General features: G+C 45.1%; 2 protein-coding genes and 1 pseudogene across 2 annotated transcripts; 2 read left to right on the plus strand and 1 right to left on the minus strand.

Moving 5' to 3' along the window:
- Window positions 1-13,140, plus strand: part of LOC141078394 (uncharacterized) — a 60,659-nt pseudogene extending 47,519 nt beyond the window's left edge.
- Window positions 13,141-64,921: 51,781 nt separating this feature from the next.
- Window positions 64,922-115,868, minus strand: LOC141078395 (oocyte zinc finger protein XlCOF29-like). The gene is made up of 4 exons (XM_073565134.1): window positions 115,857-115,868; window positions 80,385-80,534; window positions 80,076-80,255; window positions 64,922-64,966 (listed from the first exon to the last, which is right to left on the minus strand). The coding sequence occupies exons 1-4, from the start codon at window positions 115,866-115,868 to the stop codon at window positions 64,922-64,924; spliced, it is 387 nt and encodes a 128-aa protein (XP_073421235.1).
- Window positions 115,869-115,895: 27 nt separating this feature from the next.
- Window positions 115,896-178,459, plus strand: LOC141078396 (uncharacterized). Its single transcript, XM_073565135.1, is given in 6 exon segments — window positions 115,896-116,085; window positions 152,894-153,883; window positions 153,886-154,004; window positions 175,689-176,673; window positions 176,676-177,743; window positions 177,746-178,459. Coding segments are annotated over 6 exon segments (3,528 nt in total). The 3' UTR covers window positions 177,922-178,459.
- The last annotated feature ends 109,899 nt before the right edge of the window (window positions 178,460-288,358 follow it).

Genomic DNA, 288,358 nt, shown 5'->3' on the forward strand with positions numbered 1-288,358 from the left:
ATCTAACGGGAGAGAAGATTCCAGTGCGGGGAAGACGGGAAACCTTCATATAGACGGCCGGTGGGGATGGAGGCAGTGACCGACTCTGGCCACATCTGTCTCTAGAGCCGCAGTAGAAGATGAAGATGTCGTCCTCATCATGAAGTAGTTATTTCTCATGTCGCGTGTAATGAATCTCTCCTGCAGTATTGCTAATGCCGATTCCAGTGTCGGTAATGAGACGAGAATTAGCGTTATGGAAGATGAGTCTATGAGGAACGTGTTCAGCTGCCGACTCCGAGGAGGAAACTGCTTGTTGTCTGTGGCCTAAATATATAGGTTTTATTAGTAGATGTCAGGGGAGAAAACTAAACCCTGTAAGATAATAAATCTCCTCATATGTTTCCCTTATTATATCCAGTAATTGTATTATTACACAGGATTCTTATGATGTTACATCGGATCATCTTCTCATTCAGGTCTCTACAATATCGGATCCTCTCAGTGAAGATCTGCAAAAGAGAATTTTCCTGATTTACCCACCAAGGATGGATATGGACAGAGACAAGATGGCGGAGAGGATGTTACACCTCACCCTAGAGATCCTCTTCCGTCTCACTGGAGAGGTGAGAGATTCTGATGACGTCACATTACATCATTCTTATCTAATAACAGATGGACAGAACTGGAGAGGTGAGGACTCTGGGAATGTCTGTAGTGAGATTTATTAATGTGTCTCTCCATAACCAGGATTACACAGTGGTGAAGAAGACCTCTAGTGATCGCTGTCAGGACCCTGTGTCTGAGGGATGGGGACGACCCCTGAGCCCAATCACGGGGCCTCCACCTCACCCCCTGATCCATGAGGACATCAATGACCAGAAGATCCTAGAACTCACCTACAAGATGATTGAGCTGCTGACTGGAGAGGTGACACTGCTGGGAATGCTGGGACATTATACAGTAACGCTATGAAGGGATCGGGGGATGACGGTATCATTGTATGTGTCAGGTTCCTATAAGGTGTCAGGATGTTGCCGTCTATTTCTCCATGGAGGAGTGGGAGTATTTAGAAGGACACAGAGATCTGTACAAGAACGTCATAATGGAGGTTCCCCAGCCCCTCACATCACCAGGTAATAGACAGGACTAAATACACACGGCCTATAATTATCTGTATGTAGAGAATGAATTCAGTCCCTGTATGTGTTTCCTCCAGATCTATCCAGTAAGAGGACAACGCCAGAGAGATGTCCACGTCCTCTTCTTCCACAGGACTGTAAACAAGAAGATCCCAGTGCTCCTCAGGATCATCAGGTAGATGGAGAGAAGGTGTCAGGAGATCTCCCCTATGATGTGTAGACGGCTGTGAAGGTCTTGTGCTCAGTCTTGTTTTATCCACCAGTATTATACGTTTTATACTTGTGTAATGAGAGCGGTGGAGATGGCAGGATTAGAGCTGATCATAGATGGGACTTCTCCATCTGTCTGTGACTTTTACAATATTTGTTTCAGGGTGAAGATCTCACCTATATTAATACTACAGAGACATATGTGAGGGGTGATGAGTGGTGTAAAGAGGAGATTCCCACATATGACTACCCAGGTGAGTAGTAACCACTGAATGCAGAGAAGTCACAGATTCCTCTTAGTCACCGGCTGTGGCTGCTTTATCGGTGATGTAGTCCGGCCGTATTACCATGACCACCATTTTGCCTCTAGACCATAACATTCTCCTCCACCCAAAACTGTTCAAATTTCTTTGGGCATTGATAGCCCTTTTCTATAGAACTTAGAACCTGGAGGATCCATCCACCTCAAAAAACTGACCGTTACCTGCCCAGATCTGTAACTATAAAGCCAAATGACAGCGTACGTAGAATGTGCTGACAAGATAGAAAATCACTTGAAGAAAAATCTTATGCTGGGCCTGTAAGAGAAAGCGGAGGGTAATGATGCTGTTGGCTTCCTAGATCCCTGAGATCTTATCGGATGAATCTCCCTTCTGTGCTGCTGAATGTCTCATGGTTCCTAGGGATGAGCGAGTATACTCGTTAGGATTTGGTACTCGGCGAGTAATGCGGTACTGAAATCCTGGCGAGTCTTTCACAACTCACCTCTCTAAGCTGTGTGTGGCCGATGGCTGTAATATACATTTATTCCCGCCTGCAGGAGATGTGTTGGCTCCAGCCCTGGTGTCATGGATTCACTCCACGTCATAAATTACATTGTTTTTCATCCTAAGGAATTCAGATTCCTGCACAATCTCTCCTGAAATGGGGAGCAATAATATTTTCTCTAATCTTCTGCTCAGGATTCATAGTAGCTCCAATGGTCCACCATAAATGAGGGCAACTCTGGTTTACTGTTGTGTAATCTGTATTTGTAGTTTTCAGTTAATGAGATTCTCGTGCTCTGGGGCGGGGCTGTGGGCGGGGCTGTGGGTGGGGCTTTATGTGGTGCTCTGATTACATATTCATCTGTATTGGCTTATGACAGGTCGCTGATCCCTCACTGACCTGCCCCCATTATTACATAATGCATATAATAGCTTTGATGTTATTGCTGATAATGCCTATAATATTGGGGCTATTGTGAGGCTTAGAAAAAAAATTACATCCAGCAAAATGACACCAGCGGCTCCTGTCCAGTAACCTCTATCTCTTACTTATAGATGCTACTGCGCAGGCGCCGCCATCGCCGGTGACATTTTGCTGGTTGGCCCTATCTTCTCTGCTTTCCATATCCCAAGGATTGCCTTGCTCATCGCTCTATAACACCCTTACATGGAATCTGGACTTACACTGGGACCCCTAGGCTTGGACCATGGTGTTACCTGCTATTCTGTGGAGTTAGATGGCAAGAAGAATAGTCAGGTAGCTGGGTCAGAACCAGAAGGACAGAATCAGAAGACACAAGAGTAGTCAGTAAACGGGCCACAGTCACAACAGGAAACAAATACTCAAGCCAGGAGCTGAGCACAGAGGACTGAACCAGAGGAGAACAGCGCTGTATCTGGCAGATTCCGGCCATGTGCTTTGCGCTTTAGTAGGGTGCGGTACTTTCCAATTGGCTGAAGTAGGGAGCAGATTACTCCAGCTGGACAGTAGGAACAGATCCCAGATGAGATTGGACACACCATATGCAGAAGCCCTAATATAACTAAATGACAGAAAACCAGAATAATCGAAATCCCCATAAAGTGATTCCATTTTATAAATTCACTGAGAGTTATAATCTATACACACAGGGTCAATGTTGTTGTTACCCCTCGTTTAATGACAGAAAAACCCACAATGGTGACAGAAATAACTTGAATCTGACAAAAGTAATAATAAATAAAGCATTTCTGAAAATGAACAAATGAAAGTCAGACATTGCTTTTCAGCCATGCTTCCAGAGAATTTAAAAAAAAATGAAACTCGCGAAATAGGCCTGGGTAGAAATGATGGTACCCCTGAAAATAATGTGACAAAAGGGACATGATAAATCGCGGTGTGTCCACTAATTATCATCACAGGTGTCTACAATCCTGGAATCAGTGAGTGGCCTGTATAGAGGCTACAGATACTCACTGTGCTGTGTGGTGACATGGTGTGTATCACACTCAACATGGACCAGAGGAAGCGAAGGAAAGAGTTGTCTCAGGAGATTAGAAAGAAAATTATAGACAAACATGTTACAGGTAAAAGTTATAAGACCATCTCCAAGCAGCTCGATGTTCTTGTGACTACAGCTGCACATAATATTCAGAAATGTAAGCTCCATGGGACTGTAGCCGACCTCCCTGGACGTGGCCGCAGGAGGAAAATTCATGGCAAATCAAAGAGATGGATAATACGAATGGTAACAAAAGAGCCCAGAAAAACTTCTAAACAAAAGGTGAACTTCAAGCTCAAGGAACATCAGTGTCAGATCCCACCATCACAAAAATTTTCCTTTAGACCTAATTTTTTTTTACTTTCGTAAGGGTAATAGAAGAAAATGGACTATACATTTTGTTTTGCAATTTCTCCTGAGCATGCCGAAACCCCATATGTGGGGGAAATCTACTGTTTGGGCGCACGGCAGGGCTCGGAAGGGAAGGCGCGCCATTTGACTTTTTGAATGTAAAATATGCTGTAATAATTAGCGGTTGCCATGTCGCGTTTGGAGAGCCCCTGATCTGCCTAAACAGTGGAAACCCCCAATAAGTGACACCATTTTGGAGACTAGACCCCTTTAGGGAACTTATCCAGATGTGTGTTGAGCACCTTGAATCCACAGGTGCTTCATAGAAGTTTATAACTTAGAGTCGTCGAAATAAAAAAAACATTTTTCACAAATAATTCATTTTTTGCCCCATATTTTGCATTTTCATAAGGGTAAGAGGAGAAATTGCTCCATACAATTTGTTGTGCAATTTCTCCTGAGCTCGCCGATACCCCACATGTGGGAGAATACTACTGTTTGGGCGCATGGCAATGCTTGGAAGGGAAGAAGCGCCATATTGGAGAGCAGATTTTGCTGGAATTGTTTGTAGGTGACATGTCAAATTGTCAGAGCCTCTGACGTGTCTAAACAGTGAAAACCCCCAACACGTGACCCCATTTTTTGGCTAGACCCCCAAGGAGCTTATCTAGATGTGTGGTGGGCTCTTTGAACCCCCAAGTGCATCACAGAAGTTAATTACGTAGAAACGTGAAAATAAAAAATATTTAAAAAAAAAAAAAAAGATCTTTTCGCCCTCCATTTTTTATCCAAAGGGTAACAGGAGAAATTGGACCGCAAAAGTTGTTCAATTTGTCCTGAGTATTCTGACACCCCATATGTGGGGGTAAACCACTGTTTGGGCGCATGGCAGAGCTCGGAAGGGAAGGAGCGTCATACTGGAGAGCAGATTTTGCTGGAATTGTTTATGGGTGACATGTCACATTGTCAGAGCCCCTGAGGTGCCGGATAAGCATAAGCCCCAAAAGTGACTGCATTTTACCAAATACTTCCCTGAATGAATTATTCTAGTGGCGCAGTGAGCATACTGACACCACAGCTGTTCCATAGAAAATTATACCATTGGCCAGTGAAGAAAAAATAATTATATTTTTACCACTAAAATGTTGTTCTAACCACAGATTTTACATTGGAAAATAGGTAGATGGTCATCATAGGTAAATCTATGGGTGTACATAGATGAATTTGCAAGAGGTGACATTTCCTATTCCCAGAGGGGTGTCATTTCCAAAATGGGGTCACTTCATGGAGGATTCCATTGGGCAGTGAAGAAAAATAATTACATTTTTACCACTAAAATGTTGTTTTAACCCCAGATTTTACATTGGAAAATATATAGATAGGTAAATGGTCACTACACCCATAGATGAATTCGCAGAGGGGGGTCATTTTCTATTCCCAGAGGGGTGTCATTTCCAAAATGGGGTCACTTCAGGGGGATTCTGCTGTTATGACACTTTGGAGAGCCGCTAAGTGCCAGAACAACAGAATCCCCCTGAAGTGACCCCATGTTGGAAATGACATCCCTCTGGGAATTCATCTAGGGATATAGTGACCATTTTCACTACATGGATGATTTCCAGAAACTCGTAGAAGTTTTAGAGCAAAAATTGCAAAAATGTCATTGTAGTGCCCAATATATTGAGCCCAGCTTGTGTCTCTGGAGACCTCCCCCCACCTACCCCGGGAAATTGTTAAGGCTACTTTCACACATCAGGTTTTCGGCGTCAGGCGCGATCCGGCGTCGTGCCGGAATGCCGGATCCAGCAAATGTTTTGTAAAACCTGATGTGCCGGATCCGGTTTTCTGCCGGATCCGTCTTGTTCTTGACAGACAAAACCGGATCCGTCTCATCCGGTTCATCCGTTTTTCTATCCGTTTTTCGACGGATTACGCCGGATCCGGTTTTTAAAATTGACCCTTGTGGCCTTCCGAACGGGATTGGCTACTGGAAAACTATATATAGCATGTTCCTACAGCCCTTCTTTGACAGGTTGTAGAGGAGAAAGTGCAGGTTGGAGAGAAGAGCAAGTTACTGGCGAAGATGGATGTTGTCATTGGAAATATTACCACTAGAAGTTCTGTGACGGTTTCAGTAATGAGGGACAATTTTGCCCTATACTTTATGTCACCTCAAGGCAGAGTACACTGGCAGGATGACAGAGTGTGAAAGATTTGTGCCCTAACCAAACTTGTGTACCTTCTGGACCAACAGTATATACCTTTGCCAACCAAAGTTGGCTATCTTGTCATGGTCTCTATTTTTAGCTTTAGGCCACAGGTGTGTACCTGGTTGTGTTTTATGCAAAGTATTTCACCTTTTAACAAAAGTTGTGTACATTGTTAGGAAATCACCAACAATAAACACAACTTTTTAGGTGAAATACTTTGCTTCAAACACAACCAGGAACACAACTGTGGCAAAAAGCTAAAATTTACCCACAGTTATATACCTGGTTTTGAATACCTTTTTACCTTTGAAATACCCTGTATTTAACCTTTTTTTTAAACATAGTTCGCCGCAGAAAGAAATGACAGACAACCATTGTGAAACGATAATTTAACTTTTATTTAAATTTTTTTTTTTTTGTAAAATGTTTTTAAAGTGCAAAAAACTTTTTTAATACAGGTTTTAAACCCAATGGGCATTTTTATTAAAAAACACACATTACAAATCTGTGTAGTGTGGGGTGGAAATACTGCTGGAGGGGCTGCGGGACACTTCGACACTGGGTGTGTGGAGAGAGGACTGGGATCGTGGTGGGGAAGGAACAGTTAGAGGTGAAGGTGTGGAAAAAGCTACAGAATGGGTGGACATGTGGGAGGCAGAAGAGGTGGTGGGCGGTGGAGTGGAGGGTTGGGCAGGGACTGTAGGAGCAGATGATGTTGATGGAAAGCTGTATGGGGAAGGAGTTTGGTACGGGGAAGGAGTTTGGTACGGGGAAGGAGTTTGGTACGGGGCAGGTTGCTGGAAGTGGGGAGATGTCTGGTACTGGGGAGGTTGCTGGTACTGGTGAGGTTGCTGGTATGTAATAGGAGGGGGAGGATGGAAAGTGGCTGGAGGGGGTGCAGATGTAATAGGAGGGGGAGGATGGAAAGTGGCTGGAGGGGGTGCAGATGTAATAGGAGGGGGAGGATGGAAAGTGGCTGGAGGGGGTGCAGGTGGAGGAACTACAGTGGTGGGAGGTGGAGGTTGGGAGGTAACCTGCTGTAGAGCACCGTGGCACGAATGCATTACATGCATCTGCTGGGTAGGAGATAGTGTTGCCATGCGCTCCACAACAGACCTGAAAAAGGTGTGGTTTGGCGAAGATCTTGCTTCTGAATGCATGGTTTGCAGAAGTGTCTTCACCTCCAGAATGCTGGAGTTGATCTGCTGAAAGCCTGCGGAGATTTGCTCTGACAAGACTTTTAGACAGTTCTGGAAAGATGCATTCAGATGCAAGAACTCTTGCGCATAACTCTTTTCCTGACCCCTCTGCCGCTGCCGCCCAGTACCCGCAGGTGTACTAGAGGTGGCAGGGGCAGAAGGGTGGGGTAAAGGGAAAGCGATCTCCTCACCAGCAGCTTCATGTAATGTAGGCGGCCACGATGCTCCTGTGCTGGTGGATGGGACAGATGGGTCGAATGTGTGGGAAGGCTGGGAAGGTGCAGATGTACCGGGGCGGTCGAAGTGTCCCTCGGTGCCGGTCTCCTCAGGGATCGCCTCAGAAGGGTCCAATCGTGCAGGCTCCCGAGTGTTGCTCACCGTGCTGTGGAATAAAGAGAAAAAAAAACAATTAAAATACTGACATGGTATGGCCCTGGCTGAAAAAAAAAAGTTACATCTAACATTTTTTTGTCACATGTGGTGTGTAATATTTACCTTCTGGTGAGCATTGTCTCCCGGAGGAACGAAAGGGCTCGTGCGTACTTGTACTTGCTCCTGCGTCCTCCAGATCCACTCGGGGCCCGCATCTCTTTATTGAACTCCTTCTTGAAACGATGCCTCACAGACCGCCACCGATTCACAATTCTGTTCCCTGAAACGAGAAAGGAGTGGTTAGTATACAACATCAGTGTTTCCCAAACTACAGTCCTCATGGTCCCCAGGGGTCATGTTTTCAGGATTTCCATAGTAAATAGAAATCCTGAACACATGATCCGTGGGGACCACGAGGACTGGAGTTCGGGAAACACTGGTTTACATCAAGCAACCGGTACTGTATATACTTACGCTCTTTAATCTGGGCCCGAACATCGAGGTCCTCCCAGCGGCCCACAAGGAGCGAACAGATTTCCTCCCAGAGTCGTCGGGTAACGATAAGGTCAGCGTGGCGGCAGTCAGCCATATTCCAGAGCGGCTCCCTTTCTCTGACGAGATCGATGAGGTGGTCCACATCGAGTCCTCCATCCTCACCGTCAGAGTCGGGAGCACGCTGTGAAGGCTGTTAAAGAAAAAGACAAAAATAACATAATTAGCCTCCACAAAAGAAATGAAATAAAAAGTGCAAAAAAACAAAGCAAAAATATTTATACTTACACGCTGGTGACCGCCGCGTTGCTGTCGCCGACGACCCTGGGAGGCACTGCGAGGACCTCTTGGCCGAGCACCAGATTGGGAAGACTAGAGAAGAAAACAAAAAATGTTATGTCTTTGGATGTAGGCATTTGTTTGCTGTGTGTGGTCTGCAGAACATTGTTTTCTATGTGTTGTGTGTAGTGTGATGTTGTGTTTCTGCGTTTGATGCAAAAAACTTACCAATTGTGAGCCCACTCCAGGTGTCTGTCCACCCCTTCCTTCTTCTTCTGGGAGCTCCTCTTCATCTTGTGATTCCTGTTTTGAAATAAAAGGCAATGAATAGACATATATTACAGAGATGATGGATTTTGGAAATAAAAACTTACCGTCAAACGCTGACGATGCGAGGGAGGGCTCCCAGAAGAAGATGTGCTGTCCTGTTGATGGCCAGACTCCATGGCTGTGGGTATTGCTGCTGCTGTTGCTGCTGCCAGTGATGCCATTTCTGCTGCTGCTGCTGCTGCATCTCTTGGGCGGCTGTTGAATAAAGAGAAACAAAGGGCCAATGAATATCTTGATATTCCATGGCCCTAGTTTGGAGGAATGGGGGATTTGATAATTACCGTCTCTCATCTGCTGCTGGCCTCCCCTCCTCAGCATGTTCCATTTGCTGCTCCATTTGGGGTGGTGGTGGTGCTGATGGTGCTGCAGTGGTCTCCTGCCTTCTCCTGCTGCGCTTGGTTGCTTTCTTGGGTGGCATGTTGGGTGTGGCTGTGGGTCCCACTGTCTTGCTTTTATATATGTCTTGTGGGCAGAGCTACTGAGCATGCTCAGACCAAAAAAAACGGATCCGGCCACCGGATCCGGCTTTCGCCGGATCAGGCGCATTGCGGCGCTCATAGGCTTTCATTGTGTGAAAAAGCCGGACGCGCCGGATCCGGTGGGTCCGGCTTTTTCGCCGGAGACAAAAAACGTTACAGTAGCCGTTTTTTCCAGACGATCCGGCGCAAATGCAAGTCAATGGGGGGGAAACCGGATCCGGCATTGCATTTCGCCGGATCCGGTTTCTGTCAAAAGCGCCGGATCACGCCTGACGGCGAAAACCTGATGTGTGAAAGAGGCCTAAGTCAGCTCTACTCAAATGTGTCTGTCACTAAAGAAACCAAATGCTTGAATGTCAAAACAGTTCAAAAACGTGGTTCTGTGTGGAAGATTGTAAAGCCGTCATGGAGGCATAAGGCGCAGTGATGGGCATTGTGGGTAATAATAGCGGGGATCATGCCTCATTCCTCTCTAGGAACATACACGACATCTTCTCTGGGGGTTCTTTCTTGTTTCAGTTACTGGGATGAGTGCAATAAAATGTCGCTCAGTGAGTCTTCTGACATCTTCACATTCTAAAGGATTGGCGGGGACAAAATTTTCAAAAACAAGATTTTCAGTGACCTTTTCCTGATGATCAAGGAAAGTATCTGCATTTCCGGCTTTTTTGTATAATACAAAAGAATTCTATGTGGCCACCTGAAACAAATACATGACTAACTTTTTATACCAGATATATGATTTTCTTGATACCTGGTATGGCTGTAGAACCTGATCTGCAAGGTCCACACCCCCATAGATTTGTTGTAGTCCATGACAGACACAGGTTTTGGAGTAGTGGATCCCTGTTGGTCTGCAGTGGCCCTTGTGGCATCTGTGTGGATCGAGCTCAGGATATATCTTTTTTATCCTTAAACTTGAGGACAAGCAGCTTTCCATTGCGTAAAGCCCCTGACTGCCCCTTTCGGAACTATTTGCTGACCAATGATTGTGGAGACCCCTGATGGTTTTTGCGAATGCTCTCACAAGCCCCTATGTTATGTTCAAACAGACTTTTAAATAGAGGTATGCTGGTGTAGTAGTTGTCAACATACAGATTGTAGCCTTTTTGTAAAAATGGAGTTATCAGCTCCCAAACGATTTTTCCAGATGTCCCCAGATAAGTAGGGCCTCCTGGTGGGTTTAGTTGGCTATCTTTCCTCTCATATATGTAAAAGCTTTCATAACGGGTCCTAGGAAGAAAGGCAGAAAGCATAAGGGTGGCTTGAACAGGGCGGTTGGACTAATAAGACTGAATGCTCGTTTTTTAACAAGCCCCATAGCGAATGTAAGTCCTGAAAATGTTTTCGTTTCTAGGACATTAGTTGGTTCCATAAATTTGACCTAGCATAATAGGATCATGGATTCTGGCTGATGAATTAGGACGCATATAAATTTGTAGGACAATATGCTCTAGCAAGCTATCTGTCAGAAACAAATTAAAAAAAATAATTGGTCCAAAATTTTCCACCTCCACATTTATACCAGGAATGGCATTAAAATTAGGGATGAATGGAGTAGCCGAAGCCTCCCATCTGGGAAATGCTACATGAAGAGGCAAAGCCCCTTGGACATTGGTGTGCGCCAATTCTCGAGCACTAGGGACAGCGCTAGTACTGGGCATTGTTCCCTGAGCTGGAGACATTTCTCCAGAAGCGCTATTTGTCCTTCTTGTTGTACTGGTCCTTGTGTGTGAGGATGGACCAGAATCACTGCTCATTTCTGAGCTATCACTGTCGCTGCTACTAAAGCCCTCGAAATCCACATCACCATCTGACACTGCACTTGCTTCACTGTCAGAACAGGAAAGTGCATAAGCCTCCTCTGTACTATAATACTGATGGGCCATTTTATTTTTTTAAATTTTTTTTCTGGAAATAGAAAACTCTGACGTGACCAAATTATTTGGGAGACAATTGAGAAAAGCCTAATTCTTTAGCCTAACCCTAACTTTAGCCTAACAGTAACCCTAACCTGCCTTACCTGTTTTTCCATTGACAAATGATGGACCTGAGTGGGGACTTGTTTTTTGTGAGATGAGAATTGGTATTATTTTCGCCTACATAACATTGATTGGTTTCTTTTTATTTGATATTTGGGAGGCAGAATGAACAAACAGTTGAACACCACACACTACTGGCTCATCCAACAAGGTTTTCTATTAGACTGTGAACTGTCATTGTCTTGGTAAATAATTAAAGTTTTTTACATAGCTTGCCATTTTTATGGACAGTTTAAGTAGAAATGTTCAAAAATATAAAACTAAAGGATATTTTATTAAAAAAAATTGTTTTTTTTTAATCTTAGCAGATAACTGTACCAGGAGATCAGAAGGACAGCTGAACTCTTCAATTTTTAAATCTGATAATCTTGAGATCCTACAAGATACAACTGAAGTGATTGCTATTACTCCAGATATACCATCATCCATTCACAGCAAAGATCTGTCATCTGATCCTATGAAACAGGTCCCATCTTCTGATTCATTACCGACTACTAAGGAAAATCAAAGTCACAAAAGAGGTAATAAGAAACAAACTGCTCCTAAAGCAAAGAAGTCATTTTCATGTTCAGAATGTGGGAAATGTTTTAGCAAGAAAGCGATTCTTGTTAGACATCAGAGCATTCACACGGGGGAGAAGCCTTTTTCCTGTTCAGAATGTGGGAAATGTTTTAACCAGAAATCAGATTTGGTTAATCACCATAGAACTCACACGGGGGAGAAGCCTTTTTCCTGTTCAGAATGTGGGAAATGTTTTAACAATAAATCATATTGTGTTAAGCACCAGAGACTCCACACAGGAGATAAGCCTTTTTCCTGTTCAGAATGTGGGAAATGTTTTAACCGGAATTCACAATTGGTTAATCACCATAGAACTCATACAGGGGAGAAACCTTTTCCGTGTTCAGAATGTGGGAAAACTTTTAACCAGAAATGTCATCTTGTTAGTCACCAGAGAACTCACACAGGGGAGAAGTCTTTTTCCTGTTCAGAATGTGGGAAATGTTTTAACCGGAAATCATATTTGGTTGATCACCATAGAACTCACACGGGGGAGAAGCCTTTTTCCTGTTCAGATTGTGGGAAATGTTTTATCCAGAAATCACATTTGATTGATCACCAGAGAACTCACACAGAGGAGAAGCCTTTTTCATGTTCAGAATGTGGGAAATGTTTTGCACATAAATCACTGCTTGTTACTCATCAGAGAACTCACACAGGGGAGAAGCCTTTTTCCTGTTCAGAATGTGGAAAATATTTTAGACTGAAAGTCAATCTTGTTATGCACCAAAGAACTCACACAGGAGAGAAGCCTTTTTCATGTTCAGAATGTGGAAAATATTTTAGACTGAAAGTCAATCTTGTTAAGCACCAAAGAACTCACACAGGAGAGAAGCCTTTTTCGTGTTCAGATTGTGGGAAATGTTTTAACCAGAAAGGGAATCTTGTTAGGCACCAAAGAACTCACACAGGAGAGAAGCCTGTTTGATGTTTAGAATGTGGGAAATGTTTTACTCAGAATTCAAGTCTTGTTACACATGAGAGAATTCACACAGCAGAGAAGCCATATTCATGTTCAGAATGTGGGAAATGTTTTAAATGGAAAATAGATCTTGATCGCCATCAAAGAATCCACACACGGGAGAAGCCTTTTTCCTGTTCAGAATGTGAGAAATGTTTTAACCGGAAAGCGCTTCTTGTTAGACATCAGAGCAGTCACACAGAGGAGAAGCCTTTTTCATTTTCTTAATGTGGGAAATATTTTACTTGGAAATCAATTGTTAATAAACATCAGAGATGTCACATAGGGGAGAAGCCTTTTTTATATTCATAATGTTGGAATAGTTTTAACCAAAATTGAATCTTCTTAAATGGGTTGTCTCTTGTCATTCCTCATGTTTGCTGACAAAAGGATAAAACTAAACTTTATTAATTCCAAATGTAAAACTATACCCATAATTCACCCCCTGAAGATTAGTTAATAGGTGACTAATAGAAAAAACATGTACACCACAGTTCAGTATATAGTGTGAGGTGACATTTACACACTCACTCTCCAATTCTCTCATTTCTATGGGTTTCATCATCCTCACCAAAGGCGTCATCAGGAGACTATTTAATATTAACCTATATTCAAGTGAGACTAGACAAAAAAACTAAAATCATGAATCATGTTATCCAAAAGAGAAAACTAGCCACATATTGGCAGATCGCAGACCTCAGACTATATACTGTGTAAGTTTATAAGCCCCTCCAGTGTCAGGAATAGATAGTATGTGACAATACAGTATAATTCTTGTGTTTTCTCCTATAGGGACTGCCCTAGTTTGGTAATGTAACAGCTGATAATTAGTAGTGCAGACAAATTGTCCTAGACTAAACTCAGTTTTCAGACGGCCCAATATGGACCACTCAGGGAAAACTTACCTGCTCCAAAGATCATTAGCAGCTTCTAACTAATGGCCATGCTGCGGTCTGGCAGGGAATGAGTGCAATATCGGTATAAAGACTAGGGATATGTGCAATCATAATGTCTGGGAGATCTGTGCCATTATTTAGTATGAATATGGAAATTATCTCTGAAAGGTAAGTGTTCCCTGAGCGGTATATGCGGTATTTTCACATACTATCTATTCCTCACACTGGAGTGGCTTATAAACTTACAAAGTATATAGTCTGAGGTCTGGGATCTGCCAATATGTGGCTAGTTTTCTGACTGTTTCGGATAACATGATACATGATTTTAGGGTTTTCTTCGTCTAGTCCCGCTTGAATGTAGTTCAGTATGAAATAGTCTCCTGATGAATGAATGATGAATCCATTGAATATTCATTTCTCTTAAGTAGCGGCACACGTGACCGCCGGCAGCAGCAGGAAGCCGGGGGCTGACACTGTGCGCTACTGAAGAGCAATGAATAATCACCCCGATCTCCAATGAACAGTCCCGGTAAGTACTCCGGCAGCTGTGCTCTGCTTGTGAGCAGCGCATGACGCCCCTGCCATGTGCTGCTTACAAGCATAAAGCAGTTGCTGATACCGGAGCAGGACGCAGCGAGGGAGCGCCAGGTAGGTAAGTGTAATTTTTTTTTTTTAAGTTTTCTGATGGTGCCATGCATACCAGGATGGGGGTGGGGGCAAATGGGATGGGGCCATGCATACCAGGACGAGATGGGGGCCAATCATACCAGGACGAGATGGGGGCCCCTTTATATTAATATAGGGATGAGGGCGATCATTCCTGCCAGGATAAGGATGAGGGATCCATGCATACCAGGATAGGGATGAGGGGGCCTTGTGTATCAGGATGGGGGTGAGGCGACCATATATACCTGGATAGGGGATATTAAGTACAGAATTGACCACATTTTTTGCTTTAACCCCTTTACTCCCAAGGGTGGTTTGCATGTTAATGCCCGGACCAATTTTTACAATTCTGACCACTGTCCCTTTATGAGGTGATAACTGGGGAACGCTTCCATTGATCCCGGTGATTCTGACATTGTTTTCTCGTGACATATTGTACTTCATGTTAGTGGTAAAATTTAATTCATATAACTTGCATTTATTTGTGAAAAAAACAAATTTGGCGAAAATTTCGCAATTTTCCAACTTTGAATTTTTATGCCCTTAAATCACAGAGATACGGCACTCAAAAAACTTAAGTAACATTTCCCACATGTTTACTTTACATCAACACAATTTGGGAACCAAATTTTTTCTTGTTAGGAAGTTATAAGGGTTAAAAGTTGACCAGCGATTTCTCATTTTCACAACACCATTTTATTTTTACGGACCACATCACATTTGAAGCCACTTTGAGGGGTCTATATGATAGAAAATACCTAAAAGTGACACCATTCTAAAAACTGCACCCCTCAAGGTGCTCAAAACCAGATTCAAGAAATTTATTAACCCTTCAGGTGCTTCACAGGAATTTTTTAAATGTTTAAAAAAAAATGAACATTTAACTTTTTTCACAAAAAAATTACTTAAGGTTCAATTTTTTTATTTTACCAAGGGTAACAGGAGAAATAGGGCTGCAACAGTTATTGTGCAATTTGTCCTGAGTACGCTGATTCCTGATATGTGGGGGGAACCACTCTTTTGTCTCATGGCAGAGCTTGGAAGGGAAGGAGCGCCGTTTGACTTGAATATTTTTTCCACAAAAATGATCTTTTCACCCCCAATTGTTATTTTCCCAAAAGTAACAGGACCCCAAAAGTTATTGTGCAATTTGTCGTGAGTACGCTGATACCCCATATGTGGGGGTAAACCACTATTTGGGCGCAAGGAAGAGCTCGCAAGGGAAGCAGCGCCATTTGACTTTTTTGGCTGGTATTGAGATCAGACACCATGTTGTGTTTGGAGAGCACCTGATGTGCCTAAACAGTTGAAACCCCCAATTCTAACTCCAACCCTAACCCCAACACACCCCTATCCCTAATCTCAGCCTTAGCCCTAACGGGAAAATGGAAATTGTCACGATCCCACTGCTGCCAACATGTGACAATCCCACCGCTGACACCAATATGTCAGCAGACGGAGGGATGCGACGCACTGCCAGCACATGGCTATCACAGGCAAAGTGGGGGCTTATCTTAGTTATCCCGCCACTAGCACCATGTGACAAAAATATACAGAAAGCTAATCTTGCCCTAACAATTTATTGCAGGGGGGTTATTTTGGATGCCCCACCACCGCTAACAACCTTCCAAGAACTGTGGGGATTTATGGATATCCCACTTTCTCAGTTCCACTTTGGAACTCGCAGCTCTTCAGTGCCCCCCTTACCCTCAGGTCAGTCAGGGAACTGCACCTAGGATAATTAGTCACTGGATGGGCTGCTTGTTGTACACAGGCAATTAGACTACTGCAGTAAGGGAATTATCAAAGAGTTAATTAAGAGGGTGCATAGCAAACCCCCAAATTAGTAGCGATTATCTAAAAAAGCACATAGTTCGTTTCTTAGAGCTTGAAGACAGACTGATAATTTTATGATTTATTCCCCAAAGAGGGCAGTAATTACATAGATAAAAAGTTGTTAGGCTGGTTTCACATTAGCGTTAAAACAACGCTGCGCACTGCGTCGGTAAGCCCCGCCCCCATCCGGCTCCCTGCCCGCCCCATCCGGGATCACCGCCTACTATCGCATTTGCACGCATGCGATCGGCGCACCCTATCTTTAGCATAGAGAACGCAGATCATGCGCTGCCAGTGCATGTTGCATTTCGGCGCGCACGGCGCACCGTCAAAAGTGCGCAGCACGCTACTTTCACACTGGCAGCGCATGATCTGCGCACCCTATGCTAAAGATAGGGTGCGCCGATCGCATGCGTGCAAATGCGATAGTAGGCGGTGATCCCGGATGGAGCGGGCAGGGAGCCGGATCGGGGCGGGGCTTACCGACGCAGTGCGCAGCGTTGTTTTAACGCTAATGTGAAACCAGCCTTACAAAGGTTAGACATTAAATATGTACAAGGCAAATATAAAATAACAGGGATGATAGCAGAAAGTACACTTACATGTGCTTAGTTGGTATTAGGCAAACAATGTGCTAGGGGGAGGGGCAGCCAGCCAGCCACACATCCCCAGACATCTGCAGGTCTTTGCAGCATGAAAACTCCAGCTTAACTGAAGAATTTTAAGGCAGGGATATCTTATAGCCTAGGGTCGGTTACATCACGAAAGGGGCAGTCTGGAGAAGTTCAGCCCCCCCTTTCTGCAAGTTGCAATTCAACTGTAAAACTTATAATAACTATATCTTAACGAGGGAAGCTCGTATAAACTCGCTGATGGTCTCATTTTTCTCAGTTTATCGAATCCAGTAAAACAACACCAAGCATGCCATGATATGGACACTCCATTTGGGAATAATCCATATCTCAGTTTCGGGAGGTTTTAGAACTTTGCAAGATCCACCGTAGCGGAGCTGGGTCTGCGCAGATCACAGAAATGTCTGTATAATTTTTCTGCCGCGACCGGAGCCCGTGCTAGCTTAGTTTAATATCTCTCATAGTTTTATTCAGCCACATGTCTCAAACAAAGAAATGCTCTCCACTCCAGCTTAATTAACACTCCTTTCACTTAGCTGTGACAGGCCAATTTTCATCTGTGTGTGGAGGAAGGGAAGATTCTAGAGTGTTCCAGAACATCATATCTTACAGTAATATCTCACATAACATTACAGAAATAAATACATTTTTTTTAATTGTATTATTTTTCCCTAACTAAGGTGATAAAGGGGGGTTTGATTTACTATATATGGCGGGTTTTTATGTTTGGCAGCTGTCGCACGCTAAAAGATGCTTTTTATTGTAAAAATAGTTTTTGCATCACCACATTTTGAGAGCTATAATGTTTCCATATTTTGACCGACCGAGTCATGTAACATAGTAACATAGTTTGTAAGGTTGAAGGAAGACTTTAAGTCCATCTAGTTCAACCCATATCCTATCCTAACTTGCCCTAACATGTTGATCCAGAGGAAGGCAAAAAAAACCCATGTGGCAAACAGTAAGCTTCACATTGGGGAAAAAATTCCTTCCCGACTCCACATACGGCAATCAGACTAGATCGCTGCATCAACGCAATATTAAGGAAACTAGTGTATATACCCTGTAATATTATATTTTTCAAGAAAGGCATCCAGTCCCTTCTTAAATTTTAGTAGGGAATCACTCATTACAACATCATATGGCAGAGAGCTCCATAGTCTCACTGCTCTTAGAGTAAAGAATCCGCGTCTGTGAGTATGCTTAAACCTTCTTTCCTCCAGACGTAGAGGATGCCCCCTTGTCCCCATCACAGGTCTAAGAGTAAAAAGATCATTAGAAAGGTCTTTGTACTGTCCCCACATATATTTATACATTGTAATAAGATCACTCCTAAGCCTTCGATTCTCCAAACTAAATAGCCCCAAGTGTAATAACCTGTCTTGGTATTGCAGACCCCCTAGTTCACTAATAACCTTAGTCGCTCTTCTCTGCACCCGCTCCAGTTCAGCTATGTCTTTCTTATACACCGGAGACCAGAGCTGTACACAGTATTCTAAGTGTGGTCGCACTAGTGACTCATGAGCATCTATGCCTCTTTTAATGCATCCCATTATTTTATTTGCCTTTGCAGCAGCTGCCTGACACTGGCCACTAAATGTGAGTTTGTCGTCCACCCATACACCCAGGTCTCTTTCAGTGACAGTTTTGTCCAGTGTTTTACAATTAAGCACATAGTTATACATCTTATTCGTTCTACCCAAGTGCATGACCTTACATTTATCCCCATTAAAGCTCATTTGCCATTTATCAGCCCAAGCTTCTAGTTTACATAAATCCTCCTGTAATATAAAATTGTCCTCCTCTGTATTTATTACCCTGCAGAGTTTAGTGTCATCTGCAAATATTGAAATTCTACTCTCTATGCCCCCTACAAGGTCATTAATAAATAAGTTAAAAAGAAGCGGGCCCAAACCTGACCTCTGTGGTACCCCACTGCTAACCGTGACCCAGTCCGAGTGTGCTCCATTAATAAACACCCTTTGTTTCCTATCCCTGAGCCAGCTCTTAACCCACCTACACATATTTTCCCCTATCCCCATTGTTCTCATTTTATGTATCAACCTTTTGTGTGGCACCGTATCAAAAGCTTTTGAAAAGTTCATGTACACCACGTCCACTGCATTCCCTTGGTCCAGTCCGGAACTTACCTCTTCATAAAAGCTTATCAGATTAGTCTGACAAGAACGGTCCCTTGTAAACCCATGTTGATATTGGGTCATGAGGGTATTCTTCTCCAGATACTCCAGCATAGTATCTCTTAGAAAACCCTCCAGCATTTTACCCACAGTTGAGGTTAAACTTACTGGCCTATAATTTCCAAGTTCAGTTTTTGTCCCCTTTTTGAATATTGGCACCACATTTGCTATACACCAGTCCTGTGGTACAGACCCTGTTATTATGGAATCTTTAAAGATTAAAAATAATGGTCTATCTATGACTGTGCTTAATTCCTGCAGTACTCGGGGGTGTATCCCATCCGGGCCCGGGGATTTGTCAATTTTACTGATTTTTAGACGCCGCCATACTTCATGCTGGGTTAAGCAGGTGACATTTAATGGAGAATTTTTATCCCTGATCATGTTATCCGTCATGGGATTTTCTTGAGTAAATACTGTTGAAAAAAAGTCATTTAGCATATTGACTTTTTCCTCATCCTCATCCACCATTTCACCCAGACTATTTTTAAGGGGGCCAACACTATCATTTTTTAGCTTCTTACTATTTATGTAGTTATAGAATATTTTGGGATTATTTTTACTTTCTCTGGCAATGAGTCTCTCTGTCTCAATCTTTGCTGTCTTGATTTGCTTTTTACAGAATTTATTTAATCTTCTGTATTTAGTCAATGCCTCATCACTACCTACTTGCTTTAATTCTCTAAATGCTTTATTTTTGTCTGTTATTGCGCCCCTTACAGCTCTATTTAGCCATAGTGGTTTCCTCCTATTTCTAGCATGTTTATTCCCATATGGTATACCTTTGGCTTGGGACAGCTCATAGAATCCCACGGTTTGCAGTATCACCACTATGCCGATGACACGCAGATCTACCTATCTGGAACCGACCTCGCCTCCTTATTGAATGAAATCCCACAATGTCTGTCTGCTATCTCAGCCTTCTTCTCTGCTCGCTTTCTCAAATTGAACATGGACAAAACAGAATTCATCATCTTTCCCCCATCTCGCTCAACCCCTCCACCAGACCTATCCATCAATGTCAACGACTGCTCTCTTTCCCCAGTCCCGTACGCCCGGTGCCTTGGGGTGATCCTCGACTCTGCGCTCTCTTTCAAACCACATATCCCAGCCCTCGCCTCCTCCTGCCTCCTCAAACTCAAAAATATTTCCCGGATCCGCTCATTCCTCAACCACTAAACCACAAAAACACTAGTGCATGCTCTTATCATCTCCCGCCTCGACTACTGCAACCTCCTACTCTCTGGCCTCCCCTCTAGCACTCTGGCTCCGCTCCAGTCCATCCTTCACTCTGCTGCCCGACTAATCCACCTGTCTCCCCGCTATTCCCCAGCCTCCCCCCTATGCCAGGCCCTTCACTGGCTTCCTATTGCCCAGAGGCTCCAATTCAAAACCCTAACCATGACATACAAAGCCATCCACAACCTGTCTCTTCCATACATCTGTGACATGGTCTCTAGGTACTGTGAGGTGCCAAGGGGAGAGGTACTAGAAAACAGGTATATTTCTCCCCGTTTCATTTCATATGTCTCCCTGTACTGATGATGAAGCCAGTTTATTTCACTGTAATCCAGTCCTGGTTTCCTTAGTGATCAGCATGGAAAGGAATGGTAGTTCCCCCTCCACTTATTCAATCCAGGTTTTGGTTTCCTGACTGGTCCAGCTGATATAATCAGGAGGAGCTGGGATCTCTCAGTCTATCGTCTGCTGAGCTGGGAGCTGACACAGTAAGATTACATGGACTTGTTTGCTGTTATATAGGTTTATTTTGTAGTTAGCCTGCTACTGTTAGTTAGTGGCCAGACGGCCTTAGATGTTTTATTTCATGTTTGGCATGTGTAACATTGAATAACAAGTGTGCACAATAAATATGCCGTGTCCATATTCATGTGGAACTTGCTAGTCTGCTGAAGTGACTTCATAGCCACACGCTTGTGCCAAAGCAAAGATCCCAGCTGAGTTATCTATTCCCACAAATGGTGGAGAATGCGGGCACTTGTGGCTGCTGGACTGTGACTGCAGAGAAACCGCTGTGTATGTCCTGGCTGAAAGCTTCTGCGCTTTTGAAGAGCCAAGAGTCCAGTAATATGGAGGAACTAGTGAAGCAGTTATTGCAAGCAAATGTGCAACAGCAGCAGACTAATACTTGCTTCCAGAAGGCTCTGGAGCAGCAACACCAGATGCAGCAAGAGCAGTTGGAGGCAATAAAACAGGCCTTGGTTCGGCAACCCCGAGATGAGGGAGACCGTGCACAAAGCGCTGCTAGTGCGCAGAAAGCCGTACAGAAGACTTTACTTAAAATGACTGCAGACGATGATGTGGAAGCATACCTCACCGTGTTTGAACGTATTGCAGAACGTGAGCACTTACCACTGGACAGATGGGCTGAGGTAGTTGCTCCATTTCTGAGCGGAGATCCACAAAAGGCCTATTACGATCTGAGTGGAGCGGATGCTATGGACTATATCAAACTCAAAGGCGAAATCCTGGCAAGGCAGGGAGTAAACACGTATGTACGCGCACAGAGGGTGCATTTATGGAATTTTGTGGAGCATCAGCCAGCCCGCTCACAAATGCATGATCTCATCCATCTAGTAAAAAAATGGCTGCAACCAGAGGCTTTGACGTCCGCACAGATGGTGGAGCGTGTTGTTCTAGACAAGTACCTGCGGTCCTTACCCGCTAAGATCCAGAGGTGGGTTGGACAGGGTGACCCAACTACCGCTGACCAGTTGGTGAATATGGTCGAACGCTACAATGCTTCTGAAAGCCTACTCCAAGGGACGTTAGCACCCCACTGGCTCCCCAAGAAATCACTGGAGAGTCCTGCGAAACCTACTTCATCTTCAAAAGAAGAGAATGTCACAATGAAGGGTAGCAGACCTACAAAGGACTATGGAGGTGGTACGGGCTCACATCAAGCCAGCAGACCTCGTCTGGGATCTCCATCGAGGAGACAAGGGCCTATACAATGTTGGCGATGTCGCGGACTTGGCCATGTAGCAGCTAACTGCCCAATGACTACAGAGCCAATGGACTGTAACGCTATGAGGCGTCTTTCGTTATATGTGCAGTCAGTCTGTGTGGCGGAGACCCTCAAGGGAAATGAACAATACGTGTGCCACGTCGAGGTTGACGGTTATAGTGTAAATGCCATCTTGGATTCCGGCAGTCAAGTAACTTTGGTACATGCCAGTTTGGTGGACTCTAGCGCCCTAACGAACTTAACCGTGGGCATTAGTTGCATCCATGGGGATACTAAGTACTACCCCACTGCCTGGGTTACTCTTGCCACGCCAGTAGGGACCAAAAGACATCAGGCGGCAGTCATAAAGTCTATGGGACACAGTGTAATCCTGGGGAGAGACTGTCCCTTATTTTGGGACTTGTGGAACTTCAAAAGTGGTGTGAACCCTCTAGTTGAAGACGGTACTCCGGAGCTAGTCCCTGAACCATTGCAGCAAGACGACGGAGAACCCATCTCAGAGGAAGTACTAGAATCTGCGGACTCTCCTTTGGCTGTGTATGCAGGCGAGGCAGACCAGCTAGAGGATGTTTTAGAAATGCCTGATCTTGAGGTGGCCCGTGGTAAGTTCGGGACCGCTCAGCACCAGGATCCTACTCTAGCAAGGGCGTGGGAAAACATAAAGGTCTCCGAGGGAAGACCATTGTACCCAGGGGCTCAAAACGAGTTCCCACACGTGGCGGTGCAGCGAGGGGTGGTGGTAGAACAACTAGTGGTACCTAAGTCCTTTCGCCAGGTAGTTTTGGAGTTGGCACATAAACATCCCTTGGGAGGACACCTGGCGGTAGAAAAGACAAAACACCGTATTCTGCAACGTTTCTTTTGGCCAGGTCTAGTGGGAGACGTGACCCAGTACTGTCGGTCATGTCCTACGTGTCAATTGACCGCACCTTCCGTATTTTTTCGGACTATAAGACGCACCGGACCATAAGACGCACCCTTATTTTCAGAAGGAAAATAGGGAAAAAAATAATAATGTGTCAAATGGGGGTCTTACAGTCCGAATTCAGCTTACCTGGGAAGGGATCCGGCACAGGTGGAGAAGTAGTCACAGGGGTCATTCAGTGGTCCAGTCTCGTGGCGGCTCTGTGCTGGGGCAGCTGCGCTGGGGCGGGTGGGCTGTGCTGGGGCAGCTGTGCTGGGGTAGGGGCAGCTGTGCTGGGGCAGGGGCAGCTGTGCTGGGGCAGCTGTGCTGGGGCAGGGGCAGCTGTGCTGGGGTAGGGGCAGCTGTGCTGGGGCAGGTGGGCTGGGGCAGGGGCAGCTGTGCTGGGGCAGCTGTGGCAGGGGCAGCTGTGCTGGGGCAGGGGCAGCTGTGGCAGGGGCAGCTGGGCTGGGGCAGGTGGGCTGGGGCAGGGGCAGCTGTGGTGGGGCAGCTGGGCTGGGGCAGCTGTGGCAGGGGCAGCTGTGCTGGGGCAGCTGTGGCAGGGGCAGCTGGGCTGGGGCAGGGGCAGCTGTGGCAGGGGCAGGTGTGCTGGGGCAGGGGCAGCTGTACTGGGGCAGGTGGGCTCTGCGGTGGTGGCAGCGGGCGGCGCTCTGCGGTGCGGTGGTGGCAGCGGGCTGTGCTCCGGTGCAGGGGCGCCGGCTCCGCCGGCGTTTCTTCGCAGCCCGGAGGCCCCCGCACGCCCCTTGCTGGGCGCCGCCATGTTGCGGTGGCCTCCGGGAGCATGGACGCTGGCAAGATGGCCGCCGGTCCGGGGACGGCGCATGCGCAGCTTCAGATCTCGTGCCGAGATCTCGGGGGACGAGATTCAAATCTCGGCAACGAGATCTCGTCCCCCGAGATCTCGGGACGAGATCTGAAGCTGCGCATGCACCGTCCCCGGACCGGAGGCCATCTTGCCGGCGTTCATGCTATCGGAGGCCACCGCAACATGGCGGCGCCCAGCAAGGGGCGTGCGGGGGCCTCCGGGCTGCGAAGAAACGCCGGCGGAGCCGCCGCCCCTGCACCGGAGCACAGCCCGCTGCCACCACCGCACCGCAGAGCCTCGCCCACTGCCACCAGCACACCAGGTACCGTGCATTGCGACCATAAGACGCACCCCCCACTTTCCCCCCAAATTTTGGGGGAAAAAAGTGCATCTTATGGTCCGAAAAATACGGTATGTCACATTTTAGAAGCCCCTTAGTGCCCTTACCAATAATAGAGGTGCCCTTCAAGAGGATAGCAATGGATATAGTCGGTCCATTAGTTAAATCTGCCAGGGGTCATCAGTACATTTTGGTAGTATTGGATTATGCCACGCGTTATCTCGAAGCAGTGCCCTTGCGGAATGCCAATGCGATATCAATTTCAATTGAGCTGGTTAATATGTTTTCCCGCACCGGCATTCCGAAAGAGATACTTACGGATCAAGGGACCCCCTTTATGTCTCGTATACTTAAGGATTTATGTAAACTACTAAAAATCTCCCATTTGCGTACCTCAGTAAATCACCCTCAGACTGACGGTTTGGTGGAGCGCTTTAACAAAACCTTAAAGGGAATGTTGAAAAGGGTGGTGTATAAGGACGGGAGAGATTGGGATGCCCTACTACCATACCTCCTGTTCGCTATACGTGAGGTACCCCAATCCTCCACAGGCTTTTCACCTTTTGAGTTGGTTTATGGGCGGTGTCCTAGAGGCCTGTTAGATATTGCCAAGGAGACTTGGGAACAAGAGGTGACTCCTTATCGCAGTGTAATTGAACACATAACACTTATGCAGGACCGAATTGCAGCAGTTATGCCAATAGTTAAAGAGTGTTTAGAGCGCGCACAACATGCCCAAAGCACGGTATACAACCGAGCGGCAAAAACACGAGTCTTTCAACCCGTAGACAGGGTGTTGGTATTGATGCCTACCGTAGAGAATAAATTTCTTGCCAAATGGCAGGGACCATACGAAGTGCTGGAATGAATAGGTGAAGTAAATTATAAGATACACCAACCAGACAAGAGAAAGCCCGAACAAATATACCACATAAACTTGCTTAAGGCCTGGCGGGACAGGGAGAGTCTGGTGGCAGGAGCTGCCCTTGAGGATGGGCCTCGAGGGGTACCACCTTCTAAGGTAAAGGACCCCCAGGTAGCTCCGCCAGAAGTGGGTATTGCAGACACGCTATCCGAAAGCCAAAAACAAGAGACCAGGGAGTTCATACAGAGGAACGCAGATATTTTCTCGGAACTTCCTGGCCGGACTCACCTAATTAAACATGACATTGCTACTGATCCACAGGCGCGCGTACGGCTAAAACCATATCAAATTCCGGAGGCTCGGAGACAAGCCATTGCCCAGGAAGTGAAGAAGATGTTAGAGCTCGGGGTCATTGAGGAGTCCCGGAGTGATTGGGCTAGCCCTATTGTACTGGTGCCCAAACTCGATGGGACTATCCGATTTTGTAACGATTTTCGGAAAGTAAATGAAGTATCGAAATTCGATGCCTACCCGATGCCAAGAGTCGATGAACTGATAGAGAGACTGGGTTCGGCCAGGTACATATCCACTATTGACTTAACAAAAGGTTATTGGCAGATTCCCCTCACGGAATCAGCCAAAGAGAAAACTGCCTTTGTTACGCCCCAGGGATTATTCCAGTACCGAGATATGCCATTTGGGTTGCATGGTGCCGCAGCCACCTTCCAACGTCTAATGGATATTGTCCTAAAACCTCATGGCCAGTATGCATCTGCGTACTTGGACGACATCATTATCTTTAGCGATGACTGGGACACGCATTTGTCAAAAGTACAAGCCGTCTTAGACTCCCTAAAAACAGCTGGGTTGACTGCCCATCCCAAGAAATGTACGTTGGGATTGGAAGAGGCTCGCTATCTGGGATATAGCATAGGGAGAGGCGTCGTGAAGCCTCAAGCCAATAAAGTGGACGCTATTCAAAATTGGCCATGACCAGTAACCAAAGAACAGGTTGGAGCTTTTTTAGGGATCGTTGGTTATTATAGGTGGTTCATCAAACATTTTGCGACCATCGCAGCTCCTCTCACAGATCTTACTAAGGGGTCGAAATCTGTCACAATAAAGTGGAACGCAAAAGCAGAGGAGGCCTTTCAGCGATTGAAAATAGTCCTCTGTGACCAACCAGTGTTGGTTGCACCAGACTTTAAACGGGAGTTTATTGTCCAAACGGATGCCTCTGGGCTGGGCCTCGGCGCGCTTTTGTCTCAAGAAGCAAATGGCGAGGAACACCCAGTGGCCTATCTAAGCAGAAAGCTTATGAGAGCAGAAAAGAACTACAGTGTAGTTGAGCGGGAAGCCCTGGCTGTGAAATGGGCCCTGTGCACCTTGCGCTATTATTTACTTGGTCGCCAGTTTAGACTAGTGACGGACCATTCACCCCTAACGTGGATGTCCCGGGCAAAAGAAGGCAATGTGCGGGTGACACGCTGGTTCTTAGCATTACAAGGGTTTAAATTTTCCGTTGAGCACAGGGCGGGCACAGCGCACAGAAATGCAGATGCGTTGTCTAGAACGCACTGCTTGGTGACTCGTCATGTCCGATCCCACGGGCTCGAACAGAGGAGGAGGGTGTGTGAGGTGCCAAGGGGAGAGGTACTAGAAAACAGGTATATTTCTCCCCGTTTCATTTCGTATGTCTCCCTGTACTGATGATGAAGCCAGTTTATTTCACTGTAATCCAGTCCTGGTTTCCTTAGTGATCAGCATGGAAAGGACTGGTAGTTCCCCCTCCACTTATTCAATCCAGGTTTTGGTTTCCTGACTGGTCCAGCTGATATAATCAGGAGGAGCTGGGATCTCTCAGTCTATCTCTGGTCTGCTGAGCTGGGAGCTGACACAGTAAGATTACATGGACTTGTTTGCTGTTATATAGGTTTATTTTGTAGTTAGCCTGCTACTGTTAGTTAGTGGCCAGACGGCCTTAGATGTTTTATTTCATGTTTGGCATGTGTAACATTGAATAACAAGTGTGCACAATAAATATGACGTGTCCATATTCATGTGGAACTTGCTAGTCTGCTGAAGTGACTTCATAGCCACACGCTTGTGCCAAAGCAAAGATCCCAGCTGAGCTATCTATTCCCACAGTACCTATCCGCACGCAACCTTTGATCATCTCAAGATCTCCTCTACTCCCCCCTTATCTCTTCTTCCCACAACTGCATACAAGACTTCTCCCGTGCATCCCCCATACTCTGGAACTCCCTGCCACAACACATCAGACTCTCACCATCAACGGAAACCTTCAAGAAAAACCTGAAGACGCACCTGTTCCGACAAGCCTACATCCTGCAATGATCCTCGGTCTACTGAACCACCGCCCGACCTGCTCTACCCCCCTCCTACTGTATCCTCACCCATCCTTGTAGACTGTGAGCCCTCGCGGGCAGGGTCCCCTCTCCTTATGTACTTGTGTGTCCCTTGTCTTACACATGTTTGCTATACTTGTCTATATTTCCCATTTTCACATGTAAAGCGCCATGGAATAATTGGCGCTATATAAATGCATAATAATAATATGGTATATATTGTGCACAGCTCCTATTCAGGATGCTAATAAACGTCTCCCATTTTCTTTGTGTATTTTTATGTCTCAGGATATCGTCCCAGTTAATTGCACCAAGATCATCTCTCATCCGTTGGAAATTTGCCTTCCTGAAGTTTAGTGTCCTTGTAACCCCTCTACTACACATCTTATTAAAGGATACATGAAAACTTATTAATTTGTGATCACTATTACCCAAGTGACCCCCAACCCTTACATTTGATATGCGGTCTGGCCTGTTGGTTAATATTAGGTCTAGCAGTGCCCCCCCTCTTGTTCGGTCCTGAACCAGTTGTGAAAGGTAATTGTCTCTCATAGTTGTCAGACACCTATCACCTTTGCTGGAACTGCAGGTTTCGGTTCCCCAATGTATTTCAGGGTAGTTGAAGTCCCCCATAATAATGACTTCTCCTTGAGTCGCTGCTTCATCTATTTGCTTTATGAGGATATTCTCTGTTGCTTCCATTATTTTTGGAGACTTATAACAAACCCCTATCACTAATTTACTATTTCTTCCCCCTCCCCTTATCTCCACCCACCGATTCCTGCCCTAAAAGGCATCTGCCCAGGTGATGAGTTGCCACATCTTTTCTTCCCTGTTTTGGCCCACTGCTATGATGCACAGTGGCTGTGGATAACGTGGGTTGCAGCGCTTTAACATTACGTGGCTAATGAGCTGTCCGGGTCTATAGCCCATGTGGACACTTGGGCACCCTGGCCGGGTCTGACCTAACTTCCTAGAAACTCCTGTCTTACCACCCGGCAGCCCCTCCTACACTTAAACCTCTATAACCATCCTATCAACTATACCTAACAGAGCACACTAGTATGCCCCCATCTAGTGGTCCATAAATGAACTACACTTGCCCTTGTATATCATCAACATGTAAGGAAAAAGCCAGACAGCACTGCCAAAACTACTGCCGATATAAAGCTGTTATATCCATATTGCTGATAGAGGCTGAACCCCGTGATCTCGGGTGCTGGAACAGAAGACACAGTATATAAATCCACATGGAAGAAAAGAAGACCATAGCACTCACCGATCCAGGTGAAAAAGTCTGCTTTATTTAGCAATCTACATGAAAACTTCATGGCCAGGAGGCTGGAGGGAAGAGTGAGCAAAATCTGACGACGTGCCTACTAGCACTTCAACGGGTCAGTGAGTAGAAGAATGTGACGTGGGAAATTATACCTTGCCACCTTATTGCTCCTCCTTCTACAGCTGCTGCCATAATGACATGAAATACATAGACATTTAAAAACAATTAAAACCAAGTCACGAACGTGAAAACACAGAAATTCACATAAATGTGTAGGGAAAAATCTTTTACACTATAATGTAGTTCATCAGATTCCATATATATACATTTATCTGCAAAACTATTTTACTATAAATATCACTGTCTTGCACACTGAATGGATAATCAAATTAGATATTAAATTAAACATTAATAACATGTAACCTAATTATACAAAAATTATGCGATCTAAATATAGCGATAATAATTAAAGAACAGACGTGATGACTAAAATATACTCAATGATATATCATATATGTTGTTCTTAGTTATGGATACATGCCCTAATAATTATTATATTTAATCTTCCCTGTACATAATCTTCACATGATTAGAATATTATCTACCAGCTATACAAGCAAAATATTACTAAGGATACCGCAAACGATAAGTGACTATTATCAGGGAAAATTTGCTACAGAAAAATGGACATGTCCACCCTATCATTAAATCCTGTGGGGCCCATTGCATTAGTCTGCATAATCCACCTAGCCTCACGTCTTAGTAGAAGTTAGTGTAGGTCTCCCCCCTGTGGGGGCAAATCCACTTTCTCCAAACCCGCAAATGCCAGAACATTCGGGTCCCCTGCATGTGCCTCTCTGACATGATGAATCAACCTCGGTACACCCTTATTCGACATGATAGATTTATAATGTTCCCTAAAACGGACATATAGTGACCGTGTGGTCTTCCCTATATAAAAGTATTTGCACGGGCAGAGCACTACATAAACGACATCATTCGTTTTACATGAGATAAACTCTGCAACAGAATGGCTTACAGCTCCCATGCAAATAATTTGGTCCGTTAAATGGAATTTGCAATAAGGGCAATGGCCACACTTATGGTTTCATTTCGTTATGCCGTTGTGTATCCAATTCACACTATGCATCCCAATGCGATTTTTTACCAAGATGTCCCTTAATCTGGTGCTTCTACATGAAACAAGAGGTCCCCTTGCTACAATCTCAGCTGGTTCTTTGTCCCTTTCCCTTAGTTTACCCTTGTATATAAGAACTATATACTAAGGTGTCCTCTCTAATGTCCCCAAAAGAAAGCACCTTACTCTCCCTAAACTGTACATGAACATTAGTACACATCACAAATGTTATATAGAATATTATGCTAAAGGAACACAACACAATATAATTCAGCTCTCTAAAGAATGGTAACACATATACTACCATTCAAAAGTTTAGGATCACGTAGAAATTTCCTAATTTTTGAAAGAAAAGCACAGTTTTTTCCAATGAAGCCATCATTAAATGATTCAGAAATACACTCTATACATTATTAATGTGATAAATGACTATTCTAGCTGCAAACGTCTGGTTTGTAATGCAATATCTTAATAGGCGTATAGAGACCCATTTCCAACAATCATCACTCCAGTGTTATTATGGTACTTTGTGTTTACTAACTGTGTAAGAAGGCTAATGGATGGTTAGAATACCATTGAAAAACCTTATGCAAGTATGTTAGCACAGCAGAAAACAGTTTGGCTGATTAGAGAAACTATAAACCTGACCTTCCTTTGAGCTAGTTGATAATCTGGAGCATTACATTTGTTGGTTCCATTAAACTCTCAAAATGGTCAGAAAAAAAGAACTTTCATGTGAAACTCGACAGTCTATTCTTGTTCTTAGAAATGAAGGCTATTCCATGTGAGAAATTGCCAAGAAACTGAAGATTTCCTACAACAATGTGTACTACTCCCTTCAGAGGAGAGCACAAACAGGGTCTAACCAGAGTAGAAAGAGAAGTGGGAGGCCCCACTTCACAACTGAGCAACAAGACAAGTACATTAGAGTCTGAAGTTTGAGAAATCGATGCCTCACAGGTCCTTTACTGGCAGCTTCATTAAATAGTACACGCAAAACGCCAGTGTCAACGTCTACAGTGAAGAGGCGACTCTGGGATGCTGGCCTTCAGGGCAGAGTGGCAAAGAAAAAGCCATATCTGAGACTGGCTAATAGAAAGAAAAAATTAATATGGGCAAAAGAACACAAACACTGGACATTGAAAAATTGGAAAAAAGTGTTATCGACAATCAAATTCAAGTTCGGGGTGTTTGGATCATACAGAAGAACATTTGTGAGATGCAGAACAACTGGAAAGATGCTGGAAGAGTGCCGGCGCCATCTGTCAAGCATGGTGGAGGTAATGTGATGGTCTGGGGTTGCTTGGGTGCTGGTAAAGTGGGAGATTTGTACAAGGTAAAAGGGATTTTGAATAAGGAAGGCTGTTATGAATGAGTCACCAAGGAGGAAAAAACAAAAAGCAAGCTAAGCCCAGAAAACCGGAGAGGTTGGTAACTAGCGGATTGCAGACCCCTGATCCTATCCACAACAACTAGCAGTAGCCGTGGAGCATGCCTACGGTGGTCCTAGACGCCTAGTCATGGCCAGAGAACTAAATAAGCCTAAAGAAAGAAAGGGAAAATCTAAACTGCCCCAGAGCAGACCCCAAAGCAATAGACAGCCCCCAACATGTATTGTCGGCGAAACAAGATGAAAACACAAACACAGATAGAAAGATAGGCTGAGCAAACGATGGGGTCCTCACAAACTAGAAAGGACAGGAAAGAAAAGCTGCTGTCTGCAATCACGCAAAAAACCCTGCCAAAAAATGTCCAACACGTCTGATAGAAAAAGGCCCTGAAGTCACTAGACTTCAAATCCCTATATCAGCACTTAGGTATATTCTAAAGACAGAGCAAAAGAGATCAACCGATCAGAGACAAAATGGGGATTCAGCCCATTCCCAGCCAGGGTTGGCTGAACACAAAAACTAAGTAAACCAGACAAAAACTCATATGAACAATAGCAGAGAAAACTTAGCTTTAAGAAGGTAGGAACCAAACTGGAAATCAGAAGCCACAGTCAGGAGAAATCACCAGAAAGAAACTAGGGAGTTGGCTGCCTTAAATCCAATCAGAAACTCCTGATATCCAATCGCAGTCCTCTTCCTCAGGTGGCCGGTCTCTGCCATTTAGATCAGCTTCATTACCTCCCTTCAACAACAGAGGGAGTCCAGATAGAGAACTGTTATGAATGAGTCACCGTAGGAGGCAAAAACAGAAATGCTAGCTAAGTCCAGAAAACCAGAGAAGTTGGCAGCTATCGGATTGCAGACCCCTGAACCTATCAACAACAACTAGCAGTAGCCGTGGGGGGTTCCTACGGTGCCCTAGACCCCTCGATCACAGCCGGAGAACTACATAGCCTAAAGACAGAAAGGGAAATCTAAACTGCCCCAGAGCAGACCCAAAAGCAATAGGCAGCCCCCAACATATAATGACGGTGAAGCAAGAAGAAAAAACACTAACACAGATAGAAAGATAGACTGAGCAAATGATGGGGCCCAAGCTAACTAGATAGGACAGGATAGAAAAGCTGCTGTCTGCAATCCGCCAAAAACCCTATAAAAACAAGAGCCAACAGACTGACAGGGAAAAAGGCCCTGAAGACGCTAGGCTTCCAAAAGACTATGTCAGCACTCAGGTATTTTCTGAAGACAGAGCAAAAAGACACAAAGGAATTCAGCTCACCCCAGCAGGGAATGGCAGAATCCAGAAAAGCAAGGCAAAATAAAACCCAAAACACAAATGCAAAAGGCAAAGCAGAAAACCTAACTTTAGAGGAGCAGGAATCAGATTGGTCTCCTAGAATCCCTCAGAGAAATCACCAGCGAGGCAGAAGGGCGTCGACTGCCTTATATCCAGTCAGCAATTCCTGTCACCCAGTCATCCTCTACCAGCTCAGGTGTTTGGTAATCAGCCTCACTACCTTCCTTCACTAGAAGAGGGAGTTCATCAGACCTCATTGGTGAAGGGGAAAATGAACTCATAACAGTACCTCCCCCTTGAGGAGGGGTCACCGAACCCTCATCCACGCCACTAGGGCGATCAGGGTGAGCCCGATGAAAGGCACGCACCAATCTTTTGGCATGAATATCAGAGGCAGAGACCCAGGAATTATCCTCCTGACCATAACCCTTCCACTTAACCAAATACTGGCGTCTCCGTCTAGCCAGACGGGAATCCAGTATCTTCTCTACCTCATATTCCATGTTACCTTCAACCAATACAGGGTCCGGAGGTGCCACCCCAGGAACTACTGGTTCAACAAACCTCTTCAACAAGGACTTATGAAACACATTATGGATTTTAAATGTGACAGGAAGAGCCAACCGAAAAGAGACCGGATTAATGATCTCCAAAATCTTGTAAGGTCCAATAAATTTAGGCTTAAACTTAGGAGAAGCCACCTTCATAGCGATATTTTTTGATGATAACCAAACCATATCACCCACCTTAAACTGGGGACCAATGGTCCTATGTTGGTTGGAAAACCGCTGGGCCGTTTCCTGGGAGAGAAATAACTTATCCACCACTTGGTCCCAGATCTGGTGCATTCTCTCCACCACAGTGTCAACACCTGGGAAGGCAGAAGGCTCCACCTGCCCTGAAGAAAATCGAGGATGAAACCCAAAGTTACAAAAAAAAGGTGACATCAAAGTGGCAGAACTAGCTCTATTATCTAAAGCAAATTCGGCCAAGGGCAAAAATGAAACCCAATCATCCTGATCAGCGGAAATAAAACATCTCAAATATGACTCCAAGGTCTGGTTTGTTCTCTCCGTCTGCCCATTGGTCTGAGGGTGAAACGCAGAGGAGAAGGACAACTGAATTCCCAGCTTGGAACAGAAAGTCCTCCAAAACATAAAAATATTCAGGATTGAGAGTTCTCAGTAGTTGATACCTTTTAATGGCTAACTGAAAAGATGGTAACACATTGCAAGCTTTCGAGACTACTCAGGTCTCTTCATCAGGCTAGACTAATACAAAATCTGAAGTCACATATTTATGCACAATACAGCCTAGAAAAAATGCAATAGATAAGACAAGTGACGTGAAGCAGAACTATCAATATGGGAGAGGGAGAAACATAAATATAAACATTGGACCAGTTCATAGATAAGGAGTCCGGATGTTTTATGGTCCTCTGATTGGGGTCTAGTTCTGTGTTGTGATGCCCCCACACGGTTTTAAAAGGAAATTCCTTAATTGATGTAAAAAGACATAAATCCATGCGACACATTCATTCCAGCACTGAGAGTGTCAAAGTTCGTCATAAATTTATACTCCCAAACTCGTCTCTCTCTCTGAGAATTGAAGTTACCTTTCAATACCAGTAATTTCATATCCACGCTGCTGTGATCAGGGATACAGAAATGTTTGCCAAAGGTAGATCCATTCTTTTTTCTCTTATTGTGTGACGATGAGCATTCATCCTTGTTCTAAGCTTTTGCCCTGTCTCCCCCACAAACAGACCCCCAGTTGGACATTTAGTACAAATAATTAAGTACACCACATTAGATGTAATGCAGCTGAAAGTACCTGGGATCTTGTCATCCTGATGTGAGTTGGGGATCTTTATCTTGTCCGTGGTCATTATAAATGGACAGGTTTTATATTTTTTCTGGTTGCAAGGAAAGGTTCCTGCAGCTGTTGGAGAGGACAGGGAGCTTCTGACAATGATGCTTCTTAAATTTGGGGGCTGCCTAAAACACAGCAGTGGGGGGTCTGGAAAAATGGATTTCAATCGGGCATCTTTTTGTAGTAAAGGTTGTAATTTCCGTGCAGCTCCCCTTAGCACCTCCAGATTTGGGTTGTAGGTGACCACTAGAGGCACTCGGTTATTTTCTTCTTTAGCTTTGTAATTTAGCAGGTGATTCCTTGACAATCTGGTGGCTCTTGTAATTTGGTTTTCAATTGTTCTTGGATGGTAACCCTGATTCAAAAAGGTCTTTTTGAGGCGACCAAGGTATTTGTCTCTATCCATGGGGTTGGAACATATACGATTGTATCTGATGGCTTGGCTATAGATAATAGAGTTCTTTATGTGTTTTGGATGGAAACTGTCCCATTTAAGGTATGTTGGATGGTCGATTGGCTTCTGATACAGGGATGTCTCTATTTCATTGTTTTTTAGCTTAATGATGGTGTCCAAAAAATTAATCTCAGTACTGGAGTAGTTGAGTGTTAAATTGATGGTGGGATGAAATTGATTAAACTGTTCGTGGAACGTCTTTAGCTGTTGCTCAGACTCCGTCCAGATGATTAAAATATCATCAATGAAGCGGTAGTAGGCCAGGGGCCTGATGGGGCATGAGGACAAAAAGTCGCTTTCAAGCTTTGCCATGAAAAGATTTGCATACTGTGGAGCCATTTTACTTCCCATAGCTGTGCCAGTCTCCTGTAGATAGATCCTGTTGTCAAATTCAAAGTAATTGTGGGTGAGGATGAATTTTATAAGTTTCACCACAGCATCAGCATCAGTCCCTGTGTTTTCCATGAAGAATTTGCAGGCATTTAATCCATCTTGGTGGGGGATATTAGAGTACAAAGATTCCACATCCATGGTGGCCAGGATGGTTCCTTCTGGTAGAGGACCTATTGCTGCTAGTTTATTCAATAGGTCAGTTGTGTCCTGAATGTAGCTGGATGTATCCTTCACCAGTGGTTTAAGAATACCCTCTACCCATCCAGATACCTGCTCAGTGAGGGTGCCCACACATGAAATAATTGGTCTTCCTGGATTTCCAGATTTGTGGATTTTGGGAAGCATGTAGAATGTCCCTATTCTTGGAGTCTCTGGTATCAGGTCATCGCCAGCTCTTATGGACTGGTCAGGCAGACAAGAAACCAACTTGTTTAGTTCCTTGTAATAGTCCTGTGTAGGATCCGACTCCAATTTTCTATAGTAGCGTGTGTCCATAAGTTGCCTGTTTGCTTCCTTCATGTAGTCTGACGTATTCATCATGACTATTGCACCTCCCTTGTCAGCAGGTTTAATGATGATTTCTTTGTTGGTTTTTAAAGACCGTATGGCCTTTCTCTCCTGGGCACTGATGTTGGATGCTTGTCTCCTGTTAGTGTCTATGATTGTGGATTTTATCAAATGTCTGAAGGAGTCTATATATTTATCCAAATGAGGGTTGCGTCCAGGTGGAGGTGTCCAGTCTGACCTTTTCCTAGTTGTTACGATCCCTTTTCCTTCGGTCTGAGTGTTTTCTGAATCTTCTGTATCATTGAAATATTCCCTCAGGCGCAGTCTCCTGAAATACTGTTCCATATCACTGCAGAGTTCAGTTTTATCTAGGGCCTTAGTGGGACAAAATGAGAGTCCTCTAGAAAGCATGGCCAGTTCCACTTTGTTGGGTTTATAATCTGAGAGATTGATGACACAGTTAGATGCTTTTGTGTCTGGAGTGGAGTGTTTGTCCAAGTTGTCAAGTTTTGGATTTGTTTTGCAACTGTTTGTATAGAGTCCTGAATTGAGACGCAGTCTGTGTAGTTTCTTTTCCTTGTTATGAACCAGAAAGGTCCGTAGTTTGTTGTAGTATTGTTGTAATTTTTGCTCTGTGCTTTCTGTAAGTGTTTTCCTCAGAGTTTCAAATTGCCCCTGGACTTTACTCCTTATCCTGCAGCAGACATGTAAAAGGTGGTTCCTTAGTCTCTCAGAAGTCCTGTGACAAAGGTTTTCTGCATAATGGGTATTGTAGGTATGAAGAATTGGGTTTGTAATCCAGAGTCCTTTGGGAATTAGATTCTCCTTTTTGCATTTAGATAAGAAAAAAATGTCGCTGTCCATTTGTTCACGTTTCTTCAGAAGTGGTTTTAGTTCCATAAAGATGCGGTACATTCTGGTATCCTCCATTTTGATACAGGAAAGATGTTTATCTTTGTACCGTGTTAGCCAGTAGATAGAAAAATATTCAGGATTGAGAGTTCTCAGTAGTTGATACCTTTTAATGGCTAACTGAAAAGATGGTAACACATTGCAAGCTTTCCAGACTACTCAGGTCTCTTCATCAGGCTAGACTAATACAAAATCTGAAGTCACATATTTATGCACAATACAGCCTAGAAAAAATGCAATAGATAAGACAAGTGACGTGAAGCAGAACTATCAATATGGGAGAGGGAGAAACATAAATATAAACACTGGACCAGTTCATAGATAAGGAGTCCGGATGTTTTATGGTCCTCTGATTGGGGTCTAGTTCTGTGTTGTAATGCCCCCACACGGTTTTAAAAGGAAATTCCTTAATTGATGTAAAAAGACATAAATCCATGCGACACATTCATTCCAGCACTGAGTGTCAAAGGTCGTCATAAATTTATACTCCCAAACTCGTCTCTCTCTCTGAGAATTGAAGTTACCTTTCAATACCAGTAATTTCATATCCACGCTGCTGTGATCAGGGATACAGAAATGTTTTGCCACAGGTAGATCCATTCTTTTTTCTCTTATTGTGTGACGATGAGCATTCATCCTTGTTCTAAGCTTTTGCCCTGTCTCCCCCACATACAGACCCCCAGTTGGACATTTAGTACAAATAATTAAGTACACCACATTAGATGTAATGCAGCTGAAAGTACCTGCGATCTTGTAGATACCAGAGACTCCAAGAATAGGGACATTCTACATGCTTCCCAAAATCCACAAATCTGGAAATCCAGGAAGACCAATTATTTCATGTGTGGGCACCCTCACTGAGCAGGTATCTGGATGGGTAGAGGGTATTCTTAAACCACTGGTGAAGGATACATCCAGCTACATTCAGGACACAACTGACCTATTGAATAAACTAGCAGCAATAGGTCCTCTACCAGAAGGAACCATCCTGGCCACCATGGATGTGGAATCTTTGTACTCTAATATCCCACACCAAGATGGCTTAATTGCCTGCAAATTCTTCATGGAAAACACAGGGACTGATGCTGATGCTGTGGTGAAACTTATAAAATTCATCCTCACCCACAATTACTTTGAATTTGACAACAGGATCTATCTACAGGAGACTGGCACAGCTATGGGAAGTAAAATGGCTCCACAGTATGCAAATCTTTTCATGGCAAAGCTTGAAAGCGACTTTTTGTCCTCATGCCCCATCAGGCCCCTGGCTTACTACCGCTTCATTGATGATATTTTAATCATCTGGACGGAGTCTGAGCAACAGCTAAAGACGTTCCACGAACAGTTTAATCAATTTCATCCCACCATCAATTTAACACTCAACTACTCCAGTACTGAGATTAATTTTTTGGACACCATCATTAAGCTAAAAAACAATGAAATAGAGACATCCCTGTATCAGAAGCCAATCGACCATCCAACATACCTTAAATGGGACAGTTTCCATCCAAAACACATAAAGAACTCTATTATCTATAGCCAAGCCATCAGATACAATCGTATATGTTCCAACCCCATGGATAGAGACAAATACCTTGGTCGCCTCAAAAAGACCTTTTTGAATCAGGGTTACCATCCAAGAACAATTGAAAACCAAATTACAAGAGCCACCAGATTGTCAAGGAATCACCTGCTAAATTACAAAGCTAAAGAAGAAAATAACCGAGTGCCTCTAGTAGTCACCTACAACCCAAATCTGGAGGTGCTAAGGGGAGCTGCACGGAAATTACAACCTTTACTACAAAAAGATGCCCGATTACAATCCATTTTTCCAGACCCCCACTGCTGTGTTTTAGGCAGCCCCCAAATTTAAGAAGCATGATTGTCAGAAGCTCCCTGTCCTCTCCAACAGCTGCAGGAACCTTTCCTTGCAACCAGAAAAAATGTAAAACCTGTCCATTTATAATGACCACGGACAAGATAAAGATCCCCAACTCACATCAGGACGACAAGATCGCAGGTACTTTCAGCTGCATTACATCTAATGTGGTGTACTTAATTATTTGTACTAAATGTCCAACTGGGGTCTGTATGTGGGGAAGACAGAGCAAAAGCTTAGAACAAGGATGAATGCTCATCGTCACACAATAAGAGAAAAAAGAATGGATCTACCTGTGGCAAAATATTTCTGTATCCCTGATCACAGCAGCGTGGATATGAAATTACTGGTATTGAAAGGTAACTTCAATTCTCAGAGAGAGAGACGAGTTTGGGAGTATAAATTTATGACGAACTTTGACACTCTCAGTGCTGGAATGAATATGTCGCATGGATTTATGTCTTTTTACATCAATTAAGGAATTTCCTTTTAAAACCGTGTGGGGGCATCACAACACAGAACTAGACCCCAATCAGAGGACCATAAAACATCCAGACTCCTTATCTATGAACTGGTCCAATGTTTTTATTTATGTTTCTCCCTCTCCGATATTGATAGTTATAGTTCTGCTTCACGTCACTTGTCTTATCTATTGCATTTTTTCTAGGCTGTATTGTGCATAAATATGTGACTTCAGATTTTGTATTAGTCTAGCCTGATGAAGAGACCTGAGTAGTCTCGAAAGCTTGCAATGTGTTACCATCTTTTCAGTTAGCCATTAAAAGGTATCAACTACTGAGAACTCTCAATCCTGAATATTTTTCTATCTACTGGCTAACACGGTACAAAGATATACATCTTTCCTGCTCCAAAATCTAGACACAAACTGAACTCCTCTGTCAGATACAATGTTCTCAGGAATCCCGTGCAAGCGAACCACCTGTTGCAAAAACAGGGGCACCAACTCAGAAGAAGATGGCAACTTAGGAAGTGGTACAAGATGAACCATCTTAGAGAACCTATCACAAATCACCCAAATAACAGTCATTCTGTGAGAGACGGGCATATCAGAGATGAAATCCATTGAAATATGGGTCCATGGCCTCCTGGGGACCGGCAAAGGCATCAACAACCCACTAGAGTGAGAACAAGGTTTAGACCAGGAGTAAGTCCCACAGGACTGCACAAAATTCCTGACATCACGAGACAAGGCGGGCCACCAAAAAGACCGACTCACCAGATCTTCAGTACCAAAAATACCTGGATGACCAGCCAATGCAGAGCAATGAACTTCAGACATCACTCTCTTCTTCCACTGGTCAGGAACATACAACTTTCCACTGGGACAACGCTCAGGTTTGTCCTCCTGGAACTCTTCCAGAGCACGTCTCAAATCGGGCGAGATGGCAGAAAGAACTACCCCTTTGCCTAAGATGGTAGCAGGCTTGGTCACCACAGGAGAATCAGCAAAGAAGCTACTAGAAAGAGCGTCAGCCTTGACATTCTTAGTGCCAGGAAGAAAAGAGACCACAAAATCAAAACGTGTAAAAAACAAGGCCCATCTAGCCTGTCTAGGGTTCAAGCGTTTGGCCAACTCCAGGTAAATCAAATTCTTGTGGTCAGTAAGGACCACGACTTGATGTTTAGCTCCCTCCAACCAATGTCTCCACTCCTCAAATGCCCATTTCATGGCTAACAGTTCCCGATTCCCCACATCATAGTTACGTTCAGATGGGGAGAACTTTCGGGAAAAGAAAGCACAGGGATTCATTTTACATGTCACAGGATCCTTTTGGGACAAAACAACTCCTGCACCAATTTCAGAAGCGTCCACCTCTACCTGGAACGGGAGTGAGACATCAGGTTGCCGCAAAACCGGGGCAGAAGTGAATCTTCGCTTCAGCTCCTGAAAGGAAGAAACAGCCTCCGGAGACCAATTCAACACATCAGCACCCTTCTTAGTCAGATCAGTCAATGGCTTGGCAATACTAGAAAATTTTGCTATAAATTTCCGATAAAAATTAGCAAAACCCAAAAACTTCTGAAGGGCCTTCAAAGAAGTGGGCTGAACCCAATCATAAATGGCCTGTACCTTGGCCGGGTCCATTTCAATAGTTGACGGAGACAAATTAAATCCCAAAGATGAAATCCTCTGTACTCCAAAAAGGCATTTCGATCCTTTGACATACAGGGAATTCTCCCTCAAGATCCGGAACACAGTCCGAACATGTTCCACATGAGAATCCCAATCCTTGGAGAAGATCAAAATATCATCCAGATAGATAATCAAAAATTTATCCACAAAATCTCGGAAAATGTCGTTCATGAAGCACTGGAAGACAGAAGGGGCATTAGTGAGCCCAAAAGGCATCACCAGGTACTCAAAATGTCCCTCTGGAGTATTAAACACCGTCTTCCATTCATCCCCATGCTTAATGCAGATAAGATTATACGCCCCCTGAGGTCAAGCTTGGTAAACCAGCAAGCACCTTTAACTCTGAAGAATAGATCCGAAATCAGGGGTAACAGATACTGATATTTAATAGTAATTTTGTTGAGGGCACAATAATCAATACAAGGCCTTAATGAACCATCCTTTTTGGCCACGAAAAAAAACCCAGCACCTAATGGTGAAGAGGATGGTCTAATATGACCCTTCTCCAACGCCTCCTTAATATAGGATCGCATAGCCTCATGCTCGGGTACAGATAAATTGAAGAGCCGACCCTTGGGAAATTTACACCCCGGGCTCAGTTCAATTGCACAGTCATAACTCCTATGAGGAGGCAAAGACGCAGATTCATTCTCACTAAATACATCATAAAAGTCCGCCAAATAGTCAGCAACATCATGTGACTGAGGAGAGGTGGAAAAAAATGGAGCCTCACTAAGGGCACACCGACAACCCCAACTCACCACAGACACAGATTTCCAATCCAAAACTGGATTGTGAATTTGCAACCAGGGAAACCCCAGAACAATGGTATCATACAAATTATGCAACACCAAAAATCTGCAATTTTCTTGATGGTCTGGGGCGACCCGCATTACCACCTGGGTCCAAAACAGGTTTATTTTTCGCCAAAGGAGTAGCATCAATCCCCCTCAAAGGGATAGGCGTCCACAGAGGTGTCATAGGAAATCCACAACGTTTAGCAAAATCCAAATCCATTAGGTTCAGGGCTGCCTCCGAATCCACAAAAGCCTTGGCGGAAAATGTGGACAGGGAGCAGATCAGAGTAATTGCCAGAAGAAACTTAGGTTGAACACCACCCACAAAAAACGTGTGTACAAAACGTTTCTCTCATTTAGGACAGACAGAAATAATATGCGAGGCATCTCCACAAAAAAAACACAGCTTATTACGCCTTCTGAACTCCTGACGTTGCTCCCTGGACAAAACTCCATCACATTGCATAGGTTCAGACACTTGTCCAACAGGTGGCAACACCTCTCGTGCAGTCCTGCTTTCACGTAAACGCCGATCAACCTGAATGGCTAATGACATAGAATCGTCAAGACCAGAGGGAACAGGAAATCCCACCATAGTATCTTTTACGGCTTCTGACAAACCCTTCCGAAAGAGAGCTGCCAAAGCATTATCATTCCAGGTAGTAAGGACCGCCCACTTTCGGAATTTTTGACAGTACAATTCTGCAGAATCTTGACCCTGGCTCAATGCCAACAGGGTCTTTTCAGCCTGATCAATAGCATTAGGTTCATCATACAACAACCCCAAGGCTTGAAAAAATGCGTTCACATTAGTCAGAATAGGATCATCTGGTTTCAAAGAAAACGCCCAATCCTGGGGATCGCCACGCAGCAACGAGATGACAATTTTAACCTGCTGCGTGGAGCTCCCTGACGAGTTAGGCTTCAAGGCAATAAATAATTTACAATTATTTTTGAAATTCAAAAATTTAGACCGATCACCAAAAAACACATCAGGAGTAGGGATCTTTGGTTCAGCAGCATGTGAATGAGCAAGGTAGGCGGAAATTCCCCGCACTTCCGCAGCGAGCTGCTCCACACGATCAGATAATTGCTTTATCTCCATTGAGAGAAAAAAAAATTCCCCCTACAGCCTCAGAGATATAGAGGAAAAAATATACACACTTTTTTTTTGTTTGGTTTTTTTTACAATTCTTCCCTGCTATTGAGTACCCTAGGATCTGCGGTATGGCTGGTGATTCTGTTATGAATGAGTCACCGTAGGAGGCAAAAACAGAAATGCTAGCTAAGTCCAGAAAACCAGAGAAGTTGGCAGCTATCGGATTGCAGACCCCTGAACCTATCAACAACAACTAGCAGTAGCCGTGGGGGGTTCCTACGGTGCCCTAGACCCCTCGATCACAGTCGGAGAACTACATAGCCTAAAGACAGAAAGGGAAATCTAAACTGCCCCAGAGCAGACCCAAAAGCAATAGGCAGCCCCCAACATATAATGACGGTGAAGCAAGAAGAAAAAACACTAACACAGATAGAAAGATAGACTGAGCAAATGATGGGGCCCAAGCTAACTAGATAGGACTGGATAGAAAAGCTGCTGTCTGCAATCCGCCAAAAACCCTATAAAAACAAGATCCAACAGACTGACAGGGAAAAAGGCCCTGAAGACGCTAGGCTTCAAAAAGACTATGTCAGCACTCAGGTATTTTCTGAAGACAGAGCAAAAATTGACACTAAGGAATTCAGCTCACCCCAGCAGGGAATGGCAGAATCCAGAAAAGCAAGGCAAAATAAAACCCAAAACACAAATGCAAAAGGCAAAGCAGAAAACTTAGCTTTAGAGGAGCAAGAATCAGACTGGTCTCCTAGAATCCCTCAGAGAAATCACCAGCGAGGCAGAAGGGCGTCGACTGCCTTATATCCAGTCAGCAATTCCCGTCACCCAGTCATCCTCTACCAGCTCAGGTGTTTGGTAATCAGCCTCACTACCTTCCTTCACCAGAAGAGGGAGTTCATCAGACCTCATTGGTGAAGGGGAAAATGAACTCATAACAGAGAACTCACTACTCCTCTGTCAGCACAGCCAGCTCCATAACCCTCACCAGAAGTTAGAGGCAAACCCGAAAATGAGCTCACAACAGTACCCCCCCTGAGGAGGGGTCACCGAACCCTCATCCATGCCACCGGGCCGATCAGGATGGGCCCAATGAAAACCATGAACCAATCTATCGGCATGAATATCAGAGGCAGAGACCCAAGAATTGTCCTCCTGGCCATAACCCTTCCACTTGACCAAATACTGGAGTCTCCGTCTAGCCAGACGAGAATTCAGTATTTTCTCTACCTCACATTCCACATTACCTTTAACCAATACAGGGTCAGGAGGTGCCGCCATAGGAACTACTGGCTCAACATACAGTGGGGCAAAAAAGTATTTAGTCAGTCAGCAATAGTGCAAGTTCCACCACTTAAAAAGATGAGAGGCGTCTGTAATTTACATCATAGGTAGACCTCAACTATGGGAGACAAACTGAGAAAAAAAAATCCAGAAAATCACATTGTCTGTTTTTTTTTCATTTTATTTGCATATTATGGTGGAAAATAAGTATTTGGTCAGAAACAAAATTTCATCTCAATACTTTGTGATATATCCTTTGTTGGCAATGACAGAGGTCAAACGTTTTCTGTAAGTCTTCACAAGGTTGCCACACACTGTTGTTGGTATGTTGGCCCATTCCTCCATGCAGATCTCCTCTAGAGCAGTGATGTTTTTGGCTTTTCGCTTGGCAACACGGACTTTCAACTCCCTCCAAAGGTTTTCTATAGGGTTGAGATCTGGAGACTGGCTAGGCCACTCCAGGACCTTGAAATGCTTATTACGAAGCCACTCCTTCGTTGCCCTGGCGGTGTGCTTTGGATCATTGTCATGTTGAAAGACCCAGCCACGTTTCATCTTCAATGCCCTTGCTGATGGAAGGAGGTTTGCACTCAAAATCTCACGATACATGGCCCCATTCATTCTTTCATGTACCCGGATCAGTCATCCTGGCCCCTTTGCAGAGAAACAGCCCCAAAGCATGATGTTTCCACCACCATGCTTTACAGTAGGTATGGTTTTTGATGGATGCAACTCAGTATTCTTTTTCCTCCAAACACGACAAGTTGTGTTTCTACCAAACAGTTCCAGTTTGGTTTCATCAGACCATAGGACATTCTCCCAAAACTCCTCGGGATCATCCAAATGCTCTCTAGCAAACTTCAGACGGGCCCGGACATGTACAGGCTTAAGCAGTGGGACACGTCTGGCACTGCAGGATCTGAGTCCATGGTGGCGTAGTGTGTTACTTATGGTAGGCCTTGTTACATTGGTCCCAGCTCTCAGCAGTTCATTCACTAGGTCCCCCCGCGTGGTTCTGGGATTTTTGCTCACCGTTCTTGTGATCATTCTGACCCCACGGGGTGGGATTTTGCGTGGAGCACCAGATCGAGGGAGATTATCAGTGGTCTTGTATGTCTTCCATTTTCTAATTATTGCTCCCACAGTTGATTTCTTCACTCCAAGCTGGTTGGCTATTGCAGATTCAGTCTTCCCAGCCTGGTGCAGGGCTACAATTTTGTTTCTGGTGTCCTTTGACAGCTCTTTGGTCTTCACCATAGTGGAGTTTGGAGTCAGACTGTTTGAGGGTGTGCACAGGTGTCTTTTTATACTGATAACAAGTTTAAACAGGTGCCATTACTACAGGTAATGAGTGGAGGAAAGAGGAAGAAGAAGTTACAGGTCTGTGAGAGCCAGAAATCTTGATTGCTTGTTTCTGACCAAATACTTATTTTCCACCATAATATGCAAGTAAAATGAAAAAAAAACAGACAATGTGATTTTCTGGATTTTTTTTTCTCAGTTTGTCTCCCATAGTTGAGGTCTACCTATGATGTAAATTACAGACGCCTCTCATCTTTTTAAGTGGTGGAACTTGCACTATTGCTGACTGACTAAATACTTTTTTGCCCCACTGTATCTCTTCATCAGCGACTTATGAAAAACGCTATGGATCTTAAACGTAACAGGAAGAGCCAATCGAAAAGAAACCGGATTAAGAATCTCCAAAATCTTGTATGGTCCAATAAATCTTGGCTTGAACTTTGGAGAAGCAACCTTCATAGAGATATTCTTTGATGACAACCAAACCATATCACCCACTTTAAACTGGGGACCAATGGTCCTATGCCGGTTAGAAAACCGCTGGGCCTTTTCCTGGGAGAGAGACAACTTATCCACTACTTGGTCCCAAATCTGCTGCATTCTCTCTAACACAGTGTCAACACCTGGGCAGGCTGAAGATTCCACTTGCCCTGAAGAAAATCGAGGATGAAACCTAAAGATACAGAAAAAGGGGGACATTAAGGTGGCAGAACTAGCTCTATTATTTAAAGCGAATTAAGCCAAGGGCAAAAATGAAACCCAATCATCCTGTTCAGCACATATAAAACATCTCAAATAGGGCTCCAAAGTCTGGTTTGTTCTCTCCGTCTGCCCATTGGTCTGAGGGTGAAACGCAGAGGAGAAGGACAACTGAATTCCCAGATTGGAACAAAAGGCTTTCCAGAATCTGGAAACAAACTGAACTCCTCTGTCCGACACAATGTTCTCAGGAATCCCATGCAACCGAACCACCTGTTGTTAAAACAAGGGTACTAACTCTGAGGAAGATGGCAACTTTGGGAGTGGTACAAGATGGACCATCTTAGAGAATCTATCACAAATCACCCAGATAACAGTCATTCTCTGAGAGAGAGGAAGATCAGAAATAAAATCCATTGAAATATGGGTCCATAGCCTCTTAGGCACCGGCAAGGGCATCAACAACCCGCTAGAGCGAGAACAGGGTTTAGACCGGGAACAAGTCCCACAGGACTGCACAAAATTCCTGACATCACGAGATAAGGCAGGCCACCAAAAAGACCGACTCACCAAATCTCTGGTACCAAAATTACCTGGATGACCAGCCAATGCGGAGCAATGAACTTCAGACATCACTCTCTTCCTCCACTGGTCAGGAACATACAATTTTCCCATAGGACAACGCTCAGGTTTGTCCTCCTGGAATTCTTCCAGAACATGTCTCAAATCGGGCGAGATGGCAGAAAGAATTACCCCCTCACCTAGGATGGTAGTAGGCTTGGTCACAATAGGAGAATCAGCAAAGAAACTCCTAGAAAGGGCATCTGCCTTAACATTCTTAAATTCCTATTTTGCATCTGTTTTCTCTCAGAAAGGAAATGTAACATCAACTGTTCTTCACTGTCCTATTAAGGGAATAGAAGAATCCAGGATATCTATAAATAGAAAGATAGTGAGGAAACACTTAGCTAACCTAAATGTATTCAAGTCTCCAGGTCCAGATGAATTACACCCCAGAGTACTGAAGGAGATAGCAGAAGAAATTTTTGAGCCCCTCTCCATAATCTTTGAAAATTCTTGGAGAACAGGAGAAGTCCCAGAAGACTGGAGAAGAGCAAATGTTGTTCCTATCTTCAAAAAGGGGAAGAAGGTGGACCCAGGCAACTATAGGCCGGTGAGTCTGACTTCTATACCCGGAAAGATCTTTGAGCAAATTATTAAACAACATGTATGTCAGTACCTGGATAAGAATGAAGTGATTAAACAGAGTCAGCATGGGTTTGTAACTAATAACTCATGTCAGACTAACTTAATTTCCTTCTATGACGGAATCACTGATTGGATGGATCAAGGAAATGCTGTAGATATAGTATATCTTGACTTCAGCAAAGCATTTGACAAAGTATCTCATACAATCCTTATTGAAAAAATGACTAAGTATGGAATGGACAAGGCAACTGTTAGGTGGATTCATGACTGGCTTAGTGATCGGACCCAAAGAGTGGTCCTAAATGGCTGCACATCCAGTTGGAAGAATGTCTCAAGTGGGGTACCACGGGGCTCTGTCCTGGGCCCTGTATTGTTCAACATCTTTATCAATGATTTAGATGAAGGAATTGAGGTTAAACTGATTAAATTGCTGATGACACAAAGCTAGGAGGGAAAGCTAATACTAGAGAAGAGAGAAGAGAGAGAAGATTCAAAAAGATATAAATAAACTGGAGAAGTGGGCAGCAAGTAACAGAATGGTTTTTAACAGGGAAAAATGCAAAGTACTACATCTGGGCAATAAAAATGAAAAAGCATATACAGAATGGGAGGAATAGGGCTAAGCAACAGCACATGTGAAAAAGACTTGGGTATACTAATAGATCACAGACTGAATATGAGTCAACAGTGTGATGCAGCAGCAAAAAAGGCAAATGCAATTCTAGGATGTATTAACAGAAGCATACGGTCTAGATCACGTGAAGTCATTATTTCCCTCTATTCCTCTTTGGTCAGACCTCATCTGGAATATTGTGTCCAGTTTTGGGCACCACATTTTAAAAAAGACATCAACAAACTGGAGCAAGTTCAGAAAAGAGCGACCAGAATGGTGACCGGTCTGCAAACCCTGTCTTATGAGGAAAGGTTGCAGGATTTAGGGATGTTTAGTTTGCAAAAGGGAAGACTGAGAGGAGACTTAATAGCTGTCTACAAATATCTAAAGGGCTGATACATTGTAGAAGGATCAACTTTATTCTCATTTGCACAAGGAATGAGTAGAAGCAATGGGATGAAACTGAATGGGAGGAGACACAGATTAGATATTAGAAAAAACTTTTTGACAGTTAGAGTGATCAATGAGTGGAACAAGCTGCCACGAGAAGTGGTGAGTTCTTCTTCAATGGATGTCTTCAAACAGAGGCTGGACAGACATCTGACTGGGATGATTTAGCGAATCCTGCTTTGAGCAGGGGGTTGGACCAGATGGCCCAGGAGGTCCATTCCAACTCTACGATTCTATGATTCTATGACAACCCCAACTCACCACAGACACAGATTTCCAATCCAAAACCGGATTATGGATTTGCAACCAGGGAAAACCCAGAACAATGGTATCATGTAAATTATGCAACACCAAAAATCTGCAATTTTCTTGGTGGTCTGGGGCAACCCGAATTATCACATGGGTCCAAAACTGAGGTTTATTCTTCGCCAAAGGAGTAGCATCAATACCCCTCAAAGGAATAGGCGTCCGCAGAGGTGTCATAGGAAAACCACAACGTTTACCAAAATCCAAGTCCATCAGATTCAAGGCCGCTCCTGAATCCACAAAAGCCTTTGCGGAAAAAGTGGATAAGAAGCAGATCAGAGTAATTGCCAAAAGAAACTTAGGTTGTACACCACCCACAGCAAATGTGTGTGCAAAAGGTTTCTCTCGTTTAGGGCAGACAGAAATAACATGAGAGGCATCTCCACAGAAAAAAAACACAGCTTATTACGCCTTCTAAACTCCTGACATTGCGCCCTAGACAAAACTCTATCACATTGCATAGGTTCAGACATTTGTTCAAAAGGTGGCAGCGCCTCCCGTGTAGTCTTGCATTCACATAAACGCCGATCAACTTGAATGGCTAATGACATAGAATCGTCAAGACTAGAGGGAACAGGAAATCCCACCATAGTATCTTTTAAAGTTTCAGACAAACCCTTCCGAAAGAGAGCTGCCAATGCACTATCATTCCATGTAGTAAGGACCGCCCACTTTCGGAATTTCTGACAGTATAACTCTGCAGGATCCTGACCCTGGTTTAATGCCAACAGGGTTCTCTCAGCTTGATCAACAGCATTAGGTTCATCATATAACAACCCCAAGGCTTGAAAAAATGCATCCACATTAGTCAAAACAGTATCTTCAGGTGTCAAAGAAAACGCCCAATCCTGGAGATCGCCGCGCAGCAAGGAGATGACAATTTTAACCTGCTGCGCAGAGCTCCCCAATGAGTTAGGCTTCAAGGCAAGAAATAATTTACAATTCTTAAAATTCAAAAATTTAGACCGATCCCCAAAAAACACATCAGGGATCTTTGGTTCAGCGAGCTGCTCCACATGATCAGGCAATTGCTTAATCTCCATCAAGGAGAAAGAAAAAAAAAAATCCTCCTACGGCCCCAGAGAAAAAGAGGAGAAAATATACATAGAAAAAAAAAAATTCTGACACTTTTTTTTTTGTTTCCTTTCCGTTCTTTCTACAATTCTCTCCTGCTTTTGAGTACCCTAGAATCTGCGGTATGGCTGGTGATTCTGTTATGAATGAGTCACCGAGGAGGAAAAAACAAAAAGCAAGCCAAGCCCTGAAAACCGGAGAGGTTGGTAACTAGCGGATTGCAGACCCCTGATCCTATCCACAACAACTAGCAGTAGCCGTGGAGCGTGCCTACGGTGGTCCTAGACACCTAGTCATGGCCAGAGAACTAAATAAGCCTAAAGAAAGTAAGGGAAAATCTAAACTGCCCCAGTTGTAGTGTCGGCGAAACAAGTAAACCAGACAAAAACTCATATGAACAATAGCAGAGAAAACTTAGCTTTAAGAAGGCAGGAACCAAACTGGAAACCAGAAGCCAGAGTCAGGAGAAATCACCAGCAAGAAACTAGGGAGTCGGCTGCCTTAAATCCAATCAGAAACTCCTGATATCCAATCGCAGTCCTCTTCCTCAGGTGGCCGGTCTCTGCCATTTAGATCAGCTTCATTACCTCCCTTCACCAACAGAGGGAGTCCAGATAGAGAACTCACTACTCCTCTGTCAGCACAGTCAGCTCCATAACCCTCACCAGAAGCCAGAGGCAAACCCGAAAATGAGCTCACAACAGAAGGCTATCACTCCATTTTGCAACGCCATGCCAAACCCTGTGGACAGCGCTTGATTGGAGCCAATTTCATCCTACAACAGGACAATGTCCCAAAGCACAAATCCAAATTATGCAAGAATTATTTAAGGAAGAAGCAGGCAGCTGGTATTCTGTCTGTAATGGAGCGGCCAGCGCAGTCACCAGATCTCAACCCCATTGAGCTGTTGTGGGAGCAGCTTGACCGTATGGTACGTAAAAAGTGCCCATCAAGCCAAACCAACTTGTGGGAGGGGCTTCTGGAAGCATGGGGTGAAATTTCTCCAGATTACCTCAGCAAATTAACTGCTAGAATGCCAAAGGTCTGCAATGCTGGAATTGCTGCAAAGGGGGCATTCTTTGACGAAAGCAAAATTTGAAGGAGAAAATTATTATTTCAAATAAAAATCTTTTTTTTTGTGCCGTGTCAATGTCTGGACTAGATTTTAAATTCATCTGGCAATTCATTTAATTAATAAAAGTATGCGTTTTCATGGAAAACACAAAATGGTCTGGGTGACCCAAAAATTTTGAACGATAGTGTAGGTGATAATACAAGAATGCTGTGGTATTTGAGTATACTGTGTGGCCGAGATAAGTTTGTGACATGCGTTCCACCATATCATTAGATGTGGAACGCATTATACACTCCACCATATTACCACTAGTGGTCCAGGCTGAAGCATATCCGGGCCTATTATTTGGTGTGCGCTCCTTCCGGTCCTGAGTGGAGTGCAGTGTATTTCATCATATGAGTGCATTTGGCTGCTAGTTTGCATGTACTGATGCATTACTTCCGGGTCGTGGGAGAGCATAGTACATTCCACCGGGCATTTCTGGTCCAGAAGGAGAGTGTGACTGGCACATGGTATCCGGTCTTGCAAGGACTTGGGTCTTTAAAATGAGAGCCACCATTAAGCTAGAGTCCACACATTGGCAGAAATTCTTCTAAGCGGTCAGTGTAATTGGGTGCTGATTAGAGCCCCTCACCCTTTGAAATCCCCTGATGAACCCCTGTATCCATCCAAGAGAGGGAGGAAACGCGTCTGGATGGGATGCATGCATCTAGAAGCTAAGTTATAACCTCTATGTTGATACATGCTGTTGAACTTGCCTGAAGGCTCAGTGAGAGCTACTCAATGGTAGAACTAAGAAATATCTCTGATGTGTCATTGAGACATAATGCACCCTAATATTGGATGTGGGGTGCACCATTTTTTTAAATGTTATTTATTAAGGGTTAAGATATCCCAAACCTTATACATGTAAAATACTTCTTATGTGTCATTGTGACATCTCTACCTTTAACATGTGATTGGGAGTGTATCCTCTTGTGAGGTGATTTATTAAGGGATATTATACCCCGGATATATTCAAATCTATTATATGTCATTGAGACATGCTTTGCTCTAACATCTGATGGGAAATACTCTCCTGAGGTGACCTAATAAGGTCTACAATGCTCCCATTTTTATAAATGGAAGATGTATCTCTCATGTGTCAGTGAGACATAGTATGTTCTAATATCTGACTCCTGAGTGTACTTTTGTGAGAGGTTGTCTATTTAAGGGCAAAATGTCTCCAATCTAATACCTGTGAAAATTATTTCTAATGTGTCACTGAGACATGATCTACTCTAACATTTCATTTGGAGTGTATTTTCTTGGGAGGTGGTCTATACATATAGTTTTGTGCTCACCCTAGAGGTATTGAAGACACAATATATACACAATATATATTAATATATGGTCATTTGATTAAAATACTATACCCAAGCACTGGAGACATGTTTGTTATCAATACATTACATCTACAGTAGGTTCAACACTTGGATAAAGCACTTAAGCACTTTTTAGGTGACAGTGATGGCTTGGTGAGGGATTTCCTTATAGGGTCAGACAGGGTCAGTGGACATTGAGCGGAGGCACCAGAACGCTTTCCCCTCGGGTGCCAAACTCCGCTGCCAGGTAGGGAAATGGTGTATTGTGGATCTGTTCCCCTAGACTATTTTCTACTTGGGATAATTTTGTACCTGGTCTTTGAACCTATCAGGCACCCGTGTCTGACCTACTCACCATTTTATTATTATGTTTAAATAACTTTTCATGAAAGTATTAAAAGTTATATTTTAGGTCTGTTTTTGGCAGAAGGTTTTCTTGATTGGTTTACCAGACCTTTCTATTTAGCTGGTTTAGTCTTGGTCTCCGAGCCTTTCGTCAAGCTCTCCTTTCATCTTATTCCCTGTCCAAACTATACTGCTGCTCCCGTGTACCGACATCTGACTGATTCCTGAGTACGCAACCTGCTTATCCTTCAAGCTGTACTGCTGCTACTGTACAATGACTTCTGGCTGACTCCTGACTTCGCTACCTGCTGGTGCTGCCCATAGTAGTTCCAATACCACTATTCCAACCCAGATCAGTTCATAACAGAAAAACCACGTATACAACATGGAGTCTGCTGTAACCACCCTGAGGCAACATGTTGCTGAACTTCAGGATTTTGGTGCCACATATCAAGAAACATTTTCCAATTTACAGACACTGGTGTTGGCTCAGCAAAACAAAATTATTGAGTTACAGGGACAACTTCTGGATTTGTGCAACTCAAGCTCAGAAGCAAACGTACGCATGGCGCTGCCCGCAAAGTTCAGTGGGGATTGTGATCATTACCATGGGTTTCTTAATCAATGTCACATCTATTTCCAGATGTAATCTCCGTTTACCAGTGACAGGAGAAAGTTTCTTTTCCTTATTAATCTCCTGACAGATGAGACTTGTGATTGGGCCTCACCTTATGTGGAAAAGAATTCTGACCTCCTCGATGACTGAGTTTCCTTCATCACAGCTATGGATCAGGTGTTGATGACCCGAATCGTTGTGCTACCGCTGAAATCAAGTTGTATAATTTACATTAAGGGTGGTTATTTGTAGCTGAAGATACTTCAGAATTTGGCCGCTGGGCGACAGACAACACAAGGAATTTAGCTGCTCAGAGGGAGCAATTTCGACAAGGATTATCAGAACTTAATAAATAATGTAATTGCAAGGGTGGAGACCCCTGATAATTTAGAGAACTTTATTCAGTTGTGTATCCGAATTGATCAGAGACTCACCGAACGAAGAAACCAAAGACTGCGAGGGTTTGGAAACAACTCTAGCTACTCTTTCACTCAATCAGCCTTAAACCACCAACAGTTCTTGGAAAGTGTGCCTGAACCCATGCAAATTGCTGCAATCCGAAAACGACTCTCTGCAGTAGAGGAGAGGCGACGTACAGAAAATGTATGCCTCTACTGAGGGGGATAGACACATCAATCCTAGCAACCTGGAAATATTACCAAGGGATAAAAGAGATTCCAGCTAAATATTACAATGTTTATTAATACAAAACCAATAAAACTATGCATAGAAACGAAAGAGCAGGGATAAATACTAATCTCCAAATAATGGGAGACAGTGAGTCACATCTGGTCACAAGAATATATGTAATAAAAGATCTGCATGCAGCAATTAGTATGATGCCGGGTAATGGCAAGAAGCACCAAATCAAGTTACAGCGGGTACGGAAAGTATTCAGACCCCTTTACATTTTTCACTCTTTGTTTCATTGCAGCCATTTGGTAAATTCAAAAAAGTTCATTTTTTTCTCATTAATGTACACTCTGCACCCCATCGTGACTGAAAAAAAATGTAGAAATTTTTGCAAATTTATTAAAAAAGAAAAACCGAAATATCACATGGTCATAAGTATTCAGATGCTTTGCTCAGACACTCATATTTAAGTCCCATGCTGTCCATTTCCTTGTGTGCATGTCACCCCAAATGAGAATCATGAGGTCAAAGGAACAGGCCAAGGAGCTCAGAGACAGAATTGTGGCAAGGCATAGATCTGGCCAAGGTTACAAAAGAATTTCTGCAGTACTCAAGGATCCTAAGAGCACAGTGGCCTCCATAATCCTTAAATGGAAGAAGTTTGCGACCACCAGAAGTCTTCCTAGACTTCCTAGCCATGTGTCTTTGCTCAAACCGTTCAGTGAGAACCTGTTTCCTGGAAGAACTCAACCACCTCCTCCACCAGAAAAAGTTTATGGTGAAGAATACATTGTGGATACAGTTCTGGTCTCTAGAAGATTTAGAGGAAGATTACAATATTTGGTGTACTGGAGGGGTTACAGACCATAAGATAACTCATGGGAGCCAGGGTACAACGTTCATGCACCCATGCTTACAAAAGCCTTTCATTGGAGACTTCTGAAGAAGCCAGCTACATCTTGGAAAGAGGTGGACTACTGTCAGAATCCGAACCCAGCAGCTCTTGTGCATTAGGTGGCAGCTTTTCCTTTTGAGCTATTCAGCTCGTTGGACAGTTCCTTGCTAACCAAGGTACTAGAACCTGTGTTGTTCCTGATTGTTTCCACTTTGTAATCCCTTAAATTGAACTCCCTACTTAAATCTGGCATTGCACTTCCTTCCTTGCGTGATTATTGAGCCTCACCCAAACTATACTGCTGCTCCCGTGTACCGACCTCTGGGTGATCCCTGACTACGCAACCTGTCGGTGGTGCCCCTAGTGGTTGCAATACCACTACTCCAACCCAGGTCATAACACTCATTAATATCCGTGCAGTGAAGGGCTTCTTTTGAATCTTGAAAAACGTGCACAGTAGCTCCAGCTACCACCCTTAACTCAACATCATATTTCATCCCTCAGATGTGTTTGATATCAAAGAGTGTGGCTCTTTGTTTCTGGTGAGTAATAAAATGGCGCCTGGCCACACCTACACCTGTGAATTGAGTGAGAGATAGGGTCGGCGTCCGACCGCTGTCTCCTATGCCCAGGGACTGCTGTATTTGAGGACGGAAAGTGTCGTTCAGCAGCCATTACAGACCTGCAAGGTAAAATGGCAGCGCCCAGTGGCTGCACCAAAACAGTAAAAAAATAAACATAACAGAGTCAAGCTTAGGTGAAAACAGCTTTTTAGATAATTTTCATTTTTACAATAAGTTATCAAAAATCACAGCACCTTCCCTTTAATCTCATCTCCCCCTTGATAGTGACGCTCTCTTAGGATACATTTTACTGTATGATGGCACTTCTGCACATGGCCACTAGATGGCGCTACAACATTTGACATTTCCCTGAATTTTTATATCTACACATGGTTTACACAAATTATATTTTCTTGTGGTAACTCTATACTATTTACCATTAGAAGCTGTGTATTTCTGTAATTATTTGTATGTATACATGATTGATTACCACTTCTGTCTCTGTAAAAACAATCCCCTTTAACCCCTTTCTGACATCAGGGGTAAATGTATGCGGATGTCGGACTCCCTCCTTTTGATGTCGGCTCCAGCGCTGAGCCCACATCTTTTCTGGCACATGTCAGCAAGCGCGCCAGAAATCCCGCCCATCAGTGACCCCGTCACATGATCGCGGGTCACCAATGGGTTGGCATGACAACGAGAGGTCTCCAGCAGAAGTCTATGGTTGTCACTGCCGGATTGCTGAGCGCCGCCCGCTAGCCGAAAACGCATGGACCAGGGATCGTCCTGCCGAACTCCCGCTCTCCTTTTAATATGGGCAAAACGCTACTCAGACAACACAGGGTGAGGGTAACACAGTGTGGGCAATGCTTTACTGTACCACAGAACAGGCAGATAACACATAGAACAGTCCCAGCACAGGACCCAAGATGGGGCACATTAGTGTCGAGCGGCGCTTAGTTACCCGCTGTTTACCTTGGATACCAGCGTCCTCGTTTGTCCTGATCGCTGGTGAGATCTGCCCATTTGACAGCTCACCAGGGATCATGTAGCGACGCACCAGCGATCCTGATCAGGTCGTATCGTTGTCGGGATCGCTGGTGCGTCGTTTAGTGTAACGGGACCCTAAGAATGGAGATGAGATTATTATAGCATTACTTGATTATTTACACTATTTGCATAGTTTTTCCCTCTCTGCTTTAGAAGTCAACAAACTGGCTCCATAACACAATGCATTATTAGCATATCAGCAAACATCACTAGTGATCAAGGATAAGCGCACAATAAAAGTCAATATTACCGACTTACACAAGGAAAAGTCTGTTTTCTTGACCAACCAGAAATCAACACTTACATTTAAAGCCAACATACAGATAACATTCTATTATTCTTCATTTGCTAAAAATAGTCATCTGGTTAATTAAGATACAATGCTGTATGTCTTACAATGCCAAAAGTAAAAAATGTTTTTAAAAATATATAAAAAATATATAAAAGTTTAAATCACCCCCCTTTTGCCCCATTCAAAATAAAACAATAGAAAGAAAATAAAACATACACATATTTGGTGTCGCCGAGTTCAGAATCGCCTGATCTATCAATATAAAAAAAACATTTAAACCGATCGCTAAATGGCGTAACGAGAAAAAGCCAAAACACCAGAATTATGTTTTTGATCGCCGCAACATTGCATTAAAATGCAATAACGAGCGATGAAAAGATCGTATCTGCTCCAAAATGGTATCATTAAAAACGTCAGCTCAGCACACAAAAAATAAGCCTTCACCCAACCCAAGATCATGAAAAATGGAGATGTGACGGGTATCGGAAAATGGCGCAATTCTTTTATACTTTACCTAATAAAGAGGAGTTATTTTTACTGAAAAATGTTTGTTTTGGGTCGTTTATTTTCTGTTGGTATTTGGTTTATCCTTTAAAACTCCCATATAATATTCTCACCTTGAATTTATCCTATAAATCTCCCATATAATATTCTCACCTTGAATTTATCCTATAAAACTCCCATATAATATTCTCACCTTGAATTTATCCTATAAAACTGCCATATAATATTCTCACCTTGAATTTATCCTATAAAACTCCCATATAATATTCTCACCTTGAATTTATTCTATAAAACTCCCATATAATATTCTCACCTTGAATTTATTCTATAAAACTCCCACATAATATTCTCACCTTGAATTTATCCTATAAAACTCCCATATAATATTCTCACCTTGAATTTATCCTATAAAACTCCCATATAATATTCTCACATTGAATTTATCCTATAAAACTCCCATATAATATTCCATCCTTGAATTTATCCTATAAAACTCCCATATAATATTCTCACCTTGAATTTATTCTATAAAACTCCCATATAATATTCTCACATTGAATTTATCCTATAAAACTCCCATATAATATTCTCACCTTGAATTTATCCTATAAAACTCCCATATAATATTCTCACCTTGAATTTATCCTATAAAACTCCCATATAATATTCCATCCTTGAATTTATCCTATAAAACTCCCATATAATATTCTCACCTTGAATTTATCCTATAAAACTCCCATATAATATTCTCACCTTGAATTTATCCTATAAAACTCCCATATAATATTCCATCCTTGAATTTATCCTATAAAACTCCCATATAATATTCTCACCTTGAATTTATCCTATAAAACTCCCATATTATATTCCATCCTTGAACGCACGCCGCGTGCATCATGTTTTTGTACAATTTGTGAATAATATATATAGTGTGGTGTAGTAACCACTGTATCCGCTAGGGGGCGCTGTGTGGATGTCCCAAGAGAGAGGATGAGTGGCAGAATCCTGAAGGACGGTTATGTATCTCAAGGTGGGTGGCCTTGAGATGGAGACTTATGTATGTGTGTTGATCAGCAAGGACATTGCTGAGGTGTTGCTTCAATGTGTCAGGGAGAAGTCTCCAGGTAACTAGAGAGATGGGCGGACCTGGCTACCTACAAACCCACCCAGGGGGTGTGTTTAAAGAACAATGTTGTAAAGAGTGTGAGTGGTTGAAGGACCTGTGATGAGGTCATAGTCATGTGACTCGGTGGGCGCAGCTATGGACCATATCATGTGGCCAGGGTAGGTCACATGTGGTGAATGCTGGGACCTGGTTGGTCCAGTGTGGAAGGTCCCATCTGAGTGGATGGGGTTGCCTTCTGACAGCAAGTGAACGCTGTGTTAATGGCTGCACGCGCCTGGTAAATCGCTGGAGGGAATGGACGTCTGCCGCATGATGGTGATGGAGCCATGAGTGACCCTGACGGAGTGAGATTACACTGAGGCTGAAGAGCCTGTGTAATGGACATTTGCTTAACCTGTATGCTAAAGGATTACAGAGCTGAACTCTGTCATGGACGCTATGCTGATGTTAGGAAGTTTATGTTACTGCTATGGGTTTATGCTGCTGAATAAACGACATGGACTGTTATGAGTTTATGGAAAATCTGTGCCGGATCTGATTTTGTGGCTGCTGAGCGAGTATCCCCTACCTGAATGACAGCGCTACCTCACAATAGGTTCTCCCCGTCTGAGTTATTTTGAAGGTCAACAAAATACGATTTTCCTGTAATTCATTTCTCGTCCTCTAGGTATAATAATGACTTTTCCCTGTGTGGGATTTTTGATAGAAAGGTTGACAACTAGTTGGACAACCCCTTCTCATTCCTCATGTTTGGTCCTGTTAAAATAAAAACACACAAACCTCCCATGCTGGCTCCGTTTCAGCGGTGTCGGCACTTGCATTCTTAACTCTTTTGAGGTTTTTACGTCATGTGAGCCCTGTGCCCAATCAGCGCTGACGTCACTGTCCCCACCTTCAGACAAATCAAGCATCATGAGGCCGTCAGAGAGCAGCTGCAGCCCTGGCTTCCTCTCGATGTTCAATACGTCCGAAGGAAGGAGCAGTGAAGCTGCCGCTGATTGGGTGCAGGGCTCGTGTGATGTGAGAACCTCACATAAGCCCCGAGACAGTGAGTCTCAACACCGCTGAAGTGGAGCCGGCACGCCAGCGGAGTATGAGTGGTTTTATTTTAATGAGGCAAAACATAAGGAAAGAGTTCACTGAGATAAAAAAAAAATATATATATATACCGTATTTTGTGAACTATAAAACGCGCCTGTTTTAGAGCAGGAAATTAGGGAAAAAAATTAAAGCAAAAAATGAGGTCGATTCTGTACTTAATATTCCCTATCCTGGTATATATGGCCCCTCACCTCCATCCTGATACACATGGACCCCTTATCCCTCCCTGGTATGCATGGCCCCCTCATCCCTATTGTGGCATGCATGGCCCCATCCCTATCCTGGTATGCAGTGTCCCCATCTCATCCTGGTATACATGGATCCCTCAACCCTATCCTGGTATGCATGGATCCCTCATCCCTATCCTGGTATGCATGGATCTCTCATCCCTATCCTGGCAGGAATGATCGCCCTCATCCCTATCCTGGTATGCATGGCCCCCATCCTTACCCTGGTATGCAGGGCCCCCATCTCGTCCTGGTATGCATGGCCGCATCCTTATCCTGGCATGCAGGGCCCCATTTCATCCTGGTATGCATGGCCCCATCTCATCCTGGTATGCATAGCCCCATCTCATCCTGGTATGCATGGCCCCATCCTTATCCTGGTATGCAGGGCCCCCATGTCGTCCTGTTATGCAGGGCCCAATCGCTGTTCTGGTATGATTGGCCCCCATCCCAGTCCTGGTATACATTGCCCCATGAAAATACATTAAAAAAATTACACTTACCTACCCGGCGCTCCCTCACAGCATCCTGCTCCGATGCCAGCAACTGCTTTATGCTTGTAAGCAGCACATGGCAGGGACGTCATGCACTGCTCACAAGCAGAGCACAGCTGCCGGAGCACTCACCGGGATTGTGCGCACAGAGAGCAGTGAGTATTCATTCCTCTTTGGTAGCGCACAGTGTCAGCCACCGGCTTTCTGCTGCTGCCGGCGGTCACGTGTGCCGCTACTTAAGAGAAATGAATATTCATTGGATTCATCATTTATTCATCAGGAGACTATTTAATATTGAAGTATATTCAAGCGGGACTAGACGAAGAAAACCCTAAAATCATGTATCATGTTAACCGATAGTCATAAAACTAGCCCCATATTGGCAGACCCCAGACCTCAGACTATATACTGTGTAAGATTATAAGCCCCTCCAGTGTCAGGAATAGATAGTATGTGAAAATACAGTATATACCGCTCAGGGAACACTTACCTTTCAGAGATAATTTCCATATTCATACTAAATAATGGCACAGATCCCCCAGACATTATGATTGCACATATCCCTAGTCTTTATACTGATATTGCACTCATTCCCTGACAGACCGCAGCATGGCCATTAGTTAGAAGCTGCTAATGATCTTTGGAGCAGGTAAGTTTTCCCTGAGTGGTACATATTGGGCCGTCTGAAGACTGAGTTTAGTCTAGGACAATTTGTCTGCACTACTAATTAACAGCAGTTACATTACCAAACTAGGGCAGTCCCTATAGGAGAAAAACACAAGAATGATACTGTATTGTCACACACTATCTATTCCTGACACTGGTGGGGCTTATAAACTTACACAGTATATAGTCTGAGGTCTGAGATCTGCCAGTATGGGGCTAGTTTTCTGACTGTTTCGGATAATATGATTTTAGTTTTTTTTTGTTTAGTGTCGCTTGAAAATCGGTCAATATTGGTGGCGTGGCTATGTAGCGTGCAGGAGAGGATGCTGCTGAAAGAGCTCCTTAGAATCCTGAAGAAATCCTGGCATCTAGACCCATTTTTTCATGACTTACTGCTGGCGATCTGGACCCCCTGGACGTTGGGACCCCCTGGTGCCCCGCAAGAGAGCATGAGGTGGTTGCTGCAGGCGGGCGGCTGATCCTGCTCCTCCACGAAGTGGCGGCCATCTTGGGCGCACGGCTCTGCTGCTGAGAGCTGCGACGCTGATTCACACCGCTGCACCGCAGGCAGTGAAGATACTGGCAGACCGATAGAGGGGACACGCGGTGAGTACCCTGGAAAATTGGGCCCTGCGTGTTATTCTCCCCTCCGTTAACCCCTCACTGCGCTGGCTGGTGCCATTACTGAGGGAGGCTTTGAGCACCCTCCCCCACTACTGCTGTCTGTGTGGGGATCCCTCTCCCTCCCCTGGCCGCAAGGGACTCTCCTGAATAGTGCTCACGATTATATATAGCCTCCTATCTGCGGCCTATGCTGAAACTATAATATCTATTATTAACCCTGCTGTGATTGCCCTCTGCGGTGGGAATTGTCCGGGGTACATATTTCTGACTGCCTCACTAGATTGTATTGCAATCAGTCATGAGTCGATTTAAAGGGCCAGGAGCGGCAGAAAAATTAAAAGAGTATGCAAGACCCAACCCCTCCAAAAGTGCCCGACTCCTTAGGAATACCTCCTCTCAAGTTCAACGAAAAAATAGCCCTTCTGGGGATGAGGAGGAGACGGACCAGGAGGAGTTGACCCTCAAACAGGCGTCGAGCAGTTGATGCAGGCTATCTCGCTGACCAGGACATCCCTGACGGAGAAAATCGAGGATGTCTACACGGAGGTGGGGAGGCTTCGTCACGATATGCAGGCCATGAAGGGACGTATTACGGAGGTGGAGATGAGGGTTTCCAGGGTGGAGGATACCATTACACCTATGGAGGCCAAATTGACGAAGGTGGCGGGCTCCATGAATGCTTGGAAACAAAAGGTGGACGACTTGGAAAATAGAATGTGTCGGAATAATATCCGCATTATTGGTCTGCCTGAGCGCTCGGAAGGTCAGCATCCTGAGCAGTTTCTGGAGGACTGGCTTAAGACCTCCCTGGGAGATGAATTCTCCCCAATGTTCGCTATTGAAAGAGCCCACAGGGTCCCTACAGAACTCCTGCCTCCGGGGGCCCCACCTCGGCCTTTCCTGGCATGCCTGCTCAATTGTAAGGACAGGGACACCACTCTACGTCTTGCACGACTAAAAAGTCCCATCAAATTCAATAATGCTGTCGTCTCCATCTTTCCGGACTTCTCCATGGAATTGCAGAAGCAGCGGGCACTGTTCATCGAGGTCAAGAAATGGCGCAGGGACAGAAACATTGTGTACTCGATGATATACCCAGCCCGGCTCCGGGTTGTTCACAGAGGTACCTCCGTGTTTTTTTACAGATCCGGCGGAGGCGGCTGAGTGGCTGCGGTCCCATGGGGGATCCCCTGCGGAGGAATCCTAATGTGACGGCTGTTAATTTGAATCCTTTCAGTTACAGGTCTAATTGGAGCTTCTTCGGAAAGGATCCAGTTACCAACAATACCGGACGCTGTGTTCAGTGATGGTATCCCCTTCCTTATTTTTTGATGGGGGTGTGAGACTGTGCTCCTACATCACTAAGTTCTTGTTTTGTGTTTTCTCTTTTCAAGGTTTTAGTTATTATAGGTTTTTAGGTAAATGCCGCAGCCGATGCCAACTTTGTTCTCTAGGTTCTGTTCGGGTACCACAGCGCAACATACCCAGATAGGCGGGAATGGGTTCTGAGCTAATTTGTATGACCTGGAATGTAAGGGGCATAAACCCCCCCCCGAAAGAAAATTAAGGTATTCTCACAGATTAGACACTATCGCCCTCATATTGTGGCTCTGGTTGAGATGCACCTGACCAGGGATACGGTTCTGTGGGTGCAAAAACCATGGGTACAGTGGTTTATACATGCCTTTCACACCAACTATTCCAGGGGAGTTTCACTATTAATACATAAAGATGTTCGGTGGGAGACCAGGGAGGCCCGGAAAGACCCTGAGGGACGATTTGTGTTTGTACATGCGCTAATTGACTCTCAGAAATATGGTATCCTGTGTATTTACAACCCTTCCCTAGCGAATATGTCCATTATCCAGAAGGCATTGAGTTTCGCCCTGAATTACCCAGATGCTCACGTTATTTGTATGGGAGATTTTAATTTGGTGATGAATAATCATCTAGATAAGCTGAGACTGGATGATGGGGTGCGGAACGGGACATCCCACCGGTTACATCCCAGCTGTCACAATTCATGGCGGGCAGCGGGTGGCTAGATCTGTGGAGAATGCGCCATCCTGAGACAAGGGAGTATATTTGCCATTCCTCCACTAAACGCTCCCTATCTCGTATAGACGACATTTTTGGATCCAGCAGCCTAGCGATATGCGTTGACAATATTGAACATGGCACTAGGGGGATTTCAGACCATTGTCCGGTTGTTCTTAAACTTAAATTTGGCCCATCGACCAACAGGATAACATGGAAGTTGAACCCCTTTTGGCTGAAGTTGATAAAATCGCCTGATAGAACGATAGATCAGCTACGTTGCTTCGTCTAGTCCCACCCTGAACCCCGAAATGTTAATATATTTTGGGACACTCTTAAAGCTTATCTGAGGGGTTGTTTATACTCTACGATCTCTTATATTAAATGGGTGACATCGGAGGAGGATGATGAGATGGAGCAATGTCTGAAAAATTCGGAGGCAGCCTACATATCTGATCAAACTAACAGCAATAGGGTGGAGTGGTTGACTGCTCAAAGGCTATATACTCAATATATTGATACTAAAACTAAACGCAAACTATTTTTTACTAGACAATCTTATTTTCAAATGGGGAATCAGGCTAGTAAATTCTTGGCTTATTTGGTGCGACAGCATGATACAACTAACACAATTCTACAGATTCGCAACTTGGATGGTACTCTGGTTTCTTCAACGGAGGAAATTCTGAAATGTTTTTCTGATTATTATAGTTCATTGTATAATTCTAAAACTGATATGGATGGCCCGGAGTGTCTAAATTACTTGTCAGATATGGAGTTTCCTACGCTGAGTCCTTCCCAGCGGGCCTTTATGGATGCTGAATTTACTCTGGAGGAGGTGGAGGATGCCATAAAGGATATGGCCTCTGGGAAGGCCCCTGGGCCGGATGGCTTTCCTGTTGAACTGTATAGGAAATACCAGGAGATACTGGCGCCTCTTTTGTTGACGGTGTTTCAGGGGATTTGGGAGGGGGGATGCATGCCGGAATCCTTCTATGAGGCCAATATAATAGTTGTTTAAAAGGAGGGGAAAGATCCTTTAGATTGTGGATCTTATCGGCCCATATCATTGGTAAATGTGGATTATAAGATTTTTACAAAAATTTTGGCCAAGAGGTTGAATTCAGTCATATCAGATCTTGTACACTCTGACCAAACTGGATTTATGCCTGGTAAGAGCACCTCCATTAATATTAGACGAGTCCAGTCAGTGGTCCAATATAGCTCCCTGGTGCAGGACAATGAATGGGCATTGGCATCGATGGTAGCGGCCAAGGCCTTTGACTCTCTTGAATGGCCTTTTCTCCGTGCATGTTTGCAGAGGTATGGATTCGGTGATAGATTTAAAAAATGGGTCAGTATTTTGTACATGAAGACTAAGGCCCGGGTCATTGTAAATAATTCCATATCTGAGCCATCTTCACTGCATAGGGGAACTCGTCAGGGGTGTCCCCTTTCCCCGGCCCTTTTTGCTCTTGCTATTGAGGCACTGGCAATTCGTATAAGATCTTCCCCTAATGTTGCTGTATAGAAATAGCAGGTCGGACAGACACCATGGGCCTATATGCTGACGACATGGTGATATTTATGGACAAAGCGGAGGAAACCCTGACAAGAGTGATCACTATTATCAATAAATTTGGTAAATTTTCTGGCCTATATATAAATTGGGGGAAATCTGCTCTGATGCCTCTTTCCCATGCTCCGAGCCACGACTTGAGACTCTCTCCTTGCTAACCATTGTAACCAGTTTTAAATACCTGGGTGTCCATATTTCTAAAGACAGTAAACTTGATTTGCACCTTAATATATATCCGCTACAGGAGATGGTTAAAGTCAAATTTGAGGTAATCTTCCACTGTCTGTGGCCGGACGTATTAATTTAATTAAAATGATATTACTCCCCAAACTTAGCTACTTTCTTCAACATAATGCTGTAGTGGTGCCCAGATCCTTTTTCGCTAATTTGAATTCCCAAATCACATCTTTTATATGGGGGAAAACTAGGCCCAAACTTAAGCTAGCCACTTTGCAGAGGCCCAAGAAGGGAGGGGGGACAGCGTTACCCGATTTCTTCCTGTATTATTTGTCTAGGCAGGCCAAAGCCATAAGCACGTGGATGCCCAGCGGTCACCTACCTAATTCTGAAAAGCATTTACTTCATGCCGCACAAACTAGTTGCCCGTTGGGATTTTTGGAAATGAGGAAAACAAATGTCTCACGACTGCTGCCCCTGCTTCGTCTGGCACGATCAATATGGAAACAGATCAAGAGGGTGGTTGGATTTGAGGATATTGTAGCTGAGATGCCCCTATGGAGTAATGGTTACCTTCCGGCGTTACTTGAACATCCATCTGCTGAGTTTTGGGCTCAATATAGTGTCTCTACGATAGGCGATCTGTATGACCGTGGAACTTTGATTTCTTTTGAACAATTACAAATTAATCGCAGTGTCCTGAGGTCTCAGTTCTTTCATTATTTACAGCTAAGATCAGCGTTTCAATCACATATGAGATGTATAGATACAGATAATGCTATTTCATCTCTACCCTTGATAGGGATCCTTAAATCACAGGGCCCCCAGGGTCTCATCTCCTCTCTATATACATATCTGTTGTCAATAGGGACAGAATCCACCATAGACTCCGTTAAGAAGTGGGAAAGGCTCATCCCAGATACACAGGGAGAGGAGTGGGAAGAAATTCTAGAGTCATCGATCAAGGTATCTCTGTCTGTTAAAAACAGGATGATACAGTTATACATTATAAATCAATCATATTTGACTCCAACTTGGCTCTTTAAGATGGGCCGATACCCATCTTAATGTTTGAGATGTCATTCAATAGATGCAGACTTTGTTCATATGATTTGGTGCTGTCCGGTTGTTGCACAATATTGGAGGGAAGTGACATCACTACTGACGTCTCTGGTACAAATTCCTGTTCCCCTTGAGCCACTGATCTGTCTATTTGGAGTATGGGATGAGGAGACATGGGGTCAATATGATGGGATATTCCTAATAGAGACACTGTTTATGGCACGAAAGGTATTGGCATTGCGGTGGATGAGGAGTTCATCTCCCTCTCTCGGGTCCTGGATCAGCCTGGTAAACTCGATTATTCCATATGAGCGCACGTTATATCAGAAAAAAGGGTGCCCAGGTAAATTCAACAAGATATGGGAGAGGTGGAATTCCTCTCACCTTACTTTACAGAGTGTAGATGTCACATAATAAACAACTAAGTGTGTGGAAGTAGGCTGCGGAATAGTTTTTTCTTTTTTTTTTTTGTTCTCGTAGATGTAGGTATGATTTAGTAGTCAGGTAGATCTCATCACTGGAATAATAACACAAGGCCACTGTGATTTAATGCATATTATGTTTTGCTTTATTTGTATGCAATTGGTATTTACATTTTGCTGTACATTTTAATGCAGTGTGAAATATGTGTATTTATATTATGCTAATTATGCAAATTGTCTCTTCAGAGAGGAAGAGGACTAGAACTCTAGTGCCACCTATTGGAGGTAGCAATCCTAAAAGTCAATGTTGACCCTTTAACGAGCCTAGTTACATGACTTAGGATAAAAGCCAAGCCAGAATCTCCATTTGCAGACACTGTGTTTCGGGGTACTGCCCCTCATCAGTGCAAAGTGGGAGAAGATCTGGTTTGGCTGTGACAGAGGCGTCTGACCGATATCCAAGAAGTATCATTTCTCCTTGCGTAGAATGACATGCTAAGCATGTCGAGGTGAGGAGACTTAAAGCCGCAATGCTCCTCTGTGAAATATGCTAATTATGCAAATTGTCTCTTCAGAGAGGAAGAGGACTAGAACTCTAGTGCCAATCCTAAAAGTCAATGTTGACCCTTTAACGAGCCTAGTTACATGACTTAGGATAAAAGCCAAGCCAGAATCTCCATTTTATCCTAAGTCATGTAACTAGGCTCGTTAAAGGGTCAACATTGACTTTTAGGATTGCTACCTCCAATAGGTGGCACTAGAGTTCTAGTCCTCTTCCTCTCTGAAGAGACAGTATGTATGCAGTACACTTGTTTATGGTTCAATAAACAAATTTAAAAAACAAAATAGGTCAATATTAAATAGTCTCCTGATGAAGCCTTTAGTGAGGATGATGAAATCCATAGAAATTAGAGGCTTGGAGAGTGAGTGTCAATACATCACCTCACCCTATATACTGAGATGTGGGGTACATGTTTTTCTATTAGTCACCTATTGATTAACCTTCAGGGGGTGAATTATGGGTATAGTTTTACATTTGGAATTAATAAGGTTTAGTTTTATCCTTTTGTCAGCAAACATGAGGAATGGCAAGAGACAACCCATTTATGAAGGTGCAATTTTGATTAAAACTATTCCAACATTATGAACATAAAAAAGGCTTCTCCCCTACGTGACGTCGCTGATGTTTATTAACAGTTGATTTCCGAGTAAAACATTTCCCACATTAAGAAAATGAAAAAGGCTTCTCCTCTGTGTGACTGCGCTGATGGTGATCAAGAAGCGCTTTCTGGTTAAAATATTTCCCACATTAACAGGAAAAAGGCTTCTCCCCTGTGTGAGTTCTATGGTGATTAACCAATTGTGATTTCCAGTTAAAACATTTCCCACATTCTGAACAGGAAAAAGGCTTCTTCCCTGTGTGAGTTCTATGGTGATTAACCAATTGTGATTTCCAGTTAAAACATTTCCCACATTCTAAACAGGAAAAAGGCTTCTCCCCTGTGTGAGTTATATGGTGATTAACCAAATCTGATTTCTGGTTAAAACATTTTCCACATTCTGAACAGGAAAAAGGCTTCTCCCCTGTGTGAGTTCTATGGTGATTAACCAATTGTGATTTCCAGTTAAAACATTTCCCACATTCTGAACAGGAAAAAGGCTTCTTCCCTGTGTGAGTTCTATGGTGATTAATCAATTGTGATTTCAAGTTAAAACATTTCCCACATTCTGAACAGGAAAAAGGCTTCTCCCCTGTGTGAGTTCTATGGTGATTAACCAATTGTGATTTCCAGGTAAAACATTTCCCACATTCTGAACATGAATATGGCTTCTCTGCTGTGTGAATTTTCTCATGTGTAACAAGACTTGAATTCTGAATAAAACATTTCCCACATTCTGAACATGAAAAAAGCTTCTCTCCTGTGTGGGTTCTTTTGTGTTCATCAAGATTCCCTTTCTGGTTAAAACATTTCCCACATTCTGAACAGGAAAAAAGCTTTTCCCCTGTGTGAATTCTATGGTGATTAACCAATAGTTTTTTCCAGCTAAAACATTTACCACATTCTGAACATGAAAAAGGCTTCTTCCCTGTGTGAGTTCTCTGATGTGCAATAAGATTTGATGTATTTATAAAACATTTCCCACATTCTGAACAGGAAAAAGGCTTCTCCCCTGTGTGAATTCTATGGTGATTAACCAATAGTTTTTTCCAGCTAAAACATCTACCACATTCTGAACATGAAAAAGGCTTCTTCCCTGTGTGAGTTCTCTGATGTGCAATAAGATTTGCAGTATCTGTAAAACATTTCCCACATTCTGAACAGGAAAAAGGCTTCTCCCCTGTGTGAATTCTATGGTGATTAACCAATAGTTTTTTCCAGCTAAAACATTTCCCACATTCTGAACATGAAAAAGGCTTCTCCCCTGTGTGAGTTCTCTGATGTGCAATAAGATTTGATGTATTTATAAAACATTTCCCACATTCTGAACAGGAAAAAGGCTTCTCCCCTGTGTGAGTTCTCTGGTGTGTAACAAAATGAGATTTCTTGTTAAAACATTTCCCACAATCTGAACATGAAAATGACTTCTTTGCTTTAGGACCAGTTTGTTTTTTAATGCCTCTTTTGTGACTTTGATTTTCCTTAGTAGTAAGTAATGAAACAGAAGGTGGGACCTGTTTCATAGGATCAGACAGATCTTTGCTGTAAATAGATGATGATATATCTGGAGTAACAGCAATCACTTCAGTTGTATCTTGTAGGATCTCAAGATCATCAGATTTAAAAATTGAAGATGTCAGCTGTCCCTCTGATCTCCTGGTACAGTCATCTGCTAAGATAAAAAACATTTTTTTTAATAAAATATCCTTGAGTTTTATATTTTTGAATATTTCAACTTAAACTGTCCATAAAAATGGCAAGCTATGTAAAAAACTTTAATTATTTACCAAGACAATGACAGTTCACAGTCTAATAGAAAACCTTGTTTGATGAACCAGTAGTGTGTGGTGTTCAACTGTTTGTTCATTCTGCCTCCCAAATATTGAATAAAAAGAAATCAATCAATGTTATGTAGGCGAAAATAATACCAATTCTCATCTCACAAAAAACAAGTCCTCACTCAGGTCCATCATCTGTCAATGGAAAACCAGATAAGCCAGGCTACAGTTAATGTTATAGTTAGGGTTAGTGTTAGGCTAAAGTTTGGGTTACTGTTAGGGTTACTGTTAGTGTTATGGGAATATATATGTATATTTCATATAGATCTCACTTGCATGCTATATACGCCATATAAACTCCACATATACACTCTATATTCATATATGCTCGCTTAGAGATATAATCATAGCTGTCTTGAACTTTTTTACTAGTTACTGCAGCTGACCTGACCCCATGAAACCTGTCTGGACAAACAACTTGAGAAATATCTAGCAGACATAGGAAATGGGGAAGTAAGGCCAGATGTGCCAGCCGATACCAGAACATGCTGACACTGTAAAAACAATAGGCCGCAAATTATATTGCTAGAATCCGCTTTTTTGGTAAACTCTTCCATATATGTTCATGTATGCAAACTGACCAATTAAACTAGAAGTTCAGCCTTTATGTTAATCAGATAACCTCCTGTTATGATTGAGTCACCGTAGGAGGCAAAAACAGAAATGCTAGCTAAGTCCAGAAAACCAGAGAAGTTGGCAGCTATCGGATTGCAGACCACTGAACCTATCAACACAACTAGCAGTACCCGTGGGGGGTTCCTACGATGCCCTAGACCCCTCGATCACAGCCGGAGAATTAAATAGGCCTAAAGAAAGAAAGGGGAAATCTAAACTGCCCCAGAGCAGACCCCAAAGCAGCAGGCAGCCCCCAACATATAATGATGGTGAAGCAAGATGAAAATACTAACACAGACAGAAAGATAGACTGAGCAAAGAGGGGCCAAAGCTAACTTGATAGAAAAGGACAGGAAGGCTGCTGTCTGCAATCCGTGAAAAACCCTATGAAAATAAGAGCCAACAAACTGACAGTGAAAAAGGCCCTGAAGACGCTAGGCTTCAAAAAGCTATGTCAGCACTCAGGAATAACTAAAGAGTTAGCGTGCACACACGTCCTAGTAGTGAGGTGCAGGTGTAACGGACCAGTAGGTCCTATTACCAATAATAATCTATTCACCGCACACTCTGAGGAGTTTAATGCAAACAAGTGTTCATTTTATTATGTACAAAACATGTGGGAGCCAAAAAAGAACATATAGCACCAGGTAGAAGCGATATAGATATTACGACGTTTCGGCTCAGTCCGAGCCTTTATCAGTTTATCGCTGTGTCCGGTTTCCAATCTTTTAGTAAAGAGGAGAAGAACTCCCAAGTGAAAGAGAGATGGCTATAGCTGTGGTGCTTTAGAGCGGCGCTGCAGCCAGGCGCGGGCTGGACACAGGGGGAGGACAGGAGAAGCAACAAACACCCATGCACAGGAAGGGACAACAGCGCCCACGCCAGGCCACGCGGTGGTGTTAGCTTAGGGGAGATATTGCAGGCTAAACCATTTGACAGGTTGCCACCAACACACCTGGTCACAGGAAAGGACAGGAGAAGCCGGCCCGGGTATCAGGTGGTGGCAACATTGTGGGAGTTATCACATTACTGATACCGACGAGCCAGGCAGGACGTGCAGTACAGCGTGTTATCATTCCCGGGTCACCAGCGCAGTGCACCCAGTGTGGTTGGCAGTTATCGGTTACCAGCAGCTGTTTCACATACGAGTCGCAAAACAAGGGCTTTCGATCTCTTTCGACGGACGTCTCAGTGTTTGCTACCCCATGATGTGCCGTTTGCTTTCCATGTAGACCCGGGACTGGAAAGTCTAAAGTCTTTTTTGCACTTCCTCTTTTCGCCTGTAGGGTGTGTCCCTGATATACATATTTTCAAGATTGTCACATTTTGTTTTACACTCTGCTGTTTGCATAATTTTATCTTGCATTTTTGGTAGTGGTTTTTGTTACTGCCGTATGAGAATTTTCAGGAAAGCTGGATCATTGTCATTTTGAGTATATTACTGTAGTCATAGTCTGCTTTTTGGTTTTCCATTGTTCTCAGATTTTACAGAGACGCAGGCATAAAAAGAGGAAGGTGGGTGCCTGCATTCTGCATTAACACTTTTTATTGTTGGAAGCTGTACTAGTTTTTGGACTTTTATTTCCTTTTTGGAGCGTTTTACCAAGGTTTACCAACTTTTGTGTTTTTTTTTCTTTCCTTTTTCCCTCTATTTTCCATAGTATTGGTTTTTGGTTTTTTTTTCTGAGTGGTTCTTCTAAAGTTTATATACGTTTTGATCTTATCAAGTTTTTGGTTTATTGTCCTTTTTCCTTTTTATCCCTTTTAATTTTTCTTCCGAGTTTTTCTTCCACTTTTCTTGTGACAGTTTATCAGTTGTTTTAGTTTTTACTTTTTGTCTTTTCAGTTCAATTCTTTTTTCTCAAAGAGTGATTACCTGTTTTCGAGTTTTTGAGTTTTTCTTTTTCCCCTCGTGTCAATTTTTTTGATTTTTATCCCCTGTTTTTGAAGTTTTTACCATGGGGAATAAGTTGGGCAAGCAGGAGGCTCTTTTACTTCCTGGAGAAAGAACTGCCACCCAAGTAGTGGCCGAGCAGGAAGGTGTTAAATTTTTGAAAAATTACAGACTGCTCATGAGAATATGTGAAATCCATCAGAAGGGCAGATTGCAAGCAGCAGAATGGCAGGATGTATTACCACAGAAAAAGGGAAAATTAGTTGATGCCAACCTGCTAAATGAAGCCACCGCATGGTTCCGAGTAGCAGCGGACCTGCATCGGTGTGGAGCCACTGAGAGATATGTGGACACACCAGGAAATGATTTTTATGTGTACAAGTTTGCAAAACGTATGAAACCATCTGCACCTCCACCCTATGGTGAAGGGCAATACTGGGTGTGTGAAGTCTGCTCTCAGCAGAATCCATTGTACAGGGAGACCTGTGCTGCCTGTGGTGCTCCGCGCCCCTCCCTACAGGGAGCGAGTACTGCAAGTCCCAGCATGCCCGCACTGGATGCTGGAAAGGGGAAGCGCCCGGCTCCCCCTCCTCCCTCTGCTCTTTCCTCGCTTCCTCCTTCACGTCTCTCACTCCCCCCCACCTTTTTCTCCGCTGCTCTCTCAACCCCTCCCGTCTCCTCCCTCCCTTCTGGCTCTCGCTCCAAAACTCTCTCTTCACACCTTTCATCTGTACTTCCTCTTTCTTCACACTCTCATGGTTCAGTGGTACCACCTGGGCCAACGCCCAATCCCGGTCCAGTATCACTGTATCCCGTTCTAACAGCACAGGGGACCTTTTATGTGCCGCACAATGCACAACCAGTGTCACTCATGCACTCAGGGGATGACGCTGAAAATCCTCAAGCTAACACTGATGCAGACAATGACCAGTCACACACTCAGACCCAGCAGGGGGCAGCCAGCTCCGCTCAACTGGGAGGGGGAGAACATCCTGCTGCAGAGGCAGATGAGGGACAGGTGGAGCAGGCAAACACCACATTCTCACCCAGGTGGAATTATGATCCTCATGCATTGCCACTGCAGCAGAGGGGGGAGATGTACAGAAAGGCATCCCATAAGTCAAAGCATCCGCAGCTGCAGTATCAAAAAATATCGCTATGAAGGTGGCTTCTCCTAAGTTTAAGCCTAGAATTATTGGACCTTACAAGATTTTGGAGATTATTAATCCGGTCTCTTTTCGTTTGGCTCTTCCTGTCACGTTTAAGATTCATAATGTGTTCCATAAGTCCTTGTTGAAGAGGTTTGTTGAACCAGTAGTTCCTGGGGTGGCACCTCCTGACCCTGTATTGGTTGAAGGTAACATGGAGTATGAGGTAGAGAAGATACTGGATTCCCGTCTGGCTAGACGGAGACTCCAGTATTTGGTTAAGTGGAAGGGTTATGGTCAGGAGGATAATTCCTGGGTCTCTGCCTCTGATATTCATGCCGAAAGATTGGTGCGTGCCTTTCATCGGGCTCACCCTGATCGCCCTGGTGGCATGGATGAGGGTTCGGTGACGCCCCCTCAAGGGGGAGGTACTGTTGTGAGTTCATTTTTCCCTTCACCAGTGAGGTCTGATGAACTCCCTCTTCTGGCGAAGGAAGGTAGTGAGGCTGATCACCAAACAGCTGAGCAGGTAGATGATGACTGGGTCACAGGAACTGATGACTGGATATAAGGCAGCCGACGCCCTGCTGCCTCGCTGGTGATTTCCTGCTGGATTCTTGGAGACCAGTCTGATTTCTGCTTCTCAAAGCTAGGTTTTGCTCTGCCTTGTGTACACTTTAGTTCTGGTTTTGTTTGCCTTGTTTTTTTGGAGTTCAGCCATCCCCGGCCGGGGGTGAGCTGAATTCCATTTTTGTCTCTGATCTGTTGATCTCTGGCTCTGTCTTCAGAATATACCTGAGTGCTGATATAGTCTTTTTGAAACCTAGCGACTTCAGGGCCTGTTTTTCCTATCAGTCTGTTGGTTAATTTTTGGATAGGGTTTTTGCGGCTTGCAGACAGCAGCTTTTCTATCCTGTCCTATTTAGTTAGCTTGGGCCCCATCATTTGCTCAACCTTTCTTTCTATCTGTGTTAGTGTTTTTCATCTTGCTTCACAGTCATTATATGTTGGGGGCTGCCTATTGCTTTGGGGTCTGCTCTGGGGCAGTTTAGATTTCCCCTTTCTGTCTTTAGACTAATTTAGTTCTCCGGCTGTGATCGAGGGGTCTAGGGCACCGTAGGAACCCCCCACGGCTACTGCTAGTTGTTGTGGATAGGTTCAGGGGTCTGCAATCCGATAGCTTCCAACTTCTCTGGTTTTCTGGACTTAGCTAATATTTTTTGTTTTTTCCTCCTTCGGTGACTCATCCATAACACAGGCCCATCATAAGATTTTTCTTCAAGTGATTTTCTATCTTGTCAGCACATTCTACGCACGCTGTCATTAGGCTTTATAGTTACAGATCTGGGCAGGTAACGGTCAGCGTCTCCTAATGTGAAGGAGAGAATGGCTAATGAAATCAATTATTAACCCCTTCCCGACCCATGACGCCTACGTAAGCGTCATGGAATAAATAGAGTTCCTGCTGGTTGGGAGACCGGGGTCACCGAAATGTCACCCCACCCACAGGTATTGGTGGACCTTTAGTTAACCCTAGGGAGGTGGCTTTGCCCCCCCTCGTGGTTACGATCGCTCTGATTGGCCATTGAAAATGAAACAGCTAAACTGAGCGATTGTAATATTTCACCAATGAAACTTGGTGAAATATTACAAATCAGCAATGGCTGATGCTTCACTAGCATCAGCCATTGGCTGGAGCTAGGTGACCTCTGTGTCATCCCCCAGATCTGATTGGAGCTAGCATACATGTGACGCTATCCCTCCAATCAGATGTGGGGCAGGTGTCAGGTATGGCTGCCCTCGCTCTTCAGCCTCATCCTGTCCGTGGTAGATGAAGAGCGAGGTGCTGCCTGCTGCCCTGACACCTGACAGGTCTCTGCCTGCTGCTGCTGTCGCCGATCACCATGCCTGCTGCCACTGCTGCCGATCTTCCCTCTGGTACTGTGCTCCGCTCCCCTCTGTTGCCTCATTACAGCCCCCGCCCCTGTGATCACTCACTCTGCCCAGGTGATCGCACCCCCCCTGCCCAGTAATCACCCCCCTGCTGCTGTCACCACTGATCTCCCCTCTGTGCTGTCCTCCGCTCTCCTCTGCTGCCCAATTCTACTCCCTCCGGCCCTGTGATCACCCCCCTGCAACAGTAATCGCCTCCCTGCCCCTGTGATCACACCTCAGCCCTGTAATCACCCCCTGCCCCAGTAATCAACCCCTGCTGCTGCTGCCGCTGATCTCTCCTCTGTGCTGTCCTCCGCTCCCCTCTGCTGCCTGATTCCACCCCCCGGCCCTGTGATTGCCCCTCTGCCCCGGTGATCATGCCCTGCTGCTGAAGCCGCAGATCTCTCTTCTGCTGCCTGATTCCGCCCCCCCTGGCCCTGTGATCGCCCCCCTGCCCCGGTGATCGCCCCCGGTGATCACCACCCTGCTGCTACTACCTCCTGACCCACCACGCCTGACAGCCCCCTCCTGTAGTAGAAAGTTTCAAACACTCGCACATACACACGCACACTATAAGTTTATCTTTTTTTACACATACACACCACACACACAATGTCCCACTCGTCACAGTCATCCCAGTCTCAAAGGGTGTACTCAGCTGAGGAGGCATATGCCTTTACTGCCTCCGAAGCGGATAGTGAGGGAGAGGACACCACTTTTCTCTATTCCTCCCACTCTTCCTCCTCCAGCGACACAGACTTACCACCACCAAGATGTCGCAGGATGAGAAATCGTCTGGAGCCCAGGGAGGAAGAGACGGAGGCCGAGGGAGAAGACCCACAGCCAAATATGAGTAACCCCCAACCTAGCGCTAGTCAGGCCCAACCTAGCACTAGTGCCCCCTCCTGGACCCCTGTCCCTGAGAATTTTGCTCCACGGAATCCTGATTTCATTCCCTAATCAGTAATCCAGTTTGAGACTGCCAACTTCAGGGAAAGAGACTTTTTCAAAGTCTATTTCTCGGAGTCAATTGTCAGTCTTATGGCGGAGCAAACAAACTTGTATGCCCAGCAATTTTTGGCTGAAAACCCTAATTCATTATTCTCTACTTGGAGTCCCATTGACTGTAGAAATGATGAAATATTGGGTACTGGTCCTTTACATGGGGATTGTGAAGAAACCAGAAATTCGTCAATACTGGAGTACTGAAATTTTATATCAAACTACAGTATTTGTCATGGTTATGAGTTGCAGACGTTTTGAGGCGATTCATAAGTTTCTCCATTTTAGGGACAACACTGACAGTCTTCCCTGTGATGACCCAAATTTTGATAGACTGTTCAAAATTCGGCCGGTCATCGAACACTTCAGCAACAAGTTTTCTGAAGTGTACATTCCCCAAAGGGAAATTTGTGTGGATGAATCCCTCATCCACTTCAAAGGGAGGCTTCAGTTCTGTCAGTACCTGCCCAGCAAAAGGGCGAGGCACGGGATAAAACTCTACAAGCTGTGCGAGAGTACCTCAGGGTACACACTCAGCTTTAGAGTTTACCAAGGGAAGGACACCAGGATCCAGCCCCCAGAATGTCCACCTGCTCTGGAGGTGAGTGGGAAAATAGTGTGGGATTTCGTCCACCCTCTGCTTGATAAAGGTGACCATCTGTACATTGATAACTTTTATACAAGCATCCCACTCTTTCACTCCCTCTCTGCCAGAGCCACCGTCACTTGAGGTACCGTGCGCAGAAACCAGAGGGGTCTCCCTTTGTCACTAATTGAGCAGCCTCTCCCTAAGGGTGAGAGCTGAGCCCAATGTAGCGGCAACATGGTTGTGGTCAAGTTCAAAGACAAAAGAGACGTCTTTCTCTTGACAACAATCCATGGTCCCAGCACCACGGCCTCCACCGTTCGAGATACCCCAGACCAGGTCCACAAACCGGACTGTGTCCTGGGGTACAACAAACACATGGGGGGAGTTGATCTTTCTGATAAAGTCCTCCAGCCCTATCGTGCCATGAGGAGCGCAAAAGTGTGGTATAAAAAACTGGCTGTGCACATCATACAAATGGCACTGTATAACGCATGCGTGCTATCACGATGTGCAGGCCAGACCAACAACACCTTCCTTCAGTTCCAGGGGGCGGTGATAAAGACCATGATTTTTGGAGAGGAGGACGGAGCGCGCCCCAGCCCCCCTGGAACTCAAGTTTCCCATATGGTACCAGGACAGCATGCTCCCACTAAGGGGAGAACAAAAATAAAGGTGCCGGGTGTGCTATAAAAGGGGCATAAAAAGGGAAACTCGTTTCCAATGTGAAACGTGTCCCGACAAACCTGGACTGTGTACGAATGAATGCTTCAGAATTCATCACACGTCCAGGGACGAAACACATCCTGACACTCCACTACAGAACTCACCCACACCAGGCTGACATACACTACACCACACACCCCAACCTGACGTACACTACACCACACACACACACCGACCTGATGTACACTACACCACACACAGACCTGACATACACAACACCACACACCGACCTGATGTACACTACACCACACACACCGACCTGACATACACTACCGACCTGATGTACACTACACCACACACAGACCTGACGTACACAACACCACACACCCCAACCTAACGTACACTACACCACACACCGACCTAACATACACTACACCACACACACCAACCTGACGTACACTACAACACACACCACCCTGACATACACTACACCACACACCACAACCTGACATACACTACACCACACACCAACCTGACATACACTACACCACACACCGACCTGACGTACACTACACCACACACAGACTTGACATACACAACACCATACACACCAACCTGACAAAGTGTGTCAGGTTGTTGTGTGAGGCGTAGTGTATGTCAGATTGGTGTGTGGTGTGGTATAGTGTACGTCAGGTTCGTGTGTGTGTGTTGTAGTGTATGTCAGGTTGTTGTGTGTGGTGTAGTAAACACCACACACAGACCTGACATACACTACACCACACACACCAACCTGACGTACACTACATACTTTCCATACGCGACATGGTGTCCGCTAACGATTGGAGCTAATTTTCCCTTCAAAAAGTCAAATGGCGTTCCTTCCCTTCCGAGCCCTGCCGTGCGCCCAAACAGTGGTTTATGATCACATATGAGGTATCGGTGTACTCAGGAGAAATTGACCAACAAATTTTACAATCCATTTTATCCTGTTGCCCATGTGAAAATGAAAAAATGAGGCTAAAAGAACATTTTTGTTGGAAAAATTGAAATGTCCATTTTTTCATTCCACATTGCTTTAGTTCCTGTGAAGCACCTGAAGAGTTAATAATCTTCTTGAATGTGGTTTTGAGCACCTTGAGGGGTGCAGTTTTTGGAATGGTGTCACTTTTGGGTGTTTTCTGTCATATTGATCCCTCAAAGTGACTTCAAATGTGAGGTGGTCATCACTAAGAAAAAATGGTGTTGTAAAAATGAGAAATCGCTGGTCAACTTTTAAGCCTTATAACTTCCTAAGAAAAAATTTTTTTCCCCAAAATTGTGCTGATGTAAAGTAGACATGTGGGAAATGTTATTTATTAACTATTTTGTGTCACATAACTCTCTGGTTTAATAGAATAAAAATTTAAAATTTGAAAATTGTGAAACTTTCAAAATTTTCACCAAATTTCCAATTTTTTCACAAATAAACGCAAAAATTATTGACCTAAATTTACCACTAACATGAAGCCCAATAGGTGATGAAAAAATTCTCAGAATCGCTAGAATCCGTTGAAGCGTTCCTGAGTTATTACCTCTTAAAGGGACACTGGTCAGAATTGCTAAAAATGGCCAGGTCATTAAGGTCAAAATAGGGTCAACCTTATATAAGTCAGTTCAGATATGGTGTACCAAGATGGCGTCTGTGTCTTCAGACAACACCCTGGAAGGAATCCTTGGAATGCAGAAGCTGAGATGCTGGATACCATATATGGAAGTGAAGCTGAAATGGACGTATCATAGACTGACACTGGCTACTCAGAAGATTGTGTGACACCCATTTCCTGTCTCTTTGTCTTGAGAATAAACTTCAGTTGTGTGCAAGCCTTTGCTGAGAAAGGAGTAGACATCTAACTCTGTGTTCGGAGTGACTCTTTAAGCGTGCACTCGGCCTATATTGGGTCAGGTACAAGCAATCATATAGATCTCGCTTTAAGGGATCACCCTCACATTAATCCCAGGGGTTAGGTGGATCCTCCAAGGGTTAAGTTCTATAGAAAAGGGCATTCAATGCCCAAAGTCATTGGAACAGTTTTGGGTGGAGGAGAATATTGTGGTCTAGAGGCAAAATGGTGATCATGGTAATACGGCCGGACTACACCACCGATAAAGCAGCCACAGCCGGTGACTGAGAGGAATCTGTGACGTCTCTGCATTCAGTGGTTACTACTCACCTGGGTAGTCATATGTGGGAATCTCCTCTTTACACCACTCATCACCCCTCACATATGTCTCTGTAGTATTAATATGGGTCAGATCTTCACCCTGAAACAAATATTGTAAAAGTCACAGACAGATGGAGAAGTCCCATCTATGATCAGCTCTAATCCTGCCATCTCCACCGTTCTCATCACACAAGTATAAAACATATAATACTGGAGGATAAAACAAGACTGAGCACAAGACCTTCACAGCCGTCTACACATCATAGGGGAGATCTCCTGACACCTTCTCTCCACCTACCTGATGATCCTGAGGAGCACTGGGATCTTCTTGGTTACAGTCCTGTGGAAGAAGAGGACGGGGACATCTCTCTGGTGTTGTCCTCTTACTGGATAGATCTGGAGGAAACACATACAGGGACTGAATTCATTCTCTACATACAGATAATTATAGGCCGTGTGTATTTAGTCCTGTCTATTACCTGGAGATGTGAGGGGCTGGGGAACCTCCATTATGACGTTCTTGTACAGATCTCTGTGTCCTTCTAAATACTCCCACTCCTCCATGGAGAAATAGACAGCGACATCCTGGCACCTTATAGGAACCTGACACATACAATGATACCATCATCCCCCCGATCCCTTCCTAGTGTTACTGTATAATGTCCCAGCATTCCCAGCACTGTCACCTCTCCAGTCAGCAGCTCAATCATCTTGTAGAGGAGTTCTAGGATCTTCTGGTCATTGATGTCCTCATGGATCAGGGGGTGAGGTGGAGGCCCCGTGATTGGGCTCAGGGGTCTTCCCCATCCCTCAGACACAGGGTCCTGACAGCGATCACTAGAGGTCTTCTTCACCACTGTGTAATCCTGGTTATGGAGAGACACATTAATAAATCTCACTACAGACATTTCCAGAGTCCTCACCTCTCCAGTTCTGTCCATCTGTTATTCCCATAGATAAGAATGATGTAATGTGACGTCATCAGAATCTCTCACCTCTCCAGTGAGACGGAAGAGGATCTCTAGGGTGAGGTGTAACATCCTCTCCGCCATCTTGTCTCTGTCCATATCCATCCTTGATGGGTAAATCAGGAAAATTCTCTTCTGTAGAAGATCTTCACTGAGAGGATCCGATATTGTAGAGACCTGAATGAGAAGAAGATGATCCGATGTAACATCATAAGAATCCTGTGTAATAATACAATTACTGGAGATAATAAGGGAAACATATGAGGAGATTTATTATCTTACAGGGTTTAGTTTTCCTCCCTGACATCTACTAATAAAACCTATATATTTAGGCCACAGACAACAAGCAGTTTCCTCCTCGGAGTCGGCAGCTGAACACGTTCCTCATAGACTCATCTTCCATAACGCTAATTCTCGTCTCATTACCGACACTGGAATCGGCATTAGCAATACTGCAGGAGATATTCATTACACGCGACATGAGAAATAACTCCTTCATGATGAGGACGACATCTTCATCTTCTACTGCGGCTCTAGAGACAGATGTGGCCAGAGTCGGTCACTGCCTCCATCCCCACCGGCCGTCTATATGAAGGTTTCCCGTCTTCCCCGCACTGGAATCTTCAATCTATATGTAATATATGGGTACAACCCCAAGAACACAGTCCCAACTGCGAGGCCTAGTGTAATGATCAACGTGTGACTGGACACAGCGCCTCCAGCAGGGCGAATTTATGATACACGTGACCCTGGATACAGCGCCTCCAGCGGGGCGAATTTAAATAATACCGGAACGTGCAGCCGGATACACCGCCTCCAGCTGGCGAATTTAAAAAGTACACGTAAAACTGGATACCCCGCCTCCAGCTGGCGAATTTAAATAATAAGGGGAAACACAGGAACAATTACAGTGGTGGGCCCTGTAATAGGAAATAGGGACGTGGAGACCTCCTGAGCTCCCCTGAGGAAGCGTCCCTGCACTCCTTACGTTCCCTATACAGGCTCCGCACCTGTCGCCGCACGCGAACCTTATGCCCTGACTCGCCCTGAACCTAGTCCCTCGCTAGGGCATTGGCCGGTGCGGAAACTAATCCCACCACTGCACTAGATCACACATAAGGAAAGTCACAAACAGGGGAAATAGAAAACTTAGCTCTCTCTGTGCAAATGCTCCAGCACAGAGTCCAGAAACCGACTGCAGCCTTCCTCCTGAATAGCTGCCACCAAGTTCAGTCAGCGCTGCAAAGAACTCCCTTTGGTGACTCCTTCCACATCAGGACTCAGATTGAGCTGAGCAATCTCTCCAGCTCCTTCCACCACCAAGGTTGGTTGCAAATGAACAACTATCACCAACAATGATTGAATACCCTGAGACTCATTTATAGAGCCCCACACCTGATTTATAATTACAATTAAACCTACCACTAAGGTGCGATACCACTCCCCACCACTGGGCAACTTAGAATGAAAGACACCACGTGTGATAATTCCAATGGCCACCGGGGGCAATCACGTCACACATTGCACTTGACAAAGTAAAAAAAATTCACTTTGTCCAATTTAAAACTGTCAGATCATGACACCTAGTGGGGGAAACATCATACTTTGGGGTGCTTTTCTGTAAAGGGAACAGGACAACTGCAACGTATTGAAGAAAGGATGGATGGGGTCATGTATCGGGAGATTTTGGCCAACAACCTCCTTCTCTCAGTAACTGCATTGAAGATGGGTGGAGGCTGGGTCTTAGAGCAGAACAACGACCCGAAACACACAAACAGGGAAACTAAGGAAAGAATAACACAGGGACCGAAAGGGTTAATAGGACTCACAGGAGGAACCGGCCCAGAAAGCAGAAGATCCAGGAGTGTCTGCCACATATATGACTGCTCTGTGCACACAGGACCTGTGATGAGGTCATAGGAGGGGAGGAGTCAGGGGTCACATGATCAGGGGCCTCAGTGTGTGCAGGACTCTGCTGTGCTGGTTGTCATGGTGCTGGATGAGGGGAAGTTTCTGTGTGGGGTCAGGAGGGGTTAACAGGGTGGATGTAGCAGAGCCCTGTGTGTAAAAGGTGTACGGAGCGGACCTGTGTGTGTACAAGGTGTACGGAGCGGAGCCGTGTGTGTACGAGGTGTACGGAGCGGAGCCGTGTGTGTACGAGATGTACGGAGCGGAGCCGTGTGTACGAGGTGTACGGAGCGGAGCCGTGTGTGTACGAGGTGTACGGAGAGGAGCCATGTGTGTACGAGGTGTACAGAGCGGAGCCGTGTGTGTACGAGGTGTACGGAGCGGAGCCGTGTGTGTACGAGGTGTACGGAGCGGAGCCCTGTGTTTACGAGGTGTACGGAGTGGAGCCGTGTGTGTACGAGGTGTACGGAGCGGAGCCGTGTGTGTACGAGGTGTACGGAGCGGAGCCGTGTGTGTATGAGGTGTACGGAGCGGAGCCGTGTGTGTACGAGGTGTACAGAGCGGAGCCGCGTGTGTGCGAGGTGTACGGAGCGGAGCCGCGTGTGTACGAGGTGTACGGAGCGGAGCCCTGTGTGTAGTAAGTGTACGGAGCGGAGCCGTGTGTGTACGAGGTGTACGGAGCGGAGCCGTGTGTGTTACGAGGTGTACGGAGTGGAGCCCTGTGTGTAGTAAGTGTACGGCGCGGAGCCGCATGTATACGAGGTGTACGGAGCGGAGCCGCTTGTGTACGAGGTGTACGGAGCGGAGCCGTGTGTGTACGAGGTGTACGGAGCGGAGCCGCGTGTGTACGAGGTGTACGGAGCGGAGCCGCGTGTGTACGAGGTGTACGGAGCGGAGCCGCGTGTGTACGAGGTGTGCGGAGCGGAGCCGTGTGTGTACGAGGTGTACGGAGCGGAGCCCTGTGTGTAGTAAGTGTACGGAGCGGAGCCGCGTGTGTACGAGGTGTACGGAGCGGAGCCGCGTGTGTATGAGGTGTACGGAGCGGAGCATTGTGTGTAGTAAGTGTGCGGAGCGGAGCCGCGTGTGTACGAGGTGTACGGAGCGGAGCCGTGTGTGTACGAGGTGTACGGAGCGGAGCCGCGTGTGTACGAGGTGTACAGAGCGGAGCCCTGTGTGTAGTAAGTGTGCGGAGCCGCGTGTGTACGAGGTGTACGGAGCGGAGCCGTGTGTGTACGAGGTGTACGGAGCGGAGCCGCGTGTGTACGAGGTGTACGGAGCGGAGCCGCGTGTGTACGAGGTGTACGGAGCAGAGCAGTGTGTGTACGAGGTGTACGGAGCGGAGCCGTGTGTACGAGGTGTACGGAGCGGAGCCCTGTGTTTACGAGGTGTAAGGAGCGGAGCCGTGTGTGTACGAGGTGTACAGAGCGGAGCCCTGTGTGTACGAGGTGTACGGAGCAGAGCAGTGTGTGTACGAGGTGTACGGAGCGGAGCCGTGTGTGTACGAGGTGTACGGAGCGGAGCCGTGTGTGTGTATGAGGTGTACGGAGCGGAGCCGTGTGTGTACGAGGTGTACGGAGCGGAGCCGCGTGTGTACGAGGTGTACGGAGCGGAGCCCTGTGTGTACGAGGTGTATGGAGCGGAACCGTGTGTGTACGAGGTGTACGGAGCGGAGCCGTGTGTGTACGAAGCGGAGCCGCGTGTGTATGAGGTGTACGGAGCGGAGCCCTGTGTGTAGTAAGTGTACGGAGCGGAGCCGCGTGTGTACGAGGTGTACGGAGCGGAGCCGCGTGTGTACGAGGTGTACGGAGCGGAGCCGTGTGTGTACGAGGTGTACGGAGCAGAGCAGTGTGTGTACGTGGTGTACGGAGCGGAGCCATGTGTACGAGGTGTACGGAGCAGAGCCGTGTGTGTACGAGGTGTACGGAGCGGAGCCGTGTGTGTACGAAGCGGAGCCGCGTGTGTATGAGGTGTACGGAGCGGAGCCCTGTGTGTAGTAAGTGTACGGAGCGGAGCCGCGTGTGTACGAGGTGTACGGAGCGGAGCCGCGTGTGTACGAGGTGTACGGAGCGGAGCCGTGTGTGTACGAGGTGTACGGAGTGGAGCCGTGTGTGTACGAGGTGTACGGAGCGGAGCCGTGTGTACGAGGTGTACGGAGCGGAGCCGTGTGTGTACGAGGTGTACAGAGCAGAGCCGTGTGTGTACGAGGTGTACGGAGCAGAGACGTGTGTACTAGGCGTACGGAGCAGAGCCGTGTGTGTTCGAGGTGTACGGAGCAGAGCAGTGTGTGTACAAGGTGTACGGAGCGGAGCCGTGTGTGTACGAGGTGTACGGAGAGGAGCCGTGTGTGTACGAGGTGTACTGAGCAGAGCCGTGTGTATACGAGGTGTACGGAGCGGAGCCGTGTGTATACGAGGTGTACGGAGCGGAGCCATGTGTGTACGAGGTGTACGGAGCGGAGCCGTGTGTGTACGAGGTGTACGGAGCGGAGCCGTGTGTGTACGAGGTGTACGGAGCGGAGCCACGTGTGTACGAGGTGTACGGAGCGGAGCCCTGTGTGTACGAGGTGTGTGGAGCGGAGCCGCGTGTGTATGAGGTGTACGGAGCGGAGCCGTGTGTACGAGGTGTACGGAGCAGAGCTGTGTGTGTACGAGGTGTACGGAGCAGAGCCATGTGTGTACGAGGTGTACAGAGAGGAGCCGTGTGTGTACGAGGTGTACGGAGCGGAGCCGTGTGTGTATGAGGTGTACGGAGCGGAGCCTTGTGTGTACGAGGTGTACGGAGCGGAGCCGTGTGTGTACGAGGTGTACGGAGCGGAGCCGTGTGTGTACGAGGTGTACGGAGCGGAGCCGCGTGTGTACGAAGTGTACGGAGCAGAGCCGTGTGTGTACGAGGTGTATGGAGCGGAGCCGCGTGTGTACGAGGTGTACGGAGCGGAGCCGCGTGTGTACGAGGTGTACGGAGCGGAGCCATGTGTGCGAGATGTACCGAGCAGAGCTGTGTGTGTACAAGGTGTACGGAGCGGAGCCGCGTGTGTACGAGGTGTACGGAGTGGAGCCATGTGTGTATGAGGTGCACGAAGTGGAGCCGTGTGTGTACTAAGTGTACGGAGCGGAGCCGTGTGTGTACGAGGTGTACGGAGCAGAGCCATGTGTTTACGAGGTGTACGGAGCGGAGCCGTGTGTGTACGAGGTGTACGGAGAGGAGTCGCGTGTGTACGAGGTGTATGGAGCGGAGCCGTGTGTGTATGAGGTGTACGGAGCGGAGACGCATTTGTGTGGACCCCTCTGTGTACTCCCAGCTTTGGTCGCAGACGCCTCTGAGTACGCTGTATACACCCGTATACCCCCAGCTTTGGTCACAGACCCCGCGTCTCACACTGTATACACCTGTATACCCCCAGCTTCAGTCTCAGACCCCTGTGTGCATGCTGTATACACCTGTATACCCCCAGCTTCAGTCTCAGACCCCTGTGTGTATGCTGTATACACCTGTATACCCACAGCTTCTGTCACAGACCCCTCTGTGTACTCTGTATACACCCGTATACCCCCAGCTTCGGTCCCAGACCCCTCTGTGTACGCTGTATACACCCGTATACCCCCAGCTTCGGTCACAGACCCCTGTGTTCACTGTATACACCTGTATATCCCCAGCTTTGGTCGCAGACCCCTGTGTACACTGTATACACCCGTATACCCCCAGGTTCGGTCGCAGACCCCTATGTACGCTGTATACACCTGTATACCCCCAGCTTCAGTCTCAGACCCCTCTGTGTATGCTGTATACACCCGTATACCCCCAGCTTCGGTCTTAGACCCCTCCGTGTATGCTGTATACACCCGTATATCCCCAGCTTCGGTCACAGACACCTCTGTGTACGCTGTATGTACCTGTATACCCCTAGTTTCGGTTGCAGACTCGGTCGCAGACCCCTGTGTATTCTGTATACACCTGTATACCCCCAGCTTTGGTCACAGAACCCCCTGTGTACGCTGTATAGACTCGTATACCCCCAGCTTCGGGCATAGACCCCTCCGTGTATGCTGTATACACCCGTATATCCCCAGCTTCGTTCGCAGACCCCTGTGTACTCTGTATACACCCGTATACCCCCAGCTTCAGTCGCAAACCCCTGTGTATGCTGTATACACCCGTATAACCCCAGCTTCAGTCACAGACCCCGCATATCTCACACTGTAGAACTGACGCCGGACACACACGGTAAAAGATAATCCTTTAATCGTCCCACCATGGGGAAATTCAGAGCATTACAGCAGCAAGGCAGGAACAAGTACAGATACAGATGCATAAAGGCATTACATTGACAGTAGGTAGGTACATATACGAAGAAAAAAAAAATGTAACTGGACTGTCACAACTTTGGATCTATCAGTTCACTGTGTGGGTTGTTCTCCGTTTTGGACAGTGCTGGTTATACAGCCTAACTGCAGCAGGAAGGAAGGACTTTTGATAGCGCTCCCTCTCACATTTAGGATGAAGTAGCCGGTCACTGACAGTACTGCACATCTTTGTCACGTCTCATGCATGGGATGGGAATCATTCTGCACCATGTAGCTCACCTTGGCCAGTATCCTCCTGTCGCCTACTTCCTGAACTGGGTCAAGGGGGCATCCCAGTACAGAGCTGGCCCTTCTAATCAGTTTGTCCAGCCTATTCCTGTCCCTGGCTGATATGCCACTACCCCAGCACGCCACACCAAAGAAGATGACTGATGCCACAACAGAGTTGAAGAAAGATGCAAGGAGTGCCCCTCTAACTCCGAAGGCTCTCAGCCTTCTGAGCAGATAAAGCCTGCTTTGGCCCTTCCCGTACACTGCATCCAAGTGATGGGCCCAGTCAAGCTTATTATTGTGGATCACACCAAAGTACTTAAAGGTGTCGACTATCTCAATGTCATTTCCCTGAATGTTCACCACTACTGGTGGATTTTTGCCCTTGCGAAAGTCCACCACCAATTCCTTGGTCTTCCCGGAATTAATCCTAAGGTGGTTCCTCTGACACCACTCCACAAAAGCTTGGTTAGTATCTCTGTACTCTCTTTCATCTCCTCCTGTGATGAGGCCTACTATTGCAGAGTCATCAGAATACTTCTGCAAGTAGCAGCTAGATGAGTTGCACCTAAAATCCGCAGTGTACAGTGTGAAGAGAAAAGGGGCAAGAACTGTACCTTGAGGTGCCCCTGTATTGCAGATCACTGTGTCTGACACACTGTCCCGAACCTTTACAAACTGAGGTCGGTTCGTGAGGTAGTTAAGGATCCAGGTGGAGAGTTGGAGGTCCACACCAACAAGGCCCAGCTTGTCTCTCAGTAGACCTGGCTGTATGGTGTTAAAAGCACTAGAGAAATCGAAGAACATTATTCTCACAGTGTTCCCAGGTTTCTCCAGGTGAGAGAGAGTCCTATCTAGAAGGTGGATAATGGCATCATCCACACCAATGCCCGGCCTGTAGGCAAACTGGAGAGGGTCCATATCCGAGCTCACTAGAGGACGGAGACGTGTGAGAATCAATCTCTCTAATACCTTCATCAGGTGTGATGTCAATGCTACAGGTCTATAGTCATTAAGGTCTTTCGGATAAGGTTTCTTTGGAACTGGTACCACAAACGATAATTTCCACAGTTGTGGTACTATACCCATTCTCAGGCTCATATTGAACAGATATGTAATGATCACACTCAGCTGGTGCCCGCAGGTTTTGATTAGCCTTGCACTGATGCCGTCAGGACCTGCATCCTTCAAAACTTTGATCTTATTCAGTTCTTTTTCAACCAGGGTACTTGTGAAGAACAGACCCTGGCTCAGTTGACAAGTTGCAGCAGGGGGTGAGGTTATTGAAGCAGAGAGGTGTGAATAGTATGCAGGGGCAAGAGCAGCCGGTGTGTGATTAAATCTGTTAAAGAATAGATTAAGTTCATTAAGCCCCTCTTTATCTACAACCATCCTGGAGACAGTCTGTCTATGCCCAGATATAGACTTTAGACCCTCCCAGACTTCATGGATCCTTTTCTGTGACAATTTCAGTTCAATCCTTCTCTTATAATTAGCCTTTCCCTGCCTGATTAGATACTTCAGATCCTTCTGAACCTCTCTCAGCCTGCCCTTGTCACCTGATCTGAAGGCCAACTTCTTCTCTTTGAGAAGAGCCTTTATTCCAGGGCTGAATAAACTGAATAAACGAGAATAAACTAAAACTGCAGTCGTCGGTCTCTCATCTCTCGCACTTATGCTGATAACATAAGATGGAGTCAGACGAACCCTCCTACAAAACGTGAGAACAAAGTCATTACTACAAGACTGTGTGAGAAAGGGATTTATTCTACAAGAAACGCTGGGGCCACAAATGAGAATAACATAATGTCATTCATCTTCTCTTTCACCATACATATTGACAGTAAGGGTGACTTCCACTTTGCCGCAATGTGGATTTTAGTGGCCATACATAAGTAGTTTACTAGCTTCTGAAAGGTTTTTGGAAGCCGGGAAGGCCTGGTTCCCAGTAAAAGGGTAGAAGGTTCCAGAACAACCGGTCCACCATACATCTGTGCTATCAGACACTTCACCTTCTCCCAAAGCCCCGAAACCACCATACAAGACCACCAAATATGTCTCATGTCACCAGATATTCCACAGCCCCTAAAACAGTCTCCCGAGATTTTAGGAAAAATGCTGTGAATTTTTTCCGGTACATAATAAACTCTGTACAATAGTTTTAAGGAGGTCTCCACAAGAGAAGTCTGGTGACTACCTTCTGATAGAGTGTCACAGCTACGATACCATTCATCAATTGACTGTTCAAACCTCAGATCCTCCTCCCACTGTAACATATACTTCAATTTTTTATCATCTTTTAGAGAATTTATAGCATAGTAGATCAATGAGATCGTTCCCCTGCCCAAAGGGTCATTTAGACATTAATTTTCAAAACTGGTTGCCCTGAGAGTAGTACCGCTCGGGAGGATCTGCTTTGCAAAGTGGGAGATCTGGTTCAAGCGCATTACCTCCCTAACTGGAGGGTCAAATTTTTGAACAAATTCCTGTCTGTCAAGTAAGATATTAAATGGGGAACACAAATGTTGAAGTACATGAATACCTTTCAGCTTCCACCAAGAAAAAATTTGAGGCTCAAGACCTGGCGGGAACATGGGGTTTTGTAATATAGCTGTCAGGGGAGAAGGGCTTTATTGTAAGTTATATTTAAACCAGACTTTCCTCCAAAGAAGCAACAAGTGGACTGTGAAAGGAGCCACATTCATTAACCCCCGTGGAAGTCGGTCTGTGGTCCACATTAGGCCTGATAAAGAGAATGGTTTGGAGAGAAATGATTCCAGAATAACCCATCTCGGACTATTGGGATATGAACACGCACTTATTAATGGAGCAATCTGTGCTGACTTGTAATAAAGTGTAAAATTAGGGAGGGATAAACCCCCTTCTTTTCTGTGACGGAACATAAGTTTTTGCACAATTCTGGGTTGTTTTCCGAGCCAAAGAAACTTAGACATCATAGAGTGTAAATGAGTGAACGTTCTGGCTGGTACCATAATTGGGAGGGACCTAAATAGATATAAGAAGCGAGGCAGTGACACCATTTTTAATGCATGTATTCTGCCGAGCCAGGGTAACTTTGAGGAAGCCCATCTATCCAGGTCCCTCTGGAAGTTTTGGATCAGTGGAGTGTAATTCCACCTAAACAGAGGTGACCTGTTGGCTGTTAAGTTGATACCCAGATATGTTAGATAATGTTCTTTGTGTATAAACCCAAAATGGGAGGCTATATTAGTTTGCTCTGTCTTAGGAAAATTTACAAATAATGCTTCGGCTTTATCAATGTTAATGTTTAACCCTGAGATCTTCTCAAATTTGTGAAGGAGGGAAAACAAGTGAGGGAGTGTAGTGTGGGGACTTATTAATGTTAGCAGGAGATCATCCGCAAAGAGGCTGACTTTATATTGGTCTCCCATATTCTCAGGGCCCAGGATATTCTGATCTCTCCTTATTGCTTCCACAATGGGTTCCATTGCAAGTGCAAAAAGAGCCGGAGATAGAGGACAGCCCTGCCTGGTACCCTCTGAATATTAATTGGAGGGGGATGTGGTGACGGGAGTTTTACATAAGCGATAGGGCTGTCATATAACAATTGGAGGCACTTTATAAGTTTAGGGGAGAATCCGACTTCCGATAGAACCGTAAAGAGATATGTCCAGGATGCCGAATCGAAAGCCCTCTCAGTATCTAATGCAAGCAGGAGAAGTCGCTTTCGCTGTAGGTTAGTTGTATGAATAATATTTAAACCTCTCCTAATATTATCTGGGGCCTGTCGCGCTGGTATAAAACCAACCTGATCCCGATGGATGAGGTGAGGGAGGATTTTATTGGTCCTGTTAGTCACAATGGTTGTAAAGATTTTGAAGTCAATGTATAAGAGGGATATAGGTCTATAATTTGTGGTGAGATGATCTTTCTTAGGATTAGGGATTACGGTTACATGCGCCACGTAGAGCTCAGGGGGCAGCTGTGAGCCATTTAGTAGTGAATTACAGAGGTTTTTATATGTGGTGTCAGCACATCGCTGCATTTTTTATAATATATTGCTGTAAGACCATCCGGCCCCGGGGCCTTTCCTCTTTTTAGTTTTTTGATTGTTGAAACTATTTCCTCCTCAGAGATGTGTAAATGGAGTTGTTGTGCCGCAGACTCAGTCAGGTTAGGTAGATGTAGTGTGTGAAGGAATGACTCCAGTAGTGGGGGGGGTGATTGTGGGGGCGAATACAAACTCTGGGGGTATTCATTATAAGTGCTATACATGACATCGGGGTGGGCTGAGATCTGACCCTTAGGGTCTTTTATAGGGGAGATTATATGCAGTGACTCTCTCATTCTGAGCTTACGAGCGGCATCTTATTAGGCTTATTGGCATGGTGATAAAACGCGGCTTTACTCCAAGTTAGCGCCTCTCCGTTCTGGTGGTGAGAATGGCGTCTAATTGTCATTTCCTATCTTGTATTTGTGTAGATAAGTATAGGGGTGAAGAGCGCTGATTGGCCAATTCTCACTCCTGCAGTTTCTCCTCCAGTCTGGGCTGTAATTCAGACCTTTCTTCTTCCTGTCGGCCGATAACTTATCACAGAACCGGGAATAGATTTTCTGTGCGCGAGTCACATTGCTCCAAGTGAGGCCTCCTCCGCTGTGTGAGTTTAGGGGAAATTTGTTATATCTTCTCTTATAGCGGTTACATTAGAGATTTGGGAATTTTAGCTCCTGGTGTGGAGTCGATAGCACAATCATATGCCGCCATATAGTAGACGGCCGGTAACTGGGGAGAATTCCCTCATGTGTGGGGTCTATTTCCCTCCAGAGAAATCACACGTTACATTCCACACATAACACTGTGTAGAGAAGGCGGCGCGGGGTAATTGTGCCAGTAGTGAGGGGCGAATAATGGCGGGAATGTCACTGACTGAGGAGAAGGCTCCATGGAGGTCTGCACTCCGGAGATCATGTGACCCCTGACTCCTCCCCTCCTGTGACCTCATCACAGGTCCTGTGCACAGAGCAGCCATATATGTGGAGTGCGGCTCTGCAGGTTAGTGATGGGCAGTCCGGCTCTTCTGGCTCCTTTCCCCACTTTTCTCCCTCCTGTCCCTTCACTATAAAGCCTGGGCCTCATTATACAGCTGTACAGGGGTCTAGTGAAGGCTTTTTAGCCCTTTCCTCAGACTGTAGCTCCTGGGCACATGCCCTCACTCCTGTCCCTTCACTATAAAGCCTGGGCCTCATTATACAGCTGTACAGGGGTCTAGTGAAGGCTTTTTAGCCCTTTCCTCAGACTGTAGCTCCTGGTCACAAAGGAAAAAGTTTTTTGTCAGCTCACCAAACCGTAGCAAATGCGAAGTCTGGAGGAATGCAATCAATCCTGGGCGGTGCAGGGAACTTGGATTCCGGAAAATCTTGTAGGCACAATACTTGGGAGATGTTCCAGCAACTTCAACCAAAGGATGGTTAAAATCAAAAGACTTTATTCCAAAAAAATGATTAAAAACAGAATAGATGCATAAAAAACATATGGTTCACCAATGTGACAGACGCTTACGCGTTTCGGACTAGAGGGTCCTTACTCATAGCTATGAGTAAGGACCCTCTAGTCCGAAACGCGTAAGCGTCTGTCACATTGGTGAACCATATGTTTTTTATGCATCTATTCTGTTTTTAATCATTTTTTTGGAATAAAGTCTTTTGATTTTAACCATCCTTTGGTCGAAGTTGCTGGAACATCTCCCAAGTATTGTAGCTCCTGGTCACCATGTGATCTCACCATAACCCTAACAAGCTAATTAAGGTGTGAAATCTTGGTCAAAATTATCTCAGTACACAAATCTCCAAGGGTGCCCAAAATTTTGCATCGTCCCTCTTTCCTTTTTGCAATTATGAAATTGTAAAAAAGTCTATATACTGTTTATAGACTTTTTTACAATTTCATAATTGCAAAAAGGAAAGAGGGACGATGCAAAATTTTGGGCACCCTTGGAGATTTGTGTACTGAGATAATTTTGACCAAGATTTATATATATACAGTGGGGCAAAAAAGTATTTAGTCAGTCAGCAATAGTGCAAGTTCCACCACTTAAAAAGATGAGAGGCGTCTGTAATTTACATCATAGGTAGACCTCAACTATGGGAGACAAACTGAGAAAAAAAAATCCAGAAAATCACATTGTCTGTTTTTTTTTCAGTTTATTTGCATATTATGGTGGAAAATAAGTATTTGGTCAGAAACAAAATTTCATCTCAATACTTTGTGATATATCCTTTGTTGGCAATGACAGAGGTCAAACGTTTTCTGTAAGTCTTCACAAGGTTGCCACACACTGTTGTTGGTATGTTGGCCCATTCCTCCATGCAGATCTCCTCTAGAGCAGTGATGTTTTTGGCTTTTCGCTTGGCAACACGGACTTTCAACTCCCTCCAAAGGTTTTCTATAGGGTTGAGATCTGGAGACTGGCTAGGCCACTCCAGGACCTTGAAATGCTTCTTACGAAGCCACTCCTTCATTGCCCTGGCGGTGTGCTTTGGATCATTGTCATGTTGAAAGACCCAGCCACGTTTCATCATCAATGCCCTTGCTGATGGAAGGAGGTTTGCACTCAAAATCTCACGATACATGGCCCCATTCATTCTTTCATGTACCCGGATCAGTCGTCCTGGCCCCTTTGCAGAGAAACAGCCCCAAAGCATGATGTTTCCACCACCATGCTTTACAGTAGATATGGTGTTTGATGGATGCAACTCAGTATTCTTTTTCCTCCAAACACGACAAGTTGTGTTTCTACCAAACAGTTCCAGTTTGGTTTCATCAGACCATAGGACATTCTCCCAAAACTCCTCTGGATCATCCAAATGCTCTCTAGCAAACTTCAGACGGGCCCGGACATGTACAGGCTTAAGCAGTGGGACACGTCTGGCACTGCAGGATCTGAGTCCATGGTGGCGTAGTGTGTTACTTATGGTAGGCCTTGTTACATTGGTCCCAGCTCTCTGCAGTTCATTCACTAGGTCCCCCCGCGTGGTTCTGGGATTTTTGCTCACCGTTCTTGTGATCATTCTGACCCCACGGGGTGGGATTTTGCGTGGAGCACCAGATCGAGGGAGATTATCAGTGGTCTTGTATGTCTTCCATTTTCTAATTATTGCTCCCACAGTTGATTTCTTCACTCCAAGCTGGTTGGCTATTGCAGATTCAGTCTTCCCAGCCTGGTGCAGGGCTACAATTTTGATTCTGGTGTCCTTTGACAGCTCTTTGGTCTTCACCATAGTGGAGTTTGGAGTCAGACTGTTTCAGGGTGTGCACAGGTGTCTTTTTATACTGATAACAAGTTTAAACAGGTGCCATTACTACAGGTAATGAGTGGAGGAAAGAGGAGACTCTTAAAGAAGAAGTTACAGGTCTGTGAGAGCCAGAAATCTTGATTGCTTGTTTCTGACCAAATACTTATTTTCCACCATAATATGCAAATAAAATGAAAAAAAAACAGACAATGTGATTTTCTGGATTTTTTTTTCTCAGTTTGTCTCCCATAGTTGAGGTCTACCTATGATGTAAATTACAGATGCCTCTCATCTTTTTAAGTGGTGGAACTTGCACTATTGCTGACTGACTAAATACTTTTTTGCCCCACTGTATATATAAATTTATTTATTATTATTTTTGCCTAAAATACAAAGGACATGTGTCATCTTAGAGGTTCGTCCTGCTGGTGTTCAATATTTAATAGGGCCTTGCTATTAAACTTAATGAAAAGTTCGGTGAATTTCTTTGAGCTGTTATAACTAGAGATGAGCGAATATCGTCGGAGAAGTTGTTATTGGCTAATATCGCTTAGCGAATAGCTGCATCGGGACCCCGGATCCCTGGAGCGCTCCCGATAATCAGCTGCATGTGTCGACCTCCATGCAGGTGCTGTGACTATCACACAGCGCGACACACGCAGCTGATTATCGGGAGCGCTCCAGCACACTGAGCCCTGCACACACTGATGCCCCTGATCATGTGACCCCTGACTCCTCCCCTCCTGTAACCTCATCACAGGTCCTGTGTGCACAGGGCAGTCATAGGCAACGGCGGCGCAGTCATGACAGTACCCCCCCTTTACGTCTCCTCCTTCTGAGATTGGCCAAGAATCTGTCCATGATGTGAGGAGCATCAACATTCTCTCGCGATTCCCAAGACCTCTCCTCAGGCCTCTCCAATCGATGAGAAAAAAGGTCTTTCCCCTAACCTTTTTCATGGCCAAAATATCCCTCACTTCGAAGACGTCATCGTCCCCTACTGGCTGAGGAACAACGGGAGGCGCAGGACAGAACTGATTGAGGATGACTGGTTTCAGGAGCAATATATGGAAGACGTTATGGACCCGGAGTGAAGCAGGCAGCCTCAATCTGTAGGCCGTATTGTTGATGCGTCCAAGAACCTCGAAGGGACCGATGTACCGGAGGCCCAATTTATACAAAGGGATTTTCAAGCGGATATGCTTGGTCGACAGCCAGACCTTGTCTCCTGGATGGTATGGTGGGAGGTCCCTCCGCCTCTTGTCGGCATGTTTTTTCATCCCGGCCACGGCTTGTATAAGAGCCTCTTTGGTCTTCCTCCAGACCTGGGAAAACTCTTGGGAGAGGGCATCGGCGGCGGGTACACCGGAGGATGAAGATAATGGAAGAGGCACACCTGGATTCTGACCGGAGCCCACAAAAATGGATACCTGGTGGTGGATTCATTGGAGTGATAGTTATGCGCAAACTCTGCCCATGGAAGAAGATCGACCCAATTGTCATGATGAGCATTAGAGAAGTTCCGCAGGTAGGAGGTCAAGACTTGGTTGATCCGTTCGACTTGCCCGTTGGTCTGTGGATGATAAGCGGAAGTGAAATCCAGGGATATGCCCAAGAGTTTACAGAGTGCTCTGCAGAAGCGGGAGGTATACTGTACCCCGCGGTCAGACACAATTCGCTGAGGAAGTCCGTGTTATCTGAAAATCTGATGAATGAAGATTTTAGCCAATTCAGAAGCTGTGGGCAAGCTGGGTAACGGGACAAAATGGGCCATCTTGGAAAACCGATAGACTACCACCAGATCCAGAAGAGCGGGGTAAGTCGGTAACAAAATCCATGGTGATGTGTTGCCAAGGAGCTTCGGGAACAGGCAACGGCAGAAGAAGGCCAGAGGACAAGCTTCTAGGTACCTTGTTCCTGGCGCAAATTGAGCAGGAGGCCACGAAGTCTGACATCTTGGCGTAGAGAAGGCCACCAGTAATAATGGGAAACCAGCACAAGGGTCCTCTTGATGCCGGCATGTCCAGCGATCTTGGAGGAGTGGCCCCAGCGTAGTACTTCTGCCCTTTTGTCTTGCGGGATGAGGGTCTTGCCAGGCTGCACGGAATCAAGATTCACAGGAGCTACCGAGATAACTCGGGCAGGATTGATAACATGCGACGGAGCCTCCTCCACTTCAGGTGACTGCAGGGACCGGGAGAGAGCATCTGCTTTGGTATTTTTGTCACCGGGTAGGAAGTGGAGCTCAAAGTCGAAGTGAGAGAAAAACAATGACCACCTGGCTTGTCTGGAGTTAAGTCTTTGAGCTGACTGGAGGTAGGCCAAGTTTTTGTGGTCAGTGACTATGGTGAAGGGATGGACCGCCCCTTTCAGGAGATAACGCCACTCCTCCAACGCCATCTTTATGGCCAGCAACTCCCGATCCCCAATCATGTAGTTATACTCTGCGGGTGAAAATGACTTGGAGAAGAACCTGCACGGAGCCAAGCGCCCTTTTGGGAAAGAATCGCCCCAGCCCCAGTAGAAGATGCGTCTACCTCGAAGACGAAGGGCTTGCTGACCTCTGGCCGATACAAAACCGGAGCCGTAGCAAAGGCCCGCTTCAGGGCGAAAAATGCATCTTCAGCTTCCTAGGGCCAGATGTTCGGTCTTGCTCCCTTCTGGGTAAGAGCAACAATAAGCTTGGTTAAAGCAGAGAAGTGCGGGATGAATTGCCTATAGTAATTTGCGTTGAATGGCCTTCACTCCGGCAGGTCGTGGCCATTTGAGCACCGCGGACAATTTCTCTGGGTTCATTCGCAACCCCAAGTCCATGATGATATACCCCAAGAAGGGTAGGGAGGTCTGCTCGAACAGGCATTTCTCCAACTTGGCATAAAGTTGATTCTCCCGCAAGCATTGCCAGACCAGGCGAACACTCCTCCTGTGAGAGGACAGGTCTGATGAAAAGATGAGGATGTCATCTAAATACACCACGGAGGCACGAGTAGTATAGGAGATCCCGGAAAACGTCGTTAACAAATTCTTGGAAGACCGATGGGGCGTTACAAAGTCCAAAGGGCATGACCAAATATTCATAATGGCCATCCCGCATGTTGAAGGCGGTCTTCCACTCATCTCCAGCACGTATTCGGACCAAATTGTAGGCCCCCCGTAGATCCAGTTTGGTAAAGATCCGGGCACCACGCAGGCGGTCAACAGTTCGGGGATAAGTGGTAGAGGATACCTATTCTTGACCATGATGTTATTTAAGCCTCGGTAGTCAATGCAAGGTTGAAGGGATCCATCCTTCTTACGAACAAAGAAAAACCCGGCCCCTGCTGGAGAAGACGACTTCCGGATAAAGCCCCTGGCCAAGTTTTCCTGGATGTACTCCGACATGGCTGAGGTTTCTGCAGGCGACAACGGGTATATTCTTCCCCTGGGAGGAGTAGCTCCAGGAACTAGCTCGATTGAGCAATCGTAGACCCGATGCGGAGGAAGGGTCTCAGCTTCCTTCTTGTTGAAGACATCCGCAAATGAATGGTTGGCCACGGGAAGCCCCGGAAGGTCCGCGGGCACTTGGTGCAGACTGGTATGAGTAACAGGCAGCAGACAACGTTCTTGGCAAGCGTGACCCCAGCGGAGGACTTCCCTGGAGCGCCAAGCAAGGACTGGCTCATGCGACCTGAGCCAGGGCAGGTCAAGGAGCAGAGCGTGAAACAAATTAGGCAAAACTTAAAAAGCAATTCTCTCCCGGTGAAGAGCTCCGATATGCATTTCCAGCACGAGAGTGACCGTGGTGATGGGAACAGGTAACGGCTTGCCATCCACTGAGGTGATCACACGCGGCTCTTCAAGGGTGACGACAGGAATCCGGAACTTGTCCACCTTTTCCATCCGAATGAAGTTGCCCGCCGCACCCGAGTCCACATATGCCTCCACAGATCTACGCTCCCGACCTAGGAGAATTAAAGCTGAGATGGTAAGGGGTAGAGAGGGAACAGAGTCACCTAGGAAGGCCTCTCTTACCTGGCCTAGGCGGAGGAGTTTCCCGGCCTCTCAGGACAGGAACGCAGGAAGTGGTTGGTTCCACCACAATAGAGGCATAAACCTTGCTGTAACCTTTCCCTGCGCCGCAGCTCTGATAGCTTAACGCGATCCACCTGCATGGGCTCCGGGGCAGAACTACTGGCAGGCTTCAACGAACGAGGATTGGGGGCAGGATTGAACCTAGACGGGCCTCTCTTCCTGACTGTCTCACGGGAGCGTTCTTGGAATCGCAAGTCAATGCGAGTAGCCAGGGATATAAGGTCCTCTAAAGAGGTGGGGGTGTCCCGACCAGCAAGCTCGTCCTTGATTTTCCCCGAAAGCCCCCTCCAAAAGGCCCCTACCAATGCCTCATTATTCAACCCAAGCTCTGAGGCCAGGGTCCAGAAGCGGATAGTGGACTATCCCAAGGTAAGAGTTCCCTGTCGGAGATTGAAAAGGGACTCCGTGGTGGAGGCCAGACGCCCGGGCTCGTCAAAGACCCGGCGGAAAGTATCCAGAATGTCACGTAGGCTGGATACCACCGGATCATCCCGCTCCCACAGGGGGTTCACCCATGCCAAGGCCTCCCCCTCGAGATGGGACACGATAAATGCCACCTTAGCCCTATTACACGGGTATTGCTGGGGCAGCAGCTCGAAATGTAGGCGGCACTGGTTAAGAAACCCCCGGCATAATTTGGGATCCCCGCTATACCTAGGAAGCTTCCCCAAACGTGGCGGTGGGTAAGGTGCAGGGTCGCGGGGCTGGACAGAGGCCGCTGTGGACGACTGCAGGGACTGCAAACGGTCATCAACAGACGAAATGTAATTTAGAATATGGGACTGAGTATCACGCTGCTGTGCGAGCTCCTGCTGCAGTCCCACCAGCAGAGGGGCGCTCCCTGGATCGGAGGTTTGAATGGCGGATAACCGAGTGTCCATGAACTTCATAAAAGCCATAATCCGGGTTTGGTTCTCCCGCAAAAAGAGTAGTTTCTTTTGGGTGGCTGCCGAGGCACCAGCGGGGTCCATGGCCTGATTATACTGTTATGAGTAGCAAGAGTGGACCCTCTGGGTCACGGTACCGGGATCCCTGGGGTGAGCTGGCCAGGTGGTGCCGACCCCTATGCAGGGACCGACAGGAGCAGGCCCGAAGGAGCCGAATACCGTGACAGCTGATACCAAGAGGGGCGGCTCAGGTGCGGGTGAGACAGACAAGGCAGAGCGACTGGAGTCAGGAGTGACCAGAGTCAGGAGTGACCGGAGCCAGGAGCAACAGGGGTCAGAAGCGACAGGAATCAGGAGTAACCAGAGTCAGGAGTCAGGAGCGACTGGAGTCAGGAGCGACTGGAGTCAGGAGCGACTGGAGTAAGGAGCGACTGGAGTAAGGAGCGACAGGAGTCAGGAGCGACAGGAGTCAGGAGTAACCGGAGTCAGGAGTAACCGGAGTCAGGAGCGACTGGAGTCAGGAGCGACTGGAGACAGGAGCGACAGGAGTCAGGAGCAACTGGAGACAGCAGTGACCAGACAGGGCCAGAATACCATACGGAAGGCACACGATAATCAGGCGCCTCCATGAGGGAGGAGCCGCCTGATATACCCTGTGCTGGAGCTTGATTGGTGATCGCTCCACATGGGGTGGTGCAGAAGGGGTTAAGTGAGGAGAAGGGAGCACGCCCGCGGCCTAAGGTGCATACCTGGAGCAGGACAGGAAGAGGAACCCTCTTGCTGAATCCCCCGGGCTGCAGGATGGGAGGCTGAGGGTGTCATGCGGCGGCCAGAGCGGTAAGCGGGGATCCGAGGGGGAACCCTGGGAGCAGCAGCAGCAGGAAGAGCGGGACCCGGTGAGATAGGTGACGCCGGCCCCAACCTGACAGGCGGCGCCGGTACTGGTGGTGCAGGCATGACAAGATCGCTCTCCACAGCGTCTCCAGACTCTGTCACGTCTGTCACATGTGCTCAGTGTGAACCTGCTTTCATCTGTGAAGAGCACAGGGCGCCAGTGGTGAATTTGCCAATCCTGGTGTTCTGTGGCAAATGCCAAGCGTCCTGTACGGTGTTGGGCTGTGAGCACAACCCCCATCTGTGGATGTCAGGCTCTCAGACCATCCTCATGGAGTCAGTTTCTAACCATTTGTGCAGACACATGAATATTTGTGGCCTGCTGAAGATCATTTTGCAGGGCTCTGGCAGTGCTCCTCCTGTTCCTCCTTGCACAAAGGTGGAGGTAGTGGTCATGCTGCTGGGTTGTTGCCCGCATACAGCCCCCTCCATGTCTCCTGGTGTACTGGCCTGTCTCCTGGTAGCGCCTCCAGCCTCTGGACACTACGCTCACAGACACAGCAAACCTTCTTGCCACAGCTCGCATTGATGTGCCATCCTGGATGAGCTGCACTACCTGAGCCACTTGTGTTGGTTGTAGAGTCCGTCTTATGCTACCATGAGTGTGAAAGCACAACCGACATTCAAAAGTAACCAAAACATCAGCCAGAAAGCATTGATACTGAGATGTGGTCCCCACCTGCAGAACTACTCCTTTATTGAGGGTGTCTTTATAATTGCCAATAATTTCCATCTGTTGTCTATTCCATTTGCACAACAGCATGTGAAACTGATTGTCAATCAGTGTTGCTTCCTAAGTGGACAGTTTGATTTCACAGAAGTTTGATTTACTTGGAGTCATATTCTGTTGTTTAAGTGTTCCCTTTATTTTTTTCAACAGTGTATATAGATAGAGATATTTTTTTTTCTTTAGGTTGGAGGAATCCAATTCCAGCTATTGCTGTGGGATCTGTGATTTCTATCTGCTCCACTGTGGATAGGATAATAAAGTGTAATAAAGTAGTTATGGACGTGACGTAACTAACATTGTGCAGTGACTCTGCTTTCCATATAGTGACAGATATTTCTTGTTGCTGAAACTGTGATCTTTTTTTCCACTTTAAACCTTTTTTAAACCCCTCTGATCAGTGCGATCATACAACATACAAGCCTCTGATGGCTCCGGTGATGCCCTGTACTACTGCAGTGCCGTGTATCATCACTGCCTGTCAGTGTAATACTAACGGCCCCATACACATGAGATCAGAGTTGGCTGAACGGTCATTTGGCAGACGGCGATCTCTCCCGACTCCCCCATACACACAAATATTCCAGCTTTCCTGTGGTCTGTATGAGAGAGTCGCCTCCAGACTCCTCTAGAGGAGGATTATCTACAGGAAGAACAAACGGATTATCCTCTTAAATTCAGGATGCCAGATCCTTCTCTGACCTGACATCATCTGTCGGGAGACCCCCAAATACATTATATGGTCGGCCAAACCCCCCGAAATCAGTGCTTTCATGGAATTTTAGTCTAGTGTGTATGGGGGGGGGGTTATAAGGTAACTTATTGGACGCTGCCTCTGGCCCGGCCTAATAGACCTTCATACATTGCAGCCCAGACCCCATTATTAGTCATGTAAGTATCGGAGTAACTAGGCCGCCCCATACTATCGAGAACTTGGGGGCGGGGGGCATTCAGCCGGACTCTGTCACATCTTCTTAGATGTCATGTTTGCTTTTCAGGGTTTTTGATAAAGCCTCATCTGTGCCGTCCCTGCGGTGTACATCTATGTTCTGGGGCCCAAAAAGATTAATTTATTTTTAATAAATGTTTAACATGTGATAAATTATAAAATGTGTCTTCTGATTTTTTCTTCTTACAAGAATTGTTGGAGCCAATTTTCTTTAGAAACATTTTAATATCGCCTTTTTCTGGAGTTTTTCTTGTAATATAGGAAAGCCTAAGGCCAGAAATAAACCCCATAAATCACTGTACATGGAGACTTTGGGATCAGATCACTTCTGTCCACGTTGATTGTGGAAGCAAAAGATCTTTTTTAATGCCTCAAACTTCTGTGTGTGACTCAGAGCTGAGATCTAACGTGAGAGAAGATTCCAGTGTGGGGAAGACGGGAAACCTTCATATAGACGGCCGGTGGGGATGGAGTCAGTGACCGACTCTGGCCAAATCTGTTTCTAGAGCCGTAGTAGAAGATGAAGATGTCGTCCTCATCATGAAGGAGTTATTTCTCATGTCGCCTGTAATGAATATCTGTTGTGAGTTCATTTTCCCCTTCAGCATTGATGTCTGATGAACTCCCTCTGCTGGTGAAGGGAGGTAGTGAAATTGATTTAGATGCGAAGAACCTGTCATCAGAGCAGGCGGAGGGTGATTGGACATCGGGAATCTCTGAGTGGATATAAGGCAGCCGACGCCCTGCAAGGTTGCTGGTGATCCTCTCTGCTATGAGCTCTGGCCTCCAGTCTAGTTCCTGTCTTCTAAAGCTAAGTTTTTGCCCTGCTATTATTCCATGAGATTTTGTCTGGTTTACTTAGTGTTTGTGTTCAGCCAGCTCTTGCTGGGACTGGCTGAATTCCATTTTTGTCTCTGATCAGTTGATCTCTTTGCTCTTTTTTCAGAATATACCTGAGTGCTGATATAGTGATTTTGAAGTCTAGCGACTTCAGGGCCTTTTTTCCTATCAGACGGTTGGGACATTTTTGGCAGGGTTTTTGCGGATTGCAGCCAGCATCTTTTCTGTCCTGTCCTATCTAGTTAGTTGGGCCCCATCGTTTGCTCAGCCTGTCTTTCTGTCTATGTTTGTGTTTTCATCTGTTTTTCACCGACAATACATGTTGGGGGCTGTCTATTGCTTTGGGGTCTGCTCTGGGGCAGTTAAGATTTCCCCTTTCTTTCTTTAGGCTTATTTAGCTCTCCGGCTATGACGAGGGGTCTAGGAACACCGTAGGAACCCCCCACGGCTACTGTTAGTGGTGGTGAATAGGATCAGGGGTCTGCAATCCGATAGCTACCAACCGCTCCGGTTTTTCTGGACATAGCTTGTATTTTTGTTTTCTCCTCCTCCGGGACTCATTCATAACAGAATCACCAGCCATACCGCAGATTCTAGGGTACTCAATAGCAGGAAAGAATTGTTAAAAAAAAAAAAAGTGTCAGAATTTTTTTTTTTGTGTATATTTTTTCCTCTATTTTTCTGAGGCCGTAGGGGGAATTTTTTCTTAATGGAGATTAAGCAATTGTCTGATCGTGTGGAGCAGCTCACTGCTGAAGTGCGGGAAATTTCCGCCTATCTTGCTCATTCACATGCTGCTGAACCAAAAATCCCTACTCCTGATGTGTTTTTTGGGAATCGGTCTAAACTCGTCAGGGAGCTCCGCGCAGCAGGTTAAAATTGTCATCTCTTTGCTGCGTGGCGATCCCCAGGATTGGGCATTTTCTTTGAAACCAGATGATCCTATTCTGACTAATGTGAACACATTCTTTCAAGCTTTGGGGTTGTTGTATGACGAACCTAATGCTATTGATCAGGCTGAAAAGACCCTGTTGGCATTGAACCAGGGTCGAGATTCTGCAGAGTTGTACTGTCAAAAGTTCCGAAAGTGGGCGGTCCTTACTACCTGGAATGATAATGCCTTGGCTGCTCTCTTTCGGAAGGGTTTGTCAGAAGCCGTAAAAAATACTATGGTGGGATTTCCTGTTCCCTCTGGTCTGGACGATTCTATGTCATTAGCCATTCAGGTTGATCGGCGTTTGCGTGAACGCAGGACTGCACGAGAGGTGTTGCCACCTGTTGAACAAGTGTCTGAACCTATGCAATGTGATGTGACAGTTTTGTCCAGGGAGCAATGTCAGGAGTTCAGAAGGCGTAATAAGCTGTGTTTTTTTTTGTGGCGATGCCTCGCATATTATTTCTGTCTGTCCTAAATGAGAGAAACGCTTTGCACACACGTTTTCTGTTGGTGGTGTTCAACCTAAGTTTCTTCTGGCAATTACTCAGATCTGCTCCCTGTCCACATTTTCCGCCAAGGCTTTTGTGGATTCGGGAGCAGCGCTAAACCTAATGTACTTGGATTTTGCTAAACGTTGTGGATTTCCGATGACACCTCTGCAGACACCTATCCCTTTGAGGGGGATTGATGCTACTCCTTTGGCTAAAAATAAACCTCAGTTTTGGACCCAGGTGGTCATGCGGGTCGCCCCAGACCATCAAGAAAATTGCAGATTTTTGGTGTTGCATGGTCTGCATGATGCCGTTGTTCTGGGGTTTCCCTGGTTGCAAATTCATAATCCAGTTTTGGATTGGAAATCTGTGTCTGTGGTGAGTTGGGGTTGTCGGTGTGCCTTTAGTGAGGCTCCGTTTTTTTCCACCTCTCCTCAGTCGCATGATGTTCCTGACTATTTGGCGGCCTTAGAATAGAATAGAATAGAATAGAATAGAATAGAATCGTAGAGTTAGAAGGGACCTCCTGGGCCATCTGGTCCAACCCCCTGCTCAAAGCAGGATTCGCTAAATCATCCCAGTCAGATGTCTGTCCAGCCTCTGTTTGAAGACTTCCATTGAAGGAGAACTCACCACTTCTCGTGGCAGCCTGTTCCACTCATTGATCACTCTAACTGTCAAAAAGTTTTTTCTAATATCTAATCTGTGTCTCTTCCCATTCAGTTTCATCCCATTGCTTCTAGTCTTTCCTTGTGCAAATGAGAATAAAGTTGATCCTTCTACAATGTGACAGCCCTTTAGATATTTGTAGACAGCTATTAAGTCTCCTCTCAGTCTTCTCTTTTGCAAACTAAACATTCCCAAATCCTGCAACCTTTCCTCATAAGACAGGGTTTGCAGACCGGTCACCATTCTGGTCGCTCTTTTCTGAACTTGCTCCAGTTTGTTGATGTCTTTTTTAAAATGTGGTGCCCAAAACTGGACACAATATTCCAGATGAGGTCTGACCAAAGAGGAGTAGAGGGAAATAATGACTTCACGTGATCTAGACTGTATGCTTCTGTTAATACATCCTAGAATTGCATTTGCCTTTTTTGCTGCTGCATCACACTGTTGACTCATATTCAGTCTGTGATCTATTAGCATACCCAAGTCTTTTTCACATGTGCTGTCACTTAGCCCTATTCCTCCCATTCTATATATGCTTTTTTCATTTTTATTGCCCAGATGTAGTACTTTGCATTTCTCCCTGTTAAAAACCATTCTGTTAGTTGCTGCCCACTTCTCCAGTTTATTTAAATCTTTTTGAATCCTCTCTCTCTCTTCTCTAGTATTGGCTATCCCTCCTAGCTTTGTGTCATCAGCAAATTTAATCAGTTTACCCTCAATTCCTTCATCTAAATCGTTGATAAAGATGTTGAACAATACAGGGCCCAGGACAGAGCCCTGTGGTACCCCACTTGAGACATTCTTCCAACTGGATGTGCAGCCATTTACGACCACTCTTTGGGTCCGATCACTAAGCCAGTTATGAATCCACCTAACAGTTGCCTTGTCCATTCCATACTTAGTCATTTTTTCAATAAGGATTGTATGAGAGACTTTGTCAAATGCTTTGCTGAAGTCAAGATATACTATATCTACAGCATTTCCTTGATCCACCCAATCAGTGATACCGTCATAGAAGGAAATTAAGTTAGTCTGACATGACTTATTAGTTAGAAACCCATGCTGACTCTGTTTAATCACTTCATTCTTATCCAGGTATTGACATACATGTTGTTTAATAATTTGTTCAAAGATCTTTCCTGGTATAGAAGTCAGACTCACCGGCCTATAGTTGCCTGGGTCCACCTTCTTCCCCTTTTTGAAGATAGGAACAACATTTGCTCTTCTCCAGTCTTCTGGCACTTCTCCTGTTCTCCAAGAATTTTCAAAGATTATGGAGAGGGGTTCAAAAATTTCTTCTGCTATCTCCTTCAGTACTCTGGGGTGTAATTCATCTGGACCTGGAGACTTGAATTCATTTAGGTTAGCTAAGTGTTTCCTCACTATCTTTCTGTTTATAGATATCCTGGATTCTTCTATTCCCTTAATAGGACAGTGAATAACAGTTGAAGTTGCATTTCCTTTCTGAGAGAAAACAGATGCAAAATAGGAATTTAAAAGTTCAGCCTTCTCAACATCCTGTCTTACCATTTCATCATTTTCATCCTGTAAAAATCCTATAGCATCTTTGACTTTTCTTTTACTTTTGACATATCCCCAAAATCCTTTATTATTGCTTTCGACATCTCTTGCAAGCCTCAGTTCATTTTCAGCTTTAGATAATCTGATTTGTGCCCTGCAGGTTCTGCAGACAGCATTATATTCTTCTTTAGATATGCCTCCCTCTTTCCATTTTATAAACATTTTTTTCTTCCTTTTTAGCATGTGCTTAAGTTCTGTGTTCATCCATCCTGGTTTCCTTAAATGCTTCCTATTCTTCCCTCTTTTCGGAATTGTTAACAACTGTGCTTTGAGAATTTCATTTTTCAATATTTCCCATCCTTCCTGGACATTTTTGTCTTTAAGGATATCCAGCCATTGGATCCCTCCAATTCTCTTTCTGAATCCCTTAAAATCTGCCTTTCTGAAATCTAACCTTGACGTCTGAGTCTTCACAGGTCTTCCACCTCTAGTTATCCAAAATTCTATAATAGCATGGTCGCTACTTCCTAGGGTCCCAGCCACTTTTACCTCCTCAACCATTTCCTCCCTGTTTATAAGGATTAGATCCAAGGTAGCAGTTCCCCTTGTTTTCTCCCTTACCTTTTGGAAGATAAAGTTGTCAGCAAGAGAGGATAAGAATTTCCTTGACCTGTTAGTTTTGCCTGAGAGAGATTCCCAACAAATGTCTGGATAGTTGAAATCTCCCATGACAACTATGTCATATTTTTTGGAGAACTTGGCCATCTGATGCATAAAGAGTTCATCTATATCTTCAGCTTGCACAGGCGGCCTGTAGTAAATGCCTACAATGGTGTCCTTTCCATTGTTCTGTCCTTGTATTCTTACCCAAACAGTTTCCACAGAACTCCCAGTCTCTGAAGCTTCAATCTCTGTGCAGATATACGCGTTTCGAACATACAATGCGACACCCCCTCCTCGTTTATCAAGTCTGTTTCTTGCAAATAAGTTGTATTCTTCTAGTCTTGTATTCCAATCATGTGTATTGTCCCACCAAGTTTCAGTGATTCCAATTACATCATATTTCTTTTCCTGTGTTAGTAGTTCCAATTCTCCTTGTTTGTTGCCCATGCTTTGTGCATTAGTATAGAAACATTTTAGTTTGTGATTGGTTTCTCTTTCTCCAATATTTTTATTAATTAGATTCTTTCGTCTTTGTTCTTCCTTTCCACTTCTAATAGCAGAGTTCTCAATAGCATTTGTCAGGTGTATGGCTTTTTCTGGTCTTTTGCTTCCCTTCCCATGTTGTTCTAGTTTAAAGCTCTCCTTACAAGTGTAGCAAGGCGACTTCCAAATACATGCTTTCCAGTCTTCGTAAGGTGCACCCCATCTCTAGCAAGTAGTCCATCGTATAAGTAGTTCACTCCGTGATCCAGAAATCCAAATCGTTGCTGACGGCACCATCGACGTAGCCAGTTGTTCACCTGCAGAATCTTATTCCACCTCCTTGTTCCATGGCCATCCACTGGGAGGATGGAAGAGAAGACCACCTGCGCTCCCAGTTCTTTCACTTTCTTGCCTAAGTCTTCAAAGTCTCTGCAGATGGTTTCCAGGTCGTTTCTTGCGGTGTCATTTGTCCCCACATGTAGTAGCAGGAATGGGTAGTCATCTGTAGGTCTGAAGAGTCCTGATATCCTGTCAGACACATCTTTAATTTTTGCACCTGGAAGACAGCACATTTCTCTTGTAGTTATATCCGGTCTGCAGATAGCAGATATGATGTATTTAGTGAGAATGAGTCTGCGTCCTTGCCTCCTCATAGGAGTTATGACTGTGCAATTGAACTAAGCCCGGGGTGTAAATTTCCCAAGGGTCGGCTCTTCAATTTATCTGTACCCAAGCACGAGGCTATGCAGTCCTATATTAAGGAGGCGTTGGAGAAGGGTCATATTAGACCATCCTCTTCACCCTTAGGTGCCGGGTTTTTTTTTGTGGCCAAAATAATGGTTCTTTAAGGCCTTGTATTGATTATCGTGCCCTCAATAAAATTACTATTAAATATCAGTATCCGTTACCCCTGATTTCGGATCTATTCTCTAGAGTTAGAGGTGCTTGCTGGTTTACCAAGCTTGACCTCAGGGGGGCGTATAATCTTATCCACATTAAGCAGGGGGATGAATGGAAGACGGCGTTTAATACTCCGGAGGGACATTTTGAGTACCTGGTGATGCCTTTTGGGCTCACTAATGCCCCTTCTGTCTTCCAGTGCTTCATGAACGATATTTTCCTAGACTTTGTCGATAAATTTTTGATTATCTATCTGGATGATATTTTGATCTTCTCCAAGGATTGGGATTCTCATGTGGAACATATTCGGACGGTGTTCCGGATCTTGAGGGAGAATTCCCTGTATGTCAAAGGATCGAAATGCCTTTTTGGAGTACAGAGGATTTCATTTTTGGGATTTATTTTGTCTCCGTCAACTATTGAAATGGACCCGGCCAAGGTACAGGCCATTTATGATTGGATTCAGCCCACTTCTTTGAAGGCCCTCCAGAAGTTTTTGGGTTTTGCTAATTTTTATCGGAAATTTATAGCAAAATTTTCTAGTATTGCCAAGCCATTGACTGATCTGACTAAGAAGGGTGGTGATGTGTTGAATTGGTCTCCGGAGGCTGTTGCTTCCTTTCAGGAGCTGAAGCGAAGATTTACCTCCGCCCCGGTTTTGCGGCAACCTGATGTCTCACTCCCGTTCCAGGTAGAGGTGGATGCTTCTGAGATTGGTGCAGGAGCTGTTTTGTCCCAAAAGGATCCTGTAACATCTAAAATGAATCCCTGTGCTTTCTTTTCCCGAAAGTTCTCTCCATCTGAACGTAACTATGATGTGGGGAATCGGGAACTGTTGGCCATGAAATGGACATTTGAGGAGTGGAGACATTGGTTGGAGGGAGCTAAACATCAAGTTATGGTCCTCACTGACCACAAGAATTTGATTTACCTAGAGTCGGCTAAACGCTTGAACCCTAGACAGGCTAGGCGGGCCTTGTTTTTTACACGTTTTGATTTTGTGGTCTCTTTTCTTCCTGGAACTAAGAATGTCAAGGCAGACGCCCTCTCTAGGAGTTTCTTTGCTGATTCTCCTGTGGTGACCAAGCCTGCTACCATCTTAGGCGAAGGGGTAGTTCTTTCTGACATCTCACCCGATTTGAGACTTGCTCTGCAAGAGTTCCAGGAGGACAAACCTGAGCGTTGTCCCAGTGGAAAGTTGCATGTTCCTGACCAGTGGAAGAAGAGAGTGATGTCTGAAGTTCATTGCTCTGCATTGGCTGGTCATCCAGGTATTTTTGGTACTAGAGATCTGGTGAGTCGCTCTTTTTGGTGGCCCACCTTGTCTCATGATGTCAGGAATTTTGTGCAGTCCTGTGGGACTTGCTCCCAGTCTAAATCTTGTTCTCGCTCTAGTGGGTTGTTGATGCCTTTGCCGGTCCCCAGGAGGCCATGGACCCATATTTCAATGGATTTCATCTCTGATATGCCGGTCTCTCAAAGAATGACTGTTATTTGGGTGATTTGTGATAGGTTCTCTAAGATGGTTCATCTTGTACCACTCCCTAAGTTGCCATCTTCCTCTGAGTTGGTGCCCCTGTTTTTGCAACAGGTGGTTCGCTTACACGGGATTCCTGAGAACATTGTATCTGACAGAGGAGTTCAGTTTGTGTCTAGATTTTGGAGGACCTTCTGTTCCAAGCTGGGAATTCAGTTGTCCTTCTCCGCTGCTTTTCACCCTCAGACCAATGGGCAGACAGAGAGAACAAACCAGACCTTGGAGTCGTATTTGAGATGTTTTATTTCCGCTGATCAGGATGATTGGGTTTCATTTTTGCCCTTGGCCGAATTTGCTTTAAATAATAGAGCTAGTTCTGCCACTTTGATGTCACCTTTTTTTTTGTAACTTTGGGTTTCATCCTCGATTTTCTTCAGGGCAGGTGGAGCCTTCTGCCTGCCCAGGTGTTGACACTGTGGTGGAGAGAATGCACCAGATCTGGGACCAAGTGGTGGATAAGTTATCTCTCTCCCAGGAAAAGGCCCAGCGGTTTTCCAATCGACATAGGACCATTGGTCCCCAGTTTAAGATTGGTGATATGGTGTGGTTATCATCAAAAAATATTGCTATGAAGGTGGCTTCTCCTAGGTTTAAGCCTAGATTTATTGGACCTCACAAGATTTTGGAGATTATTAATCCGGTCTTTTTTCGTTTGGCTCTTCCTGTCACATTTAAAATCCATAATGTGTTCCATAAGTCCTTGTTGAAGAGGTTTGTTGAACCAGTTGTTCCTGGGGTGGCACCTCCAGACCCTGTATTGGTTGAAGGTAACATGGAATATGAGGTAGAGAAAATACTGGATTCCAGTCTGGCTAGACGGAGACTCCAGTATTTGGTTAAGTGGAAGGGTTATGGTCAGGAGGATAATTCCTGGGTCTCTGCCTCTGATATTCATGCCAAAAGATTGGTGCGTGCCTTTCATCGGGCTCACCCTGATCACCCTGGTGGCGTGGTTGAGGGTTCGGTGACCCCTCCTCAAGGGGGAGGTACTGTTGTGAGTTCATTTTCCCCTTCGTCACTGAGGTCTGGTGAACTCCCTATTCTGGTAAAGGAAGGTAATGAGCCTGATTATCAGGCACCTGAGCCTAATGAGGATGACTGGCTGAGTGGAGTCACGGACTGGATATAAGGCTGCCGACGCCCTTCTGCCCTGCGGGTGATTTCTCTGTGGACTTCTAGGACACCAGTCTGATTCCTGCTCCTCTAAAGCTAAGTTTTCTGCTTTGCCTGTTAGCATTTGTATTTGTTTTTGTTTTCCTTGCTTTTCTAGATTCTGCCATTCCCTGCTGGGGTGAACTGAATCTCCTTTTGCCGGTTGCTCTGTCTTCAGAATATTCCTGAGTACTGACATAGCTTTTTTTAAGCCTAGCGTCTTCAGGGCCTTTTTCACTGTCAGTCTGTTGGCTCTTATTTTCATGGGGTTTTTCACGGATTGCAGACAGCAGCCTTCCTGTCCTTTTCTATCTAGTTAGCTTGGGCCCCGTCTTTGCTCAGTCTATCTTTCTGTCTGTGTTAGTGTTTTCATCTTGCTTCACTGTCATTATATGTTGGGGGCTGCCTATTGCTTTGGGGTCTGCTCTGGGGCAGTTTAGATTTCCTCTTTCTTTCTTTAGGCCTATTTAATTCTCCGGCTGTGATCGAGGGGTCTAGGGCATCGTAGGAACCCCCCACGGCTACTGTTAGTTGTTGTGGATAGGATCAGGGGTCTGCAATCTGATAGCTGCCAACCTCTCTGGTTTTCTGGACTTAGCTAGCATTTCTGTTTTTGCCTCCTACGATGACTCAATCATAACAGGGAACTGTTAGCCATGAAATGGGCATTCGAGGAGTGGAGACATTGGTTGGAGGGAGCTAAACATCAAGTCGTGGTCCTTACTGACCACAAGAATTTGATGTACCTTGAGTCGGCCAAACGCTTGAATCCTAGACAGGCCAGGTGGGCCTTGTTTTTCACACGTTTTGATTTTGTGGTCTCTTTTCTTCCGGGCACTAAGAATGTCAAGGCAGACGCCCTCTCTAGGAGTTTCTTTGCTGATTCTCCTATTGTGACCAAGCCTGCTACCATCTTAGGTGAGGGGGTAGTTCTTTCTGCCATCTCGCCCGATTTGAGACGTGCTCTGGAAGAGTTTCAGGAGGACAAACCTGAGCGTTGTCCCATTGGAAAATTGTATGTTCCTGACCAGTGGAGGAAGAGAGTAATGTCTGAAGTTCATTGCTCTGCATTGGCTGGTCATCCAGGTATTTTTGGTACTAGTGATTTGGTGAGTCGGTCTTTTTGGTGACCCGCCTTGTCTCGTGATGTCAGGAATTTTGTGCAGTCCTGTGGGACTTGCTCTCGGTCTAAACCTTGTTCTCGCTCTAGTGGGTTGTTGATGCCTTTGCCGGTGCCCAGGAGGCCATGGACCATATTTCAATGGATTTTATCTCTGATATGCCTGTCTCTCAGAGAATGACTGTTATTTGGGTGATTTGTGATAGATTCTCTAAGATGGTCCATCTTCTACCACTCCCTAAGTTGCCATCTTCCTCAGAGTTGGTGCCCTTGTTTTTGCAACAGGTGGTTCGCTTGCATGGGATTCCTGAGAACATTGTATCTGACAGAGGAGTTCAGTTTGTTTCTAGATTTTGGAGGACTTTCTGTTCCAAGCTGGGAATTCAGTTGTCCTTCTCCTCTGCGTTTCACCCTGAGACCAATGGGCAGACGGAGAGAACAAACCAGACTTTGGAGTCGTATTTGAGATGTTTTATTTCTGCTGATCAGGATGATTGGGTTTCATTTTTGTCCTTGGCCGAATTTGCTTTAAATAATAGAGCTAGTTCTGCCAATTTGATGTCACCTATTTTTGTAACTTTGGGTTTCATCCTCGATTTTCTTCAGGGCAGGTGGAGTCTTCTGCCTGCCCAGGTGTTGACACTGTGGTGGAGAGAATGCACCAGATCTGGGACCAAGTAGTGTATAAGTTGTCTCTTTCCCAGGAAAAGGCCCAGCGGTTTTCCAACCGGCATAGGACCATTGGTCCCCGGTTTAAGGTGGGTGATATGGTTTGGTTGTCATCAAAGAATATCTCTATGAAGGTGGCTTCTCCAAAGTTTAAACCTAGATTTATTGGACCTTAAAAGATTTTGGAGATTCTTAATCCGGTCTCTTTTCGATTGGCTCTTCCTGTTACATTCAAGATCCATAATGTGTTTCATAAGTCTCTGTTAAAGAGGTTTGTTGAGCCAGTAGTTCCTGTGGTGGCACCTCCTGACCCTGTAATGGTTGAAGGTAATGTGGAATATGAGGTTGAGAAGATACTGGATTCTCGTCTGGCTATACGGAAACTCCAGTATTTGGTTAAGTGGAAGGGTTATGGCCAGGAGGATAATTCTTGGGTCCCTGCATCCGATATTCATGCCAAAAGATTGGTTCGTGCTTTTCATCGGGCCCATCCTGATCGCCCTGGAGGCGTGGATGAGGGTTCGGTGACCCCTCCTCAAGGGGGAGGTACTGTTGTGAGTTCATTTTCCCCTTCAGCATTGATGTCTGATGAACTCCCTCTGCTGGTGAAGGGAGGTAGTGAAATTGATTTAGATGGGAAGAACCTGTCATCAGAGCAGGCGGAGGGTGATAGGACATCCGGAATCTCTGAGTGGATATAAGGCAGCTGACGCCCTGCAAGGTTGCTGGTGATCCCCTCTGCTCTGAGCTCTGGCCACCAGTCTAGTTCCTGTCTTCTAAAGCTAAGTTTTTGCCCTGCTATTATTCCATGAGATTTTGTCTGGTTTACTTAGTGTTTGTGTTCAGCCAGCTCTTGCTGGGACTGGCTGAATTCCATTTTTGTCTCTGATCAGTTGATCTCTTTGCTCTTTTTTCAGAATATACCTGAGTGCTGATATAGTGATTTTGAAGTCTAGCGACTTCAGGGCCTTTTTTCCTATCAGACGGTTGGGACATTTTTGGCGGGCTCTTTGCGGATTGCAGCCAGCATCTTTTCTGTCCTGTCCTATCTAGTTAGTTGGGCCCCATCGTTTGCTCAGCCTGACTTTCTGTCTATGTTTGTGTTTTCATCTGTTTTTCACCGACAATACATGTTGGGGGCTGTCTATTGCTTTGGGGTCTGCTCTGGGGCAGTTTAGATTTCCCCTTTCTTTCTTTAGGCTTATTTAGCTCTCGGCTGTGACGAGGGGTCTAGGAACACCGTAGGAACCCCCCACAGCTACTGTTAGTTGTGGTGAATAGGATCAGGGGTCTGCAATCCGATAGCTACCAACCTCTCCGGTTTTTCTGGACTTAGCTTGTATTTTTGTTTTCTCCTCCTCCGGTGACTCATTCATAACAAATATCTCCTGCAGTATTGCTAATGCCGATTCCAGTGTCAGTAATGAGATGAGAATTAGCGTTATGGAAGATGAGTCTATGAGGAACATGTTCTGCTGCCAACTTTGAGGAGGAAACAGCTTGTTGTCTGTGGCCTAAATATATAGGTTTTATTAGTAGATGTCAGGGAAGAAAACTAAACCCTGTAAAATAATAAATCTCCTCATATGTTTCCCTTATTATCTCCAGTAATTGTATTATTAAACAGGATTCTTATGATGTTACATCGGCTCATCTTCTTCTCATTCAGGTCTCTACAATATCGGATCCTCTCAGTGAAGATCTTCTACAAAAGAGAAATTTCCTGTTTTACCCATCAAGGATGGATATGGACAGAGACAAGATGGCGGGGAGGATATTACACCTCACCCTAGAGATCCTCTTCCGTCTCACTGGAGAGGTGAGAGATTCTGATAACGTCACATTACATCATTCTTATCTATGGGAATAACAGATGGACAGAACTGGAGAGGTGAGGACTCTGGAAATGTCTGTAGTGAGATTTATTAATGTGTCACTCCATTACCAGGATTACACAGTGGTGAAGAAGACCTCTAGTGATCGCTGTCAGGACCCTGTGTCTGAGGGATGGGGAAGACCCCTGAACCCAATCACGGGGCCTCCACCTCACCCCCTGATCCATGAGGACATCAATGAGCAGAAGATCCTAGAACTCATCTACAAGATGATTGAGCTGCTGACTGGAGAGGTGACACTGCTGGGAATGCTGGGACATTATACAGTAACACTATGAAGGGATCGGGGGATGACGGTATCATTGTATGTGTCAGGTTCCTATAAAGTGTCAGGATGTCGCTGTCTATTTCTCCATGGAGGAGTGGGAGTATTTAGAAGGACACAGAGATCTGTACAAGAACGTCATAATGGAGGTTCCCCAGCCCCTCACATCTCCAGGTAATGGACAGGACTAAATACACATGGCCTATAATTATCTGTATGTAGAGAATGAATTCAGTCCCTGTATGTGTTTCCTCCAGATCTATCCAGTAAGAGGACAACACCAGAGAGATGTCCCCATCCTCTTCTTCCACAGGACTGTAAACAAGAAGATCCCAGTGCTCCTCAGGATCATCAGGTAGCTGGAGAGAAGGTGTCAGGAGATCTCCCCTATGATGTGTAGACGGCTGTGAAGGTCTTGTGCTCAGTCTTGTTTTATCCACCAGTATTATATGTTTTATACTTGTGTAATGAGAGCGGTGGAGATGGCAGGATTAGAGCTGATCATAGATGGGACTTCTCCATCTGTCTGTGACTTTTACAATATTTGTTTCAGGGTGAAGATCTGACCCATATTAATACTACAGAGACATATGTGAGGGGTGATGAGCGGTGTAAAGAGGAGATTCCCACATATGACTACCCAGGTGAGTAGTAACCACTGAATGCAGAGAAGTCACAGATTCTTCTCAGTCACCGGCTGTGGCTGCTTTATCGGTGGTGTAGTCCGGCCGTATTACCATGATCATCATTTTGCCTCTAGACCACAACATTCTCCTCCACCCAAAACTGTTCAAATGACTTTGGGCATTGAAAGCCCTTTTCTATAGAACTTACAACCTGGTAGATCCACCTACTCCCTGGGATTAGGAGACGCTGACCGTTACCTGCCCAGATCTGTAAACTATAAAGCCAAATGACAGCGTACGTAGAATGTGCTGGCTAGTTAGAAAATCACTTGATGAAAAATATTATACTGGGCCTGTAAGAGAAAGCGGGGGGTAATGATGCTGTTGGTTTCCTAGAATCCTGAGATCTAATTTCAGGGCTGAAATCTCATATCCTGAGATCTTGATACCGAGATCTCCATCTGCGTATGCGCCGCCCCCAAGCAGCCATGTTCACGGAGTCCACCGCACTGGAGGAAACCACGGACATGCGAGGGGCTTTGGCCTATCACGAAAAGTCGGCAGAGTCCCCCCCGCAGCAGCGGACACTTCAGGCAGCAGCAGCGGTGGACACCCCGAGCTGCGGCAGCAGCAGCGACCACCTTGGGCAGCAGCAGACACCCCAGGCAGCAGTGCCAGGCACCCCAGCAGCTCCAAACACTCGCAGCTGCGCACTGCACATCGGATACCCCCTCATCCCACCCTGTGGCCTGCAGCATCACCCCACTCCTGCCTCCTCCAGCAGCGACCCTGGACCCCACTTCACCACAGCAATAAGACGCATGGATTATAAGAAGCACCACCGTGTTATTAATAAAAATTCCTATTTTTCTCCTCAAAATTTGAGGTGTGTCTTATAATCCTGAGCGTCTTATTATCCAAAAAATATGGTAACATGTTTTTTTATTCTAGTTCTTTTTGTACAGGTTCATTTTGTATGGTAGTCTGATGATGGTGGGATCGGCCTGCCTCACTTATGTGAGTCTGCAACTACCTGGTAGCCTTTAAAATAAGGTCTCCATTACCTCTGCAAAATGCCTGAGATCTAAATTTAAGACACCTCAGCTCTGCACTATTATAAAAAGTTCACTATGAATGTCTAATATTTCTTCTTGAAACTCATCTGATGGAAAATATTGGCCCTTACGATAGTTTAGATTGCCAAGAGCCACCGTGCCCCAAACTATAATTACCCAGAGAGTTTTCACCAGGATAATAGGAAACAAATGGACCTTACAAATTATTTCCCAATGTCTCTTCAATCCAACAATCCCCTATATATGGTTGTACACTACTTTCTGGGCACATGGTAGGGTAAGAAAGGAAGGAGCGCCATTTAGCTATTCGTACACAGATCTTGATGGAATAGTTTGCAGACACGATGTATTGGGAGCACTGTTAGTGATCACCTGGCAGATCAGAAGATGGCCACCATGAGAAGGCTTGGCTCTAGCTACTCTATTTTCCAGATCCCAGTGATTGCCTTGCTCATCATCCCTTAACCCCTCTTCATGGATCTGGACTTACACAGAGACCCCTAGGCTTGGGCCATGGTGTTACCTGCTATTCTGTGGGGTGAGATGGCAAGAAGAATAGTCAGGTAGTTGGTCATAACCAGGAGGGCAGAGAAAGTACAAAATCAGAAGACCCAAGTGTAGTCAGTAAGCGGGCTGGGATTACACCAGGAAACAAATACACCAGCTGAGCACAGAGGACTGAACCAGAGGGGAACAAGGCTGTATCTGGCAGATTCCGGGAATAGGCTTCAAGCTTTAGTAGGGTTTGGTGCTTTCTAATTGGCTTAAGCAGGTAGCAGATTACTACCAGATTGCTGGACAGCACATAAACCCATACTGCCAGGCTGGATGAAACTACTGGTCTCAGGCTCCCTAATCTTAGTGGCTGGACAGAGCCAGCGCCTCCCAGAGCTTCTGGTTTCGACGTCTCTTCTATTACCAGCAACGTCTGCACAATAAATAAGGCGCTGCTTGGTGATGGAATCAAACATCGCAGGAGCAGATTCCAGGGGAGAGTGGTCACACCATCTGCAGATGCCCTAATATAACAAAATTACAGAAATCTAAAGCAGTAGAAATCCCCATAAAGTGGCTCCATTATGGAAATTATAACCCTCAGTGAATTATTCTATGGGAGTAGTGACACTTTACGGAAATTAGCTCGCACTGGATGTTGCAACATGAAAATTGCACATTTGCCATTTTATTATCCAATACATAATGCCCAGATTGTGATCCAGGAAACACACACCGTAAATTAAGTGGGTTCTTCTCACTATAGTAATGCCCAATATATGGATGCTAAATATGGTTTGGGCGCACTACAAGGCTCAGAAGAGAGTGGATATTTGACTTTGGGAGAGTGGATATTGCTGAATTTGTTTATGGAAGCCATGTTGCTTTTCAAAAGCTTTTGAGCCACAAATATTGTGGAAACCTTTTGGTTTTCCTCTGACAGATGATGGACCTTAGTGGTGTCTTGTGTTTCCGTGATATGAGTAGAAGTTTTATTGGTATAATTTTCGCCTATATAACATTGGTGGCTTTTTATTCCATGTTTGGGAAGCAGAATGAACAAACCATTGAACACCATGATGCACTGGTTCATGCTATGAGGCTTTCGATTAGACTGTGAACTGTCATTACCTTGGTGACTAATTCAATATTTCTTAAAAAGCTTCTATTTTTATGGACAGCTTAAGTAGAAATGTCCAAAAGTATAAAATTTGAAGATATTTTATTCAAAATTATTACTTGGTTTTATTTTTAGCAGATGATTGCACCAGGAGATTAGAGGGAACGCTGACATCTTCAATTTTTAAATCTGATGATCTTGAGATCCTACAAGATACAACTGAAGTGACTGCCATTACTCCAGATATACCATCATCCCTTCATAGCAAAGATCTGTCATCTGATCCTATGAAACAGGTCCCATCTTTTAGTTCATTACCAACTACTAAGGAAAATCAAAGTCACATTATAAGCATTAAAAAATTAATTGATTCTAAAGGAAAGGAGCCATTTTCAGATTCAGAATATGGAAATAGTTTTCTTGAAAAGACTTTTCGTAAACATGAAAAAATTCACATAACAGAGAATAGATTTTCTTGTTCAGAATGTGGGAAATGTTTTACTCAGAATTCACATCTTGCTACACATGAGAGAATTCACACAGCAGAGAAGCCATATTCATGTTCAGAATGTGGGAAATGTTTTAGCCAGAAAGCAAATTTGGTTAGGCACCAAAGAACTCACACAGGGGAGAAGCCTTTTTCCTGTTCAGAATGTGGGAAATGTTTTAAACGGAAATCACATTTCGTTAACCACCACAGAACTCACACAGGGGAGACGCCTTTTTCATGTTCAGAATGTGGGAAATGTTTTATACAAAAATGTAATCTTGATATACATCTAAAAATTCACACAGGGGAGAAGCCTTTTTCATGTCTAGAATGTGGGAAATGTTTTATCCAGAAATCAGATTTGGTTAGGCACCAAATAACTCACACAGGTGAGAAGCCTTTTTCCTGTTCAGAATGTGGGAAATGTTTTATCCAGAAATCAGATTTGGTTAAGCACCAGAGAACTCACACAGGGGAGAAGCCTTTTTCATGTTCAGAATGTTGGACATGTTTTATCCGGAAATCAGATTTGGTTAGGCACCAAATAACTCACACAGGTGAGAAGCCTTTTTCCTGTTCAGAATGTGGGAAATGTTTTATCCAGAAATCAGATTTGGTTAAGCACCAGAGAACTCACACAGGGGAGAAGCCTTTTTCATGTTCAGAATGTTGGACATGTTTTATCCGGAAATCAGATTTGGTTAGGCACAAAATAACTCACACAGGTGAGAAGCCTTTTTCCTGTTCAGAATGTGGGAAATGTTTTATCCAGAAATCAGATTTGGTTAAGCACCAGAGAACTCACACAGGGGAGAAGCCTTTTTCCTGTTCAGAATGTGGGAAATATTTTGCAGATAAATCACATTTTGTTACTCACCAGAGAACTCACACAGGGGAGAAGCCTTTTTCCTGTTCAGAATGTGGGAAATGTTTTGTGATGAAATCATCTCTTCTTAGTCACCAAAAAACTCTCACAGGGGAGAAACCTTAATCATGTTCTTAATGTGGGAAATGTTTTCTACTGGAATCAACTCTTAATAAACATCAGGGAAGTCATACGGGAAGAAGCTTTTTTCATGTTCAAAATGTTGGAAATATTTTAACTCAAAATTGTATCTTCTTAAAGGTGTTGACTAGTGTTGAGCGACTTTTGTTTTTTTAGGGTCGAGTTTCATTTCATGAAACCCGACTTTTCCAAAAGTCGGGTCGAGCAAAATCGGCCGACTATAAGGAAAAGTCGTGGTCGTCCCGAAACACGAAACCCAATGTAAGTCAATGGAGAATTAAAGTCGGCAGTGAGAGGAGGACAGGAAACACACTAACAGTGCCCATTTGAATGCCAAAAGCATAAATTCTTGTTACTGAAGCTTATCAACCTTAATTAACTTCATAATACTAGTTACGCACTGAAAAATGGGGGTTATTTGGCTACAGTTGTGGGGGGGGGAGGGCTGGCTCCAGGTTTTCGTGGGCCCAGGGCCAAAGAGCGCCCCTTTAACACATACCACAACTCATGATGCTCCGATACGGCAGAGAAATAGCAGTATAGTACAATGAAAAATACTTCACTTCTAACATCTCATGAATGATATCCATTTTAAATTCTCCAATACCTCCAAAAACGGACAGTATATAACTCCATACAGTATTATGGCCAGTGCTTAGTGCGCTATACAGAGTAATGAGGCCCATATATTTCTCCATACGGAATCATTATTCCCATATAATGTTTCAAACCGTATATGAGGAGCTCCACATAATGCTACAGTATATGTTGGTCCCAATGGATGAAGCTCCACTGTCTTATGGGCCCAAATAATGCTCCATATATAATGGGCCCCATTTCTACTGCTCTAGTGTATAATGGGCCCTGTAAATGCTGCTCCAGTGTCTGATGTCCACCTTTGGAATGCTCCAGTGTATGGTGGGCCCCATATATCATTCACCAGAGTATAGTGCTCCCCAAAAATAGCTGTCCCAACATTGAAAACAATTACAGAAGTCTCCTTGCTAGGGAATCCCTGCACTACTCTGAACTCCTTGTCATCCCCATCTTCCATCTCACTGCACTTGCTGTTTAGGCCCTCCCACCGGCAGAGATACTTTTGCGTACTATGCGGTGCCCTGTGCCAGTGCCATGGCCCATGAGTATGCCCCCCCACCTGCTCAAGGAACCTGCACTTTCATCTGCACCTTCCTATTTGTCACCGTGTAAGGTGGTATAGTATGCGGGAAGGGGAACCTGAGTTTCCTCTGGGTCAGATTCTGGCTGTGTAGAGTGCGAGGGGAATGTAGTGCTCTGGGTCAATGTACCAGCAGCATCATCCAGCAGTGGCTGGGCCTCAGTGCACTTGTGGCGTCCCCAAGAGTATGGTCGCCACTGTGGCATTGCCTTCCTCCCAGGGAGTGTGTTGTCAAGCTTGGGGGCAACGAAGGATCTCTCTAGCAGTGAAACCAACACACAACACATTTCCCACTCCAGGCCAGGAGGGAGACCTCTGAACCTGACTGCTGAGGAGCTGCTCTCTGTGGTCGGGAGGAGGTAAGTTTGGGCACTCTGTGCAGGGAAGGGGAAGTGTGTGGACGTGAGAAGGGGAGCTGGAGGATGAGCAGAGTTAAGGCTCACTCCTAGCTGGAGCGCATGGTCCGGATTCCGGTCTCCGAGTTTGTAGGGACACTGACATTCCTGCAGCAGAAACCGGGGGGAAGTAGCAGCTATAAATGCTCTGTACCCAACTAAGGCTCGGAGGCCCCAGCATCGACGTGTGCGAGGCAGAAGGAAAAGACTACAGCTGTCTGCCATACAAGTAAAGTCTGAGGAACATCTGTTAGACAGGAGGCGTTTCAGTGAACCACGGTCCTGTGAGTGCTTCCCCCAGAAGCGCTAGAAAGGAGACGTTCAGCAAGGTACATGTTGGCGGAGTGTTGGAAGGGAGCTTTCCATTCTGGTCCCGGAGGTTGGCAGAGGTCCTGACCCGGAGGACACAGCACTGAGGCAGGCATCTGTGTAACCTGCAGACTGAGTAAAGCTTTGGAACTGCACGCTCTGGTGTCCTACAGTTATTCCAGCACCGCTACATCTGGGTACCAGCACCTACACCGCCTGTGCCTTTCCCCCATCACTACATCTACACTTCCCTGGGACTCCAGCTCCACCTGTGGGGAGCTTCACCATCTTTGCTGCACAACACCATCAGTCCAAGAGGATCTGCATGCAGCGTCGGCCTAACATCTATGTTGCCGAACACCACAGGTGGCGTCAAACTATCTATATAAACTCTTTACCATTATACCACGCCATTTACATGGGCGCCCAGGGCCACCGTCCGGGTCACCGCTGCTGTGACACATCCCACTGACACCGGCCCGGTACCGAGTACCCCACAGCCCTGGGAGGGCGACCCATATGCCGACTGCTGATCGAGCGGCGTTATTCCCACGAACCTCCAAACAGCGTCCCTGAAGGCAAAGTTTTTGGTTTCCGGGGGCAGTATGATTGCAAAGCTGAACCTTAAAGGAATGTCCAAAAGGGCACCACCAGGAGTGGAGCCTGTGGCTTAATTGGACTGCACCCGGGAAACCACTACCATACAAGCTACAGAAAAGATGGACAGATTGCAAGCTTTGTCGATTCTGTGTGTGGTGTGGTATGTCCGTTTGTAGTTGTGCTAGCGATTTCTCAGCTTTATTCCGTTAACGACCGAGACTCCGGCATGGCCCCGTGGTACGCGTCAAGCTTACTAGAGGGATACGCGAGGCTGTGGCACGTGAGATCGAGCAATAACAGGTCTAGCATTCCAGTACATGTCCGGGGCTGCATGCACGCTACACTGAAAGGACCAGCTTTTGTCGCTTACACGTGCAGATAACCTGCTGAACTCCATTAGTGATGGGGATCTGGGATTCAGATTATTCCCCGCGAACGATGATTTCCCAGTAAGTTCAGGTCAACCGCAATTCCGGAGTTAGGCCTAACCGTCATTCCTGAAAAAATTACGTGTCCAAACCACAGGTGCTGTAGCTTGCTTAACAGCTCGGCAGCCGTTCTCAGGCCCAGTATGGATTCAACAACATTGTAGAAAGTTGATAAAGGGTACAGTTTCACCGGATAACGCGTATATATGTAGCCTAGTTTACACATTAAAAACATATGTCTATAGATCAGGAGGCAGACTCAGATGTTCTCAGGCCCAGTATGGATTTGACCAGATTGTACAAAGTTGAGAAAGGGTACTTTATCACTGGATAGCAGGTATATATAGCATAGTTTAAACATGTAAAATCTCTGTGTTCTCAGTATGGATTACACAGCAATCTAAAAAGTGGAAAAAAGGAAATGCATTTGAGGCGTACACAACTATATACTTTTGGTGTTATTTTTAAATCTTCATATATATTTCTGTCTCAGTAATACAGTCCAGCCTCTCCGCAATAGGAAATGAGATGCATACAATTAGTGACATAAAGGCTATTGATTGCAGAAATCTAGGAATTATTATTCATGGGAAAAACTTCCGTCACAATTCTCATAGGCGATGCTGACCCTCAATTAATTTGTGTGTTGAGACAGTGAAAACATTTTTTTGTGAATAAAGTCTTGCTGTATCGCACTTCCGTTGATTCCATCACTGTTACTTATCTCAATCCAATTTTTATCACAGGGAGCGATGTAAACATGGTGCTCACTGGCTATCATGATCTGTCACGTAACTTTGGAGTGCAAAAGACAGAAGCCACAGGCCATAGGCGATTCTATTTGATTGGCATGAGAGGGCACATTTTGAAATGTGTGCCGGAATGTCACACGTTTGTGAGTATGAAAACTGTGAAAGCTGATGATAAACCACCACTGCATGTAATTGTGAGTCGACGTCCATAAGAAATGGAAGCCACTGATCATCTGGAGCTAGAGCCCGGCCAGCAGGACAGGGCATAGCTACCTCTTAACCATCATCTTTCAGTTCAATCAATTTGTAGTGGCAGTCCCAGTGAAGGATTTGACAGCACAGACTACACAGCGGAGGAGCAGGGAGAGGTAAACACTGCAAATGCTGGGGCCCTGCCCAAGCAAGGGGGGCACACTCGTGGGCGTCGGTACTGGCACTGGGCCCCTCATAGTACGGCGGTGTGTCTGACGGCGGGTGTGCACCACCACTGTCAGAGACACTTGATTGCACTATGAGGGACCCTATGCCAGTGCCCGCGCCCAAGAGTCGGCCTACCCACCTGTCCAGGGCAACAGCACTCGCACGGTTTTGTGCGCTAGGTGGTGACCCCGGCCATGGGGGGGCCGCCCACTTAGGGAGGTTTACAAAGTGGCATATGTAGATGTGGGTCATTCAGCTGCTGCAAAAGGCGTAATAGGTCAAGTTCGCGGAATAGGAGGAGGACCAAAGCAAGCCATTTTTCTGGCAACCTATGTGTCATCAAGGGAAGGTGGGACAAAATCCTTGGAAACCCATGCATGGTTCATTTTAATGAAGGTTAGATCATCCACATTTTGGGTTGACAGACGGGTCCTTTTTTCTGTCAGGATTGATCCAGCTGCACTGAAGACTCTTTCCGATAGCGCACTTGCAGCTGGGCAAGCGAGCTCCTGTAAGGCACATTGTGCCAATTCAGGCCAGGTGTCCAGTTTAGCGGCCCAATAGTCAAAGGGGAATGACCTGTGCGGGAGAACATCAATATGTGAGGAAAAGTAGTTATTAACCATAGTTGACAACTGCTGTCTCCTGTCACTTTCCATCGATGCTGTATTAACAGTTGTGTGAGCGGTTCGTGAAAAATCAGTCCATAACATTGTCATGAAACCCCTGTCTCCAACGCCACTTCTGCTGTGTGCACCACGAACACCTCTGCCAAGCTGCCCCCGGCCCGTACGGCTCGTGTGAGAACCATCACCGCTGCTGTGTGCTGGGAATGCCTCAACCAACCGGTTAACCAGAGTTGCTTGTTTAGTAGCCAATATTAGGTCAAGGTTCTCCTGTGGCATGATGTTTTGTAATTTGCCTTTATAGCGTGGATCCAGGATGCTGGCCAACCAGTAGTCGTCATCGTTCATCATTTTGGCAATGCATGGGTCCCTTTTTAGGATCTGCAAGGCATAATCTGACATGTGGGCCAATGTTCCCGGTGTCAATGATGCACTGTGAGTGCTGGGTGGAGGAGCACTTTCTGGCAAATCCACATCCCTCCAGTCACGCACAAACCCTGTACCAGACCTTGCCACGCCAACATTTTCACTTGCCCCACGAGATGCATCCTCCTCCCCTAAGTAATCATCCCCATCATCATCCTCCTCTTCTTCCTCCACCTCGTCCAGGAGAGGTCCCTGAGCAGACAGTGACTGAATGTCATCAAGGATTCCCTCCTCCTCTTCCTCCTCGTCAACATTGGCTGCAGAAGCCTGCTCCTTAAGGTGCGTCAAAGTTTGCATGAGCAGACGCATAAGTGGGATGCTCATGCTTAGGATGGCGTTGTCTGCGCTTACCAGCCATGTGCATTCCTCAAAACACTGAAGGACTTTACAGAGGTCTTTCAGCTTCGACCACTGCACACCTGTCAACTCCATGTCTGCTCTCAAAGTGCCTGGCCTTGTATCCTCCCACAAATGCATTATGGCCTGCCTCTGCTCGCACAGCCGCTCCACCATGTGCAGGGTGGAGTTCCACCTTGTTGCAATGTCAATAATGAGGCAGTGGTTGGGAAGGTGGAGCAATCGCTGCAGCTTCTGCATACGAATGGAGTGTACAGGCGACCGGCGGATGTGCGCGCACAGTCTTCGCACCTTCTGGAGCAGGGCTGTTAACTCCGGATAATTTTTGAGGAAGCACTGCACCACCAGGTTCAAGGTGTGAGCCAAGCAAGGTATGTGGCTGAGTTTTGAAAGGGCTATGGCTGCCACAAAATTACGGCCGTTATCACTAACTACCTTGCCTGCCTCAAGATGTACACTGCCCAGCCATGACTCAGTTTGTCGCTGAAAGTACTCGGCCAGCACCTCGGCGGTGTGTCTGTCACCCAAACACATCATCTGCAACACAGCCTGCTGACGCTTTCCACTAGCAAAATATTTAACTGTTTGAAAACTAGACAAAACTAGAAGGTGCAGGTCTGTAAGAACGGAACATGTCCTCGACTTATTCTTACAGAGTGACACACAGATAGCTTCACTGTGGCCGTGATAACAGTCGTTACACGGTACTGTGTGAGGAGTGTGCACCGCTGTATGGTGTGAAAAAATGCATGCTCAGTACCTCACCAGGACAAAAAAAAAAATTGGGATTGCTTTTAAAAAAGCAGTTTGCAGAGCAGTGGGTAAACAGCAATGCAGCCGTCAGGAAGCCTTAGAAGGCAGCCTAACAACCAACACCGCTGATCCAGCAAAATATAGCCTCCACTTGCACTGCACACACAGTGACTGGTGTGTTGTACAGGCAAAATCGCTAGCAGCAGAAGCAGTTTTTGGTGTCTTCTTCCCTGCCTAACGCTCTCCCTACAGAATCAGCAGCAGCAGCAGCTCTCCCTATTCTGAGATCAGCATGAGTAACATGGTGGTCGGCGTGCACGCCCTTTTATACCCCCTGTGATGCCCCCCAAAGCAAGCCAATCACTTGCATGCCCTTCTGAAAGATGGTGGTGACCCCTGCCTATGTCATCACGTTGCCCACAGTGTCCATGGATCCTGATTGGCTGAAAAAGAGCGCAAAACAAACTTTTGAAACGTGACTTTGGCGCTTAAGTCGCCGACCTCGTGGCCGACCTCATCCTAGGGTCGGGTTTCGTTTCATGAAACCCGACTTTGCCAAAAGTCGGCGACTTTTGAAATTTTTCGACCCGTTTCGCTCAACTCTATTTGTAACTAATAAGTCATGTCAGACTAACTTAATTTCCTTCTATGATGGAATCACTGATTGGGTGGATCAGGGAAATGCTGTAGATATAGTATATCTTGACTTCAGCAAAGCATTTGACAAAGTATCTCATACAATCCTTATTGAAAAAATGACTAAGTATGGAATGGACAAGGCAACTGTTAGGTGGGTTCATAACTGGCTTAGTGATCGGACCCAAAGAGTGGTCGTAAATGGCTGCACATCCAGTTGGAAGAATGTCTCAAGTGGGGTACCACAGGGCTCTGTCCTGGGACCTGTATTTTTCAACATCTTTATCAATGATTTAGATGAAGGAATAGAAGGTAAACTGATTAAATTTGCTGATGACACAAAGCTAGGAGGGATAGCTAATACTAGAGAAGAGAGAGAGAGGATTCAAAATGATCAAAATAAACTGGAGCAGTGGGCAGCGACTAACAGAATGTTTTTTAACAGGGAAAAATGCAAAGTACTACATGTGGGCAAAAAAAATAAAAAAAGCATATACAGAATGGGAGGAATAGGGCTAAGCAACAGCACATGTGAAAAAGACTTGGGTATACTAATAGATCACAGACTGAATGAGTCAACAGTGTGATGCAGCAGCAAAAAAGGCAAATGCAATTTTAGGATGTATTAACAGTAGCATACAGTCTAGATCAAGTGAAGTCATTATTGCCCTCTACTCCTCTCTGGACAGACCTCATCTGGAATATTGTGTCCAGTTTTGGGCGCCACATTTTAAAAAAGACATCAACAAACTGGAGCAAGTTCAGAAAAGAGCGACCAGAATGGTGACCGGTCTGCAAAACCTGTCTTATGAGGAAAGGTTGCAGGATTTGGGAATGTTTAGCTTGCAAAAGAGAAGACTGAGAGGAGACTTAATAGCTTTCTACAAATATCTCAAGGGCTGTCACATTGTAGAAGGATCATCTTTATTCTCATTTGCACAAGGAAAGAATAGAAGCAGTGAGATGAAACTGAATGGGAGGAGACACAGATTAGATATTAAAAAAACTTTTTGACAGTTAGAGTGATCAATGAGTGGAACAAGCTGCCACAAGAAGTGGTGAGTTCTCCTTCAATGGAAGTCTTCAAACAGAGGCTGGACAGACATCTGTCTGGGATGATTTAGCGAATCATGCTTTGAGCAGGGGGTTGGACCACATGGCCCAGGAGGTCCCTTCCAGCTCTACAATTCTATGTTTCTAGACATCATAGAGTGTAAATGAGTGAACGTTCTGGCTGGTACCATAATTGGGAGGGACCTAAATAGATATAAGAAGCGAGGCAGTGACACCATTTTTAATGCCTGTATTCTGCCGAGCCAGGGTAACTTTGAGGAAGCCCATCTATCCAGGTCCCTCTGGAAGTTTTGGATCAGTGGAGTGTAATTCCACCTAAACAGAGGTGACCTGTTGGCTGTTAAGTTGATACCCAGATATGTTAGATAATGTTCTTTGTGTATAAACCCAAAATGGGAGGCTATATTAGTTTGCTCTTAGGAAAATTTACAAATAATGCTTCTGGATTTATCAATGTTAATCTTTAACCCTGAGATCTTCTCAAATTCGTGAAGGAGAGAAAACAAGTGAGGGAGTGTAGTGTGGGGACTTATTAATGTTAGCAGGAGATCATCCGCAAAGAGGCTGACTTTATATTGGTCTCCCATATTCTCAGGGACCAGGATATTCTGGTCTCTCCTTATTGCTTCCACAATGGGTTCTATTGCAAGTGCAAAAAGAGCCGGAGATAGAGGACAGCCCTGCCTGGTACCCTCTGAATATTAATTGGAGGGGGGTGTGGTGACGGGAGTTTTACATAAGCGATAGGGCTATCATATAACAATTGGAGGCACTTTATAAGTTTAGGGGAGAATCCGACTTCCGATAGAACCGTAAAGAGATACGTCCAGGACACCGAATCGAAAGCCCTCTCAATATCTAATGCAAGCAGGAGAAGTCGCTTTCGCTGTAGGTTAGCTGTATGAATAATATTTAACGCTCTCCTAATATTATCTGGGGCCTGTCGCGCTGGTATAAAACCAACCTGACCCCGATGGATGAGGGGAGGGAGGATTTTATTGATCCTGTCACAATGGATGTAAAGATTTTGAAGTCAATGTATAAGAGGGATATAGGTCTATAATTTGTGGTGAGATGATCTTTCTTAGGATTAGGGATTACGGTTACATGCGCCACGTAGAACTCAGGGGGCAGCTGTGAGCCATTTAGTAGTGAATTACAGAGGTTTTTATATGTGGTGTCAGCACATCGCTGCATTTTTTATAATATATTGCTGTAAGACCATCCGGCCCCGGGGCCTTTCCTCGTTTTAGTTTTTTGATTGGTGAAACTATTTCCTCCTCAGAGATGTGTAAATGGAGTTGTTGTGCCGCGGACTCAGTCAGGTTAGGTAGATGTAGTGTGTGAAGGAATGACTCCAGTAGTGAGGGGGGTGATTGTGGGGGCGAATACAAACTCTGGGAGTATTCATTATAAGTGCTATACATGACATCGGGGTGGGCTAAGATCTGACCCTTAGGGTCTTTTATAGAGGAGATTATATGCAGTGACTCTCTCATTCTGAGCTTACGAGCGGCATCTTATTAGGCTTATTGGCATGGTGATAAAACGCGGCTTTACTCCAAGTTAGTGCCTCTCCGTTCTGGTGGTGAGAATGGCGTCTAATTGTCATTTCATATCTTGTGTTTGTGTAGATAAGTATAGGGGTGAAGAGCGCTGATTGGCCAATTCTAACTCCTGCAGTTTGTCCTCCAGTCTGGGCTGTAATTCAGACCTTTCTTCTTCCTGTCGGCCGATAACTTATCACAGAACCGGGAATAGATTTTCTGTGCGCGAGTCACATTGCTCCAAGTGAGGCCTCCTCCGCTGTGTGAGTTTAGGGGAAATTTGTTATATCTTCTCTTATAGCGGTTACATTAGAGATTTGGGCATTTTAGCTCCTGGTGTGGAGTCGATAGCACAATCATATGCCGCCATATAGTAGACGGCCGGTAACCGGTGAGAATTCCCTCATGTGTGGGGTCTATTTCCCTCCAGAGAAACCACACGTTACATTCCACACATAACACTGTGTAGAGAAGGCGGCGCGGGGTAATTGTGCCAGTAGTGAGGGGCAAATAATGGCGGGAATGTCACTGACTGAGGAGAAGGCTCCATGGAGGTCTGCACTCCGGAGATCATGTGACCCCTGACTCCTCCCCTCCTGTGACCTCATCACAGGTCCTGTGCACAGAGCAGCCATATATGTGGAGTGCGGCTCTGCAGGTTAGTGATGGGCAGTCCGGCTCTTCTGGCTCCTTTCCCCACTTTTCTCCCTCCAGTCCCTTCACTATAAAGCCTGGGCCTCATTATACAGCTGTACAGGGGTCTAGTGAAGGCTTTTTAGCCCTTTCCTCAGACTATAGCTCCTGGGCACAGGCCCTCACTCCTGTCCTTTCACTATAAAGCCTGGGCCTCATTATACAGCTGTACAGGGGTCTAGTGAAGGCTTTTTAGCCCTTTCCTCAGACTGTAGCTCCTGGGAACAGGCCCTCACTCCTGTCCCTTCACTATAAAGCCTGGGCCTCATTATACAGCTGTACAGGGGTCTAGTGAAGGCTTTTTAGCCCTTTCCTCAGACTGTAGCTCCTGGGAACAGGCCCTCACTCCTGTCCCTTCACTATAAAGCCTGGGCCTCATTATACAGCTGTACAGGGGTCTAGTGAAGGCTTTTTAGCCCTTTCCTCAGACTGTAGCTCCTGGGATCAGGCCCTCACTCCTGTCCCTTCACTATAAAGCCTGGGCCTCACTATACAGCTGTACAGGGGTCTAGTGAAGGCTTTTTAGCCCTTTCCTCAGACTGTAGCTCCTGGGCACAGGCCCTCACTCCTGTCCCTGCACTATAAAGCCTGGGCCTCATTATTCAGCTGTACAGGGGTCTAGTGAAGGCTTTTTAGCCCTTTCCTCAGACTGTAGCTCCTGGGCACAGGCCCTCACTCCAGTCCCTGCACTATAAAGCCTGGGCCTCATTATACAGCTGTACAGGGGTCTAGTGAAGGCTTTTTAGCCCATTCCTCAGACTGTAGCTCCTGGGAACAGGCCCTCACTCCTGTCCCTTCACTATAAAGCCTGGGCCTCATTATACAGCTGTACAGGGGTCTAGTGAAGGCTTTTAGCCCTTTCCTCAGACTGTAGCTCCTGGGAACAGGCCCTCACTCCTCTCCCTTCACTATAAAGCCTGGTACTCATTATACAGCTGTACAGGGGTCTAGTGAAGGCTTTTTAGCCCTTTCCTCAGACTGTAGCTCCTGAGAACAGGCCCTCACTCCTGTCCCTTCACTATAAAGCCTGGGCCTCATTATACAGCTGTACAGGGGTCTAGTGAAGGCTTTTTAGCCCTTTCCTCAGACTGTAGCTCCTGGTCACCATGTGATCTCACCATAACCCTAACAAGCTAATTAAGGTGTGAGATCTTGATCAAAATTATCTCAGTACACAAATCTCTAAAGGTGCCCAAAATTTTGCATCGCCCTTTTTCCTTTTTGCAATTATGAAATTGTAAAAAAGTCTATATATTTGTGTGTGTGTATATATATATATATATATATATATCTGTTTTATTATTATTTTTGCCTAAAATACAAAGGCCATGTGTCATCTTAGAGGTTCGGGCTTTTAGAGATCATTTCATCTTCATCTTACTGCTGCTCACAATAACGGTCATTTTGACCAGGGGCGCCCACACTTTTACATGCCGCTGTCAATGCTTCATCCCGCTGGTGCTCAATATTTAATAGGGTCTTACTATTAAACTTAATGAAAAGTTTGGTGAATTTCTTTGAGCTGTTATTACTAGAGATGAGCGAATATCGTCGTAGAAGTTGTTATTGGCTAATATCACTTCCCGAATAGCTGCATCGGGACCCCGGATCCCTCGAGCGCTCCCGATAATCAGCTGCATGTGTCGCTCTCCATGCAGGTGCTGTGACTATCACACATCGCGACACGCAGCTGATTATCAGGAGCGCTCCAGCACACTGAATCCTGCACACACTGTGGAAGGAAAAAATGACAATTGTACTTTATTTCCTCACATAAATGTGACTTTAGCCCCAAAATTGGCAGCGTAACAAATCCTTATTTCCCCCACTGTAGTTTGTAGACTCCATATACAGATCCCTTAAGTGTGAAAAGAGCTGAATTCCCTTCTTAAGTTATTGCATTTTGGAAATTGCCCCCACTGGGAATTTATCTCCAGGTAAAGGCACAATTGTGTCTCCATGGGGGTTGTGCTCACAGCCCAACATCGTGTGGCCTCCAAAGAAATGCCACCCCACACCATTACTGACCACTGCCAAACCGGTCATGCTGAAGGATGTTGCAGGCAGCAGATCGCTCTCCACGGCGTCTCCAGACTCTGTCACGTCTGTCACATGTGCTCAGTGTGAACCTGCTTCCATCTGTGAAGAGCACAGGGCGCCAGTGGCAAATTTGCCAATCCTGGTGTTCTGTGGCAAATGCCAAGTGTCCTGTACGGTGTTGGGCTGTGAGTACAACCCTATCTATACCAGCAAGCTAGAAAAATACCAGAAATAAAACTAATCTACTTTATTCAAAATTAGATTTAAAAAGGACTTGGTCCATTCATAAAAATGTACATGTACAAAAAGACAAACACTGACAAGAAAAAACCGCTCAATCAGATGCGGTAAAACCAAACTTTCAAGCACCCTACCGGTATACCCTTAGTGTCGTTATCCAACTCTACATAGACACCCCCTCAGGGTATCCGCTTAGTGTAAATTTGTTTTGAAAAATCACACTCTCATGGTGCTAGAAAATGTCTTTTACAGATCTATTGTTCTTTTTGTGCCACTTCTATGTAGCACACATTATCATCACTAACAATGATCTCAAAAAATTTCGTAATAACAGCCTTATTTCAATAATCACCTAAAAATAAAGAATGGCATGATATACAGTCTGTAATTATGAAACCAGGGTGTGAACCTAGACATTCCTCTTTAGATCATACAGTTCACCACCTTTACAGATTTTTTATGTCATCTAGTATATCATGGAAAGATCTCACCCAAATCTATACATTCATGGGTTCCTCCATGTGACGCTCCCTTCTCCCTACGCGTTTCACCAACCAGATCATCAGGGGAGTACTGAGTACAGCGTTATGCCTACATGAGAAAAATGCCATCACTGGGCTGTTCATTTACCCGCTTTTTATAGCATGCACTCTTTAGTGTGTTCCCGCCTCATAAAGATGGGCGGGTGTATGCCCGTGACCACTTCCTGTTTCTGTGTCACTATGGTGACAAGCCCGTTACTCATATATTCCTTCACATCACTTATTCACTTACTCTCATAGCTTATTAGTAGTATGCGGTTACATCGACCTCCATTTAAAACACATGATCGTGCGCACTCTTTTCTTTATCGGGTTGCATAGTAACGCATTAGCGTCACCTTTCTTTAGCGCATGCGCATTCTTCTTTGTCACGTCCAACCCTCTTTCTTACGTCACGGCGCCTATTCACTTCCTTATACCAGCATCAGGGGAATTACCGCGCCTGCGCACTCCCAACCATAGCCGCTTCTTTGCAGGCTTTACCTTCTTAGTGTACGCAAGTCCCTTACCGCGCCTGCGCACTCCACAAACGGCCGCTTCTTTGCAGGCTATAATTTATAGATGCACAGAAGTCCCTCCTATCACAGGATTATCTTATGGGAGCACTTATAAATTTATATACCCTTAACATGCACATCTATTAAAAGTTCTTTCTCATCTGTCAGATGAATAGGATTAATATTATTTTAAAAAACGATGATGCATAGGGGCTTTAGTGTTTTTTAGCCGATCAATAATCAATCTATACCCACATATGGTTATGATTGATATCTACCGCCATCAAATAATGAATGGCATATGTACAGGAATAGGTTTCACAGTCATTTTGGGCATATTTCAATATTTCCTATCCAGTTTTGGGACTTTCAGGATACTGAAAATATTTAGCTCCATTAAGTATCCCCTAAAAAAATCCTCTCAACTATCCCAAGCGATCACTCAAGACAATGTACAGTACTTGGCTCAGACTTGATACATCTAACTTCCAAAAGAGACTTCTTATCTTCTCTTTATCCTATTCTACTTTTATTCCTAAGGTTTTAACTCCGTGTTTAGACAAACAAAAAAAGGGGGAAATAACCCATTAGAGAAGTATAACTCCTTTGGATTCCCTCCTGAGTAACCACACTACCCTTTAACCCCTATACAGGGATCTGGTTTTACGTGGGGCACAATGGAGCTTGTCCTCTAGGGCTCACATCTCATTGCATATGGGTTAGTAAATTACAAAAAAGCCGTAAAAGATAGTTGGTCATTCAGGCCTGTTGGTTGGAGTGTTCTCAGCCAGAAAATCCACCTACATTCCCTTTGGAGGATCGCTTTGTCCCAATCACCCCCTCTATGGGGGTAAGGAACTTTCTCGATCCCAACAAATTGAATTTTGCTATGATCACCCTGATGTATCCTATTGATGTGGTTTGCTATAGCTGTATCTCTTTGGTTCACCACATCACCAACATGTTCGCGTATTCTCTTCCTGAATTCCCTTCTTGTTTTCCCTATATATTCAATCCCACATATGCACGTTGCCTTATAAATCACTCCAGTAGTTCGACAATTAATAAACTGTCTAATGGTATAAACCTTCTTGTTGTTCGTACTTCTAAAGGTTTTCCCTTGTGCTACTGACTGACATGCAATACAGTTACCGCACCTATAGCAGCCTTTTACCTCTCCTTCTAGCCAGGTACGTGTTTGAGTCTCTTTGAAGTGACTGTGCATTAGTCTATCTTTTATAGATTTGTTCTTTTTGTATGTTACTTGTGGTTTAGAACTTAAAGTTTTCTCTATATCCATATCCATTTTGAGGATTGACCAATGTCTTTCTAAAATTTCTTTAAATTTTACTGATCCATTCGAAAACCTAGTAATGAAACGTGTGACCTCTTTATCTTCTTTTCTTTCTACTTTCCTTAGTAGTTCTTTACTATCTCTTTTTTTTTTTTTTTTGTATTGCATGTCAGTCAGTAACACAAGGGAAAACCTTTAGAAGTACGAACAACAAGAAGGTTTATACCATTAGACAGTTTATTAATTGTCGAACTACTGGAGTGATTTATAAGGCAACGTGCATATGTGGGATTGAATATATAGGGAAAACAAGAAGGGAATTCAGGAAGAGAATACGCGAACATGTTGGTGATGTGGTGAACCAAAGAGATACAGCTATAGCAAACCACATCAATAGGATACATCAGGGTGATCATAGCAAAATTCAATTTGTTGGGATCGAGAAAGTTCCTTACCCCCATAGAGGGGGTGATTGGGACAAAGCGATCCTCCAAAGGGAATGTAGGTGGATTTTCTGGCTGAGAACACTCCAACCAACAGGCCTGAATGACCAACTATCTTTTACGGCTTTTTTGTAATTTACTAACCCATATGCAATGAGATGTGAGCCCCAGAGGACAAGCTCCATTGTGCCCCACGTAAAACCAGATCCCTGTATAGGGGTTAAAGGGTAGTGTGGTTACTCAGGAGGGAATCCAAAGGAGTTATACTTCTCTAATGGGTTATTTCCCCCTTTTTTTGTTTGTCTAAACACGGAGTTAAAACCTTAGGAATAAAAATAGAATAGGATAAAGAGAAGATAAGAAGTCTCTTTTGGAAGTTAGATGTATCAAGTCTGAGCCAAGTACTGTACATTGTCTTGAGTGATCGCTTGGGATAGTTGAGAGGATTTTTTTAGGGGATACTTAATGGAGCTAAATATTTTCAGTATCCTGAAAGTCCCAAAACTGGATAGGAAATATTGAAATATGCCCAAAATGACTGTGAAACCTATTCCTGTACATATGCCATTCATTATTTGATGGCGGTAGATATCAATCATAACCATATGTGGGTATAGATTGATTATTGATCGGCTAAAAAACACTAAAGCCCCTATGCATCATCGTTTTTTAAAATAATATTAATCCTATTCATCTGACAGATGAGAAAGAACTTTTAATAGATGTGCATGTTAAGGGTATATAAATTTATAAGTGCTCCCATAAGATAATCCTGTGATAGGAGGGACTTCTGTGCATCTATAAATTATAGCCTGCAAAGAAGCGGCCGTTTGTGGAGTGCGCAGGCGCGGTAAGGGACTTGCGTACACTAAGAAGGTAAAGCCTGCAAAGAAGCGGCTATGGTTGGGAGTGCGCAGGCGCGGTAATTCCCCTGATGCTGGTATAAGGAAGTGAATAGGCGCCGTGACGTAAGAAAGAGGGTTGGACGTGACAAAGAAGAATGCGCATGCGCTAAAGAAAGGTGACGCTAATGCGTTACTATGCAACCCGATAAAGAAAAGAGTGCGCACGATCATGTGTTTTAAATGGAGGTCGATGTAACCGCATACTACTAATAAGCTATGAGAGTAAGTGAATAAGTGATGTGAAGGAATATATGAGTAACGGGCTTGTCACCATAGTGACACAGAAACAGGAAGTGGTCACGGGCATACACCCGCCCATCTTTATGAGGCGGGAACACACTAAAGAGTGCATGCTATAAAAAGCGGGTAAATGAACAGCCCAGTGATGGCATTTTTCTCATGTAGGCATAACGCTGTACTCAGTACTCCCCTGATGATCTGGTTGGTGAAACGCGTAGGGAGAAGGGAGCGTCACATGGAGGAACCCATGAATGTATAGATTTGGGTGAGATCTTTCCATGATATACTAGATGACATAAAAAATCTGTAAAGGTGGTGAACTGTATGATCTAAAGAGGAATGTCTAGGTTCACACCCTGGTTTCATAATTACAGACTGTATATCATGCCATTCTTTATTTTTAGGTGATTATTGAAATAAGGCTGTTATTACGAAATTTTTTGAGATCATTGTTAGTGATGATAATGTGTGCTACATAGAAGTGGCACAAAAAGAACAATAGATCTGTAAAAGACATTTTCTAGCACCATGAGAGTGTGATTTTTCAAAACAAATTTACACTAAGCGGATACCCTGAGGGGGTGTCTATGGAGAGTTGGATAACGACACTAAGGGTATACCGGTAGGGTGCTTGAAAGTTTGGTTTTACCGCATCTGATTGAGCGGTTTTTTCTTGTCAGTGTTTGTCTTTTTGTACATGTACATTTTTATGAATGGACCAAGTCCTTTTTAAATCTAATTTTGAATAAAGTAGATTAGTTTTATTTCTGGTATTTTTCTAGCTTGCTGGTATAGATAGAGTCTTCTAGCTAGTAGATCACTCGCTGTTAACTGTGAGTACAACCCCCATCTGTGGACGTCGGGCACTCAGACCATCCTCATGGAGTCAGTTTCTAACCGTTTGTGCAGACACATGCACATTTGTGGCCTGCTGAAGATCATTTAGCATGTCTCTAGCAGTGCTCCTCCTGTTCCTCCTTCATAAAGGTGGAGGTAGCGGTCCTGCTGCTGGGTTGATGCCTTCATACAACCCCCTCCACATCTCCTAGTGTACTGGCCTGTCTCCTGGTAGCACCTCCAGCCTCTGGACACTGCGCTGACAAACACAGCAAACTTTCTTGCCACAGCTCGCACTGATGTGCCATCCTGGATGAGCTGCTCTACCTGAGCACTTGTGTGTGTTGTAGAGTCTGTCTAATGTTACCACGAGTATGAAAGCACAGCCAACATTCGAAAGTGAACATCAGCCAGAAAGCATTGGTACTGAGATGTGGTCTGTGGTCCCCACCTGCAGAACCACTCCTTTATTGAGGATGTCTTGATAATTGCCAATAATTTCCATCTGTTGTCTATTCCATTTGCACAACAGCATGTGAAATTGATTGTCAGTCAGTGTTGCTTCCTAAGTGGACAGTTTGATTTCACAGAAGTTTCATTTACTTGGAGTTATATTCTGTTGTTTAAGTGTTCCCTTTATTTTTTTGAAGTGTATATAGATAGAGTTTTTTTTTCTTTGCGTTGGAGGGTCCAATTCCAGCTATTGCTGTGTGATCTGTGATTTCTATCTACTCCACTGTGTACAGGATAATAGAGTATAATAAAGTAGTTATGGACGTGACGTAACTAACATTGTGCAGTGACTCTGCTTTCCATATAGTGATGGATATTTCTTGTTGCTGAAACTGTGATATTTTTTCCACTTTAACCCTTTTTTAAACCCCTCTGATCAGTGCGATCACACAACATACAAGCCTCTGATGGCTCCGGTGATGCCCTGTACTACTGTAGTGCCGTGTATCATCACTGCCTGTCAGTGTAATACTAACGGCCCCATACACATGAGATCAGAGTTGGCTGATCGGTCATTTGGCAGACGGCGATCTCTCCCGACTCCCCCATACACACAAATATTCCAGCTTTCCTGTGGTCTGTATGAGAGAGTCGCCTCCAGACTCCTCTAGAGGAGGATTATCTACAGGAAGAACAAACGGATTATCCTCTGAAATTCAGGATGCCGGATCCTTCTCTGCCCTGACATCATCTGTCGGGAGGCCCCCAAATACATTATATGGTCGGCCAAACCCCCCGAAATCAGTGCTTTCATGGAACTTTAGTCTAATGTGTATGGGGGCGTTATAAGGTAACTTATTGGACGCTGCCTCCGGCCTAATAGACCTTCATACATTGCAGCCCAGACCCCATTATTAGGCATGTAAGTATCGGAGTAACTAGGACGCCCCATACTATCGAGTATTGGGGGCGGGGGGCATTCAGCCAAATTCTGTCACACCTTCTTAGATGTCATGTTTGCTTTTCAGGGTTTTTGTTGAAGCCTCATCTGTGCCGTCCCTGCGGTGTACATCTATGTTCTGGGGCACAAAAAGATTCATTTCTTTTTAATAAATGTTTAACATGTTAAAAATTATAAAATGTGTCTTCTGCTTTTTGCTTATTTTTTCTTCTTACAAGAATTGTTGGAGACAATTTTTCTTTAGAAACACTTTAACCCCTTAACCCCCAAGGGTGGTTTGCACATTCATGACCAGACCAATTTTTACAATTCTGACCACTGTCCCTTTATGAGGTAATAACTCTGGAACGCTTCCATGGATCCCGGTGATTCTGACAATGTTTTCTCGTGACATATTGTACTTCATGTTTGTGGTAAAATTTCATTCATATAACTTTTGTTTTTATTTGTGAAAAAAACGGACATTTGGCGAAAATTTTGAAAATTTCGCAATTTTCCAACTTTGAATTTTTATGCTTTTAAATCACAGAGCCGTAGCACAAAAAAAACTTAATAAATAACATTTCCCACATGTTTACTTTACATCAGCACAATTTGGGAATCAAAATTTTTTTTTGTTAGGAAGTTATAAGGGTTAAAAGTTGACCAGCGATTTCTCATTTTTGCAACACCATTTTACTTTTACGGACCACATCACATTTGAAGTCACTTTGACGGGTCTATATGATAGAAAATACCCAAAAGTGACACCATTCTAAAAACTACACCCCTCAAGGTGCTCAAAACCAGATTCAAGATATTTATTAACCCTTTAGGTGCTTCACAGGAATTTATTGAATATTTAAAAAAAATGTACATTTAACTTTTTTTCACAAAAAACTACTTCAGGACCAATTTTTTTTATTTTACCAAGGGTAACAGGAGAAATTGGACTGCAAAAGTTATTGTGCAATTTGTCCTGAGTACGCTGATACCTGATATGTGGGGAGGAACCACTGTTTCGACGCATGGCAGAGCTCAGAAGGGAAGGAGCGCCGCTTGACTTTTTCAATGCAAAATTGGCTGGAATTCAGATCGGACGCCATGTCACGTTTGGAGAGCCCCTGATGTACCTAAACAGTGGAAACCCCCCACTAGTGACCCCATTTTGGAAACTAGACCCCCCCAAGGAACTTATCTAGATATGTGGTGAGCACTTTAAACCCTCAAGGGCTTCACAGAAGTTTATAAAGTACAGCCGTACAATTAAAAAATCATATTTTTTCCACAAAAATGATCTTTTTACCCCCAATTATTTTCCCAAGAGCAACATGACCCCAAAAGTGATAGAAGATTCCAGTGCGGGGAAGACGGGAGACCTTCATATAGACGGCCGGTGGGGATGGAGTCAGTGACCGACTCTGGCCAAATCTGTCTCTAGAGCCGTAGTAGGAGATGAAGATGTCGTCCTCATCATGAAGGAGTTATTTCTCATGTCGCGTGTAATGAATATCTCCTGCAGTATTGCTAATGCCGATTCCAGTGTTGGTAATGAGACGAGAATTAGCGTTATGGAAGATCAGTCTATGAGGAACGTGTTCAGCTGCCGACTCCGAGGAGGAAACTGCTTGTTGTCTGTGGCCTAAATGTATAGGTTTTATTAGTAGATGTCAGGGGAGAAAACTAAACCCTGTAAGATAATAAATCTCCTCCTATGTTTCCCTTATTATCTCCAGTAATTGTATTATTACACAGGATTCTTACGATGTTACATCGGATCATCTTCTTCTCATTCAGGTCTCTACAATATCGGATCCTCTCAGTGAAGATCTTCTACAGAAGAGAATTTTCCTGATTTACCCATCAAGGATGGATATGGACAGAGACAAGATGGCGGAGAGGATGTTACACCTCACCCTAGAGATCCTCTTCTGTCTCACTGGAGAGGTGAGAGATTCTGATGACGTCACATTCCATCATTCTTATCTATGGGAATAACAGATGGACAGAACTGGAGAGGTGAGGACTCTGGAAATGTCTGTAGTGAGATTTATTACTGTGTCTCTCCATAACCAGGATTACACAGTGGTGAAGAAGACCTCTAGTGATCAGTGTCAGGACCCTGTGTCTGAGGGATGGGGACGACCCCTGAGCCCAATCACGGGGCCTCCACCTCACCCCCTGACCCATGAGGACATCAATGACCAGAAGATCCTAGAACTCCTCTACAAGATGATTGAGCTGCTGACTGGAGAGGTGACACTGCTGGGAATGCTGGGACATTATACAGTAACACTATGAAGGGATCGGGGGGATGACGGTATCATTGTATGTGTCAGGTTCCTATAAGGTGTCAGGATGTCGCTGTCTATTTCTCCATGGAGGAGTGGGAGTATTTAGAAGGACACAGAGATCTGTACAAGGACGTCATAATGGAGGTTCCTCAGCCCCTCACATCACCAGGTAATAGACAGGACTAAATACACACGGCCTATAATTATCTGTATGTAGAGAATGAATTCAGTCCCTGTATGTGTTTCCTCCAGATCTATCCAGTAAGAGGACAACACCAGAGAGATGTCCCCGTCCTCTTCTTCCTCTGGACTGTAACCAAGAAGATCCCAGTGCTCCTCAGGATCATCAGGTAGATGGAGAGAAGGTGTCAGGAGATCTCCCCTATGATGTGTAGACGGCTGTGAAGGTCTTGTGCTCAGTCTTGTTTTATCCACCAGTATTATATGTTTTATACTTGTGTAATGAGAACGGTGGAGATGGCAGGATTAGAGCTGATCATAGATGGGACTTCTCCATCTGTCGGTGACTTTTACAATATTTGTTTCAGGGTGAAGATCTGACCCATATTAATACTACAGAGACATATGTGAGAGATGATGAGCGGTGTAAAGAGGAGATTCCCACATATGACTACCCAGGTGAGTAGTAACCACTGAATGCAGAGAAGTCACAGATTCCTCTCAGTCACCGGCTGTGGCTGCTTTATCGGTGGTGTAGTCCGGCCGTATTACCGTAATCACCATTTTGCCTCTAGACCACAACATTCTCCACCATCCAAAACTGTTCAAATGACATAGACTGGGAAACTGAAACCTGCATATCTCAGAAAGGAAACCAATGTCTGTCAGTGACCAAGGATAATTCTCTGTCACCACTTGTGCGGGGCCCAACTAGAGGGACAGCCCTTCTGGACTTAATGTTAAGCCACAGGCCAGATAGAATAACAGAAGTGCGAGTCGATGGGCACCTAGGGAACAGTGACCACAATATAACACAATTCCACTTGTCCTTCAGTAAGGTGCCCTGGAAGGGGGTTACGAAAACGCTGAATTTCAGGAAAGCAAAGTTTGATCAGCTTAGAGAGGACCTTCGCCGAATTGATTGGGACAATGTCCTCAAAAATAGGAGCACAGAAAATAAATGGGAAATATTTATCAGTTTTACACCCCCACTGCGAGCTAGCCATACTGTACAGAAATAAAAGGGCTAGGAACAGGAGAACACCAATGGGGCTAAATAAGGATGTAAAAGGGCAATAAAGAACAAGAACAAGGCATTTAAGAAGCTAAAACAAGAAGGCAATGAAGAAGCATTAAAAAGTTATAGAGAAAAAAATAAACTGTGTAAAAAACAAATACATTTAGCAAAAGTGGAAACTGAGAGACTCATTGCTAAGGAAAGTAAAACAAACCCCAAACTATTCTTTAATGATATAAACAGTAAAAAGATTAAAATTGATGGTGTCGGCCCTTTAAGGAACAATGAGGGTGAAATCATAGAGAGCGATGTGGGAAAAGCAAATGTTTTAAATACTTTTTTCTCAACAGTGTTCACACAGGAAAAGGATTTGCCAGGGGAAATGCAGAGTGACAATGTAAACTCCCCATTAAGTATTACCTGCCTAACCCAGGAAGAAGTGCAGAACCGCCTTAGTAAGATTAAAATGGACAAATCACCAGGCCCTGATGGCATTCACCCTCGGGTATTAAGGGAGTTAAGTAATGTGATAGACAGGCCTCTATTCCTTATATTTAAAGACTCTATAGAAACAGGGTCTGTTCCTTTTGATTGGCGGCAAGCAAATGTGGCACCAATATTCAAAAAGGGGTGTAAAAGGGAACCTGGAAACTATAGGCCGGTAAGCTTAACATCTGTTGTGGGTAAAATTTTTGAAGGGTTTTTAAGGGATACCATACTGGAATATCTCAATGTTAATAAATGTTTAACTCCATATCAACATGGATTTATGAAGGATCGCTCCTGTCAGACTAACCTGATCAGCTTCTATGAGGATGTGAGCTCTCAAATGGACCCAGGAGAATCATTGGATGTCATTTATCTCGACTTCTCTAAAGCATGTGACACTGTCCCACATAAAAGATTGGTAAGTAAGATGAGAAAGCTTGGGCTAGGGGAAAATGTGTGTAGATGGGTAGGTAGCTGGCTTAGTGATAGAAAACAAAGAGTGGTTATTAATGGGGCATCCTCAGATTGGGCCAGGGTTACTAGTGGGGGACCACAGGGTTCTGTATTGGGCCCCCTACTATGTAATATATTTATTAATGATCTAGTGGATGGCTTACGCAGTAAAATATCAGTATTTGCAGATGATACAAAACTATGTAAGGTAGTTACCACAAAGGAGGACAGTTTGCAACTACAGACAGATTTGAGTAAATTGGAGAATTGGGCTGAAAAATGGCAAATGAGGTTTAACACAGATAAGTGTAAGGTTATGCACATGGGAAGGAGAAACAGATGCTACAATTACTTACTAAATGGGAAACTGCTGGCAAAATCAGACATGGAAAAAGACTTAGGCATCTTAGTCAATAAGAAGCTAAATTGGAGTGCCCAGTGTCAGGCAGCTGCCACCAAAGCAAATAGGGTCATGGGATGCATTAGAAGAGGTCGGGGGACACGAGATGAAAACATAATTCTCCCTCTGTACAAATCACTCGTCAGACCACACTTGGAGGATTGTGTGCAATTTTGGACGCCGGTGCTCAAGAAAGACATTACTGAACTTGAAAGGGTTCAAAGGCGGGCTACTAAAATGATAAATGGAGTTGGTTCACTACAATACCCAGAAAGGTTATCAAAATTAGGTCTATTTGCATCGCCCCCTGTTGTTGGCAGGGCAGGGCCGGGCCGTAGGGTACTCGGTACCGGGCCCGTTGATCTCAATGGGAGTTGTCACGGCAGCTGTGACCCGGTCCATGGCCCTGGGCGTCCATTGTAAAAGGGAGATTGCAAGTGCGTTCGGATAATGATTAAAGTTTATGAGTGGATGATTCGTGACGCCACCTGTGGTGCTCGGCAATGGAGATGTTAAGCCGACGCTGGAGACAGATCCTCTGGGACAGATGGTGTGGTGCAGCAATGATGTTGTGGCCCTCCACAGGTAGGGCTGTAGTCCCAGGGCAGAGTAGATGAAGAGATAGGGAAGAGGCGTAGATGGTGCAGTGTTAAGCACAGAGATGTAGCAGTGCTGAGTGTGTTGGCGCAGGAATAAGCGGAGGACACCAGGGCATGTAGTTCCAAAGCTTTATTCACAGTCTGTTGTGTGTACAGGTGCCCGCATCCGTGCCGTGTCCTCCAGGTCAGGAGCTCAGCCAACTTCCAGGCAAGATGAAGCACTCCGCTCCAACACTCCGCCAACATATGTGCCTTTCCTGAAGTCTCCCTTCTAGCACCTATTTGAAGTACTCACAGTACTGAGTTACACTGGAGTTCCTCCTTTTAGATGTTCTTTGAACTCAACTTGTACGGCAGACAGCTGTAGCCTGCTTCGGGGACTCCTTGCTACTAAGTCCCGGCTCACTCAAGTTGCTGTTGTGCCCCCAAGTCTTGTGTGGGAATAAAGTGGTGACAACTTCTATTTCTCCGGTGTCTGCTGCAGGACCATTAGTATCCATACAACCTCGGGGACCGGACCCCGGCCTTGCGCTTAGAACTTGAGGAAGGGCTCTGCTCTAACCCTAGTCCTTAGTTCTCTTCTCCTTACGCTCCGTACAAAACAATCTTTCTTATGGAGAATTAGGCTTTCTGAATATCTCTTTCCTGTGCCAGCAGACTCGGGTCACTGAGGTCTGCTGCAGCACTTCCTTCAATCCATGCCACTCAGGGGATCTCCTCTCACCAACTGCTCCTGAATCCTATCTTCTCCCGCTCTTTGGTGCAGACTAAACTCCACCCGCCTCCCAGCACTCTTCGTGTTCCAAGCAGGGAGCCACCAAAGGTGCTTTGCTACACTACTATATTGTGTGGGATGCAGGTGTTGGAGTGTGGTCAGGTGTCTCCACCTTACCTGGATGGTGGGGTACCACACCTCAGGAGGAGGTACAGTACCTCTGTGGCTGCTGAACCCTCAGGGGCGCCACATATTTACTCTAGAAAAGAGAAGACTTAGGGGAGACCTAATATATATGTACAAGTATATCAGAGGGCAATACAGAGATCTCTCCAATGAACTGTTTGTACCAAGGACTGTGACAAGAACAAGGGGGCATTCTCTTCGTTTGGAGGAAAGACAATTTCTGCACCAGCATAGAAGAGGGTTCTTCACGGTAAGAGCAGTGAGGCTCTGGAATTCTCTTCCTGAGGAAGTGGTGATGGCCAACTCACTGAATGAATGTAAGAAAGGAATGGATGCTTTTCTTGTGAGTAACAGTATAGAAGGTTACGAATAACAGAATATTATAGGTAGATGGTTGACCCAGCCTAGGGGAAGGAATTTGTTTCCCTATGGAGAAAATTGGCTTCTACTCTGTGGGGTTTTTGCCTTCCCCAGGATCAACAATGCAGAACAGCTGCACTAAAAATAGGCTGAACTAGATGGACATAAGGTCTTCCTTCAGCCTTCAAAACTATGTTACTAGCTTACTTTGGGCATTGAAAGCCCTTTTCTATTGAACTTACAACGTGGAGGTTCCACTTGGTATTAGAAGATGCTGACCGTTACCTGCCCAGATCTGTAACTATAAAGCCAAATGACAGCGTACGTGGAATGTGCTGAGAATATAGAAAATCACTTGAAGAAAGGTATTATGCTGGGCCTGTAAGAGAAAGCAGAGGGTAATGATGCTGTTGGCTTCCTAGAATCCTGAGATCTTATCGGATGAATCTTCTTCTCCCTCTGTTTCTCCATTGACAGATGATGGACCTGAGTGGGGACATGTTTTTTGTGAGATGAGAATTGGTATTATTTTCGCCTACATAACATTGATTGGTTTCTTTATATTTGATATTTGGGAGGCAGAATGAACAAACAGTTGAACACCGCACACTACTGGTTCATCCAACAAGGTTTTCTATTAGACTGTGAACTGTCATTGTCTTGGTAAATAATTAAAGTTTTTTACATAGCTTGCCATTTTTATGGACAGTTTAAGTAGAAATGTTCAAAAATATAAAACTCAAGGCTGGGAAATAATTATAATTTTGCGCTGGTTGCAGATATGCTCTAAGCGTCTTGTCTCTATAATATGATCAAGTAATATTAACAATATAAGCAAGAGGGGTTAAATTACCTTCTTCCCACATTGTAGGGTGTCGATCGTATAGAGGTGCTGCAATACTCAAATTCTTGAGTGGAAAATATCCATAGACGAGATATGGCACACGATCTAGAAAAGCGGTGCCTTGAAAAATGTCTATACAGTTATGGCCAAAAGTATTGACACCCCTGCAATTCTGTCAGATAATACTCAGTTTCTTCCTGAAAATGATTGCAAATGCAAATTCTTTGGTTTTATTATCTTCATTTAATTTGTCTTAAATGAAAAAACACAAAAAGAATTGTCCTAAAGCCAAATTGGATATAATTCCACACCAAGCATAAAAAAGAGGGTGGACAAAAGTATTGGCACTGTTCGAAAAATCATGTGATGCTTCTCTAATTTGTGTAATTAACAGCACCTGTAACTTACCTGTGGCACCTAACAGGTGTTGGCAATAACTAAATCACACTTGCAGCCAGTTGACATGGATTAAAGTTGACTCAACCTCTGTCCTGTGTCCTTGTGTGTACCACATTGAGCATGGAGAAAAGAAAGAAGACCAAAGAACTGTCTGAGGACTTGAGAAACCAAATTGTGAGGAAGCATGAGCAATCTCAAAGCTACAAGTCCATCTCCAAAGACCTGAATGTTCCTGTGTCTACCATGAGCAGTGTCATCAAGAAGTTTAAAGCCCATGGCACTGTGGCTAACCTCCCTAGATGTGGACGGAAAAGAAAAATTGACAAGAGATTTCATCACAAGATTGTGCGGATGTTGGATAAAGAGCCTCGACTAACATCCAAACAAGTTCAAGGTGCCCTGCAGTCCGAGGGAACAACAGTGTCAACCTGTACTATCCGTTGGCGTCTGAATGAAAAGGGACTGTATGGTAGGAGACCCAGGAAGACCCCACTTCTTACCCCGAGACATAAAAAAGCCAGGCTGGAGTTTGCCAAAACTTACCTGAAAAAGCCTAAAACGTTTTGGAATAATGTTCTTTGGTCAGATAAGACAAAAGTAGAGCTTTTAGGGCAAAGGCATCAACATAGAGTTTACAGGAGAAAAAAAGAGGCATTCAAAGAAAAGTACACGGTCCCTACAGTCAAACATGGCGAAGGTTCCCTGATGTTTTGGGGTTGCTATGCTGCCTCTGGCACTGGACTGCTTGACCGTGTGCATGGCATATGAAGTCTGAAGACTACCAACAAATTTTGCAGCATAATGTAGGGCCCAGTGTGAGAAAGCTGGGTCTCACTCAGAGGTCATCGGTCTTCCAGCAGGACAATGACGCAAAACACACTTCAAAAAGCACTAGAAAATGGTTTGAGAGGAAGCACTGGAGACTTCTAAGGTGGCCAGCAATGAGTCCAGACCTGAATCCCATAGAACACCTGTGGAGAGATCTAAAAATGGCAGTTTGGAGAAGGCACCCTTCAAATATCAGGGACCTGGAGCAGTTTGCTAAAGAAGAATGGTCTAAAATTCCAGCAGAGCATTGTAAGAAACTCATTGATGGTTACCGGAAGCGGTTGGTCGCAGAAATTTGGCTGCAGGTTGTGCAACCAAGTATTAGGCTGAGGGTGCCAATACTTTTGTCTGGCCCATTTTTGGAGTTTTGTGTGAAATGATCAATCTTTTGCTTTTTGCTTCATTCTCTTTTGTGTTTTTTTCATTTAAGACAAATTAAATGAAGATAATAATACCAAAGAATTTGTGTTTGCAATAATTTTCAGGAAGAAACTGAGTATTATCTGACAGAATTGCAGGGGTGTCAATACTTTTGGCCATAACTGTATGTATGAGTATGACTGCAGCACTATCCTAGCAATATATCGTAGCAATAGAACCAATATTCCGTTTGTGGATCATCATATTTCTTGATGTTACGCAGGTGCTCATTAATTCTCACGTTCATGGGTCTCTTTCTTCTGCCCACATAAAATTTGTTTCAAGGACATCTAATAGAATACAGGCCCCCTTTGATGAGCATGTAATGAAATCTTTAATTTGGTAACATTCATCCCCTTTCTTTATCTCCGTTTTTTTCTTCAATTCTAAAGTTTTACCGACGGAGATAAAGAAAGGGGATAAATGTTACCAAATTAAAGATTTCTTTACATCAAGAAAAAATATGATGATCACCCTCTCTGAAAACATTTTGCTAAAGTACATGAAGGCTCCAAAAGTGGAATAGATGTAATAGGGATCCAAGTAATTAAACAACACTGGTGAAATGGAGATTTTATTAAAAAAATGTCACAAGCGGAGAGTAGGTGGATCTTCGAGTTAGATACATTAAAACCCAGGGGATTAAATAATTAAATTGAGTTATTTGCATTTGAATAAATCATCACTGCTATATAAACACTCCTCCATGATATTAGGACCACCCCTGATGAAGGAAAGCGGTAATGTTTACCAAACGCGTAGGAAATGATCCTAAACGCACATCGTTGTGGAAGAGTGTGCATCACATGATTGCAAAAGAGTCACGTGACTGAAGACGTCACGCAGGTCCTGCAGGTCCTGTGGCTGAACACACGCGTGCATACGCGCCTTCTACAGCACCACAGGACGCCAATCCCCAGCGTCTGTCACCGGCCGGGACAGCGCTGCAACTATACTGACATTTGGCTCACAGCACCGGCTTTTTTTTCCCTTTAGCCTGTGATCAGTTTATCTAGGATATTCATGATTTAAGGACTCGAGCGCTGCAGCATCGGTATATGGACAGCATCTAAACTGTGGCATTAAGGTAATTCCATCCTCAACGCTCACAGGTTGCAATGGAATATACCACTCAGTCTTTAGATATTTCATCGGAACAGTGCTGCAATTGTGCCTAATTATATGCTTTTATGATAGTAGTTCCCTCCTTTATCCTGTGATATATTTTATATTTCTATTTAAGGACATGAGCACTGCAGCATCTTCATATGATTAGTGATCCACATTGTGGAAACAAGGTAATTTACCTCTACTGCTCCTAATGACCTAAATCAGTCCCTGCTTATATTGCTACGATATATTGCTAGGATAGTGCTGCAATCATACTCAATCATATATACATTTTTCAAGGCACCGCTTTTCTAGATCGTGTGCCATATCTCGTTTATGGATATTTTCCACTCAAAAATTTGAGTATTGCAGCGCCTCTATTATTATTATTATTATTATTATTATTATTATTATTTATTGTTATAGCGCCATTTATTCCATGGCGCTTTACATGTGAGGGGGGTATACATAAAAACAAGTACAATAATCTTAAACAATACAAGTCATAACTGGTACAGGAGGAGAGAGGACCCTGCCCGCGAGGGCTCACAATCTTCAAGGGATGGGTGATAATACAGTAGGCGAGGGTAGAGCTGGTCGTGCAGCGGTTTGGTCGATCAGTGGTTACTGCAGGTTATAGGCTTGTCGGAAGAGGTGGGTCTTCAGGCTCTTTTTGAAGGTTTCGATGGTAGGTGAGAGTCTGATATGTTGTGGTAGAGAGTTCCAGAGTAGGGGTGATGCGCGAGAGAAATCTTGTATGCGATTGTGGGAAGAGGAGATAAGAGGGGAGTAGAGAAGGAGATCTTGTGAGGATCGGAGGTTGCGTGCAGGAAAGTACCGGGAGACGAGGTCACAGATGTATGGAGGAGACAAGTTGTGGATGGCTTTGTATGTCATGGTTAGGGTTTTGTAATGGAGTCTCTGGGCAATTGGGAGCCAGTGAAGGGATTGACAGAGGGGAGAAGCTGGGGAATAGCGGGGGGACAGGTGGATTAGTCGGGCAGCAGAGTTTAGAATAGATTGGAGGGGTGCGAGAGTGTTTGAGGGGAGGCCGCAGAGCATGAGGTTGCAGTAGTCAAGGCGAGAGATGATGAGGGCATGGACTAGGGTTTTTGCAGATTCTTGGGTGAGGAATGAACGGATGCGTGAAATATTTTTGAGTTGAAGTCGGCAGGAAGTGGAAAGGGTTTGAATATGTGGTTTGAAGGAGAGATCAGCATCAAGGATTACTCCGAGGCAGCGAGCTTGTGGGACTGGGGAGAGTGGGCAGTCATTTACTGTAATTGATAGGTTCGTAGGGGGGGTCACGTGAGATGGGGGAAAGATGATGAATTCTGTTTTGTCCATGTTGAGTTTCAGATATCTAGTGGAGAAGAAGGATGAAATAGTGGACAGACATTGAGGGATTCTGGTTAGTAGGGAGGTGATATCTGGTCCAGAGATGTAGATCTGTGTGTCATCAGCATAAAGATGATACTGAAAGCCATGAGATTCTATGAGCTGTCCCAGGCCAAAGGTGTAAATAGAGAACAGCAGGGGCCCTAGGACTGAACCTTGTGGGACTCCGACAGATAGGGGGCGAGGTGAGGAGGTGGTGTGTGAGTGGGAGACGCTGAATGTCCGGTCTGTTAGGTATGATGAGATCCAGGAGAGGGCCAAGTCTGTGATGCCGAGGGATGAGAGGGTCTGTAATAATAGGGAATGGTCCACTGTGTCAAAGGCAGCCGACAGGTCCAGGAGGAGGAGGACAGAGTAGTGTCGCTTGCTCTTGGCAGTTAAGAGGTCATTGGTGACCTTAGTAAGGGCAGTTTCAGTGGAGTGGTGTGACCGGAAGCCAGATTGTAAGCGGTCGAAGAGGGAGCAAGAAGAGAGATGGGAGGACAGTTCAAGGTAGACGTGTTGTTCCAGTAGCTTGGAGGCGTATGGGAGAAGTGATATAGGGCGATAGCTAGATACAGAGGATGGGTCAAGAGAGGGCTTTTTGAGGATAGGTGTGATGGAGGCATGTTTAAAGCTTGAGGGGAAAACACCAGTTGTTAGTGATAGGTTGAAGAGATGGGTTAGGGTTGGGATGAAGACTGTGGTGAGGTTTGGGATGAAGTGGGATGGGATCGGGTCGAGTGCACAGGTGGTGAGATGTGATCTTGAGAGTAGAGTGGAGAGTCGATCTTCTGTAATGGTGGAGAAGTTGGTTTTGAAGGTGGAGGGCTGGGAAGTCGGGAGGAAGGGCTCTGGGGGTTGTTGACCAAAACTGTCCCTGATGTTATCAATTTTCTGCTTGAAAAATGAGGCAAAGTCTTCAGCTGAGATGAGTGGGGAGGGAGGAGGTGCTGGGGGGCGGAGGAGAGAATTGAAGGTGTTGAATAACTGTTTAGGGTTGTGAGACAGGGAGGATATGAGAGATGAGAAGTATGTTTGTTTAGCTGTGGCGAGTGTGGTCTTGAAAGTAGTGAGGGACTGTTTGCATGCGATGAAATGCTCGTTGGAGTGGGATCTTTTCCATCTGCGCTCAGCAGCCCTGGAAGCTCGCCTCAGCTCTTTGGTCAGGCTGGTGTGCCAGGGCTGTCTGTTGATTTTGCGAGTTTTGGTATGTGTAAGTGGGGCAGCGGATTCCAAAGCTACAGCTATTGTGGTGTTATATAGAGCGGCAGCGTCATCCGCATTGTGTAAGGAACTTATATCTGTAAGAGGGAGGAGGGATTCGGAGAATGAGTGTAGGTCAAGGTGTTTAAGATTCCTGCGAGGGTGTGAAAGTTTGTGGGGTGGGGATTGTAGACATGGAGTGAAGAGGGAGGAGAATGTGAGCAGGTTGTGGTCAGAGAGAGGAAGAGGTGAGTTAGAGAGGTTAGATAGGGAGCAGAGGCGGGTGAAGATGAGGTCCAGTGTGTGGCCATCTTTGTGGGTGGCTGTAGAAGACCATTGAGTGAGGCCGAAGGAGGAAGTGAGAGATAGAAGTTTAGTGGCAGCTGAGAGGGAAGTGTCAATGGGGATGTTGAAGTCGCCCATGATGATAGTAGGGATGTCCGCGGAAAGGAAATGAAGTAACCAGGTGGTGAAGTGGTCAAAGAAGGTGGTGGCTGGCCCTGGGGGGCGGTAGATGACAGCCAGTTGGAGGTTGGAGGGGGAGTAGATGCGCACAGAGTGCACCTCAAAGGAAGGGAGGGTAACAGAGGGTGGCAGTGGGATTGGGGTGAAGGAGCAGGTATCTGACAGGAGAAAACCAACTCCTCCACCATGTTTGCTGCTGGGGCGGGGGGTGTGAGAAAGGTGGAAGCCGCCATACGAAAGTGCAGCAGGAGAGGCTGTGTCAGAAGGGGTGAGCCAGGTTTCGGTGATGGCGAGGAAGGAGAGTTTGGTAGTAACAAAAAGATCATGGATGTAGGAAAGCTTGTTGCAGACAGAGCGAGCGTTCCACAGAGCTCCTGTTAGTGGGACTGGGGAAGCGGGGGCTGGGTGAATGGGTATAAGGTTGGAGAGGTTACGGAAGGTTGTGATAGAGCGTGGATGGGAGGTAGAAATGACTGTGGGAATGTGGTGAGGAGGACCAGGATTTGGAGAGATATCACCAGCAGTGAGAAGGAGCAGAGAAAGTGTTACCAGGTGGGAGCAGGAGAGGGCATGAGGGGGCTGTCTGTGTTTGGAGACAGAGGATTGTATGTTAAGGAACAGTTTTGAGGCGGAGGTGAGGTGGATGGGGAGGATTGAAGAAGAGATGAACAGTTCCTTACTAGGAGTAGGGATTAGGGGAATTAGCAGAAAGTGAAGGATTATTGGGGTGAAAGTGAAAACAAACAGAAACATTGTTTACAGTGACTGTGTCCAGTTACCTTCAGTTCCCTTCTGGTTCAATTCTGGTTTTAATTCTTAAATTAATCTTCACACTTCTAGCACACACTTATAGCAATCACAATGCAGACTGAAGTCTATGCAGACTTGTACTCTGCAATATATGTACAACTAAGTGCAGTCAGGTGTGAAGCAGAGAGGAGTGGTCTCTGCTCATCTTGGCCAGACAATTAAGAGTGGACCAGATGTATATGATCAAGCCAGAGTAAACAAGGTCATAAATAACACTGGGGTAAGCTGGGGTAAGCTCTATACGATCGACACCCTATACTGTGGAAATAAGGTAATTTAACCCCTCTTGCTTACATTGTTTTAATAATATTTGAACATATTATAGAGACAAGTCGCTTAGAGCATATCTGGAACCAGCGCAAAATTATAATTATTTCCCATTATTCCAATTTTGGTCTTGTTGGTATAGACCCTAATTTTTGCTGCGGTTTTCAGTAAGGTAAAAACGCGCCACTAATTAAAATTAGTTTTAAAACTCAAGGATATTTTATTAATAAATAATAATTTTTTTTATCTTAGCAGATGACCGTACCAGGAGATCAGAGGGACAGCTGACATCTTCAATTTTTAAATCTGATGATCTTGAGATCCTACAAGATACAACTGAAGTGATTGCTGTTACTCCAGATATATCATCATCCATTCACAGCAAAGATCTGTCATCTGATCCTATGAAACAGGTCCCATCTTCTGATTCATTACTGACTACTAAGGGAAATCAAAGTCACAAAAGAGGCAATAAAAAACAAACTGCTCCTAAAGCAAAGAAGTCATTCTCATGTTCAGAATGTAGGAAATGTTTTAACAAGAAATCTCATTTTGTTACACACCAGAGAACTCACACAGGGGAGAAGCCTTTTTCCTGTTCAGAATGTGGGAATTGTTTTAAACAGAAATCAGATTTGGTTAATCACCATAGAACTCACACAGGGGAGAAGCCTTTTTCCTGTTCAGAATGTGGGAAATGTTTTACACAGAAATCACATTGTGTTACTCACCAGAGAACTCACACAGGGGAGAAGCCTTTTTCCTGTTCAGAATGTGGGAAATGTTTTAAACGGAAATCGTTTCTTGTTAGGCACCAGAGAACTCACACAGGGGAGAAGCGTTTTTCATGTTCAGAATGTGGGAAATGTTTTAATGAGAAATCACATTTTGTTACTCACCAGAGAACTCACACAGGGGAGAAGCCTTTTTCCTGTTCAGAATGTGGGAAATGTTTTAAACAGAAATCAGATTTGGTTAATCACCATAGAACTCACACAGGGGAGAAGCCTTTTTCCTGTTCAGAATGTGGGAAATGTTTTACACAGAAATCACATTGTGTTACTCACCAGAGAACTCACACAGGGGAGAAGCCTTTTTCATGTTCAGAATGTGGGAAATGTTTTGCACTGAAATCAGATTGTGTTATCCACCAAATAACTCACACAGGGCAGAAGCCTTTTTCCTGTTCAGAATGTGGGAAATGTTTTAACAACAAATCAAATTGTGTTAAGCACCAGAGAATTCACCAGGGGAGAAGCCTTTTTCATGTTCAGAATGTGGGAAATGTTTTAACCAGAAAGGGAGTCTTGTTCCACACCAAATAACTCACACGGGGAGAAGCCTCTTTCATGTTAAATGGAAAATAAATCTTGATCATCTTGATCTTCATCCCGCTGGTGCTCAATATTTAATAGGGTCTTACTATTAAACTTAATGAAAAGTTTGGTGAATTTCTTTGAGCTGTTATTACTAGAGATGAGCGAATATCGTCGGAGAAGTTGTTATTGGCTAATATCACTTACCGAATAGCTGCATCGGGACCCCGGATCCCTCGAGCGCTCCCGATAATCAGCTGCATGTGTCGCTCTCCATGCAGGTGCTGTGACTATCACACATCGCGACACGCAGCTGATTATCAGGAGCGCTCCAGCACACTGAATCCTGCACACACTGTGGAAGGAAAAAATGACAATTGTAATTTATTTCCTCACATAAATGTGACTTTAGCCCCAAAATTGGCAGCGTAACAAATACTTATTTCCCCCACTGTAGTTTGTAGACTCCATATACAGATCCCTTAAGTGTGAAAAGAGCTGAATTCCCTTCTTAAGTTATTGCATTTTGGAAATTGCCCCCACTGGGAATTTATCTACAGGTAAAGGCACAATTGTGTCTCCATGGGGGTTGTGCTCACAGCCCAACATCGTGTGGCCTCCAAAGAAATGCCACCCCACACCATTACTGACCACTGCCAAACCGGTCATGCTGAAGGATGTTGCAGGCAGCAGATCGCTCTCCATGGCGTCTCCACACTCTGTCACATCTGTCACATGTGCTCAGTGTGAACCTGCTTCCATCTGTGAAGAGCACAGGGCGTCAGTGGCAAATTTGCCAATCCTGGTGTACTGTGGCAAATGCCAAGTGTCCTGTACGGTGTTGGGCTGTGAGTACAACCCTATCTATACCAGCAAGCTAGAAAAATACCAGAAATAAAACTAATCTACTTTATTCAAAATTAGATTTAAAAAGGACTTGGTCCATTCATAAAAATGTACATGTACAAAAAGACAAACACTGACAAGAAAAAACCGCTCAATCAGATGCGGTAAAACCAAACTTTCAAGCACCCTACCGGTATACCCTTAGTGTCGTTATCCAACTCTACATAGACACCCCCTCAGGGTATCCGCTTAGTGTAAATTTGTTTTGAAAAATCACACTCTCATGGTGCTAGAAAATGTCTTTTACAGATCTATTGTTCTTTTTGTGCCACTTCTATGTAGCACACATTATCATCACTAACAATGATCTCAAAAAATTTCGTAATAACAGCCTTATTTCAATAATCACCTAAAAATAAAGAATGGCATGATATACAGTCTGTAATTATGAAACCAGGGTGTGAACCTAGACATTCCTCTTTAGATCATACAGTTCACCACCTTTACAGATTTTTTATGTCATCTAGTATATCATGGAAAGATCTCACCCAAATCTATACATTCATGGGTTCCTCCATGTGACGCTCCCTTCTCCCTACGCGTTTCACCAACCAGATCATCAGGGGAGTACTGAGTACAGCGTTATGCCTACATGAGAAAAATGCCATCACTGGGCTGTTCATTTACCCGCTTTTTATAGCATGCACTCTTTAGTGTGTTCCCGCCTCATAAAGATGGGCGGGTGTATGCCCGTGACCACTTCCTGTTTCTGTGTCACTATGGTGACAAGCCCGTTACTCATATATTCCTTCACATCACTTATTCACTTACTCTCATAGCTTATTAGTAGTATGCGGTTACATCGACCTCCATTTAAAACACATGATCGTGCGCACTCTTTTCTTTATCGGGTTGCATAGTAACGCATTAGCGTCACCTTTCTTTAGCGCATGCGCATTCTTCTTTGTCACGTCCAACCCTCTTTCTTACGTCACGGCGCCTATTCACTTCCTTATACCAGCATCAGGGGAATTACCGCGCCTGCGCACTCCCAACCATAGCCGCTTCTTTGCAGGCTTTACCTTCTTAGTGTACGCAAGTCCCTTACCGCGCCTGCGCACTCCACAAACGGCCGCTTCTTTGCAGGCTATAATTTATAGATGCACAGAAGTCCCTCCTATCACAGGATTATCTTATGGGAGCACTTATAAATTTATATACCCTTAACATGCACATCTATTAAAAGTTCTTTCTCATCTGTCAGATGAATAGGATTAATATTATTTTAAAAAACGATGATGCATAGGGGCTTTAGTGTTTTTTAGCCGATCAATAATCAATCTATACCCACATATGGTTATGATTGATATCTACCGCCATCAAATAATGAATGGCATATGTACAGGAATAGGTTTCACAGTCATTTTGGGCATATTTCAATATTTCCTATCCAGTTTTGGGACTTTCAGGATACTGAAAATATTTAGCTCCATTAAGTATCCCCTAAAAAAATCCTCTCAACTATCCCAAGCGATCACTCAAGACAATGTACAGTACTTGGCTCAGACTTGATACATCTAACTTCCAAAAGAGACTTCTTATCTTCTCTTTATCCTATTCTACTTTTATTCCTAAGGTTTTAACTCCGTGTTTAGACAAACAAAAAAAGGGGGAAATAACCCATTAGAGAAGTATAACTCCTTTGGATTCCCTCCTGAGTAACCACACTACCCTTTAACCCCTATACAGGGATCTGGTTTTACGTGGGGCACAATGGAGCTTGTCCTCTGGGGCTCACATCTCATTGCATATGGGTTAGTAAATTACAAAAAAGCCGTAAAAGATAGTTGGTCATTCAGGCCTGTTGGTTGGAGTGTTCTCAGCCAGAAAATCCACCTACATTCCCTTTGGAGGATCGCTTTGTCCCAATCACCCCCTCTATGGGGGTAAGGAACTTTCTCGATCCCAACAAATTGAATTTTGCTATGATCACCCTGATGTATCCTATTGATGTGGTTTGCTATAGCTGTATCTCTTTGGTTCACCACATCACCAACATGTTCGCGTATTCTCTTCCTGAATTCCCTTCTTGTTTTCCCTATATATTCAATCCCACATATGCACGTTGCCTTATAAATCACTCCAGTAGTTCGACAATTAATAAACTGTCTAATGGTATAAACCTTCTTGTTGTTCGTACTTCTAAAGGTTTTCCCTTGTGTTACTGACTGACATTCAATACAGTTACCGCACCTATAGCAGCCTTTTACCTCTCCTTCTAGCCAGGTACGTGTTTGAGTCTCTTTGAAGTGACTGTGCATTAGTCTATCTTTTATAGATTTGTTCTTTTTGTATGTTACTTGTGGTTTAGAACTTAAAGTTTTCTCTATATCCATATCCATTTTGAGGATTGACCAATGTCTTTCTAAAATTTCTTTAAATTTTACTGATCCATTCGAAAACCTAGTAATGAAACGTGTGACCTCTTTATCTTCTTTTCTTTCTACTTTCCTTAGTAGTTCTTTACGATCTCTTTTTTTTTTTTTTTTGTATTGCATGTCAGTCAGTAACACAAGGGAAAACCTTTAGAAGTACGAACAACAAGAAGGTTTATACCATTAGACAGTTTATTAATTGTCGAACTACTGGAGTGATTTATAAGGCAACGTGCATATGTGGGATTGAATATATAGGGAAAACAAGAAGGGAATTCAGGAAGAGAATACGCGAACATGTTGGTGATGTGGTGAACCAAAGAGATACAGCTATAGCAAACCACATCAATAGGATACATCAGGGTGATCATAGCAAAATTCAATTTGTTGGGATCGAGAAAGTTCCTTACCCCCATAGAGGGGGTGATTGGGACAAAGCGATCCTCCAAAGGGAATGTAGGTGGATTTTCTGGCTGAGAACACTCCAACCAACAGGCCTGAATGACCAACTATCTTTTACGGCTTTTTTGTAATTTACTAACCCATATGCAATGAGATGTGAGCCCCAGAGGACAAGCTCCATTGTGCCCCACGTAAAACCAGATCCCTGTATAGGGGTTAAAGGGTAGTGTGGTTACTCAGGAGGGAATCCAAAGGAGTTATACTTCTCTAATGGGTTATTTCCCCCTTTTTTTGTTTGTCTAAACACGGAGTTAAAACCTTAGGAATAAAAATAGAATAGGATAAAGAGAAGATAAGAAGTCTCTTTTGGAAGTTAGATGTATCAAGTCTGAGCCAAGTACTGTACATTGTCTTGAGTGATCGCTTGGGATAGTTGAGAGGATTTTTTTAGGGGATACTTAATGGAGCTAAATATTTTCAGTATCCTGAAAGTCCCAAAACTGGATAGGAAATATTGAAATATGCCCAAAATGACTGTGAAACCTATTCCTGTACATATGCCATTCATTATTTGATGGCGGTAGATATCAATCATAACCATATGTGGGTATAGATTGATTATTGATCGGCTAAAAAACACTAAAGCCCCTATGCATCATCGTTTTTTAAAATAATATTAATCCTATTCATCTGACAGATGAGAAAGAACTTTTAATAGATGTGCATGTTAAGGGTATATAAATTTATAAGTGCTCCCATAAGATAATCCTGTGATAGGAGGGACTTCTGTGCATCTATAAATTATAGCCTGCAAAGAAGCGGCCGTTTGTGGAGTGCGCAGGCGCGGTAAGGGACTTGCGTACACTAAGAAGGTAAAGCCTGCAAAGAAGCGGCTATGGTTGGGAGTGCGCAGGCGCGGTAATTCCCCTGATGCTGGTATAAGGAAGTGAATAGGCGCCGTGACGTAAGAAAGAGGGTTGGACGTGACAAAGAAGAATGCGCATGCGCTAAAGAAAGGTGACGCTAATGCGTTACTATGCAACCCGATAAAGAAAAGAGTGCGCACGATCATGTGTTTTAAATGGAGGTCGATGTAACCGCATACTACTAATAAGCTATGAGAGTAAGTGAATAAGTGATGTGAAGGAATATATGAGTAACGGGCTTGTCACCATAGTGACACAGAAACAGGAAGTGGTCACGGGCATACACCCGCCCATCTTTATGAGGCGGGAACACACTAAAGAGTGCATGCTATAAAAAGCGGGTAAATGAACAGCCCAGTGATGGCATTTTTCTCATGTAGGCATAACACTGTACTCAGTACTCCCCTGATGATCTGGTTGGTGAAACGCGTAGGGAGAAGGGAGCGTCACATGGAGGAACCCATGAATGTATAGATTTGGGTGAGATCTTTCCATGATATACTAGATGACATAAAAAATCTGTAAAGGTGGTGAACTGTATGATCTAAAGAGGAATGTCTAGGTTCACACCCTGGTTTCATAATTACAGACTGTATATCATGCCATTCTTTATTTTTAGGTGATTATTGAAATAAGGCTGTTATTACGAAATTTTTTGAGATCATTGTTAGTGATGATAATGTGTGCTACATAGAAGTGGCACAAAAAGAACAATAGATCTGTAAAAGACATTTTCTAGCACCATGAGAGTGTGATTTTTCAAAACAAATTTACACTAAGCGGATACCCTGAGGGGGTGTCTATGTAGAGTTGGATAACGACACTAAGGGTATACCGGTAGGGTGCTTGAAAGTTTGGTTTTACCGCATCTGATTGAGCGGTTTTTTCTTGTCAGTGTTTGTCTTTTTGTACATGTACATTTTTATGAATGGACCAAGTCCTTTTTAAATCTAATTTTGAATAAAGTAGATTAGTTTTATTTCTGGTATTTTTCTAGCTTGCTGGTATAGATAGAGTCTTCTAGCTAGTAGATCACTCGCTGTTAACTGTGAGTACAACCCCCATCTGTGGACGTCGGGCACTCAGACCATCCTCATGGAGTCAGTTTCTAACCGTTTGTGCAGACACATGCACATTTGTGGCCTGCTGAAGATCATTTAGCATGTCTCTAGCAGTGCTCCTCCTGTTCCTCCTTCATAAAGGTGGAGGTAGCGGTCCTGCTGCTGGGTTGATGCCTTCATACAACCCCCTCCACATCTCCTAGTGTACTGGCCTGTCTCCTGGTAGCACCTCCAGCCTCTGGACACTGCGCTGACAAACACAGCAAACTTTCTTGCCACAGCTCGCACTGATGTGCCATCCTGGATGAGCTGCTCTACCTGAGCACTTGTGTGTGTTGTAGAGTCTGTCTAATGTTACCACGAGTATGAAAGCACAGCCAACATTCGAAAGTGAACATCAGCCAGAAAGCATTGGTACTGAGATGTGGTCTGTGGTCCCCACCTGCAGAACCACTCCTTTATTGAGGATGTCTTGATAATTGCCAATAATTTCCATCTGTTGTCTATTCCATTTGCACAACAGCATGTGAAATTGATTGTCAGTCAGTGTTGCTTCCTAAGTGGACAGTTTGATTTCACAGAAGTTTCATTTACTTGGAGTTATATTCTGTTGTTTAAGTGTTCCCTTTATTTTTTTGAAGTGTATATAGATAGAGTTTTTTTTTCTTTGCGTTGGAGGGTCCAATTCCAGCTATTGCTGTGGGATCTGTGATTTCTATCTACTCCACTGTGTACAGGATAATAGAGTATAATAAAGTAGTTATGGACGTGACGTAACTAACATTGTGCAGTGACTCTGCTTTCCATATAGTGATGGATATTTCTTGTTGCTGAAACTGTGATATTTTTTCCACTTTAACCCTTTTTTAAACCCCTCTGATCAGTGCGATCACACAACATACAAGCCTCTGATGGCTCCGGTGATGCCCTGTACTACTGTAGTGCCGTGTATCATCACTGCCTGTCAGTGTAATACTAACGGCCCCATACACATGAGATCAGAGTTGGCTGATCGGTCATTTGGCAGACGGCGATCTCTCCCGACTCCCCCATACACACAAATATTCCAGCTTTCCTGTGGTCTGTATGAGAGAGTCGCCTCCAGACTCCTCTAGAGGAGGATTATCTACAGGAAGAACAAACGGATTATCCTCTGAAATTCAGGATGCCGGATCCTTCTCTGCCCTGACATCATCTGTCGGGAGGCCCCCAAATACATTATATGGTCGGCCAAACCCCCCGAAATCAGTGCTTTCATGGAACTTTAGTCTAATGTGTATGGGGGCGTTATAAGGTAACTTATTGGACGCTGCCTCTGGCCCGGCCTAATAGACCTTCATACATTGCAGCCCAGACCCCATTATTAGGCATGTAAGTATCGGAGTAACTAAGCCGCCCCATACTATCGAGTACTTGGGGGCGGGGGGCATTCAGCCAAACTCTGTCACACCTTCTTAGATGCCATGTTTGCTTTTCAGGGTTTTTGTTGAAGCCTCATCTGTGCCGTCCCTGCGGTGTACATCTATGTTCTGGGGCACAAAAAGATTCATTTCTTTTTAATAAATGTTTAACATGTTAAAAATTATAAAATGTGTCTTCTGCTTTTTGCTTATTTTTTCTTCTTACAAGAATTGTTGGAGACAATTTTTCTTTAGAAACACTTTAACCCCTTAACCCCCAAGGGTGGTTTGCACATTCATGACCAGACCAATTTTTACAATTCTGACCACTGTCCCTTTATGAGGTAATAACTCTGGAACGCTTCCATGGATCCCGGTGATTCTGACAATGTTTTCTCATGACATATTGTACTTCATGTTTGTGGTAAAATTTCATTCATATAACTTTTGTTTTTATTTGTGAAAAAAACGGACATTTGGCGAAAATTTTGAAAATTTCGCAATTTTCCAACTTTGAATTTTTATGCTTTTAAATCACAGAGCCGTAGCACAAAAAAAACTTAATAAATAACATTTCCCACATGTTTACTTTACATCAGCACAATTTGGGAATCAAAATTTTTTTTTGTTAGGAAGTTATAAGGGTTAAAAGTTGACCAGCGATTTCTCATTTTTGCAACACCATTTTACTTTTACGGACCACATCACATTTGAAGTCACTTTGACGGGTCTATATGATAGAAAATACCCAAAAGTGACACCATTCTAAAAACTACACCCCTCAAGGTGCTCAAAACCAGATTCAAGATATTTATTAACCCTTTAGGTGCTTCACAGGAATTTATTGAATATTTAAAAAAAATGTACATTTAACTTTTTTTCACAAAAAACTACTTCAGGACCAATTTTTTTTATTTTACCAAGGGTAACAGGAGAAATTGGACTGCAAAAGTTATTGTGCAATTTGTCCTGAGTACGCTGATACCTGATATGTGGGGAGGAACCACTGTTTCGACGCATGGCAGAGCTCAGAAGGGAAGGAGCGCCGCTTGACTTTTTCAATGCAAAATTGGCTGGAATTCAGATCGGACGCCATGTCACGTTTGGAGAGCCCCTGATGTACCTAAACAGTGGAAACCCCCCACTAGTGACCCCATTTTGGAAACTAGACCCCCCCAAGGAACTTATCTAGATATGTGGTGAGCACTTTAAACCCTCAAGGGCTTCACAGAAGTTTATAAAGTACAGCCGTACAATTAAAAAATCATATTTTTTCCACAAAAATGATCTTTTTACCCCCAATTATTTTCCCAAGAGCAACATGACCCCAAAAGTGATAGAAGATTCCAGTGCGGGGAAGACGGGAGACCTTCATATAGACGGCCGGTGGGGATGGAGTCAGTGACCGACTCTGGCCAAATCTGTCTCTAGAGCCGTAGTAGGAGATGAAGATGTCGTCCTCATCATGAAGGAGTTATTTCTCATGTCGCGTGTAATGAATATCTCCTGCAGTATTGCTAATGCCGATTCCAGTGTCGGTAATGAGACGAGAATTAGCGTTATGGAAGATCAGTCTATGAGGAACGTGTTCAGCTGCCGACTCCGAGGAGGAAACTGCTTGTTGTCTGTGGCCTAAATGTATAGGTTTTATTAGTAGATGTCAGGGGAGAAAACTAAACCCTGTAAGATAATAAATCTCCTCATATGTTTCCCTTATTATCTCCAGTAATTGTATTATTACACAGGATTCTTACGATGTTACATCGGATCATCTTCTTCTCATTCAGGTCTCTACAATATCGGATCCTCTCAGTGAAGATCTTCTACAGAAGAGAATTTTCCTGATTTACCCATCAAGGATGGATATGGACAGAGACAAGATGGCGGAGAGGATGTTACACCTCACCCTAGAGATCCTCTTCTGTCTCACTGGAGAGGTGAGAGATTCTGATGACGTCACATTCCATCATTCTTATCTATGGGAATAACAGATGGACAGAACTGGAGAGGTGAGGACTCTGGAAATGTCTGTAGTGAGATTTATTACTGTGTCTCTCCATAACCAGGATTACACAGTGGTGAAGAAGACCTCTAGTGATCAGTGTCAGGACCCTGTGTCTGAGGGATGGGGACGACCCCTGAGCCCAATCACGGGGCCTCCACCTCACCCCCTGACCCATGAGGACATCAATGACCAGAAGATCCTAGAACTCCTCTACAAGATGATTGAGCTGCTGACTGGAGAGGTGACACTGCTGGGAATGCTGGGACATTATACAGTAACACTATGAAGGGATCGGGGGGATGACGGTATCATTGTATGTGTCAGGTTCCTATAAGGTGTCAGGATGTCGCTGTCTATTTCTCCATGGAGGAGTGGGAGTATTTAGAAGGACACAGAGATCTGTACAAGGACGTCATAATGGAGGTTCCTCAGCCCCTCACATCACCAGGTAATAGACAGGACTAAATACACACGGCCTATAATTATCTGTATGTAGAGAATGAATTCAGTCCCTGTATGTGTTTCCTCCAGATCTATCCAGTAAGAGGACAACACCAGAGAGATGTCCCCGTCCTCTTCTTCCTCTGGACTGTAACCAAGAAGATCCCAGTGCTCCTCAGGATCATCAGGTAGATGGAGAGAAGGTGTTAGGAGATCTCCCCTATGATGTGTAGACGGCTGTGAAGGTCTTGTGCTCAGTCTTGTTTTATCCACCAGTATTATATGTTTTATACTTGTGTAATGAGAACGGTGGAGATGGCAGGATTAGAGCTGATCATAGATGGGACTTCTCCATCTGTCTGTGACTTTTACAATATTTGTTTCAGGGTGAAGATCTGACCCATATTAATACTACAGAGACATATGTGAGAGATGATGAGCGGTGTAAAGAGGAGATTCCCACATATGACTACCCAGGTGAGTAGTAACCACTGAATGCAGAGAAGTCACAGATTCCTCTCAGTCACCGGCTGTGGCTGCTTTATCGGTGGTGTAGTCCGGCCGTATTACCGTAATCACCATTTTGCCTCTAGACCACAACATTCTCCACCATCCAAAACTGTTCAAATGACATAGACTGGGAAACTGAAACCTGCATATCTCAGAAAGGAAACCAATGTCTGTCAGTGACCAAGGATAATTCTCTGTCACCACTTGTGCGGGGCCCAACTAGAGGGACAGCCCTTCTGGACTTAATGTTAAGCCACAGGCCAGATAGAATAACAGAAGTGCGAGTCGATGGGCACCTAGGGAACAGTGACCACAATATAACACAATTCCACTTGTCCTTCAGTAAGGTGCCCTGGAAGGGGGTTACGAAAACGCTGAATTTCAGGAAAGCAAAGTTTGATCAGCTTAGAGAGGACCTTCGCCGAATTGATTGGGACAATGTCCTCAAAAATAGGAGCACAGAAAATAAATGGGAAATATTTATCAGTTTTACACCCCCACTGCGAGCTAGCCATACTGTACAGAAATAAAAGGGCTAGGAACAGGAGAACACCAATGTGGCTAAATAAGGATGTAAAAAGGGCAATAAAGAACAAGAACAAGGCATTTAAGAAGCTAAACAAGAAGGCAATGAAGAAGCATTAAAAAGTTATAGAGAAAAAAATAAACTGTGTAAAAAACAAATACATTTAGCAAAAGTGGAAACTGAGAGACTCATTGCTAAGGAAAGTAAAACAAACCCCAAACTATTCTTTAATGATATAAACAGTAAAAAGATTAAAATTGATGGTGTCGGCCCTTTAAGGAACAATGAGGGTGAAATCATAGAGAGCGATGTGGGAAAAGCAAATGTTTTAAATACTTTTTTCTCAACAGTGTTCACACAGGAAAAGGATTTGCCAGGGGAAATGCAGAGTGACAATGTAAACTCCCCATTAAGTATTACCTGCCTAACCCAGGAAGAAGTGCAGAACCGCCTTAGTAAGATTAAAATGGACAAATCACCAGGCCCTGATGGCATTCACCCTCGGGTATTAAGGGAGTTAAGTAATGTGATAGACAGGCCTCTATTCCTTATATTTAAAGACTCTATAGAAACAGGGTCTGTTCCTTTTGATTGGTGGCAAGCAAATGTGGCACCAATATTCAAAAAGGGGTGTAAAAGGGAACCTGGAAACTATAGGCCGGTAAGCTTAACATCTGTTGTGGGTAAAATTTTTGAAGGGTTTTTAAGGGATACCATACTGGAATATCTCAATGTTAATAAATGTTTAACTCCATATCAACATGGATTTATGAAGGATCGCTCCTGTCAGACTAACCTGATCAGCTTCTATGAGGATGTGAGCTCTCAAATGGACCCAGGAGAATCATTGGATGTCATTTATCTCGACTTCTCTAAAGCATGTGACACTGTCCCACATAAAAGATTGGTAAGTAAGATGAGAAAGCTTGGGCTAGGGGAAAATGTGTGTAGATGGGTAGGTAGCTGGCTTAGTGATAGAAAACAAAGAGTGGTTATTAATGGGGCATCCTCAGATTGGGCCAGGGTTACTAGTGGGGGACCACAGGGTTCTGTATTGGGCCCCCTACTATGTAATATATTTATTAATGATCTAGTGGATGGCTTACACAGTAAAATATCAGTATTTGCAGATGATACAAAACTATGTAAGGTAGTTACCACAAAGGAGGACAGTTTGCAACTACAGACAGATTTGAGTAAATTGGAGAATTGGGCTGAAAAATGGCAAATGAGGTTTAACACAGATAAGTGTAAGGTTATGCACATGGGAAGGAGAAACAGATGCTACAATTACTTACTAAATGGGAAACTGCTGGCAAAATCAGACATGGAAAAAGACTTAGGCATCTTAGTCAATAAGAAGCTAAATTGGAGTGCCCAGTGTCAGGCAGCTGCCACCAAAGCAAATAGGGTCATGGGATGCATTAGAAGAGGTCGGGGGACACGAGATGAAAACATAATTCTCCCTCTGTACAAATCACTCGTCAGACCACACTTGGAGGATTGTGTGCAATTTTGGACGCCGGTGCTCAAGAAAGACATTACTGAACTTGAAAGGGTTCAAAGGCGGGCTACTAAAATGATAAATGGAGTTGGTTCACTACAATACCCAGAAAGGTTATCAAAATTAGGTCTATTTGCATCGCCCCCTGTTGTTGGCAGGGCAGGGCCGGGCCGTAGGGTACTCGGTACCGGGCCCGTTGATCTCAATGGGAGTTGTCACGGCAGCTGTGACCCGGTCCATGGCCCTGGGCGTCCATTGTAAAAGGGAGATTGCAAGTGCGTTCGGATAATGATTAAAGTTTATGAGTGGATGATTCGTGACGCCACCTGTGGTGCTCGGCAATGGAGATGTTAAGCCGACGCTGGAGACAGATCCTCTGGGACAGATGGTGTGGTGCAGCAATGATGTTGTGGCCCTCCACAGGTAGGGCTGTAGTCCCAGGGCAGAGTAGATGAAGAGATAGGGAAGAGGCGTAGATGGTGCAGTGTTAAGCACAGAGATGTAGCAGTGCTGAGTGTGTTGGCGCAGGAATAAGCGGAGGACACCAGGGCATGTAGTTCCAAAGCTTTATTCACAGTCTGTTGTGTGTACAGGTGCCCGCATCCGTGCCGTGTCCTCCAGGTCAGGAGCTCAGCCAACTTCCAGGCAAGATGAAGCACTCCGCTCCAACACTCCGCCAACATATGCCTTTCCTGAAGTCTCCCTTCTAGCACCTATTTGAAGTACTCACAGTACTGAGTTACACTGGAGTTCCTCCTTTTAGATGTTCTTTGAACTCAACTTGTACGGCAGACAGCTGTAGCCTGCTTCGGGGACTCCTTGCTACTAAGTCCCGGCTCACTCAAGTTGCTGTTGTGCCCCCAAGTCTTGTGTGGGAATAAAGTGGTGACAACTTCTATTTCTCCGGTGTCTGCTGCAGGACCATTAGTATCCATACAACCTCGGGGACCGGACCCCGGCCTTGCGCTTAGAACTTGAGGAAGGGCTCTGCTCTAACCCTAGTCCTTAGTTCTCTTCTCCTTACGCTCCGTACAAAACAATCTTTCTTATGGAGAATTAGGCTTTCTGAATATCTCTTTCCTGTGCCAGCAGACTCGGGTCACTGAGGTCTGCTGCAGCACTTCCTTCAATCCATGCCACTCAGGGGATCTCCTCTCACCAACTGCTCCTGAATCCTATCTTCTCCCGCTCTTTGGTGCAGACTAAACTCCACCCGCCTCCCAGCACTCTTCGTGTTCCAAGCAGGGAGCCACCAAAGGTGCTTTGCTACACTACTATATTGTGTGGGATGCAGGTGTTGGAGTGTGGTCAGGTGTCTCCACCTTACCTGGATGGTGGGGTACCACACCTCAGGAGGAGGTACAGTACCTCTGTGGCTGCTGAACCCTCAGGGGCGCCACATATTTACTCTAGAAAAGAGAAGACTTAGGGGAGACCTACTATATATGTACAAGTATATCAGAGGGCAATACAGAGATCTCTCCAATGAACTGTTTGTACCAAGGACTGTGACAAGAACAAGGGGGCATTCTCTTCGTTTGGAGGAAAGACAATTTCTGCACCAGCACAGAAGAGGGTTCTTCACGGTAAGAGCAGTGAGGCTCTGGAATTCTCTTCCTGAGGAAGTGGTGATGGCCAACTCACTGAATGAATGTAAGAAAGGAATGGATGCTTTTCTTGTGAGTAACAGTATAGAAGGTTACGAATAACAGAATATTATAGGTAGATGGTTGACCCAGCCTAGGGGAAGGAATTTTTTTCCCTATGGAGAAAATTGGCTTCTACTCTGTTGGGTTTTTGCCTTCCCCAGGATCAACAATGCAGAACAGCTGCACTAAAAATAGGCTGAACTAGATGGACATAAGGTCTTCCTTCAGCCTTCAAAACTATGTTACTAGCTTACTTTGGGCATTGAAAGCCCTTTTCTATTGAACTTACAACGTGGAGGTTCCACTTGGTATTAGAAGATGCTGACCGTTACCTGCCCAGATCTGTAACTATAAAGCCAAATGACAGCGTACGTGGAATGTGCTGAGAATATAGAAAATCACTTGAAGAAAGGTATTATGCTGGGCCTGTAAGAGAAAGCAGAGGGTAATGATGCTGTTGGCTTCCTAGAATCCTGAGATCTTATCGGATGAATCTTCTTCTCCCTCTGTTTCTCCATTGACAGATGATGGACCTGAGTGGGGACATGTTTTTTGTGAGATGAGAATTGGTATTATTTTCGCCTACATAACATTGATTGGTTTCTTTATATTTGATATTTGGGAGGCAGAATGAACAAACAGTTGAACACCGCACACTACTGGTTCATCCAACAAGGTTTTCTATTAGACTGTGAACTGTCATTGTCTTGGTAAATAATTAAAGATTTTTACATAGCTTGCCATTTTTATGGACAGTTTAAGTAGAAATGTTCAAAAATATAAAACTCAAGGCTGGGAAATAATTATAATTTTGCGCTGGTTGCAGATATGCTCTAAGCGTCTTGTCTCTATAATATGATCAAGTAATATTAACAATATAAGCAAGAGGGGTTAAATTACCTTCTTCCCACATTGTAGGGTGTCGATCGTATAGAGGTGCTGCAATACTCAAATTCTTGAGTGGAAAATATCCATAGACGAGATATGGCACACGATCTAGAAAAGCGGTGCCTTGAAAAATGTCTATACAGTTATGGCCAAAAGTATTGACACCCCTGCAATTCTGTCAGATAATACTCAGTTTCTTCCTGAAAATGATTGCAAATGCAAATTCTTTGGTATTATTATCTTCATTTAATTTGTCTTAAATGAAAAAACACAAAAAGAATTGTCCTAAAGCCAAATTGGATATAATTCCACACCAAGCATAAAAAAGAGGGTGGACAAAAGTATTGGCACTGTTCGAAAAATCATGTGATGCTTCTCTAATTTGTGTAATTAACAGCACCTGTAACTTACCTGTGGCACCTAACAGGTGTTGGCAATAACTAAATCACACTTGCAGCCAGTTGACATGGATTAAAGTTGACTCAACCTCTGTCCTGTGTCCTTGTGTGTACCACATTGAGCATGGAGAAAAGAAAGAAGACCAAAGAACTGTCTGAGGACTTGAGAAACCAAATTGTGAGGAAGCATGAGCAATCTCAAAGCTACAAGTCCATCTCCAAAGACCTGAATGTTCCTGTGTCTACCATGAGCAGTGTCATCAAGAAGTTTAAAGCCCATGGCACTGTGGCTAACCTCCCTAGATGTGGACGGAAAAGAAAAATTGACAAGAGATTTCATCACAAGATTGTGCGGATGTTGGATAAAGAGCCTCGACTAACATCCAAACAAGTTCAAGCTGCCCTGCAGTCCGAGGGAACAACAGTGTCAACCTGTACTATCCGTTGGCGTCTGAATGAAAAGGGACTGTATGGTAGGAGACCCAGGAAGACCCCACTTCTTACCCCGAGACATAAAAAAGCCAGGCTGGAGTTTGCCAAAACTTACCTGAAAAAGCCTAAAACGTTTTGGAATAATGTTCTTTGGTCAGATAAGACAAAAGTAGAGCTTTTAGGGCAAAGGCATCAACATAGAGTTTACAGGAGAAAAAAAGAGGCATTCAAAGAAAAGAACACGGTCCCTACAGTCAAACATGGCGAAGGTTTCCTGATGTTTTGGGGTTGCTATGCTGCCTCTGGCACTGGACTGCTTGACCGTGTGCATGGCATATGAAGTCTGAAGACTACCAACAAATTTTGCAGCATAATGTAGGGCCCAGTGTGAGAAAGCTGGGTCTCACTCAGAGGTCATCGGTCTTCCAGCAGGACAATGACGCAAAACACACTTCAAAAAGCACTAGAAAATGGTTTGAGAAAAAGCACTGGAGACTTTTTCAGGTGGCCAGCAATGAGTCCAGACCTGAATCCCATAGAACACCTGTGGAGAGATCTCAAAATGGCAGTTTGGAGAAGGCACCCTTCAAATATCAGGGACCTGGAGCAGTTTGCTAAAGAAGAATGGTCTAAAATTCCAGCAGAGCATTGTAAGAAACTCATTGATGGTTACCGGAAGCGGTTGGTCGCAGAAATTTGGCTGCAGGTTGTGCAACCAAGTATTAGGCTGAGGGTGCCAATACTTTTGTCTGGCCCATTTTTGGAGTTTTGTGTGAAATGATCAATCTTTTGCTTTTTGCTTCATTCTCTTTTGTGTTTTTTTCATTTAAGACAAATTAAATGAAGATAATAATACCAAAGAATTTGTGTTTGCAATAATTTTAAGGAAGAAACTGAGTATTATCTGACAGAATTGCAGGGGTGTCAATACTTTTGGCCATAACTGTATGCATGAGTATGACTGCAGCACTATCCTAGCAATATATCGTAGCAATAGAACCAATATTCCGTTTGTGGATCATCATATTTCTTGATGTTACGCAGGTGCTCATTAATTCTCACGTTCATGGGTCTCTTTCTTCTGCCCACATAAAATTTGTTTCAAGGACATCTAATAGAATACAGGCCCCCTTTGATGAGCATGTAATGAAATCTTTAATTTGGTAACATTCATCCCCTTTCTTTATCTCCGTTTTTTTCTTCAATTCTAAAGTTTTACCGACGGAGATAAAGAAAGGGGATAAATGTTACCAAATTAAAGATTTCTTTACATCAAGAAAAAATATGATGATCACCCTCTCTGAAAACATTTTGCTAAAGTACATGAAGGCTCCAAAAGTGGAATAGATGTAATAGGGATCCAAGTAATTAAACAACACTGGTGAAATGGAGATTTTATTAAAAAAATGTCACAAGCAGAGAGTAGGTGGATCTTCGAGTTAGATACATTAAAACCCAGGGGATTAAATAATTAAATTGAGTTATTTGCATTTGAATAAATCATCACTGCTATATAAACACTCCTCCATGATATTAGGACCACCCCTGATGAAGGAAAGCGGTAATGTTTACCAAACGCGTAGGAAATGATCCTAAACGCACATCGTTGTGGAAGAGTGTGCATCACATGATTGCAAAAGAGTCACGTGACTGAAGACGTCACGCAGGTCCTGCAGGTCCTGTGGCTGAACACACGCGTGCATACGCGCCTTCTACAGCACCACAGGACGCCAATCCCCAGCGTCTGTCACCGGCCGGGACAGCGCTGCAACTATACTGACATTTGGCTCACAGCACCGGCTTTTTTTTCCCTTTAGCCTGTGCATCAGTTTATCTAGGATATTCATGATTTAAGGACTCGAGCGCTGCAGCATCGGTATATGGACAGCATCTAAACTGTGGCATTAAGGTAATTCCATCCTCAACACTCACAGGTTGCAATGGAATATACCACTCAGTCTTTAGATATTTCATCGGAACAGTGCTGCAATTGTGCCTAATTATATGCTTTTATGATAGTAGTTCCCTCCTTTATCCTGTGATATATTTTATATTTCTATTTAAGGACATGAGCACTGCAGCATCTTCATATGATTAGTGATCCACATTGTGGAAACAAGGTAATTTACCTCTACTGCTCCTAATGACCTAAATCAGTCCCTGCTTATATTGCTACGATATATTGCTAGGATAGTGCTGCAATCATACTCAATCATATATACATTTTTCAAGGCACCGCTTTTCTAGATCGTGTGCCATATCTCGTTTATGGATATTTTCCACTCAAAAATTTGAGTATTGCAGCGCCTCTATTATTATTATTATTATTATTATTATTATTTATTGTTATAGCGCCATTTATTCCATGGCGCTTTACATGTGAGGGGGGTATACATAAAAACAAGTACAATAATGTTAAACAGTACAAGTCATAACTGGTACAGGAGGAGAGAGGACCCTGCCCGCGAGGGCTCACAATCTTCAAGGGATGGGTGATAATACAGTAGGCGAGGGTAGAGCTGGTCGTGCAGCGGTTTGGTCGATCGGTGGTTACTGCAGGTTATAGGCTTGTCGGAAGAGGTGGGTCTTCAGGCTCTTTTTGAAGGTTTCGATGGTAGGTGAGAGTCTGATATGTTGTGGTAGAGAGTTCCAGAGTAGGGGTGATGCGCGAGAGAAATCTTGTATGCGATTGTGGGAAGAGGAGATAAAAGGGGAGTAGAGAAGGAGATCTTGTGAGGATCGGAGGTTGCGTGCAGGAAAGTACCGGGAGACGAGGTCACAGATGTATGGAGGAGACAAGTTGTGGATGGCTTTGTATGTCATGGTTAGGGTTTTGTAATGGAGTCTTTGGGTAATGGGGAGCCAGTGAAGGGATTGACAGAGGGGAGAAGCTGGGGAATAGCGGGGGGACAGGTGGATTAGTCGGGCAGCAGAGTTTAGAATAGATTGGAGGGGTGCGAGAGTGTTTGAGGGGAGGCCGCAGAGCATGAGGTTGCAGTAGTCAAGGCGAGAGATGATGAGGGCATGGACTAGGGTTTTTGCAGATTCTTGGGTGAGGAATGAACGGATGCGTGAAATATTTTTGAGTTGAAGTCGGCAGGAAGTGGAAAGGGTTTGAATATGTGGTTTGAAGGAGAGATCAGCATCAAGGATTACTCCGAGGCAGCGAGCTTGTGGGACTGGGGAGAGTGGGCAGTCATTTACTGTAATTGATAGGTTCGTAGGGGGGGTCACGTGAGATGGGGGAAAGATGATGAATTCTGTTTTGTCCATGTTGAGTTTCAGATATCTAGTGGAGAAGAAGGATGAAATAGTGGACAGACATTGAGGGATTCTGGTTAGTAGGGAGGTGATATCTGGTCCAGAGATGTAGATCTGTGTGTCATCAGCATAAAGATGATACTGAAAGCCATGAGATTCTATGAGCTGTCCCAGGCCAAAGGTGTAAATAGAGAACAGCAGGGGCCCTAGGACTGAACCTTGTGGGACTCCGACAGATAGGGGGCGAGGTGAGGAGGTGGTGTGTGAGTGGGAGACGCTGAATGTCCGGTCTGTTAGGTATGATGAGATCCAGGAGAGGGCCAAGTCTGTGATGCCGAGGGATGAGAGGGTCTGTAATAATAGGGAATGGTCCACTGTGTCAAAGGCAGCCGACAGGTCCAGGAGGAGGAGGACAGAGTAGTGTCGCTTGCTCTTGGCAGTTAAGAGGTCATTGGTGACCTTAGTAAGGGCAGTTTCAGTGGAGTGGTGTGACCGGAAGCCAGATTGTAAGCGGTCGAAGAGGGAGCAAGAAGAGAGATGGGAGGACAGTTCAAGGTAGACGTGTTGTTCCAGTAGCTTGGAGGCGTATGGGAGAAGTGATATAGGGCGATAGCTAGATACAGAGGATGGGTCAAGAGAGGGCTTTTTGAGGATAGGTGTGATGGAGGCATGTTTAAAGCTTGAGGGGAAAACACCAGTTGTTAGTGATAGGTTGAAGAGATGGGTTAGGGTTGGGATGAAGACTGTGGTGAGGTTTGGGATGAAGTGGGATGGGATCGGGTCGAGTGCACAGGTGGTGAGATGTGATCTTGAGAGTAGAGTGGAGAGTCGATCTTCTGTAATGGTGGAGAAGTTGGTTTTGAAGGTGGAGGGCTGGGAAGTCGGGAGGAAGGGCTCTGGGGGTTGTTGACCAAAACTGTCCCTGATGTTATCAATTTTCTGCTTGAAAAATGAGGCAAAGTCTTCAGCTGAGATGAGTGGGGAGGGAGGAGGTGCTGGGGGGCGGAGGAGAGAATTGAAGGTGTTGAATAACTGTTTAGGGTTGTGAGACAGGGAGGATATGAGAGATGAGAAGTAGGTTTGTTTAGCTGTGGCGAGTGTGGTCTTGAAAGTAGTGAGGGACTGTTTGAATGCGATGAAATGCTCGTTGGAGTGGGATCTTTTCCATCTGCGCTCAGCAGCCCTGGAAGCTCGCCTCAGCTCTTTGGTCAGGCTGGTGTGCCAGGGCTGTCTGTTGATTTTGCGAGTTTTGGTATGTGTAAGTGGGGCAGCGGATTCCAAAGCTACAGCTATTGTGGTGTTATATAGAGCGGCAGCGTCATCCGCATTGTGTAAGGAACTTATATCTGTAAGAGGGAGGAGGGATTCGGAGAATGAGTGTAGGTCAAGGTGTTTAAGATTCCTGCGAGGGTGTGAAAGTTTGTGGGGTGGGGATTGTAGACATGGAGTGAAGAGGGAGGAGAATGTGAGCAGGTTGTGGTCAGAGAGAGGAAGAGGTGAGTTAGAGAGGTTAGATAGGGAGCAGAGGCGGGTGAAGATGAGGTCCAGTGTGTGGCCATCTTTGTGGGTGGCTGTAGAAGACCATTGAGTGAGGCCGAAGGAGGAAGTGAGAGATAGAAGTTTAGTGGCAGCTGAGAGGGAAGTGTCAATGGGGATGTTGAAGTCGCCCATGATGATAGTAGGGATGTCCGCGGAAAGGAAATGAAGTAACCAGGTGGTGAAGTGGTCAAAGAAGGTGGTGGCTGGCCCTGGGGGGCGGTAGATGACAGCCAGTTGGAGGTTGGAGGGGGAGTAGATGCGCACAGAGTGCACCTCAAAGGAAGGGAGGGTAACAGAGGGTGGCAGTGGGATTGGGGTGAAGGAGCAGGTATCTGACAGGAGAAAACCAACTCCTCCACCATGTTTGCTGCTGGGGCGGGGGGTGTGAGAAAGGTGGAAGCCGCCATACGAAAGTGCAGCAGGAGAGGCTGTGTCAGAAGGGGTGAGCCAGGTTTCGGTGATGGCGAGGAAGGAGAGTTTGGTAGTAACAAAAAGATCATGGATGTAGGAAAGCTTGTTGCAGACAGAGCGAGCGTTCCACAGAGCTCCTGTTAGTGGGACTGGGGAAGCGGGGGCTGGGTGAATGGGTATAAGGTTGGAGAGGTTACGGAAGGTTGTGATAGAGCGTGGATGGGAGGTAGAAATGACTGTGGGAATGTGGTGAGGAGGACCAGGATTTGGAGAGATATCACCAGCAGTGAGAAGGAGCAGAGAAAGTGTTACCAGGTGGGAGCAGGAGAGGGCATGAGGGGGCTGTCTGTGTTTGGAGACAGAGGATTGTATGTTAAGGAACAGTTTTGAGGCAGAGGTGAGGTGGATGGGGAGGATTGAAGAAGAGATGAACAGTTCCTTACTAGGAGTAGGGATTAGGGGAATTAGCAGAAAGTGAAGGATTATTGGGGTGAAAGTGAAAACAAACAGAAACATTGTTTACAGTGACTGTGTCCAGTTACCTTCAGTTCCCTTCTGGTTCAATTCTGGTTTTAATTCTTAAATTAATCTTCACACTTCTAGCACACACTTATAGCAATCACAATGCAGACTGAAGTCTATGCAGACTTGTACTCTGCAATATATGTACAACTAAGTGCAGTCAGGTGTGAAGCAGAGAGGAGTGGTCTCTGCTCATCTTGGCCAGACAATTAAGAGTGGACCAGATGTATATGATCAAGCCAGAGTAAACAAGGTCATAAATAACACTGGGGTAAGCTGGGGTAAGCTCTATACGATCGACACCCTATACTGTGGAAATAAGGTAATTTAACCCCTCTTGCTTACATTGTTTTAATAATATTTGAACATATTATAGAGACAAGTCGCTTAGAGCATATCTGGAACCAGCGCAAAATTATAATTATTTCCCATTATTCCAATTTTGGTCTTGTTGGTATAGACCCTAATTTTTGCTGCGGTTTTCAGTAAGGTAAAAACGCGCCACTAATTAAAATTAGTTTTAAAACTCAAGGATATTTTATTAATAAATAATAATTTTTTTTATCTTAGCAGATGACCGTACCAGGAGATCAGAGGGACAGCTGACATCTTCAATTTTTAAATCTGATGATCTTGAGATCCTACAAGATACAACTGAAGTGATTGCTGTTACTCCAGATATATCATCATCCATTCACAGCAAAGATCTGTCATCTGATCCTATGAAACAGGTCCCATCTTCTGATTCATTACTGACTACTAAGGGAAATCAAAGTCACAAAAGAGGCAATAAAAAACAAACTGCTCCTAAAGCAAAGAAGTCATTCTCATGTTCAGAATGTAGGAAATGTTTTAACAAGAAATCTCATTTTGTTACACACCAGAGAACTCACACAGGGGAGAAGCCTTTTTCCTGTTCAGAATGTGGGAATTGTTTTAAACAGAAATCAGATTTGGTTAATCACCATAGAACTCACACAGGGGAGAAGCCTTTTTCCTGTTCAGAATGTGGGAAATGTTTTACACAGAAATCACATTGTGTTACTCACCAGAGAACTCACACAGGGGAGAAGCCTTTTTCCTGTTCAGAATGTGGGAAATGTTTTAAACGGAAATCGTTTCTTGTTAGGCACCAGAGAACTCACACAGGGGAGAAGCGTTTTTCATGTTCAGAATGTGGGAAATGTTTTAATGAGAAATCACATTTTGTTACTCACCAGAGAACTCACACAGGGGAGAAGCCTTTTTCCTGTTCAGAATGTGGGAAATGTTTTAAACAGAAATCAGATTTGGTTAATCACCATAGAACTCACACAGGGGAGAAGCCTTTTTCCTGTTCAGAATGTGGGAAATGTTTTACACAGAAATCACATTGTGTTACTCACCAGAGAACTCACACAGGGGAGAAGCCTTTTTCATGTTCAGAATGTGGTAAATGTTTTGCACTGAAATCAGATTGTGTTATCCACCAAATAACTCACACAGGGCAGAAGCCTTTTTCCTGTTCAGAATGTGGGAAATGTTTTAACAACAAATCAAATTGTGTTAAGCACCAGAGAATTCACCAGGGGAGAAGCCTTTTTCATGTTCAGAATGTGGGAAATGTTTTAACCAGAAAGGGAGTCTTGTTCCACACCAAATAACTCACACGGGGAGAAGCCTCTTTCATGTTAAATGGAAAATAAATCTTGATCACCATCTGAGATCCCACACAGGGGGGAAGCCTTTTTCCTGTTCAGAATGTGGGAATTGTTTTAAACAGAAATCAGATTTGGTTAATCACCATAGAACTCACACAGGGGAGAAGCCTTTTTCCTGTTCAGAATGTGGGAAATGTTTTACACAGAAATCACATTGTGTTACTCACCAGAGAACTCACACAGGGGAGAAGCCTTTTTCCTGTTCAGAATGTGGGAAATGTTTTAAACGGAAATCGTTTCTTGTTAGGCACCAGAGAACTCACACAGGGGAGAAGCCTTTTTCCTGTTCAGAATGTGGGAATTGTTTTAAACAGAAATCAGATTTGGTTAATCACCATAGAACTCACACAGGGGAGAAGCCTTTTTCCTGTTCAGAATGTGGGAAATGTTTTACACAGAAATCACATTGTGTTACTCACCAGAGAACTCACACAGGGGAGAAGCCTTTTTCCTGTTCAGAATGTGGGAAATGTTTTAAACGGAAATCGTTTCTTGTTAGGCACCAGAGAACTCACACAGGGGAGAAGCGTTTTTCATGTTCAGAATGTGGGAAATGTTTTAACGAGAAATCACATTTTGTTACTCACCAGAGAACTCACACAGGGGAGAAGCCTTTTTCCTGTTCAGAATGTGGGAAATGTTTTAAACAGAAATCAGATTTGGTTAATCACCATAGAACTCACACAGGGGAGAAGCCTTTTTCCTGTTCAGAATGTGGGAAATGTTTTACACAGAAATCACATTGTGTTACTCACCAGAGAACTCACACAGGGGAGAAGCCTTTTTCATGTTCAGAATGTGGGAAATGTTTTGCACTGAAATCAGATTGTGTTATCCACCAAATAACTCACACAGGGCAGAAGCCTTTTTCCTGTTCAGAATGTGGGAAATGTTTTAACAACAAATCAAATTGTGTTAAGCACCAGAGAATTCACCAGGGGAGAAGCCTTTTTCATGTTCAGAATGTGGGAAATGTTTTAACCAGAAAGGGAGTCTTGTTCCACACCAAATAACTCACACGGGGAGAAGCCTCTTTCATGTTAAATGGAAAATAAATCTTGATCACCATCTGAGATCCCACACAGGGGGGAAGCCTTTTTCCTGTACATAATATGGGAAATGTTTTAACTAGAAATGGAATCTTACTACTACTAATCTTTCTTTTTATATAGCTCTAACATATTCCGCAGCACTTTACAGTTTGCACACATTATCATCGCTGTCCCCAATGGGGATAACAATGTAAATTCCCTATCAGTATGTCTTTGGAATGTATGAGGAAACCCACGCAAACACGGGGAGAACATACAAACTCCTTGCAGATGTTGTCCTTGGTGGGAGTTGAACCCAGGACTACAGCACTGCAAGGCTGCAGTGCTATCCACTGAGCCACCTCACCAGGGAACTCACACAGGGGAGAAGCCTTTTTCCTGTTCAGAATGTGGGAAATATTTTAACCGGAAAGCGCTTCTTGTTAGACATCAGAGCAGTTACACAGGGGAGAAGTCTTTTTCATTTTCTTAATGTGGGAAATATTTTACTTGGAAATCAGCTGTTAATAAACATCATAGACATCACATAGGGGAGAAGCCTTTTTTATGTTCATAATGTTGGAATAGTTTTAACCAAAATTAAATCTTCTTAAATGGGTTGTCTCTTTTCATTCCTCATGTTTGCTGACAAAAGGATAAAACTAAACTTTATTAATTCCAAATATAAAACTATACCCATAATTCACCCCCTGAAGGTTAGTCAGTAGGTGACTAATAGAAAAAACATATACCCCACATCTCAGTATATAGGGTGAGATGATGTATGCACACTCTCCAAGCCTCTCATTTCTAAGGGTTTCATCGTCCTCACCAAAGGTGACTCATCAGGAGACTATTTAATATTGATCTACACTCACTGGCCACTTTATTAGGTACACCTGTCCAACTGTGTGTTAAGACTTAATTTCTAATCAGCCAATCACATGGCGGCAACTCAGTGCATTTAGGCATGTAGACATGGTCAAGACAATCTCCTGCAGTTCAAACCGAGCATCAGTATGGGGAAGAAAGGTGATTTGAGTGCCTTTGAACGTGGCATGATTGTTGGTGCCAGAAGGGCTGGTCTGAGAATTTCAGAAACTGCTGATCTACTGGGATTTTCACGCACAACCATCTCTAGTGTTTACAGAGAATGGTCCGAAAAAGAAAAAAAATCCAGTGAGCGGCAGTTCTGTGGCCGGAAATGCCATGTTGATGCCAGAGGTCAGAGGAGAATGGGCAGACTGGTTCAAGCTGATAGAAAGGCAACAGTGACTCAAATTGCCACCCGTTACAACCAAGGTAGGCAGAAGAGCATCTCTGAACGCACAGTGCGTCGAACTTTGAGGCAGATGGGCTACAGCAGCAGAAGACCACACTGGGTACCACTCCTCTCAGCTAAGAACAGGAAACTGAGGCTACAATTTGCACAAGCTCATCGAAATTGGACAGTAGAAGATTGGAAAAATGTTGCCTGGTCTGATGAGTCTCGATTTCTGCTGCGACATTCGGATGGTAGGGTCAGAATTTGGCGTAAACAACATGAAAGTATGGATCCATCCTGCCTTGTATCAACGGTTCAGGCTGGTGGTGGTGGTGTCATGGTGTGGGGAATTTTTTCTGGGCACTCTTTGGGCCCCTTGGTACCAATTGAGCATCGTTGCAACGCCACAGCCTACCTGAGTATTGTTGCTGACCATGTCCATCCCTTTATGACCACAATGTACCCAACATCTGATGGCTACTTTCAGCAGGATAATGCGCCATGTCATAAAGCTCGAATCATCTCAGATTGGTTTCTTGAACATGACAATGAGTTTACTGTACTCAAATGGCCTCCTCAGTCACCAGATCTCAATCCAATAGAGCATCTTTGGGATGTGGTGGAACGGGAGATTCGCATCAGGGATGTGCAGCCGACAAATCTGCGCCAACTGTGTGATGCCATCATGTCAATATGGTCCAAAATCTCTGAGGAATGCTTCCAGCACCTTGTTGAATCTCTGCCACGAAGAATTGAGGCAGTTCTGAAGGCAAAAGGGGGTCCAACCCCTTACTAGCATGGTGTACCTAATAAAGTGGCCAGTGAGTGTATATTCAAGCGAGACTAGACAAAAAACAAACTAAAATCATGTATCATGTTATCCGAAACAGAAAACTAGTCACATATTGGCAGATCCCAGACTTCAAACTATATACTTCATATAGTTTTTACATCACGAGGGACATGGATCTATTATTCTATAGGAAACAACCTAGGGGTTTTCAGCCTCAGTTGGAGGAATACAGATCTGCTCCATTGACCATCACTGAACCATGGATACGTTTGGAGAAGCCAGGTTGTGATCCTCGAATCAACTGGCCTTTTACCTTGTATGGACTGAATGGATTGTCATCTTCCTACACTTGTCGTTACCTCCTCTCTGTGCGTGCCACAGGTGGGTTAGCGATCCTGTGAGCGAATCAGCGGAAGGGTGAGACTCTGTAATGTGCACTCTGTTGGGTGTTTTGCCGGGACTGTTCTATGTGTTATCTGCCTATTTTGTGGTTCAATAAAGCATTGCCCACACTGTTTTACCCTCACTGTGTGTTGTCTGAGTAGTGTTATGCCCATGTTAAAGGGAGAGTGAGCATTCAGTGGGATGATCCCTCATCCATGTGGTTTCGGCCAGCGGATCGGGGTGCCGGCTGACCACCCCATGTCTTCACAGGCATGCTTCAATAGTCTCAATGGGAGGCTAGAAGCTGCTATAATCCGATCGGCTCTGCTACATACAGGCAATGATCAGATCACCTGCGTGTAGCAGAGTTGCTCACTTGCTATGAGCGCTGACCACTGGACAGCGCTTATAGGATCCAGCAGTGACAACCATAGAGGTCTTCTGGAGACCTCTGGTTGTCATGCAAGCCCATCGGTGACCCGCGATCACGTGACAGGGTCACTGATGTGCGGGATTTCTGGCCCATCATGTGCCAGAAAAGATGTAGGCTCAGCGCCGGGGCCCACATCAAAAGGAGGGAGTCCGACATCCTCATACAGTTACACCCAATGTCAGAAAGGGGTTAAAGGGGATTGTTTTTACAGAGACAGAAGTGGTAATCAATCATGTGTACATACAAATAATTACAAAAATACACAGATTCTAATGTTAAATAGTATAGAGTTAAGACAAGAAAATATAATTTGCGTAAATCAAGTGTAGATGTAAACATTCAGGCAAATGTCAAATGTTCAAAAACACAGCAAAAAGGCAGAGATGCTTACCTGCCCAGACCTCCAAACAAACGCACTATCAGGGTGAGTGGGCCCATATAGTTAGGATGGCGGCAACACAGGTGCAAGAATACAGATGAGACAACCGCTCACAACCTACCAGTGTATGGAGGGGCGGTTGCTTGGTATATTAATGCACAATGAAGACTTGTATGCTCCGCTGTTCACACAATGGGAATGCACATCATCCAGGCTAACAGCCTATTAGTTACACCCATACTATTAGATCAGGCAGGCTGCCCAGTGCTATCCAAATGCATCCCATGTGAACAGACACCACAGTTTACAAGACCGAATGGGCCCAACTGCACCCTGAAAAATAAAATGCAAAAAACACATATAAAAATATGAGAGGTCTTAGTAAATATTTTGGCCAAAATACGTATGCAAGTAACTCACGTCATGCGTTGGCCTAAAAAAGTGTCTAAGGACTCAGAGAAATTGCTTCTTCTACTTCCACCACTGCTGCTGCTGCTAATGTTTTGGCGTTGAAGAATTGATGGTCCGGAGGTTGGAAGTCTACAGCTGCGATGCGAACGATGTGCTTCAGTGATGTCTTGGGGAAAAGCTCTCGTAAGGTTGTATAAAAGCGTGTTTCAATACTCCAGCATTCACAGTTCCCTTTCTAGGGCGGGAATCATCTGGCAAAATTTGGTTTTATAACGTGGATCTAATAAAGTGGCAACCCAGTAGTCAGCGTTATTCCTAATCATGACTATACGGGGATCATGTTGCAGATAGTGCAGCAAGAAGGCGCTCATATGTCGGGCTCTACCATGAGGTCCAAGCCCATGCTGTGTTGGTGGCTGGGTAACAATGAGGCTCGTTTCCTCCATCCCATCCCGCCAACCACAAATAACAGAGAGGGGAGTATTATCCTCTTCATCTGACAGTTGCTCGCCCATCACCTCTTTCTCTTCCATTTGTTCCTCAGATCTTGTACTTTAGATAGCAGCTTGTCTATCACCACCCCCCCTCGATCACAGTAATCCACCCTCCCTTGACACCCACCTGTGTGGCGACAGTCTTGAACTTAGAGACAATATTATCCCTTCTACATCCCTTCTACATCCTCTGCTTCCTCCTTTCCTCCTCTTCTTCTAGGACCACCATCTCTTCCCGCAGGCTATTCAAAGTCTTCTCCAGCATATAGATGACCGGAAAAGTGATGCTGATGATGGCACCATCAGTGATAACCATCTCAGTAGATATTTCAAAACAGTGCAGAAGGGTGCAGAGGTCCTTAATCTGTGTGCACCCTGTAAATGTGACATGCGTACTGCGTTGGCCCAGGCTATACGACATGACATACTGCGTCAGGGCTTGTTGCTGCTGCCACAGTCACTGCAACATGTGCAGAGTGGAATTCCACCGTGTATCAATGCAAGTCGATGAGGAGAGGGATGCGAATGGCAGAAATGAGCACACAGCTTACGTGCTTTCTGGAGCAGCTCACCCAGGACAAAATAGTGGCTGAGAAAACACTGTACCACCCGGATGAGGACATGAGCCATGAAAGGCACGTGTGTGAGCTTGCCTTGCCGTAGGGCCGCCACCAGGTTTGCACTGTTATCGGACTTGGCCTTCCCTGCATGCAGGTTCAGCGGAGACAGCCATTGATCAAACTGAGCCTGGAGAACTGTCCACAACTCTTCAGCTGTATGACTGCGATCTCCAAGACATATGGAAAGGAATACATGGCTAGAAGGATATAACTTATTTGTTAGAAACACACTTGAGGAGGAGGTGTCGCATTGTATGTTAGAAACGCGTATATCTGCACAGAGATCCAAGCTTCAGAGACTGGGAGTTCTGTGGAAATTGTTTGGGTAAGAATACAAGGACAGAACAATGGAAAGGACACCATTGTAGGCATTTGCTACAGGCCACCTGTGCAAGCTGAAGATATGGATGAACTCTTTATGCATCAAATGGTCAAGTTCTCCAAAAAATATGACATAGTTGTCATGGGAGATTTCAACTATCCAGACATTTGTTGGGAATCTCTCTCAGGCAAAACTAACAGGTCAAGGAAATTCTTATCCTCTCTTGATGACAACTTTATCTTCCAAAAGGTAGGGGAGAAAACAAGGGGAACTGCTACCTTGGATCTAATCCTCATAAACAGGGAGGAAATGGTTGAGGAGGTAAAAGTGGCTGGGACCCTAGGAGGTAGCGACCACGCTATATTAGAATTTTGGATAACTAGAGGAGGAAGACCTGTGAAGTCTCAGATGTCAAGGTCAGATTTCAGAAAGGCAGATTTTAAGGGATTCCGAAAGAGAATTGGAGGAATCCAATGGCTGTGTCACATCGCCGTCAGACACAGGGACTGCTGTTCCTGCCTCGGCCACTGGGAGGCGCCGGACTGTCACGTCGGCATCAGACACAGGGACTGCTGTTCCTGCTTCGGCCACTGGGTGGCACCGGACTGTCACGTCGCCGTCAAACTCGAGGACTGCTGTTCCGGTCTCGGCCACAGGGAGGCGCCGGACTGTCATGTCGCCGTCAGACTCGGGGATGGCTGTTCCTGCCTCGACCACTAGGAGGCACCGTGGTTCGCCCGTGGGTGGTGGTGACAGAGAAGGGGCTCCTGCGCAGGCATCTGGTGGGCACAGGCTCCGCTCCTGTCAGTCATGAAGGGGTTTGTGCATCACCATCTGGCCTGGTCCTGGGGGCGGTCCAAGTGACGTCATGAGACTGTGAGCCTGTGAGGGATAGCCTGATCCTTCAAATACCTTGGGGCCTGTCTTGCAGACCACCAGATATAGTCTTGGTTTCCCCAGTGTACTAGTGTGTTATTTGCTATTGCTGACTCTGACCTTAGCCTGGATTTTGACTCTGATACTGCCTGCTGATTTTGTACCTCTGCCGCCCGCCTGGTTTAGACCTGGACTCCTGACTACTACTTCGGTTCCATTAATTTATCCCTTTCTGGTGACCGTCCTGCTCTGGTCTGCTGCTCTTATACAGACAGCTACCTCCTGGGCTCTGCTGTAATTCCAGATCCCTGTATAGGGGTAAAGGGTCTCTGGGTTGCTCGGGGTGCTGTCTCAATTGCAGTCCAGACTCGCACCAGACGGTCGTCACATTATATCTGGCCCAAAATCGTTTTTATATATCCAGCGTATATATAAAAGCATTATCTCTGAACTTTTTTTTTCCCTCTCCTGCCTCGCTGGCTGAGCTGATTTTTTGGGTAAAAGCACCTGTTACCTGCTTCTTTCCACAGCCTGGAGGAACACTCCCATTCTCCTACACAAGCATGCTGCAGTCTGGAGACTTCAGGGAAAACGCTTGATGTCAGAAGTCTTCACTCCCGGGACGTCAGCCCCTGGGCAGCTCTGGTCATGCCTGCCCAGGGGCCCAAGTACTGCTGGCAGATGCTGCTAAAGTTTTTTTTACCCATCTCTCTGTCATACCTTAAAAAGTCTCTGTGTTTGGAGGCTTATGTGGATAGTGGTTCTGAGGGAAACTTCATGGATTTCTTGGTGGCAAAGAAGCTTGGTGTACCACTGCTAAGGCTTAATGCCCCTATTAAAACCACTGCGATTAATGGCACATCTATTGTCCAGGGTGGAGTATAGTTTGTTGCTGCAGAAATTGCAATGTCAGTGGAGACACTACATACTGAACATGTGTCATTTTTTGTGATTGATAATTTATCACCGCAGTTATTTTGGGTATGCCATGGTTGCGTACACATAATCCGGTCATAGACTGGCACCTGGGTGATATTGTGCGCTGGAGCCCACAGTGTCAGGACAACTGTATATCGCTATCGGTGAACCAAGTTGAAATCAAACCTCTCTTTGTACCGTATGCATTTAGAGATTATGGGGATGTTTTTTCCATAGTGGAATCAGAGAAATTACCCCCTCACAGAGAGTATGATTGCCCCATAGACTTGATACCAGATTCTCGTCTCCCAAGGGGAGAATATTTAATCTCTCTGGTCCAGAGCATCAGGCCATGAAAGACTACATAGCAGACAGTTTACATAAGGGGTTTATTAGACCGTCCACCTCACCTGTTGGAGCTGGGTTCTTTTTTGTGGAAAAGAAAGATGGTGGCCTCAGACCTTGCATTGATTACCGTGAGTTAAACGCAATCACTGTAAAAAAACAGTATCCGCTTCCACTCATCCCTGATCTTTTTAATCAGCTGTTGGGAGCCCATTGGTTTACTAAGCTTGACCTCCGTGGAGCATATAATCTTGTCCGTATAAGAAAGGGAGATGAGTGGAAGACCGCATTTAACACACCCCTTGGCCACTTTGAGTACCACAAAATGCCGTTCGGGCTCAGTAACGCACCTGCTGTGTTTCAGAATTTTGTGAACGATATCTTCAGAGACATCTGTGGAGTATATGTAGTCATTTGTTTGGATGACATCCTGATCTACTCTGCTGACCTTATAATGCACGTCCAACATGTTTGTTCTGTTCTCCAGAGACTTAGAGAACATTCTCTATTCGCCAAACTAGAGAAATGCGTTTTTATGGCTGAGGAGGTACAGTTTCTGGGGTATATTGTCTCAGCTAAAGGGTTCGCATGGATCCTGCCAAGATCCAACTCATTAAGGAATGGGTACAACCCACGTCTCTTAAAGTGCTGCAGCGATTCTTAGGGTTCACCAACTATTATCACAAATTTATTAAAGGTTTTTCGGAGATCACTAAACAACTCACGGATTTGACCCGGAAAGGGGCGGATGTGGTTAATTGGAAGCCTGAGGCACTTCAGGCATTTTCTGTTTTAAAAGAATGTTTTGCTTCTAACCCGCTATTGATTCAGCCTGATCTAGACTGCCCCTTTGTTGTAGAGATTGATGCCTCTGAGGTTGGAGTAGGAGCAGTGCTATCGCAGGACTTGTCTTAACTCTATACTATTTAACATCAGAAGCTGTATTTTTGTAATTATTTGTACATATACATGATTGATTACTAATTCTGTCTCTGTAAAAACAATCCCCTTTCCGACATCGGGCGTAAATGTACTTCCTCCCTTTGATGTGGGCTACGGCGGTAAGCCCACATATTTTCCAGCACGTCAGCTGTTTTGAACAGCTGCCATTTGCCCCTAACAGCCTCTGACAGCGGCAGTTAATGCACACTTCCAGCAAGATTGCCGGAAATCCCGCCCATCGGTGACTCCATCACATGATCATGGGTCACCGATGGGTTGGCATGACAACCAGAGGTCTCTAGCAGACCTCTATGTTTGTCACTGCCGGAATGCTATAAGCACCGCCCGCTAGACAAAACCACATGGACCAGGGATCGTCCAGCCAAACTGCCCCTCTCCTTTTAACATGTTCAAAACACTACTCAGACAACACAGGGTGAGGGTTAAACAGTGTGGTCAATGCTTTATTGAACTACAAACCAGGCAGATAACACATAGAACAGTCCCAGCACAGTACACAAGATGGGGCACAATACAAACTCTCACGCTTCTACTGACCCGCCGGGATAATAGCTGCTGTGACATCAGACCTTCCAGGGTCACTACCCCAGCTGTGGAACACATACAGAGAGGAGGTAATGACAAGTGTTGGAAGATGACAGTCCATACAAGGTCAGTTGATCTGAGGATCACAACCTGGCTTCATCTTCCAGGGTCGACTACTCCACCTGTGGCACACACACAGAGAGGAGGTAATCCCAACCTGACTTCTCCAAACATGTCCATGGCTCAGCGATGGTCAATGGAGCATATCTGTATTCTTCCAACCAAGGCTGAAAACCCCTAGGTTGTTTCCTATAGAATGATAGATCCGTGTCCCTTGTGATGATGTTGTGGCTGCTGTCCTGTCTCTTTTACTTTGGATGTATAGATGTCTTGGCAGAATCTCTCTGGTTGTATCTCTCTCTCAGTCTGTCATGTCCGCCATGTTTGTCATGTCTGCCATGTCTGTTTTGTCTTAAGAACTCCTGGAGCGATGTGCATGTGCATATCTTGTCTGCTGTCCTGCATGTTCACTAGAGCAGTGTGCACACTCACCTCATGTCTGAGCTGCAGGATGCCTGCGTTTCTGCTCTGCCTTCTGTGATCTTCTCGTCTTGTCTAGGATTCCTGATCATGTGTTCCTGCCTGGATCCTGCACTGTCTGGTTCGGCAATCATCTCGTCATGTCTGGAACTCTGATCATGTGACCTGTCTAGGTTTCAGCACTGGATCTGCAGTCGTCTTGTCATGTCTGGAACTCTGATCATGTGACTGTGCTCTGTTATCCGTGGATCTGAACCCGGAAGTGCTCCCCTGGTCCTGACCTGGAAGAGGAGGTGCTATGCCCTATATCAGGCCGCCCCTTCCTATGCTCAGGGCCTGAGTATTGTGTGGTGTCCCTGCATGGCTGCTTGGTCTGTGGGGCGCTCCCTCTATTCTGTGCACTTGCACTCTGCCCTGTCTTGCGTCTCTGCACACGCTCTGTGCTCGTACTCCATCTCTTGTCCCGTGCCTTGTCTTATGTTTGTCTGTTGTGCCATGTTCATCTTTGTCCTGCTTGGACTTGTAGTCCTTCTGTTTCTCTGCCTTGCTTGTTTTCGCTATGCCTTCTTTTGTACCTTGCCTTGCTCTGCCTTGTTCCTCCCTATGGTCTTTGCTTGCTCTGCCTCGCTCTCTCCTATGGTGCTCTGTTGTGCTCCCTGGCACACGCACCCTTCCTCCTCTCTTTTCCATGTCTAGTCCCAAGGTTCTCCCTTGGCCCGGCTCTGGGCTTCGCCTACACTCCGCTGCTAGACTCTTTCCTATTATGCTCTCTTGCACATTTGTAGGCTAGTCCCAAGGTTCTCCCTTGGCCCGGCTCTGGGCTTCGGCTTACGCTCCGCTGCTAGCTCTGTTCTTGCTCTGATCTGCTTCCATTCCTGGTTCTGTACTCTGCCTAAGCCCTGCCTTGTTTCTCGTCTTGTCTTCCCTTGCTCTTTTTCTTCGTATGCTCTTTGCATGCACCTGGCCTTCCTAGCCTCCTGTTTGTGCCTCAGCCGTGCCCGCCCTAGCCGTGCCCGCCTGCTTGTGCCTCAGCCGTGCTTGTCGGTCAGTGACAGCTGTGTCACCTGCCATGCCTCAGCCGGGTTCGCTGGAGTCTTGCCCGTCTGTCAGTGCCGCAGCCCGATCAGCTAGCCAGTGCCCCAGCCGTGCCCTCTGTGCTCCCTTGCACTTCACGCTGTTTCCGCACTGTGCTCTGCGTGCTCTCTAAAGCACGCGCAGGCTCTCGCCTGCCCATGGCATACCTCCCCGTGCTTCTATAATAGTACGCACAGGTTTGGCCATGTACCCTGTCGTGCCCTCTTGCACGCACAGGTCCTAACCTGGTCCTTGAACCCTGTCCCTGGCGTGCCTCTCTGCACGCGCAGGCCTCTGCCTAGCCTGGACCCTGGCGTGCCCCTTTGCATGCTCAGGACTCTGTCTTGTACCTCGTGCCTTGGCGTGTCTCTACACACGCACTCTGTCTCGTACCTTGTGCCTTGGCGTGTCTCTACACACGCACTCTGTCTCGTGCCTTGGCGTGTCTCCACACACGCACCCTGTCTGGTTTTGTGAACCCTGGCGTGTCCCCTACACACGCACCTAGTCTTGAACCCTGGCGTGTCCCCTACACACGCACCTAGCCTTGAACCCTGGCGTGTCCCCTACACACGCATCTAGCCTCAGACCTCAGCGTGTTCCCTAACACGCATCATGCCTGGATATCTGTCGTGCCTCCTTGCCTGAAACCTGGTTTGCCTGCCAGATGCCGGGAACCTGCCGATCGCTGCCAGAGATCATGAGCTGGATGACTGCGGCCTGACGTCCGGAGCTGATGTCCGCAGCCTGATGCCTTGATGATGTCGATCGTTGCCAGCAGTCCGGAGTCCGATGCCATCGTGCCGTTACCTATGCCTAGGCATGCCACCTGGCACGTACCATGCTATGGACCTTGGCGTGCCCACGCACGCACCTTTCCGTGTTTGCTTTCTCACGTTTTTGCACTGTATGTGATCCTGAGTTATCCTAATGAAGATACCTTGCACCTACATCTTGTCTTGTCTTGCTTCCTGCTCGTCTTTGTAGTCAGACACTTGCACTTAGTGTCCCCTGAGCCGGCCGTCTGGTTCCAGCAGTCGTGGTGGCTCACCCCCTTGGTCTTGCCCCTGACACTCCCTGTATAGGGGGTGGATTCTCACAAGGTAAGCTCGTCCTTGGTGGGTGGGTGCCATGACCCAGAGGGTCCACTCAAAAAATGGGCTCAGAAGGAGCTGAGTCCGTCACACAGTCTCTTTATACAGAGGCATTTAACCTATTTTTAGACTTAACAAGTGTCTCTCATTCAGTATTTACATAAATGGTAAGAATGGAGATGAGATTATTATAGCATTATTGATTATTTAAACTATTTGCATAGTTTATCCCTTTCTGCTGTAAGCCCCCGTCACACACAGTGAGATCGCTAGTGAGATCGCTGTTGAGTCACAAGTTTTGTGACGCAACAACAATCTCATCAGCGATCTCGCTGTGTGTGACATGTATCAGCGACCGCCCCCCCCCGCCGGGTATCGCTGATCATGCTTGAATGCCCTGGACTTTTTTTGATCGTTGGTCTCCGGCTGGCCAGCATGCATCGCTGTGTGTGGCAGCGGGAGACCATCGATCAGTGAGCTGGAGCTGGTATCCAAGGTAGACAGCGGGTAACTAAGTGACGCGCGCGCTTGTTACCCGCATCGTCACTGGTCCTGATCGCTGGTGAGATCTGCCTGTTTGGTGTTTGGCAGTTCACCAGCGATCATGTAGCGACACAACAGCGATCCTGACAAGGTCATATCATTGTCGGGATTGCTGGTGCGTCACTAAGTGTGACAGGGGCTTTAGAATTCAACAAACTGGCTCAGTAACACAAGGCATAATTAGCATATCAGCAAACATCACCAGTGATCAAGGATAAGCACGCAATAAAAGTCACTATTACCGGCTTACACAAACAAAAGTCTGTGTTATTGACCAACTAGAAATCAAGACTTAAATTTAAAGCCAACATACAGATAACATTCTATTATTCTTCATTTTCTAAAAAATAGTCATCTGGTTAATTAAGATACAATGCTGTATGTTTTCACAATGCCAAAAGTAAAAAAAAAAAAAGTTTTTAAAAATATTAAAAAAAATAAAAGTTCTAATCACCCCCCTTTCACAATAAAACAATAAAAAAACAAACATACACATATTTGTTATAGACGCATTCAGAAATGCCCAATCAATATAAAAAATAATTAACCCGATCGCTAAATGGCGTAACGAGAAAAAATGTCAAAACACCAGAATTTACTTTTTTTGGTCGCCGCAACATTGCATTAAAATACAATAACGGATGGCCAAAAGATCGTATCTGTACCAAAATGGTCTCCATTAAAAACGTCAGCTCGGCACACAAAAATAAGCCTTCACCCAACCCAAGATCCTGAAAAATGGAGACGCGACGGGTATCGGAAAATGGCGCAATTCTTTTATACTTTACCTTATAAGGATGAGTTATTTTTACTGATACAGCGGGTATGGAAAGTATTCAGACCCCTTTAACATTTTTAAATTGTTTCATTGCAGCCATTTGGTAAATTCAAATTCATACTATCTATTCCTGACACTGGAGTGGCTTATAAACTTCAGAAGCATATAGTTTGAGGTCTGGGATCTGCCAATATGTGGCTAGTTTTCTGACTGTTTCTGATAACAATACATGATTTTAGTTTTTTTTTGTTTAGTGTCACTTGAGTATATGCCAATATTAAATAGTCTCTTGATGAGTCGTCTTTGGTGAGAACGATGAAACCCGTAGAAATGAGAGGCTTGGAGAGTGAATGTGTATACGTCACCTCACCCTATATACTGAGACGTGGGGTATATGTTTTTTTCTATTAGTCACTTGTTGACTAACCTTCAGGGGGTGAATTATGGGTATAGATTTACATTTGCAATTAATAAGGTTTAGTTTTATCCTTTCGTCAGCAAACATGAGGAATGACAAGAGACAACCCATTTAAGAAGGTTCAATTTTGGTTAAAACTATTCCAACATTATGAACATATAAAAGGCTTCTCCCCTATGTGACATCTCTGATGTTTATTAACAGTTGATTTCCAAGTAAAAAATGTCCCACTTTAAGAAAATGAAAAAGTGTGTGACAGCTCTGATGGAGATCAAGAAGCGCTTTCTGGTTAAAATATTTCCCACATTAACAGGAAAAAGGCTTCTCCCCTGTGTGAGTTCTCTGGTGTTGAACACAATTTGATTTCCTTCTAAAACATTTCCCACATTCTAAACATGAAAAAGGCTTCTCTCCTGTGTGGATTCTCTGGTGCTTAACACAATCTGATTTATTGTTAAAACATTTCCCACATTCTGAACAGGAAAAAGGTTTCTCCCCTGTGTGGATTCTCTGGTGCTTAACACAATCTGATTTATTGTTAAAACATTTCCCACATTATGAGCAGGAAAAAGATTTCTCCCCTGTGTGGATTCTCTGGTGCTTAACACAAACTGATTTATTGTTAAAACATTTCCCACATTCTGAACATGAAAAAGGCTTCTCTCCTGTGTGGGTTCTTTGGTGGATAACAAACTGTGATTTATGTGTGGTGCCCCTGAGGCTCAGTCGCCACAGAGGTACTGCACGTTCTCCTAAGCTGTGGTGCCCCACCATCCTGGTAAGTTGGGAGCTCCTGACCACGCTCCAACACTCACATCCCACACAATAGAGTAGTTCAGCATAACCACATTGCGGCTCTTTGCTTAGAGAGTAGCAGAGCACCTTTGGTGGTTCCCTGCTTGGAACACTAGATGTGCTGGGAGGTGGGTGGAATTTAGACTAGATATAAAAGAACGGAACAGTTCCAGGATTGAGGTTCAGTCGGGGTTCAGTCTGACAGGAGGTTGAGAGGCCACTCGTAGAGGAGTGGGGATCCCTGGAAGAAGGGATGGAGGAAGGAGTGCTGCAGCTGCCTCAGTGACCTGAGCCAGCTGGCACGGGAAAGGAAAGGAAAGAAGAAGGACATTGAACCGGACATTGAACCGAAGCCTGAGCTTCCATAGAAGGGAAAGACAAGTACGGAACGTAGGAGTAAAAGGGAACACAGAAGACGTGGGTTAGAGGAAGGACCCTGCCTAGACGTTCTAAGCGCAAGGCCGGGGCCCGGTCCCCGAGGTTGTATGAATGCTAATGGTTCTGCAGCAGACACCGGTGGAGTAGTGGGCTGTAAATGCACTCCCATCTAAGACTTGGGGGCACAACAGCAACACGGATAGAGAGCCGGGACTCAGGAGTAGAGAGTCCCCAAAGCAGGCTACAGCTGTCTGCCGTACAAGTAGAGTTCTTGGGAACATCTGTCAGGAGGAACTCCAGTGTAACTCAGTACAAGGAGATCTTCACACTTAAAGGCGCTATAGAGGAGACGTTCAGAAAAGGCACATAAGTTGGCAGAGTGTGGAAGGGAGCTTTCCATCTTGCCTGGAGGTTGACTGAGTCCCTGACCCGGAGGACACAGCACAGAAGCGGGCACTACAGACTGTGAGTAAAGCTTTGGAACTACATGCCCTGGTGTCCTCCATTCCTTCCTGCGTCCGTCCGCCTGGCACTGCTACATCCCCTGCGCCAAACACTACACCATCTAAGTGTCTCCACATCTACACTGCCCTGGGACAACAGCCCTGCCTGTGGAGGACTATACCATCACTGCTGCACCACACCATCTGTCTCAGAGGATCTGTCTGCAGCATCGGCTTAACACCTCCCTTGCTGAACACCACAGGTGGCGTCACGAACTATTCATCTAACTACATTCCACCATTCACAACATCTTCCGCCATTGCTTGGGCGCCCAGGTCCACGGTCTGGGTCACCGCTGCTGTGACACGTCCCCCTGATACCGGCCCGGTACCGAGTACCCCACAGCCCTGGGAGGGCGACCCATATGTGCAAAACATTTTCCACATTCTGAACAGGAAAAAGGCTTCTCCCCTGTGTGGATTCTCTGGTGACTAACACATTCTGATTTATTGATAAAACATTTCCCACATTCTGAACAGGAAAAAGGTTTCTCCCATGTGTGAGTTCTCTGGTGCTTAACACAAACTGATTTATTGTTAAAATATTTCCCACATTCTGAACATGAAAAAGGCTTGTCCCCTGTGTGAATTCTCTGGTGGGTAACAAAATTTGATTTCTGTGTAAAACATTTCCCACATTCTAAACATGAAAAAGGCTTCTCTCCTGTGTGAGTTCTATGGTGCCTAACACTATCTGATTTTTTTTAAAAGCATTTCCCACATTCTGAACATGAAAAAGGCTTCTCCCCTGTGAGAGTTCTTTGGTGATAAACAAAATGTGATTTCCATGTAAAATACTTGCCACATTCTGAACATGAGAATGACTTCTTTGCTTTAGGAGCAGTTTGTTTTTTAATGCCTCTTTTGTGACTTTGATTTTACTTAGTAGTCGGTAATGAATCAGAAGATGGGACCTGATTCATAGGATTAGATGACAGATCTTTGCTGTGAATGGATGATATATCTGGAGTAATGGCAATCACTTCAGTTGTATCTTGTAGGATCTCAAGATCATCAGATTTAAAAATTGAAGATATCAGCTGTCCCTGTGATCTCCTGTTACAGTCATCTGCTAAGATAATAAAAACAATTATTTTTTAATAAAATATCTTTGAGTTTTATATTTTTGAACATTTCTACTTAAACTGTCCATAAAAATGGCAAGCTATGTAAAAAACTAATTATTTACCAAGACAATGACAGTTCACAGTCTAATAGAAAACCTTGTTGGATGAACCAGTAGTGTGCGGTGTTCAACTGTTTGTTCATTCTACCTCCCAAATATTGAATTAAAAGAAACCAATCAATGCTATGTTGTAACATATCAGTATTTCTATAATAAAAAATACAGATTAATTCACATATGCAGAGTCTAACTAGCTAGCAGAAACTCTGGTCAGTGGATGAGAGAGCTATTCTGAGGATTTTGGCTGATACATCTGTTCCCTGCTTGTCAAACCTATAGGTCACTTGTCAGAACTGTCAATATGTGACTATTTATAATGAATGGTTCTCCATAGGTTTAAGTTTCTTAGGCTAAGGTAATAACTATATGCAAAGTGTTAAAATAACTAAAGTTCTTCTAATATGGAAAAGGCTACGAATATAGCGGCAAATCACCATATGTGGTTATAGGACAGACACTAATGCAAGTCTATGGGTCAAAATAGTATAAAAGCCAACCTTACTCTTGTTCAGGAGATCTCCCATAAGCTGGAGACTCTCGAACACACGGACCACAGCTGCTCAACTCAAGGCCATATGTAAGAACTATGAATGCTTGTTTTTTCCTTCAATATTTATTACGTCATGTACTCACTTTTCCTCATTTTTGTAATCACTTGTTGAATGAACAATTAAACAAGATTTATTTTATCCACAATTCAACATCGCTTTTCCTTTTTATCCTCACCGTGCTCTTACTTGAAAAGTAAGAAAGAAATATTTTTCTTCATTTTGGCGAGCTCAGGCCAGGTTGACCTTTTGTGCTAATTTAGGCTGGCATTCCATCATTGTTTGTACACGAAAACACACCTGTTGTACAAAGCCTCCTCAGGAATTCCACCATTTCACGTCACAAAGATCAGACTGAATCTACAGACTACGTGTAAGGATCTCCAACCATAAAGAGCTGCATGCGTCCCATCCAGATGGAGGTCTAAGGATTTCAGTAAAGACAAAGGACCATCCAGGATCAACCCAGGAGACAAAGGATCAACCCAGGAGAGGAAAAGACGCTCCATAGGTGAGAAAATGGATTTTATACATGATTATTCTAAGAAAAGTAACAGAGTTTAAGTATGTTCATAGTCATACAGATGCACAATTATGGTCTAGTTTGTATAGTCAATGTGAAGCAGAAAATGTTAAAATTGATAAGAGGTTTTTCTCAGTAAAAAGTTACAAAGAAAGCTTCAAAATGTCATGCACATGGTCCGAGTGTACAATAATTTAGTCTTTAAGAAAACTGAAACATAAAACTTATACTGTCACACAGGAAATTAATCACACTGACACACCAGGTGACACACAGGAGTCTGGCGGAGATTACTTCGATTGTTCAAATTGTTTGATATTGTCAGAACATATTGAACAATTGGAAGATCAGATTGATACTCGGACAGAGTTATTGTCCAAATTGCGACAAGATATAAAAAAGGTTTCTGCTAACACAAGATCAACAGGTAAACAGGAGGACAGTGCTGCTGCCTCATCATTTGTACCAAACACACAAGATCCAGATGTCACAGTAGAGGATTTACAGGCAGATGACATACAACGGAAAAAATTACATGACAGAGCAGCACGCATTAATCTGAAAATACATGATCAGTTAATGAAAATTGTAAAAGACATTCCAAATTACAACGATAAGATGGACGCCTTTTATAATGCGGACATTTTTGAATCAAACACAGAAAAAATCAATCTTAATGATGAACAAAAAAATAAGATATTCAAAGTATGGCTACCTTCACATATGGGAAAAAGATTACCGACTGCACCCAGATTAAATGATGATCATGAAATGACACATAGTACAAAAGAAGACAGACTTAGACAATTGGTATTGTTTACAACCGGAGATGTGGCGCCCGTGAGGCTTCAGTCGCCACAGAGGTACTGCACCTTCTCCTAAGGTGTAGTGCCCCATCATCCAGGTAAGGTGGGAGCTCCTGACCACACTCCACACCTGCATTCCACAACCACACTCCACACCTGCATTCCACACACAGGATAGTTCAGTGGGGCCACCTAACAGCTTCAGGCTGGGGGTTAGCAGAGCACCCCTTGTGGAACCCTGCTTCGTAACACGAGATGTACTGGGAGGCGGGTGGAGTGAGATGATACAAAAGAGTGGGAGGAATGAGTTAGTGAACAGTTGGTTAGAGGAGAGAAGATGGGTATCTGAGGGACGTGCTGCAGCAGGTCCCAGTGATCTGTGCTGCTGGCACGAGAAAGACCAGAGAAAGAGACTGATAAGATTGATAACCTAACCTTCCATAAGAGAGATAGAACAGATCGGAACGAAGGAGAATAGAAGGACAGTGGGAAGCTGGTTGAAGAAAGACAGAGAACCCTTCCAGTCCAGAGAGCGCAAAGGCCGGGGCCCGGTCCCCGAGGTTGATTGGATCTTTATGTCCGGCAACAGACACAGGAGGAGTAGTGAGCCGCTAACGCCTTGCTCCCATCATAGACTTGGGACACAACAGCAACTGAATAGAGAGCTGGGATGCAGTGAGGAGTCCCCGAAGCAGGCTACAGCTGTCTGTCATACAAGTAAAGACTAGGAACACCTAGAGAGAGGCATTCCAGGGTAACTAAGTACTGGAGTGCTTCGCACCTAAAGGCGCATTGGAGGAGTCGTTCAGTGAAGGTACATATTGGCGGAGTGTGGAAGGGAGAATCCTATCCTGCCTGGAGGTTGGCTGGAGCCCTGACCTGGAGAACACAGTATGGAGGCAGGCAGTTGTGTGAACTACAAACAGTGAGTAAAGCTTTGGAACCGCATACTCTGGTGTCCTCCAGTTATTCCAGCACCGCTACACCTGAGTAACAACATCTATACCATTCTGCGCCTCTCCTCATCCATTGCACCTACACTGCCCTGGGACTACAGCTCCACCTGTGGAGAGCTATACCATCTCTGCTGCACCACACCATCAGTCCCAGCGGATCTCCATGCAGCGTTGGCTCAACACCTTACTTGCCAAACACCACGGGTGGCGTCACGAACTATTCTACCATTAACTACATCACCGCCATTGATATTGGGCGCCCAGGGCCACGGACCGGGTCACCGCTGCTGTGACACATTCCCGCCTGACACTGACCCGGTACCGAGTACCCCGCTGCCCTGGGTGTGCGAGGGCGACCCAATTTTGGTGTCACGAACAGGATGACGAGACCCGATGCCATCGGGTTCTGTGTGCCTTGGATTTACAACTTTTGAAAATGTGCAGAAGACCAAATTTAATAGACTGTAAAATGGACATTAGAAATGGCCGCTGGCGCGGAGAAGAAGGGCGTGAAGAGATGGGAGGTCCTAAGAAAAGACCGCGAAGAGTATTGGGCCGTCCCTGCCTGAATTACTATGTGACAGATGCATGGCCCACCCTCAAGGGGTTCGTATACTGGCTTGGTATGGAGGCGCTGGAAGAAGACGCCGCCCCCGGAAGAAGGGGCAGAGGAAGCCAGTGGCGAGCAGAAGGGCGGAGCAAGGAGAAGAACACCAGAATGCCATTTTGGAGAGCGAGGGAAGGAGGCCTGTGGAGCGCGGGCAAGTGCAAACCCCTGGTGCCATGGCTGACGGCTCCAACCCGAACTCCTGAATGAACCGCCAGCAATTAGAAGATGAAATTGCTGAAATGACTACCCGTCTGCAGCTACGAAGAGAAGCGCTGGAGAAGCTGAGAGCGCGCCCCGGTGGGGCCTACACCAGCGGTACCACCCTCTCCATCGGTACCCGTGGCTACCGCACTGGACTGTCCCCGGGCGGCGCTGACCTACACATCTACTTTGACCGTGCAGTTGAGCACCACCGGCCCGGAGAAGTTACCGGAGGAGCCGGGAGTGGAAGCAGAGCTCCCGCCTGGACCTGGCGCGGCTGCACCGGTCCCCAGAGACCCCTGCGGATCCAGAACCCACAACTGCTCCTTCATCAACTGCACCGGAGCCGAGGCCGCACCGCCGGGAGACCTCAGGTATGTCCGATGTCCCTTCCCCTGAGAAGACCCGGGGTTGCCCCACCGTTGCAACGGCCGGCCAGGTTGTGTTAGACCTGGTCTGGGACCGGGAAGCCAGTCCCCGGGAGGAGATACCGGAACCCCCAACAGTGGCACCGCAGGCCCCAGTAGGCCAAAGCAGGTCCCGGGCGGAGCAGAATGAGGCCTATGGTCGAGCCACCATTAAAAAGCTGGCAGATGAGTACCGGGAGAGGGAGCAGAGGAGATTGGCTGTAATGGGCCCGGATCTGAAGAGAAAAGAGAGGACCCGTGCTGGGCATTACGGTTCCCAGGATGCAGCTGGTTAGGGGCAGGTGCTTGGGGGCAGGTGCTGAATGTGAATAAGTTGAGGGGTTTTGGATTCATCGCGGACCCCAAGCGCATTGGTGATCTGTTCTTTAACCGGCGGGATGTGGAGCCTCATCTGAGGAGAGGGCATCCAGATGGAGACCTGCAGCCTGGGGAATATGTGACCTTTACCCTGCATGAGGGATTCAGGGGATGGTACGCCCTGAATGTACAATGTATCCCTGCAGAGTTCATTGAGAGGTACCTGCCATCAAGACCAATCAATGCTCCATCCACCGGTACCCCACAGACTGCTCAGGTACCTGTTTCCAAGAACAAGGTTTCTATTGCATCACCTCCAGTTCGGCGGCCCAAACCAAAGATCTCTGGCTTGACACCGTGGGAAGAGGAGTACCTGCGGATTGCTAATGACTACTTGGTATCTGGTAGCCGTTAAAATAATTTACAAAATCTCTTTACCCAGGAGGGTTTTCTTTGCACCAGTTGTGCCTTGTTTGCTATCATGTTTTTACGGCAGCACTTTTGTTGCCTGCTTTTGATTGGCAGTGTTTTTCTACAAATGGAACTGTGGAGATCATGAACACTGTGTGATCCAAAACTTTCTTGTAGTTTGCACCCCTTTGGGTGCTCTCTCTTGGTTTTACATATAAAGACTCTTTGCGAAGATGATGTTTTTGAATGGACACTTTTCGAAAAACGATGTCTACGTCAAGGGACACTGCAAGAAATCCCGGCTGGGAGCAGTGTTCAGCACTTTGCAAGAATTTTGAATGTTTTATGATAACGTATTTGATAATGTTGTGTCTTATGAAAAGTAAATGTCTTTTATAGAGTTAGAAAGGTTTTGAGATAGACTGTGAGAATTGAATAAAGACTGAAGAATTGAAAGTGACAGGTGACAGGCCAAGCGTAGATGGTCAGTGTCTTGCGTCCAGTAGAGAAAGAGAAAAAGAGAATAATTGATAGCAAATGTAATAAAGAAAATGTGTTGAGTATAGCACTTTGAATTAAGAATTGCACTTAAGTAAATTTTTGATACTAAGATAGGAAGTTAGCCTGTTTGTAACGTTTAAGAAATGTGCTTCCTACATTAGGAAGATTAGATAAGTATTGTTAAACAGCATTTAAAAATTTTTGTGTGTTCCTGTATTGTACCTTTTGTTGTCTTGCAGCCCGCGGACATGCTGTGCTTACCTGGGGGGGGGGTATGTGGCTCCCCTGAGGCTTCAGTCGCCACAGAGGTACTGCACCTTCTCCTAAGGTGTAGTGCCCCACCATCCAGGTAATGTGGGAGCTCCAGACCACACTCCACACCTGCATTCCACACACAGGATAGTTCAGTGGGGCCACCTAACAGCTTCAGGCTGGGGGTTAGCAGAGCACCCCTCGTGGAACCCTGCTTCGTAACACGAGATGTGCTGGGAGGCGGGTGGAGTGAGATGATACAAAAGAGTGGGAAGAGTGAGGGTTAGTGAGCAGTTGGTTAGAGAAGAGAGAAGATGGGTGTCTGAGGGACGTGCTGCAGCAGGTCCCAGTGATCTGGGCTGCTGGCACGAGAAAGACCAGAGAAAGAGACTGATAAGATTGATAACCTAACCTTCCATAAGAGAGATAGAACAGATCGGAACGAAGGAGAATAGAAGGACGGTGGGAAGCTGGTTGAAGAAAGACAGAGAACCCTTCCAGTCCAGAGAGCGCAAAGGCCGGGGCCCGGTCCCCGAGGTGGATTGGAACTTTATGTCCGGCAACAGACACCGGAGGAGTAGTGAGCCGCTAACGCCTTGCTCACATCATAGACTTGGGACACAACAGAGAGCCGGGCCGCAGTGAGGAGTCCCCGAAGCAGGCTACAGCTGTATGTCATACAAGTAAAGACTAGGAACACCTAGAGAGAGGTATTCCAGGGTAACTAAGTACTGAAGTGCTTCGCACCTAAAAGCGCATTGGAGGAGTCGTTCAGTGAAGGTACATATTGGCGGAGTGTGGAAGGGAGAATCCTATCCTGCCTGGAGGTTGGCTGGAGCCCTGACCTGGAGAACACAGTACGGAGGCAGGCAGTTGTGTGAACTACAAACAGTGAGTAAAGCTTTGGAACCGCATACTCTGGTGTCCTCCAGTTATTCCAGCACCGCTACACCTGAGTAACAACATCTATACCATTCTGTGCCTCTCCTCATCCATTGCACCTACACTGCCCTGGGACTACAGCTCCACCTGTGGGGAGCTATACCATCTCTGCTGCACCACACCATCAGTCCCAGCGGATCTGTATGTAGCGTTGGCTCAACACCTTACTTGCCAAACACCACGGGTGGCGTCACAAACTATTCTACCATTAACTACATTACCGCCATTGATATTGGGCACCCAGGGCCACGGACCGGGTCACCGCTGCTGTGACACATTCCCACCTGACACCGGCCCGGTACCGAGTACCCCGCTGCCCTGGGTGTGCGAGGGCGACCCAAAGACATGCCTACAGTTGATATTTTAGGGAATTTACAAACAAATATTTCCGATGATCCATTCTCTTTTTTGGTAAAATTTGAGCAGGCCTATAGAATGGTAATGGACCTTAGACCTCACGAAGAGGTCGGCCAGGTATCTATCACATAGATAGTATGTGAAAATACAGTATATACTGCTCAGGGAACACTTAACCTTCAGAGATAATTTCCAATTTGTCTGCATTACTAATTAACAGCTGTTACAATACCAAACTAGGTCGGTCCCTATAGGAGAAAAATCACAAGAATAAAACTGTATTTTCACATACTATCTATTCCTGACACTGGAGGGGCTTATAAACTTACACAGTATATAGTCTGAGGTCTGGGATCTGCCAATATGTGGCTAGTTTTCTGACTGTTTCGGATAACATGATACATGATTTTAGCTTTTTGTCTAGTCTCGCTTGAATATAAGTCAATATTAAATGGTCTCCTGATGAGCCATCATTGGTGAGGATGATGAAACCCGTAGAAATTAGAGGCTTGGAGAGTGAGTGTGTATACGTCACCTCACCCTATATACTGAACTGTGGGGTATATGTTTTTTCTATTAGTCACCTTCTGACTAACCTTCAGAGGGTGAATTATGGGTATAGATTTACATTTGGAAGTAATAAACTTCAGCTTTATCCTTTTGTCAGCAAACATGAGGAATGACAAGAGACAACCCCTTTAAGAAGATCCAATTTTGGTTAAAATGATTCCAACATTCTGAGCAAAAAAAGGCTTCTCCCCTATGTGAAGTCTCTAATGTTTATTAACAGATGATTTCCAAGTAAAATATTTCCCACATTAAGAAAATGAAAAAGGCTTCTCCTCTGTGTGACTGCTCTGATGTCTAACAAGATGCTCTTTCCCTATTTCCCACATTCTGAACAGGAAAAAGGCTTCTTCTCTGTGTGGGTTCTCTGGTGCCTAACCAAATTTGAGTTAAGGTTAAAACATTTCCCACATTCAGAACAGGAAAAAGGTTTCTTCCCTGTGTGAGTTCTCTGGTGCCTAACCAAACTTGAGTTAAGATTAAAACATTTCCCACATTCTGAACAGGAAAAAGGCTTCTCCCCTGTGTGAGTTCTCTCGTGCCTAACCAAATTTGAGTTAAGATTAAAACATTTCCCACATTCTGAACAAGAAAAAGGTTTCTCCCCTGTGTGAGTTCTCTGGTGAGTAACAAAATGTGATTTTTGTTTAAAACATTTCCCACATTCTGAACAGGAAAAAGGCTTCTCCCCTGTGTGAATTCTCTGGTGAGTAACAAAACAGGATTTTTGTTTAAAATATTTCCCACATTCTGAACAGGAAAAAGGCTTCTCCCCGGTGTGAGTTCTCTGGTGAGTAACAAAATATGATTTTTGTTTAAAACATTTCCCACATTCTGAACAGGAAAAAGGCTTCTCCCCTGTGTGAATTCTCCGGTGCCTTATCAAATGTTTGTTAATATTAAAACATTTCCCACATTCTGAACAAGAAAAAGGCTTCTCCCCTGTGTGAATTCTCTGGTGTATAACAAGGTCTGATTTCTGATTAAAACATTTCTCACATTCTGAACAGGAAAAAGGCTTCTCCCCAGTGTGACTCCTCTGGTGCCTAACCAATTTTGAGTTAAGATTAAAACATTTCCCACATTCTGAACATGAAAAACGCTTCTCCCCTGTGTGAATTCTCTGGTGGTTAACAAAATATGATTTCCGTGTAAAATATTTCCCACATTCTGAACTTGAAAATGACTTCTTTGCTTTAGGAGCATTTTGTTTTTTATTGCCTCTTTTGTGACTTTGATTTTCCTTAGTAGTCAGTAATGAATCAGAAGATGGGACCTGTTTCATAGGATCAGATGACAGATCTTGGCTGTGAATGGATGATGATATATCTGGAGTAATAGCAATCACTTCAGTTGTATCTTGTAGGATCTCAAGATCATCAGATTTAAAATTTAAAGATGTCATCTGTCCCTCTGATCTCCTGATACAGTCCTCTGCTAAGATAAAAAACAATTATTTTAATAAAATATCCTTGAGTTTTATATTTTTGAATGTTTCTACTTAAACTGTAGATAAAAATGGCAAGCTATGTAAAAATCTTTATTTACCAAGACAATGACAGTTCACAGTCTAAAAGAAAACCTTGTTGGATGAACCAGTAGTGTGTGGTGTTCAACTGTCTGTTCATTCTGCCTCCCAAATATTGAATAAAAAGAAACCAATCAATGTTATGTAGGCGAAAATAATACCAATTCTTATCTCACAAAAAACAAGTCCCCACTCAGGGCCATCATCTGTCAAAGGAAAAACAGAGGTTCCCGCACTATTAGTGGCTCAAAGGCTGTTGAAAAGCAACAAGGTTTCCATAAACCGATCCAGCAAAATCCGCTCTCACTTCGGAGTCTTGCAGTGTGCGCAAACAACATTTAGGATCCCTGTATTTAGCAATATTATAGTGAGAAGAATCCACTTAATTTTTGGTGTGTGTCTCCTGGAGCACAATCTGGGCACTATGTGCTGGGTAAGAAAATGGCAAATGTGTAATTTTCACTCTCCAACATCCACTGCGTGTTAATTTCCTGAAAGTGGTGGTGGAGTCAAAATATTCACTCCTCCTAAGGATTATAACCCTCAGTGAATTAATTTATAACATGGAATCACTTTATGAGGATTTCGACTATTCTGGTTTTCTGTCATTTAGTTATATTAGGGCTTCTGCATATGATGTGTCCAATCTCATTTGGGATCTGTTCCTGCTGTCCAGCTGGAGTAATCTGCTCCCTACTTCAGCCAATTGGAAAGTACCACACCCTACTAAAGCGCAAAGCACATGGCCGGAATCTGCCAGATACAGCGCTGTTCTCCTCTGGTTCAGTCCTCTGTGCTCAGCTTGCGGCTTGTGTATTTGTTTCCTGCTGTGACCGTGGCCCGTTTACTGACTACTCTTGTGTCTCCTGATTCTGTATTCTGTCCTTCTGGTTCTGACCCAGCTACCTGACTATTCTTCTTGCCATCTAACACCACAGAATAGCAGGTAACACCATGGTCCAAGCCTAGAGGTCCCAGTGTAAGTCCAGATCCATGTAATGGTGTTATAGGGCGATGAGCAAGGCAATCCTTGGGATATGGAAAGCAGAGAAGATAGAGCCAAGCATGTTCATGGTGGACATCTTTTGAGCTGCCAGGTGACCATGAACAGTGCTCCCAATACATTGTGTCTGCAAACTATTCCAGCTAGATCTGCATTCAAATAGCTAAATGGCGCTCCTTCCCTTCTGAACACTGCCATGTGCCCAGACAGTAGTGTACAATCGTATGTAGGGTATAGTGCGAAGCTGGAAAATAATTTGTAAGATCCATTTGTTTCCTATTATCCTCTGTGAATAATTTACCACCACATAAAGTGACACACGTCAGATATTAATAATGGGGTCTGATTAGGACCACAAAACTGGCTGCAGGAAGAGGTTAAATCAGAGGATTTTGGACACTACTGTAATCAAACACTGTGACTATAGACAATAACATCTACTGAAATGATCAAACTCCACAGTCTCCATCAGTAATAAATGAGTAGCTAGTGGTGAAACCTCTCTGGGGTAATTAGAGTATGGGGCTCGGTGACCTCACAATTTAAACTATCGTAAGCTCCAATATTTTCTATCAGATGAGTTTCATGAAGAAATATTACACATTTATAGAGAACTGTGTATAATAGTGCAGAGCTGAGATGTCTTAAAGGGAACCTGTCAGCAGGATTGTGCTCAGTAACCTACAGACACTGTCAGGTATACTGATTACAATGATACCTGGTGATGAAATCCGTCTTGTGGTTGTTGTATAATCTGTATTTGTAGTTTTCAGTTAATGAGATTCTCGTGCTCTGGGGCGGGGCTGGGGGTGGGGCTGTGGGCGGGGCTTTATGTGGTGCTCTGATTACATATTCATCTGTATTGGCTTATGACAGGTCGCTGACCCCTCACTGACCTGCCCCCCATTATAATAGTGATGAAAACATAGCTAGAATCAAAGGTAGATATAACAATCATATTTCTTGATTAGAGATACTCTCCATTAATCATGAAAAGCAATAATGAACCTTTGGGAGCTTAGATCGCTAGAATAGAGTCAAAAGAAGGTGTGTGTATAAGTAAAGTCATAAATTCCATCTTATCCCTGCTTATCAAAAAAAGTATGACAAAGCCTTTATTTAAATCCACCAAAACAGGGCATATAAATATACATATAAAATGCTCCACACCTTATGTACAAAAACTAATAAAATCAGGCGGACAGCAACACAACCATGGTGCGGCCACACAGGCATGAGGTAATTAAGACAGAGAGCAACACGATGTGATAGTAACCTAAGAGGAGTATTACATGTGCGAAGCTCCCTTAATCACACATGAACATGAAAAGAGGCATTTAGAAAGACAATCAAACCGCAAATGTACATTCAGCAGATAAACACTGGCAAATATAGGAATACGTATGCACACCACATATTGCCAAAGTGACAGAGTATCGTTCCGTATTATATTACCATAGACACATGTATTGTGGAGAGAAAAAAAGTAACAAAATATGAAAGCCAATGCTCACATGAGATTGAACCAAACCCTCTTACCCATGTTCAAAGATGCCTGTGCGCCACGCCAAGGCCCCGACGCACGTTTCGCTCTCGCTTCCTTATTTTTGATAATCTATAGATGACTATTGTGAGGGTTAGAAAAAGATTACAGCCAGCAAAACGTCACCAGTGGTGGCGGTGCCTGCGCAGTAGCACCTACAGTGGGGAAAAAAAGTATTTAGTCAGTCAGCAATAGTGCAAGTTCCACCACTTAAAAAGATGAGAGGCATCTGTAATTTACATCATAGTTAGACCTCAACTATGGGAGACAAACTGAGAAAAAAAAATCCAGAAAATCACATTGTCTGTTTTTTTTTCCTTTTATTTGCATATTATGGTGAAAAATAAGTATTTGGTCAGAAACAAGCAATCAAGATTTCTGGCTCTCACAGACCTGTAACTTCTTCTTTAAGAGTCTCCTCTTTCCTCCACTCATTACCTGTAGTAATGGCACCTGTTTAAACTTGTTATCAGTATAAAAAGACACCTGTGCACACCCTCAAACAGTCTGACTCCAAACTCCACTATGGTGAAGACCAAAGAGCTGTCAAAGGACACCAGAAACAAAATTGTAGCCCTGCACCAGGCTGGGAAGACTGAATCTGCAATAGCCAACCAGCTTGGAGTGAAGAAATCAACTGTGGGAGCAATAATTAGAAAATGAAAGACATACAAGACCACTGATAATCTCCGTCGATCTGGTGCTCCACGCAAAATCCCACCCCGTGGGGTCAGAATGATCACAAGAACGGTGAGCAAAAATCCCAGAACCACGCGGGGGGACCTAGTGAATGAACTGCAGAGAGCTGGGACCAATGTAACAAGGCCTACCATAAGTAACACACTACGCCACCATGGACTCAGATCCTGCAGTGCCAGACGTGTCCCACTGCTTAAGCCTGTACATGTCCGGGCCCGTCTGAAGTTTGCTAGAGAGCATTTGGATGATCCAGAGGAGTTTTGGGAGAATGTCCTATGGTCTGATGAAACCAAACTGGAACTGTTTGGTAGAAACACAACTTGTCGTGTTTGGAGGAAAAAGAATACTGAGTTGCATCCATCAAACACCATACCTACTGTAAAGCATGGTGGTGGAAACATCATGCTTTGGGGCTGTTTCTCTGCAAAGGGGCCAGGACGACTGATCCGGGTACATGAAAGAATGAATGGGGCCATGTATCGTGAGATTTTGAGTGCAAACCTCCTTCCATCAGCAAGGGCATTGAAGATGAAACGTGGCTGGGTCTTTCAACATGACAATGATCCAAAGCACACCGCCAGGGCAACGAAGGAGTGGCTTCGTAAGAAGCATTTCAAGGTCCTGGAGTGGCCTAGCCAGTCTCCAGATCTCAACCCTATAGAAAACCTTTGGAGGGAGTTGAAAGTCCGTGTTGCCAAGCGAAAAGCCAAAAACATCACTGCTCTAGAGGAGATCTGCATGGAGGAATGGGCCAACATACCAACAACAGTGTGTGGCAACCTTGTGAAGACTTACAGAAAACGTTTGACCTCTGTCATTGCCAACAAAGGATATATCACAAAGTATTGAGATGAAATTTTGTTTCTGACCAAATACTTATTTTCCACCATAATATGCAAATAAAATGAAAAAAAAACAGACAATGTGATTTTCTGGATTTTTTTTTCTCAGTTTGTCTCCCATAGTTGAGGTCTACCTATGATGTAAATTACAGACGCCTCTCATCTTTTTAAGTGGTGGAACTTGCACTATTGCTGACTGACTAAATACTTTTTTTCCCCACTGTATAATAAGTAAGAGATAGAGGCTACTGGACAGGGGCCACTGGTGACATTTTGCTGGATGTAATTTTTTTTCTAAGCCTCACAATAGCCACAATATTATAGGCATTATCACCAATAATATCAATGCTATTATATGCATTATGTAATAATGGGGGCAGGTCAGTGAGGGGTCAGCGACCTGTCATAAGCCAATACAGAGGAATATGTAATCAGAGCATCACATAAAGCCCCGCCCACAGCCCCACCCACAGCCCCTCGCCAGAGCATGAGAATCTCGTTCACTGTTAATCTAATATATAAAGCTCAAAGTGTGTGTGTGTGTGTGGTATGTGTGTATGTCCGGGATAGGCATCCGCACCGTCGCAGCTACAGCCACAAAATTTGGCACAGTCACACGTCTGGACCCCGAGAGCGTCCTAGGCTATGTTGTGAGGTGAAATTTTAATCCCGCGCGTTCCAGTTCACCAAACAATTTTGCCCCTATCTACATACTGGGGGAAAAAGTGTGTGCGCGTCAAGCCCCGCCCCTCATTATGATGTCATAATGCCCCTATTTGCATACTGGGAAAGCAGTGTGTGCGTATCAAGCCCCGCCCCTCATTATGATGTCACAATGGTTGCCATGGCAACGCTGATGTCATCATAGGTTGCAAGCCCCGCCGCCACTCATTATGATGTCATAATAGTTGACTATGGGATGGAGGATGTGTGATGGGTATATGGGCACTGGACTATGGGATGGAGGATATGTATGACGGGTATATGGGCAAGGGACTATGGGATGGAGGATGTGTGATGGGTATATGGGCACTGAACTATGGGATGGAGGATATGTATGACGGGTATATGGGCATGGGACTATGAGATGAAGGATGTGTGATGGGTATATGGGCACGGGACTATGAGATGAAGGATGTGTGATGGGTATATGGGCGCGGGACTATGGGATGGCGGATATGTATGATTGGGAATATGGGTATATGGGCACTGGACTATGGGATGGCAGATATGTATGATGGGTATATGGGCACGGGACTGAGATGGCGGATATGTATGATGGGTATATGGGCACGGGACTATGGGATGGAGGATATGTATGACGGATATATGGCACGGGACTAAGATGGCGGATATGTATGACAGGTATATGGGCACGGGCATGGGATGGAGGATATGTATGATGGGTATATGGGCATGGGACTATGAGATGAAGGATGTGTGATGGGTATATGGGCACTCGACTAGGGCATGGCGAATATGTATGATGGGTATATGGGCACGGGACTATGGGATGGAGGATATGTATGATGGGTATATGGGCATGGGACTATGGGATGGAGGATATGTATGATGGGTATATGGGCATGGGACTATGGGATGGAGGATGTGTGATGGGTATATGGGCACTCGACTATGGGATGGAGGATATGTATGATGGGTATATGGGCACGGGCCTATGGGATGGCAGATATGTATGATGGGTATATGGGCACTCGACTATGGGATGGCGAATATGTATGATGGGTATATGGGCATGGGACTATGGGATGGAGGATGTGTGATGGGTATATGGGCATTCGACTATGGGATGGAGGATATGTATGATGCGTATACGGGCATGGGACTATGGGATGGAGGATGTGTGATGGGTATATGGGCACTCGACTATGGGATGGAGGATATGTATGATGGGTATATGGGCATGGAACTATGGGATGGAGGATGTGTGATGGGTATATGGGCATGGGACTATGGGATGGTGGATATGTATGATGGGTATATGGGCACTCGACTATGGGATGGCGAATATGTATGATGGGTATATTGGCATGGGACTATGGGATGGAGGATGTGTGATGGGTATATGGGCACTCGACTATGGGATGAAGGATGTGTATGATGGGTATATGGGCACGGGACTATGCGATGGAGGATGTGTGATGAGTATATGGGCATGGGACTATGGGATGGAGAATATGTATGATGGGTATATGGGCATGGGACTATGGGATGGAGGATATGTATGATGGGTAAATGGGCACTCGACTATGGGATGGCGAATATGTATGATGGGTATATTGGCATGGGACTATGGGATGGAGGATGTGTGATGGGTATATGGGCACTCGACTATGGGATGAAGGATGTGTATGATGGGTATATGGGCACGGGACTATGGGATGGAAGATGTGTGATGGGTATATGGGCACTCGACTATGGGATGGAGGATATGTATGATGGGTATATGGGCACGGGACTATGGGATGGAGGATAATTATAATTTGCTATAACTAACCACAGTTAGTTACTGTGCCCGGGCAGCACCAGGGTCTTCAGCTAATTACAAATAAAGATTAAACAACAACCACAAGACAGATTTCATCACCAGGTATCACTGTAATCAGTATAACGGCGCCGACCTGACAGTGTCTGGAGGTTACTGAGCACAATCCTGCTGACAGGTTCACCTTAAATTTAGATCTCAGACATTTGGAAGCGGCAATGGAGAGATTTTTTTCAAGACTATCAGGGAGTTACAGACTCACATAAGTGAGGCCGGCCGATCCCGCCACAATCAAAATATCATACAGAATAGAGAGTCAAGGGTTCAGTGCACACTCATAAGATGTATAATGCAGAATTTCATTTATTACAGTCCAAAAAACTGGTCTTACAAATGAGCGGTAGTCATATACATAGTAACCAAGGTTGTAAAAAGGGACAACAGCTACATCAGACATTTCGCCCCTCCCGGGTCTTACTCACTGAATCACTAAAAGAAAAGAATGAAATGTAAATACAACGAAACAGACAAAACTGTAAGTACGTACAAAAGAATAAGTAACATAAAAGGTAAGACCCGCTCATTTGTAAGAGCAGCTTTTTTTGGACAGTAATAAATGAAATTCTGCATTATAAATTATATGAGCGGTGAACCCTTGACTCTCTTTTATTTGGGACTTATCAGTCTGCTACACCAGCACCTCCCCTATTAGACTGTGTGCGCCTCAATACTATACCTCTACCATCATACAGAATGAACAGGTAAAAAAGACATAATTTATTACTCTATGTAACATCCCCAACAACAACGTAAATATGAAGGGAGAACTCCATCACTAAAACAGGGTTGCCCTCATTGTGGCGGCACGGTGGCTCAGTGGTTAGCGCTGCAGCCTTGCAGCGCTGGGGCCCTGGGTTCAAATCCCAGGGCCCAACATCTGCAAGGAGTTAGTATGTTCTTCCCCGTGTTTGCGTGGGTTTCCTCCGGGTACTCCGGTTTCCTCCCACATTCTAAAGACATACTAATAGGGAATTTAGATTGTGAGCCCCATTGGGGACAGTGATGATAATGTGTGTGCAAACTGTAAAGCGCTGCGGAATATGTTAGCGCTATATAAAAAAAAAAAAATAAAAAAAAAATAAAGATTTATGGTGGATCATTGGAGTCACTGTGAGTCCTGACTAGAAAAGTAGAGAAAGTATTAGCGCCCCCATTTCAGGAGAGACCGTGCAGTAATCTGAATTCCTTAGGATCAATAACAATGTAATTTATGACGTGGAGAGAATCCATGACACCAGGGCTGGAGCCAACACATCTCCTGCAGGCGGGAATAAATGTATATTACAGCCCTCAGCCACGCACAGCTTAGAGATCTATCAGGGCACAGGTGGAATGTTGGTCCTGGAGATTATCACAATCCTCCTTGAAGTTAGTTGGTTTTAATACAAATTGAAAAGTCAGGATAAAGGGAAACTCTGCTGTTATTGGACAGAAATTCACACTTGGCCTCACTGCACATTTAATGGTGTCGCTCATAAAAGGGAAGATTGGCCAGAAAGACTGGACCTGGTCTTGTAGGGACCATGAGACATTCAGCAGCACAGAAGGGAGAGAAGATTCATCCGATAAGATCTCAGGGATCTAGGAAGCCAACAGCATCATTACCCTCCGCTTTCTCTTACAGGCCCAGCATAAGATTTTTCTTCAAGTGATTTTCTATCTTGTCAGCACATTCTACGTACGCTGTCATTTGACTTCCAGGGAGTAGGTGGATCTACCAGGTTGTAAGTTCTATAGAAAAGGGCTTTCAATGCCCAAAGTCATTTGAACAGTTTTGGGTGGAGAAAAATGTTGTGGTCTAGAGGCAAAATGATGATCATGGTAATACGGCCGGACTACACCACCGATAAAGCAGCCACAGCCGGTGACTGAGAGGAATCTGTGACTTCTCTGCATTCAGTGGTTACTACTCACCTGGGTAGTCATATGTGGGAATCTCCTCTTTACACCACTCATCATCTCTCACATATGTCTCTGTAGTATTAATATGGGTCAGATCTTCACCCTGAAACAAATATTGTAAAAGTCACCGACAGATGGAGAAGTCCCATCTATGATCAGCTCTAATCCTGCCATCTCCACCGTTCTCATTACACAAGTATAAAACATATAATACTGGTGGATAAAACAAGACTGAGCACAAGACCTTCACAGCCGTCTACACATCATAGGGGAGATCTCCTGACACCTTCTCTCCATCTACCTGATGATCCTGAGGAGCACTGGGATCTTCTTGGTTACAGACCTGTGGAAGAAGAGGACGGGGACATCTCTCTGGTGTTGTCCTCTTACTGGATAGATCTGGAGGAAACACATACAGGGACTGAATTCATTCTCTACATACAGATAATTATAGGCCGTGTGTATTTAGTCCTGTCTATTACCTGGTGATGTGAGGGGCTGGGGAACCTCCATTATGACGTTCTTGTACAGATCTCTGTGTCCTTCTAAATACTCCCACTCCTCCATGGAGAAATAGACAGCGACATCCTGACACCTTATAGGAACCTGACACATACAATGATACCGTCATCCCCCGATCCCTTCATAGTGTTACTGTATAATGTCCCAGCATTCCCAGCAGTGTCACCTCTCCAGTCAGCAGCTCAATCATCTTGTAGGTGAGTTCTAGGATCTTCTGGTCATTGATGTCCTCATGGATCAGGGGGTGAGGTGGAGGCCCCGTAATTGGGCTCAGGGGTCTTCCCCATCCCTCAGACACAGGGTCCTGACAGCGATCACTAGAGGTCTTCTTCACCACTGTGTAATCCTGGTAATGGAGAGACACATTAATAAATCTCACTACAGACATTCCCAGAGTCCTCACCTCTCCAGTTCTGTCCATCTGTTATTCCCATAGATAAGAATGATGTAATGTGACGTCATCAGAATCTCTCACCTCTCCAGTGAGACGGAAGAGGATCTCTAGGGTGAGGTGTAACATCCTCTCCGCCATCTTGTCTCTGTCCATATCCATCCCTGATGGGTAAATCAGGAAAATTCTCTTCTGTAGAAGATCTTCACTGAGAGGATCCGATATTGTAGAGACCTGAATGAGAAGAAGATGATCCGATGTAACATCATAAGAATCCTGTGTAATAATACAATTACTGGAGATAATAAGGGAAACATATGAGGAGATTTATTATCTTACAGGGTTTAGTTTTCTCCCCTGACATCTACTAATAAAACCTATATATTTAGGCCCCAGACAACAAGCAGTTTCCTCCTCGGAGTCGGCAGCTGAACACGTTCCTCATAGACTCATCAACGTCACCATCAATTCCCATCAGAGTGAAGGAACATCGCTCCTCTATTCAGCTCTATGGGTCCAGGATGAAATCCACTGCGGCCCCTGCAAGAAAAGAGCGAAGTCTGGTGAGACCCCCGAGGCCGGAGATTTCTACAGCTGCTCTGTGAGCACAGGACCTGTGATGAGGTCACAGGAGGGGAGGAGTCAGGGGTCACATGATCAGGGGCCTCAGTGTGGGCAGGACTCTGCTGTGCTGGTTGTCATGGTGCTGGATGAGGGGAAGTTTCTGTGTGGGGTCAGGAGGGGTTTACAGGGTGGATGTAGCGGAGCTGTGTGTGTACAAGGTGTACGGAGCGGAGCCGTGTGTACGAGGTGTACGGAGCGGAGCCGTGTGTGTACGAGGTGTACGGAGCGGAGCCGTGTGTACGAGGTGTACGGAGCGGAGCCCTGTGTGTACGAGGTGTACGGAGCGGAGCCGTGTGTACGAGGTGTACGGCGTGGAGCCGTGTGTGTATGTGGTGCCCCTGAGGCTTCAGTCGCCACAGAGGTACTGCACCTCCTAAGGTGTAGTGCCCCACCATCCACGTATGGTGGGAACTCCTGACCACACTCCACACCTGCACCCCACACACAGGATAGTTCAGCAGGGACCCATCCATGCTTTATGCTGGAAAGTTCATAGGTTGCCTTTTGTGGTCCCTGGCTTCGTAACACGAGAGGTGCTGGGGAGGCGGGTGGAGTTAGCTATAAAAGAAGGGGAAGAGTGAAAGTTAACAGACAGAGAGACAGTTAGTTGGTTAGCGGAGAGAGAAGAGAGAAGATGGGTGTCTGAGGGACGTGCTGCAGCAGGTCCCAGTGATCTGGGCTGCTGGCATGAGAAAGACCAGAGAAAGAGACTGATAAGATTGATCATAGAATCGTAGAGTTGGAAGGGACCTCCTGGGCCATCTGGTCCAACCCCCTGCTCAAAGCAGGATTCGCTAAATCATCCCAGTCAGATATCTGTCCAGCCTCTGTTTGAAGACTTCCATTGAAGGAGAACTCACCACTTCTCGTGGCAGCCTGTTCCACTCATTGATCACTCTAACTGTCAAAAAGTTTTTTCTAATATCTAATCTGTGTCTCCTCCCATTCAGTTTCATCCCATTGCTTCTAGTCTTTCCTTGTGCAAATGAGAATAAAGTTGATCCTTCTACAATGTGACAGCCCTTTAGATATTTGTAGACAGCTATTAAGTCTCCTCTCAGTCTTCTCTTTTGCAAACTAAACATTCCCAAATCCTGCAACCTTTCCTCATAAGACAGGGTTTGATAACCTAACCTTCCATAAGAGAGATAGAACAGATCGGAACAAAGGAGAATAGAAGGACGGTGGGAAGCAGGTTGAGAAAGAGAGAGAACCCTTCCAGTTCAAAGAGCGTAAAGGCCGGGGCCCGGTCCTCGAGGTTGATTGGATCTTTATGTCTGGCAACAGACACCGGAGGAGTAGTGAGCCGCTAACGCCTTGCTCCCCTCATAGACTTGGGACACAACAGCAACTGAATAGAGAGCCGGGACGCAGTGAGGAGTCCCCAAAGCAGGCTACAGCTGTCTGTCATACAAGTAAAGACTAGGAACACCTAGTGAGAGGCATTCCAGGATAACTAGGTACTGAAGTGCTTCGCACCTAAAGGCGCATTGGAGGAGTCGTTCAGTGAAGGTACATATTGGTGGAGTGTGGAAGGGAGAATCCTATCTGGCCTGGAGGTTGGCTGGAGCCCTGACCCGGAGAACACAGTACAGAGGCAGGCGTGTGTGTGAACTGCAAACAGTGAGTAAAGCCTTGGAACCGCACACCCTGTGTCCTCCAGTTATTCCAGCACCGCTACACCTGGGTAACAACATCTACCCCATCCTGCGCCTCTCCTCATCCATTGCACCTACACTGCCCTGGGACTACAGCTCCACCTGTGGGGAGCTATACCATCTCTGTTGCACCACACCATCAGTCCCAGCGGATCTGTATGCAGCGTTGGCCTAACACCATACTTGCCAAACACCATGGGCGGCGTCACAAACTATTCTCCCATTAACTACACCACCGCCATTGACATTGGGCGCCCAGGGCCACGGACCGGGTCACCGCTGCTGTGACACATTCCCGCCTTGACACCGGCCCGGTACCGAGTAACCCCACAGCCCTTGGAGGGCGACCCATGTACGATGTGTACGGAGCAGGGTTGTGTGTGTACGAGGTGTACGGAGCGGAGCCGTGTGTGTACGAGGTGTACGGAGCGGAGCCGTGTGTGTACGAGGTGTACGGAGCGGAGCCGTGTGTATGAGGTGTACGGAGTGGAGCCGTGTGTGTATGAGGTGTACGGAGTGGAGCCGTGTGTGTACGAGGTGTACGGAGTGGAGCCGTGTGTGTACGAGGTGTACGGAGAGGAGCCGTGTGTGTACGAGGTGTACGGAGCGGAGCCGTGTGTACGAGGTGTACGGACCAGAGCCGTGTGTGTACGAGGTGTACGGAGCGGAGCCGTGTGTGTACGAGGTGTACGGAGCGGAGCCGTGTGTGTACGAGGTGTACGGAGGGGAGCCCTGTGTGTACGAGGTGTATGGAGCGGAGCCGTGTGTGTACGAGGTGTATGGAGCGGAGCCGTGTGTGTACGAGGTGTACGGAGCGGAGCCGTGTGTGTACGAGGTGTACGGAGCGGAGCCGTGTGTGTACGAGGTGTACGGAGTGGAGCCGTGTGTACGAGGTGTACGGAGCGGAGCCGTGTGTGTACGAGGTGTACGGAGCGGAGCCGTGTGTGTACGAGCTGTACAGAGTGGAGCCGTGTGTGTACGAGGTGTACGGAGCGGAGCCATGTGTGTACGAGGTGTAGGGAGTGGAGCTGTGTGTGTATGAGGTGTACGGAGCGAAGCCGTGTTTGTGTGGACCCCTCTGTGTACTCTGTATACCCCCATCTTCAGTCACAGACCCCTCTGTGTACGCTGTATACCCCCAGCTTCGGTCTCAGACCCCACAGTGTACGCTGTATATACCCGTTTACCCCCATCTTCGGGCGCAGACCCCTGTGTACGCTGTATACACCCGTATACCCCTAGCTTCAGTCGCAGACCCCTCAGTGTGCTCTTTATACACCCGTATACCCCCAGCTTCGGTTGCAGACCCCTGTGCACACTGTATACACCCATATACCCCCAGCTTCAGTCGCAGACCCCTGTGTATACTGTATACACCTAGCTTCAGTCACAGACCCTGCGTCTCTCACACTATATACACCTGTATACCCCAGCTTCAATCTCAGATCCCTGTGTGCTCTGTATACACCCGTATACCCCCAGCTTTGGTCGCAGACCCCTGTGTATGCTGTATACACCCGTATACCCCCAGCTTCGGTCGCAGACCATTCTGTGTACACTGTGTGCACCCGTATACCCCCAGCTTCGGTCACAGACCCCTCCGTGTATGCTGTGTACACCCGTATACCCCCAGCTTCGGTCACAGACCCGTGTTCACTGTATACACCTGTTTATCCCCAGTTTTGGTCGCAGACCCCTGTGTACACTGTATACACCCATATACCCCCAGCTTCAGTCGCAGACCCCTGTGTATACTGTATTCACCTGTATACCCCCAGCTTCAGTCACAGACCCCGCGTCTCTCACACTGTATACACCTGTATACCACCAGCTTCAGTCTCAGAACCTGTGTGTATGCTGTATACACCCGTATACCCCCAGCTTCGATCGCAGACCACTCTGTGTACGCTGTACACACCCATATACCCCCAGCTTCGGTCACAGACCCCTCTGTGTACGCTGTATACACCGTATACCCCTAGATTTGGTCACAGCCCCGTGTTCACTGTATACACCCGTATATCCCCAGCTTTGGTCGCAGACCCCTGTGTATGCTGTATACACCCATATACCCCCAGCTTCGGTCACAGAACCCTCTGTGTACGCTGTATACACCGTATACCCCTAGATTTGGTCACAGCCCCGTGTTCACTGTATACACCCGTACATCCCCAGCTTTGGTCGCAGACCCCTGTGTATGCTGTATACACCCGTATACCCCCAGGTTTGGTCGCAGACCCCTGTGTACACTGTATACACCTGTATATCCCCAGCTTTGGTCACAGACCCCCCTGTGTATGCTGTATACACCCGTATATCCCCAGCTTTGGTAACAGATCCCTGTGTACATTGTAGAAAAATATTCAGGATTGAGAGTCCTCAGTAGTTGATACCTTTTAATGGCTAACTGAAATGATGGTAACACGTTGCAAGCTTTCGAGACTACTCAGGTCTCTTCATCAGGCTAGACTAATACAAAATCTGAAGTCACATATTTATGCACAGTACGGCCTAGAAAAAATGCAATAGATAAGACAAGTGACGTGAAGCAGAACTATCAATATGGGAGAGGGAGAAACATAAATATAAACATTGGACCAGTTCATAGATAAGGAGTCCGGATGTTTTATGGTCCTCTGATTGGGGTCTAGTTCTGTGTTGTGATGCCCCCACAAGGTTTTAAAAGGAAATTCCTTAATTGATGTAAAAAGACATAAATCCATGCGACACATTCATTCCAGCACTGAGAGTGTCAAAGGTCGTCATAAATTTGTACTCCCAAACTCGTCTCTCTCTCTGAGAATTGAAGTTACCTCTCAATACCAGTAATTTCATATCCACGCTGCTGTGATCAGGGATACAGAAATGTTTTGCCACAGGTAGATCCATTCTTTTTTCTCTTATTGTGTGACGATGAGCATTCATCCTTGTTCTAAGCTTTTGCTCTGTCTTCCCCACATACAGACCCCCAGTTGGACATTTAGGACAAATAATTAAGTACACCACATTAGATGTAATGCAGTTGAGAGTACCTGGGATCTTGTAGTCCTGATGTGAGGTGGGGATCTTTATCTTGTCCGTGGTCATTATAAATGGACAGGTTTTACATTTTTTCTGGTTGCAAGGAAAGGTTCCTGCAGCTGTTGGAGAGGACAGGGAGCTTCTGACAATGATGCTTCTTAAATTTGGGGGCTGCCTAAAACACAGCAGTGGGGGGTCTGGAACAATGGATTTTAATCGGGCATCTTTTTGTAGTAAAGGTTGCAATTTCCGTGCAGCTCCCCTTAGCACCTCCAGATTTGGGTTGTAGGTGACCACTAGAGGCACTCGGTTATTTTCTTCTTTAGCTTTGTAATGTAGCAAGTGATTCCTTGACATTCTGGTGGCTCTTGTAATTTGGTTTTCAATTGTTCTTGGATGGTAACCCTGATTCAAAAAGGTCTTTTTGAGGCGACCAAGGTGTTTGTCTCTATCCATGGGGTTGGAACATATACGATTGTATCTGATGGCTTGGCTATAGATAATAGAGTTCTTTATGTGTTTTGGATGGAAACTGTTCGTGGAACGTCTTTAGCTGTTGCTCAGACTCCGTCCAGATGATTAAAATATCATCAATGAAGCGGTAGTAGGCCAGTACACTGTATACACCCGTATACCCCCAGGTTTGGTCGCAGTCCCCTGTGTACTCTGTATACACCCGTATACCCCCAGCATTGGTCGCAGACCCCTATGTATGCTGTATACACCCGTATACCCCCAGCTTCGGTCACGGACCCCTCTGTGTATGCTGTATACACCCGTATACCCCCAGCTTCGGTCGCAGATCCCTGTGTACTCTGTATACACCTGTATACCCCCAGCTTTGGTCGCAGACCCCTATGTATGCTGTATACACTCGTATACTCCCAGCTTTGGTAGCAGATCCCTGTGTATGCTGTATACACCCGTATACCCCCAGCTTCGGTCACAGACCCCTCTGCGTATGCTGTATACACCCGTATACCCCCAGCTTCGGTCACAGACCCCGCATCTCTCACACTGTAGAATTGACACCGGACACACACGGTAAAACTGCGGTCGTCGGTCTCTCATCTCTCACACTTATACTAATAACATAAGATGGAGTCAGACGAACCCTCCTACAAAACGTGAGAACAAAGTCATTACTACAGGACTGTGTGAGAAAGGGATTTATTCTACAAGAAACGCTGGGGCCACAAATGAGAATAACATAATGTCGTTCATCTTCTCTTTCACCATAGATATTGACAGTGAGGGCGACTTCCACTTTGCCGCAATGTGGATTTTAGTGGCCATACATAAGTAGTTTACTAGCTTCTGAAAGCTTTCTGGAAGCCGGGAAGTCCTGGTTCCCAGTAAAAGAGTAAAAGGTTCCAGATCAACCGGTCCACCATACATCTGTGCTATCAGACACTTCACCTTCTCCCAAAGCCCAGAAACCACCGTACAAGACCACCAAATATGTTTCATGTCACCAGATATTCCACAGCCCTTAAAATAGTCTCCCGAGATTTTAGGAAAAATGTTGTGAATTTTTTCCGGTACATAATAGACTCTGTACAATAGTTTTAAGGAAGTCTCAACAAGGGAAGTCTGGTGACTACCTCTTGATATGGTGTCACAGTTACGATACCATTCATCAATTGACTGTTCAAACTCCAAATCCTCCTCCCACTGTAACATATACTTCAAATTTTTTATCATTTTGTGGAGAATTTCTAGCATAGTAGATCAATGAGATCGTTCCCCTGCCCAAAGGGTCATTTAGACATTATTTTTCAAAACTCGTTGCCCTGAGAGTAGTACCGCTCGGGAGGATCTGCTTTGCAAAGTGGAAGATCTGGTTCAATCGCATTACCTCGCTAGCTGGAGGTTCAAATTTTTGAACAAATTCATATCTGTCAAGTAAGATATTAAATGGGGATCACAAATGTTTAAGTATATGAATACCTTTCAGCTTCCACCAAGAAAAAATTTGAGGCTCAAGGCCTGGTGGGAACATGGGGTTTTGTAATATAGCTGTCAGGGGAGAAGGGCTTGATTGTAAGTTATATTTAAACTTTCCTCCAAAGAAGCAACGAGTGGACTGTAAAAGGAGCCACATTCATTAACCCCCGTGGAAGTCAGTCTGTGGTCCACATTAGGCCTGATAAAGAGAATGGTTTGGAGAGAAATGATTCCAGAATAACCCATCTCGGACTATTGGGATATGAACACGCACTTATTAATGGAGCAATCTGTGCCGACTTGTAATAAAGTGTAAAATTAGGGAGGGATAAACCCCCTTTTGTTCTGTGACGGAACATAAGTTTTTGCACAATTCTGGGTTGTTTTCCGAGCCAAAGAAACTTAGACATCATAGAGTGTAAATGAGTGAACGTTCTGGCTGATACCATAATTGGGAGGGACCTAAATAGAAGAAGCGAGGCAGTGACACCATTTTTAATGCATATATTCTGCCGGGCCAGGATAACTTTAAGGAAGCCCATCTATCCATGTCCCTCTGGAAGTTTTGGATCAGTGGAGTGTAATTCCACCTAATGTCATATCGGACGCTATTCACACCACAGCGTCCGGCAGGCAGAGGTAGTTTCACCTCCGTCCACTTGTCATGTCGGACGCTATTCACACCACAGCGTCCGGCAGGCAGAGGTAGTTCCACCTCCGTCCACTATAGCCTCAGTGGCGCCGGCTTGATTTTCTCAGGCTATCGGGGGTTAATCTAGCTGGAGATCAGGTTGGATGTTTGGTCACGCCCATGGTCTTTAAATAGTCGTGCTGGCCTATGGGCGTCGCCGATTATAGCTTGTGTTTCATACCAAGTGGTTCCGGTCTGGAGTGGAGGTGTTGGAGAGAGAGAGATTCGTATCTGGTGGTGTATGATCCGTTGTTACCTTTTCGCCTTCCCATATTTGTGTTTTGTTGTGCCCTGTTCACATTACTGTATAGTCCTGTGTGTATGTGGCGCGGTGCAGTTTAAGTTCTCCCTGTCTGTCATTGTGTGGGGCTTTGGTGGTTTGTCTCCTCACTGGGTGGAGGGTGGAGGGTTAAGCTTAGGGCTGAGCAGGAGATAAGGAAAGGTTGGAGGCTCAGGCATTTGCACCATTAGCAAAAACCCTGGGTTGAGGGTCAGACAGGGTTTCCCCTAGTTAAAGGGACACCACAGAGGCCCCGGGTATTTCAGCCTTAGTTGACCTAAGCCTCGCGTGACATTATAATCGGCCTACATTTTTCAGGAGTCCATGGATCCCATGGATTCCATAACCCGCCAGTTGGCGGCGCTGTCCTTACAGGTCTCCGAGTTGAAAGGGGCAGTTCAGCAGCAGGGCCTGGTAGTATCGAAGGTGCAAACGGCATCTGCAGGTATCGGTGCAGAGCCGAAGATCCCGCTGCCAGAATGATTCTCAGGGGAACGCAGCAAATTTGTCATATTTCGGGAGGCCTGCAAGTTATACTACCGCATGCGCCCTATCTCCTCAGGTAATGAGGCTCAGCGGGTGGGTCTGGTGTTATCATTACTGAGTGGGGACCCCCAAGCATGGGCGTTTTCCTTACCAGCTGACTCTGCTACATTTCATTCTGTCGATAATGTTTTTTCTGCACTCGGGCTCATTTATGATGATCCTGACAGATTGGTTCTAGCGGAATCTAAAATCCGCGCCCTCCGCCAGGGGGAGCGCTTGGCGGAGGACTATTGTTCGGAATTTCGCCGTTGGGCAGTAGACACACAGTGGAACGACCCAGCGCTGCGGAGTCAGTTTATTCATGGGGTATCAGGGAACGTTAAACAGGCACTCCTGATGTATGAGACTCCTGCATCGTTAGAGTCTGCCATGAGTTTGGTTATACGTATTGATCGCCGTTTGCGTCAGGGGGCACAGGAGACGCTACCCCTGGGGGAAAGCAGAGGTGCAAGTGTGGTTGCTGCAGGTGAGCCCACTGAACCTATGCAAATTGTGGGGGTGTCACAGGTTAAGCGTCGCGTTCCTGGGTTCAGGAAGCCCGGAGCATGTTTTTACTGTGGTAAAAGGAATCATTATGTTAACGCTTGTCCTGTGCTACCGAAGAAGGTCACACCGGCGGAAAACTGTTAGGCTCAGAGGGTATGGAGGAGGCCCAACTGAGCGTATGCATATCCTCCATGATGGTATCTCAATGTATGCTCCCTGCCAAGATTATTATCGCGGGCAGAGAGCTACCAATATCAGTGTTTGTGGATAGCGGTTCCGCCACCAATCTCATAGATGAGGAGTTTGCACGCACTGCCGGGTTTAAGACCGAAAAACTCCCTCATCCCATTCAGGTGGTTACCATTAATGCCGCTCTCCTCCCACAAGGGGAGATTATGGAGTTTGTGGCTGAGGTGAAACTCCACATTGGGGTCCTACATTCTGAGTGGGTTACATGTAGGGTCCTCCGTAATCTCCCAGCACAAATGGTCCTGGGTTTTCCATGGTTGTCCAGGCACAACCCGGTGATTGATTGGAAAACTCAGGACATAGTCCAATGGAGTGGTTTCTGCCAGGACAATTGCTTGGCCACATGTGTGTCCGCCGTGACGCCCAGCCTTCCGGAGGCTTTGCAGGATTTCGCGGATGTATTCTCTGAGAAGAGTTGCTCAGAACTGCCTCCACATCGAGCCTATGACTGTGTGATTAGGTTAAAACCCGGGGCCAAATTACCTAAGGCCAGGATGTTTAATATTTCGGGTCCAGAGAGACAAGCTCTGAAAGACTACATCGCGGAGAGTCTGAGCAAAGGACACATCCGGCCTTCGTCCTCGCCTGTAGCAGCGGGGTTTTTCTTCATTAAGAAGAAAGATGGGGGGTTACGCCCGGGTCTGGATTTCCGGGAGTTAAACCAGATTACGATCCGTGATCCCTACCCGATGCCTTTGAACCCTGATTTGTTCAACCAGGTGGCGGGGGCGAAGTGGTTTTCCAAGCTTGACCTCAGGGGGGCGTATAACCTCATAAGGGTCCGTCAGGGGGATGAGTGGAAGACGGCGTTTAACACTCCTGAGGGTCATTTTGAGAGCCTGGTTATGCCATTTGGGTTGACAACCGCGCCTGCTGTTTTCCAACATTTTATTGATGATGTATTTGCTCATGTCCTGGGGAGATTTGTGATTGTATACCTGGATGATATCCTCATTTATTCAAGCGACCGGGACACTCATTTAGAGCATGTCAGGCAGGTGTTACAGTTGCTCCGGGAGAATAAGCTCTATGCTAAGCTGGAAAAATGCTTATTTTTTGTTCAGGAGTTGCCTTTTTTGGGATATATTGTGTCCGCCGCAGGGTTTAAAATGGACACCGCGAAGGTGCAAGCGGTGCTGCAATGGGAAAGGCCTGATAATCTGAAAGCGCTCCAGCGGTTCCTTGGGTTTGCTAATTATTATAAGAAATTTATAAAACACTTTTCTACTATAGCCAAACCGCTCACGGACATGACAAAAAAAGGTACCGATCTGGCTAGCTGGTCTGAGGTGGCGATACGTGCATTTGAGCGTCTGAAGAACAGTTTTGCTTCAGCCCCCATTCTGGTGCAACCGGACGTGTCTAAACCTTTTGTGGTGGAGGTTGATGCGTCTGAGGTGGGAGTGGGGGCAGTACTGTCACAGGGCTTGTCCTTGAGCGATATGCATCCATGCGCCTACTTCTCCAAGAAGCTGTCGCCGGTCGAACGGAATTATGATATCGGCAACAGGGAGTTGTTGGCCATCAAATTGGCTTTTGAGGAATGGCGACACTTCTTGGAGGGGGCGGCTCACCAGGTCACAGTCATCACCGACCATAAGAACCTGCTCTATCTGGAGTCGGCCAAGCGTCTGTCTCCTAGGTAGGCTCGCTGGGCATTGTTTTTTACACGTTTCAATTTTCTGGTGACTTACCGTCCCGGGGCTAAAAACACCAAGGCGGATGCCTTGTCCAGGTGTTTTCCGGGGGGAGAACCTCGGGAAGAGCCGGTACCCATCCTCCAGGAAGGTGTAGTGGTCTCGGCTCTCACGACTGAGGTAGAGGCGGAGATTGCCGAGGCCCAAGAGGAGGTACCGCCAGGACTTCCCGCCAACAAATCATTTGTACCCCTTCATCTTCGTCTTAAGGTGTTGAGGGAACACCATGACTCAGTACTGGCTGGTCATCCAGGGGTTAAGGGCACCTTAGATCTGGTATCGCGTCGTTTCTGGTGGCCCAAAATCCGGCAGGACGTGGTCTCGTACGTGGCAGCTTGCATCACAAGCACTAGGGCCAAGTCGCCCCGAGCCCGTCCTGCTGGCACGCTACAGCCTCTGGGGGTACCTAATAGGCCATGGACAGAAATCTCCATGGATTTTATCACTGACTTGCCAGCCTCGGCGGGGAACACAGTCATCCTGGTGGTGGTTGACCGATTTTCAAAGATGGCGCATTTTGTGTCGTTGCCTTCCTTGCCCAATGCAAAGACGTTGGCTCAGGTGTTTGTGCAGGAGGTGGTCAGACTCCACGGAGTTCCGTCGGACATAGTATCTGATAGGGGAACTCAATTTGTGGCGAGGTTTTGGAAAGCTTTTTGCTCAAGTTTGGGGATCAAGTTGTCACATTCATCGGCGTTTCATCCACAGTCAAATGGTCAAACTGAGGGCATGAACCAAAATCTGGAGTAGTATTTACGATGCTTTGTGTCCGACAACCAAGAGGAGTGGTCTACTTTCCTTCCTCTGGCCGAGTTCGCGTTAAATAATCACCGCCAAGAGTCATCGGGAGAGTCTCCGTTCTTTTGTGTTTACAGTCAACATCCTCAATTTTGTACCTTACGTCAGGGTGACTCGGGGGGCGTCCCGGAGGAGGACCAGCTAGGAGCTCAATTATCATCGGTCTGGAGGAGGGTGAAACAGCGATTGTTGAGCATGAGTGCGAGGTACAAACGGGTGGCTGACAGTAGACGCGTGCCAGGTCCGGACCTGTGTGTGGGTGAATGGGTGTGGTTAGCGACTAAAAACATAAAACTCAAAATTCCATCTTTAAAATTGGGTCCAAGGTTTATTGGGCCTTTTAAGATTGCTGCCATCATTAACCCAGTTGCTTATCGGTTGGAACTTCCTGCGGTATACAAGATACACAGCGTGTTTCACAGGGCTTTATTGAAAAAGGTGGTAGGCTCTGTGGACACGACGCCGATGCCACCTCCGGTCATGGTGGATGGCGATTTAGAGTTTGAGGTCTCCAAGGTAGTGGACTCTCGAGTAGTGCGCCGTACTCTTCAGTATTTGGTACACTGGCGGGGGTATGGTCCGGAGGAGAGGTCTTGGGTACCAGCCTCGGACATACATGCGGATCGGCTGGTCAGTTCTTTTCACCGTCGTCATCCGGACAAGCCGGGTCCTATGAGTCTTGAGGGCCCTGGGGTCCCTCGTAGAAGACGGGGTACTGTCATGTCGGACACTATTCACACCACAGCATCCGGCAGGCAGAGGTAGTTTCACCTCCGTCCACTTGTCATGTCAGACGCTATTCACACCACAGCGTCCGGCAGGCAGAGGTAGTTCCACCTCCGTCCACTATAGCCTCAGTGGCGCCGGCTTGATTTTCTCAGGCTATCGGGGGTTAATCTAGCTGGAGATCAGGTTGGATGTTTGGTCACGCCCACGGTCTTTAAATAGTCATGCTGGCCTATGGGCGTCGCCGATTATAGCTTGTGTTTCATACCAAGTGGTTCCGGTCTGGAATGGAGGTGTTGGAGAGAGAGAGATTCGTATCTGGTGGCGTATGATCCGTTGTTACCTTTTCGCCTTCCCATATTTGTGTTTTGTTGTGCCCTGTTCACATTACTGTATAGTCCTGTGTGTATGCGGCGCGGTGCAGTTTAAGTTCTCCCTGTCTGTCATTATTGTGTGGGGCTTTGGTGGTTTGTCTCCTCACTGGGTGGAGGGTGGAGGGTTAAGCTTAGGGCTGAGCAGGAGATAAGGAAACGTTGGAGGCTCAGGCATTTGCACCATTAGCAAAAACCCTGGGTTGAGGGTCAGACAGGGTTTCCCCTAGTTAAAGGGACACCACAGGAGCCCCGGGTATTTCAGCCTTAGTTGACCTAAGCCCCGCGTGACACCTAAGCAGAGGTGACCTGTTGGCTGTTAAGTTAAAACCCAGATATGTTAGATAATGTTCTTTGTCTATAAACCCAAAATGGGAGGCTATATTAGTTTGCTCTTAGGAAAATTTACAAATAATGCTTCGGATTTATCAATGTTAATCTTTAACCCTGAGATCTTCTCAAATTCGTGAAGGAGGGAAAACACGTGAGGGCGTGTAGTGTGGGGACTTATTAATATTAGCAGGAGATCATCCGCAAAGAGGCTGACTTTATATTGGTCTCCCATATTCTCAGGGCCCAGGATATTCTGATCTCTCCTTATTGCTTCCACAATGGGTTCCATTGCAAGTGCAAAAAGATCTGGAGATAGAGGACAGCCCTGCCTGGTACCCTCTGAATATTAATTGGAGGGGGATGTGGTGACGGGAGTTTTACATAATCGATAGGGCTGTCATATAACAATTGGAGGCACTTAATAAGTTTAGGGGAGAATCCGACTTCCGATAGAACCGTAAAAAGATACGTCCAGGACACCGAATCGAAAGCCCTCTCAATATCTAATGCAAGCAGGAGAAGTCGCTTTCGCTGTAGGTTAGTTGTATGAATAATATTTAACGCTCTCCTAATATTATCTGGGGCCTGTCGCGCTGGTATAAAACCAACCTGATCCCGATGGATGAGGTGAGGGAGGATTTTATTGGTCCTGTTAGTCACAATGGATGTAAAGATTTTGAAGTCAATGTATAAGAGGGATATAGGTCTATAATTTGTTGTGAGATGATCTTTCTTAGGATTAGGGATTACGGTTACATGCGCCACGTAGAGCTCAGGGGGCAGCTGTGAGCCATTTAGTAGTGAATTACAGAGGTTTTTATAGGTGGTGTCAGCACATCGCTGCATTTTTTATAATATATTGCTGTAAGACCATCCGGCCCCGGGGACTTTCCTCTTTTTAGTTTTTTGGTTGTTGAAACTATTTCCTCCTCAGAGATGTGTAAATGGAGTTGTTGTGCCGCGGACTCAGTCAGGTTAGGTAGATGTAGCGTGTGAAGGAATGACTCCAGTAGTGAGGGGGGTGATTGTGGGGCGAATACAAACTCTGGGAGTATTCATTATAAGTGCTATACATGACATCGGGGTGGGCTGAGGTCTGACCCTTAGGGTCTTTTATAGAGGAGATTATATGCAGTGACTCTCTCATTCTGAGCTTACGAGCGGCATCTTATTAGGCTTATTGGCATGGTGATAAAACGCGGCTTTACTCCAAGTTAGCGCCTCTCCGTTCTGGTGGTGAGAATGGCGTCTAATTGTCATTTCATATCTTGTATTTGTGTAGATAAGTATAGGGGTGAAGAGCGCTGATTGGCCAATTCTCACTCCTGCAGTTTCTCCTCCAGTCTGGGCTGTAATTCAGACCTTTCTTCTTCCTGTCGGCCGATAACTTAATCCCAGAACCGGGAATAGATTTTCTGTGCGCGAGTCACATTGCTCCAAGTGAGGCCTCCTCCGCTGTGTGAGTTTAGGGGAAATTTGTTATATCTTCTCTTATAGCGGTTACTTTAGAGATTTGGGCATTTTAGCTCCTGGTGTGGAGTCGATAGCACAATCATATGCCGCCATATAGTAGACGGCAGGTAACTGGGGAGAATTCCCTCCTGTGTGGGGTCTATTTCCCTCCAGAGAAATCACACGTTACATTCCACACATAACACTGTGTAGAGAAGGCGGCGCGGGGTAATTGTGCCAGTAGTGAGGGGCAAATAATGGCGGGAATGTCACTGACTGAGGAGAAGGCTCCATGGAGGTCTGCACTCCGGAGATCATGTGACCCCTGACTCCTCCCCTCCTGTGACCTCATCACAGGTCCTGTGCACAGAGCAGCCATATATGTGGAGTGCGGCTCTGCAGGTTAGTGATGGGCAGTCCGGCTTTTCTGGCTCCTTCCCCCACTTGTCTCCCTCCTGTCCCTTCACTATAAAGCCTGGGCCTCATTATACAGCTGTACAGGGGTCTAGTGAAGGCTTTTTAGCCCTTTCCTCAGGCTGTAGCTCCTGGGAACAGGCCCTCACTCCTGTCCCTTCACTATAAAGCCTGGGCCTCATTATACAGCTGTACAGGGGTCTAGTGAAGGCTTTTTAGCCCTTTCCTCAGTCTGTAGCTCCTGGGCACAGGCCCTCACTCCTGTCCCTTCACTATAAAGTCTGGGCCTCATTATACAGCTGTACAGGGGTGTAGTGAAGGCTTTTTAGCCCTTTCCTCAGACTGTAGCTCCTGGTCACCATGTGATCTCACCATAACCCTAAAAAGCTAATTAAGGTGTGAAATCTTGATCAAAATTATCTCAGTGCACAAATCTCTAAAGGTGCCCAAAGTTTTGCATCGCCCTTTCTCCTTTTTGCAATTATGAAATTGTAAAAAAGTCATATATATATAATGTTTTATTATTTATTATTATTTTTGCCGAAAATACAAAGGCCATGTGTCATCTTAGAGGTTCGGCCTTTTAGAGATAATTTCATCTTCATCTTACTACTGCTCACAATAACGGTCATTTTGACCAGGGGCGCCCACACTTTTACATGCCGCTGTCAATGCTTCGTCCCGCTGGTGCTCAATATTTAATAGGGTCTCGCTATTAAACTTAATGAAAAGTTTGGTGAATTTCTTTGAGCTGTTATTACTAGAGATGAGCGAATATCGTCGGAGAAGTTGTTATTGGCTAATATCTCTTACCGAATAGCTGCATCGGGACCCCGGATCCCTGGAGCGCTCCCGATAATCAGCTGCATGTGTCGCCCTCCATGCAGGTGCTGTGACTATCACACAGCGCGACACACGCAGCTGATTATCGGGAGCCCTCCAGCACACTGAGTCCTGCACACACTGAGACCCCTGATCATGTGACCCCTGACTCCTCCCCTCCTGTGACCTCATCACAGGTCCTGTGCACAGAGCAGTCATATATGTGGCAGACACTCCTGGATCTTCTGCTTTCTGGGCCGGTTCCTCCCGTGAGTCCTATTAACCCTTTTGCTCCCTGTTTTCTCCTTTCTGACAGGACAATATCTGAATTCGGATACTGTGACGGGAATATAAGCAATGTGGAAGGAAAAAATGACAATTTTACTTTTTTTCCTTACAAAAATGTGACTTTACCCCAAAATTGGCAGTGTAATAAATCCTTATTTTCCCCACTGTAGTTTGTAGACTCCATATACAGATCCCTTAAGTGTGAAAAGAGCTGAATTCCCCACTTAAGTTATTACATTTTGGAAATTGCCCCCTCTGGGAATTTATCTCCAGGTAAAGGCACAATTGTGTCTCCATGGGGGTTGTGCTCACAGCCCAACATCGTGTGGCCTCCAAAGAAATGCCACCCCACACCATTACTGACCACTGCCAAACCGGTCATGCTGAAGGATGTGGCAGGCAGCAGATCGCTCTCCACGGCGTCTCCAGACTCTGTCACGGCTGTCACATGTGCTCAGTGTGAACCTGCTTCCATCTGTGAAGAGCACAGGGCTCCAGTGGTGAATTTGCCAATCCTGGTGTTCTGTGGCAAATGCCAAGCGTCCTGTACGGTGTTGGGCTGTGAGCACAACCCCATCTGTGGATGTCGTGACCTCAGACCATCCTCATGGAGTCGGTTTCTTACCGTTTGTGCAGACACATGCACATTTGTGGCCTGCTGGAGGTTATTTTGCAGGTCTCTGGCAGTGCTCCTCCTGTTCCTCCTTGCATAAAGGTGGAGGTAGCGGTCCTGCTGCTAGGCTGATGCCTTCATACGACCCCCTCCACATCTCCTAGTGTACTGGCCCTCATACGGCCCCCTCCATATTTCCTGGTGTACTGGCCTGTCTCCTGGTAACGCCTCCAGCCTCTGGACACTACGCTGACAGACACAGCAAACCTTCTTGCCACACCTCGCATTGATGTGCCATCCTGGATGAGCTGCACTACCTGAGCCACTTGTGTGGGTTGTAGAGTCCGTCTCATGTTACCACGAGTATGAAAGCACAAACAACATTCAAATAAGTGGACAGTTTGATTTCACAGAAGTTTGATTTACTTGGAGTTATATTCTGTTGTTTAAGTGTTCCCTTTATTTTTTTTAACCGTGTATATAGATAGATTTTTTTTTTCTTTACGTTGGAGGGTCCAATTCCAGCTATTGCTGTGGGATCTGTGATTTCTATCTACTCCACTGTGTACAGGATAATAGCGTATAATAAAGTAGTTATGGACGTGACGTAACTAACATTGTGCAGTGACTCTGCTTTCCTTTTAGTGATGGATATTTCTTGTTGCTGAAACTGTGATATTTTTTCCACTTTTAGGCTGAGTTCACACGTGGCGGTTTTTTCGTGTTTCCGCGGCGGTTTTACCCGCACGATTTTGCCACGAAAAATAAGCATCCCATGCATTCCTATGGGATTCCGCAATGCTGTGCTAATGCTGCGGTTTTTATCACGGCGGAATCGCTTCGCGGTAAAAACCGCAGCATGCTCATTAATTTTGTGGAATCGCGGCGATCCCGCACCCATAGGAATGCATTGTTCTGCTTACTTTCCACATGTGGCTGTGCACACCATGCGAAAAGTAAGCAGAACATTTGGGGATGGTACCCACAGTCCGGAGGAGAGGAGACTGTCCTCCAGGCTCTGGGTACCATATCCCTGTAAAAAATAGAATTTAAAATAAAAAATATTGTTATTCTCACCTTCCGACGTCCCGCGCAGCCTTCCCTCCTCTCTCCACGCTCCCGTTCCCAGTAATACTTTGCGAGCGATGACGTCCGTTCTCGCGGGATCGCGAAGTCTCGCGGTCATTCGCGCGAAGTCATCACGAATGACCGTGAGACGTCGCGATCCCGCGAGAACGGACATCATCTCGGTAATTGTCGCAAAGGATTACTGGAACCGGGAGCGTGAAGAGAGGCGGGAAGGTGAGAATAACAATATTTTTTTTTATTATTATTTTTTACATTCTATCTTTTACTATTGATGCAGCATAGGCAGCCTCAATAGTAAAAAGTTGGTCACACTCGTCAAACACTATGTTTATTGGACGCTGCCTCTGGCCCGGCCTAATAGACCTTCATACATTGCAGCCCAGACCCTATTATTAGGCATGCAAGTATCGGAGTAACTAGGCCGCCCCATACTATCGAGTACTTGGAGGCGGGGGGCATTCAGCCGAACTCTGTCACACCTTCTTAGATGTCATGCTTGCTTTCCACAGCAGCAAGGGGTTAAACTGTCAGGGTTTGTGGAGAAGCCTCATCTGTGCCGTCCCTGCGGTGTACATCTATGTTCTGGGGTACAAAAAGATTAATTTCTTTTTAATAAATGTTTAACATGTTAATAATTATAAAATGTGTCTTCTGCTTTTTACATATTTTTTTCTTCTTACAAGAATTGTTGGAGCCAATTTTCTTTAGAAACATTTTAATATCGGCTTTTTCTGGAGTTTTTCTTGTAATATAGGAAAGCCTAAGGCCAGAAATAAACCCCATAAATCACTGTACATGGAGACTTTGGGATCAGATCATTTCTGTCCGTTGTGTTTGTCGAAACAAAAAATCTTTTCTAAAAGCCTCAAACTTCTGTGTGTGACTCAGAGCTGAGATCTAACGTGATAGAAGATTCCAGTGCGGGGAAGACGGGAAACCTTCATATAGACGGCCGGTGGGGATGGAGTCAGTGACCGACTCTGGCCACATCTGTCTCTAGAGCCGTAGTAGAAGATGAAGATGTCGTCCTCATCATGAAGGAGTTATTTCTCATGTCGCGTGTAATGAATATCTCCTGCAGTATTGCTAATGCCGATTCCAGTGTCGGTAATGAGACGAGAATTAGCGTTATGGAAGATGAGTCTATGAGGAACGTGTTCAGCTGCCGACTCCGAGGAGGAAACTGCTTGTTGTCTGTGGCCTAAATATATAGGTTTTATTAGTAGATGTCAGGGAAGAAAACTAAACCCTGTAAGATAATAAATCTCCTCATATGTTTCCCTTATTATCTCCAGTAATTGTATTATTACACAGGATTCTTATGATGTTACATTGGATCATCTTCTTCTCATTCAGGTCTCTACAATATCGGATCCTCTCAGTGAAGATCTTCTACAAAAGAGAATTTTCCTGATTTACCCATCAAGGATGGATATGGACAGAGACAAGATGGCGGAGAGGATATTACATCTGACTCTAGAGATCCTCTTCCGTCTCACTGGAGAGGTGAGAGATTCTGATGACCTCAAATTACATCATTCTCATCTATGGGAATAACAGATGGACAGAACTGGAGAGGTGAGGACTCTGGAAATGTCTGTAGTGAGATTTATTAATGTGTCTCTCCATAACCAGGATTACACAGTGGTGAAGAAGACCTCTAGTGATCGCTGTCAGGACCCTGTGTCTGAGGGATGTGGAAGACCCCTGAGCCCAATCACGGGGGCTCCACCTCACCCCCTGATCCATGAGGACATCAATGACCAGAAGATCCTAGAACTCACCTACAAGATGATTGAGCTGCTGGCTGGAGAGGTGACACTGCTGGGAATGCTGGGACATTATACAGTAACACTATGAAGAGAACGGGTGGATGACGTATCATTGTATGTGTCAGGTTCCTATAAGGTGTCAGGATGTCGCTGTCTATTTCTCCATGGAGGAGTGGGAGTATTTAGAAGGACACAGAGATCAGTACAAGAACGTCATAATGGAGGTTCCCCAGCCCCTCACATCTCCAGGTAATAGACAGGACTAAATACACACGGTCTATAATTATCTGTATGTAGAGAATGAATTCAGTCCCTGTATGTGTTTCCTCCAGATCTATCCAGTAAGAGGACAACACCAGAGAGATGTCCCCGTCCTCTTCTTCCACAGGACTGTAACCAAGAAGATCCCAGTGTTCCTCAGGATCATCAGGTAGATGGAGAGAAGGTGTCAGGAGATCTCCCCTATGATGTGTAGACGGCTGTGAAGGTCTTGTGCTCAGTCTTGTTTTATCCACCAGTATTATATGTTTTATTCTTGTGTAATGAGAACGGTGGAGATGGCAGGATTAGAGCTGATCATAGATGGGACTTCTCCATCTGTCGGTGACTTTTACAATATTTGTTTCAGGTTGAAGATCTGACCCATATTAATACTACAGAGACATATGTGAGGGGTGATGAGTGGTGTAAAGAGGAGATTCCCACATATGACTACCCAGGTGAGTAGTAACCACTAAATGCAGAGACGTCACAGATTCCTCTCAGTCACCGGCTGTGGCTGCTTTATCGGTGGTGTAGTCGGGTGTTGTGAGTTCATTTTCCCCTTCACCATTGAGGTCTGATGAACTCCCTCTTCTGGTGAAGGAAGGTAGTGAGGCTGATTACCAAGCACCTGAGCAGGTAGATGATGACTGGGTGACAGGAATTGCTGACTGGATATAAGGCAGCCGACTCCCTTCTGCCTTGCTGTGATTTCCCTGAGGGATTCTAGGAGACCAGTCTGATTCCTGCTCCTCAAAAGCTAAGTTTTCTGCTCTGCTTTTTGCTTTTGTGTTTTGGTTTTGTTTTGCCTTGTTTTTCTGGATTTCTGCCATTCCCTGCTGGGGTGAGCTGAATTCCTTTTTGTCTTTTTGCTCTGTCTTCAGAAAATACCTGAGTACTGATATAGTCTTTTTGAAGCCTAGCGTCTTCAGGGCTTTTTTCCCTATCAGTCTGTTGGCTCTTGTTTTTATAGGGTTTTTGCGGATTGCAGACAGCAGCTTTTCTATCCTGTCCTATTTAGTTAGCTTGGGCCCCATCATTTACTCAGCCTATCTTTCTATCTGTGTTAGTGTTTTTTCATCTTGCTTCACCTTCATTATATGTTGGGGGCTGCCTATTGCTTTGGGGTCTGCTCTGGGGCAGTTTAGATTTCCCTTTCTGTCTTTAGGCTATTTAGTTCTCCGGCTGTGATCGAGGGGTCTAGGGCACCGTAGGAACCCCCCACGGCTACTGCTAGTTGTTGTTGATAGGTTCAGGGGTCTGCAATCCGATAGCTGCCAACTTCTCTCGGTTTCTGGACTTAGCTAGTATTTCTGTTTTTGCCTCCTACGGTGACTCATTCATAACTGTCGGGCCATATTACCATGATCACCATTTTGCCTCTAGACCACAACATTCTCCTCCACCCAAAACTGTTCAAATGACTTTGCGTATTGAAAGATTGAAAGCCCTTTTCAATAGAACTTACGACCTGGAGGATCCACCTACCTCCTGGGATTAGTGTGAGGTTGATCCCTTAAAGCGAGATCTATATGATTGCTTGTACCTGACCCAATATAGGCTGAGTGCGCGCTTAAAGAGTCACACTGAGTACAGAGTTAGATGTCTACTCCTTTCTCAGTAAAGGCTTGCACACAACTAAAGTTTATTCTCAAGACAAAGAGACAGGAAATGGGTGTCACACCATCTTCTGAGTAGCCAGTGTCAGTCTATGATAGGTCCATTTCAGCTTCACTTACATATATGGTATCTCAGCTTCTGCATTCTAAGGATTCCTTCCAGGGTGTTGTCTGAAGACACAGACGCCATCTTGGTACACCATATCTGAACTGACTTGTATAAGGTTTAATAATTGATTTCATTAGCCATTCTCTCCTTCACATTAGGAGACGCTGACCGTCACCTGCCCAGATCTGTAACTATAAAGCCAAATGACAGCGTACGTAGAATGTGCTGACAAGATAGAAAATCACTTGTAGAAAAATCTTATGCTGGGCCTGTAAGAGAAAGCGGAGGGTAATGATGCTGGTGGCTTCCTAGATCCCTGAGATCTTATCGGATGAATCTTCTCTCCCTTCTGTGCTGCTGAATGTCTCATGGTCCCTACAAGACCAGGTCCAGTCTTTCTGGCCAAACTTCCCTTTTATGATCGACAACAGTAAATGTGCTGTGAGGCCAAGTGTGAATTTCTGTCCAATAACAGCAGAGTTTCCCTTTATCCTGACTTTTCAAAGTTGTATTAAAATCAACTAACTTCAAGGAGGATTGTGATAATCTCCAGGACAAACATTCCATCTGTGCCATGATAGATCTCTAAGCTGTGCGTGGCTGAGGGCTGTAATATACATTTATTCCCGCCTGCAGGAGATGTGTTGGCTCCAGCCCTGGTGTCATGGATTCTCTCCACGTCATAAATTACATTGTTTCTGATCCTAAGGAATTCAGATTACTGCACAATCTCTCCTGAAATGGGGAGCAATATTATTTTCTCTAATCTTCTGCTCAGGATCCATAGTAGCTCCAATGGTCCACCATAAATGAGGGCCACTCGGGTTTACTGTTGTTTAACCCCTTAACGTCCAAGGATGCACACAGTCCATCATGGCAGGATGTCAGTTCCCACACCATGGCAGACTGTGTCCGTCCTGCATTTAAACTGTCACTGCATGTAAAAACAGACAGCTGACAAGCATGGGCAGAGGTGCAGGGAACCATGCCATAAGTCCCCGCACCCAGAACGCTGTGATTGGTCAGTCAGTCTGACTGACCAATCACAGCTTGATCAGGCAGAAGATGCTGAAATTTTAACATCTACCACCCAGTCAGTGCAGGAGCTCAGCACTGCCGGTGGCTGAGCTTCCTGCACTAACTGCCAGGAGCAGCATCCGTGTCGGGGGCTCCCTCTGCCTTCAGGTCGGCAGCCCCACGATGTAATCGCAGGGCCCGATCTCTGCCGTGATGACTCACAGCATGGTCTCAGAAGCTTTCTCCATAGGTATAATACATTGCAATGCTGGAGCAGTACAATGTATTATACCTATAATAATAATAATAAATAATAAATTTTATTTTTTATAGCGCCGACATATTCCGCAGCACTTTACATTTCAGAGGGGATTTGTACAGACAATAGACATTACAGCATAACAATAATCACATACAGTAGATTATAACAAATACCAAGAGGAAAGAGGGCCCTGCTCGCAAGCTTACAGTCTATGAGGAAAGAGGTAGACACGAAAGGTGGGTGGTAACAGTTACCCTGATTGTATGGACCAGCCATAATGTTAAGTGTGTAACAGTACAGACACAGAGGGCTAATGGATGCATAAAGCATGTGGGAACATGATGCTGGGAACCTGGTTATGGTAAAATTTTTGGCTCTGCCACACAGGGATAGGTTAGGTTAATGTGTTGAGGCGATAGGCCAGTCTGAATAAATGCGTTTTCAGGACACGCTTAAAATTGTGGGGACTGGGGACTAATCGTATTGACCTGGGAAGTGCATTCCAAAGAATTGGCGCGGCACGTGTAAAGTCTTGGAGACGGGAGTGGGAGGTTCTGACTATTGAGGATACTAACCTCAGGTCATCAGCAGAACGGAGGGCGCGGGTAGGGTGGTATACTGAAACAAGGGAGGAGATGTAGGGTGGTGCTGAGCCATGGAGGGCTTTGTGGGTGAGGGTAATAAGTTTATACTGAATTCTGGAGTGGATGGGTAGCCAGTGTAATGACTGGCACAAGGTAGAGGCATCGGTGTAACGATTGGTGAGGAATATGATCCTGGCTGCAGCATTCAAGACAGATTGGAGAGGGGAGAGTTTTGTAAGAGGGAGACCGATTAGAAGAGAGTTACAATAGTCGAGACGAGAATGAATAAGAGAAACAGTAAGAGTTTTTGCAGAGTCAAAAGTAAGAAAAGGTCGAATTCTAGAAATGTTTTTGAGGTGCAGATGACAAGAGCGAGCCAGTGATCGAATGTGGGGGGCAAAGGAAAGCTCGGAATCAAGTATGACCCCAAGACAGCGGGCATGTTGCTGGGGAGTAATAGTGGAACCACAGACGGAAATGGCAATGTCGGGTGTAGGTACATTAGTAGCGGGAGGAAACACAAGGAGTTCAGTCTTTGATAGGTTCAGTTTCAGATATAGTGAGGACATGATATTAGACACAGCGTTTAGACAATCGCCAGTGTTTTCTAGAAAGGCTGGCGTGATGTCAGGAGAAGAAGCGTATAATTGGGTGTCATCAGCATAGAGATGGTACTGGAAACCAAATCTACTGATTGTTTGACCAATAGGGGCAGTGTACAAGGAGAAGAGGAGGGGGCCTAGAACCGATCCTTGAGGAACCCCAACAGTAAGAGGAAGGTGAGAGGAGGAGGAACCGGCAAAAGAAACAGTAAAGGAGCGGTCGGAGAGATAGGAGGAGAACCAGGAGAGAACGGTGTCCTTGAGGCCAATGGAACGGAGCATAGTGAGGAGGAGCTGATGATCCACAGTGTCGAATGCTGCAGAGAGATCCAAGAGAATTAGCATGGAGTAATGACCATTTGATTTAGCTGTTAGCAGATCATTAGAGACTTTAGTGAAGGCAGTTTCAGTGGAGTGTAAAGAGCGGAAACCGGATTGGAGAGGGTCGAGAACCTGCAGCCAAATTAAAAAAAAAGTGAAAGTCCCATAAAGGGACAAGGTAAAAAATTTTTTTTTAAAAAAATAATAAAATAATTAAAAAAAAATCCCCTAATACATAAATCAGAATAGAAAGCGATCAAAAAACATCATGTGCCCGAAAATGGTACCAATAAAACCGTCGCCCCGCAAAAAGCAAGCCCTCACATAACTCTGTGGTCCAAAATATGGGAAAATTATAACCCTCAAAATACAGTGATTCAAAAACTATTTACAAAAAAAGCGTCTCTTAGTGAGTGACAGAAGTTAAACATGAAAAAGGATGAGGAACGGCGTGAAAATACAGCCAATTCTTCACCATTTGTGGATTTGTTCATTCTGCCTCCCAAAGATCGCAGTAAGGCGATCACAGTGGTTTACCCCACATATGGAGTATCAGCGTACTCAGGACTAATTGCACAATAACTTTTGGGATTCTATTTCCCCTGTTAACCTTGGGAAAATAAAAATTTAGGGGCAAAAAGATCATTTTTGTGTTAAAAAAAATATGATTTTTAATTTTACGTTATAAACTTCTGTGAAGCCCTTGGGGGTTCAAAGTGCTCACCAGTGTCACCACACATCTAGATAAGCTCTTTGGGGGGTCTAGTTTCCAAAATGGGGTCACTTGTGGGGGGTTTCCACTGTTTGGGCACATCAGGGGCTTTCCAAACGCAACATGGCGTCCGATCTGAATTCCAGCCAATTTTGCATTGAAAAAGTCAAATGGTGCTCCTTCCCTTCTGAGCTCTGTCATGCGCCCAAACAGTGGTTTACCCCCACATATCAGGTATCAGCGTACTCAGGACAAATCGCTCAATAACTTTTGGGGTCCTGTTACAGTTAGGAAAATAAAAATTGGGGGTGAAAAGATTTTTTTTTTGGAAAAAATATGATTTTTTAATTTTAAGGCTCTTTGTTATAAACTTCTGTGAAGCCCTTGGGGGTTCAAAGTGCTCACCACACATCTAGATAAGTTCTTTGGGGGGTCTAGTTTCCAAAATGGGGTCAATTAAGGGGAGTTTCCACTGTTGAGGTACATCAGGGGCTCTCCACGCGTGACATGGCATCCCCTCTCGATTCCAGCCAATTTGACATTCAAAACCCCAAATGATGCTCCTTCCCTTCTGCCGTGCGCCTAAAGATTGGTCTTCCTCCACACATGGGATATTGATATACTCAGGAGAAATTACACAACACATATTGTGGTTCATTTTCTCTTGATGCCCTTGACAAAATAAAAAAAAATTGTGTTTGAATTAAAATCTTTGGGAAAAAGAGTTAAATGTTCATTTTTTCCTTCCACGTTGCTTCAATTATTGTGAAACACCTGAAGGGTTAATAAATTTCTTGAATGTGGTTTTGAGCACGTTGAGGGGTGCAGATTTTAGAATGGTGTCACTTTTGGGTATTTTCTGCCATATAGACCCCTCAAACTCACTTCAAATTTGAGGTGGCCCCTAAAAAAATGGGTTTGTAAATTTTGTTAGAAAAATGAGAAATCGCTGGTCAACTTTTAACCCTTATAACTTCCTAACAAAAAGAAATTATGTTTCCAAAATTGTGCTGATGTAAAGTAGACATGTGGGAAATGTTATTTATTAACTATTTTGTGTGACATCACTCTCTGATTTAAGGGCATAAAAATGAAATGTTTTAGGAATTGCAAAATTTTCAAAATTTTTGACAAATCTCCATTATTTTTAATTTCATAAATAAAAAATTAAGGAAAGAAAGCGCCCATAGGGCGATAAAAGTAATTTTTTGGGTGACAATACATGGTTAGTGCACTCACCGTTACAGGTTGTGAACAGTCACAACCCCTTGCAGAATGTGAAAGGAACCAGTGGTCGCTGCAGACTCCTGTAGATACCAATGTCACAAAGGAGGAAGAAAAAGACCGAGTTTTTCAATGTATCCGCGCTGACCACACAAGGACAGAAAAATTCTTCATAGCTTTATTGTGCTGACGCGTTTCGTGGCAGATCTGCCACTTCCTCAGGGCGTTTCCACAGGAAGTGATGTCTTTTTGCATGTAATTGTGATGTCATGAAGATTTTGTTTAAAACTGCTGCTGTAACCAGATACTGTAATTCTTTGGCCCTGAGGAAGTGGCAGATCTGCCACGAAACGCGTCAGCACAATACAGCTATGAAGAATTTTTCTGTCCTTGTGTGGTCAGCGTGGATACATTGAAAAAAACCCGGTCTTTTTCTTCCTCCTTTGTGACATTTTCATAAATAAACGCATTATATCGAATAAATTTTACCACTAACATGAAGTACAAAATGTCCCGAAAAAAACATTGTCAGAATCAGTGGGATCTGTTGAAGCGTTCCAGAGTTATAGCCACATAAAGTGACAGTGGTCCGATTTCAAAATTAAGGCCTGTCATCAACCTACAAAATGGCTTGGTCCTTAAGGGGTTAATCTTTATTTGTAGTTTTCAGTTAAAGAGATTCTTGTGCTCTGGGGCGGGGCTGTGGGCGGGGCTTTATGTGGTGCTCTGATTACATATTCATCTGTATTGGCTTATGACAGGTCGCTGACCCCTCACTGACCTGCCCCCATTATTACATAATGCATATAATAGCATTGATATTATTGTTGATAATTCCTATAATATTGTGGCTATTGTGAGGCTTAGAAAAAAAATTACATCCAGCAAAATGTCACCGGCGGCGTCTGTCCAGTAGCCTCTATCTCTTACTTATAGACGCTACTGAAAGCAAAAAACACAAATATCCTGAACTAAAAGTAAAAAATATACTGCAAATAATACATAAAGGTAATAATAATGAGGGTATTTAGTAAACATAATTTTGATCAAAATAATGTACAAGCCATCCCGCCACGTCACGGCAACCCTTGTGGGACAGTCCCTACTCTAGTATTTAATACCTTTTCACTTGCCAAGTGACGTGAATGTGAATAAGGGTCGAGCGGCTGAACCACTAGTAACAGCTTAGGCCAGACTGGATGGCTTTCCCAGCTCAGAAAGAGGGCGGTCACACCCATATATGCACTGAATGCACAAATACTGAATACTAGAGTAGGGACTGTCCCACAAGGGTTGCCGTGACGTGGCGGGATGGCTTGTACATTATTTTGATCAAAATTATGTTTACTAAATACCCTCATTATTATTACCTTTATGTATTATTTGCAGTATATTTTTTACTTTTAGTGCAGGATATTTGTGTTTTTTGCTTTTCGTTTTCTCTGGTTAATGGTCATGTGTTAATATGCACTTACATTGTGCATACACATTAACTTACTTTTCTCAGTTCAGATTTGTTTTTTGTTTTTTTATATATGCTACTGCGCAGGCGCCGCCATCGCCGGTGACAATTTGCTGGATGTAATTTTTTTTCTAAGCCTCACTATAGCCACAATATTATAGGCATTATCAACAATAATATCAGTGCTATTATATGCATTATGTAATAATAGGGGCAGGTCAATGAGGGGTCAGCGAAATGTCATAAGCCAATTTATGGATTATGCCAAACTACATGTTGACAAACCACAAAGCTTCTGGGAGAATGTCCTATGGACAGATGAGACAAAAATGGAACTTTTTGGCAAGGCACATCAGCTCAGCATGTCAAGTAAAGAACACTGTCCCTACTGTGAAACATGCAGGAGGCACTGTTATGCTCTGGGGCTGCTTTGCTGCGTCTGGCGCAGGGTTTCTAGAATCTGTGCAGGGTACAATGAAATCTGAAGACTCTCAAGGGATTCTAGAGAGAAATGTGCTGCCCAGTGTCAGAAAGCTTGGTCTCAGTCGCAGGTCATGGGTCTTGTAACAGGATAAAGACAAAAAGCACACAGCTAAAAACACCCAAGAATGGATAAGAGGAAAACATTGGACTATTCTGAAGTGGCCTTCTATGAGCCCTGACCTAAATCCTATTGAGCAACTTTGGAAAGAGCTGAAACGTGTCGTCTGGAAAAGGCAACCTTCAAACACGAGACAACTGGAGCAGTTGCTCTTGAGGAGTGGGCCAAAATACCTGTCGAGAGGTGCAGAAGTCTCATTGACAGTTACAGGAATTGTTTGATTGCAGTGATTGCCTCAAAAGGTTGTGCAACAAAATATTAAACATTTCGCGCCAGAGCCTGTTTTTGCCTTCGTGACCGGTCCAATTTTTTCAATTCTGACCAGTGTCACTTTATGAGATCATAACTCTAAAAGGTTTCAACGTATCTTGGTGATTCTGAGATTGTTTTGGAAACAGAATTTTTTTTGGTAGGAAGATATAAGGGTTAAAAGTTGACCAGCGATTTCTCATTTTTACAAAATTCACAAAGCCATTTTTTATGGACCACTTCACATTTGAAGTGAATTTGAGGGGTCAATATGACAGAAAATACCCAAAAGTGACACCATTCTAAAAGTTGCACCCCTCAAGGTGCTCAAAACCACATTCAAAAAGTTTATTAACCCTTCAGGTGTTTCACAGGAATGAATGGAATGTGGAAGGAAAAAAATAAACATTTACTTTTTCCTGTCTCCCATGACGGCACACATGAGAGAGGGGATCCGCCCAGTCAGGACAGGAACCCTACTGAAGATAAAAGGGCGGTACCTCTCCCTCGCTTCAGTTGGGTTTCCTGTCCTGACAGGGACCCGTGTACTGAAGGAACACGTACCTGCCCCTCTCTTGTGCCGGCGTGGAAGAACAGGCAGGGTCCTGGGCGCCATGCGTCGGGGGAGGGAAGCACCGTCCGCGGGTCCCCAGGGGGCTCAGCATCCGAGCGGGTGCAGAAGCAGCACGGCCTGGGGTCCTGGGGCTCTGCCGTGGAGCCGCGCCGACCCTCTCCCCCTCTGCCGCATCCAGGAGCGTCAGGGAACGGCCACTTCCGGATCGCGCTCCCCTGACGTCACACGCAGGGCACGCTGGGAGGGGGCGTGCCTGCGTGACGTCGGGAGGCGGCGCCGGCAATCCAAGATGGCGGCGCCCATAGAAAATAACGCCGGCCGGCGAAAGGAGATCCCGGCGGCATGGCGGGGGGAGGGGCTGTGGGATAACCGGAGGAGGCGGAGAGTGCAGTGGATCCCCCTTACAAAAGGGGGATGACCACAGAAGACGCACTCATGCCCAAGGCTTCATGATGGAAGTGGGGCAAGACGAGCAGCGTCAGCAGCAGCGTCAGCAGCAGCAAGACCTCTCGCCAGATGCCAGGCCGAGCCGCCAACATACCAGGAGCAGTCGCTCAAGTGGTGGGAGCGGCAGTCATAAACGCAATCGGCATGACTCAGACGTCCAGGAGAAACGTCACGAGTGCATGTGAGGAGCCTCCGAGATCGGTACCCCTAATTGACAGCGGTGGTGAGTGATCTACGTGATTGTCACCCTTATGGTAACGGGGTTCCATTTTCTCTGTTTGATCACTAGGGGTCGAGGAAGGCCAGCAGCAAAACCAAAAATAGAGAATGCGCCCTATGTAAACACCCGCTGGCAGATCAGTGGCAGAAAGACCTCTGCGCTGACTGTATAAATAAAACTATACAGGAGGAGACCCCTGATTTGGTGACTAGCCTTAAACAGTTAATTCAACAGGAGGTGAAAGGTTCCTTAAAGGCAGCCCTTAAAAAGAAAGATAAAAGAAATCGTAGAAGAAGCTCCGATTCAGAGGCCTCGCCAAGGCAGAAGGGGCGGGAAAGATCCTTGTCCCCCTCCACCTCCTCTTCCTCTACTCAGTCCTCAGAATCCTCCTCGGACAGCGATCTAGGCGGCCGTCCATGTTTCCCAACAGAGGATGTGGAAAAACTGGTCAGAGCGATTAGGGCTACTACTTAAAAAGGAAAAAGCTCCCAAATCATTAGAGGATGTAATGTTTGGAGGACTGAAGAAAAAACGAAAACGTACCTTCCCTGTAAATGATAAAATAAAAGCACTAATTGACAGGGAATGGAAAAAAACGGAGAGGTCAGGGGGCTTACCTTCCGCATCAAAGAGGAGGTATCCTTTTGAGCAGAAGGATTCAGAAGCCTGGGAAAAAGTCCCAAAAATTGATGGGGCCATAGCCAGATCCTCAAAAAAGGTATCCCTACCATTAGAGGACTCTGGCGTGTTGAAAGACCCGCATGACAAAAAAGCAGACGGTTTCCTGAAGCACATCTGGGAAGCTTCAGCAGGTGGATTGAAACCAGCGATAGCTGGTACCTGTACCGCTCGTGCCCTCATGGTCTGGCTGCAACAAATAGAGGACCAGATCAAGGATAGAGTTCCTAGGGACGAAATTCTGTCTAATTTGACACTGGTGCACGGAGCAGCGGCTTTCCTAGCAGATTCCTCTGCAGACTCCACAAGATTAACAGCTAGAGCAGCAAGCCTGTCAAACGCGGCAAGACGAGCCATGTGGCTTAAAGGGTGTCCGGGAGATTTGCCATCAAAGCATAGGTTATGTTCCATTCCATGCGATGGCCAATTTCTCTTTGGGAAAAAACTAGAAGAGATTTTGGAACATGCGGGGGATAGGAAGAAAAGCTTTCCCCGATTTCCAGGAGAACATAAAAAGCAGCCCTTTTGGAGGAGGAGATTTAACAGGGGTCGTCCCCCGGGAGATAGAAAAAGCTGGGACTTTAAAGAAAGAAGAGGATCAGGCTATATGTTTAAAGGGCCCTCCACTTCCTCCAAAAAAATCTACCCAATGACGTTGGGCCGGAGGTAGGGAGAAGGCTTTCTCTCTTTCTTTCCGCCTGGGCAAATATCTCCCCCAGTACATGGGTCCTAAATATAATCAAGGATGGCTTAAAAATAAAATTCATCCGTCCGCCCAGGCATACCTTCATAATGACACGCAGAAGGAAAGCCCAAGAGCAACAGCTGGCCCTGGAGACTGAAGTCTTGGGACTAGTGAAAAAACAAGTCCTACAGGAAGTCCCAGTGCAAGAAGAAGGAAGGGGGTTCTACTCCCCCCTCTTCTTAATACAAAAAACAGACGGCTCTTGGAGAACCATTGTCAACCTGAGGAGACTCAATCAGTGGGTAGACAATTGCTCCTTCAAAATGGAGTCAATCAACACGGCCACAAAGATCCCGTTCCAGCATTGCCTCATGGCAGTGATAGACTTAAAAGATGCCTACTATCACATCCCAATTCTTCGGGAGTATCAAAAATATTTGAGAGTAGTGCTCTATGTCCAGGGGCAGGTGAAGCACTACCAGTACGCAGCCCTTCCATTTGGCCTGTCTACAGCCCCCAGAGTATTCACTAAAGTAATGGCCGAAGTAATGTCTTTTCTGCCTTCCAGGGACATAGTGATCGTCCCATACCTAGACAACTTTCTGGTAATAGGGAGGTCGGAGTCCCACTGCACACATCAAGTGAAGGAAGTGATAGCAATTCTAGTAGGATTAGGATGGATAGTAAACATCCCCAAGTCAAGGATAACCCCAGTAAAAGAGCAATCCTTCCTAGGGTTGATATTGGACTCCGAGCAACAACGCTGCTTCCTACCAGAGAGCAAAGTGACCAAGATAAAGGGCCTAGTTCGCACAGCAATACAAAGGCCAAATATGACACTGAGGAACGCAATGTCCCTTTTAGGCTCGTTGACATCATGCATACCCGCAGTAGCATGGGCGCAGTACCACTTAAGGCAACTACAGTGGGAAGTTCTGTCAGCACAGAAACAATTAAAAGGGCATTTAGAAGGCAAACTATGTCTCTCAGTGGCTGTAAGAGATTCCCTGCTCTGGTGGACTGTAGAAAAGAATCTAACAGCCGGTGTCCTGTGGCAAAAAACAGTCGAGGACATCATTACAACAGACGCGAGTGCCACAGGATGGGGAGCACACCTGAGATCCCACTCAATACAGGGGACCTGGTCCTCGCTAGAAAGGGATCATGGTTCAAATGTAAAAGAACTATGGGCAGTGGAAAAAGCCGTGAAACATTCCCTTCCCTTACTTCGGGGCCGCCACACCCGGGTCATGACGGACAATCAAGCAGTAGTAGCCTACATCAATCACCAGGGGGAATGAGATCTCGGGGCCTCATGCAAATATCAGATCTACTCTTCCAGCTAGCAGAACAACATCTGTTATCCATCACAGCACTGCACATAAAGGGGGCGGAAAATATACAGGCAGACTTCCTGAGTCGCAGGCACCTAAGACAAGGGGAATGGTCCCTAAACCCCCAAGTCTTCCAACAAATAGTTCAGGCCTGGGGCAAACCAGAAATAGACCTGTTCGCTACCGCACACAACCGGAAGGTCAGGAAGTTCTCACTAAACCCAAGGGAAAACCCCTTTGCAGTAGATGCCCTACAAATACCCTGGAAGTTCATCCTGGCCTATGCATTTCCCCCGATAACAATGATCCCAGTAGTGGTCAGGAAAATCAGGGAGGATCGAGCGAGAATAATTCTTATAGCTCCGTTTTGGCCGAGAAGGCCTTGGTTCTCCCTTCTGAAGCTCATGTCAGTGACAGATCCATGGATACTACCGGAGATTCCAGACCTGCTCTCCCAGGGACCAGTGGTCCACTCTCAGGTGAAGGGCTTCCATCTAGCAGCCTGGAATTTGAGAGGGTGCTACTGAGTCGCCAGGGATTCTCTCCAGGGTTAGTCTCCACCCTGTTGAAAAGTAGGAAACCTATAACATCCCGAATCTACGATAGAACGTGGAAAAAGTTCCTAGACTTCCTGGGGAACCCTTGGGGGATGTAGCGCCAGTGGGACCTATCCTAGAGTTCTTACAGTCGGGGCTATAACTGGGGTTAGCCACTAACACACCCAAAGTTCAAGTCTCAGCTTTGGGGGCCCTATATAACTGCAACTTAGCAGCCAATAGGTGGGTGTCTCGATTCATAAAGTCCTGTGGCAGGTCAAGGCCGGTCATTATCCCAAAGATACCACCCTGGGACCTCAACCTAGTCTTAGAGGCCTTAACCAAAGACCCCTTTGAACCACTACTAGAACTGTCACCAAAGCTACTTACACTTAAAACTGTCTTACTGGTAGCCTTAACATCAGCCCGAAGAGTCAGCGACCTTCAAGCTCTGTCTATATGTCCTCCATATACACAGATCTTGGAGGACCGAGTGGTTCTAAGACCAGACCCCGCCTATCTCCCCAAGGTAGTCCAAAAGTTTCATAGGACTCAGGAGATCTCCTTGCCAGCGTTCTGTAACAATCCTAGAAACCCTGGGGAGCAAAAGTTCCATACATTAGATGTAAGAAGAGCCATATTACAATATATGTCAGTAACTAGTCAGTGGAGGAAAGATCAGTCCCTTTCTGTAGCCTTTCAGGGTAGTAGAAAAGGGCACGGGGTAGCTAAGAGTACCATTGCCAGATGGATCAGGGAGGCCATTATGTTATCCTACTCCGCAAGTGGCGCTCCGGTTCCAGAAGGCATCAAGGCTCACTCCACCAGAGCCGTGGCTACCTCCTGGGCAGAGAAGGCTGAGGTATCAATTGAACAAATTTGTAAAGCCGCTACTTGGTCCTCACCTTCCACCTTTTTTAAGCACTACTGACTTGATCTGACTTCCTCTACTGACCTAACCTTTGGTAGAAGGGTGCTGCAAGCGGTGGTCCCTCCCTAAGGTGTCTTATTCTACAAAAGTCTCATGTGTGCCATCATGGGAGACGGGAAAACACCAAGGTTACTTACCGGTAGCCGGTTTTTCCGGAGCCCATGACGGCACCTGTATATTCCCCCCTTTTCACTCCTTTGGTGTGCACTATAGTTTGGGTGTTTTTTTAGTTAGATATAATGTGGTGATAGTTTTACCATGTGTACTAACCCGGGGGGCCTCTCATGCTCTGTAAACCAACTGAAGCGAGGGAGAGGTACCGCCCTTTTATCTTCAGTAGGGTTCCTGTCCTGACTGGGCGGATCCCCTCTCTCATGTGTGCCGTCATGGGCTCCGGAAAAAACGGCTACCGGTAAGTAACCTTGGTGTTTCTTTCACAAAAATTTTCATTTAGACCTAATTTTTTTTACTTTCGCTAGGGTAACAGGAGAAAATGGACTATACATTTTGTTTTGCAATTTCTCCTGAGCATGCCGATACCCCATATGTGGGGATAACTACTGTTAGGGTGCATGGCAGGGCTCGGAAGGGAAGGCGCGCCATTTGATTTTTTGAATGTAAAATATGCTGTAATAATTAGCAGATGCAATGTTGCGTTTGGAGAGCCCCTGATGTGCCTAAACAGTGGAAACCCCCAATAAGTGACCACATTTTGGAGACTAGACCCCCAACTTATCTAGATGTGTAGTGGGCTTTTTGAACCCCAAAGTGCTTCACAGAAGTTAATTACGTAGAAACGTGAAAACAAAAAATCATATTTTTTCCCAAAAAAAAAAAAAAAGATCTTTTCGCCCTCCATTTTTTTTTTCCAAAGGGTAACAGGAGAAATTGGACTCCAAAAGTTGTTGTGCAATTTGTCCTGAGTATTCTGACACCCCATATGTGGGGGTAAACCACTGTTTATGCGCATGGCAGAGCTCGGAAGAGAAGGAGCGCTATATTGAAGTGCAGATTTTGCAGAAATGCTGGAATTGTTTGTGGGTGACATGTTACATTGTCAGAGCCCCTGAGGTGCCAGAACAGCATAAGCCCCCAAAAGTGACTGCATTTTACCAAATACTTCCCTGAACGAACTCTAGTGCAGTGAGCATACTGACACCACTGCTGTTCCATAGAAAATTATACCATTGGGCAGTGAAGAAAAAACAATTATATTTTTACCACTAAAATGTTTTATCTCCAGATTTTACATTGGAAAATAGGTAGATAGGTAAATGGTCACTACACCCATAGATGAATTCGCAGAGGGGTGTCATTTCCAAAATTGGGGTCACTTCAGGAGGGATTCTGCCGTTATGGCACTTTGGAGAGCTGCTAAGTGCCAGAACAACAGAATCCTCCCTCAAGTGACCCCATTTTCGTAATGACACCACTCTGTGAATTCGTCTATGGATATAGTGACCATTTTCACTACATGGATGATTTCCAGAAATTCGTAGTGGAAGTTTCAAGCAAAAATTGCAAAAATGTCATTGTAGTGCCCAATATATTGTGCCCAGCTTGTGTCTCTGGAGACCTCCCCCCACCTACCCCCGGAAATTGTTAAGTCAGCTCTACTCAAATGTGTCTGTCACTAAACAATCCAAATGCTTGATTGTCAAAACAGTTCAAAAACGTGGTTCTGTGTGGAAGATTGTAAAGCCGTCATGGAGGCATAAGGCTGGCAGTGATGGGCATTGTGGGTAATAATAGCGGGTATCATGCCTCATTCCTCTCTAGGAACATACACGACATCTTCTCTGGGGGTTCTTTCTTGTTTCAGTTACTGGGATGAGTGCAATAAAATGTCGCTCAGTGAGTCTTCTGACATCTTCAGATTCTAAAGGATTGGCGGGGACAAAATTTTCAAAGAAGATTTTCAGTGACCTTTTCCTGATAATCAAGGAAAGTATCTGCATTTCCTGCTTTTTTGTATAAGACAAAAGAATTATACTTGGCCACCTGAAACAACTAAATTACTAACTTTTTATACCAGATATATGATTTTCTTGATAACTGGTGTTACAGAACCACTCAGCACCCAGAATATGTTGTGCAGTTATATGTATATATAATAGGTTCCATGTGAGATGCATGTCCCTAATGTATCAGCAGTGTCCGCCCTCCCCCCACCTTTGTAATTTACACAGTAAATATCCGCAGGCTCCGGCCACCTGCGGCTTTTGTAATGCATGTCTGGCCTGACGCTTGTCTATTGGCCGGCCCTCTGTATCTGTGTGATATATTCTGTGTCCTGTGAGTAAAGTGTTGTCAGACTGGAAATATATGGAGAAGCAGTGATCTTTTATATGCGCCCATGCACTCAGAGGAATTCCAGCCAGCGCCATTCATTCAGACTCCAGCCAACGCAGAGCGGACCTCTGAAAACACGGGGTGGTACTGAAAGAGGTACTCCAGCTTGGTAGACCCCGTTACACCTGGTATGGCTGTAGAACCTGATCTGCAAGGTCCACACCCCCATATATTTGTTGTAGTCAATGACAGACACAGGTTTTGGAGTAGTGGATCCCTGTTGGTCTGCAGTGGCCCTTGTGGCATCTGTGTGGATCGAGCGCAGGATAAAAATATCTTTTTTATCCTTATACTTAAGGACAAGCAGCTCTCCATTACGTAAAGTCCCTGACTGCCCCTTTCGGAACTTTTTGTTGGCCAATGATTGTGGAAACCCCTGACGGTTTTTGCAAATGGTCCCACAAGCCCCTATGTTATGTTCAACCAGACTTTTAAATAGAGGTATGCTGGTGTAGTAGTTGTCAACATACAGATTGTAGCCTTTTTGTAAAAATGGAGTTATTAGCTCCCAAATGATTTTTCTAGATGTTCCCAGATAAGTAGGGCCTCCTGGTGGGTTTAGTTCGCTGTCTTTCCCCTCATAAATGTGAAAAGCTGATGTGTATCCAGTTGAACTCTCGCACATTTTATAGAGCTTTATTCTGAACCTTGCCCTCTTAGAAGGAATAAATTGCTTGAGGTGCAGTCTTCCTTTGAATTTTACAAGGGACTCATCAATGGAAATGTTTTCTGTTGGGGTGTAGAGCTTTAAGAACAAGAACTTTTCTGTCATGTCTGTGATGATGGGTCTGATTTTGAATAGTCTGTCATGTTCTGGGGCATCTCTGGGCAGGCATTGACTATTGTCATTAAAATGCCAAAATCTCATGAGCATTTCATAATGGGTCCTAGGAAGAACAGCAGAAAACATAGTGGTGGCTTGAACAGGGCGATAGGACCGAATGCTTGCTTTCCCCATAGGGAATGTAAGTTCTAAAAAATTTTTCATTTCTAGGATATTAGTTGGTTCCATAAATTTGACCTAGCATAATAAGATCGTGGATTCTGGCTGATGAATTGCTTATTTCTGAGTCATCACTGTCGCTGCTACTAAAGCCCTCGAAATCCACATCACCATCTGACACTGCACTTTCTTCGCTGTCAGAACATAAAAGTGCATAAGCCTCCTCTGCACTATAATACTGACGGGCCATTTTATTCCTTTTTATTTTTTTTTCCAGAAAAAGAAAACTGTGTAGTGACTGACTGACGTGACCAAATTATTGGGGAGACAATTGAGAAAAGCCTAATTCTTTAGCCTAACCCTAACTTTAGAATAAACCCTAACTTTAGCTTAACAGTAACCCTAACTTCAGCCTAACAGTAACCATAACCCTAACTTTAGCCTAACAGTAACCCTAACAGCAACCCTAACTTTAGCCTAACAGTAACCCTAACCCTAACAGTAACCCTAACTTTAGCCTAACAGTAACCCTAACAGCAACCCTAACTTTAGCCTAACAGTAACCCTAACTTTAGCCCCTACATTAACCCTAACAGTAACCCTAACTTTAACCCCAACCCTAACCCTAATAGTAACCCTTACTTTAGCCTAACAGTAACTCTAACTTTAGCCTAGCAGTAACTCTAACTTTAGCCCCTACACTGACCCTAACTATAGCACTAACCCTAACCAGCCTTACCTGTCAGCAGCACTTGTAACACTGTTTCTCCTCTAATCTCTCTCTGACAGGAGATCTGAGGAGAAACAGCGGTTTTATGAGGCAGATCACCCGGGAAAGTTCACTGCTACAACAAACTTTCCTAGTGACTTGTCTCATTGGCTGGTGTGACGCTGACGTCATCAGGTCCTGAAGCAATCAGGTCTCAATAGGTCGGGGGTCACAGGAAGCATTGTGCCGCGGAATCCCCTCGTTACAAGGTACGTTGGGGTCCTGATGAGCACAAAACCACTGACCATAGACAAACGTCGGCATTGCACAAAGCCCTGCTAGCGCCGACGTTTATCTACCGTTGGCAGTCATGAAGCGGTTAAGTTAAGGGTACCATAATTTCTGTCCAGGCCTATTTCATGAGGTTTATATTTTTTTAATTCTGTGGAAGCCTGGTTGGAAAGCAATGTCTGACTTTCGTTTCTTCATTTTCATAGATTTTTTATTTATTATTACATTCATCAGATTCAAGTTATTTCTGTGACCATTGTGGGTTTTTCTGTCATTAAACGAGGGGTACCAACAATTTAGACCACATGTGTAGGAGGAGTGAATATTTTGACTCCACATTCACTTTCCAGAAATTAACACGCAGTGGATGTTGGAGAGTGAAAATTACACATCTGCCATTTTATTACCCAGCACATAGTGCCCAGATTGTTCTCCAGGAGACACACACCGCAAATTAAGTGGGTTCTTCTCTCTATAATATTGCTAAATACAGGGATCCTAAATGTTGTTTGCGCACACTGCAAGACTCCGAAGTGAGAGCGGATTTTGCTGGATTGGTTTATAGAAACCTTGTTGCTTTTCAGCAGCCTTTGAGCCACTAATAGTGTGGGAACCTCTGTTTTTCCATTGACAGATGATGGACCTGAGTGGGGACTTGTTTTTTGTGAGATGAGAATTGGTATTCTTTTCGCCTACATAACATTGATTGGTTTCTTTTTTATTCGATATTTGGGAGGCAGAATGAACAAACAGTTGAACACCGCACACTACTGATCATCCAACAAGGTTTTCTATTAGACTGTGAACTGTCATTGTCTTGGTAAATGATTAAAGTTTTTACATAGCTTGCCATTTTTATGGACAGTTTAAGTAGAAGTGTTCAAAAATATAAAACTCAAGGATATTTTAATACAAAATAATAATTGTTTTTTATCTTAGCAGATGACTGTATCAGGAGATCAGAGGGACAGCTGACATCTTCAATTGTTAAATCTGATGATCTTGAAATCCTACAAGATACAACTGAAGTGAATGCCATTACTCCAGATATATCATCATCCATTCACAGCAAAGATCTGTCATCTGATCCTATGAAACAGGTCCCATCTTCTGATTCATTACTGACTACTAAGGAAAATCAAACTCACAAAAGAGGCATTAAAATACAAACTGCTCCTAAAGCAATGGAGGAATTTTCCTGTTCAGAATGTGGGAAATGTTTTTACCATAAAGGGAATCTTACGCTACACCAAAGAACCCACACAGGGGAGAAGCCTTTTTCATGTTCAGAATGTGAGAAATGTTTTAACCATAAAGGGACTCTTGAGCAACATCAAATAACCCACATAGGGAAGAAGGCTTTTTCATGTTCAGAATGTGAGAAATGTTTTAACCAGAAATTATATTTGGTTAATCACCAGAGAACTCACACAGGGGAGAAGCCTTTTTCATGTTCAGAATGTTGGAAATGTTTTAACCAGAAAGCGCTTCTTGTTAGACATCAGAGAACTCACACAGGGGAGAAGCCTTTTTCATGTTCAGAATGTGGGAAATGTTTTAACCGTAAAGGGACTCTTAAGCAACACCAAATAACCCACACAGGGAAGAAACCTTTTTCATGTTCAGAATGTGGGAAATGTTTTAACCATAAATCAAATTTGGTTAATCACCAGAGAACTCACACAGGGGAGAAGCCTTTTTCCTGTTCAGAATGTTGGAAATGTTTTAACCAGAAAGCGCTTCTTGTTAGACATCAGAGCAGTCACACAGAGGAGAAGCCTTTTTTATTTTCTTAATGTGGGAAATATTTTACTTGGATATCAAGTGTTAATAAATATCAGAGATGTCACATAGGGGAGAAGCCTTTTTTTATATTTATAATGTTCGAATAGTTTAAACCAAAATTGAATCTTCTTAAATGGGTTGTCTCTTGTCATTCCTCATGTTTGCTGACAAAAGGATAAAACTAAACTTTATTAATTCCAAATGTAAAACTATACCCATAATTCACCCCCTGAAGGTAAGACAGTAGGTGACTAATAAATAAATCATGTGCCCCACAGTTCAGTATATAGGGTGAGGTGACGTATAAACACTCGCTCTCCAAGCCTCTCATTTCTACGGGTTTCACCGTCCTCACCAAAGGCGACTCATCAGGAGACTCTTTAATATTGACCTATATTCAAGCGAGAATCTGGCCAAAAAAAACTAAAATCATGTTATCCGAAGCAGTCAGAAAACTAGCCACATATTGGCAGATCCCAGACCTCAAACTATATACTTCATAAGTATATAAGCCCCTCCAGTGTCAGGAATAGATAGTATGTGACAATACAGTATAATTCTTGTGTTTTCTCCTATAGGGACTGCCCTAGTTTGGTAATGTAACTGCTGATAATTAGTAGTGCAGACAAATTGTCCTAGACTAAACTCAGTCTTCAGACGGCCCAATATGTACCACTCAGGGAAAACTTACCTGCTCCAAAGATCATTAGCAGCTTCTAACTAATGGCCATGCTGCGGTCTGTCAGGGAATGAGTGCAATATCGTTATAGAGACTAGGGATATGTGCAATCATAATGTCTGGGAGATCTGTGCCATTATTTAGTATGAATATGGAAATTATCTCTGAAAGGTAAGTGTTCCCTGAGTGGTATATACGGTATTGTCACATACTATCTATTCCTGACACTGGAGGGGCTTATAAACTTACACAGTATATAGTTTGAGGTCTGGGATCGGCCAATATGTGGCTAGTTTTCTGATTGTTTCGGTTAACATGATACATGATTTTAGGGTTTTCTTCGTCTAGTCCCACTTAAATATTGATCAATAATAAATAGTCTTCTGATGAATGAATGAATCCAATGAATATTCATTTCTCTTAAGCAGTGGCACACGTGACCACCGGTAGCAGCAGGAAGCCAGTGGCTGACACTGCGCGCTACTGAAGAGGAATGAATGCTCACTGCTCTCTGTGCGCACAGTCCCAGCGAGTACTCCGGCAGCTGTGCTCTGCTTGTGAGCAATGCATGTCGTCCCTGCCATGTGCTGCTTACAAGCATAAAGCAGTTGCTGGCACCGGAGCAGACGCTGCGAGGGAGCGCCTGTAGGTAAGTGTAATATTTTGTGTTTTTTTTTTTTTTAATGTTTTCTGATGGGGCCATGCATACCAGGATGGGGGTGGTGGCCAATTATAAGGATTGCGCCATGCATATCAGGACTGAGATGGGGGCCAATCATACCAGAATAGGGATGGGGCCCTGCATACCAGGATAAGATGGGGGCCCTGTATACCAGGTAGGGATGGGGCCATGCATACTAGTATAGGGATGAGAGTGATAATTCCTGCCAGGATAGGGATGAAGGGCCATGCATACCAGGATAAGGATCAAGGGCCATGCATACCAGGATAGGGTTGATGGGCCATGCATACCAGGGTAGGGATGAGGAGCCATGCATACCAGGATAGGGATGAGGGGGCCATGCATACCAGGATAGAGATTAGGGGGTCACGCATACCAGGGTAGGGATGAGGGAGCCATGCATAACGGGTAGGGATGAGGGGGCATGCATTCCAGGGTAGGGATAAGGGATCCATGAATACCAGGATAGGGATGAGGGGGCCATGCATACCAGGATAGGGATGAGGGATCCATGCATACCAGGGTAGGGATGAGGGATCCATGCATGCCAGGATAAGGATGAGAGAGCCATGCATACCAGGGTAGGTGTTGTGATTGGGTCACCGAGGAGGAAAGCAAGACCAAGCCACAGAAAACCAGAGAGGTTGGTAACTAAGCGGATTGCAGACCCCCCTGATCCTATCCACACAACTAGCAGTAGCCGTGGAGCGTACCTACGATGATACTAGACGCCTTGACACAGCCGGAGAACTAAATAAGCCTAAAGCAAGAAAGGGGAAATCTAAACTGTCCCAGAGCAGACCCCAAAGGAATAGATAGCCCCCAAACATATATTGTCGGTGAGACAAGATGAAAACACAAACGCAGGTAGGAAAATAGACTGAGCAAACGATGGGGCCCACACTAACTAGACAGGACAGGAAAGGACTCTGTCTGCAATCATGCAAAAAACCCTGCAAAAAATGCCCAACACGTCTGATAGAAAAATACTGAAGTCACTAGACTTCGCCCACTATATCAGCACTCTGGTATATTCTGAAAGCAGAGCAAAAAGAGGACAATCTAATAAGGGACAAAAACAAACTGGCACAAACAGTAACATAAGGATGGAAATTCAGCACAGCCCCCACCGGGGCTGGCTGACCACACAAACCTAAAATAGACAAAACCAAATCAAATGTGAACAATAGCAAAAGAGCACTTAGCTGAGCATGCAGGGACTGAGCTGGAAACTAAGACCTCAGGAGGCAGGAAAAAGTCACCAGCAGGGATAGAGGGAGTCAGCTGTCTTAAATCCAGTCAGAAATTACAGATATCCAGTCATCCTCCTCATCATCAGGTGGCAGGCCACTGTTAATTAGTACAGCTCCATTACTTCCAGTAGCCACCAGAGGGAGCCCGGAAAGAGAACCAGCTCCACTACCTTCACTAGTAATCAGAGGTAGGCCAGAAAGTGAATTCACAACAGGGAGGGATGAGGGATTCATGCATACCAGGGTAGGGATGAGGGGGCCATGCATACAAGGGTAGGGATGAGGGGGCCATGCATACCAGGGTAGGGATGAGGGGGCCATGCATACCAGGGTAGTGATGAGGGGGCCATGCATACCAGGGTAGGGATGAGGGGGCCATGCATACCAGGATAGGGGATATTAAGTACAGAATTGACTACATTTTTTGCTTCAATTTTTTTTCCTAATTTCTTGCTCTAAAGCCTAGGTGTGTCTTATAGTCCAAAAAATACGGTATATATATATATATATATATATTTGTTTTTCTCAGTGAACTCATTCCTCATGTTTGGCCTCATTAAAATAAAAACACTCATACTCCGCTGGCGTGCCAGCTCCACTTCAGTGGTGTTGAGACTCACTGTCCTGGGGCTTATGTGAGGTTCTCACATCACACGAGCCCTGCACCCAATCACCGGCAGCTTCACTGTTCCTGCCTTCGGACGTATTGGACATCAACATGAAGCCAGGGCTGCGGCTGCTCTCTGGCGGCCTCATGATGCTTGATTTGTCCAAAGGTGGGGACAGTGACGTCAGCGCTGATTGGGCACAGGGCTCACATGATGTAACAACCTCAAAAGAGACAGAAGAACACAAGTGCCGACACCACTGAAACGGAGCCAGCATGGGAGGTTTGTGTAAGTGTTTTTATTTTAACAAGACCAAACATGAGGAATGAGAAGGGGTTATCCAACTAGTTGTCAACCTTTTTATCAAAAATCCCACACAGGGAAAAGTCATTATTATACTGAGAGTGTGAGAAATGAATTACAGGAAAATCGTATGTTGTTGACAATGAAAAATAACTCAGATGAGGAGAACCTATATATATTATTCACAGATTGTATAAAAGCATGATGCACGCGGCGTGCGTTCAAGGATGGAATATTATATGGGAGTTTTATAGGATAAATTCAAGGTGAGAATATTATATGGGAGTTTTATAGGATAAATTCAAGGTGAGAATATTATATGGGAGTTTTATAGGATAAATTCAAGGTGAGAGTATTATATGGGAGTTTTATAGGATAAATTCAAGGTGAGAATATTATATGGGAGTTTTATAGGATAAATTCAAGGTGAGAATATTATATGGGAGTTTTATAGGATAAATTCAAGGTGAGAATATTATATGGGAGTTTTATAGGATAAATTCAAGGTGAGAGTATTATATGGGAGTTTTATAGGATAAATTCAAGGTGAGAATATTATATGGGAGTTTTATAGGATAAATTCAAGGTGAGAATATTATATGGGAGTTTTATAGGATAAATTCAAGGTGAGAATATTATATGGGAGTTTTATAGAATAAATTCAAGGTGAGAATATTATATGGGAGTTTTATAGAATAAATTCAAGGTGAGAATATTATATGGGAGTTTTATAGGATAAATTCAAGGTGAGAATATTATATGGGAGTTTTATAGGATAAATTCAAGGTGAGAATATTATATGGGAGTTTTATAGGATAAATTCAAGGTGAGAATATTATATGGGAGTTTTATAGGATAAATTCAAGGTGAGAATATTATATGGGAGTTTTATAGGATAAATTCTAGGTGAGAATATTATATGGGAGTTTTATAGGATAAATTCAAGGTGAGAATATTATATGGGAGTTTTATAGGATAAATTCAAGGAGAGAATATTATATGGGAGTTTTATAGGATAAATTCAAGGTGAGAATATTATATGGGAGTTTTATAGGATAAATTCAAGGTGAGAATATTATATGGGAGTTTTATAGGATAAATTCTAGGTGAGAATATTATATGGGAGTTTTATAGGATAAATTCAAGGTGAGAATATTATATGGGAGTTTTATAGGATAAAGTCAAGGTGAGAATATTATATGGGAGTTTTATAGAATAAATTCAAGGTTAGAATATTATATGGGTGTAAGGACTGGGACTGTGTACCTGTTGTGTCTGCTCTTGACCTTAGTTCAGTTGGATACTGCCCTCAACCAAAATGGAGTTGCTGGCTTCACAGGGGCCATCTTGTTTCCTGTCTGATACTCCTTGTTTTCCTGTCTACTGTATATATAAGGGAACTCTGCACACTATGCCTTGCTTGAGTATCTTGTACCTTACTTGCTGCCAAGCTGGAAGGACCTGGAACCTGCTTGCTTCTTCTAGTCTTCAGGATACCCCACCTGCTTTGATCTACGTACCATGAAAGGGCTCTGTTGCTTTACTCCGGCTCTGCACCCACCCCGGCTATGGTCTGCCCTCTATTAGGAGCCTGCATTGCTGTACTCATACTCACACCCTTGGTCTGTACTACTATATCTGCCCACTCTAAAGACTGTCTTATTGCCTGCTTATCTGTAACTTTGCAGTTTGCATCTGTTATCCGGAAGTTCATATCTCTACCAATAGATATTTACATCTTGAACTGTGATATACTGTGTTTGTCTTCATTTCTGACCCACGTCGTTGGGCTTCATAGAACTTTAGTATAAAATTATAACAGAATACACAAGCCTCAAAGATGGAGCTCACTGGGTCAGATACAATGGAGACACGGGTGAAAAAGCTGTGCTCATTTGTCACAGGACTGCATGGAGAGCTTCAGGCGATTAAGACCATGCTGGGGGCATTAGTCCCAAACTAATCACAATGTAAATGTGGCTGATACTTCTATCCAGGCTATAGCCTCTCAAATGTGGAGACTACAGCCGCAGCTGCGGTTCCAGCCCCTGTTCCAGCTCCAGGTCCGGTTTTTCCCAAACTCCCACCATTCAGGTTTGGTAGAGAAAGAGAGAAATTCCGTGGGTTTCTGAACCAGTGTCAATTGTATTTTTCTGCACATACGGCTCAGTTCGCAACTGAACGGGACAAGGTGTTAACCATGATAATGCTGCTGACAAGCAAAGCTTTAGCCTGGGCAAATCCGCTGATTGAAACCAATGATGCATGTTTGAATTCTCTAAATGACTTTATTGCTGCCATGTGTCAGATGTTCGATGATCCCAACCGTAATGTCACGGCAGAAGCTGCATTATTAACACTTCGTCAAGGAAAGCGTCCTGTGGTGGAATATGCTATGGAATTTCGGAGGTGGGTGCTGGACACTACATGGTGTGACTCAGCAAAATATGCAGTGTTCAGGAGGGGTTTGTCTGCTACTATTAGGGTATGTGCACACTTTGCGGTTTCTGCTGCGTTTCCGCAGCGTTTTTGGCTCTGCAGAAATGCAGCAGATTCTGCTGCATTGTACAGTACCTTTATTTCCTGTGGAAATAAAAAAAAGCTGTGCACATGCTGCGTTTTTTTCCGCGCGGTTTTGCTGCGGTTTTCAAAACGCAGCATGTCAATTGTTTGGTGCAGAAACGCTGCAGTTTTACACCTCATCCATTATGAGGTGTAAAACCGCAGATAAACCGCAGATATACCGCAGAAAAACCGCAGCACTTTGTCCTGCGGAATTCCTGCGATTTTTCTCTACAAAATCCGCAGAGACAAAAAACTATATGTGCACATACCCTTAAAGATGAACTGGCTCGGGGTGAATCACCTCCTAATTTAACTGACTTTATAAATCATTGTATCCGGATAGATATTTGTCTCACGGAGCGTCGGCAAGAGAGGTGGGCGGAGGCCAATCATAATAACCCCATATTCCTCCCATCTTCCTCCAGGGAAACCTAAAACAAGCCGTCTTCTCCGGCTTAGTCTGAACCTATGAGTGATGCGGTTCGGAGGAGTAACATCGACGCACGCAAGGAACATCGCTTCAGAGAAAATTTGTGTTTCTACTGCAGAAGATCGGGTCACTACATCTCGGTCTGTCCCGGAAAAAATCGCAAGTCCGCAGCTGCGGTAATCGAATGTGACTTTTCCGATCTTCTGTTTGCTCTCAGTCAAATACTTGCAGAGAAATGATGCTGGACGAGACCCCAGATTTCTCTGATTCTTGTTCAGAAGCATCATCACCTGTGGGTGGGGAAGTATTTCCAATAAGTACTGCTACGGCGATCTCAGGCGAGGTCAGAAAGGACACACTTTATACTATTCCCATTGAGATCTGGGTGCAATCTTGTTGGATTACTAGTAAGGCCATGATTGATTCTGGGGCTAGCGGCAATTGCATGGACATTGCATTCGCTAAAAAACATGGTATACACTCGCAGAAGAGACGTTCACCGGTGTTAATGGAAACCATGGATGGGTCCCCGTTGGTGTCCGGACCAATAGACTTTCAAACAACACCTCTGAAGATTCGTATGGGGGAGGGTCATTCTGAAAAAATATCATTTTTGCTAATTTCCTCCCCTCACTTTCCTATAATTCTAGGGTTACCATGGTTACAACAGCAAAATCCAACTATCGATTGGAGGATGAAAGAATTGCAGTTTCCAAGTAAACAGACACCATCTGGAGAATTAACTTCTCAGGTCAGCCATCACAGGTGAGTTAGAATTACTAATTGAATATCAAGATTTTGCGGATGTACGCGATAAAAAGAAAGCAGACAAATTGCCACCACATCGGCCATGCGATTGCCCTGTGGAACTACTTCCCGGTGCTGTGATTCCATTTGGGAATATTTATCCCTTGTCTGGGCCAGAATTGAAAGCTCTCAAAGAGTATATTGACGAAAATTTAGCGAAGGGATTTATACAACCATCTTCCTCCCCAGCAGGTGCTCCAGTCTTCTTTGTCAAAAAGAAGGACGGTTCTCTTCGACCATGTATCGATTACCGTGAACTTAAAGTTACGATCAGGAACTCTTATCCGCTTCCGCTAATTCCTGAAATACTCGAGAGGGTGCGACACGCCAAGATCTTCACAAAATTAGATCTCCGTGGTGCTTACAATTTAGTATGGATTCGTCTCGGGAATGAGTGGGAAACAGCCTTTTGGTCATGATATGGACATTATGAGTATCTTGTTATGTCTTTTGGCCTGCGCAATGCACCAGCTACATTCCAACATCTGGCAAAGGATATTTTTAGGGATATACTCAATATTTTTGTTGTGATTTATCTGGATGACATTTTGATTTTTTCCAGCAATATAGAAGAGCACCAGCAGCACGTGAGAATGGTTCTGGATCGTTTACGGCAAAATCAGTTATACATCAAACTGGAGAAATGTGAGTTTCACAAAACGGAAATGCAATTTTTGGGGTGTGTTATTTCTCAGGGTCTCAGCATGGATGCGAGCAAGACGCAAGCCATTTAAGAATGGCCAATTCCCAGGTCTGTGAAGGAGGTTCAACGATTCATTGGATTCGCCAATTTTTACAGGCAGTTCATTAAAACCTTTTCAGACATCATCGCACCCATTACTCAATTGACCCAGAATCATAGAATCGTAGAGTTGGAAGGGACCTCCTGGGCTATCTGGTCCAACCCCCTGCTCAAAGCAGGATTCACTAAATCATCCCAGTCAGGTGTCTGTCCAGCCTCTGTTTGAAGACTTCCATTGAAGGAGAACTCACCACTTCGCGTGGCAGCCTGTTCCACTCATTGATCACTCTAACCGTCAAAAAGTTTTTTCTAATATCTAATCTGTGTCTCCTCCCATTCAGTTTCATCCCATTGCTTCTAGTCTTTCCTTGTGCAAATGAGAATAAAGTTGATCCTTCTACAATGTGACAGCCCTTGAGATATTTGTAGACAGCTATTAAGTCTCCTCTCAGTCTTCTCTTTTGCAAACTAAACATTCCCAAATCCTGCAACCTTTCCTCATAAGACAGGGTTTGCAGACCGGTCACCATTCTGGTCGCTCTTTTCTGAACTTGCTCCAGTTTGTTGATGTCTTTTTTAAAATGTGGTGCCTGTTATGAATGAGTCACCGTAGGAGGCAAAAGCAGAAATACAAGCTAAGTCCAGAAAACCAGAGAAGTTGGCAACTATCAGATTGCAGACCCCTGAACCTATCAATACAACTAGCAGTAGCCGTGGGGGGTTCCTACGATGCCCTAGACCCCTCGATCACAGCCGGAGAATTACATAGGCCTAAAGAAAGAAAGGGGAAATCTAAACTGCCCCAGAGCAGACCCCAAAGCAATAGGCAGCCCCCAACATATAATGACGGTGACGCAAGATGAAAATACTAACACAGACAGAAAGATAGACTGAGCAAAGACGGGGCCCAAAACTACCTAGATAGGAAAGGACAGGAAGGCTGCTGTCTGCAATCTGCCAAAACCCTATCAAAGACATAAGCCAACAAGCTGATATGAAAAAGGCCCTGAAGCAGCTAGGCTTCAAAACTAAATCAGCACTCAGGTATTTTCAGAAGACAGAGCTAAATGAATTCAGCACACCCCAGCAGGGAATGGCAGAAATCCAGAAAAACAAAGCAAAACAAAGTCAAAGCACCAAAGCAAAAGGCCGAGCAGCAAACTTAGCTTTAGAGGAGCAGGAATTCAGACTGGTCTCCAAGGATCCCACAGAGAAATCACCCGCAGGGCAGAAGGGCGTCGGCAGCCTTATATCCAGTCAGTAACTCCACTCAGCCAGTCATCATCATCAGCCTCAGGTGTTTGATAATCAGGCTCACTACCTTTCTTTACCAGAAGAGGGAGTTCCTCGGGCCTCAGTAATGAAGGGGAAAATGAACTCACAACAGGTGCCCAAAACTGGACACAATATTCCAGATGAGGTCTGACCAAAGAGGAGTAGAGGGAAATAATGACTTCACGTGATCTAGACTGTATGCTTCTGTTAATACATCCTAGAATTGAATTTGCCTTTTTTGCTGCTGCATCACACTGTTGACTCATATTCAGTCTGTGATCTATTAGTATACCCAAGTCTTTTTCACATGTGCTGTCACTTAGCCCTATTCCTCCCATTCTGTATATGCTTTTTTCATTTTTATTGCCCAGATGTAGAACTTTGCATTTCTCCCTGTTAAAAACCATTTTGTTAGTTGCTGCCCACTTCTCCAGTTTATTTATATCTTTTTGAATCCTCTCTCTCTCTTCTCTAGTATTAGCTATCCCTCCTAGCTTTGTGTCATCAGCAAATTTAATCAGTTTACCCTCAATTCCTTCATCTAAATCGTTGATAAAGATGTTGAACAATACAGGGCCCAGGACAGAGCCCTGTGGTACCCCACTTGAGACATTCTTCCAACTGGATGTGCAGCCATTTACGACCACTCTTTGGGTCCGATCACTAAGCCAGTTATGAATCCACCTAGCAGTTGCCTTGTCCATTCCATACTTAGTCATTTTTTCAATAAGGATTGTATGAGAGACTTTGTCAAATGCTTTGCTGAAGTCAAGATATACTATATCTACAGCATTTCCTTGATCCACCCAATCAGTGATTCCGTCATAGAAGGAAATTAAGTTAGTCTGACATGACTTATTAGTAACAAACCCATGTTGACTCTGTTTAATCACTCCATTCTTATCCAGGTACTGACATACATGTTGTTTAATAATTTGTTCAAAGATCTTTCCTGGTATAGAAGTCAGACTCACCGGCCTATAGTTGCCTGGGTCCACCTGCTTCCCCTTTTTGAAGATAGGAACAACATTTGCTCTTCTCCGGTCTTCTGGCACTTCTCCTGTTCTCCAAGAATTTTCAAAGATTATGGAGAGGGGTTCAAAAATTTCTTCTGCTATCTCCTTCAGTACTCTGGGGTGTAATTCATCTGGACCTGGAGACTTGAATTAATTTAGGTTAGCTAAGTGTTTCCTCACTATCTTTCTGTTTATAGATATCCTGGATTCTTCTATTCCCTTAATAGGACAGTGAAGAACAGTTGATGTTACATTTCCTTTCTGAGAGAAAACAGATGCAAAATAGGAAGTTAAAAGTTCAGCCTTCTCAACATCCTGTCTTACCATTTCATCATTTTCATCCTGTAAAAATCCTATAGCATCTTTGACTTTTCTTTTACTTTTGACATATCCCCAAAATCCTTTATTATTGCTTTTGACATCTCTTGCAAGCCTCAATTCATTTTCAGCTTTAGATAATTTGATTTGTGCCCTGCAAGTTCTGCAGACAGCATTATATTCTTCTTTAGATATGCCTCCCTCTTTCCATTTTATAAACATTTTTTTCTTCCTTTTTAGCATGTGCTTAAGTTCTGTGTTCATCCATCCTGGTTTCTTTAAATGCTTCCTATTCTTCCCTCTTTTCGGAATTGTTAACAACTGTGCTTTGAGAATTTCATTTTTCAAGATTTCCCATCCTTCCTGGACATTTTTGTCTTTAAGGATATCCAGCCATTGGATCCCTCCAATTCTCTTTCTGAATCCCTTAAAATCTGCCTTACTGAAATCTAATCTTGAAGTCTGAGTCTTCAGAGGTCTTCCTCCTCTAGTTATCCAAAATTCTAAAATAGCATGGTCGCTACCTCCTAGGGTCCCAGCCACTTTTACCTCCTCAACCATTTCCTCCCTGTTTATAAGGATTAGATCCAAGGTAGCAGTTCCCCTTGTTTTCTCCCCTACCTTTTGGAAGATAAAGTTGTCAGCAAGAGAGGATAAGAATTTCCTTGACCTGTTAGTTTTGCCTGAGAGAGATTCCCAACAAATGTCTGGATAGTTGAAATCTTCCATGACAACTATGTCATATTTTTTGGAGAACTTGGCCATTTGATGCATAAAGAGTTCATCCATATCTTCAGCTTGCACAGGCGGCCTGTAGTAAATGCCTACAATGGTGTCCTTTCCATTGTTCTGTCCTTGTATTCTTACCCAAACAGTTTCTACAGAACTCCCAGTCTCTGAAGCTTCAATCTCTGTGCAGATATATGCGTTTCTAACATACAATGCGACACCTCCTCCTCGTTTATCAAGTCTGTTTCTTGCAAATAAGTTGTATCCTTCTAGTCTTGTATTCCAATCATGTGTATTGTCCCACCAAGTTTCAGTGATTCCAATGACATCATATTTCTTTTCCTGTGTTAGTAGTTCCAATTCTCCTTGTTTGTTGCCCATGCTTTGTGCATTAGTATAGAAACATTTTAGTTTGTGATTGGTTTCTCTTTCTCCAATATTTTTATTAATTAGATTCTTTTGTCTTTGTTCTTTCCACTTCTAATAGCAGAGTTTTCAATAGCATTTGTCAGGTGTATGGCTTTTTCTGGTCTTTTGCTTCCCTTCCCATGTTGTTCTAGTTTAAAGCTCTCCTTACAAGTGTAGCAAGGCGACTTCCAAATACCTGCTTTCCAGTCTTCGTAAGGTGCACCCCATCTCTAGCAAGTAGTCCATCGTATAAGTAGTTCACTCCGTGATCCAGAAATCCAAATCGTTGCTGACGGCACCATTGACGTAGCCAGTTGTTCACCTGCAGAATCTTATTCCATCTCCTTGTTCCATGGCCATCCACTGGGAGGATGGAAGAGAAGACCACCTGCGCTCCCAGTTCTTTCACTTTCTTGCCTAAGTCTTCAAAGTCTCTGCAGATGGTTTCCAGGTCGTTTCTTGCAGTGTCATTTGTTCCCACATATAGTAGCAGGAATGGGTAGTCATCTGTAGGTCTGAAGAGTCCTGATATCCTGTCAGACACATCTTTAATTTTTGCACCTGGAAGACAGCACGTTTCTCTTGAAGTTATATCCGGTCTGCAGATAGTGGCCTCTGTTCCTCTCAACAGGGAATCCCCCATGACCACCACTCTCCGCTTCGTCTTCACAACATTTTTCTTTCTCCATCCAGGAGGACTCTGAAGGCGTACAAGGTTGCTGTTTGTTGGCAAAGTCTTATCCTGATGTATTTCTTCATTGTTTTCCTGCGTGAGAGCCTGGTACTGGTTCCTGAGCAGTATGGGTGCTGACTGCCTCCTGATCCTCCTGCTTCTCTGGGTCACATGTCTCCATTCCTCTGTTTCTTCAGGTGCACTTCGAATTTCTTCTCTTTCTGTAACATGAAGAGATAATTCTGCTCTGTCCAAGAACTCTTCACCTTCCTTAATGATCTTCAATGTAGCTAACCTCTCTTCGAGATTTTGCAACTTTTCATCCAACAGGGACACAAGCTTGCATTTGTGGCATGTGAAGTTTGGCTTTTCCACTGGTAAGTCTGTGAACATGTAGCAAGAAATGCAGCTCCTGGCCTCTTCCATATTGAGATTTCTTAAAAAGGATGAAAGATGAGCCAAAATTTGCGCGCCGATAGGCGCGTGGTTTTCCGATTTCCTCTTTTCAGCTGCAACGGCCAAAGCCCAGTGATCGTTGAGCTCGCGGAGACTCTTCACTTATCCCAGAAAGCACTGGGAATATGCAAATGATCTCCTCAAGACTCTTCCCCTGGTTTTCCGATTTCCTCTTTTCAGCTGCAACGGCCAAAACCCAGTGATCGTTGAGCTCGCGGAGACTCTTCACTTATCCCAGAAAGCACTGGAAATATGCAAATGATCTCCTCAAGACTCTTCCCCTGGTTTTCCGATTTCCTCTTTTCAGCTGCAACGGCCAAAACCCAGTGATCGTTGAGCTCGCGGAGACTCTTCACTTATCCCAGAAAGCACTGGGAATATGCAAATGATCTCCTCAAGACTCTTCCCCTGGTCCGGATACAAGAGAAGAAGACGCCGTTTGTTTGGTCACCACAGGCACAACTGGCATTCTCTAAATTGAAGGCTAAATTTACTTCGGCCCCTATCCTCGTGTATCCGGACTCAGATTGGGCCTTCATAGTGGAAGTGGATGCCTCAGACTGTGCTATAGGGGACATACTCTAGCAAAGAACAGGTGAGAAAGATCTTCTACACCCCTGTGCTTTTCTCTCCCAAAAGTTGTCACCTGTTGAAAAAAATTACGATGTTGGGAATATAGAGTTGTTGGCTATTATAACTGCACTTAAAGAATGAAGGCACCTGCTACAGGGGGCATTTCAACAGACTGTTGTGCTCACAGATCACCGAAATCTTGAATTCATGAGGTCGGCAAGGTGTCTAAAACCCACACAAGCTCGGGGGAATCTATTTCTTAATCAGTTTGATTTCATTATTTCCTATAGACCAGGTTCCCAGGTTCTCACAATGGGAAAGCCGACGCTCTGTCCAGGATTCATTCGGATGATGTAACCTTGGCTTCACCTCCAAGGACCATACTGTGAGAACGAAACTTCACAAGTGTGCTGCACAATCAAGACCTATTAAAGGATATTAAGGAGGCCTACGCCACAGATTCACTGCTGATTCAACCACCTACTCAGGTAAATTTAACCTTGAAGAATGGCCTTTGGTTTCAGAGACAACTTCTATATGTCCCGGAAACAATAAAATTAAGAGTATTAAAACTAATGCATTACTCTAAGATCAACGGTCATAGAGGAATCCAGAAAACTCAGGAGTTTGTGTCTCGTTTCTTTTGGTGACTGACTTTCCGGAAAGACGTTCAACTGTACATGTCATCATGTGCGGTATGTGCCAGATCAAAAGGCCCTCCCTCCTCACCTACTGCACTATTGCAACCTCTTCCTATTCCTTCTCATCCCTGGGGGTCTATCTCAATGGATTTTATTGTAGAGTTGCCAACATCCCAAGGAAAGAACATGATTCTAGTAGTGGTTGACCGACAAACCAAAGCTACTCATTTCATTCCGAGTACCAGGTTACCGATGGCCAAACAGACAGCGGACCTCATTGTACAAAATATTTTTCGATTACATATAGTCCCGGATGAAGTAATATCTGACAAGGGGTTCAATTTACTTCTAAATTTTGGCAAAATTTTTGTTCTGCTCTCGACATCAAGGTAAATTTGTCATCTGCTTTCCACCCGCAGTCTAATGGCCAAACGCAACGGACCAACCAGACCTTGGAGCAGTATCTGCGTTGCTATGTGTGTCACCTGAAAGATGACTGGGTGAGTTTGATCCCGTTGACTGAATTCACCTATAATAAATCAGAGTGCATCCACCAAAATGTCTCCATTATTTGCTAATAAGGGATATCATCCCAGTATTCTTCCTCGGCTTCCAATGGACATGTCTGTGCCTGCAGTAGCCGACGGCATTTCATCTCTACCGGAGAATCTGGAAGTTCTGAAGCAGATGCTGGCCACAGCACAGGAGAGATACAAAAAGGCAGCAGACAGATTCCGCAAGCCAGTACCCACATGCAAGGTAGGATACATGGTTTGGCTTTCAACAAAGAACTTGAAACTCAAGGTCCCAACATCTAAACTGGGGCAGAAATATGTTGGTCCGTACAAAATCAGCAACATAGTGAGTTCTGTAGCCTGTCGACTCAAGTTGCCTAGTTCTTTAAAGATACAGCCCGTCTTTCACGTTTCCCTGCTTAAACCGGTAGTGGCAAATCCTTTCTCCGGGCGCACATCTGCTCCTCCTGATCGAATTCTCGTTGACGGGCAGGAGGAATTCATCGTGGAGAGGATCATCGATTCATGGATTCATAGGGGACGACTCCAGTATCTGGTAAAATGGCAAGGGTATTCGTCTGAAGAGAATTCCTGGGAACCTCTGGAGAATATTCACGCTTCTCGTCTGATCAGACAGTTCCACAGCAGATACCCCAATAAACCAGATATAAGATCATCCACAGGACATCTTTAAAGAGGCGAGTAATGTAAGGACTGGGACTGTGCACTTGTTGTGTCTGCTCTTGCCCTTAGTTCGGTTGGATTCTGCCCTTAACCAAAATGGAGTTGCTGGCTTCACCGGGGCCATCTTGTTTCCTGTCTGATACTCCTTGTTTTCCTGTCTGCTGTATATATAAGGGAACTCTGCACACTATGCCTTGCTTGTGTATCTTGTACCTTGCTGCCAAGCTGGAAGGACCTGCAACCTGCTTGCTTCTTCTAATCTTCGGGATACCCCACCCGCTTTGATCTATGTACCACGAAAGGACTCTGTTGCTTTACTCCGGCTCTGCACCCACCTCGGCTACGGTCTGCCCTCCATTAGGAGCCTTCCAGGCCCAGGGCCCTGGAGCCTGCATTGCTGGACTCATACTCGCACCCTCGGTCTGTACTACTATATCTGCCTACTCTAAAGACTGTCTTATTGCCTGCTTATCTGTAACATTGCAGTTTGCATCTGTTATCTGGAAGTTCATATCTCTATCAATAGATATTTACATCTTGAACTGTGATATACCGTGTTTGTCTTCATTTCTGACCCACATCATCGGGCTTCATAGAACTTTAGTTTAAAATTATAACAATGGGCGTTTTGTAGAATAAATTCAAGGTGAGAATATTATATGGGAGATTTATAGAATAAATTCAAGGTGAGAATATTATATGGGAGTTTTATAGGATAAATTCTAGGTGAGAATATTATATGGGAGTTTTATAGGATAAATTCAAGGTGAGAATATTATATGGGAGATTTATAGAATAAATTCTAGGTGAGAATATTATATGGGAGTTTTATAGGATAAATTCAAGGTGAGAATATTATATGGGAGATTTATAGAATAAATTCAAGGTGAGAATATTATATGGGAGTTTTATAGAATAAATTCAAGGTGAGAATATTATATGGGAGTTTTATAGAATAAATTCAAGGTGAGAATATTATATGGGAGTTTTATAGAATAAATTCTAGGTGAGAATATTATATGGGAGTTTTATAGGATAAATTCTAGGTGAGAATATTATATGGGAGTTTTATAGAATAAATTCAAGGTGAGAATATTATATGGGAGTTTTATAGGATAAATTCAAGGTGAGAATATTATATGGGAGTTTTATAGGATAAATTCAAGGTGAGAATATTATATGGGAGTTTTATAGGATAAATTCAAGGTGAGAATATTATATGGGAGTTTTATAGGATAAATTCTAGGTGAGAATATTATATGGGAGTTTTATAGAATAAACCAAATACAAACAGAAAATAAATGACCCAAAACAAATATTTATCAGTAAAAATAACTCATCTTAATTAGGTAAAGTATGAAAGAATTGCACCATTTTCCGATACCCGTCGCATCCCCATTTTTGATGATCTTGGGTTGGGTGAAGGCTTATTTTTTTGTGTGCCGAGCTGACGTTTTTAATTATACCATTTTGGTGCAGATACGATCTTTTGATCATCCGTTCTTGCATTTTAATGCAATGTTGCAGTGACCAAAAAAACCTATGTGGCGTTTTGTTTTAGTTTCAATGGGGCGAAAAGGGGGTAATTTGAACTTATATATTTATTTTTTTATTTTTTACCACATTGTATCTTAATTAACCAGATGACTATTTTTAGCAGACGAAGAATAATAGAAAATAGGCTTAGGGGTGATCTTATTACAATGTATAAATATATGCAGGGACAATACAAAGACCTTTCTACTGATCTTTTTACTCTTAGACCTGTGACGGGGACTAGGGGGCATGCTCTACGTCTGGAGGAAAGAAGGTTTAAGCATACTCACTGTCATGATTTGTAGTTTTGTCCTGTCCTGTATTTTGTATAATATGTCATTTTAATTTTCTCTGGTTGTATTCGCTGTAAATTAACCATGTCTCCTTCCCCCAATACTTTGCAATGTCTTGTGATGTACCTGGACCATAATTTAATTTAGGCTTATGTCAACAGCTAGTGGGATTTTGGCTATTGTTTTCCTAAGCAGAAGATGCAGGAAAACGATGAAGAAATACATCAGGATAAGAATTTGCCAACAAACAGCAACCTTGTACGCCTTCAGAGTCCTCCTGGATGGAGAAAGAAAAATGTTGTGAAGAAGAAACGGAGAGTGGTGGTCATGGGGGATTCCCTGTTGAGAGGAACAGAGGCCGCTATCTGCAGACCGGATATAACTTCAAGAGAAATGTGCGGTCTTCCAGGTGCAAGAATTAAAGATGTGTCTGACAGGATATCAGGACTCTTCAGACCTACAGATGACTACCCATTCCTGCTACTACATGTGGGGACAAATGACACCGCAAGAAACGACCTGGAAACCATCTGCAGAGACTTTGAAGACTTAGGCAAGAAAGTGAAAGAACTGGGAGCGCAGGTGGTCTTCTCTTCCATCCTCCCAGTGGATGGCCATGGAACAAGGAGGTGGAATAAGATTCTGCAGGTGAACAACTGGCTACGTCGATGGTGCCGTCAGCAATGATTTGGATTTCTGGATCACGGATTGAACTACTTATACGATGGACTACTTGCTAGAGATGGGGTGCATCTTATGAAGACTGGAAAGCAGGTATTTGGAAGTCGCCTTGCTACACTTGTAAGGAGAGCTTTAAACTAGAACAACATGGGAAGGGAAGCAAAAGACCAGAAAAAGCCATACACCTGACAAATGCTATTGAGAACTCTGCTATTAGAAGTGGAAAGGAAGAACAAAGACGAAAGAATCTAATTAATAAAAATATTGGAGAAAGAGAAACCAATTACAAACTAAAATGTTTCTATACTAATGCACAAAGCATGGGCAACAAACAAGGAGAATTGGAACTACTAACACCGGAAAAGAAATATGATGTCATTGGAATCACTGAAACTTGGTGGGATAATACACATGATTGGAATACAAGACTAGAAGGATACAACTTATTTGCAAGAAACAGACTTGATAAACGAGGAGGGGGTGTCGCATTGTATGTTAGAAACGCGTATATCTGCACAGAGATTGAAGCTTCAGAGACTGGGAGTTCTGTAGAAACTGTTTGGGTAAGAATACAAGGACAGAACAATGGAAAGGACACCATTGTAGGCATTTACTACAGGCCGCCTGTGCAAGCTGAAGATATGGATGAACTCTTTATGCATCAAATGGCCAAGTTCTCCAAAAAATATGACATAGTTGTCATGGGAGATTTCAACTATCCAGACATTTGTTGGGAATCTCTCTCAGGCAAAACTATCAGGTCAAGGAAATTCTTATCCTCTCTTGCTGACAACTTTATCTTCCAAAAGGTAAGGGAGAAAACAAGGGGAACTGCTACATTGGATCTAATCATTATAAACAGGGAGGAAATGGTTGAGGAGGTAAAAGTGGCTGGGACCCTAGGAGGTAGCGACCATGCTATTTTAGAATTTTGGATAACTAGAGGCGGAAGACCTGTGAAGACTCAGACGTCAAGGTTAGATTTCAGAAAGGCAGATTTTAAGGGATTCAGAAAGAGAATTGGAGGGATCCAATGGCTGGATATCCTTAAAGACAAAAATGTCCAGGAAGGATGGGAAATCTTGAAAAATGAAATTCTCAAAGCACAGTTGTTAACAATTCCGAAAAGAGGGAAGAATAGGAAGCATTTAAGGAAACCAGGATGGATGAACACAGAACTTAAGCACATGCTAAAAAGGAAGAAAAAAATGTTTATAAAATGGAAAGAGGGAGGCATATCTAAAGAAGAATATAATGCTGTCTGCAGAACCTGCAGGGCACAAATCAGATTAGCTAAAGCTGAAAATGAATTGAGGCTTGCAAGAGATGTCAAAAGCAATAATAAAGGATTTTGGGGATATGTCAAAAGTAAAAGAAAAGTCAAAGATGCTATAGAATTTTTACAGGATGAAAATGATGAAATGGTAAGACAGGATGTTGAGAAGGCTGAACTTCTATTTTGCATCTGTTTTCTCTCAGAAAGGAAATGTAACATCAACTGTTCTTCACTGTCCTATTAAGGGAATAGAAGAATCCAGGATATCTATAAACAGAAAGATAGTGAGGAAACACTTAGCTAACCTAAATGAATTCAAGTCTCCAGGTCCAGATGAATTACACCCCAGAGTACTGAAGGAGATAGCAGAAGAAATTTTTGAACTCCTCTCCATAATCTTTGAAAATTCTTGGAGAACAGGAGAAGTGCCAGAAGACTGGAGAAGAGCAAATGTTGTTCCTATTTTCAAAAAGGGAAGAAGGTGGACCCAGGCAACTATAGGCCGGTGAGTCTGACTTATATACCAGGAAAGATCTTTGAACAAATTATTAAACAACATGTATGTCAATACCTGGATAAGAATGAAGTGATTAAACAGAGTCAGCATGGGTTTGTAACTAATAAGTCATGTCAGACTAACTTAATTTCCTTCTATGACGGTATCACTGATTGGGTGGATCAAGGAAATGCTGTAGATATAGTATATCTTGACTTCAGCAAAGCATTTGACAAAGTCTCTCATACAATCCTTATTGAAAAAATGACTAAGTATGGAATGGACAAGGCAACTGTTAGGTGGATTCATAACTGGCTTAGTGATCGGACCCAAAGAGTGGTCGTAAATGGCTGCACATCCAGTTGGAAGAATGTCTCAAGTGGGGGACCACAGGGCTCTGTCCTGGGCCCTGTATTGTTCAACATCTTTATCAACGATTTAGATGAAGGAATTGAGGGTAAACTGATTAAATTTGCTGATGACACAAAGCTAGGAGGGATAGCTAATACTAGAGAAGAGAGAGAGAGGATTCAAAAAGATTTAAATAAACTGGAGAAGTGGGCAGCAACTAACAGAATGGTTTTTAACAGGGAGAAATGCAAAGTACTACATCTGGGCAATAAAAATGAAAAAAGCATATATAGAATGGGAGGAATAGGGCTAAGTGACAGCACATGTGAAAAAGACTTGGGTATACTAATAGATCACAGACTGAATATGAGTCAACAGTGTGATGCAGCAGCAAAAAAGGCAAATGCAATTCTAGGATGTATTAACAGAAGCATACAGTCTAGATCACATGAAGTCATTATTTCCCTCTACTCCTCTTTGGTCAGACCTCATCTGGAATATTGTGTCCAGTTTTGGGCACCACATTTTAAAAAAGACATCAGCAAACTGGAGCAAGTTCAGAAAAGAGCGACCAGAATGGTGACCGGTCTGCAAACCCTGTCTTATGAGGAAAGGTTGCAGGATTTGGGAATGTTTAGTTTTCAAAAGAGAAGACTGAGAGGAGACTTAATAGCTGTCTACAAATATCTAAAGGGCTGTCACATTGTAGAAGGATCAACTTTATTCTCATTTGCACAAGGAAAGACTAGAAGCAATGGGATGAAACTGAATGGGAGGAGACACAGATTAGATATTAGAAAAAACTTTTTGACAGTTAGAGTGATCAATGAGTGGAACAGGCTGCCACGAGAAGTGGTGAGTTCTCCTTCAATGGAAGTCTTCAAACAGAGGCTGGACAGACATCTGACTGGGATGATTTAGCGAATCCTGCTTTGAGCAGGGGGTTGGACCAGATGGCACAGGAGGTCCCTTCCAACTCTACGATTCTATGATGATTCTATGATTCTATGATAACCTACAATACACATCCTATAGACTAAGTGGAGCCTTTACATTTCTAGAATCTTCTGATGGACCAAACCATTGAATAGTAGGTGTGACCCCTACCCCCCCTTCAGATGGGCTGATCCCAGGAGCCCTGACAATACATTCTTGTTTTTAGATCAGTGTGATTTGAGTGCGGACGAGGAAGGAGTCATGAACTGAGTTGAGGCCAGCGCGTGACGTCCGTGGGATTGTGTGGAATCCTGTGGACTATTGCAAGGATTATTGTTATCGTATCTGGCACATGGACTATCGTGAGGTGCCCGGATTTGTTTTTCTTGTGCGGACTTATTGTGGACTTCTCATGGACTCTTAAGAACATTACGGATATTTGGATGTTGTATGCTTCCTGTCTTAATAAATCTCATTGGATCGTCCCTCGGCCTGTTGTCCCTTCTCGCTCTGTCGTATAACCCGTCACAAACTGGTTGGCAGCGCTGTGATCAGAGCAGAAGGAATGGAGGACAACGGCCCATCAAAATCTGGAAACAGCACCGCAGAGTGCAAGAACTGGACTGCGGTGAACCTACAAACAAAGGCCTGTGAACTGGGAGTCAGCTACAAGGGACTCTCCAAGGAGCAGCTGATTGAGGCTTTGGAAGGAGTTCGCCTGCAAGATGACACTGAGAAAGGATCCCCACAGCAAACGGATTAAAGACTGCAGCCGGAGGTAAATACCCAAAAAAGTCAGTGGGTTGTGTGGTACGAGGAGGAGTTGGCATTGCTGGGAGAAGAGGCTACCATAGAAGATAAGAGGGAGGCCATTCATAGAGCTCAAGAGAGGGCATTGCTGGAGAGGCAGCTCGCTGTGGAAGCAGCTAGAAGCTCCAGTCAGACTGTAACCCCAGCACCCACCATGAGGGAACTCCCCAGTGTGTCCCACAAAGACTTCAAGCTGTTTAATGAGGCTTCAGGTGACATTGAGGGCTTCTTCCAAGACTTTGAGCATCAGTGACGATTAATGGAAGTCCCGGAAAGGGAGCGAGTCCGACATCTGGTGGGGCTCTTAGGGGGTGGAGCTGCCGCAGCCTATAGAGCTATGGACCCTCGGTGGAACTGTGAGTATGCGGAGATTAAACAGACCATTCTGGAACATTATGCTGTGACCCCAGACACTTACAGGACCCAGTTCCGTACTTTAGCCTGTGATGAGGAAGTGTCCTTCAAGATGTATGCCCACAGACTCAAACAAGTATGTCATCGCTGGCTGGAGGGAGAGGAGGCCTTAACTTGGGAGACCTTCCTCCAAGTCATCCTAAAAGAGCAGTTTTACTTCAAGTGCCCCGCTGAGATCCGGGAATGGGTGCGTGAAAGGAGACCAGCCACTGTGGAGGAAGCTGCAGCTCTAGCTGATGAGGCTCTCACCATCAAGCCTCAGTAGAAAAAGCAACTACTCAGTGAGAAAAAAACTACCAGCCCCCCAACGTTGGCGGCCCCTGGTCCTTCGGCCTCCAATATTCACCACCCCACTAGACCATCAACTCATGGTGACCTTCGCGTGACTGTGCCTCGCATTACTCCCGCTCCACCTTCGGGACTACGACGTGGAGGAAGAATCCCAGAGCGCAGATGTTATAGATGTGGGCAGCCTGGGCATCTGCAATTTCAATGTCCCGGTGTTCGGAGGCAGGACAGCTACAGGCGCCTTTGCCTGTTCATTATCTACAGACACCCTCACCAGGAGAAGGGCTGAATTCAGTCCCTGCAGATGTTCTTCTAGGAAATGATGTGGGAAATCTTCATTGCCACTTTGTCGGTGCTTTAACCAGAAGTCAAGCCGAGAGAGCAGCAAATGTGGACATGTACAACCCAACCATGGAAATGAGGCCAACAGAACTGCCGTCACAGCCGGTGAGTGATTCTTCGTGTGAGGACAATGTGAGTGTTACTTGGGATAAAGTTCAGTTTAGACAAGAGGTAGATACTGACCCCACCCTAGCTAGTTTCAGAACTCGAGCTGAGATAGGGCAGTTGGGGGAGAACGGGGAAAGAATTATCAGAGAAAATGGACTTCTGTATTGAGTTACCAATGCTGACTCCCTAGATAAGCCCTGGACTTATAACCAACAGCTGATTGTTCTTCAGAAATACATAATTCCCCTATTACACCTTGCTCATGACATTCCTACTGCTGGCCATCAAGGCAAAACCCGCACTGAGAGACGATTGACTGAATCTTTCTGTTGGCCTGGGATTTCCCAAGCCGTAGCGCATTTCTGCCTAACTTGCGACATATGTCAGCATAGAGGGCGACCCGGAGATCACCCAAAGGCACCCCTGCAACCGCTCCCTATAATAGAAGAACCCTTTCAAAGAGTGGCTGTCAATATCATTGGACCTCTGGTTAAACCAAGTAAATCAGGAAAGCAGTACATTCTCACTGTTGTGGACTATGCCACTCGATAATCAGAAGCTGTGGCCTTGTCAAGTATTTCTGCAGCCAAGGTGGCCGAGGCCCTGGTTACCATTTTCACCAGAGTAGGATTCCCCAGTGAGATCTTGTCAGACCAAGGCTCCCAGTTTATGTCAGAGCTGGTCCAGTGTCTGTGGCGCACCTGTGGAGTACGAGCGATCCGAACGACCCCGTATCATCCCCAAACAAATGGACTTTTGTGAACGATTCAGTGGCACTCTGAAGAATATGCTGAGGGCCTTCACTGACAGAAATTCAGACTGGGAGGGGTACCTACCCCATCTCTTGTTTACCTATCGGGAAGTTCCCCAGGAGTCCACCGGGTTTTCCCCCTTTGAACTACTCTATGGAAGAAAGGTCCGAGGACCCTTAACCCTGCTAAAAGAATATTTGGAGGGACAAGTTGAAGATACAGGAGCCCCTGTTGTCCCTTATGTCCTAAAGCTGCGAGAAACCCTGGCTCAACTCGCTAGTTTAGCCCAGAGTCATGTGCGTATGGCTCAAACCAGACAGAAGACCTGGTATGACTGTAAAGCACGCTATCGGGAGTTTGTAGAAGGACAACAGGTCTTAATGATTGTTCCTCACCGGCAGAATAATCTGCAGACAACATGGGAGGGTCCCTTCCGGGTTCTCAGAAAACTAAATGATACCAATTATCTTCTTGCTTTAGATGATCAGGGGCTAAGGCAAAGAACTGTCCATGTGAATATGATTAAGGAGTACCATGACCGGAACCTTCCAATGATAGCAAGCTGTCGGCTAGCTTCAGAGGACGGTCAAGAGGATGAGGACTCCCTAACTGATCTCGTGGAAGCAGCGAGAGCCTCATCCACTGTGGAACAGGTTCCTCTGGGAGATCACCTGGATTCCTTGCAGAAAAGCCAGATGCTGGGAGTGCTTCAACAGAGATGGGCTGCTTTCTCATCCCAACCAGGTCGAACCACCATCACCCAACATCATGTGGACACTCAGGGTATCGTCCCATACAACAGGCTCCTTACCGGGTACCTGAATCTGTTCGAAACACCATACAGCACGAACTGGAGGAGATGTTACAGCTTGGGGTCATCCAGGCCTCCCATAGCCCTTGGGCCTCTGCTGTGGTGTTAGTACCCAAGAAGGATGGGAGTACTCGATTTTGTGTGGACTATCGACGACTAAACGACCATACCGTCAGCGATCCTTACCCAATGCCTCGTATTGACAAACTTCTAGACCGACAGGCTGGGTCCCGATATGTCACTACCTTTGATCTCAGTAAGGGATACTGGCAAATCCCTCTCACGGAGGAAGGGAGAGAACGGTCCGCTTTTATAACCCTCTTTGGTCTGTATGAATTTCTAAGCATGCCTTTTGGAATGAAGAATGCCCCGGCAACCTTCCAGAGAATGGTGGACCAGATCCTCCGGGGATGTGGTGACTTTGCTTGTGCCTACTTGGATGATATCGCCATCTTCAACCAGACATGGGAGGAACATCTGAATCAAGTAGCTATTATTCTTGACCTGATTCTTGCAGCCGGCCTAACCATTCGACCCGATAAATGCCAGTTGGGGATGGGTGAAGTCCAGTACCTAGAGCATAGAGTAGGAGGAGGGAAGCTCTGTTCTGAACCTGCCAAAATCCAGGCTATTAGAGACTGGCCTGTACCCCAAACTAAGAAACAAGTTATGGCTTTTTTCGGCACTGCCAGTTATTACCGAAAATTTGTTGCTCATTTCAGCACTGTGGCCAAGCCTCTTACGGACCTGACCAAGAAAATGATGCCCCGGCTGGTGATCTGGGCTCCAGCCTGTGATGAGCCTTTTAACTGGCTAAAAGACGCCCTGGTCTGCGACCCTGTTCTGGCTGCTCCAGATTACAAGAGGAGATTCATCGTGCAGACGGATGCCTCTGCTTATGGACTGGGAGCTGTCCTCAGCCAGGTGAATGCAGCTGGGGACTAACACCCCATCGCCTACATTAGCCAGAAACTGCTGGACCGAGAAGTGGCCTATGCAACTGTTGAAAAAGAATGTCTGGCTGTAGTGTGGGCCCTTAGGAAACTAAGGCCGTATCTGTATGGACGAGAATTCACTGTCATTACTGATCACAATCCCCTCACCTGGCTGAACCGAGTCTCTGGGGACAATGGACGCATACTACGATGGAGCCTGGCTCTGCAGCCCTATAACTTTACCATACAGTATAGAAGAGGCAGCCAACACCAGAATGCAGATGGACTGTCCAGGCAGGAGGAGCCCTGAGTCTGGTCAGCCATGCCTGTGTGTACTTAACAAGCGACCTGTAGAGGTCCCTAGTACGTGCACAAATTGGGAGGGGAAGGGATTGTCATGATTTGTAGTTTTGCCTTGTCCTGTATTTTGTATAATATGTCATTTAAATTTTCTCTGGTTGTATTTGCTGTAAATTAACCATAGAATCATAGAATCGTAGAGTTGGAAGGGACCTCCTGGGCCATCTGGTCCAACCCCCTGCTCAAAGCAGGATTCCCTAAATCATCCCAGTCAGATGTCTGTCCAGCCTCTGTTTGAAGACTTCCATTGAAGGAGAACTCACAACTTCTCGTGGCAGCCTGTTCCACTCATTGATCACTCTAACTGTGAAAAAGTAAACCATGTCTCCTTCCCCCAATACTTTGCAATGTCTTGGATTGTACCTGGACCATAATCTAATTTAGGCTTATGTCAACAGGTAGTGGGATTTTGGCTATTGTTTTCCTAAGCAGAAGATAACCTACAATACACATCCTGTAGACTAAGTGGAGCCTTTACATTTCTAGAATCTTCTGATGGACCAAACCATTGAATAGTAGGTGTGACCTCTACCCCCCTTCAGATGGGCTGATCCCAGGAGCCCTGACAATACATTCTTGTTTTAAGATCAGTGTGATTTGAGTGCGGACAAGGAAGGAGTCATGAACGGAGTTGAGGCCAGCGCGTGACATCCGTGGGATTGTGTGGAATCCTGTGGACTATTGCAAGGATTATTGTTATCGCATCCGGCACAAGGACTATCGTGAGGTGCCCGGATTTGTTTTTCTTGTGCGGACTTATTGTGGACTTCTCATGGACTCTAAGAACATTACGGATATTTGGATGTTGTATGCTTCCTGTCTTAATAAATCTCGTTGGATCGTCCTTCGGCATGTTGTCCCTTGTCGCTCTGTCGAATACCCCGTCACACTCACAGACGCGGATTCTTTACTGTAAGAGCAGTGAGACTATGGAACTCTGCCATATGATGTTGTAATGAGTGATTCCCTACTAAAATTTAAGAAGGGACTGGATGCCTTTCTTGAAAAGTATAATATTACAGGGTATATACACTAGTTTCCTTAATATTGCGTTGATCCAGGGAGCTAGTCTGATTGCCGTATGTGGAGTCGGGAAGGAATTTTTTTCCCCAATGTGAAGCTTACTGTTTGCCACATGGGTTTTTTTTTGTCTTCCTCTGGATCAACATGTTAGGGCAAGTTAGGATAGGATATGGGGTGAACTAGATGGACTTAAAGTCTTCCTTCAACTTTAATAACTATGTTACTATGTAATCTGTATGTTGACTTTCAAAGTTAAGTGTTGATTTCTAGTTGGTCAAGAAAACAGACTTTTGTTTGTGTCAGCTAGTAATATTGACTTTTATTGTGCGCTTATTCTTGATCACTAGTGATGTTTGCTGATATGCTAATTATACATTGTGTTATGGAGCCAGTTTGTTGACTTCTAAAGCAGAGAGGGAAAAACTATGCAAATAGTTTAAATAATCAAGTAATGCTATAATAATCTCACCTCCATTCTTACCCTTTATGTAAATACTGAATGAGGGACACTTGTTAAGTCTAAAAATAGGTTACATGCCTCTGTCTAAAGAGAGAGAGAAACAGCCCGAGAGATTCTGCCAAGACATCCATACATCCCAAAAGGACCCGAGACAGGACAGTAGCCATTTTACATCATGGCTCCATTACGAGGGACACGGATATATAATTGTATAGGAAACAACCTAGGGGTTTTCAGCCTTGGTTGGAAGAATACAGATCTGCTCAGCTGACCATCACTGAACCATGGATACGTTTGGAGAAGCCAGATTGTGATCATTGGATCAACTGGCCTTGTATGGACTGTCATCTTCCTACACTTGTTGTTACCTCTTCTCTGTGTGTGCCACAGGTGAGGTAGTGACCCTGGAAGATCTGTAGTCACAGCTGCTATTATCCCGGTGAGTCAGTGGAAGGGTGAGACTGTAATGTGCCCCATCTTGGGTCCTGTGCTGGGACTGTTCTATGTGTTATCTGCCTGTTCTGTGGTACAATAAAGCATTGCCCACACTGTTTTACGCTCACCCTGTGTTGTGTGAGTAGCATTTTGCCCATGTTAAAAGGAGAGCGGCAGTTCGGCGGGACGATCCCTGGTCCATGCATTTTCGGATAGTGGGCGGTGCTCATAGCAACCCGGCAGTGACAACCATAGACTTCTGCTGGAGACCTCTGGTTGTCATGCCAACCCATCGTTGACCCATGATCATGTGATGGGGTAACTGATGAGCGGGATTTCCGGCACGCTTACTGAAAGTGCCAGAAAAGATGTGGGCTCAGCGCTGGAGCCGACATCAAAGGGAGGGGTTAAAGGGGATTGTTTTTACAGAGACAGAAGCTGTAATCAATCATGTATACATACAGATAATTACAGAAATACACAGATTCTAATGGTAAATAGTATAGAGTTACCACAAGAAAATATAATTTGTGTAAACCATGTGTAGAGATAAAAATTCAGGCAAATGTAGCGCCATCTAGTGGCTATGTGCAAAAGTGCTATCATAGAGTAACATGTATCCTGAGAGTGTCACTATCAAGGTTGAAATGAGATTAAAGGGAAGGTGCCGTGATTTTTGATTTATCGTAAAAATGAAGATTATCTAAAAAGATGTTTTCACCTAAGCTTGACTCTGTTCTGTTTATGTTTTTTTATACTGTTTTAGTGCAGCCACTGGGCGCTGCCATTTTATCTTGCAGGTCTGTAATGGCTGCTGAACGACACTTTCCATCCTCAAATACGGCAGTTTCTGGGCATAGGAGACAGCGATCGGATGCTGACCCTATCTCTAACATTGCAGCTGCATCAGCTGTGAACTGGGTACGCCTCTGTGGGCTGCTCAATTCACAGCTGTAGTTGTGGCCAGACGCCATTTTATTAGAGGCCAGTGCTATCCGCTGAGCTCCATTTACACTCTAATGCCAGCCCTATTATTTCGGATGCTGTACTGTTCACTTCCAGCATAACAGGTCTTAGATGGTCACATTGCGCCTACCGAAGGAGCTGCAGGAGATCAGGACAGGATACTGGACGAGCTCCTGGAGGCTTGATGAGCTGCTGCCTGCTGTAGACCCGACGAGCTGCTGCCTGCTGTAGACCCGACAAGCTGCTGCCTGCTGGAGACCAGACGAGCTGCTGCCTGCTGTAGACCCGACGAGCTGCTGCCTGCTGTAGACCCGACGAGCTGCTGCCTGCTGTAGACCCGACGAGCTGCTGCCTGCTGGAGACCCGACGAGCTGCTGCCTGCTGGAGACCCGACGAGCTGCTGCCTGCTGTAGACCCGACGAGCTGCTGCCTGCTGTAGACCCGACGAGCTGCTGCCTGCTGTAGACCCGACGAGCTGCTGCCTGCTGTAGACCCGACGAGCTGCTGCCTGCTGTAGACCCGACGAGCTGCTGCCTGCTGTAGACCCGACGAGCTGCTGCCTGCTGGAGACCAGACGAGCTGCTGCCTGCTGGAGACCAGACGAGCTGCTGCCTGCTGTAGACCCGACGAGCTGCTGCCTGCTGGAGACCCGACGAGCTGCTGCCTGCTGGAGACCCGACGAGCTGCTGCCTGCTGGAGACCCGACGAGCTGATGCCTGCTGGAGACCCGATGAGCTGCTGGAGACAAGACAACCTGCTGTATACCAGGTGTGCTGCAGCAACGACAGGAGTGGGGTGGTGACATCATCCATTGGTAACTATCAGGGCTGCAGAGGTGAAGGGCCAGGAATACTGTTTTTTGTACAGAAGCAAAAATATGAGAAGTGGTTGATGATATGTGTCAGGGGGGAAGAAGCATATGGTGGTGGTGGATGGCATATACAGAGGTGAGCTGGCATATGGTGGTGGTGGATGGCATATACAGAGGTGAGCTGGCATATGGAGGTTGTGCGTGGCATATACAGGGGGAGCTGGCATATGGAGGTTGTGCATGGCATATACAGGGGGAGCTGGCATATGGAGGTTGTGCGTATCATATACAGGGGGAGCTGGCATATGGAGGTTGTGCATGGCATATACGGGGTGAGCTGGCATATGGAGGTTGTGCGTGGCATATACAGGGGGAGCTGGCATATGGAGGTTGTGTGTGGCATATACAGGGGTGATCTGGCATATGGAGGTTGTGTGTGGCATATACAGGGGTGAGCTGGCATATGGAGGTTGTGCATGGCATATACAGGGGTGAGCTGGCATATGGAGGTTGTGCGTATCATATACAGGGGGAGCTGGCATAAGGAGGTTGTGCATGGCATATACAGGGGGAGCTGGCATATGGAGGTTGTGCGTGGCATATACAGGGGGAGCTGGCATATGGAGGTTGTGTGTGGCATATACAGAGGTGATCTGGCATATGGAGGTTGTGTATGGCATATACAGGGGTGATCTGGCATATGGAGGTTGTGCGTGGCATATACAGGGGTGAGCTGGCATATGGAGGTTGTGCATGGCATATACAGGGGTGATCTGGCATATGGAGGTTGTGCGTGGCATATACAGGGGTGAGCTGGCATATGGAGGTTATGCGTATCATATACAGGGGGAGCTGGCATATGGAGGTTGTGCGTGGCATATACAGGGTGATCTGGCATATGGAGGTTGTGTATGGCATATACAGGGTGATCTGGCATATGGAGGTTGTGCGTATCATATACAGGGGGAGCTGGCATATGGAGGTTGTGCGTGGCATATACGGGGGGAGCTGGCATATGGAGGTTGTGCGTGGCATATACAGGGTGAGCTGGCATATGGAGGTTGTGCATGGCATATACAGGGGAGCTGGCATATGGAGGTTATGCGTATCATATACAGGGGGAGCTGGCATATGGAGGTTGTGTGTGGCATATACAGGGGTGAGATGGCATATGGAGGTTGTGTATGGCATATACAGGGGGGAGCTGGCATATGGAGGTTATGCATGGCATATACAGGGGGAGCTGGCATATGGAGGTTGTGTGTGGCATATACAGAGGTGATCTGGCATATGGAGGTTGTGTGTGGCATTTACAGGGTGATCTGGCATATGGAGGTTGTGTATGGCATATACAGGGTGATCTGGCATATGGAGGTTGTGCATATCATATACAGGGGGAGCTGGCATATGGAGGTTGTGCGTGGCATATACGGGGGGAGCTGGCATATGGAGGTTGTGCGTGGCATATACAGGGTGAGCTGGCATATGGAGGTTGTGCATGGCATATACAGGGGAGCTGGCATATGGAGGTTATGCGTATCATATACAGGGGGAGCTGGCATATGGAGGTTGTGCGTGGCATATACAGGGTGAGCTGGCATATGGAGGTTGTGCATGGCATATACAGGGGGAGCTGGCATATGGAGGTTGTGTGTGGCATATACAGGGGTGAGATGGCATATGGAGGTTGTGTATGGCATATACAGGGGGGAGCTGGCATATGGAGGTTATGCATGGCATATACAGGGGGAGCTGGCATATGGAGGTTGTGTGTGGCATATACAGAGGTGATCTGGCATATGGAGGTTGTGTGGCATATACAGGGTGATCTGGCATATGGAGGTTGTGTATGGCATATACAGGGTGATCTGGCATATGGAGGTTGTGCGTATCATATACAGGGGGAGCTGGCATATGGAGGTTGTGCGTGGCATATACGGGGGGAGCTGGCATATGGAGGTTGTGTGTGGCATATACAGGGGGAGCTGGCATATGGAGGTTGTGTGTGGCATATACAGGGGTGAGATGGCATATGGAGGTTGTGTATGGCATATACAGGGGGGAGCTGGCATATGGAGGTTATGCATGGCATATACAGGGGGAGCTGGCATATGGAGGTTGTGTGTGGCATATACAGAGGTGATCTGGCATATGGAGGTTGTGTGTGGCATATACAGGGTGATCTGGCATATGGAGGTTGTGTATGGCATATACAGGGTGATCTGGCATATGGAGGTTGTGCGTATCATATACAGGGGGAGCTGGCATATGGAGGTTGTGCGTGGCATATACGGGGGGAGCTGGCATATGGAGGTTGTGTGTGGCATATACAGGGTGATCTGGCATATGGAGGTTGTGTATGGCATATACAGGGTGATCTGGCATATGGAGGTTGTGCGTATCATATACAGGGGGAGCTGGCATATGGAGGTTGTGCGTGGCATATACGGGGGGAGCTGGCATATGGAGGTTGTGCGTGGCATATACAGGGTGAGCTGGCATATGGAGGTTGTGCATGGCATATACAGGGGAGCTGGCATATGGAGGTTATGCGTATCATATACAGGGGGAGCTGGCATATGGAGGTTGTGTGTGGCATATACAGGGGTGAGATGGCATATGGAGGTTGTGTATGGCATATACAGGGGGGAGCTGGCATATGGAGGTTATGCATGGCATATACAGGGGGAGCTGGCATATGGAGGTTGTGTGTGGCATATACAGAGGTGATCTGGCATATGGAGGTTGTGTGTGGCATATACAGGGGTGATCTGGCATATGGAGGTTGTGTGTGGCATATACAGGGGTGAGCTGGCATATGGAGGTTGTGCGTATCATATACAGGGGGAGCTGGCATAAGGAGGTTGTGCATGGCATATACAGGGGGAGCTGGCATATGGAGGTTGTGCGTGGCATATACAGGGGGAGCTGGCATATGGAGGTTGTGTGTGGCATATACGGGGTGAGCTGGCATATGGAGGTTGTGTGTGGCATATACGGGGTGAGCTGGCATATGGAGGTTGTGCGTGGCATATACAGGGGTGAGCTGGCATATGGAGGTTGTGCATGGCATATACAGGGGTGAGCTGACATATGGAGGTTGTGCGTGGCATATACAGGGGTGAGCTGGCATATGGAGGTTGTGCGTGGCATATACAGGGGTGAGCTGGCATATGGAGGTTGTGCGTGGCATATACAGGGGTGAGCTGGCATATGGAGGTTGTGCGTGGCATATACAGGGGTGAGCTGGCATATGGAGGTTGTGCATGGCATATACAGGGGTGAGCTGACATATGGAGGTTGTGCGTGGCATATACAGGGGTGAGCTGGCATATGGAGGTTGTGTGTGGCATATACGGGGTGAGCTGGCATATGGAGGTTGTGCATGGCATATACAGGGGTGAGCTGACATATGGAGGTTGTGCGTGGCATATACAGGGGTGAGCTGACATATGGAGGTTGTGCGTGGCATATACAGGGGTGAGCTGGCATATGGAGGTTGTGCGTGGCATATACAGGGGTGAGCTGGCATATGGAGGTTGTGCATGGCATATACAGGGGTGAGCTGGCATATGGAGGTTGTGTGTGGCATATGCAGGGGTGAGCTGGCATATGGAGGTTGTGTGTGGCATATACAGGGGTGATCTGGCATATGGAGGTTGTGCGTGGCATATACAGGGGTGAGCTGGCATATGGAGGTTATGCGTATCATATACAGGGGGAGCTGGCATATGGAGGTTGTGCATGGCATATACAGGGGTGAGCTGACATATGGAGGTTGTGCATGGCATATACAGGGGTGAGCTGACATATGGAGGTTGTGCGTGGCATATACAGGGGTGAGCTGGCATATGGAGGTTGTGCATGGCATATACAGGGGTGAGCTGACATATGGAGGTTGTGCGTGGCATATACAGGGGTGAGCTGGCATATGGAGGTTGTGTGTGGCATATACAGGGGTGAGCTGACATATGGAGGTTGTGCGTGGCATATACAGGGGTGAGCTGGCATATGGAGGTTGTGCGTGGCATATACAGGGGTGAGCTGGCATATGGAGGTTGTGCATGGCATATACAGGGGTGAGCTGGCATATGGAGGTTGTGTGTGGCATATGCAGGGGTGAGCTGGCATATGGAGGTTGTGTGTGGCATATACAGGGGTGATCTGGCATATGGAGGTTGTGCGTGGCATATACAGGGGTGAGCTGGCATATGGAGGTTATGCGTATCATATACAGGGGGAGCTGGCATATGGAGGTTGTGCATGGCATATACAGAGGGAGCTGGCATATGGAGGTTGTGCATGGCATATACAGGGGTGAGTTGGCATATGGAGGTTGTGTGTGGCATATACAGGGGTGATCTGGCATATGGAGGTTGTGCGTGGCATATACAGGGGTGAGCTGGCATATGGAGGTTATGCGTATCATATACAGGGGGAGCTGGCATATGGAGGTTGTGCGTGTCATATACAGGGGTGAGCTGGCATGTGTAGGTTGTGCGTGGCATATACAGGGGTGATCTGGCAAATGGAAGTTATGCGTATCATATACAGGGGGAGCTGGCATAAGGAGGTTATGCGTATCATATACAGGGGGAGCTGGCATATGGAGGTTGTGTGTGGCATATACAGAGGTGATCTGGCATATGGAGGTTGTGTGTGGCATATACAGGGGTGATCTGGCATATGGAGGTTGTGTGTGGCATATACAGGGGTGAGCTGGCATATGGAGGTTGTGCGTATCATATACAGGGGGAGCTGGCATAAGGAGGTTGTGCATGGCATATACAGGGGGAGCTGGCATATGGAGGTTGTGCGTGGCATATACAGGGGGAGCTGGCATATGGAGGTTGTGCGTGGCATATACAGGGGTGAGCTGGCATATGGAGGTTGTGCATGGCATATACAGGGGTGAGCTGGCATATGGAGGTTGTGTGTGGCATATGCAGGGGTGAGCTGGCATATGGAGGTTGTGTGTGGCATATACAGGGGTGATCTGGCATATGGAGGTTGTGCGTGGCATATACAGGGGTGAGCTGGCATATGGAGGTTATGCGTATCATATACAGGGGGAGCTGGCATATGGAGGTTGTGCGTGTCATATACAGGGGTGAGCTGGCATGTGTAGGTTGTGCGTGGCATATACAGGGGTGATCTGGCAAATGGAAGTTATGCGTATCATATACAGGGGGAGCTGGCATAAGGAGGTTATGCGTATCATATACAGGGGGAGCTGGCATATGGAGGTTGTGCGTGGCATATACGGGGGGAGCTGGCATATGGAGGTTGTGCGTGGCATATACAGGGTGAGCTGGCATATGGAGGTTGTGCATGGCATATACAGGGGAGCTGGCATATGGAGGTTATGCGTATCATATACAGGGGTGATCTGGCATATGGAGGTTGTGTGTGGCATATACAGGGGTGAGATGGCATATGGAGGTTGTGTATGGCATATACAGGGGGGAGCTGGCATATGGAGGTTATGCATGGCATATACAGGGGGAGCTGGCATATGGAGGTTGTGTGTGGCATATACAGAGGTGATCTGGCATATGGAGGTTGTGTGTGGCATATACAGGGGTGATCTGGCATATGGAGGTTGTGTGTGGCATATACAGGGGTGAGATGGCATATGGAGGTTGTGTGTGGCATATACAGGGGTGAGATGGCATATGGAGGTTGTGCGTGGCATATACAGGGGGAGCTGGCATATGGAGGTTGTGCGTGGCATATACAGGGGTGATCTGGCATATGGAGGTTGTGTGTGGCATATACAGGGGTGAGATGGCATATGGAGGTTGTGCATGGCATATACAGGGGGAGCTGGCATATGCAGGTTGTGCATGGCATATACAGGGGTGAGCTGACATATGGAGGTTGTGCGTGGCATATGCAGGGGTGAGCTGGCATATGGTGGTTGTGTGTGGCATATACAGGGGTGATCTGGCATATGGAGGTTGTGTGTGGCATATACAGGGGTGAGCTGGCATATGGAGGTTGTGTATGGCATATACAGGGTGTGCTGGCATATGGAGGCTGTGTATGGCATATACAGGGTGAGCTGGCATATGGAGGTTGTGCGTGGCATATACAGGGGTGAGCTGGCATATGGAGGTTGTGTGTGGCATATACAGGGGGAGCTGGCATATGGAGGTTGTGTGTGGCATATACAGGGGGAGCTGGCATATGGAGGTTGTGTGTGGCATATACAGGGTGAGCTGGCATATGGAGGTTGTGTGTGGCATATACAGGGGTGA

This window comes from Dendrobates tinctorius, unplaced genomic scaffold, assembly GCF_039654945.1.
Source record: "Dendrobates tinctorius isolate UK_male_01 unplaced genomic scaffold, ASM3965494v1 ptg000551l, whole genome shotgun sequence".
Lineage (NCBI taxonomy): Eukaryota > Metazoa > Chordata > Amphibia > Anura > Dendrobatidae > Dendrobates > Dendrobates tinctorius.

What these genes read in the sequence shown, in the direction of transcription:
- LOC141078395 (XM_073565134.1), bottom strand. An exon ending in TCTTCCGTCTCACTGGAGAG is followed by an intron (nt 80,256 to 80,384) that starts GTGAGAGATTCT and finishes CTCCATAACCAG; the next exon opens with GATTACACAGTGGTGAAGAA. An exon ending in TTGAGCTGCTGACTGGAGAG is followed by an intron (nt 64,967 to 80,075) that starts GTGACAGTGCTG and finishes GTCCGGCCACAG; the next exon opens with ACAGTGGAAGATTACCTCAA.